At 41.2% G+C, this 288,358-nt stretch overlaps 2 protein-coding genes across 4 annotated transcripts; one reads left to right on the top strand and one right to left on the bottom strand.

Annotated features, from left to right (window-relative positions):
• Positions 1–138,797: 138,797 nt before the first annotated feature.
• Positions 138,798–139,736, top strand: LOC141127186 (olfactory receptor 11A1-like). Its single transcript, XM_073613423.1, has one exon. It carries the CDS (start codon positions 138,798–138,800, stop codon positions 139,734–139,736), a length of 939 nt encoding a protein of 312 aa, XP_073469524.1.
• A 3,119-nt stretch (positions 139,737–142,855) lies between these two features.
• HTR1D (5-hydroxytryptamine receptor 1D) lies at positions 142,856–242,915 on the bottom strand. 3 transcript variants are annotated; one of them, XM_073617973.1, is made up of 3 exons: positions 242,470–242,915; positions 157,404–157,632; positions 142,856–144,817 (listed from the first exon to the last, which is right to left on the bottom strand). In XM_073617973.1, the coding sequence occupies exon 3, from the start codon at positions 144,215–144,217 to the stop codon at positions 143,087–143,089; it is 1,131 nt and encodes a 376-aa protein (XP_073474074.1). In that variant the 5' UTR covers positions 144,218–144,817; positions 157,404–157,632; positions 242,470–242,915; the 3' UTR covers positions 142,856–143,086. The 3 variants fall into 3 exon arrangements, with proteins under 3 accessions (XP_073474074.1, XP_073474072.1, XP_073474073.1); XM_073617971.1 differs by lacking the exon at positions 157,404–157,632; XM_073617972.1 differs by lacking the exon at positions 157,404–157,632 and having other exon boundaries at positions 242,635–242,915.
• Positions 242,916–288,358: the final 45,443 nt, after the last annotated feature.

The following is a 288,358-nucleotide window of genomic DNA, read 5'->3' as shown; positions in this document are numbered from 1 at the left end:
AAAAATCAAAGGTCCCCATTTTGAAGGCTTATATGCAAGTTATTGGACATAAAAAGTGTATGGGGTACTGCCCTGGGGGACATGTATTAATGCATACATCTTTTTTTTTAAAAGATTGTTTTTAGCCACTTGCTGACCACCTGCTACAGATGTACTGCGGCAAGGTGGCTTGGCTCCGCAAATCACTGTGTTTCGTGCACTAGCTTTCGTGGGCACTCAACAGTTTGAACTTAAGCAGTAGCAGACAGAGTTTTGAAAAGGACACACGACTTGCAGCTTTTCTGTCAGACAGCTTGCTTACTTGCCTGTCCACTAGTGTCCCTCACCATCTGCTCTGGCTCTTCTTACTGCAAATTGCATCCTGGTTGATCTGGAAAGGTACAGGAGGCACCCTTTTTAAATCTCATCAGTCTGTACCTCTGTTCTTGTAATCTTGTTTTCCTGCTGACCTAGTGTGCTTATATAGTTGCATGTTTGTTCCTGTTACTGATCTTTGCTACATTACTGGATCCTCCGACTGTCTGATGCCTGCCCTGACTTTTGCTATGTCTAACAGATTCTTCTACTGTCTGCTGCCTGCTCTGACCTTTTCTATGTTTAAAGGATACTTCTACTGTCTGCTGCCTTCCCTGACCTTTGCTACATTATTAGATCTTGCTACAATCTGCTGCCTGCCTTGACCATTGCAATCTCCACAGATTACACAAACTACCAGAAGCCAGTCCTGTCTTTTCCAGTGTGGCCTCCATCTTATTTCTCCTATCACTGCATGGTATATCTACTGTTTTCCACCTTGGGTCCACTAGCATCATTCTACAGCAAGAATATATGGTTTTGTTTATTAAGTCCTGGGGTCAACCTAGTAACGCTAGACCTGCTGGTCTTAAAGGAGAAGTCCAGCCTTAGCTTGTTTGGCTGAGCTTCTCCTAAGGGTCACGGGAGTGCAACTTGTTTTGCACTCCTGTGACCCGTTTTCAGCAGAGAGCTGTCTGAAGTCTGCTCCCTGCTGATGTCACACAGATCAGTCCAGGCACCGCGTCATCCTGACTCTGGGAGTCTGGATCCGCCAGGTGCCTGGACTGATAGCCATCTCAGCCTCCCAGTGAGCCGCTGAGAGCCTGAGACAGCCGCTCCCCACCCCTCCACAGCTCAATGCTCCAGTGAGGGTGGAGGAGCAGAGCAGGAGAGCTGCTGATTGACAGGCAGCAGCTCTCTGCTCGGGGAGCTGAGAGAACCGAGCCATTGGCGATGTTCGATCACTTGGTTCTCGGTGCAGAGATGCCGGGGTACAGATGCAGCATCAGACCGATGCTGCATCCACCTAAGTATGAATCTGGAAAAAAAGCCAAACCCATACTTAGTGATGACCCAAACTGGGTTTGAGGCAGGTTCATTACTAAAATTTGGGTGCCATTTTCTAACTATATTGAAGTCATTGGGAGCTGAATGTTAAATAAAAGAGTAAAAAACATTTTCTAGGCTAAAAAACAAGAAATTGTCAAACAAATGGCAAGGGGGCTGTGCTCTGTCATGTGGGGCATGTACCAAAGCAACAAACGTTTAAAAAAAAAATCTGCTTGCCTGGGAGTAGTGATTTTAGTAATGCCTAAAGCAAAACACTAAAATGCTAAACTCCATTAACCTCTTCAGCCCTGGAAGGTTTAACCCCCTTCATGACCAGGCCATTTTTGCAATATGGTACTGTGTTACTTTAACTGACAATTGTGGGATATTTTTATAGAATTTACAATTTTGTTTCTACTAATAATAGCGGCGATCAGTGATTTTTAGTGGCGGACAAATCTGACACCAAGTGACACTCTTTGGGAACGAGTGACACAAATACAGTGATCAGTGCTAAAAAATGCACTGTCACTGTACTAATGACACTGGCAGGGAAGGAGTTAACATCAGGGGTGATCAAAGGGTTAAATGTGCTCCTAGGGAGTGCTTTCTAACTATGTGGGGGATGCTTTGACTGGGTGAAGACAGAGATCTGTGTTCCTGCTTAGCAGAAACACAAAATCTCCATTTTCCCCTCTCACCGAACGGCGGTCTGCCATACATGGGTAGACCACCGTTTTGCCTCTCCTGAGTACGATTGTGAGGTGCCGGCAAACATCGGGTCCACTGGACCCGCTGATTGGCTCCTGCTTTGTCCAATCACAGCAGGTGTGGGTCAACCGGTGCTGTGTGCCCCAGACTCAGTGCATGAAATCACATACAGGCATGTGATTTTGTGCAGGAGGGCCACCCTGGCACAGTATATCTGCTTGGGGCGGTGCAGAAGGGGTTAAATAATGTGCCTTGCAGCTGTCTTGATCCTGCCTGTGAAGTGGCCCATCTGTGCAATATATACAACCTAACGTAGCAAAATTGACATTTGAAAAGAAAAAAAATGTGCTTAAAGGGGTTGTAAGCATTCTTTGCATTAAGGTGAAAAACTTCCTTTAGTGTAGCAGCCCCCTTTGCCCCCATTTTACTTACCTGAACCATGTCTTTCCCACGCCGGGAATGAGCACACCAGCTCTAGCCGGTGTTGCGTGTCCTGATTGGATAGATTGATAGCAGTGCAGCCATTGGCAGAGGCGGGGCCGAGTCCTGCTGTCTGTGTTAATAGAAGCAACAGGAGGACACGGAAGCGCGCCCCCATGGGTGCCCCGAGGGAGAGCGCTTCTCCGACGGGGCACTTGAGAAGAGGAGGAGCCAGGTGCCTCGCTGAGGGACCCAGGAAGAGGAGGATTGTGGCCACTCTGTGCTAAACCTACTGCACAAAGGAGGTAAGTATGATATGTTTTTTTTTTTGTTTTTTTTTTTAACTTTTAGATATGCTTTAAATTGCCGGAAAAATGACCACTCTATTGTGTTTGTAAACAGAGTGAATAGAGGATTCCCCTCAGGTCTGGTATCAATATTAAGGAGGGCCCCATGCAAAGAAACAAAAAAATCATAATGTCCCTCCAAATTCTACACTAAACCCTTGGTGTCTTGTATGGATTTTAAGGTGAAACCCCATGCAAAAATCAAGAAAAAAAGTATGAGGTCCCTCCAAAGATTCACTGCATGTGTTAACTGCAAACTAAGTAGAGTGAAGAAAGAAAGAAAGATTTTATTTTTTTGCCATCTGTGTCCAATTGTTGAGATATTCCTTCACTTCCTGTTCCATAGACAAACAGGAAGTGAGAGGAAATTAAGGGCATCCCTTGGGGCCCCTCAAGGTCACCCAAACTAGTGTCCCCATTGGAAGATTTTCCCTCTGTTACTTTTCTGGGGACAACCCAAAATTTGGGATTTTCCTTACTTTCACTTTCAATGACAATGGTAAAAGGAAAAATTGAGAGGGCAAATCTTCGTAACGGATGCACAGACAGCAATAAAACCCTGACAGGTGTTTTAATTCCTCTCCACTCCATCTAAAAACAAAACCTAAAATTTACCCTAATCAGCCCTAATTAATTCATTCTTCTACTTTTCCTTTCAATTATTTTGTTCTGGTGTTTTTTTAATCCTACATAATCATCCAATAATATTTAAACTTTTTTTCTATTTTTTTTTTTTACCTTCACATAAAAAAAAAAGTGCACAGTTTAAAAAAAAAAGACTAACAAGAGACTTTGCAATGCTATGTACCAGAAACATAATTTTAGTGTCTATCTATCTTTCTATCACTATGTTATTGTAAGTAATGAAAAAGTTAGTGTTGAATAAACAATTTAATTGCAGAAATATAAAAACTGATCTTTGATTATAAAACTTTTATAGTTTACAAAATAACTCAGGCAAAGTAATGCATCTTCCCATTCTATAAAGATTCTGTGTTTTTTTTTAGCAATCTAACTTTCAGCCACAAGATGTCAGTATATACAAATGTTATTGTATTACACTATAACAACACTAAGACTTATTTTTTTACGTTGAGTATTAGTAAACGGAGCATTTCTTTTAGAGTGGTCAGAAATTAAATACAAGAATGCAGCATATATAGTATTATGCTGGGTCAGACAATGTGCCAGAAGACATCCCTATTATTTTTTGTGTCCCCAAAGCATTTTTAAAGACGACTCATGTTAAGAATATGCATCCTAAAGTCCCTATAAATTACCTTGAAGATCATTTTGACAGGAATAATCTTAGAATCAGTGGTGTCCTTTAGATAACTGCTTGGGCACAATTAACAAATATATTAAGCAAATTTGTAGAAAGGGGTAACTTCCCTTTCACTGTAATACCTGTAGGTGGAAAGAGACATTTTCCCTAGTGTTTAAATGATGGGAGAGTGGATATAGCCTGTAGCAGAGAAGAATTTAGGAGAGCTGCATGAAGGTTCTCTCTTTTGGGGATAGGCCTACCCTAGACCTGAGTTCTGTGGCCCTGGAATAGGAACTATAAAAAAGCTAAGAGGGGCGTGGTTTGGAGCCGCTCTAAGATGGACGCGCTGTGCTGAAGCTCCCGTCCATGAGGTCTAGCTTCTTCAGCAAATTGACACCTTTTATCACCCTGCTATGGTAAGGACAGCCCGCAGTACCTCAGCATCCAGATCCAGGTCCCCTCTGAACCAAAATCTCCCGCGGGAAGAGCATATCCCTGAGATATTCCGACCCCGGTCCAGAGGCGCCATGCAGGCCGCTCAGCCGGCCGCCTCGAGTAGATCACAGCCCCAGAGTGCTAGCCCCCCCAGCTCGGGCAGCCAGAACCAACCAAGCATGGGGTCGGATCAGCGGCACCCGCCCGCTGTTAACCTGGAGGATCTCCATAACGTCGCTGCGGACATTAAAAACACCCTGATGGCGGCTATTTCAGATATGAGATCTGACATGCAAGCAATCTCGCTCAGAGTGGAGGAGGTTGAAACAACTCAAATACGCCATGAGGCTTCCCTGTGCCATGTGCAGCAGCTCACAGAGTCCCATGCTGTACACCTGAGAGACATTAACCGCCATATGGAGGACCTCGATAACCGCGGGAGACGCCGCAATCTCAGATTTAGAGGGATCCCGGAATCGATCGATTCACAGCAGTTGTCTCAAACGGTCGCATCTATTGTGAATGAGCTACTAGACAGGCCCCAAGATACTCCGGTCACTTTCGAACGCATACACAGAGCGCTGAGGCCTAGGGGGAGAGACACAGACCCCCCCAGGGACACGGTTTGCTGCCTTATTGACTTCTCCCTTAAGGAAGATATCTTGCGGTCATCTAGAAATAGAAACCAGATAATCTTTCAAGGCTCAAACATCAAGATCTATCAAGATCTCTCAAACATCACCCTGCAGAGGAGACGTGAACTGAGGCCTTTACTGGACACTCTCAGAACCAGATCCATTGTGTACCGATGGAAATTTCCTTTCGGCCTTTCTGCGACTCACCAGGGCCGCACGGCACTTCTTAGGGTTCCGGAAGACCTGGAACACTTCTGCTCCACACTAGACATCCCAATTATTGCCCTGCCGGATTGGTATAGTGACTTTCGCCTCCCACAGATGCACAGAGCGACGTCCATGGATGGCATAGCAGAAGCAGGCAACTTCCACCTGGGCCGCCGCCGACATCACCAAGTGCCTCATCACTCACCACTGAGAGATCCATGTATGCCGAGGAACGGCAGCCCTACAGCTTCACCTGCACATCGCAGAGCCCGGATCACTTAAAGGAACGGTAATACTTCTCTCATACCCCTGTAGTACCTAGGAATCAGTTTGAAAGTAGCTCCAATAGATACCCATCCCTGACATATGTTTTCAAGTACCTGTGGAAGTCGGTTAGACGCTCCATTGCCCTCCCGGGCACATAACGTTGATACTGGATGTTTCCTGTCCTCTCCCTGGTGATGTATCACACCAAGGAACTCACATCACTACCCCCTTGTCACCACCACTGCGAGCCCTGGATACTACCCTTGACTGCATCTAGATCCTCAGGAACAAAGATAACGATCCACTTGCCCTATGGATATGCAATGCCTCTAATACCTCCTGAGTACAATAGAAGATACTGCCTGTGAAGCTTATCCTGACCGATTACACAGATCCGAAACTTGGAATCACCGGAACAAAAGGACAAGAACAACCGCTCAGACACGTTGATTAGGACTGCCACAATAGATAACTTCACCCTTCAAACTTCTCTCTTCTCTCCATACACCCCTACCCTCCTCCCCCTACCTATCCCCTTCACCTAGGGTATTCTTCCTAACTCTCCCCCTTTTTTGAAAATATTTCCGTACCTCACCCCACTGCCTATACCCTGAAATTCTAGTCTCTCTTCCTAATAACTACTTGCTAGCTAAATGAAGGAGGTTCTACTATGTTTAGATCTAACTGTTATACCATATTGCCTAACCCTCCCCCTGTTTTTTTTTTCTCCCTTTAATAACTCTTACGTTTTAACCATAGAAACTTGGAACGCTTTCAATGGCTCGAATGTCGAAAGGGGCGGGCTCAGGTAAGCGAAACACATCGCAACACACTATATGTCCAAAATTATACTACACACACTACCAATTTGAATCCCCTACTCAAAATTTAGAGTACATATTAATTTCCACCCGGTCGACGGCAAGTCACAGGACTATCACCCCGGGACTGCAATAGAGCGCGCCCCCCTCGACACCAGTGAGAGCCTATAGCAGACTCACCCTTTCTTTTACAGGTACGAACATTAATGATAAATGGTTGCTAAGTAGAGTCAGGTTAGACTCCAGTTGAGCACGTTTGCTCGATATTTTGTATGTTTCCTTGTTGAAATGGGCTAGAATGAGTATACACTCACAAACTTTACTTCTCGATTGCATATTTCTTTAAAAAGTTTGGTTTTATTAACTGATATAACACCTCAAAACCTTAGACCGTATCCTACAGAAGTTAAGATGACACTGCCACCTCCCCGCAAACACTTGATATCTATTTCAGATATAGACATCTCCCTAAATAAACAATCTAAACAAGAACCTCTCAGACGCATAAAAATCAGAACACCCTTCACAACTCCCAGACCTCCTACTTAAAGGACACCATATGGACACCATAACACCATAGTCAGAAATCGTTTCAGGCTTCATTGGGGCTTGCAGTTAAGATTTAACAACATACTCGTTAGAGCCCTGATCCTCAAGCCAAGCAATGACATAGACAGCTTCACATGACCTCTTCGGGACACAGGACATCCGTCCTCTGTCGAACGTCGCCTTCCACTCCTGCCAACAGCGGAATCCAGTGATTCCTGCTGATCCATACCGGTCCCCCACGAAGTTGAAAAGTGGGCTTGCTGGTCAACCCACTCAACCGGTCTTCCCAGTGTACTTTTCTTAAAGTTACACTCTACTACACTCTCCCTTCCCCTCCTTACACCAACCCTTAATTCCAATCCCCAAACGTCACCCCCCCCCCCTTTCTTTTTTCTTTTTCTTTCTTTCTCCTCCTCTCCCCTGCTAACTTTCTTCCTCCATCCCCAGTACAAATTTTACCCAGTCTCTGACTCCTCTTGGTCTAAAACCACAATCCTTAGCTACTATACCCTGAAAAGGCAAACATGCCTCTACGCCATTCTCCATCTGCTACCAGTTCGCTGAAAGTCCTATCTATTAATGCTAAAGGCTTAAACATCCCTGAAAAGCGATCACAGCTACTAGCCCAGATACGCAGCGCAAAGGCGGATGTAGTCTTCATACAGGAGACTCACTTCTGTAGTAAAAATGTCCCCAAACTGACGAACCATTTCTTCCCCCCATGGTTATCATGCCACTTCACCTATTTCAAAGACAAAAGGGGTCTCAATACTCCTTTCCAAAAATATACCTTTGCACATATCAGACACATCGATAGACGAACAAGGTAGATTCATCTTCCTTAAAGGCACACTCAAAAACAGGCCAATCACCCTAGCAAACATATATAGCCCTAACACTTCCCAAGTGCCATTCTTCCGCACGATAACAAGAGAACTGACATCCTTCCAGGAAGGTCTCTTGATCCTGGGGAGAGACTTTAATGTCCCCCTGGATCCCATTATAGACTCTTCTACAGGTAAATCCCACCTTCCCTACAGAGCTCTAAAACAGATAAAAAACTGCCTACAAGACCTTTCCTTGCACGACACGTGGCGAACCCTCCACCCAAAAGACAAAGACTATACCTTCTTCTCTGCCCCCCACAATAAATACTCCCGTATTGACTACTTGTTCCTTTCCCAACCTGACCTCCACACCCTCTCGACAGCGACAATAGACCCCATGATACTCTCAGACCACCACCCTATCTCCATTTTGATCAATCTTCCGGATACCCCCAACAGACACTACTTGTGGAAACTGGACAATGCACTCCTAACAGATGACGTTCAGATAAAAGCAATCCGTTCCTCTCTGGAAGATTACTTCGCAGACAATGACACCCCAGACACGTCCCCCCTGACGCAATGGGAGGCACACAAATGTGTCATAAGAGGGAAATTGATATCCCTCACAGCTTCCATCAAAAAGGCCAAGAAAGCCACTCTATCCAACCTTTTCCTGAAACTGAAAAAACTCGAAGCCTCCCACAAACAAACTCTGGCACAACACACCCATGCAGAACTAACAGAAATCCGCACACTCAACAAAGATGAAATATATTCCAACCTTAGGAGAAAATTCATTCTTTCGCACAAGCTATATTATGAGTTTGGGAACAAGAGTGGTAGACTCCTGGCACGGGCTTTATGCAAACAAAAAGCTAATAACACTATACACAAACTACAATCTGAGTCCGGGACAACCCTTACAAAAAATGACAACATAGCAAAGGAATTTGCGAAATATTACTCCTCCCTCTATGACCTACACACATCCGAGCCTACATCTACCCCTGCTTCATTAAGATCCCGAAACATTAAATCTTTTTTAGATCAAAATACCCCCGGACAAATAACAGCGGAGGTCGCAGCTTCTCTTGAAACACCAATCACTCCAACGGAATGGTCTCAAGCACTAAAACAGCTTAAACCTGGCAAAAGCCCAGGTCCAGATGGCCTCCCGGCGGTCTACTACAAAACATTTATGGATACCCTCCAAACTCCATTCCTTAGAACCTTTAATTCCCTCTCCCCTACGAATCCCCTTACAGGTGGAATGTTAGAAGCCCATATAGTAGTCATCCCCAAAGAGGGAAAAGACCCTTCCCACACGAGCAATTATAGACCGATTTCTCTATTGAACGTAGACATAAAAATCTTCTCCAAAATACTAGCCAACAGACTGCTAACCCTTCTACCCTCTATAATATCACACGATCAAGTCGGATTCATCCCCGGGCGTGAAGCTCGGGATAACACGTGCAAAGCGATTAACTTACATCACCTGATCACACTTACGAAACAAAAAGGATTTTTCTTGTCGCTGGACGCGGAGAAGGCGTTCGACAGAGTATCTTGGGATTACATGTCAGCAGTTTTACAAGCAATAGGGCTTGGACCTCAGATGATTGGACTTATTATGTCTTTATACAGCACTCCCTCAGCGAAAGTAAGGGTCAACGGTACTCTGTCGAACGCCTTCCAGATCCGTAACGGAACGAGACAGGGGTGTCCTCTCTCACCCCTCTTATTCGTATTAACCCTAGAACCCTTTCTACGGAAAATTAAGCTTAACCCAGACATTAAGGGAATTCATTCACCAGAAAAGGAATATAAGTATGCGGCTTACGCGGACGACATACTTCTTTTCCTCTCACAACCACTTACTACCTTACCAATTCTATTAGCGGAATTCAAGCTCTTCCAATCCCTATCTAACCTGAAGATTAACTTCACCAAATCCTTCGCCCTCAACATATCGCTACCCCAAAGTATAGTTACCCAATGTAAACACAACTTTTCGTTCCAATGGAAACAAAACTCATTAACATACTTAGGGATTCAGATCCCATCCACACTATCTGATCTATATGTTAAAAATTTTCTCCCTCTCCTAAACAAACTTTCCTCAGACTTAGAAGCATGGAACAAATTGACATTTTCATGGTTTGGCCGAGCGGCCATCTTAAAAATGAACGCTCTTCCCCGAATACTATATTTCCTACAGACGATTCCAATACAGATTCCTCCCATGTTTTTCAAAACATATAGACAGATCTGTTCTAGATTCTTGTGGGGTGAACTTAGACACAGAATTAGCCACCAAATGCTTTCACGACCTAAAAACTTGGGGGGAATAGGCCTTCCTAACATTACCAATTATCACACGGCCACCCACCTTACCAGGATAGTGGATTGGAATGTTCATACCCAACAGAAAGACTGGGTCTCCATTGAAGCTTCCTTCACAAACTTAGAACTGCATTCACTCCCTTGGATTTCCCTTGACCGTATCCCACGAGATATTCAAACACATCCGACGATAGGCCCCACCTTACGATGTTTTCACCGGATCTGTAAATCTGTCCCGATCTCCTCCACCCCCAGCCCACTGACACCCATTAAAATGAACCCGGACTTTCCACCTGGTATGCGCCAACAGTTTCTAGACGACAATCTACCATCAGGACAAACCAGAACTCACCTATTCCTTCAACATGGCAAAATTCTCTCCGCTACGCAAATCGCAACACGCTTTGAAAAAACGCCTATACCACAATGGACATTTTTAATGATAGCACACTACCTACAAACTCTGGATAAGAAGGGCCAATGTTCTAGACAACTCACACCCTTCGAAACACTTTGTACCAAAACGACACCACAAACGCACCTCATATCTCAAATACATAACATGTTTTTCAGTGACCATAAAGCAAGTGACAGTCAGTTCTGTAGGAAATGGGAGAAAGATCTCTCCATACAAATCACAGAAGAGGGCTGGGAGAGAATTTTCTCACACATACACAAAGGCTCAATTAATGTCTCCACTCAAGAAAACGGGTTCAAAATTCAGTCGAGATGGTACCATACCCCAGCCTTACTACATAAGTTCAAAACCACCATCCCTGACACATGCTGGAGGTGTCATCAAGAAAGAGGCACTTTACTCCACATTTGGTGGTCCTGCACCCCCCTCCAGGCCTTTTGGTCAGAGGTTCACAGAATAAGCGGACAGGTTACCACATATAACCCAGAATTCACTCCAGCCCAATTTCTCCTACATCTATCCTCATTACCATACAACACCTACCATAAATCGTTACTGATGCATATGATTAATGCGGCAAAACAATGCATCCCCATACATTGGCAGTCAAACAAGATACCCACCCTGGCAGAATGGTTCGTCAGAATAAACAAAATAGCAGAAATGGAAAAATTAATACATATCACTAAAGACACACCGACGAAATTTAGCCACATTTGGGCATGCTGGACTCACTTTCAGACTCAGTCCGAATACAAGACCATCTTGAATCTTCCCACATAAAGTGATAGAGTAAACAGAGAGCATCACCCATACATACACAAAAACATAATTAATTATTATTCCCACCTTGCCAAAGACCTATCCCCGTTTCCAAAACACGCAAATGTTATGTGAATAGCTAGACAATCTTAACACTAGCCAGAGGAGTCAGAGACATCTCAGCCCCACCCCTCCCACCCATCCTTCCCATCCTTCCTGCCCTCTTCTTCAGGCCCCACTTCCCCCCTTTTCCACCCTTCCTTCCCTCCCCCCCCCATCCTCACTCTCTCCCACATCAGGCTGCATATAGCCATCACAAGCTTGTAGGCCACCCTCGCTACATACCCATTGAATACCCAACTTGTGAATTACACATCAGAGATGCATGAGGGCTTTTTTGAAGTAGGAAAAAAGACCCGCCATACAACTACTGACACAAAAGTATCCCTTTGCTTGAGCTCTTCCGTGAAAAATAAACCAACCCTTTACCTCACATAAATTAGATGACGGTGAACAGACAACAATGGCAAAAGGGTCTTCGGTATAGTGTTGTTTACACCTCACGGTTACAGTTACATGTTGAGTTCATAACCCACTAGCAACTAGCATAGTATGTTTACGATTCTTAGGCCCGGATGGGATACCTCTCAAGACATAGACTTATACTGTACTAGAATTCATAGGCTATGTTTACTGTTATCTGTACCACAACTGCTGTAAAAACTTTATAATCTTCAATAAAATATTTGAAACAAAAAAAAAAGCTAAGAATGTGTAATGATAATTGTGAGTAATCCAATGCCCCCTCCTTCTACTTTGCTTGATGGTGTTAGAGCACCATTGCTTGGGACATCATGCCGTTTCTAGGGACAGTTTTAATGTTGCTATTTACCATATTATTGGAATTGTACTAATGAAATTGCTGCTGGCCATATACAACTATCTGAAGTATAGACGTTAAGTGCAGAAATCTGCTTCCGCATGGCGCAATGTGATGAAGAAGTAACGTGGTGCTGGGGATGTGGTTTATCGTGTACAGTCAGTACCTGAAAAAATTGTGTCTTTTTTAATGAGTACAAATCTGGTGGTATTGGAACTGGTGGTGGTTAAGGGACCCTCCTGGTGGTGAGAGAATAACCCCTCAAGGGAACACACACCAGGGGACCTGAACCCACAGGTCCCATGAGTCCCAGGTGTTTGTTTGGACTTGTAGAATGCAGGGCCCTGCATCAGAAAGTGTGCTCCAGGCATAAAAAGGAGTTTACAAAAATTAGAATCAGGGGTTGAAGTGGAGAGGGTCATAAACTTGCCATCCACGTGTGTGCAAACATGAAGGTCTGTCTGGGCTTTGGGCTGGCAATAATACTGAGAAAGTTGCCCCTGGATATCACTACCTTCAAACTATTTAACAATATCCTAGGCAGAGAGGAAAATGTTGTCTTACAGACTGATATACTCCACTGGGACTTCAGGCCAAAAGTGTTCCAGACAGCAAAACCCAGTGTCACGCCTACCCCTAGCATTGGTGGTCAGGCACTGTAGCTGACTGTGTTCTTCACCTATAGCAGCCCCCTTCCCCATAAGGCAAGCAGGCCTACCTGTACTTAGTTGCCCCAGGTCTTATACATAATGCTGTAGTGAAATATAATAACATAATATAACATAACATAATGCTGTATGTGAAATATTTGGCTGTAGCAAAAGGCAATTTGTTCACGAAGGGCTGGAGAGCTGTACAATAATGATTATCTGCAGGCAACAGTGATACTTGGTGGAGGTTCCCTACAAGTTTGGGACTGCATTTCTGAAAATTGAGATGGTGATTTGGTTAGGATCAATGGTTTCCTCAATGCTGAGAAATACAGGCAGATACTTATCCATCATGCCATACTATTAGGTAGGCGTGTGATTGGCCCCAAATTTATTCTGCAGCAGGACAACGACCCCAAACATACAGCCAATGTCATTAAGAATAGACAAGTTCAGAATGAAAAAAATTGTTTTGTTTCATTATTTACATAAATTTGTTTAGTTAAATTCATTAAATTTGCTCAACTACTTAACGACCGCGCTATAACCGAATGATGGCTACAGTGCGGCTCGATAACTCTGGGAGGGCGTACATTGACGTCCTCCCAGAATCTTGCTCCCGCACCCCCACGGGGAACATCCGTGACCGCCGGTTCTGACAGCGGCCATTTACCACGTGAGCGCTCCGTCAAATGACAGAGCGATCACTTGTAAACAAACCGGCGTCACGTCTGGTTCCTCTCTCCCCTCTCTGTACAGAGAGGGGAGAGATCAGATGCTGCTGCAGCACTGTGGGCTGGATGTGTAGTGCCCACAGCCCTGATTTGTGCCCGCTCCAGCCATTCAGCCAGCCATCCATTCATCCATACTCAGCCAGCCATCCATACTCGGCCAGCCATCCATTCATCCATGCTCAGCCAGCCATCCATCCATCCATGCTTAGCCATCCATCCATCCATGCTCAGCCATCCATGCTCAGCTAGCCATCCATCCATCCATGCTCAGCCAGCCATCCATACTCAGCCAGCCATCCATGCTCAGCCATCCATCCATACTCAGCAATACTCATCCATCCATCCATGCTCATCCATCCATCCATACTCAGCAATGCTCATCCATCCATCCATGCTCAGCAAGCCATCCATACCTAGTCAGCCATCCATACTCAGCAATACTCATCCATGCTCAACCATCCATCCATACTCAGCAATACTCATCCATCCATTCATGCTAAGCCATCCATCCATACTCAGCAATACTCATCCATCCATCCATACTCAGCCATCCATTCATAATCAGCAATACTCATCTATGCTCATCCATCCATCCATACTCAGCAATACTCATCCATCCATCCATGCTCAGCCATCCCATCCACCCCTAAGCAAAAAACAGCCATACCCAGCAATACCCAGCTGTACCCAGACACCCCATCCATACCCAGCCGTACCCGGCTGTACTCAGCCATAATTATTCATGCTCAGTCATCCCATCCATACTCAGCATCCCCATCCACGGCTCATCCATCCCCATTCATGCTCATCCATGCCACATCAGTTCTCATCCATGCCACATCCATGCCACTAGAGTGCCTCACAAAAGGTAGTCAAATTAGATTTGACATTTATGCCCCTAGAATGCCTGATGGCACTCCCCGCATGTTGGGCCTCTCTATGTGGCCAGACTGTGTAAAAGTCTCCCACATGTGGTATCGCCATACTCAGGAAGAGTAGGAGAATGTATTTTGGGGTGTAATCTTTGGTATGTACATGCTATGTGTTACAAATATTGTATAAATGGACAGCTTTGTGTAAAAAAAATGTGTTTTCATTTTCTTTACACATTTTCCAGAATCTTGTAGAAAAAAATGACATGTTCAAAAGACTCAATATGCCTCATAGATTATACATTGGGGTGTTTTCTTTCCAAAATGGGGTAATTTTTGGGACGTTTCTATTGTCTTGGTGCTCCAGGGCCTTCAAAAGTGCAAGAGGTAGTCAAGAAATTATATGTGTAATTTATGCTCCAAGAATGCCTTATGGTGCTCCCTGCATGTTGGGCCTCTGTATGTGGCCACGCTGTGTAAAAGTCTCACACATGTGGTATTACCATACTCAGGAGGAGTAGTAGAAGGTGTTTTTGGGTGTAATTTGTGCTATGCATAGGCTGTGTGTGAGCAACAACCTGCTAATATAAAAATTTTGTGAAAAAAAAAGAAAAAAAAAATTTGATTTTGCAAAGAATTGTGGAAAAAAATTACAACTTAAAAAAACTCACCATGCCTCCTACTAAATACCTTGGAATGTCTACTTTCCAAAAAGGGGTTATTTGGGGGGTATTTTTACTTTCCTGGCTTGTTAGGGTCTCAAGAAATGAGATGAGGCCGTCAGTACTTCAGGTGAGATAAATTTTCATAGATTGGCACCATAGATTGTGGACTCTATAACTTTCACAAAGACCAAATAATATACACCGATTTTGGGTTATTTTTACGAAAGAAATGAAGAAAAATTACTAATTTGCAAAATTTTATAACGGACACTAAGAAAAATACATTTTTTTTTTCTTTTATAGCGCAAAAAATAAAAAACCCAGAGGTGATTAAATACCACCAAAAGAAAGCTCTATTTGTATAAAAAAAAGTACAAAAATCATATAGGTACAGAGTTGCATGACTGAGTAATTGTCATTCAAAATGTGAGAGCACCGAAAGCTGAAAATTGGTCTGATTAGGAAGGGGGTTTAAGTGCCCAGTGGTCAAGTGGTTAATTCGTTTTCGGAATTTGCTTTGTTTTCAAGTTTTACCCGATTCTAATTTTGGAAGATGGTTATATTCTTTCTATTCCATTCTATTCTATTGTTTTTTTCTATTCTTTACTATTTTTTTCTATTCTATTCTTTTATTTTCTATTCTATTCAAATTTGGAAGATGGTTATATTGTTATATTCTTTCTATCCTATTCTATTGTTTTTTCTATTCTATTCTATTCTATTCTGTTCTATTCTTTTCTATTATTTAATTTTCTATTCTATTTTTTGCTATACTATTGTATTCTAGTCTATTCAAAATTGAATGTATTCTATTCGAAATTAGAATTCTGGGAGATAGTTATATTCTTTCTTTTTTATTCTATTCATTTTTTTCTATTCTATTCATTCCTATTCTAATCTATTATTTTCTATTCTGTTCGAATTCTAATTTATTCTATTAAGAAGGTTATATTCTTTCTATTTTATTCTATTCTATTCTATTGTTTTTTTTCTAGTCTCATTTTCTATTCTATACTATTCTTTTTTTCTATTCTATTTTATTTGAAATTCGAATTTCAGAAGATGGTTGTATTCTTTCTATTTTATTCTATTCTATTCTTTTATTTTCTATTTTGTTCTGTTTTACTCTATTCTTTTCTATACATTCTATTCTTTTATTTTCTATTCTATTCTTTTCTATTCTATCCCTTTATTCTCTATTCTATTTTATTCTCTTCTGAAATTTAATTGGATTTGAAAACTATTCAAATTAGAATTTCATATGAAAATTTTCATTTCATTATTTCGGATTTGTTCAAATTTGTTACTATTGTAATCCGGAAATTTGGATACATCCGAATAACGAAAAAATCGTCCAAATTTTGATTCAGAACAAAACAAAATGTACATGTCTAATAAAGAACTCTCTTCAACTTAAAAAAGAATGAGTCTTTGAAGTGATGGTTTGGCCCAAACAGAGCTCTGATTTCAACATCATAGAGTTTGTCTGGGACTACGTGAAGAGACAGAAGGATTGAGGCAGCCTGCATCTAGAGATAAGTATTTGGTATCAACTAGAATCTCTTCTGACCTGCTTCAGCACCTATAACTACAGTATATATGGTGGGGCTGTCCCTAAGTCAAAGTATTTTGGACTTGAATAAACCATATAACATATACACAGCATCAGGTAAAGTGGTGCGGAAAAATCAACTGGAAGCACTTCTTTCTAAAAAAACAATGCCACAATTTTACACTAAATGAGCGATAGCAAAATACCTGGAAACAGAATCTCACAGACTGTTTTTCAATAGGCTTTCAGAACTCCAGCACTCCAGAAAGGCAAACTGCAAACATTTAAGCAAAACTAAAAGTTATGGACTGACAATTACCTGCACCCAAACTACATCCAAAGCCATTCACAAATATAATAGCATAGGGTCACACAGCGAGCCTCAGAGGGAATACATTGAGTGCTCCCTCTATCTGCCCATCCTATTACACCCCTTTTTTTTCTCCCCCCCCCCCCTTTTCCCCTTCTCTCTCTCTTTTTTTAACAGGCAACATCTCTCCTTCCTTATGCCCCGTACACACGAGCGGACATTCCGACAACAAAATCCATGTTTTTTTTTCTACAGATGTTGGCTCAAACTTGTCTTGCATACACACGGTCACACAAATGTTGTCGGAAATTCCGAACGTCAAGAATGCGGTGAAGTACAACACCTACGATGAGCCGAGAAAAATGAAGTTCAATAGAGAGTGCGGCTCTTCTGCTTGATTCTGAGCATGCGTGGAACTTTGTGCGTCGGAATTGTGTACACACGATCGGAATTTATGACAATGGATTTTGTTGTCGGAAATTTTGAGATCCAGATCTCAAATTTTGTGTTTTTCGGAAATTCCGATGGAAAATGTCCGATGAAGCCTATACACGGTCGGAATTTCTGACAACAAGCTCCCATCGAACATTTTCTGTTGGAAAATCCGATCATGTGTACGGGGCATTACACTCTACCTTCACCACCACATTTCCTGTGAAACCAAGAACCCAGCGTTATATAAACAATGTTATGTACAAATTATAGTGTGTTAAGTAAAATGTCAAAGTAACTACTTGTTTCTGGAAATCCATTGATGTTTTCTTTTCATGTCACTAAACGTTTTATCTGTACATACCACTATGTCTACAGCAAAATGGAAAAATGTTTGAAAACTTTAAAAAAAAGTCTAATAATCTATTAGAGAATTTATTAGAAAATAAGGGTTCCCCTGTGCAGTTCTTCAGTACATACCAACTAGATACACTAGTAATAGTTTTAGCCAACCCCCCATATGTCCCAGTTATAGATGGCTTTTTGTTTTCTGTTTCATACTTACCAACTGTCCCGGATTTCCTGGGACATTCCCGGGATTTGGACTCTTTTCCCGATTTTATTGTTTCCCGGGAAATGTCCAGAGAAATCCGTTTTTCCCCATTTTTTCCCTGCCGCCGCTAGAGGTCCACGGCCAGCGGAGACATTGTCCGCCATTTTTAAGAAGACCAGGAATGGCTGGGTGGCTAGATGAAGCTCCTGCGTCGGCGCCCACCCTGTGCCCCACTCTGCCTCGCCCCCGCCTACCCCCCCGCCCCGCTGCCGGTCTGTTATGGAAAGGGGCGGGGGTTCTATTGTAACCACGTGAACGGCGGGGGGAGACATTATTTTGTATACCCCCTCCTACTAGGACACCTGAGGTAAGGGGGGGCACCGCTCGGGACACCTGATGTAAGGGGGGCTCCGCTGGTGACACCTGATGTAAGGGGGGCTCCGCTGGGGACACCTGATGTAAGGGGGGCTCCGCTGGGGACATCTGATGTAAGGGGGGCTCCGCTGGGAACATCTGATGTAAGGGGGGCTCCGCTTGGGACACCTGATGTAAAGGAGGCTCCGCTGGTGACACCTGATGTAAGGGGGCTCCGCTGGGGACATCTGATGTAAGGGGGGCACCGCTGGGGACATCTGATGTAAGGGGGGGCTCCGCTGGTGACACCTGATGTAAGAGGGTTCTGCTGGGGACACCTGATGTAAGGGGGGGCTCCTCTGGGGACATCTGATGTAAGGGGGGGCTCCGCTGGTGACACCTGATGTAAGGGGGCTCCGCTGGGGACATCTGATGTAAGGGGGGGCTCAGCTGGGGACATCTGATGTAAGGGGGGCTCCGCTGGGGACATCTGATGTAAGGGGGGCTCCGCTGGTGACACCTGATGTAAGGGGGGCTCCGCTGGGGACACCTGATGTAAGGGGGGCTCCACTGGGGACATCTGATGTAAGGGGGGCTCCGCTGGGGACATCTGATGTGAGGGGGGCTCCGCTGGTGACACCTGATGTAAGGGGGGCTCCGCTGGGGACACCTGATGTAAGGGGGGCTTCGTTGGGACATCTGATGTAAGGGGGGCTCCACTGGGGACATCTGAAGTAAGGGGGGCTCTGCTGGTGACACCTGATATAAGGGGGGCTCTGCTGGGGACATCTGATGTAAGAGGGGCACTGCTGGGGACATCTGATGTAAGGGGGGGCTCCGCTGGGGACATCTGATGCAAGGACGGACTCTGCTGGGACACCTGATGCAAGGACGGACTCTGCTGGGGGCACCTGATGCAAGGACGGACGGCTGGTGGCAGGTGACGTGGCAGGTGACACGCTCAGGAATCCCACTGATTCGGCATTATGGTGAGTTGAATGATTTCATTTTATATTACAATGTAATAATAGAAATAATCCACTTCAATCGTCCTGACACCATAACAACCATTGAAGTGCTAACACCAGGTGTTTGGAGTATCTTTATCTGCTGGTTGTTAAACTTTCTAGAATAAACATATTTCCATTGTTGTGTAGGATTTGGGCCTGCTGTCCCTCTATCCCTCTCCATCCCTCATTCATCTCAGACTCTAACCACACCCCCTTTGAGCCATGCCCACTTAAGACATGCCCACTATTTTGCGTAAACACCGCCCATTTTACGCCGCTCGCCGCATTTTTACTTTCCCCTTGTGCCACACCTAGAAGCGCATGCCCCACCCCCTAATTATAGTAAGACTCCGCCTACAGCCAAAAAGTGTCCCTAAAAATGTTTTTTCAATGTTGGCAACTATGCTGTTTATCTGTCACTTCTGAGGGGACTTTGTTGGCACTTGAATGTCTTTTAAACATGCTATTGTGCAGATTTTTAAAAAAACATTTATATGCCAAGGAGGAACTTTAAAATAATAACACAGCATACACGTGACTTAAGGAATCGGGAAAACAGTCAAAACAAAAAAATTGTAAAAAAATTCTGTAAACCAACAGAAGACACCTAATAAATGTCTCTGGAGCAACTCCAGCACTAGATTATTTACAACACAAATTAGCTTGACCTTAGGCACAAATGTATGTAGCGTTCACCCCCCGAAGGAGCTGCTGTTTCCTCGGGTCATCTGTTCTTAGTGCCCATGACCCTGAAAGAATCACCACACTTGCTGACACACATGGCTTTAAATAGGCTTTGATGAAGAAAGCAAGTAGAGCAACCAACAATGATAATACAACCCAATAGAACATCTACAGCAGCACACAATTATAACAAGAAGGACAATATACAAATCTGTTATAAAGAACAGCAAACTATTTAGGTGACCTGCCTGATCTAAACCACTGGCCAGTGGGTCTAAGTAAAGTTAGCTGGCACTGAGGCCCTGGATCTCCCATTGGAGTTTTCACTCTCTTATATGAGAATTTTTTAATCTATATGATCCAAAAGGAAAAAAAAGTAAAGGGTGCAAAGCTGACTTTCCACAGGCAGCAGCTTTAAATGGCAATAGCAACATGGTTAGTATTAAACTGGGCAGCACAGGGGCAGCACACAGCAGGATGGGACCAAACTGGTCTCTGTACTGTTTCCCCTCTCTGAGTCCTGTAGGAGCACAATAGTAGACAGGTCAGGAAACTAAACTCCCTGCAACAGCTCAGTCCACACAGGCAGATGTGTACCCTGGAGCCCAATGCCTGGGTTCAAAATCCTTCTCTCCAGCAGCAGCCAGCCAGAGATCCTCCTCTGCTTTTCTTTTCAGTCTACAGCACAATCCACACCCTATGCCTGCAGCCTTTGTATCCCCACATGTATTTTTTCTCCTCACTCGTCCCCCGTTCTCTTTCCCCTCCTTATTGCTCTGCCTCCCCTCCCTAAGCAGCATGGGTATTGTAGTTCCTCTTTACCTGCTATACTCTGCTCCCCTCTGTGTAATTTGTTGGCGCTATAGATACATACTAGACATGTGCAATTTGTTTCGTAACAAATCGAAATTTGGCCAAATTTTTATAGCGGATATAATGAATTAATTCGACATGATTCGAGATTTAGTATAAGGAATATCATCACTCTAGGAATAATAACGAATTATCCGAAAACGAATTAAGTAACAACGAATATAACAGAACAAAATTAAGTATTTTACGATTGACAAAGAACCAAAACTAAACAAAATTTCCCATTGTGCACAAGTCTAATACATACCTGCCATTAATATAGCAAAAGTATTTTAATGTTGTCAGTTTGTAGTGCCTGCATCTACTTGTGTTAGTCCTAAAAGCAATCACTGTTTTCCTGTGAAGCATTTTGGATCCCAAGCCCAGGCTACACATGAAATTGTTATGAAATGTCATGAAATTGCCAGTCAACATCAATCCCTGCCCTCTGCTAAATGCCAGAAACTCTTCTGTACACTGGAGTTCTGGCATTTGACAACTGATTGATAAGGAGTGGGGCAATGGGGCATCTTAATTTGGCAATGCTCTATGTAACTCATGGGACTACATTCCATGGAGACTCCAAAGGAAAACAGAGGTCAGTTTTAAGGTTAGCATAGGTACCTGCAGACGCCACAAGTGTCTAAACTTCAGCAGTACCATAACTTTTGAAAAAGTTAAGAACTGTTAAGGTCCAATTTAAATTAAAAGAGAATTACCCACTGGGAAAAAAAAAACACTTTTTTTCCCACGTTTTTTTTTTAAAGCTGTGTGGAATAAGTTCTTTTACAATGATAAGTAATACATCTATGACATGGTATTTCAACTATATAACATGAAGACTCCACTTGCCCACTGGGCACTTAAACCCCCTTCCTAACCAGGCCATTTTTCAGATTTCAGTGCTCTCATACTTTGAATGACAATTACTCAGTCATGCAACACCGTACCCATATGAAATTTTTGTCCTTTTTTTCCACACAAATAAAGCTTTCTTTTGGTGATATTTAATCACCACTGGGTTTTTTATTTTTTGCGCTATAAAAAAAAAAACATTTTGTAAAAAAAAATAATTTTTCTTCGTTTCTGTTATAAAATTTTGCAAATTAGTAATTTTTCTTCATAATTTTTGCCAAAATTTATACTGCTACATATCTTTGGTAAAAAAATAACCAAAATCAGTGTATCTTGTTTGTGAACATTATAGAGTCTACAAGCTATGGTGCCAATCATTGAAAATTGATCACACCTGATGTACTGACGGCCTATCTCATTTCTTGAGACACTAACAAGCCAGGAAAGTACAATTACCCCCAAATGACCCATTTTTGGAAAGTAGACAGTCCAAGGTATTAAGTAAGCGGTATGGTGAGTTTTTTGAAGTTGTAATTTTTTCCCACAATTCTTTGCAAAATGATGATTTTTTTTCACAAAATTGTCATATTAGCAGGTTATATCTCTCACATAGCATATACATACTTACAAGTACACCCCAAAACACATTCTACTACTCCTCCTGAGTATGGTGATACCACATGTGTGAGACTACACAGCCTGGCCACATACAGAGGCCCAACATGCAGGGAGCACCGTCAGACGTTCTAGGAGCACAAATTACACATATAATTTCCTGACAACCTATCACACTTTTGAAGGCCCTGGAGCACAAGCACAATGAAAATGCCCACAAAATGACTCCATTTTGGAAAGCAAACACCCCAACGTATATTCTATGAGGCAATATGAGTTTTTTGAATATGTCATTTTTTTCCATAAGTTTTTGTGGAAATAAAATAAAAACACATTTTTCTATGCAAATTACTCTCAATTTGTAAAACTACTCTACACTCATTTTTTCTCCCAAGCTTTCCAAAAAATTCAATTTTTCCCAGAATAAAAAAAACAGGGAAAAATATGTTTTTTTTTCCATGGCTTCAAAATCTCCGAAATATTTACATTTCTATACCTACCACAGTAAAACTGAAATTGACACAAAAAAAAAGAAAAATGAATGCTGTTTAAATTACTCCTGGCTGCTTCACTTTGTATTATAATAAAATTAAATCAGAATTTTTGAGGTGGCTGGCCAAATATTTTTCACAACAAATAAAGTTTTATTAAAAAAAGCCTACATTTTTTTATGTACACATAAAACCATTTTTTATATAACATAGGGAACACAATATACAGTGCCTTGAAAAAGTATTCATACCCCTTAAAATGTTCCACATTTTGTCATGTAAATGTATTTTATTGGGATTTTATGTGATAGTCCAACACAAAGTGGCACATAATTGTGGAAGGAAAATGATAAATGGTTTTCCAAATTTTTTACAAATAAATATCTGAAAAGTGTGGCGTGCATTTGTATTCAGACACCTTTACTCAGATACCCCTAACTAAAATCTGGTGGAACCAATTGCCTTCAGAAGTCACCTAATTAGTAAATAGAGTCCACCTGTGTGTAACTTAATCTCAGTATAAATACGGCTGTTCTGTGAAGCCTTCAGAGGTTTGTTAGAGAACCCTAGTGAACAAACAGCATCATGAAGGCCATAGAACAAACCAGACAGGTCAGGGATAAAGTTATGGAGAAGTTTAAAGCAGGGTTGGGTCCTAAAAAATATCCCAAGCTTTAAACATCTTACAGAGCACTGTTCAATCCTTCATCCATAAATGGAAAGAGTATGGCACAACTGCAAACCTCCCAAGACATGGCTGTCCACCTAAACTGACAGGCTGGGCAAGGAAAGCATTAATCAAAGAAGCAGCCACGAGTCCCATGCTAACTCTATAGGAGCTGCAGAGATCCACAGCTCAGGTGAGAGAATCTGTCCACAGGACAACTATTAGTAGTGCTCACCACAAATCTGGCCTTTATGGAAGAGTGTCAAGAAGAAAGTCATTGTTGGAAGAAAGCCATAAAAAGTGCTGACTGCAGTTTGCGAGAAGCTATGTGAGGGACACCGCAAACATGTGGAAGAAGGTGCTCTGGTCAAATTGAACTTTTTGGCCAAAAAGCAAAATGCTATGTGTGGCGGAAAACTTCATATCATCTTGAACACACCACCCCCACTGTGAAACATGGTGGTGGCAGCATCATGTTGTAGGAATGTTTTTCTTCAGCAGGGACATGGAAGCTGCTCAGAGTTAATGGGAAGATGGATGGAGCCAAATACAGGGCAATCTTAGAAGAAAGCCTGTTAAGAGTCTGCAAAAGACTTGAAACTGGGGCGGAGGTTCACCTAGAAGGACAACAACCCTAAACATACAACCAGATCTACATTGGACTGGTTTAGATCAAAGCACATTCATCTGTTAGAATGGCCCAGTCAGAGTCCAGACTAGGGATGAGCTGAACACCCCAACCCCCCGATTCGTTTCGCACCAGAACATGCGAACAGGAAAAAAGTCACATGACGAACATGTCGAACATGCGAACCCTATTAAATTCTGGGACCCGAACATGAAAAATCAAAAGTGCTCATTTTAACCTTTTCCCGCCCAAGGTACGTCCTGGGACATCCTTGACTCTGAGCTTATATATCTGAATAATGCCTGCAGCTACCGCCGGCTATTCCCTACACCATAAGAATGATTATAGCGGCTGTACCACTGCTTGATCATTCTTACGTGTGGTGAGAGGGGATGTTCCCCCTCCCGCCTTCCTCTGGTGCTTCTACCGATTCACCGCTTCCATCAGGGATAGGATCCACCGGCCCCGGATGGTGACCATAGAGATTTCTGGCCGACCAGATGGAGTCTCTATGATCGTTCGGAGGGTGGGCGCGATGTTATGACGTCACGCCCAGCCTCTGCATTGAAACAAATGGCGCTGCCTCGGCTGGGAAGCCGTGATTGTTTATTTATTTTTTTATTTTATTTATTTCAGGCTTCCCAGCCTAGAGGTGAGATGTGTAGTCTTATTGACCCCATATCTCACTGTAAAGAGGACCGATCATGCCATATTCCTATTTCAAGGGATGTTTACATTCCTTATAATAGGAATAAAAGTAATCAAATAAAAAAAAAAAAAAGAAAAGTAAAATTAACAATAAAAAAAAAAAAATTTAAAGCGCCCCTGTTCCCGTGTGCTAGCACGCAGAAGCGAACGCATATGTAAGTCCCACCCACATATGAAAACGGTGTTCAAACCAAACATATTTTGTATCGCCACGAATGTTAGAGCGAGAGCAATAATTCTAACCCTAGACCTCCTCTGTAACTCAAAACATGTAACCAGTAAAAAAATTTAAAGTGTCGCCTATGGGTATTTTTAAGTACCGAAGTTTGGCGCCATTCCATGAGCATGTGCAATTTTGAAGCATGTTAGGTATCTATTTAATTGGTGTACATTATGCAAAAAAATTGGGCTAACTTTAATGTTTTTTTTTTATAAAGCATTTTCCAAAAAAAAATGTTCGAAAAATTGCTGCGCAAATACCATGCGAGATAAAAAGTTGCAACGACCGCCATTGTATTCTCTAGGGTCTTTGCTAAAAAAACATATATAATGTTTGGGGGTTCTTTGTAATTTTCTAGCAAAAAAATGATGAAATTTACATGTAGGAGAGAAATGTCAGAATTGGCCTGGATGGCAAGTGGATAGAGGCTTATACAGTATGTAAGTTATTGCCATGATAAGTGTATGGTGACCCGGGTACTGTAATGTATTGCTGACTCCCTGCAATATAGAAGAAAAATCAAGTAAAAAATTGGCATGGGTCCCCCCCCCAGTCCATACCAGGCCCTTTGGGTCTGGTATGGATTTTAAAGGGAACTCCACGCCAATTTTTTTTAAAAAACAGCGTGGGGTCCCCCCAAAATCCATACAAGGCCCTTTGGGTCTGGCATAGTTTTTAAGGGGAACTCCACACCAAAATGACTCCACGTCATCTTTCTGTGGGCCTCCTCCTACAACCCATACCACCCATAGCCCTGGACCCACCTGTCTATGGATTTCATTATGGAGTTACCCAACAACCAGGGAAACACAGTTTCTTTATGGTGGTTGACCAGCTCCCATCCAGCTCCCCTTACCAAGATCATCCTTTACAGTTAATATCTTAGGCTTGGCTGTAATTGCTCTAATAAACACAGTTATAAACAGGCTGATATGTTTTGGGGTCCTTTATTAATCAGTTGTGGACTGCCCCATGTACAAATACTGCAGCAAGGCAGCCTGGCTGCGGAAAGCCATGTACAGGTATGTGACACGCGCCCGCATGTCACCGCACCAATCGGATCCATTTCCGAACCGATCATTCAACAGGTCCAGGCCAATGATTTATGGCCTGGTCCTGCTGATTGGTTCTGACCAGTGGAAAAACTTCCTATGTAATGTAAACACAGACATTTTAACCCTTTGATTGCCAGTAGTACTAACGCACACCTCCATTACTAAAATAGTGTTTGTATGGATCAATATCTTTGATCTGATCAGATCTACACTAGTGTCCCCAGTAGTATAGTGTTCCCAAAATTGCTGCGTTAGCGAGATCAGTCCAGACACCTGCCAGAACCCCTTTAGCCCCTTATCTCACCCCAGCCCACCCAAGTGCAGTATCAGTAGATCACTGTCACTTCCAAAACACATCACACAAAACTGCAGCATTTAGCAGAGTCAGGCCTGATCCCTGCTAGCGCTAGCAGTTCATTTTTTTGTAGCAGTTCAAACTGTCCTCTGACAACCAGGTTCTTTTTTACCTGAGAGTCACACTAGTCACCTATAAATTTATAGGCCAAAATGTCAAACAAAAGGTACACTAGTGAAGAGGCCTACAGGATGCTGAGCATGACAGATGAGAGTGGGGAGTCCTTATTGTCAGATTCAGGCTCAGTACTTGAACCTGTAGCAAGCGGCACCCTGACAGATAGCTATGATGATAGAGTAGTGGTCACTGCTAAGGTCAGGCATGCCCAACCCCTTTCTTCTGTTGCTGAGGTGCAACAACCGCATGATACTCGTATGCAGCAGAGTGTCAGTACTAGTGCCGCTCAAATTTCTGGTGAACTGTCAAGCACCAGCTGCCTAGTACATCCTGGTCATAGACAACCCAGCACTGCAGTATCACTTGGTGACATGGCAATAAAAAAGCCAAAAATTTTTGTTATTTTATTGTTCTTCTCTCTTTATTGTTCTGCTCTGTTTTACTGTATTTTATGCTATACTGTAATGTTTTGTTGTTACTGTGTTTTATTGTGTTTGCTTTGCAGGTATGTCCTACTGTTTTACTGTACTGTTACTGTGATTTATTGTTAACCTTTGTTTGCAGGTACGCCATTCAGCTGCAGCATAGATTTTTTTTTTTTTTTACAGCAACAGGGTTTGCTCTCATGATACGTAAATCTGTGACTCCAGCGCTGTAGGAGGTGATTTCACCACCACAGTTAAAAAAAGAGCATATATATGCCAAAGCATAGGTGTGTCAGAAACAATAAATCAGACTGAGACAGAAGTACAGTTAAATCACACTTGTTTAATAATAATAATAATAAAAAGTTGACCAGTGTAAACATACTCAAAACATAGCCAGAGTTCAGGAACCGGAACGGATAGTCAGACAAGCCAAAACGTCAGGGAGCCAGAGAACAGCATAGTAGAACAGCAAGCAGGATCTTGAACAGAAGGATTGTCAGCCAAGCAAGTCTTTAACAGGAACACAGGAGAGTGTCTCTAGAGATGTGACCAGGCAGAGATCATCTGGGCTAGATGGCTTAAGTAGGCAGGACTGACGAGCAGGATATCATCAACAGGTGAGTTACTGTGGAGAGAAAGGAGCTGGCAATTAGCCAACAGCTGAGCGGCCAGCTTTGAGAAGGAAGGGCTGAGCCCAGCCCTGATAGTACCCCCTCCTCAATGACCCCTCCCCCTCGGAGGACCACCAGGCTTGAGGGGAAAACGTCTATGGAAATCACAGAGGAGGACAGGGGCATGTACATCTGAGGATGGGATCCAAGAGCGTTCCTCCAGACCGTACCCTTTCCAATGCACCACAGATACTGTATGCGCCCACGGAACCTACAGGAGTCAACAATGGGTGAGGACGAGGCACCGAGGTGGTAAAGCGGTTGCAGACCAAAGGTTTTAATAAGGAGACATGAAATACTATAGACATAGATATGCATATTAGAAGGAAGGTCTAACGCGTAAGCCACTGGGTTAATCCTGCGAAGAATATGGAAAGGCCCAATAAACCGGGGTGCGAACTTCAGAGAGGGAACACGAACTCGGAGGTTGCGAGATGACAGCCAGACCCTGTCCCCAACTTGGTAGGAAAGAGCAGGCAGGCATCTGCAGTCAGCATGGAGTCTGTACCTATCATTAGCATATTGTAAAGCCTCCTGGACTTGTGCCCAAGTGGAACGAAGACCACAGAGATGTTCCTCTAATGCAGGAATACTCTGCGGAACAAACGAGTCAGGCAACATGGAAGGTTGGAAACCATAGTTCGCCATAAACAGGGACAATCGGGAAGCAGAATTCAAGGTACTATTGTGAGCAAACTCCGCCCAAGGTAAGAGGTCTGACCAGTTGTTATGATGGTCAGAAATATAGCAACGTAGGAATTTCACCAAGGACTGATTGGCTTGTTCTGCTGCCCCATTGACTGCGTGTGATACGCAGAGGAGAAAGCAAGCTGATTTCCCAACTGTGCACAAAAGTCTCACCAGAACCGGGACACATCTGTTGAGCGGTAAGCAAGTTGGTGGGTGGGGGCAGTGGGGGGTGAAGTAAGGAATTAAGAGTAGAAAAGAGTTGACGAGGTTTGGATGAGAGGGTTTTGATGAGAGTGTTGAAGTAGGTTTGTTTAGCAGTGTGGAGGCAGGAGTTGTATTTGAGAAGGGCAGATTTGTAGAGGGTAAAGTATTGCAGGGACTTAGATTTACACCATGCTCACTCAAGAGCACGGCTGCGTCTCTTGAGACTTTGGTTGTCGTCTGTTTGCCAGGGTTGTGGCAGATGGGGCCTGGTTCTGCATGTAGAAAGAGGAGCAAGTACGTCTAGGGAGGATGACAGCGTGTTGTTGTAGATGGAAGTGGTTAGGTCTGGGCAGGACAGGGGTGCGATTTTGTCGTAAAGGCCATCAATAGCAGAATGAAGAAGGGAAGGGTTGAGGTTGCAAAGGTTTCTGCGGGTAGTGATGGACATGAGGCACTTGGAAGCAGAAGTGGAGCATGTGGGAATGTCAAATACCCTTTTAAAATAAGCCACAAACTCTGGGTAACTCAAGACAACAGGTTTTTGCGTCTCCCATAGAGGGTTTGCCCAGGCCAAGGCTCTCTCAGAAAGCAAAATATCATGAAACCTACTTTGCTTCTGTCCATGGGAAACGCCTTGGGCAGCATCTAAAAGTATATCTCAACCTGGTTGAGAAACCCTCTGCACTGGATCGTCCCCCAAATCGCTGGAGAAGCGGAGCGGAACCAGACATACCTCTTATAGAGGTAATACTCGAGGTGGGTGTCTGCACAGAGACTGGAGCAGCAGCAGGGACTGCCTGCAACACAGGTTGTACCGGAGCAGCCACAGTGGGAGATTCCAGGTGAGCCATGCGACTCAGGAGCATTTGTAACACCATGGCAAACTAATCCATGCGGTGATCCTGCTCATTCAATCTGGAAAAAATATTACCAACAAGTGGATTGACTGGATCTTCTGAATTCATAGCCTTTGCCTACTGTCAGAAACCATGAATCAGACTGAGACAGAAGTACAGTTAAATCACACTTGTTAAATAATAATAATAAAATGGAAAACTGAGTAAACGTAGTCAAAACATAGCCAGAGTTCAGGAACCGTAAGGGATAGTCAGACAAGCCAAAATGTCAGGGAGGCAGAGAACAGCATAGTAGAACAGCAAGCAGGATCTGTAGCCAGAAGGAATGTCAGCCAAGCAAGTCTTTAACAGGAACACAGGAGAGCGTCTCTAGAGATGTGACCAAGGCGAAGGCAGAGATTATCTGGGCTGGATGGCTTAAGTAGGCAGGACTGAGGAGCAGGATATCATCAACAGGTGAGTCCCTGTGGAGAAAAATGAGCTGACAATTAGCCGACAGCTGAGCGGCCAGCTTTGACAATGGGCAGGGGTGGACATTAGGGGCGGATTGCCCCTATGCTTCGGCATATATTTTTAACTCTTTTTTTGGCACAGATTGCAATAAAAAAAAAAGTTGTTTTATTGAGTTAATGTTTTATTGATACTGTGATTTTCTGTTACCATTGTTTGCTTTGCAAGTACGCCATTCAGCTGCAGCACTGATTTATTTATTTTGACAGCAACAGGGTTTGCTCTCATGATAAGTAAATCCATGACTCCAGCACTGTTGGAGGTGATTTCACCACCACAGTTAAAAAAAGAGCATATGTGCCGAAGCATAGGGGCAGATCAAGGGCAGTAATTCTAGCAGTAGACCCCCTCTGTAAATCTAATGTGGTAACCTGTGAAGGCTAATAATAGCTTATAAAAGTGTATGTAGTTTGTAGCCGCTGCATGGTCGTGCATAATTTAAAAGCATGTTGTGTTTGGTATCTATGTACTCAGCATTAGATCATCTTTTATATTCTACCAAACTTTTGGGCAATATAGTGTGTTTTTGTGCATTTAAATTCAAAAAAGTGTTTTTTTCTAAAAAAAAAAAAAACGCGTTTGCAAAATTGCTGCGCAAATACTGTGCGAAAAAAAACACCCATCATTTTAATCTGTACGGCTTCTTCTTTAAAAAATATATAATATTTGGTGGTTCAAAGTAATTTTATAGCAAAAAAAAATATTTTTTTCATGTAAACACAAAGTGTCAGAAAGGGCTTTGTCTTCAAGTGGTTAGAAGAGCAGGTGATGTGTGGCATAAGCTTCTAATGTTGGGCATAAAATGCTAGGACAGTTCAAACCCCCCCAAATGACCCATTTTTGGAAAGTAGACACCCTAAGCTATTTGCTAATAGGCATGTTGAGTCCAAGAAATATTTTATATTTTGCCACAAGTTAAATTTTACAACAAAGTTGTCACTAAATGATATCTTGCTCACACATGGCATCTGTACATGTGAAATTACGCCCCAAAATACATTCTGCTGCTTCTCTTGAGTACGGAGATATCACATGTTTGAGGCTTTTTGGGAACCTAGCTGCGTACAGGACCCCGAAAACCAATCACGGCCTTCAGGCTTTCTAAGGGCGTAAATTTTTGATATCACTCCTCACTACCTATCACAGTTTTGGAGGCCATGAAAAACCCAGATAGCACAAACCCCCCAAATTACCCCATTTTGGAAAGTAGATACCCCAAGCTATTTGCTGTGAGGCGTGTTGAGTCCATGGAATATTTTATATTTTGCCACAAGTTTACGGAAAATGACAATACTTTTTTTTTTTTAACAAAGTTGTCACTAAATGATATATTGTTCAAATATGCAATGGGTAGATGTGAAATTACACACCAAAATACATTCTGCTACTTCTCCTGAGTACGGAGATACCACATGTTCATGTGTGGGACTTTTTGGCATCTAGCCGCGTACAAGACCCCGAAAACATATCACTGCCTTTCAAGCTTTCTAAATTGTTGATTTCACTCCCCACTATCTATTACAGTTTCTGAGGCCATGAAATGCCAAGATAGCACAAAACCCCCCTAAATGACCCCTTTTCGGAAAGAAGACACCCCAAGGTATTTGCTAATATGCATGGTGAGTATTTTGCAGCTCTTATTACAAAAAGCGAAATCTCCAAAAAACTCAACATGCCTCTCAGCAAATAGCTTGGGGTATATACTTTGCGAAAGTGGGGGGGAGGATTTGTGTTATCTTGGCATTTCATGGCCTCCGAAATTGTGATAGGTAGTGAGGAGTGTAATCAACAATTTATGCCCTTAGAAAGCCTGAAGGCAGTGATTGGTTTTCAGGGTCCTGTACGCAGCTAGACTGCAAAAAAGTCCCACACATGTGGTATCCTCGTACTCAGGAGCAGTAGCAGAATGTATTTTGGTGTGTAATTTCACATCTACCCATGGCATGTTTGAGCAATATATAATTTAGTGACAACTTTGTGAAAAAAAAAAACGTATAGTAATTTTCCCGAAACTTGTGGCAAAATATAAAATTTTCCATGGACTCGAAAAACAACGTAAATTTTAAAATCCATAGGTGACGCTTTAAAAGTCTTTACAGGTTACCACTTTAGATTTACAGAGGAGACCTAGTGCTAGAATTACTGACCATGATCTCATCTGATGTTTGCAGTGATACCTCACATGCGTGGGACGATCGTTATTTGCATGTGCGCAGGACCAACATGTGTATTCGTCTTTGCACACGAGCACAGGGGGATGGGGCACTTTACTTTTATTTTTTTAATTATTAATTAATTACATTTTTTTAATTTTAAACTGTTGCTTTAATTTTTTTATCACTTTTATTTCTGTCACAAAGGAATGCAAAAATCCTTTGTGACAGCAAAAGGCATGGGACAGGTATGCTTTATGGAGTTATCAGGGGTCAAAAAGATCCCGGCTTTGTTCGGGTGACCAGCCAGCCGGTAGATGGGAGAGCTTGAGCCGAGGAAGGTGCTGGGAGTTAGGTGCTCCACTTGCTCTTGCAAGCGAACTTACCGTCGGCCCTAAAGAATGGTAGCTGCAGGCATCATCTCCGGTAAACAACTTGAACTCAATTGGCGGCAAGTGAATATTGTGTTCCTCATTTTAGATGAATGGTTTTATGTGTATATAAATAAAAATGTAAGATTTTTTTATAAAACATCATTTTTGTAAAAAAATCTCTCCTGACAGACTCCATGGCATCCTACGTGTGGGTTAATCCTGCCCCCTCATAGGACCCCTCTCCCATAAATATTTGCTCTGGGCCAGAGGCCATGTTCCTTTTTTGTCCTCCTCCTAGGACCAAGATGAAGTCTTACCTTTTCATTAAGTTTTCTGTAATCCTGGCCTGGCGGTGTGCACGTCGATATGTTGTTGGTTATCTGTGATCCTCTCTGAAGTCCAGCAATCCTAGCTATTAGCAGGTGGACATGGGCGATATGATGCGATGTCATTGGCAGGCAAGTGGCAATATGGCCAAACATCCCAGCTATTAGCGGGAGGCCTTGTAAACGCCCCGGTCGTGCGGTGGGTCAAGTGAACAGCTCCCCAGTCCCAGGTTCTGGTCTGGATCGTGCCGTGGTGGTGGTAATGTACAAAGATATTTGTTTTATATGGCAGCCGTATCTCTGTGTTTTGTGTGTCTCCTTATTTGCTATCAAGCTCTAGTGATTGGCCATGGCGGCTGGAGCGCAGCTGTGTTTCAGCTTGCTGTTTCAGGAAGTTGCTGGGACCTGTTTGCGCATCTGCAGGCTGCGAACTAAGATTTTGTGCTTGGTTCGCGCAGGTGTGGTTTTGCCAAAATGGTAGTGGTCGCGCATGTACTCAGCCGCTGTCGGGTGGCGACGTTTTCTGGCGCTGGGGGCGGTGATGTCATCAACGGCAGCAAATTTAAATAGCTGTCAAAGCAGCTATTCCTTGGGATGACTTGCGGGCTTATGCGGCGGTTTCCCCAGGCACTGGTCTCCAGTTTACAAGGTAAATTGTTTGTTGCAGGCTCCCTGGGTGCTGGCTGCTGGCTATGTTTGTTATGTGTTCTCTCATGCCTGTTGTAACTCCCGTTTCTCATAAGGCTTTAATGGTTCATTTCAGTTTCAAACTGCCTTGCCCTGTGGCCAACCCTTGTGCTGCAGGTAGTATTTAGTTCTTTTCTGCCTGTGATGCTTGGGTTCACTCATTCAGGAGCTCTTAACTCTTTCTTTTTCACTCAGCCCTTCTAGGTCTGAACACCAAAGTACGGCACGTGAAGACAAACAGCGTTCTAGGTCTCAACGCCGTCACTCCTCTTCAGGCTCCAGATGTCATAGATCTCCCTCTAGATCAAGGCACCACAGAGAGGAGTCTAAAACCACCTCTGGGAAAGCCTGCTGGGGATGCAGGCCCAGGTTCCCGAAGGCAAATCGCTGTGCAAGCGATGCTTTCCTAAAGCCGCAAGAGCAAGACTGGGTGGAGACCAACAAGTGAAAGCACTGGTCAGAAGGGCGGTCCGTGAGTCCCTGAGTAAAGTGGATTCTGATCGTACCCACAACCCTGCTGGCGACACTATGTCAGTCCCTATTAGGGATGATCTTGAGGCTCCAGGCCCTTCACAGCCAAGCCATTTCTCAATTGAAGCCTCAGACAGTGAGGTGGAGGTAGATGACCCTGGTGCAGGTTTTGAATTTGCCCTAGTAACACAGCTGGTCAAGGCTATCAAAGAAGCTTTGAGATGGGATGAGCTAGTGGAGGCACCCTCCAAACAGAGGAAATATTTTAAACACTTCAAAAAAGAACGCCCTCATTTCCCCTTTTTGGGTGAACTCGGCTAAATAATTACCGATGAATGGGGTGGTGTTGAAAGGAAGAATTCCCTGTTAACAAAGGTATCAAAGATGTACCCATTTAAAAGCGATGATGTAAAACACCTGGAGTCGGCTCCTCTCATTGATGCAGCCCCAACGAGATTGGTGAGGCTCGACACACTCCCATTGGAGGATACTGTTTCCTTTAGGGATGGCCTGGAGAGGAAAATTGATACTGACCTCAAGCAGATCTACATTACAGTGGGTATGACTTGCAAACCAGCTCTAGCTCTCGCAGCTCTTTCTAAAGCGATGGAAGTCTGGATGGACACCGTAGCTGCTTCTCTGAGGAGCATCTCGGAAGAAGTGGCCAGGAGCTCACCTATTCATGAGCTAAGGTTGGCGGCGGCTTTTCTGGGTGAAGCTTCCCTGGAAATAGTTCGTCTGGTGGCTTGGATCATGTTGTCATCTGTCACAGCTAAGCGTGCCTTGTGGCTGCGCCCATGGGTAGCTGACCCTGCCTCCAAGCAGGCATGGTGCAGGATTCCCTTTGAGGGTTCGTCCCTCTTTGGGAACAAATTGGAAAATGTCATTACCAATGCCACAGGGGGCAAGTCGGGGTTCCTTCCCCAGGATCGCCATCTGCTAAACCAGAAGAGAAAACAGCCCAGGCAAGGTTCAGATCGAGCAAGGAATGCTTGCCACTATAGGCCTGGCCGTGAGTTCAGGAAGACCTGGAAGAAAAACCAGCCTTCAGGCCAGAAGTTTTCAAAAGGGGCATTTTCCGGTGGACGAGAAGCCCCTAAGTCTTTTTGATGTTGCGCCTGCCCAGACAGAGCAATTCGGAGCTTGCTTACTTCGCTTTCAACACATCTGGGCAGCCTCAATCAAAGATCATTGGGTCATCAAAATTAGGCCATGCCTGGATATTCAGCAACCCACCCATTTTCCGATTCATACCCACATCCTTGCCTCTCTCGGAAGAGAAAAAGCAAATTCTCCTGATCTACGCAGAGTCTCTGGTGACTCAGGGCGCTGCAATACCAGTTCCAGCCAACAAGAGGTTTCAAGGGGTCTATTCACCCCTCTTTATGGTGTTGAAGAAAAACGGCTCCTGGGGGCCAGTTATAGACCTAACCCACTTGAATTTTTTTTATCAAGAAGGAGAAGTTCAAGATGGAGACATTGCTTATCCAAGCAATCCAACCAGGCCACTGGCTCGTGTCCATAGACCTGAAGGACGCTTACTTCCATGTCCCGATAGCGTCAGAATTCCAGAAATACCTTTGCTGTCGATCAAATCCATCTGCAGTTCATCTGTCTCCCCTTCGGGCTTACATTGGCTTGTGTGTTTTCAAAACTCTTGTTGGCTGTCGTGGCTTTGATCAGGACCGTCTGTATCACTAGCTAGAGGACCTGCTGTTGTTATCTCGGGACAGGGAGCAGTTGCTAATCCACAGATCCCAGGTCCTCTCCATTCTACTCGAGTTCGGTTGGCTTCTGGATCCTACGCAGTCCCTGGTATTCCTCAGGCACAATTCAACACTATCAAGAGCACCATCTCTTTACCCCTGGTAAAAATCCCAGTGATCCGGGACAGAGTTTGGTTTGTCCTTTCATCTCTGAGCCTCTCAATGCCTAAAAATCATTGGCACCATGGTAGCAACAACACCTATGGTAAAGTGGGCTCAGTGGAAAATGCAGCCCTTCCAGAAGGGCTTCCTCCAGCAGTGGAACCCAGGGCTTCGGGATCACTCTATCCGAATAACTTTATCCATGCGGGAGAGCCTTCCTTGGTGGTTAAAACAGAGGAACCTCCTCAATTGTCACTCCATCGCACCTGTGTCTTGGGTCACCATCACAACAGATGCCAGCAACAGGGGCCGGGTGTTCTCTGCCTGACAGAAGTAGCCCAAGGCATATGGAATTTTTCCTCTCGCAGGATAGTCCAGAACGTTCAGGCAGATTTTCTGTCAAGAGTTTCTCTGGACAGCAACGAATGGACTCTCCACCCCGAAGTCTTCAGGTGGGTCCTGTCCCTGGGAGTCATTCTGGAAGTAGACTTGTTCACCTCCCTGTGCAACTTCAGACTAGAGAGATACTACACGAGGTCTCAGTGTCTCCAGGCTTTTGGGGTAGATGTTCTGACAGATCTTTGGTGGTTCCACAGGGCCTATGCCTTTCCCCCAATTCCTGTCATTATTAGTTTCTGTTGAAGCTCAGGATGGAAGAAGCAGAGATAGTGGCAATAGTCCTGTAGTGGCCAAACAGGCCAAACAGGCCAAACTGGCCAAATCTCCTATCACAGGGGGCAACTCTACATCCATGCCCGGTCTATCATCTGATGGTCTGGTTCTTGAGAGGGGAAGGCTGGAGGCCCTAGGCTGTCCAAGTAGGGCTATCTCCACATTATTGAATCCCAGAAGAGCAGGTACCAACAGGGTCTACGAGAGGATCTGAAAAAAAAAAATTGCAGACTACACCTCTTCCAATGCAGGGTCTTGCAATAATCCAAAGATTAATGATATCCTGGGCTTCCTACAATCGGGCTTGGATCTCTCCTTGTCAGTCAGCTCGCTGTGAGTCCAAGTCTCTGCAATTTCTGCCTTTACGGGCATTTCCTGGTCTAGACACCTTCTTACTCAGCAGTTTTTCAGAGGAGCAATAAGGCTCAGACCTCAGAAAAAGCCAAGATTCTCTAAATAGGATCTTCCCACTGTCCTGGATTTCTTCTCAGGTAGAGAGTTGGAACATGAAGATCAGTCCTCTATTAAAGAACTCTCTCTAAAAGTCGCCTTTCTGGTGGCTTTAACATCGGCCAAGAGGGTCTCTGAAATCAGCTCTCTGGGATGAAAGGAGCCATGTCTAACCTTTTTCCTGATCAGGTAGTCTTAATTCCTATGTTGGGTTCAAACCCCAAAGTGTCATCTGTGTTTCACGACAATCCAGGAGATTGCTCTTCCAACGTTCAAATCTTCTGAGGATTCCAGTATTCATCCCCTAGATGTCGGGAAAGCTCTGAGTCAATATCTAGAAGCTACTGCTTTGTTCCGTCAGACTGACCACCTGTTTGTTCTTTTTCATGGAAAGAATAAGGGAATGCGTGCCTCTTCCAGATCTGTTGCAGTATGGATTGTTCAGGCCATTCAGTGGGCTTACAAAGCTAAGGGCTTGGTGCCTCCAGAAACGGTGACTGCTCACTCAACTAGGAGTGTGTCTACATCATGGGCGGCTTCACGTCACGTGGCTCCAGAAGTTTTTGCAAGGCGGCCTCGTGGTCTTCAATTAACACATCCATGGTGCAAACCTGCGTAGAGCCAGCTTTATCTTCTGTTAAATTTGGTTTACGTATCTTGTCTGTTGATGGTGACAATTAAACCTTTTTTCTTTTGTCCAGCACTCTGCCCACCCGGGTGTGTATGGCTAGTTATTTCCCACATGTAGGCTGCCATGGAGTCTGTCAGGAAAATCGAAAATTTCTATCAAATATTTACCGTAATTTTCCTTTCCTGATGGACTCCATGGCAGCAGGAGTTCCCTCCCAGTGGCTGGAGAAGGCTAAATTATGGCCCGGAGAAAAGATTTATGGGAGAGGGGTCCTATGAGGTATGAGGGGGTGGGATTAACCAACACATAGGCTGCCATGGAGTCCATCAGGAAAGGAAAATTACGGTAAGTATTTGATAGAAATTTTCCATTTTGACCAATAGGCATATATACACCTCAAAAATCCTGTTCAAATTTTATTATATTTGTATAATCAAGCTTGGGATGTGGCATATACACGTTTAATAGTATCCATAAAATCGATTTGTCGTTCTGTTTGTATACAAAGAGGCCAGGAATTCCCTTCAATACAAGACCTTTGTCTTAGATGAGGGTCTGGCATAGATGTTAATGGGGAACCCCACAAAAAAATAGAATGACATGGTGTTTCCCCTAAAATACATACTAGACCCTTTTCTTGACCATGATCTTAATGTTAAAAGGGACCCTATACTTAAAAAAAACACACAGTTTGAGGTCTCCCCCAAATTCTATACCCTTTGGGGTGGCTGTGAATGGAAGGGGATGATCGTGTGGCTACCGATTTTTAAACTATACTAGTTTACCTGCCCTTAAAATGGGGATGATACCTTGTTTCATGTTGATGAGGACAAGGACCTCTTCCCCACAACCCTGGCCTGGTGGTTTTGGGGGTCAGCGGGTGGGGGGCTTATCGAAATCTGGAAGACCCCCTGTAAAAATAAGGGACCTCCATATCCTTCCCTCCATGTGAATGAGTAAGGAGCACATAGTAAGTAAAGACATACACCTTTTCAAAAGTCTTTTAACCACGCTCGCTGACTCAGCAAAAGAAAAAAGCTGCTGACCACCGGCAGGATCATTTCTTGACAACTGCTTGGTGAAAATGACAGTTCCCGGTCCCTGCCACAGAATGTAAGACCCCTTTCACATTGGGACGTTTTTCAGGCATTTTTCAGGTGCTTTAGCCTTAAAAAAAGCGCCTGTAAAGTACCTGAAAGAAGCCTCATCTGCAATCTTAATGTGAAAGCCCGAGCCCTTTCAACTGCCAGTGCTCAAAAAACACTGGTAAAGCGCCGCTTAAGACCCCTTTCACACTGGGGCGTTTTTCAGGTGTTTTTCGGGCGCTGGCAGTGTGAAAGGGCTCGGTCCATCGGCGCACCCAGCCCGGTGGCAAAAACACGAAAGTGCTGCAAAGAAGCTGCTTGCAGGACTTTTTTTGACGCCCTGCCAGCGCAGCGCCCCAGTGTGAAAGCACTTCACATTGGGATTGCAGATGAGGCTTCTTTCAGGCGCTTTACAGGCGCTTTTTTTAACGCTAAAGCGCCTGAAAAGCATCCCAGTGTGAAAGGGGTCTCAGTGTGAAAGCACTCGGGCTTTCACATTGGGATTGCAGATGAGGCTTCTTTCAGGCGCTTTACAGGTGCTTTTTTTAACGCTAAAGCAACTGAAAAATGCCTGAAAAACGCCCCAGTGTGAAAGGGGTCTAAACCAAAGAGCTGGTCTCCCAAGTGATGTAATTTACTAAATATGGACATGAGTGTATTTGTTCAATAATATCACAGCCACTGGTTCCCTAACAACCAGGAGTGCTGAGCAGGAAGCTGTCACAATATGCACTTCCCATTGCAGTCGGAGGTTTAGTTTAGTCGAATAAGGATTACGTTTGGCTGGTCGCCAAATCTCAGATCAGTGAGAATTTGGTCTGAACCAGGGTTTAAATCGAACCAGCAGATCATTCCTAATGACTATATATGATTGGGCTGTGCACATATGGTGGTGCAAGTTGCAAAGTGCACTATAAATGATTATTTAAAAATTGTTCTCCCATCTTGACAAGTCTATTAATAAACATGAAAAACACACAGTAACATAAACAATGGAGGCTGATTTCAAATATGTTTTCCTGAGAGGATACAAAAAAAAAATGAATACCAACACAGCTAGTTGTAAATAGCATTAATTAAACAACAGGGAGCTTTTGCGTCCCAATGCACTTATTACTCTTGAGTCTAAAAATTATTGCAGTTGTTTTGTTAATTAAGAGGCCTAATTTAAAATATTATATACTAATTTCATAATCTTTATGACTGTATTGAAATAATCCAAACCAACATCCCCTTTTCAGTTAAAGGCAAACAAACATATCCTTAATTGTTTAAGCTGTCCATCAAAACTATATTAAATAATGTATTTGTAATATCAAATGTAAATTTAAACATTTATATTGTTCATTTCATAAAATAAAATAAAACCATAATACATGGAAGATTTGATTGGTTTCTCCTTTTTTAAGTGTACTTTTTACTGTTAAATAAAAAGGTAAAATTTTTGTTATAAATATTTTTCAGGAACCATAAACGAGACGGAGACAGAACATGCAGTTAAAACTACACCTTTAATGAAACAGCAAAGTAAGAAAGTTCAGAAAAGTAGTAAAAAAAACAGAAGCCAGAGTTTGGATGCCAGAGTGGGTAATTAGACACATGAAACACTGGAGTAGCGGAGCAGAACCAGTCATAACTCTTAGGTGAAGGTAAATTGGGTATCTGGCGCTCCAGGAGGCAATGTCCTTAGTTTGTAATAATGCACATTTGATTAGTCAGTCTTTAGATAAAAACAAAGTTGAACCACGGTAAGGGGGTGATTTAAAAAGGGGCAGCCATCCTCAGAGTGTGTCCAGAAACTCTGCAAAACATATAAAAGAAACAAGGGGGGAGGCACCCCCCCACTTGTTTCTTTTATATCTCTTATGCCCCGTACACACGGTCGGATTTTCCAATGGAAAATGTGTGATAGGACCTTGTTGTCGGAAATTCCGACCGTGTGTAGGCTCCATCACAAATTTTCCATCGGATTTTCCGACACACAAAGTTTGAGAGCAGGCTATAAAATTTTCAGACAACAAAATCCGTTGTTGGAATTTCCGATCGTGTGTACACAAATCCGATGCACAAAGTGCCACGCATGCTCAGAATAAATAAAGAGATGAAAGCTATTGGCTACTGCCCCGTTTATAGTCCCAACGTACGTGTTTTACGTCACCGCGTTCAGAATGATCGGATTTTCCGACAACTTTGTGTGACCGTGTGTATGCAAGATAAGTTTGAGCCAACATCCGTCGGAAAAAATCCTAGGATTTTGTTGTCGGAATGTCCGATCAATGTCCGACCGTATGTACGGGGCATTACAATGGTGGTGTCAGAGGTGGCTGCCTGAACAGAGAAAGGAGCAGCAGCAGGGATAGCTTGCAACACTGGTTGTACTGGAGCAGCCAGGGTAGGAGGATACAGATGAACAGTTTGAATCAGGAGTGTTTGTAACACAGGACAGAATCCTAGGGATGATGGGGGGGTGGAGCGCTGACACGTAGGTTTGCGCCAAGGATCTCGGCCCCGCCTGTGATCACCGCCTCCTGCTACCCCTGACATGCCGAGACGCCGAGGCCGAGACACCAAGGACGTGACGCTGGCTAACGGCATTCCCACTACCCGTAACGACCGCTCGGTTCTATGAACTGGTCTCTGGGGTTTAGCTCCTGGCAAGGTACAGTGAGGCTCCAAGAAACCCCCCTTCTTCTGCGTGCATGCCCCTCCCGGACTCTCCATTGCTGCTGCTTTCCTGGCCGGTCACCGAAGGGAATGTCCCTGCTAGCCGGCGGAGCAGTGTACTGACTTCGCAGTGGTGAACCAGTGATTGCTGCAGCTGCCCCCCTGAGATGGAGGGACGGGAGACAGACCAAGGTGATCTACTAACACCAACTGGAGCATAGATCCCCCTTGTTGATGGAGAGGAAGAGATGATCGAGGTGAGATCTATAGCCTCTCTGAGAGAGGACACTGTTGCAGATCCATCTAAAGAAAGGGGAAGTGGACCAAACGGACTGTGGTATGAAAATGTTTCCTTAAATAAGAGCTCAGTGAATGCTTGCTAGTAATAGACTTGAACTGAGCCCACTTCTCTCCCTTCTTGTAATGTGAACAGCAGGAGAAGTGAAGTATATCTAGGAATTCCCTATCTCCCTCCTGGTTACTTGCCTATACCTAACCTGGAAGTAATCTTTCTTTCTCTCTGGTGTGATCTGCAAATATTAGGCAAATATTATGCAAATGAGAGTGTATAAGAAGATCAAAGAAATGCTATACAAAGGTCAAATAAATGTCATATTAATGCTCAACTGAAAGGTCTTAAGGCTAAAAATGAACTTTCTAAAATGTATGCTTTGGAACTGTAACTGTGACTGTGACTAAGTTTTCATGCATAAATATATCTCCTGCATAGGCTGATGGCCAGTGGACATTACTGAGAGACCCCAGAGGGGCCCAAGAACTGCCTTCCTTTTCAGCTTTATTTTTGCTATTTTTTGTTTTTGCTTCAACTTATTGCCGCAAACCAACTCCTCCAGTTGACTTTTTTAAAATGTTTCCTTAAAAAAGAGCTCAGTAAATGTTTCCTACTAAAATCTAAATAGATCTGATTTGAGTCCATTCTCTCCCTCGTGTATATGGATGAATAGCAGGATTTTCAAAGGATATTTGGGAACTCCCTATCTCCCTCCTAGTTACTTGCTTGTACCTACCCTGGAACTAATTCTTTGGTGTGATATGCAGCTACTAGGCAAATACTATGCAAATGGCAGTATATAAGAAGAGTTAAAGAAATGTTATATAAAGGCCAAACAAATGTTAATGTTCTGTAATTGTTACTAAATATATATGCATAAATATATCTCCTGTATTGGCTGATGGCCAGCAGACACTACTGAGGGACCCCAGAGGGGCATAAGAACTACTTTTTCTCTTTGCTCTATTTTAGTTATTTTCTGTGTTTTGCTTTTGCTTCCTGTTGCAAACTAACTCCTTTAGAGGATTTATTTGCTCTTATTAAGTGGTGGCATGAGGGAGTAAGTGGATGATTCGCAGAGGTCAAGGTGTTGAATATATGAATAGTTCACTGAAGTGCTCAAAGGAATTTAATATTTGATGAACTTTCTCCTCCCTTTCCCCCACCACCTGAGTATCTTGAAAATGAGAGGAAAGGCAATTGCATTATGAACAGGAACTACTAGGCATAAAATTCTGGAGGAGGAGAATAAGACAGGGAAACTATCTGACTCAAAAACAAAAATGTATAGCGCTAAAACTAAAAATTCAACATAAGGACAATATAATCCAACTGATGATGAAAAACGTCTAGGAGAGGCTTAGAAGGAAGTCCTCCATATATGTGAGATTCATGTGAGCTGCTAGTTCATATAAATGCAGTGACTTCATGTGAAAAACAAAGTAATTGCGTGACATCTGAAGTGAAGGCATAAGAAACGCACCACCACCGACAATGAGAAGGCTTACCGGATCTCATGGACCCAAGAGGACATACGCCCCAATGGGTCAAATAAGGCTTGAGTGGTGGGTTGTGGTAGATGTTCCGGAAGAATAGTGGAGATGGACATCCAAGAGTAAACCACGAATAGGTGTGTCCCTCAGGATGATGTTGAACAGTAGGTGGCAATGATGTAAAGCAAGAAGGGAAAAGGCCACATAGCGTAATTCCAAAAAACAAGTATCAAATTTATTGAAAACAAGGAATACACTCATGTGTATATCTTTAAAATCAGCGATGTAGAAGTATGGCGGCAGTGGGGTCCTACCCGACGCGTTTCGTCCTCTTAGACATCGTCTGGGGGGTCTCCAAGGTATATATAGAGAGAATGATCTTAATGATGAGGGACAACTCCACGTTGTGTATAATTGCTACTTCCGGTATTGAGGCAAAATGGCCACTCGGCGTGCGTTCCACGCCTCACAATGAAGCCAGTTGCTAATACCGGAAGTGAAACCAATGAGGTCGATAGTGTACTCAAAAATATGGCCCAAAACTGTCATGTATAAACTTAAAACAAAATCCTCATGTGCCAGGAAAATGTGTATGTGACTCTAGGAATTGTTTCAGTGCGGCGTGTTAAACACAAATAAAAAACAAATAACATAATGCACCATATTATGGCCGTCGGTAATGCGCAATGACGTCTATGTAACGCGATCAAACCAGCAATGATGCGCACGCGCACCTTGCGCACGCGCACCAGCTAGGCGGAAGAGACTGGAACGACTCATCATTCAGAGATGACCCTTGTTGTGGCCGTCAGTGATGCGTAGTGACGTATATGCGGCCTGGTCCAACCAACAATGATGCGCACGCGCACCCTGCGCATGCGCACCAGTTCGGTGGAAGTGACTGAAATGACTCATCACTCAGGGGGCGGTCCAGCCTGTATGTTAGAAAAGCCCCGCCTGGAGATAAACACAGTGTACGTGAGAAGTGCCGTAATATGTAAAAAGGCAAAATAACGTGTATATTATGCGGTGGCCCCAAATAAACAAAACATTGGGGCCAGCGCGGTGTGAGAGGTCCGAGTGTATCATGATGAACATGCGAACATGAAAATAAATGAAAAAATGTGGATAAAAACGTGAAATGGTTGTATGTGTGTCTGTATTAACAAGAAAGACATACATAATAAATTTAAAAAGAATTGTTACTTAATACATAGCTATTGTCCCTACCGGTTGGGGGGACAATCTATGTGCAAAGACATAAGTGTATGTGAATGTAATATTATCAAAGGACCAATATACATCCTTATATTTGGAAAGTGTTAAGTGACAGTGTAGTCCAAATATCAGTGTGAAAAATAGAAAATATGAAGAAAATATAAACAAGAGAAATAAAATTGCCCGTATATAAATAAATTGGGCACTGTCAGTAGCAAACCCACAATATTATGTGAGTGCACACGTGTGGAGTGGGCTCCCATAACAATATACAATTATATCTCACACATATATCTCACGTGTAAGCGTAACATACAGGATAAAAGAAAAAATCTTTTTTACATGTGAAAAGATATATATATATCTGAACTATGAAGAGAATTAAGGGTATTTTTTAATTTAAGGTTGGAAATTTGGACAAGAGAGAGCGATGTAAACTAGTAGGGCTGGGCCTCAATCCCTATTGATGAAGGCATTGATGTCCAGCTCCACATTAATACCCAACGGGAAGTATGTACGGAGCTCATGAATCCAGAAGGTCTCTAAAGGAGACACCCCTCTGGTCTTGGCACCACCTCTCCAGGGGGGTATATATTTGTCGATCACCACAAATTGTGCTCCCTCGATTACACGCTTATGATTTAACTTATAGTGTCTTGTCACAGTATGTTTGGTATCACCGTTCTTAATGAGAGCAATGTGCTCCGCTACTCTAACCGCAAATGAGCGGATGGTGCGACCTACATACTGTTTCCCACAGTGGCATGTGATCAAATATACAATGTGGCTAGTAGTACAGGTACGTTTTTCGTCCTATCCCGGAGTTATGTTGGCACACTGTAGACTTTCTACACGAATAGAAATCTTCCATCTCATGAAAAAACAGCTGGCGTGTAGGAGGATTGATAATATTTGGAGCAATTTTGCTCTGTAAAGTGGGGGCTCCTCTAAAGATGACTTTAGCTCGATCTGGCGAAACTGTATTTAAGACACCATCGTTCTTCAGAATACCCCAATGTTTGGAGAGGATGGCTCTAATTTGTTTGTGTTGGATAGAAAAGGAGGTAAGCATGGACCATTTAAACATATCTCCTTGTTCTTTTTTGGGTCTTTCTTCTAATAATGAGTCCCTGTTAATCCCTAGGGCATGTTGGAACTCGCGGTCGACAAGGTGTGGATCGTAATCCTTGTCTATAAATTTGGTTCTTAAATGCTCAGACTGTGCTTTAAATGTATCAATGTCAGAACAATTTCTCCGTAGCCTGAGAAATTGACTGCATGGCACGCAGTCAAGCCAGGATCGATGATGACAGCTGTCTGGTGATACAAAGCTGTTACGATCTGTGGGTTTGAAATGCATCTGAAAATGAAATCTACCATTACGTATTCCAATTTCTAAATTTAAGAAAATAATCTTGTCTCTGCTGGCTGTATAGGATAGGGAGATACCTCTGCCGTTATCGTTCAAATATTTGAAAAATGAATCAAGTGATTCGGCACTACCCTTCCAGAGGAGGAGGATGTCGTCTATGTACTGCACCCACATCGTAAGGGAAGGATCCCTATTGGCATAGACGACATCCTCCCCCACCTCACCATAAAAAGATTGGCGAGGCTAGGGGCAAATTTAGCGCCTATGTTAGACAATGGGTGGTGGCGTATGTGTTTATCTGGAAGCTCTGCTAAATCCTTAAGGACAAGATCCCTAAAAATACTTATAGCAGGTGCTACAGGAACGGGTGGATTGAATAGTGAAGGGTTACTTAGACCTGAATGAACAGTTCCAGATGAAACAGCGCCACCTCCCCCTCTGTAGGGGTTAGAGATGAGGTAGCGCTGAACATTTAATTTCCTTATATACTTATGGATGTCAATGTAAGTGCCAAATCTGTCCAATTTCTTTGGAGGGGCAAATTTAAGGCCCTTGTCTAGGACAGAAAGTTCCTCCTTAGTTAATGGTTTGGCACTTAGATTGAAAACTCCTTGGCCTTTCAAGTTCTCCTTCTTTTTCCTCCTTTGTGTTCTCCTCCCTCCCCTTGTGCCTCTCTTCGGTCTGGACCCCTTTTTCATGGTCTTTGGTCCTCGTGAAAAACCTGGCCACCGTGTTGATTGGCATTGGGTTGGTGATAACTATAAGATGACTGCTCATGTCTAAATCTAGTATCATGTCTGTAGTCATCTCTGTATTCGTCATCCCACGTGCCTCTAAGGGGAGAGAACCTATTATACGTGGCAAGGGGGGTTGGTAATAATGGTGGGGGTCAGTGTGGTATGTCTCGACATAATCTCTATGTTGAGATGAGGAAGTACCCATACGTCCCGAATGAGGTTCAGAGTGACGCATGCTGCGACTATGATGGCCCCTCGCCCCACGTTTACTTCTATTTTGGCCTCTACCCCTCTGGCTACCATAAGGGGTATGTGGGTTGTAGTGGCGTAGTCCAATGCGTGGTGAGGATTCATGTCTTGGATCCTCTCTCCTTCTAACACCCACTGGAGTACCTATAGGTTGGGTCTCTATGTCCATTGTTCCAGAGGTGGAGGTGTTGGGGGGACCTGCTATGGAGGATGAAGAGGTGACAGTCGTTGGGTTGGAAGCATAAAGTTTTTGCCAACCGAACACAGTGCCATTCTTATAGTCCCCCATGTTCCTAGAGTACTTTTTTTTGTTTTTTATTTTTCTGGTCCTTATCTTCCTTTTCCAGATAATTCTGGAGATTGGAAGAAAGAGCATTGTACTCAGGAGAATTTTTATGGGATAAAAGTTTGACCTTAATCTCTTTGATCTCCTTATCTTGTTAAACTATCTGACCCAGCCTTTATCCGGTCAAAAAGTAATGGGAATAATTCCCAGGGAGGTACCAGAGCCCAAAATGCTGTGCAGAAGAAGAGAGGAGGAGGTGATCCATCAATGGAAGAGCGCACAAAATCCATGGAAGTTCAGGAGGGTGTCCCTCAAATTAAAGAGATGCTGGCAGAGATGCTGGTATAAATGGAGATATCATTAAAAGTAGATATTGCCGCAATAAGGTCAGATATTGGGCAAGTTCTAGGAAGGGTAGAAGAGATAGAGGGAAGACTGGACGATTATGATCAGAGATTCGAGGAAATAAATGAACAGATGAAATCCATGCAATGAACAAATAGAGCTCTTCTTTATAAGTTGGAGGACCAAGAGAACCGAAGTAGACGTAAAAACCTACACATAAAAGGTCTCCCAAAGAAGCATAGTAATGAGGATTTGACAAAGGTGAGGCAGGAACTGTTTAACCCTTTGTTGGAGAGAGAAATGGCAGAAATACTGAAAATTGATAGAGTGCACAAGATCACAAGACATCACATCCAAAGGACAGAAAGCCCAAGAGATTTGATGTTTCAATATGCTGCTGAAGAGAAATTTAAAATTACGGAGAAAATGCAAAACTCAGCAGGAATCTCCTATGAAGGAGTTGAGCTGCAGATCTTTTCAGATCTATCCATTGAGACCTTAACGAGAAGGAGACTTCTTAAACCTCTAACTGAACAATTCAGGATATCGAACATATCATATCAATGGGGATTCCCAGCTTGTCTTAGAGGGAAGAGAGATGGCCGAACTGTAGTCTTGAGATTTCCAAAAGATTTGTCATAAACTGGACATCTTACCCCCTCCTACCAGGATGGGGGGAGGAAGAAGGAATATTACCCCCTCTAGGCAATAAGAGATAGACTGGGGGGGGGTGGAAGGGGGGGCGGGGAGGAAAAGGGGGACCCATATAGGTGAAGCTCCTTGTGCCAGGATAAGAGGGGTGAAATATTGAAGGATTAATTTAAAATAATGAGTGGGGACAGGGGGTGGGGCTGGGGTACTGGCAGAGGGTCTAGAGGGGTCAAAGGCAGCAGCACCCTTGGTAGATATGGAGATAAGGCAACATCTGGATGATGTTTACTAGTCCCATATATTGAACAGAAAGAGGGAATCTGGCCAGCCTTTTCTAGGTATACTGTTCCAGAGAGAGGGGGGAGGGGGGTGGGAATTGAGGGGTGGCGGATTCTTAGGGGTTGAGGGGTTTTTTTTCCTTCCTGTTCTCTCTCCTCTCTCTCGTAGCCTCCTCGGGACGGGCAGACACTCCTTGGACTGAACCATGGTCTTGGTAAATTTAGCCACGTATAATGTGAGGGGATTAAACACTCCAAAAAAAAGTACACAAGTAAACAAAGAATTGCATTTTTTAGGGGTGAATGTGGTGTGTCTCTAGGAAACACACATTACACATGCCTCAGGGTGCAGGCTATCGTCACATCTGTTCCCTATGTGGTTTTATGGGGATACAACATCAAGACACTCAAGGGGCGTAGCCATTGTCTTTGATAAAACGATGGTATTTACAGTGAGGGAGCGTCTAGCAGACCCAGAGGCAAGGTTCCTTTTTATCAAGGGGAAGCTGTTTAATATGGAATGTACAATTGCAAATATTTATTCTCCAAATAGGGACCCTGATAAATTTTTAAGGGGAACATTGAGAAAACTCGAAGCTTTCAAAGAGGGCAAAACTGATAATAGCAGGCGATTTAAACCTGAGTATAGATCCTCGGGTGGACACTTCAGGAAGTTCTCCTCGATATACAGCTCAAAGGCAAAGGGCAGTAAAAAAATTGCTACTAGACTTTCAGCTGATAGATGCTTAGAGGATCAGATATCCAGGGAAACAAGACTACACTTTTTACTCCCCTGTCCATGGGACATTCTCAAGGATTAATTATGTGTTAATAGAACATCAATTGGTACCATGCCTTAAAGGTGCGGACATCAAAGCAATTACTATTTCTGACCATGTCCCAGTTACAATTCAACTGGAAATATCAGGTAATCTCCCGGTGGGAAAAAACTGGAAGTTGAATGATTTTCTTATTCAGGATCCTGAAATAATTAAGAGGATTGAGCAGGAGTTGGAGGCCTTCTTTGATGTTAATTATACAGCAGAAATTTCTAGGTCAACTCTATGGGAAACACACAAGGCCTTTGTAAGAGGAATTTTGATTGGGATTGGAGCGGGGAAAAAGAAAGAAAGGGAAAAAAAGATGGCCCTCTTATATAGGGAGATACAGGGATTAGAACAAAGAACGAGACCTAAAGGTATCCCAGAGAGGCGAGAGTTAACAATAAAAAGAGAGGAGTTAGAGGAATTGTTAGAACAGGAAAGAAAATGTCATTTCCATACAGTAAATAAGGAAAGATATTAATGGGGTAATAAATCTGGGAAATGGCTGGCCAGAAGAGTCTGGGAAAAAAAATAGGTTCTTTATTCTTAATATTAGAGATGACAAGGAAGAGATGATGTATTCTTCCCTTGAAATAACAAATATATTTCATTCATATTATAGTGGTCTATATGATGTGAACCAGAGAGGTGCAGATAGAGAGAAGCGGAAGATTGAAGCCCAGGAGTATCTACGGGGCCTAGACCTTCCCAGGGCATCTAAGGAGAAGCTTGAATATTTGGAAATGCCAATCTCGCAAGAAGAAGAAGTGCAATAAAGAACATGTCCCTGGGAAAGAGCCCCGACCCCGATGGATACAACATTTTATATTATAAAAAATTTCAAAAGTTTTTGGTCCCTAAGCTGTGCGACTATTTGAATGTACTGGCTGAAGGAGAGACTCTCGGGAATAAGTCATTATTGGCCCATATAACCCTTATTTTAAAAGAAGGGAAGGATCCTGCTTCCCCAGGGAGCTATAGGCCAATATCTCTGTTAAACACGGATATTAAGATTTTTGCCAAAATAATAGCAGAAATATTGAAACATTTGTAACCAAGTTGGATCCATAATGATCAGGTAGGGTTCGGGACGAGGAGAGAGGGAAGGGATAATTCCCAGAAGTCTATGTTCTTGATACACAAAGTAAGAAGGAGAGAGACCCCGGTGGTACTCCTGTCAATAGATGCCGAAAAAAGGGTTTCGAGAGGGTAGAGTGGGGTTTTATGTTTGAAACATTGAGGCATGTGGGTGTGGGTGAGAGGCTGATGCGATGGATATCAGCTTTTTACCACCACCCAGCGGCTAGAATTAGAATAAATGGGAACCTGTCTTCTCCCCTGGAATGATTCAATGGGACAAGACAGGGGTGCCCCCTCTCTCCACTGTTGTTTATAATAGCTTTGGAACCCTTACTTGCCACTATTCGTAAAAAACCCTATTATTAGTGGAGTCAGAGTAGGGGAAAAGGAGTATAGAGTAGCCGCGTATGTAGATGACTTGCTTTTCTATAGTTCTAACCCCCCGGACAACAATCCCAATAGTCCTAGAGGAACTGAATCGGTATGGGAAACTGACAAACTTCAAAATAAATATGTCCAAATACGAGATTTTGAATATATCTACATCGAGGGAGGAGCAGCAGGCAATCCAACCCAAATTCCCCTTTATATGGTGTAAGGAGGTGCTGGGTCATTTTGGTATAAAATTGACGGCATCACTAGGGGCTTTGTTTAAGGCTAATTATATCCCAATGCTTAATAAGATTAAGGAACAATTGAACATCCTGAGATATAAAACCTTTTTATGGACAGGGGTAATAAATGCATTGAAGATGAATATATTACCAATGCTGATATATATTTTTCAAATGATCCCAATAACACTTCCTCAGGACTATTTTAGGAAATTAAAATCAATGGCATTAAAATATATATGGGCATATAAACGCCCTAGGATTGCGTATGCGACATTGGTTAAAGAAAGAGAGATGGTTGGACTAGCAGTACCAGATTTTAAAAAATACTATCAGGCGATTTCTATTTCTCGTATTGCAGACTGGATTTATAGTAAGGAAGAGAAAAGTTAGGTAAATGTAGAAATCTCACAGAGTAAAGTAGACATAGGGAAGATGGTTTGGATACCACCACATTATCAAGATTTAGGCTTGAGCACAAACCCACTAACGAGAAACACTTTCAAGATATGGGACAGGTTGACTAGGTTATATCACTGGGGTTATAATTCACCACTAATGTCGATATTAGGTAGACATGTGCATTCGTTTTCGTCCGAATGCATTTTGTCCGAATTTCAGGTATTTTCGTTATAGTTTTAACAAACGATAACGAAAGTGCAGAATCTGAAAAACGAAAGATCCGACATAAACAAATGCTTTATTTTCCTTTTCGTTGTTACAACAGTTCGATACAGATAGGAGATTCGACATGATGATGACAATAACAATCTGTGTCCATCAAACCTGTGGTCGAATGTGCCTAACCTTAACTCTATTAGTCCAAGATTATTCTACATAGAGAGAAAATATTCAACGTAGAGGAGAAAAGATTTGACGTAGAGGAGAAAGATTTGACGCAGGGGAGAAAAGATTTGACGTAGGGGAGAAAAGATAAATAAAAATAATGATGATGATGAATGTTATTGGCTGATTGTAACCAAAGAGGAGGAGCAGTAAAATAGCTAGAACTAAGTACACACGTACTTTGGCTTATGGTGTCTGTTGAAAGTTCTAAGAAGATTCGACGGAGCAGGTAAACTATACGGCGTCGTACAATTTAGCTGCTCCGTCGAATCTTCTTTGAACATTCGACAGACACCATAAGCCTTCAATGACAGATTCAACCTTAATTTGGATTTTCGGACGAATGCAATTTTTAACGAAAAACAAAATAAATAAAAACGAAATAAATAAAAACAAATTTCGGGAGTAACTAAATACATTTATTTTTCGGACGAAAACAAAATTCCGAAACGAAATATTTTAGTGTGCACATGTCTAGGCACAAATAATTTCAAGCCAGGAAAAGAAGAACATATATATTTCATTAGATTGGCAAAAAAGGAGGAAATATTACTGCAAGACGTGCTGAAAGGAAATAGATTATACACTTATGCAGAAATCACATGCAAATGGGGAAACAAACCACTGGATAAATGGAGATATGTACAACTACAACATTTTACACAACCATTACCACATACACTATGGGTAAAGGGACACATGAGGTTAAACGAGAAATTGCTTGGTTCCCCCCTAAGCCTAAAGTGAAGTATACCTAAAATATATAAAATTCTGAAGTAGAATATGAATACCCATCTTACCTAGGGAAATGGGAAGAAGAAATAGGTCCCCTTAGAAATGAAGAACACAGGAAAAAAATATTAGGAATAGCCTGCTCCTCTGAAAGGGATGTCAGGACCATGGAAATGTGCTATAAACTACTGGCAAGGTGGTATGTGACCCCCCCAAAGGGCGCATAGATATGGGGCAGAGAACCCTCCAACTTGCTGGAGGGGTTGTGATGCCCCGGGGACCTTTGCGCATCTATGGTGGGGGTGCATAAAAATACAACCCTACTGGGAGGGAATTATAGGGGCAGTTCACCAAATAACAGGAGAACGGATTCAGAAAGATCCTTGGGTATGTTTGTTCCACGATACAAGGAAAGCGGTTTCCCTTTATAAAAATACCCTAGCCCCATATCTCCTAAATAGAGCTAAGAGCTTGATCCTGAGACTTTGGAGAACTCAAGAAGCCCCGAAGATGAAGGAATGGGTAGCAAGGGTGGAATGGATGAGGTCCATGGAGGAAACAATACACATAGTAGAGGATTCATTGGGGATATATTATGAGATTTGGTGAAACTGGATTGAGTTTAAGAAATCGGGTGGATATATGTCATTGATAGAGGTGTAGAGAGAGGGGGGAGGACAGAGGGATAGTAGGGGAATGAGAAGGAAAAATATATTATTTGGGTTTTTTTTTGGGGGGGGGGATGGGAAGAATAAAAAGAAGGGGTGTAGCAAGTGATTTAAATAAGAAATGTGATACAGAATGTTGATTGCTATTCTTGTTAATATCTTTTCTTTTTGATACATCTATAATAAAAGAATATAAAAAAAGGAGTGTTTGTAACGCTAAGGAAAACTGATCCATGTGGTGGTCCTGCTGGTAAACAGGTGACCCCACCCCCCTTTGACACCATAAAAAAAAGCCATAGGGAAGTCCCCGTGCGTCAGAGGGCGGTGGGGTCACCGGGTGGCCCCGCCCTCCATTATATAAGAGCTGTAACCTGAACAGAAGTGTCCCGAGGCGGATCAGAGGACGAAGTGGAGAAGAAGCCGGAGGAAGATGGATGGATTTTTGGGGGGACCCCACGCCATTTTTTAAAAATTTTGGTGGGGGTTCCCCTTAATATCCATATCAGACCTGAAGGGCCTGGTATGGAATTTGGGGGGACCCCCACGCATTTTTAAAAAAAAATTTGGGTTCGGGGCTCCCCTGTGGGGGAATCCCATGCCATTTTTATCAATGAACTTTTATGTGTATTGCTGGGACCGACAATTCATTATAGCCGCGAGTAGTTTTAAATGACTTCTTTCCTTTAGAAATGTAATTTTGCTGTCAGACTGTTCTAAACACAGGAAGCATGCGCCACTTTACAGGCATACTATAGACACTATAGAAATTTAAAGGAATATTACACTTTTATTGTTTCACTTTAAGCATTATTAAAATCACTGATCCCGAAAAAACGTCCGGTTTTAAAACTTTTTTTTGCATTGATACATGTCCCTTGGGGCAGGACCCAGGTCCCCAAACACTTTTTATGACAATAACTTGCATATTAACCTTTAAAATTAGCACTTTTGATTTCTCCCATAGAATTTTAACGGGTATTCCGTGGCTTTCGAATTTGCCGCGATCACCCCAAATTGTTCGCTATTCGGCGAAGGGGCGAACAGCCAATGTTCGAGTCGAACTCATGTTCGACCCGAACATAAAGCCCATCCCTATTCAGGAACCATAAACCAGAAGGAAACAGAAAGTGCAGTTATAGCGGACCTACAGGAATTTTTTCATCTTTTTTTTCTATTAAATCTTCTGCCCTTGTTGTTTTAACTTTGGATAGTAAAACATTTTTTTTCTGCCAGTAAATACCTTACAGCCTACTTCCTCTTTCTTGTCTGGTCATTAGCCTAGGCTTATGACATAATGCACAGCTCTCTCTCTTACTCTCGTGAGAGTTTGCCAGGAAGGGGGGGGGGGAGTCATAACAGGGCCAATGAGAGCTGCAGAGCTGGAGGTGTGCCTCTGTGTGTCTGTGTAAATCTAGGAAGTGAACAGGCAGCAACTTCAGCTGCCCACAGTTAAAATGGATGCAGCCAGACTTAATGGAGGTAGATTTCTGCAGCATATTTGTCAAGTACAGAATCACAGTATATATAAAATAATATGTTGTTGGAGGGAAGCTTCAGAATGGCAAAGATGTTTTTATTAAAAATGATTTTTATTACAAATTATGTGAGAAGACTGCAGTTCCTCTTTAAAGTCACACTTTAATGAAATAGCAAAATTAACACAGCTCAGGAACGTAGTCAAAAAACAAAAGCCAGAGTTTGGATGTCAGAGTGGGTAATCAGATGAATGGCTGTCAGGAAACCAGAAGTAAGCCTAGTCGGGAGCAAAAATCAGGAACTGGAACCGGAAGGGAAGTTAGCCAGCCCAAGTCATACACAAGAACACAGGAAGGAAGGCACTAGGAGATCATAGCCCACGCAAGGGCAAGAAGGAAATGAGCTAAGCTGCCTAACCACCTCGATACTGGGCACTTTCACCCCTTCCTGCCTTGGCCAAATTTCAGCTTTCAGCGCTGTCGTGCTTTGAATGAGAATTGCTCAGTCACTGCAGCACTGTACCCAAATAAAATTATTATCATTATTTTCACACATATAGAGCTTTCTTTTAGTGGTGTTTAATCGCCACTGGATTTTTTCTTTTTTTTGCGTTACAAATGAAAAAAGGTAAAAAATTTGGAAAAAAATGCATTTTTCTTAGTTTCTGTTATACAATTTTGCAAATATGTAATTTTTCTTCATACATTTTGAATAAAAAATAAATACTGCTACATTTCTTTGGTAAAAATAACCCAATCATTTTATATTATCTGATCTGTGTGAAAGTTTTAGAGTCTACAAGCTATGGTACCAATCAATTAAAATTGATGACACTTGATGTACAATGATTTAGAGAGCAAGTGCCTCTCTAAAATTTGACTTTGCTTTTGTGTATTCTTGAGCTCTGCTTTTGGCCTCTGTTTTTGTTTCTGTCTGTTTTGGTCCTCTTCTGTGTGTGGAAGTAGCTTGATTGTGTGAACAGAGGTTGCAACGTGAGGTGCTAGCCAAGCAGGGAGCTGGATCCCTTCTCCCCTGTGAAGATCTCTATCCATCTTGATACTGGCTGTAGTGGTTCGGGAATCGGGGAGCGGTGAGCTGCATTGGAACTCTATACACCCGGCTGGGTCTGTATTTGCTATACCATTCTTTTTCCCCCCTGGTCTACATCCCACCACCAAGCTTATCCCCACTGCACACATACCGCAGCCCAAGGTTTGACAAGTGTATAAGGAGGTTGCACTGGGTAGTGTTGCGAGATATATTCCCCCCTGTTAATCTCGGAAGCAGAGTGACTATAATTAGGTCTTACTTTTACACTATTCAGGTGCACTTAACCTTAGCAGCGTATCTCCTGTTCAGGAGAAGGCTATATGAACACTCCTACACTGCCATACACGGAGAAACATCACCGGTATTCACCTGTGATTCAATCCATCTGGGGATTGTCTACAATTCTGTCCACATATACATACCTTATCTAAACTCGGACTTGCATTAATTAACCAGTGGAATACCATAGTGATCCCTTCACTGGAGGATAAACAAAATACAAATGATGGCTTCAAGCGGATGAACTGCATAGGAAAAAAAACAAGGCAGTAATACTGTAATAGCAAAATGTAGAAGGTATAAAGGGCCTCTTTTCAGTTATCTAAAAAGGTTCTCTAATTAGGAGACCCACATCATATCAACCGTATTATGGAAGTTTCTGCTAGTATAGCACTATAGTTTGTGTGATTTAAAATTGTGTGATATACTAGTGTGGTTCAATTATGCAAGACTCTCAGCTTTTTCTGATAACCATTTTCTTACAAGTCAATAAAAATAAATAAAATTGGGCTTACAGCACTTAACTATCCATTTTGCTTACTGTAAATTTCCCAAAGATACATATTTAGAGATGACAACAGCACTATTATAATTTACTGTATTTATTGGCGTATAACACTCACTTTTTCACCATGAAAATTGGGCGCAAATAGTGCGTGCGTGTTATACGCCAATACTTAAATTTTAGTTGCCTCGGAGGGGACAGGGAGGGGGTTTGGGACGAGCACCGTCAGATTACATACAGTGAGAATCTCCTGTTTACTTGGCAGCCTCTGTAATAGGAAGTCCCATCTCCTGGGACGCCATTGGACCACTGTTCTGTCTATCATAGGAGATTTTCACTGTATGTAATCTGTCGGCGCTCGTCCCGCCCCCCTCCCTGTCCCCTCTAGGCTGCAGATGGGCATCGATCAGGCTGCACTGATGGCAATGATGAGGCTGCTGCATTGATGGCAATGGTGAGGCTGCTGCATTGATGGCAATGGTGAGGCTGCATTGATGTGGACTGATGAGGCTTGTGATATTGATCAGGCTGCATTGGTGGCAATGGTGAGGCTGCATATGGGCACTGACCCTTATTTTGCTTCAAAGTTCCTTATTTAAAATTTAAGTTTTTTTCCTGAAACTTCCCTCTTAAAATGAATGTGCGTGTAATACGCCGATAAATACGGTAATTAATTTAATTAATTATAACTTAATGAATCAAACCCAGAGCTGGACCATTGTCAGAATAAGCCTTGTTTTGCCATCGGTCACACCACCTCAGTCTTTAAAATGTATGTAAATCCTAACAATTAACTTCTCTTATTTGCTCCCTTTGGTCTGTTAAAATACCATTGAAAGTATTTGTTCACGTGCAAAAAGAAACACTGTTGATCATGCTCGAAATCTTGTAAGCTGGATTCCTGTGCTTCCTACCTGTGCTGTACTGGTATCAGCTAGCATTGTTCCCAGCTCTCTATAGACTACACAACACCTCCCCATATTAGTGAGTCGATGATAAGGGAAGGTGGTCTGTAGTTCTTTCTCACTTCCTATCTTAGGGCAATAACACTGAAGTGTTACAGAACTAATGCGCACAACCAAGTTCTCACAGAATCAAGGGCACTAGAACAGAGATTTAGAGAAGCTGCCAACATATGAGGTGGCCTCACCCACCCTAATAAGTAGCGTAATAAAGGTCAAAGTTATGTGGCGCTAGTCTAAGTGTACCGCTTGATGTACATCTCAAACTGAAAAATCTCCATGCTTCCTTACTGCTCAATACTCCAAACACTCTTGGTAAACAATACTCACTTTTCCCATTAGGGGGCAATAAAGTCAACAAAAATATTGAATACTGATAAATAAATCAAAATAAACTATATATCATCCAATGGATCAAGTGTTCGTCAATCAGACTATGTGAAAAAATGACTAAAGGTGCTAATAGGACACAGTCAAAATTAATATAAATAAACAATTCCTCACAAATGTGTCATACATTGTGCATAATTTTCTTCAGCTTAATAAAAAGACAAAATTTGGTAAACAAAATATTTCTGGTGGCAGCTGTGATGCAATAATGATTAAAGAATGCAACTCTATATCACATATATAAATACAAAGTGATCACGTGCAAAAAAAGTGACATAAGTGCAGAGCTGTGCATAATATGACAGATCCGACTCTCAAATGGACTCCCAAAATTCAACACCTCTCCCCCAAAAAAAGAAAAAAATATATGAAAAAAATTATGTGACAATAAAATGTGATCAAGTCCAAAATATTAATACTTCATGCAATGTGATTCATAATGTCCATACAAATGGTTGATATTAACATGCCAGTAGCGTGACTTTCTGCTGGATTCATACACTTGAAAAACTGGTGCAGCACACAGGTGTTTCCCCCAGCCTCTCACCTCTATCAGCGGCCCCCAATGGGCCAAGTCAGGCAAATAGTTAATATTCCTCTGTGAGGGATGGTGCTCCAACAGCCATCCCCCTCTTCCTGGGGGTGTATCTGGGTCAGACTCTTTAACTAGTTACCAGCGCTCCCAACGACCCCAGAATAACAATAAAGAAGGAGATGCTTCCATAGTGAAGTACTTCCAATACAAGTTTAATAATAAAAAGTAGTAACTTACATTACAAACTAATAACTGTCAGCGAAATAGCAGCAGAGACGATAAGGCTTCCGGGTACGGCCGTCCCCGGGAAGCGTCGGCACCTGGCTCCTCCTACCCTGACGCGTTGCGTCACACCCACGTGACTTTATCAAAGCCCACCCACGTACCCGGAAGCCTTATCGTCTCTGCTGCTATTTCGCTGACAGTTATTAGTTTGTAATGTAAGTTACTACTTTTTATTATTAAACTTGTATTGGAAGTACTTCACTATGGAAGCATCTCCTTCTTTATTGTTATTCTGGGGTCGTTGGGAGCGCTGGTAACTAGTTAAAGAGTCTGACCCAGATACACCCCCAGGAAGAGGGGGACGGCTGTTGGAGCACCATCTCTCACAGAGGAATATTAACTATTTGCCTGACTTGGCCCATTGGGGGCCGCTGATAGAGGTGAGAGGCTGGGGGAAACACCTGTGTGCTGCACCAGTTTTTCAAGTGTATGAATCCAGCAGAAAGTCACGCTACTGGCATGTTAATATCAACCATTTGTATGGACATTATGAATCACATTGCATGAAGTATTAATATTTTGGACTTGATCACATTTTATTGTCACATAATTTTTTTCATATATTTTTTTCTTTTTTTGGGGGAGAGGTGTTGAATTTTGGGAGTCCATTTGAGAGTCGGATCTGTCATATTATGCACGGCTCTGCACTTATGTCACTTTTTTTGCACGTGATCACTTTGTATTTATATATGTGATATAGAGTTGCATTCTTTAATCATTATTGCATCACAGCTGCCACCAGAAATATTTTGTTTACCAAATTTTGTCTTTTTATTAAGCTGAAGAAAATTATGCACAATGTATGACACATTTGTGAGGAATTGTTTATTTATATTAATTTTGACTGTGTCCTATTAGCACCTTTAGTCATTTTTTCACATAGTCTGATTGACGAACACTTGATCCATTGGATGATATATAGTTTATTTTGATTTATTTATCAGTATTCAATATTTTTGTTGACTTTATTGCCCCCTAATGGGAAAAGTGAGTATTGTTTACCAAGAGTGTTTGGAGTATTGAGCAGTAAGGAAGCATGGAGATTTTTCAGTTTGAGATGTACATCAAGCGGTACACTTAGACTAGCGCCACATAACTTTGACCTTTATAGGGCAATAACACTGCTCCTCTGTTGATGTAATGTGGTGAGTAATCATCGTCATCCTTGGATGGGAAGTATGCTACTGATAGGACCACCAGATGAAAATAAAGGAAAAAAACCTGAAAACACAAAAATAATGCAACCGCCACATCTAATCTGCAATATATTACATTTTTGATACTCTTTAACAACAAAAGAGTTGGCCTTACATATCATATTCACAAATGTCATCCCCTCTCTCTAATAATTGAAAATGTGGAGGCATTAAGAGACATCAATACAATGTATAAAATTATCAGGACTTGTTCACAACACATTCACTTTTAAAGATTCTCAGAACTTGTTCACAACACATTCACTTTTAAAGATTCTCAGAACTTGTTCACAACACATTCACTTTTAAAGATTCTCAGAACTTGTTCACAACACATTCACTTTTAAAGATTCTCAGAACTTCTTCACAACACATTCACTTTTAAAGATTCTCAGAACTTGTTCACAACACATTCACTTTTAAAGATTCTCAGAACTTGTTCACAACACATTCACTTGTAAACAACACTGGCAATGGTTTAAAACAGTGCTTTCATGCATATTCCACCAACCCAGCATAATCCCAAAAACACAACTGTGTAATTATTAGATAAACAAATGTTTTATTTTCTTTAAATAGATGATTAGGTTTATTGATAATACACATATGCAGACTACATATGTGTATTATCAATAAATCTTGTTAGACATAATCATCTATTTAAAGAAAATAATTGCCATGAAGTAAGGAAGAATAAAGATACGAGCTTGCACCTTTTAAAAAAAGTCAGCAATGATAGCTCCTAAATTTTTTTCCTCACAGTTCTGAGTAAGGCTGAGTTCACACTAGTACGACATGACAGTCATACAACTGTGGATGCGACTTTGCCCTGCGATTTGAAGTCTGACTTCCATCCAACTTCAATGAACGGGGATCCAACTTTGATCCTGACAATACCAGGTCCTTTGTGTCAGGAATGAATGTTGAAGGGAAACCTCTTTGCCAAAAAAAAATGTTGATGGGGACAAGGGCCTCTTCCCGACAACTCTGGCCGGTGGTTGTCGGGGTCTGTGGGCGGGGGGCTTATCGGAATCTGGAAGCCCCCTTTAACAAGAGGGCCCCCAGATCTGGGCCCACCACCCTATGTGAATGAGTATGGGATACATTGTACCCCTTCCCATTCACCCCAAAAAAAGTGTAAAAAATAAAAAAAAATAAACAGGTTTTTGACAAAGTAATTTATTAAAGCAGCTCCAGCATCTCTTCTGATTTGTTCTCCCTCCGCTGATGACTTCTTCCACCGCCAGTTCTCCTCTCTCTGCTGATGTCTTCTTCCACTGCTGGTTCTCCTCTCTGCGCTGTCTTCTCCCACTGCCAGTTCTCCTCTCTCCGCTGTCTTCTCTCGCTGTTTTCTCCTTCTGTCTTCTCCCTCCGTTCTTCCTCCAGTGTTCTCCCAACGCTTGCTCCCAGTCTTTTGCTAGGTCCACCTTGTGCCATTACTTATTTAGCAAGGGGGCATTATCAACCCATCATGGCACAGACGGTGACGTCCCACAAGGAGGGGCTACTGGATGATGTCACTGGGCGGCCACGTGCGCTTGCTATATAAGTGATGGCAACAGGTGGACTTAGCATTAGTGTGGGAGAACGTCGGAGGAAGAACAGAGGGAGAAGACAGCAGAAGACAGTGGAGAGAAGAGATCAGCAGAGGGAGAACCGGCAATGGAAAAAGACATCAGCAGAGAGAGGAGGACCGGCAGCAGAAGAAGTCATCAGTGGAGGGAGAAGAACTGGAGGATGAAGACATCGCCGGAGGGAGAAGAAATCGGAAGAGACGCTGGAGCTGTTTTAATAAATTACTTTGTCAATAACCTGTTTACTGTTTTTATTTTTAACACTTTTTTTTGGGTGAATGGGTAGGGGTACAATTTACTCCATACTCATTCACATGGGGGGGCAAGAATCTTCCAGATTCCGATAAGCCCCCTGCAGACCCCGACAACCACCGGCCAGGGTTGTTGGGAAGAGGCCCTTGTCCCCACCAACATGGGGAAAAGGTGCTGTGGGGTGGGGGGGCGCAGGGCCCAAAAGCAACCATGTTCAGGGCTTGTGGCCTGGTATGGTCCAGGAGGAAGGAGTGCTTGCTCGTCCCCACCCCCTTTCCTGTCGTGCTGGGCTGTGTGCTCGGATAAGGGTCTGGTATGGATTCTGGGGGGGGACCCCCATGCCAAAAAAAAAAATCACGTGGGGGTTCCCCTTAAAATCCATACCAGTCTGGTATGGTCTTGGAGAGGGGACCCTATGCCGTTTTTTTTTAAACTTTGGGGTTTCCCTTCAAGGTCATCAGAAAACAAGTTGCATGCCAAAAGTCGGATCAGCTGAGGCGATGATCCTACTTTGATCCGACTTTATTGATATTCAATGAGCTCAAGTAGGATCAAAGTCGGACCACAGTAGTGCAAGAAACTTTTTCACAGTTGGACCGACTTGTGTCTGACCAGTTAAGACGGCTCTCATAGGGAATCATTGATTTGTACACATCAGGCGATATGTGCTCCCAATGTTGGAACGTTTGTCGTACCAGTGTGAACCCAGCCTAAACCTGGAACAGTTTGGTTCACTGGATGTTTGATTAGTGAACCCTAAACATAGTGCGCATTAACCACTTGCCTTCTGGACACTTTTACCCCTTCCTGCCTAGGCCTATTTTCAGCTTTGAGAGCATTTTGAATGACAATTGGGCGGTCATGCAATGCTTTGCCCAAATGAAATTTGTATCATTTTGAGATAGATAGAGCTTTCTTTTGGTGGTATTTAATCACCACTGGATTTTGTTTTTTTTTTTTGCTAAAACTAATGCCGCGTACACATGACCGGTTTTACCCTCGGAATAAACTCCGAAGGTTTCTCCGACGGAACTCCGATGGAATTCCATTCAAGCGGTCTTGCCTACACACAGTCAAACCAAAGTCTGACCTTCCAGAACGCGGTGACGTACAGCACATATGACGGGACTAGAAAAAGGAAGTTCAATAGCCAGTAGCCAATTGCTTCCGTCTCGTATTTGCTTCAGAGCATGCGTCGTTTTTGGTCTGTCGGAACAGCATACAGACGAGCAAATTGGTTCTGTCGGAAATATTTAGAACATGTTCCATTTCTAGGTCCATCAGAATTTTCGAAAAAAAAGTCAGATGAATCATACACACGATCGGAATAGACGATGAAAAGATTCTGACTTTTTCTGTTGCACATTCCGCTTGTATGTACGCAGCTTTAGACCGATAAAAAAAATTAAAAAGTAAACATTTTTTTCCTTAGTTTCTGTTCTAAAATTTTATAAATAAATAATTTTCTCCTTCACTGATGTGCACTGATGATGCTGCACTGATGGGCACTGATAGGCTGCATTGGTGAGCACTGATGTTGCGGCACTGATAGGCACTGATGAGGTGGCACTGATAAGAAGGCACTAATATGCAGCACTGATGGGCACTGAGAGGCAGCAGTGAAACACAGCACAGATGAAGACTGACAGGTGGCACTGATGGGCACTGATAGGTGGCACTGATGGACACTGATAGGCGGCACTTATGGGCACTGATAGCTGCCACTAATGGGCACTGACTGGTGGCACTGATGGGCAGTGATTGGCAGCATGATTGATGGACACTGATAGGCAGCACTGATGAGCAGACACTGATGGGCACTGACAGGCATCACTGATGGGCACTGACTGCCATTACTGATGGGCTCTGATAGACATCACTGCTGGGCACTTACTGGCATCACTGCTGGGCACTGTTGGACACAGCTAATCATATGGGTAAAGAGCCTCGTCATCGGCTCTTTACCGAGATTGGTGATGCGTCGTGTTCAGGGACAATCCAATCATAATGCCGCACGCCTCTGCGGGCGCACATGCGTGGTGAGAGTGGGAGGAAGTCATGATGTCCTCCCAGAATGAGAGTGCCGCCGCCTGTCCGTCATTTGACATATGGTGGGCGGGAAGCAGTTAAAGTCTGTGCGAGCCAAATCTTTTTTTCTGGCTCTTTTCAAGACTCATTTGCAAGCTTTGTTTAAAAAAAGGTCATGGATATCTGAGCACTGCCATGAGGGACATCTACTGATTAAAAAAAATGTTTTCAATATACCATTTATTTGAGAGAGGCACATTTCATGTGCCAACATTAAAATGAAAAAAAAAAAAATCCTTTATATAACATAGATGTGGACTGCCTTAAAACTGCACGTGAAGTTGTGGAGCAGTATGATTTAACCCTTTACAAGTGACCATAATTGATAAATGAGGTCACTTAGGATCCCTGGCCTGTTTGTTTACAAACAGCAGCCAGCCAGGGATCTGTCATTTGCCATCAGATATGATGTAAGCATCATAGGGTGGTGGATTGTTGTGGTGGGGTAGAAACATCAACAGGCAGTAGGTTGTCATGACTGATGGGGATCTCTATCACTGAACAACATCACTGACATTGGATGAAAAAGGTTTTTTTTGGTGTAGGTATCTTTACTTTTTTATATTTTTGGGGGGAGCAAGTAACAAGTGGTACAAATGTAACGAATACTCATTTCCCTGAGGGGGGGGGGGGGTATATCTGGTGTACCTGGAGTCCCTTTATTCTAATTGAAGCTTCCAGATTCTGAAAAGTCTGTACCACCCATCCCCCTTTGCAAGTTATCCTCCTAATGTTGAAGACCAGTGGCCTGGCATGGTTCAGGCAGGGACCACATGCAATCTGCCCTCCCTTTTCTGTCAACCCAAACTGCATGCCCAAATAAGGGTCTGAGTTTGAGTTATAGGGGCATAAATATGAGTATATTGGCACCCATTTTTGCTTGTTACTCATTCCCCAAATTTTTAAAAATAAAATAAGAACACAAACCACCCTGTATTAAATTAAAAAAACCTTGTCCCCCACATCCAGTGATGCAATTCTTTGTTAATCACAATGACTCTCTGCCTGGTGATGTTTATCTGTTACACTGCAAAAATGACAGATCCTCAATAGGCTACTGTAGCATGTCCTCATAAATATTTATCAGTAAAATGAAAATACTTGTAAAACATTGAACAAACAAATACAGTTACATTTTCAACTCATTGGGGGTATGTAGCGATGCTTTTCACAATTGCATGCTGTTAATTATCCAGATATGTGACGGTAAACTATGGAATTATGTAAAAGTATACATATACATACATATACATACTGTATATATATATATATATATATATATATATGTATATATATATATATATATATATATATATATATATATATATATACACATACACACACACACACACACACACACACAGACCATAGTGTTTCATGAAGGTGTATCTCTCACTCACCCAGAAAGTGTAATCAGAGGACACCGGCTCGGTGGGACAATGTGAAGCCTGGGAGCCCGTGGGAAAACTCCACCCCACCTTAACCGGGAGGAATGGGTGGGTCCCTATACATGCAGATGAAAAAGTATGATGAGCCAAATGGTGGCCTCAAAAAAATAAAGATAGCTAAAATGACTGGCCATCTGGCGGACAAGTGTACAGCTCTTCCCTCTTCTCCTGTGGAGTGCAGCCTCGACGATGCAGGCTTAGCCAGCGCCGGGTTGATGCTATGCCGTTTTGGTCCTGCCCCTCCTTGCACAGTGTGGCTTTCCCCTCCTCCTTGCTGATCCATCTTGATCTGCGGGGGAGATAGATCCGTCCCCTTTCCTTTCCCCCCTTCTACATCCTGGAAGGAGCAGGAGAGGACACGGACCGGGGGGCTTTTTGCATGCGTTTCTGGCATGCGAACCCCACGGCAACCAGTGTAGCGATGGACTAATTCTTTTCCCTCCAGATCCATGGGATCTATTCCAGTTCCCTGTAATCCAGGTGACTCGAGCGACTCCAGGAATCTCCTCTCACACACACCTGCCAGGATGATAATTGGGGCAGTTGTATTTCCCTATATAAGGTACATCTTTGCAGTCTCTCCTCAGCAGCTCATCTGCTCACTTGTGTGGGGGACGCTGGGGAAAGACTTTGTTTGCAAGATTACAGGTATGTAAACCTCTCTCTTACCTTGGTCACTTTTCCAGACACATGTTTGTTCATGTGCTTAGCGAATCTCTACCCTTAAGATAATATTTGTCTTTTTGGATTAAATCTCCAGCAAGCTGAGAATTCAGCCTTTTTTCCTCATTCTGGGATGCCTCTATCTTTTGACCGTCTCTTCAAGGTTTAGAGATATATATCTTCCTCTTACCAGAGTGAAAACTACAATTCAAGCATAATGTATAATGTATAGGATCACACTAATTCTCTAATAAAATCTAGCATATATATCTCCATGTAACCACATGGTAAGCAATCATAAACATTTTTGAACTTTATAAGGATATTATTGTCCCCCCCCACCTTCGAAGGTTCCTATATTTCTTTTATTTTGTGTTCTTATCACTCTCATTCCTTGTTCCTTTCAATTTTCCACAACCTTCTCCCTCCCCCTTCCTCTCCCCCCCTTTTCCCTTTTTTTTTTTTTTTTGCGGCCCTCTCTTCCCCCTTTTCCTTCAGCCCCCCTTTTTCCCATCCCCCTTTCCCTTTCCTCCCCCTTTCCCCTTCCCACTTTTATTTTCTTTCACCCATCTTCCTTCCTATTTTCATTCTTTTTCTTTCCCCTTGCCCTTCCCCTCCTCCATTCTCTTTTGCTTTTCTTTCTACTCTTTATTCCTTATTTTCTGTGCAGCCTTGGCATTTTCTTCTTTTTTCCTGTTCCCTTCATTTTTTTCTCCTACTCCACTTTCTTTGCCTCTTCCCCTTTTCTTTTCCTTCCTTTTTCTTCCATTTTCTTTTACTTCCTTGCTATCCCCATTAATATTTATGCTGTCCCCTGTTTCTCTTGTGTCTTAGTCATTTTAGCTATCTTTATTTTTTTGAGGCCACCATTTGACCATTTGGTTTATCATACTTTTTTATCTGCATGTATAGGGACCCACCCATTCCTCCCGGTTAAGGTGGGGTGGAGTTTTCCCATGGGCTCCCAGGCCTCACATTGTCCCGCCGAGCCGGTGTCCTCTGATTACAGTTTCTTCATGAAACACTATGGTCTGTGTGTGTGTGTGTATGTGTGTGTGTGTGTATATATATATATATATATATATATATATATATATATATATATATATATATGTGTATATGTATATGTATATGTATATATATATATATATATATATATGTGTATGTGTATACTTTTACATATTCCATAGTTTAGCGTCACATATCTGGATAATTAACAGCATGCAATTGACTCCCTTTGTTCTAGCTCCCTGTGTGAAAAGCATCACTATATATCCCCAATGAGTTGAAAATGTAACTGTATTTGTTTGTTCAATGTTTTACAAATATTTTCATTTTACTGATAAATATTTATGATGACATGTTATTAATATATACCTATGTAAGGATTCATGCATTAATGTCTGTATACAGTGTGTATTCAATTCTTATTTATGTAATTATATAATCTATACAATACTAATTGATGCTTCATCTGTAAAATTCACACAACGTCATACTGTGCTATCTTCAAGGTCCCAACGAAGTGGCACTGTCCGTGAAACGCGTAGACCATATTTCTATTAATTGTTGGGGATCTGCACACCCTGAATTTAAACCTAATCATACAAACTGTAATGTACTTTTTCAATTGTTTTTTTAGTAAATAAAATAAAATAAATAATAAATAAATAAAATATTTTTTCATAAGTTTGTTATTGTATTTCATTTGTTTACACTTCTCAGAGGCACAATTAGCGCTGGTTCACATTAGAAGCGGCACGACTTGCAGGTCGCCTCACCGAGGCGACCTGCACACGACTGCCGCGGCGACTTGCAAGACGACTTCTGTATAGAAGTCTATGCAAGTCGCCCCCAAAGTAGTACAGGAACCTTTCTTCTAAGTCGGAGCGACTTGCGTCGCTCCGATTAGAACGGTTCCATTGTACAGAACGGGAGGCGACTTGTCAGGCGGCTAGGTCGCCTGACAAGTCGCCCCTGTGTGAACCGGCTCTTAAAGTTCTATCCAGTTCCATATATTTTTTGAAAAATAGTTGCATATCTTCCCGGGATGGTGCCTTTGTAGAAGTATTAGTATTCCACGTTCACCCCACCCCTACATATAATCAGAGGAGCCCCCCGCTGCATTCTCAGTATCTATCACCTTAGACAGGAGGGAATCTGTGTGCTGCCATGGGATGCGTCAGGAAAGGAAAATTACAGAAAGGTGAGTATACAATTTTCCGTTTTCCTGACGCATCATGGCAGCACACACACACACCGGGAAATAACTCGCTACATGGGTGGGTGCTTTGCAAGAAGATTTTATTTTATTCACAGGATATGGAAGAATTTGCTTTAATGATTGATCTCCCAAATTCAACAGTCGTTAAATGAGCCGGGTCTATTCTGTAGTGAGACATGAATGTGGTTCTAGAAGACCAAGTTGCTGCTTTGCAGATCGTTTCTGGAGACACTCTACGATACGCTGCCCAAGAAGTCGCCACTGCCCTGGTCGAATAAGCCTTTAGGTCATTAGGTATTGGAAGAAGCTGGATTGCATATGCTTTTTTAATGATCTTTATTAGCCAAGAGGCTATTATCCTGGAAGAAACTGCCTGACCCTTCCTAGGGCCGTATGGTATGACTAGCAAGTTTTCTGTTTTCCTGAATGGTTTTGTGGCCTCCAGATATGAAGAAATTAGTGATTTAATATCTAGTGGATGTGGAATCCCTTGGTTAGTGAGAAATGCTGGTAAATTGATCTCTGGATTGAAGTGGAAAGCAGATGCCACTTTTGGTATGAATTGTTCAGATGGTGTTAATACAACTCTATCAGGATAGAACAGCAAATGAAGGCTCTTTTATTGAAAGTGCTTGCAGCTCGGACACTCTTTTTGCAGAAGTTATTGCCACTAAGAAGGTTAATTTGAGGGTTAGATCTAATACAGACACTGACTCCAGAGGAAAAAACAGTTCTTTCGATAAGGCTTCCAGAACTATTAAGTCCCAGGTCGGGAAGGTTGGCTTTCTGGGTGGTCTTAGTTTCAAGCATGCTTTTTGAAATTGGATTATAAGAGGACTGAAGGCCCATTTGATTCCCATCATGGCCGATAAGGCAGATATTTGAATCTTTAGGGTGCTTGAACTTAGCCCCCTCTCCAGGCCTAGTTGTAAAAATTCAAGAATTTGTGACACTGTAGGAGAAAGTGGGTCCCAGGACTGTTCTTGTGCTAACGTAGTGAATCTTTCCCAAATTCTGTTATATGTGCCGTTTGTAGACTTCTTCCCTGCCTGTTGTAAGGTGACCACCACCCTTAGCGAGCAACCTTGATCTAGAAGCCTCTCGCTTGCAACTTCCAAGCCATTAGGTGTAACCTTTTTGGTGCTGGATGTAGGAACTGGCCCTGTGATAGTAGGTCTGGAGTTACCAGAAGGAGTAACGAGTTCTCTGTACTCAGTTGTAGGATGGTTGTGAACCACGGCCTCCTCGGCCAAAACGGTATTACCGCAATCACCGTGGATGTTGAGTTTCTTAGCCTGGCTAGGAACCTGGCTATTAAGTGGATTGGAGGGAATATGTAACCTAAACGAAACCTCCACTGGTGATGGAGACAGTTGACCCCTAGTGCGGTTAGATAGGCAACTCTCGCCAGGAACTTGGCACACTTGTTGTTCATTGGAGTTGCTGCCAAGTCGATATCGGGAATTCCCCATTTGTGTGTTAGAAGGGAAAAGGCTTGTTGGCTTAGATCGTCTGCCAGTTGGTTCTGCACTGCCGGAACATACACTGCTTTCAGGTCTTCCAAATGGATCTGAGCCCAGTCAAGGATAGGACGTACCTCCCGCATGAGGGCACTGCTCCGGGTGCCCCCTTGCCTCTGGATGTAGTTCACTGCCACCGTATTGTCCATGCGTACTAATACACTCCTTCCTGTGAGTGATGGCCTGAATGCTAGGAGAGCCTGAAAGGCGGCCCTGAGTTCTAGAATGTTCGATACCACGCCCAGAGGTCGGAAAAACCAGCGGCCTTGTACCGCTTGATCCTGGTAATGTGCTCCCCAACCTTGTAGGCTGGCGTCCGACGTGACCATTTCCGGCCGAGGAGGCACAATATGTTGATGACGCTTTAGATTGCTGGTTCGCGTCCACCACCATGCAGACTGTTTCACCGACTGGTTGATGAAAATTTGTTGACTCATCGATGTTCCATTCCATTGTTTCAGGAATGATATCTGGAATGTCCTTGTATGCCGCTGGGACCACCGGACCATTGGAAAGGTGGCAGACATGGATCCCAATATGCTGAGACATGTTCTGGCAGATAGGTGTGTTGCTTTCATTAGTTTTTTCATTTTCTGGACCAAATGTCCTATTTTTTCCTGAGGGAGACTCACCGTGTTGGCATTGGTGTCGAGTTCTGCTCCCAAAAAGATCATTGGGTTGGTTCCAGACTGCTTTTTTTCCAATTTATCATCCACCCGAATTGATGTAATGTGGATATTAGTATTTCCCGATGTTGGAGAAGTAACTGCTGGCTGTTGGCCAAGAGTAAGATATTGTGGAGATAGTGGTGGACTCTTAGTCCTTTCTCTCTAAGATATGCTATGATTGGAAGCAGGATTTTTGTGAATGTTCTGGGTGCCGTAGATATCCCAAACGGGAGACTCCGAAATTGAAAATGTCGTTGCCCGATTGCAAACCGAAGGTATTTTTGAAAACTTGTGTGTATAGGAATAGGGAGATAGGCGTCGCATAAATCTATTGATAGCATCCAGTCTTTTGTATTTATTGCCAGTAGAATAAATTGGAGACTCTCCATTTTGAAAGACTCTACCAGTATCATTCTGCTGAGGTTCTTTAGGTCTAGAACCGGACGCAGGTCCCCTGTTTTTTTCTTGACAAGAAAAAGGGGGGAGTAAAAGCCTTTGCCTTTCTGATGTTGAGGAACTTCTAATCGCATGTTTCTGCAGTAACTCTAGTACATATTTGATTAGAAGCTTTCGCTTTGGAAGAGATGATGGTAGTCGGGTGTTAAGGAAGTGATCTCTGGGGTTTCTGTACTTGAAACTCCATTTGTGGCCCTCGCGGACTGTGGTTATTGTCCACGGATCTTTTATATGTTCTAACCACACCTGTGTAAACAGGCTGAGCCTGGCTCCCACTAACACAGGCTGGGCAGGCGTGCCATCAAAACGACTTCTGCTGATCCCCTGTAATAGGAGCTTTGGGCTTCTGTGTCCTCAGGAAAGATGATTGGGTATTACACCAATTTCGTTTGAACTTGCCTGGCCTATATGATCTGGCTTCTCGGTATCGTTCGGGAAGTTTGCGTCTAAAGGGGTGAACTTTCTGTTGTTTTGGTCTTCAGTCAGATGGAATAAGACCCGATTTTCCCCCTGTGACCTTCGAGATGGCGAGGTCTAACTTAGGACTGAACAGGTTGGTTCCGTCATAGGGGATCTTGCACCAGTTTGATTTGGAAGCTGTATCTACTACCCACGGCTTTAACCATAAGGCTCTATTGGACATGACCGAGGACAACATCGCCCTTGCTGCCGATCTTATTATATCCACTGATGCTTCGGCTACAAAGTCCCCTGCTAGGCTGAGTTCCTGTAGAGCAGATACGATTCTCTCCTGATCAGCTGCTTCTGCCAGTAGTTTTTCAATGTTAGAGGTCCAGCTACTAATTGCTCTGCCAACTGCTGCTAGTGTGATAGCTGGTCTGCATGCTCCTCCTGCTGCTGAATAGGCTTTTTTGAGATCGAGGTCAATTTTCCGGTCCAAGACATCCCTGAAAGTCACTGCATCTTCTATTGGCAATATCACATGTCGGGCCAGACGCATTAATGATGCGTCTACTACAGGTGCCATGATAAGAGGGTTTACGGCTGGTTCCTTTAGAGGACATAGCTTTGCTATCCTATTGTTTAGGCTGGACTTCTTGTCAGGTTTTTGCCACTTGTCTTTAATTAACTCCTCGAGTTCATCGATAAAAGGAAAGGTTTCTGGATCCCTTTTAAGGTTAGGGAAATATTTTCTGAGCTTGCTTTGATTCTTCCCAACCAATTGCCTCCTTTACTGACTTTGCAAAGGGGTTTATTAAAGCAAAATCAAAGCCAATTGACACTGGAGAATCCTCTTCGGCTGATGAGTCATCTGATTCTTGCGGTATGCAGGTGACTGTTGCTGATGTGCTTTGCACTGGTCTAACTGGTTCTGTGGCTGATACCTGCAGAATTGATTCTTTAACAGACTCTCTGATTATGTTCGATACTTCCAATGCATCCGATTCCCTTTCCCTAGTGGTTTCTTCAGCAGATGTTTGGCAAGCTAACTTGTTAGGAAGGGCTTGTTCTCCACAAATCCAGCAGGCATTGGCTGCAGGTTGGTTATGGTGGTTGGGTTGTGATTGTTGGGAGGATGATGTTTTACTGTGATGGTGGGAAGAAGTCTTTGACCAACTTCTTCTAGAATGTGAATGTCTTGAAGGGGATCTCTCTTTCCGTTTAGATTGAGATGATTTTGACGACCTGCCAGGGCTATCAGGATAAAGTGATATTAGTGGCATGGCTCTCTTTTACTCCTCTTCTCTACTTACCAAACATGATGCCTCTTACCTTACTGGCTGTGGATGGTCTGCTGGGGCAGCGGCCTCCATGAGCAAAAGATAGTGTATCTGTGAATGGAAGGGGTTAACCCCGTGAAGCTCAGTACAGTATATTTAGCATGCATTAGCATCTATGTAAAAAACAGCCATGAGAAGGAAGATAAGTTTTACCGGGTCAGCAGGTAGTCAGTAAGCGGTGGCAGCAATAGGAGATGTGGAAAATGCAGAGTGCGAGCGTTCTGGATACAGAGCAATAACCTGTGCAGTCATTACAGCATAAACATCGCTTTCAAATAGACCGCCGTCGCGGCGGAAGTGACACACGCACCGCGCATGCGCCGTATCGATCCGCGGCACCCGATGCCATCTTAGATACTGGCGAAAGGAGATAGATGCCTACATCACTTCCGGTCGCGCCGACGAGCCGATCTTGGCCGCCATCTTGAGAAGGTCAAGAGGACTAAAAGACACAGCAGTGAGGAGAGAGGAAAAGGATAAGAAATGAGGTAAAATAAAACAGAAAGAAAATAAATAGAGAGAACATATAAAGAGTAAAAGATGGATGGCCACTGCATGGTAATGTAAGCCTGTTTAAGGCTTGTAAAAAGATAATGAAGCTCCCCTGAGACCATCAGAGTGGGGTCCCTGCATAAAGCTCATTTAGAGACTGTACAGTCAGGGCTTCCAACTAGGAGAGGCTGAACCTAGCTGGGGTGAAGCGGTAAGAGGTCCTTGCTTTATCCTGGTCAGTCCTAACAGGTAAGGAAAAAAAGGAGAATGCAGCCGGGGGCTCCTCTTCAAAACTTATAGCTAATCAGTCCTATCAGGTTGTGGAGGCGGAGTCACAACCCAGTGTGTGTGCTGCCATGATGCGTCAGGAAAAGGCCTTCACAAAAGTAGTACAACCAATGAAAGGATCTAAAGGTATGCTGGAGGGCTGGAGAGTATTTTATTATGCTTCCGCAGACACACTCAATTGCCCACTATTCAATATACATCAATATTTGCGTCTGTCAAGGTTTCATGACCTGACCTTACCTAACCCAACATATGATTGCACAGATTTAATTTTTTAGAAAACAAATATTATATAAATTGATTGCATCTTTCTCTTAGGATATCTAATATATCCTATTAGTGTTCTGAACCTTGTATTATAGACGTGTTTGGTGTCTGATTGACATCTCATATATTCATGTAACCACTTGTTATGAAGGCAACATCATTATAGCAGGAATTATATGTAATATAACTCAAGACTGTGACTGTTATCATCTGTGTGTCAGTCTAGGTCACTATTTCCAGTCTGATATATGTGCATTCCTCAACTATTTTCTGGACTTTTTTCAATATAGCATTTTATGATGGGGCTCATTAAAGTAATTCTAAAGTCACAAGGTTTTTTTCCTAAAATGCCAAATTAGAATTTTTTCCTAAAAACCCTTAAAGGCTAAGTTTACCTTTAGGAGCATGTTACATGTTACACCCATATTTAGGGTGCAACATGTAACATGCTCCTAGTGACCCACCTCCAGCGCTCCCCGTTTTGTGACAGTAGGTGGGGATCTTCTCCCCGCACCAGCTGTCACAATTTGAAAACAGCACGGCCGTAGAGGTTCCACCCACATGGCTGCATGTATCACTCAGCACTTCCTGTGAATGAATTAGACTACAAGTACCGTCTTCCTCTGCGGCCATCGGTCTGTAGTTCTCAATCAACTGCGAGGGACCTCATAGTACATTGATCTTCCTGCCATTCAGTAACTGCCTGCCCATATTGGAGGTATGGGCAGACAGCCTACTGAGTGCCTGCAGGATACATGCCTTGCACCTGCAATCTGCTAATCATGGGTGCAATGCTTTAAAGGCTGTAATGTAAAAAAATAATATTTGCCGTTTTATTTACCTGCAAAATTTATTTATTTATTTATTTATTTATTTTTTTTCAAAAGGTAGACTTATCATTTAATGAATTACCTGTCTGCACTACCTGTTTGCCCCCCCCAGTATCGATCTGGCGCTGTAACTGTCTGTAACAGTGCTGCTTTCTCTCTTCCCAGTCTCACAGGGCAGATTGATAGCTATTCGCTCCAGCTACTGTCAATCAAATCCAGTAAGGAGGGAGTGAGGGTGGAACGAAGCCTCCCTGTATGTGTCTATGGACACAAAGAGCCCAGCTCAAGAGCGAGCCTGCATATCTGCCCCAAGTAGCTTAGTATCAGGGCAGACATAGAAGAGGAGCAGAGAGCACCAGCGGGGAACCCCAGAAGAGGAGGTTCAGGGCCACTTTGTGCAATACCAGTGCACTGAGCAGGTATGTATAAACCTATTCTTTATTTTAGCTAAAAAATAGAAGGCTTTATACCCATTTTAAGGGTCTTTTGCAGAGTCTGCTAGGAGTGGTTTCATGACACTGCTGCATTCCATCTTACTTTTTCGGTTTGTGTCTTAAGCTAAACTGTGTTCTACTAAGGGTTTTTTTTTTAATGTGCTACCTTCTCTGGGTGCCCACCACAGACATGAGATTAACATATAACCATCCATGTTACAGACTTGCACATTTTGGGAAAAATTAGGGTAGCACTGTGTTCAATATGACCCTTCCATTCCCTCAACACAATTTCAGGTTTGCCAGACCTCAAGCTAGGATCCAGATCTGAGCCCAGAGTATCTGCTGTGTTTGACAGTGGCTCTTCCTACTGAGCCACCTGAAGTGCTGGATATTTACTGTTCTCATGGTCAATCTTTAAGCACAGTTTCTTTCTGAACTCTGAAACCTTTGCACCTCTCTTGAATTACCTATTTAATTCATGCCTCTGCACTTCCTGTTTGCCAGAATATTGTGCTTATGCCAATATCTTGCTCTTTGTTGCTACTGACACAGACATATGTCTTTATCTACCACTACTCTGTGTACCGACCCTTGGCTGAAGATTCATCAACAACTCTCTATTGTGCTTCACTTCAAACCTTATACCTGCAGCTTCCAATTTTGGCTTGATCTTTGAGTACTTTTCTGCATACTCCCAAACTGCTACTGCTACTCATGTACCAAACCCAGCCTATTAAATATGCACCTGTTTCAGCAACTGGACTCTAGCCTGACCCCAGATTGTGACATCCAAGACCTTCAGAGACAACTTCTGGATTTAAAGTGATTGTAAACCTCAGACATGAAATATGAACAAAGCATATCCCTTTATAGTGTGTACTTGTCTGAATTAAGAGCACTAAGTGTAATTTCTGTCTGCTGCTTCTTTCCTCTGCTATCAGCATGAATCAGTTCTGAAAAATTTTCCTGACACCAAGAGAAAAAAGGTGATAGGGGAGGGATATCCAGCTTATTGACAGCCTCAGCTCTTTTTCTGTGTGAAGGGGGTGTGTCAATTCCCTCCAATCAGCTTTCAGAGCTCTTCTTACTGTGCTCTGCAGTGTTTAATTCCAGCTCTCCTTTCTCTTTTTTTCTGACAGCTCTGGACTTTGAATAAATGTAGAGAAGAAAAGACAGCAGATAAACAGGTACAACTTAAGTAGGAGAATTTATTATTCTTTGTGTATCATGTGAGGCCAGTCACTTCACTGGCCTCCACTTTACAACCACAGTTATAGTGCTTCTGTAGACTCTATTACTTATACTCAACGAAAACAGCCACCTTTACTGAAACATCCTTAACCAATGTTTAATGTACTTACAGATTCAATCTGCTGTGTTTAGCTCTGAAAAAAAAGATACTGTTTATTATTAACCTTCTGACTGAGGAAGTCATAGCTTGGGCCTCCCCTATGTGGAGCAGCACAGCATGAGCCTGAATGATCTCAATAGTTACATAGTTACAGTTGGTAAGGTTGAATAAACACTATAGTCCATCCAGTTCAACCTGCGTAGGTGTACGTATGTCAGAGTCGATATAATTTCCCATATCCCTGTATGTTGTGTTCTTTAAGATGCACGTCCAAGAATCTTTTAAAAATATCAATACTCCCTGCTGACACCACCACTTGTGCAAGAGAGATGTCCCCTCTCAAGCGTCTCTTCTCCAGATTCTTTTCCCCATTTTAATTGTGTTGCCGTTCTTTGTACTCTTTCCACCTCCGGCATATCCCTTCTTAGGACTGATGAGCAGAACTGGACGGAATACTCCAGATGTGGCCTAACCAGATTTTTATAAAGTGGCAGGATTATAGTTTTATCTCTGGAGTATATCCCTTTTTTATGCATGTTAGGATTCTGCCAGCTTTGGTAGCTGCAGCTTTACATTGCATGCTATTGCTCAGTTTGTCTTCTACTAGAACCCCTAGATCTTTCTCTATTCTTGATTCCCCCCAGAGGTCCTGCCCCTAGTGAGTAGTTTACATTTATGTTTTTAGCCCCCAAGTGCATTACTTTACATTTCTCCACATTAAATCTCATTTGCCATGTAGTTGCCCACCCCATTATTTTGTTCAGGTCTTCCTGTAAAATGTCTATATCCTTCCGTAAAGTTATTGCCCTGCTTATTTTTGTGTCGTCTGTAAAAACTGAGATTGAGCTAGCTATTACTTCCTCTATATCATTTATGAATAAAAACGAATTAAACAGAATTGGTCCCAAGACAGAGCCTTGGGGTACCCCACTTACCACTCCAGACCAGTCTGAGTACACGTTATTTATCACTACCCTTTGGACAATACAATACTCTTGTTATAACAAAGAATCTGACTGTAAAAACTATGGGCATTGCTTATGGGCATTGCTTATATACTGTCATGTACATGTGGAAGTTTCTGTGTTGGAAAGCAAACTGCCAATTTTGGATCTGGATTTATGTTCACGTATAGGAAATTAAAAAAGGGGATTTATTATCTCCTTTATGAAGACATGGGGCTTTTTTAACATCATTATGACCTGGTTTTTACATCATTTATAGCAATTGACTGCATTCATGAAGACCCTTGGGGTGGTAATGTTAACCATAAGCAGAAAATATGTAAAAATCAGAACCACAATGCTTATAAGGAGCCATAAAGTCTTACAACATCTGGCCAATTTATGAAGGAACCTGGAGATATGTTTGGCTGACCATTGCCAACGTAAAGAAAGAGAGATAAGAATAAAAATATAACACCAGATGCAGCATCTGCAAAAGACCAACTTGGGAAGGTCTAGCCTCAGAATAGGAAACACAGAAGGCAGAGGCTGTTATAAAGTGAAATGCACTGGTTATATAAACTTTGGGCCATGTCTCTGCCAGCATAAAAAGAATCTACTAGTTTTAAGTCTTTCTTTTTTTAAATGATTCTTGGGTTTTGCGTTTTGGTTGGTTTTGATTGGGGTTAATCTGATATCTTAGCAACAGGTTGACGTTCTTGTGGCCAATCAGAAGTTGGAGCTATGTGGGTGCTTTATGGGCTCTTCTTTTGATAATTGCAACCTTTTTTTTGCACATTAGAGATATGTGACACAGGATAGGTTTTAGGCCCAACCCACTTGACGTAGCACACCCCTAAGGCTGGGCTAGAGGTGGGACTAACATGTAGGGATAACTTCTTTTCCTGGTGACTTAGTAATGATGATACAATATAATACACTGGAGAATGGACTAACACCCATAGGGTGCACTAGGGGGACATAAAGTCAGGCAGAGCCTAATATGGTCTCTGCCTGTGATGGGAGAAGCAGCAAGAACCATACTGAAGTTAAAGTGATTGTAAAGCTTTGTTTAAAAAAAAAAAAATAACAAACATGTCGTACTTACCTCCTCTGTGCAAGGGTTTTGCACAGAGTGGCCCTGATCTTCCTTTTCTGCCCTCCCACGGCGCTCTTGGCTCCCCCTCTTCTCGAGTGCCCCCACGGAGAGCAGCCTTCCATGGGGGCACTCGTGCGAGCGTGCTCCTGAGTACTACTGCTGTGTCCATTGACACATACGGTAGGACTAGGCCCCGCCCCCGTGTCACTGGATTTGTTTAACAGCAGTGGGAGCCAATGGCTCCTGCTGATATCAATCTATCCAATAAGAACCCAAGACAGCAGCTGGAGCTGCTGTGCTCGTCCCCATCGCTGGAACGATCGGGCTCAGGTATGAAAAAGGGGGAGCTCTGGGGGGTTACTGCAGCACAAAAAGTATTTCATCTTAATGCATTCTATTCCATGAGGGTTTACATCCCCTTTAAATTTAAGGAAGCGTCAGAAACCATGAATCAGACTGAGACAGAAGTACAGTTAAATCACACTTGTTTATTAATAATAATAATAATAAAACGTAAACAGAGTAAACGTAGTCAAAACATAGCCAGAGTTCAGGAACCGGAACAGATAGTCAGACAAGCCAAAACATCAGGGAGCCAGAGAACAGCGTAGTAGAACAACGTAGTGGAACAGCAAGCAGGATCTGGAGCCAGAAGGAATGTCAGCCAAGCAAATCTTTAACAGGAACACAGGAGAGCGTCTCTAGAGATGTGACCAAGGCAAAGGCAGAGATCATCTGGACTGGACAGCTTATGTAGTCAGGGCTGACAAGCAGAATATCATCAACAGGTGAGTCACTATGGAGAGATAGGAGCTGGCAACTAGCCGACAGCTGAGCGGCCATCTCTGAGAAGGACAGTACCCCCTCCTCAATGACCCCTCCCACCTGGCTTGAGGGAAAAATGTTTATGGAAATCACGGAGGAGGATAAGGGCATGTACGTCCGAGGATGAGACCCAAGAGCGTTCCTCCAGACTTTACCCTTTCCAATGCACCAGGTACTGTATGCGCCCACGGAACCTATGGGAGTCAACAATGGACTGTACTTCATACTCCTCATGGTTCTTAACCTGTACAGGGTGAGGATGAGGCACTGAGGTGGTAAAGCAGTTGCAGACCAAAGGTTTTAATAAGGAGACATGAAATACATTTGAGATACACATTAGAAGGAAGGTCTAATGCGTAAGCCACTGAGTTAATCCTGTGAAGAATACGGAAAGGCCCAATAAACTGAGGTGTGAACTTCAGAGAGGGAACACGAAGTCGGAGGTTGCGAGATGACAGCCAGACCCTGTCCCCAACCTGGTAGGAAGGCGCAGGCAGGCATCTGCGGTCAGCATGGAGTCTGTACCTATCATTAGCATGTCACAAACACTCCTGGACTTGTGTCCAAGTGGAACGAAGACCACGGAGATGCTCCTCTAATGCAGGAATACTCTGCAGAACAAATGAGTCAGGCAACATGGAAGGTTGGAAACCATACATCGCCATAAACGGGGACAATCTAGAAGCAGAATTCAAGGCACTATTGTGAGCGAACTCTGCCTACGGTAAGAGGTCTGACCAGTTGTTATGATGGTCAGAAATATAGCAACGTAGGAATTGCTCCAATGACTGATTGGCTCATTCTGTGGCCTCATTAGACTGTGGGTGATACGCAGAGTAGAAAGCAAGCTGAATTCTTAAATGTGCACAAATGGCTTGCCAGAACCGGGACACAAACTGACTACCCCTATCCGAGACAATCACTTTGGGTAGCCTATGTAAGCGAAAGATCTCCCGAGCAAAAATGGAATCCAGTTCCTTAGAAGTGGGCAACTTCTAAAGTGGAATACAATGAGACATTTTCGAGAACCAGTCAACCACCATAAGGATAACTGTGTTGCCCTGGGAGTTGGGTAACTCCACAATAAAATCCATAGACAGGTGAGTCCAGGGCCTCTCTTCATTGGGTATAGGTTGTAGGAGGCCCACTGGAAGGTACTGTGGAGTCTTACTCTGAGCACACACGGAACAGGCAGCTACGAAGGCGGTTACATCAGCACATAGATTAGGCTACCAGAATTGTTGGGAAATGGCCCAAAAGAGTTGATTCTTCCCAGGGTGGCCAGCAGCCTTGGGAGAATGGTCTGGAACACAGCAGTATGGAGATTCTTTGAGACAAAGCAACGGTCACAAGGTTTCTCAGGAGGAGCATGGACCTGAGCAGCAACAATTTTGTCACCCAAAATAGAAGTGAGACTGGTGTGAACTGTAGCCAGAATACGATTGGGAGGAATCACAGAAACCGGAACCGACTCTATCTTGGAAGTGGAGGAAAATTGTTGTGACAGTGTCAGCCCTTACATCCTTGGTACCGGGTAAGAATGAGACAATGTAATTGAAACTAGACAAGAAAAGAGCCCATTGCGCCCTTCTGGGAGAGAGGTGTTTAGCCTTAGACAAGAATGTGAGATTCTTACGGTTAGTAAGAATGAGAACCGGCACAGTGGTACCTTCAAGGAGATGTCTCCATTCTTTCAGGGCTAAAATGATCGCTAACAGCTCTCTCTTTCACCAATCTTGTAATTGCACTCCGCAGGTGACAATTTATTGGAAAAGTAGCCACAAGGAAGCATAGTGCTCTCAGAGGTAGGACGTTGAGACAGAAGGGAGCCACTATGGACCATGCTCCTGCCTACTACCAGGACCAATATTTTGGCACTGCTGGCAATATCTCTAATTGCACTGACCCTGCACTGAATAGGTGGTTGAGAGATGAGATGTGTAATTTATGCTCCTAGAGTGCCTGAAGGTGCTTCCCGGATTAGGCTCTGGAGACCGGAGACTTCAAAGAGATTTGGGTGGGAGAAGCCTCTACCCCTGTCCGCACTCCCCATTATTTCCTAGCCTGCTACCTGTACTATGGACTATGCTCCTGCCTACTACTTTTGGCACTGCTACCTGTACTATGGACCATGCTTCCAGGACAATGGAAACGCTCACAAAATGACCCTGTTTTGGAAAGCAAATACCCCAACGTATAATCTATGAGGCATAATGAGTCTTTTGAACATGTAATGTTTTTACGCAAGTGCTTTGAAAATGTGGAAAGAAAATGAAAACGCTTTTTTTTTGCACAAAGTTGTCCATTTATAAGATATTTCTAACACATAGCATGTACATACCAAAAATTAAAAAGTGTCCTTCGCGCTGGTGGATAATAAAAAGTGAAGTCGCCAAATAATTAAGTGTGTAAGTAGTGATAGGTATAACAAATAATAATATTGCAGCAAAATGAGGGTGTTCACACCAACACTTAAAAACATTAATATTTAGAGGTGCAGGAGGCGGAGCCTAGCGGAGCAGACATGCATTGTTAGAGCTCCACACCGCTGAGGAGAGAAGAGAAGGACAAAGCGGAGCCTGCAGGCTCAAAAGGTATCCATTTGAACCTTTTTGCCCCAGGGAACAAACTGTGAAAGTTTGGGCAGGAAATATGGTACTGGGAGGAAACCGTGGCAGAAATAAAAATCACCTCACAAAGAGCTCACAGGCACTCACTGCAGCTGAAGCAGCTCCAGTCACCTCACAAGATACAGCATCAGGGCGCTCTCACAGACAGAAAATGTCACAGCAAGACTCTCCATTTGAGTCAGATACAGAACAAATCCTCTCACAAACTTCTCCACAAGCCTCCTCAGTATCCCCAGTAATATTATTACAATTTGAAAAGATGCTTCATAAGGCTTTAAAACAAACCTCAGACCAAATAACAAAAAGCCTAACCAAAGAAATAAGAGAGCTGGGAAACCGCACCGCAGCCTTAGAAATAAAAATGGATGAAATTGAAATTACAACCCAAGAAAATATAACAGAATTGGAACAACTAAAAAAAGAGAATTTAATACTTCAAACTAAGCTCGAAGATTACGAAAATAGAGCCAGACGTTCAAACTTGCGCATAAGGGGAATACCTGAAACTGTGACAGACCTGCAATCTACTATTACTGCTCTATTACAAGAACTAAAGCCAGATATCCCTATTGAACGTTTAGAACTGGACAGAGTACACAGAGCCCTCACAGCCAAAAAGAAAGATGGACCCCCACGTGATATAATCACAAAATTTCATTATTACAGAACGAAAGAACAAATACTAATTGCTGCAAGAGAAAAAAAGGAACTTAATTTTCAAGGACACAATTATCAAATTTTTGCTGACCTATCCCAACTTACTATTACTAAAAGACGATCCATGAAACCCCAACTAATGGAACTGCAATGCCACAACATTATGTATCAATGGGGCTTCCCCTTTTCAGTCAGATTTAACTACCAAGGTACAATTTACAGAAGCAGATCAGCAGATGAACTACAACAAACCCTTTTAAAATTAAATCTGACAGAACCCACAAGCAGCAACTCTCCCACACGCAGAAGAATGGCATCATCTTCACCTTCAGGCAGCACCCAGAAAATTTTAGAACAAAATGGGAATCATCATTCTCACAAAAGAGGCCGTTATGCCACATCATCCATGGACCAAGAAGATTCAATGGACTGACATCCTAATTCCTGATATCTCTTCATTTATTATACTAAGAGATGGTTCTCTATAAAAAAAACTATATTTATAACTGAATGTAACTGCATTCTGATAGTCACACACTGTGTGGGATCATGTTACATTCCAGTTATATTTCTTATTACTTCTGATTCATATAGCCTTAGAATATATAAGTGAAATAAGGAAATTCTTGTTCAGTTATATATTATCAGGTAATAACAATAGATTTATTGCTTTTTAGGACAAATATGTTCAATAATCCAGAAGTAATGGAAGCTTTTTCTTTCTTTTCTTAAAACAAATATATTATTACCTAACTAGTTCCTAGAATTATGTTTTTGTTTATTCTAATCTGAAGCAATACAACCTCAATTTTATGAGTTAACATATCTAAGCAGTTACATATGAATAAAATATGTAATTGTTTACTCTAAAAGGGTTAAAATCCCAAAATAATTCAAACTATCTTCATCAATACCAAAGTTATTAACAGTACCTTTCTAACTGAATTATTTAGCCTAGGGCAAGACTAACCATATACAACCACCCTGGAATAAATAATTTCAACAAAAACCATATTCTGCACTCCAATTAATGAAACATCATTTTGATGTCTTTTGACATAGCACTTCTCTCCTGTAAGCGGAAGATCCGTGTACCCCCATTAGCCCTCCTCATTCTCCCAACCATATTATGTGGGAGTGTGACGAAGGCACTTATTCCCCTGAGAGAGATATTTATTCTCTTTCACGGGTAAATTGTGATTACTTGCAAAAAATAATTTATACAATGTATCATCTAATCTCATATGTTTTTTGTTTACTCTTTACTCCAGAATTCACTGGTTTCTTTTCTATCTATTCATCTCTTCAGTCCACACAGGTTGATCTGCGCAGTCAGCTCTGCATAACAAAAAGTAAGTCAAAACTATTTGATCTATTGCCATGGCACCACTGAATATACTTTCCCTGAATGTTCAGGGAATAAATGTCCCTCAAAAAAGGACCAAAGCCTTCCGTACTTTCCATAACAAGAAGGCTCACATAGTATGCCTCCAAGAAACACACTTCACCAAAGATTCTACTCCAAAATATATTTCTCCTTTTTATCAACAAATTTACACGGCTTCTGCCTGTACCAAGCAAAGGGGAACTCTAATTGCATTTCACCGATCCACACCATTCACCTTATCATCAGAAATTAAAGACCCAGAAGGTAGATACCTGATACTCATGGGTTATATAATGGATACAGCAATCACGGTGATTTCCTACTACGCTCCTAACAAACAACCTACACCATTCCTCTCACATATATTACAAGTGATTAATACACACAAAATAGGAACAGTGATAATGTGTGGGGATTCGAACCAGGTCCTCCTCCCATTTCTAGATAAATCACCTTTTACACCATCCAAAATAACCTCTAGATTACCTTTTTCTCAACTTCTTTCCAAATACAATCTGGTAGATTCATGGAGAGAAAGTAACCCAATGAAAAAGAAATTCACTTATTTCTCGCACCCTCATCAAACCTTCACCAGAATAGATCATATTTTTCTAACAATAGGAATGATACCAGAAATTATTGCATCAGATATAATTCCGAATCCGTGGTCTGACCATAATGCAGTATACACTACTATAGCCTCAGCCATACCAAAAGCGCATGACCCAACGTGGTACTTACCGGAAATAATGCTCAAACACCCACTACATTAGATGGCCATTGAACAAGCTTTAAAGGAATACATATCAATTAATAATACAACAGACATCTCCCCAATAACACTGTGGGAAGCTCATAAGCCTGTCTTGCGTGGTACAATACAAAGACAAATGGCACTATTTAAACGGGAACGCAAAAATCTAGCAAAAAAACTAGAACTCAATTTTAATGCAGCCTACATATCATTTCAAGATAATCCATCTCAGAGTACAAAATCTCATCTGGAAAAATCTAGATTGGAATACGATCTATTTCTCACTGAGTCAGTTGATAAATCCCTCAAACGTTCCAAACACAATTTCTACATGAATACAAACAAACCAGGTACATATTTGGCTCGGGCATTAAATTCAACTAACAAATCTTTCAAACCAATACGTTTGAAATTATCAAAAAATGTTTACACTTGTAATCCAGTTAAAATAGTCCATAAATTTCACTCACATCTCGCAACTTTATACAAGACAAACAATGAATTTAATCCTACAGAAGCTGAATCCTTCTTCTCAAAAATAACCTTACCTGAGTTATCTCAGAATCAAAAAAGCAGTTTGGATGAGCCTATAACTATAGATGAAGTTGCTAACGCCATAAAAGACCTAAAACTTAACAAAAGACCAGGCCCAGACGGCTACTCGGCTTTATACTATAAAACATTCTCAGAAATACTCTCTCCCATTCTCACTGAAACTTTTAACAAACTTCTAGATGGACATTCTTTTCGGCAAGAAACACTAATGGCAATTGTTTGTATGATCCCAAAACCCCTTTCTGATGATACTTCCTGTGTGAATTATCGGCCTATCTCTCTGTTAAACCTCGATATTAAATTATTAGCAAAAATAATAGCAAAACGCCTCAATAGCATTATAGGAAAATTAATACATAGAGATCAAGTAGGCTTCATGCCAAATAGACAGGCAGGCGATAATATACGCAGGGCAGTGTTATTGGCACATATTGCTAAAAAACGGAAAATCCCTTTATGTTTTCTATCTCTCGATATTAAGAGGGCATTTGACACAGTATCCTGGCAATATATGCAATATTCATTACAAAAATGGGGTTTTGGACCCCACTTTTTAACATGGATCAAAGCATTATATAATAAACCCAAAGCCTATATAAAATATGCTGGATACAAATCTGAAGCCTTTAATATCGAAAGAGGTACCTGACAGGGTTGCCCATTATCTCCCTTATTATTTGCCCTTATACTCGAACCCATGGCCCAATACATCAGAACAAACCAAACTATAACTGGCATTGAAGTAGGAGGTATTACACACAAATTATGTATATTTGCAGACGATATATTACTTTTTCTATCATCACCACAGTTCTCTGGTCCTAACTTAATACCAGCTCTTGATGGATTTGCAGCCCTATCCGGCCTTATGATTAATCCTAAGAAATGCCTAGAGCTTAATATTTCGCTCACAAACATGGAATTGATCCCGGCTAGGGCTGCACTCCCATTCACATGGGCAGAAAAATCAATCCCATATCTTGGAATTCATTTAACAGCATCTCATTCTGACTTATTCTCAACCAATTATCCTCCTGTATTAAGACAGATCACAAATCTAATAAAACAATGGTCGCAACTTCCTTTATCCTGGATAGGGAAGATTAATGCAATCAAAATGACTATTCTACCCAAATTGCTTTATCTATTCAGAGTCCTCCCTATTCCAATTCCTTCCTATTTTTTAAGAATAGTACAAAAAAGAGCAACTTCGTTTATATGGGGCTCTTCTAAACCACGTATACCTATACACACACTACATCTTCCCAAAAATAAAGGAGGCCTGGGATACCCTAATTTTACTAACTACTACAGAGCAGCACATTTGGCCAGTCTGTCCAAATACCATGCAAAACAGGAAATCCCATTATGGGTATTTATAGAGGCTTCAGAAAATGACCCTCTATTAATATCAAATTTATTATGGCTTGATCCTAAAGACCGCTTTAAAATTCATAATCCCATAACTAAACACTTCTTATCTCTCTGGAATAAACTAAAAACCAAATATCAGTTACAATCTCCACACAATTCTCTCCTTTCTTTTATCAGAAATCCGGCCTTTTATCCGTCATGGATCTACCCAAATTCTTTTAAAGCTTGGACAACATCAGGCATTCAGACACTAAATGACTTCATAGCATCTAAATCATTCCTTTCATTCCCATCGCTTAGAAAAAAATATGATCTACCAAACTCTGAGATATTTAGATATCTCCAAATCAAAAATTTCTATACACCATTCCTAAAGGGGGATACATTATCCCAATTATCCATTTTTGAATCAATCTGTACAAAAGATCCATTTGCTAAAGGTACAATTTCATCACTTTATAATCAATTATATGGAGTAGCAAATCTTAATAGACCCTCTTACGTTCAGAGGTGGGAGGAGGACCTGGGACGAACGTTAGAAGACACGGACTGGTCTAACATATGGCTCACATCTAAGTCATCTTCACCCAACATCTTAGCACTGGAGACAAATTATAAAGTCCTAACTCGCTGGTACCTTGTACCCGCTAGAGTGGCAAAATATTCACCTAATACCTCAACTCTTTGTTTTCGAGGATGCCCAGAAATAGGCACATATTTACACATATGGTGCCCAGTAATCCAAACCTTCTGGAAGGAAGTCTTCGTGATTGCATCTAAAATATTTAAAAAAATAATACAACCAGATCCATATTTAACTTTAGTTAATCTAAAACCGGAATGGTTAACAATCTCAATTCAAACTTATGATCCAACTAATAACGGCTGCAAAACAAACAGTGGCCAAGGCATGGAAATCTCCTACATTGGTACTAGCAGAAACAATTCACAGAATGAATAATACAATGTCCCATGCTAAGATGGTAGCCATCGATCAAAATCAAATTCCAAAATTTGAAAAACTTTGGCATCCTTGGATAAAACAACAGTTCCTGTCAAACTTCAATGACTCTGTCCTGTTGCCATGGTAACAGATTAAATGACTTACAGAAACACCCATTCTAAGGCTTCAAAGAGAACTAAAAAGAATAATAAACTGACGAGCGGGACAACCTTGTGGACCATACCTCTACCTTTCAACCCTTTTTCTTCTTTCTCTTTCCTTTTCTCCACCTTACGATTAAAGCTCATTATCAGAATTTATTTGACCTATATACACTCTACTTGTAAACAATATGTATAGTAGGTATAAATCATTTAAATACCTACAAAAGTAACTAAGGAAATGATATATATCTTTAATTTAGGTTTACGTGAACCCAATGTTTAATATTTGAAATTTCATGATATTTACCTATATAAACCCTACTGTAAAACAACGAGCTTACTTTATAGATCCTTGTAAACTTACTTTATGTATCTTTATAACATTGTATACTCAATAAACTTCTTTTGACAAGGAAAAACATTAATATTTAAATAAATTTCGCGCAATATTAAACCTAAATAAAATGTGTAGGAGAATGTGCAAAGTGTGTATTAAAATGCAGATGTGGGACACTGGTGGCTGTTGCTATTATTGCTAGGATCAATGATCTCTGTTAGCAATATAATAATCGCTGCTATTTGCCAATATAGTGATGGTATTCAAATAGTTGCAGTAAAATAATATAAATGCCACCCTGTAATCAGCATGAAAGAATGAACAATGGCAATTCCTGGCGAATAAAAAACCAATGAAATCTTCTAAAATCAATAATCAAATACTAGAATAATATAAATGCCACCCTGTAATCAGCATGAAAGAATAAGTGCATAAAAAATGGTAATTCCTGGTGGATAAAAAAAACAAATGAAATCTTCTAAAATCAATAATCAAAATGTGCAATCAAACATAAGTCCTTAAAAAATACACATATAAATAGTGGTCATTAAAATAAGTGAAAAAAGGTCCGTTTTGGTGCTACAGTAAAGTGCAGGTGTTCAGATAAAGAAGTGCTTTAAAAGGAGGTAGGTGAGTGCTAAATATGTGAAAAGTCTGTGAGTAATTCTTCTATTTAATCTCTATGTAGCTCCGCTCTGGTAAACTCAGTTTGGGGGGGATAAATAAAGAGGGAGGGGGGAGTCCCCAGATGAAGACATGTGACGGTGTCGTAACGCGTAGGGATTGGCTGGAGCGAAACACACTATCTGAAGCATAAGTGAGAGGGCGCTGAGAACGCCAGACCGTTTTTTACATTTACCCTGCCTGTTTTAATTATAAGAAATGTAAGAGCATTACCTAAATAAATATTCCCCCTTTGATTTTAAAAGTTTAATGCACTAGTGGAGCCTCTTTTCTCCCCCCTCCCTCTTTATTTATCCCCCCAAACTGAGTTTACCAGAGCGGAGCTACATAGAGGGAATGTTGGAGAAAAAATAACAAAGAAAGAAAAGGCTGCCAGAGACCACTCCCACCCCTTAAAGACATACTACTGAATGCCTGATTACTACCAATTGAAGGTGAGGGTTCTGTGAGACCACACAAGGAGACACCAACAGCAGAAGGATACACATTTGTCACATCTTAATTTTCAAGATAAAATAGAAGAATTACTCACAGACTTTTCACATATTTAGCACTCACCTACCTCCTTTTAAAGCACTTCTTTATCTGAACACCTGCACTTTACTGTAGCACCAAAACGGACCTTTTTTCACTTATTTTAATGACCACTATTTATATGTGTATTTTTTAAGGACTATACTTATGTTTGATTGCACATTTTGATTATTGATTTTAGAAGATTTCATTTGTTTTTTATCCACCAGGAATTACCATTTTTTATGCACGTATTCTTTCATGCTGATTACAGGGTGGCATTTATATTATTCTAGTATTTGATTATTGATTTTAGAAGATTTCATTGGTTTTTTATTCACCAGGAATTGCCATTGTTCATTCTTTCATGCTGATTACAGGGTGGCATTTATATTATTTTACTGCAACTATTTGAATACCATCACTATATTGGCAAATAGCAGCGATTATTATATTGCTAACAGAGATCATTGATCCTAGCAATAATAGCAACAGCCACCAGTGTCCCACATCTGCATTTTAATACACACTTTGCACATTCTCATACACATTTTATTTAGGTTTAATATTGCGCGAAATCTATTTAAATATTAATACATACCAAAAATGACACCCCAAAATACATTCTTCTGCTGCTCCCGAGTATGGTGATACCACATGTGTGAGACTTTTACACAGCCTGGCTACATACAGAGGCCCAACATCCAAGGAGCACCATCAGGTGTTTAAGGAAAGAGGAGGGGTGGGAAGGGAAAGCAAGCTGGTGGGGAAGGGGGAGGCTGGACAAAAACCCTCCTCAAGGGGTGGGATTTTAGGGAAAAATTGGCTGAGTTGTGTAGGTAAGCATTTGGATAAACAATTAAAATAATAATATTTATTGAACAACAATATAAGAAAATGTACACAATACATAAATGGACATATACTATAACAGTAGTGACATCAACGATTCGTGCGTGACTAAAGCCAACATGTTTCGCTAGTGGAAATTCGCTTCATCAGGGCTAGACACGATGCAGTTAATGCATTTACACTACTATAGTTTCAGGACTAAGTTAAAATCACCATTCAAAAGACAGCAACCGCAAAGCCGGCCGGTATGAAATGTCGCTGGGTGCCAGATCCCAGAATGACAGTGCCAGTAGGAGAACTGAGCCATACACTCAGGATGTTATACGTGGGAACCACTGCCTTCTAAGCAGGAGAGGGAGGGAGGGGGGGAGCGAGGGCAGCGCCAAAAAGAAGTGTTTGCTCATAGAGGATACGGGCGTCCGCCCGTTCACGATGGATGGCCGCAGGATGTGTCAGGTGACACATCCTGCGGCCATCCATCGTGAACGGGCGGACGCCCGTATCCTCTATGAGCAAACACTTCTTTTTGGCGCTGCCCTCGCTCCCCCCCTCCCTCCCTCTCCTGCTTAGAAGGCAGTGGTTCCCACGTATAACATCCTGAGTGTATGGCTCAGTTCTCCTACTGGCACTGTCATTCTGGGATCTGGCACCCAGCGACATTTCATACCGGCCGGCTTTGCGGTTGCTGTCTTTTGAATGGTGATTTTAACTTAGTCCTGAAACTATAGTAGTGTAAATGCATTAACTGCATCGTGTCTAGCCCTGATGAAGCGAATTTCCACTAGCGAAACATGTTGGCTTTAGTCACGCACGAATCGTTGATGTCACTACTGTTATAGTATATGTCCATTTATGTATTGTGTACATTTTCTTATATTGTTGTTCAATAAATATTATTATTTTAATTGTTTATCCAAATGCTTACCTACACAACTCAGCCAATTTTTCCCTAAAATCCCACCCCTTGAGGAGGGTTTTTGTCCAGCCTCCCCCTTCCCCACCAGCTTGCTTTCCCTTCCCACCCCTCCTCTTTCCTTATACTACTGTAATCAGGGATGGAAAATTACTTGAGTTGTTTTCTCCTATAGTCCAGTTATCCCGCTTTTATTTTACACCATCAGGTGTTCTAGGAACATAAATTACGCATCTAATTTCCTGAAACCTATCACGTTTTTGAAGGCCCTTCATATTTCTAACACATAGCATGTACATACTAAGAATTACACCCCAAAATACATTCTGCTGAGCAAAGGGTAAACAAAAGATTACCCGTGGTTTTAGTAGTGCAGTTATCCACAGAAGGAGAGCACTGATCCAGGCAGCAGGCAGGGACGTTGTCAGCGGCTGTGAATGAAATTGTCCAGGCAGTAGGCAGGAATATTGTCCATAGTCAGTACAGGCAGGGATACTGTCCATAAACAGTCCAGGGTCAGTGCAGTTAGAGATATTTCCAGCAGTGCCAAAATATTGGTCCTGTAGTAGGCAGGAGCATGGTCCATAGTACAGGTGTTTTGGACCGAACCAGAACCGTTCGGTACTTTTGTTTCTGTCCCCCTGGCCAAATTAACCTTCAATGTAAAAGTGTGCACACTTGAAGCAAATTACTGACACATACACGAGTTCAGTAGATTGATACTTCTGCTTTTATTACTTCCTGGACCCTGGCTAATATACCGTGAGCCGGATATTTTGTTATCAAATCAAATATCAAATAAGACAAGCGTATGCAGACCACAAGATATACATATTCATTATTGTGACAAAGTATAAGCTTTTAGCTGGGTTATATCTATATAAGGGAATAGCAGACTATCATAGCTAAATAGGGTGTCTTGCTTCCAGTTCTTGAAAACAGGCGCAATCTTCTTCTTCTTAACTTTGTTCTTTAACTCTTGCAGTTCTGTTCCACATGAAGGGAGAAGCTGGCAGACATCTAATTTGAGCATGGTTAAGGCTAATAGCTGGTTATAAGAAATAAGCACTTACATCTATATGGTTATATCAGAAATAGGCATTTCACCATAACACTCATAATCACATTCCATTACACAGGCAGCAGGCTAGAAAATAATGGGGAGTGCGGACAGGGGTAGAGGCTTCTCCCACCCAAATCTCTTTGAAGCCTCCAGTCTCCAGAGCCTAATCCGGGAATGAGTAAACTAAAACATTAGTTTTCTTCATCCAGAAAAACAATTCTGAAGCCCCTCACATATGTGAGACCCCTGTGTTATGAATCTCACTACTCCAGTAGCAGGGTAAAAGATCAGTCCAAGAGGCAGGCAGAAAAAAAAGGGGTCAAACAGTCCAGGGTCAGTTCCAGAGCAGGCAGAGGTGGGTACAGGTTAGAGTTAGGCAGAAGCGTGGTCGTAAAACAGGCCAGGGTCAGTTTCGGAGCAGGCAGAGGTATGTTTAGAATTAGGCAGTTCCGGAGATGGCAGCGGTATGTACAGCTTAGTGCAGTGGCATAAGGGATGTGGAGGTAAATGACAATCACGTGTACCATACTTCACTAATAATGTAGAGAAGTATGGTAATGGTGGAAACAGTCAGCTATACAGAGGCCTGGTTGGGAAGGACATTGGGGACAATAATACACGGTTTCTTTTCTAACTCCTCCTCTGGAGCACACCCTGCATTTCTTTTAACGTCTTTGGCCTGTTTCACGGGGTGATGATTTCCCAGGAAAGTGGCGTTCTTGGAGTCTGCTCACTGAATCAGAGCGAATATTTTCTGGTAGGCATTCAGGGTACAATAGGGCGATGATAATTTCTTCTTGGTAATGAGGATAGGATACAGTAGATTTTTAGTAAATAATATATATGAGTACACCCACTCACTTTTGTTGCCAGCGATTTAGACATTAATGGCTTTGTGTTGTGTTATTTTGAGGGGACAGCAAATTCACACTGTTATACAAGCTGTACATTCACTACTTTACATTGTAGAAAAGTGTCATTTCTTCAGTGTTGTCACATGGCCAAACTGAAAAAATAAATAGAGACTTTTTTTGTACCAATGGCAGGGTTTTCTTGTGGGAAGGTAGGGTTTGATCATCTGATTATTGAAGTCGATTCCCCCCCATGAACAAATTATAGTCGTGGACACAAGCTTACTTCTGGATTAGGCCATTTTTTCTGGGGATTTCCACATAGGTGTCATCATGAATCGATGAGAGCATGTAGACGTTTCATCTGTCCCTCCACTTGATAGCCAACATATCATCATTCTGCCCTCATCGTAGCCTTTCTTTAACGAGCCTTTGCGGGAAGCCCCTCGCATTGGCTCTCACTGTATCGCATGCTGGAGTTTTCCTCCAGAGAAGATTGCCGAAGAGGGGCAAGCTTGTGTAGAAATGATCCACATATAAATGGTACCCCTTTTCAAGGATAGACAAGGGGGATAAACTGCTTGAAGCTCAGCCTGTATGTGATTTTGACAAGTGACTCACCGACTGAGATATTTTGGTCAGGGGTATTTAACTGGGGAGAAAAAATTTAGAAGTGTCCGAATTTTAAATAATTTGTCATAAGCATGGGTTCACCTGGACACCTGGCTGGGCAGTAAAAGGCGGGACGTTTGCGGCTTCTGAATTAGTGGGAAGCCACAGAGGGTTTTGAAGGGTATAGGGAAGGCTGGCATGTGTCCTAACACTTTGGGGCTGAGATGACACCCCACTAGTGCTTGGCCTTTGTTGCAGTGGTACTTCATTTCTTGTGGATGGCACTGTGCTAGAGGTGGATGGCACTGCGCTAGTGGTGGATGGCACTGAGCTGCTGGTTGATGCCACTACTCTACTTGTAGTAGCCTCACCAGAATGCCTTTGGCACACTTTCCTCTTCCTCCGATTCTGTAGCAGACCCACTGCTTAAAACAGGTTAATAATCGAACGCAGACTCAGAGAGCTCCCCGCTGCTCTTGTCGCTCAGGCTAAGAAGCTAGTATGCCTCTCCCAGTGGAAAAAATATGTTTTCATCATACTGGTGACTGTGGGTTGTGGTGCGATAGGGACACTAGGACATATGTGGCTGCACTGATGGGTGCTGATGAGGCTGGTCTAATGAGGCTTCACTGTTATGTGCTGAAGAGGCTGCACTGATGGGTGCTGATGAGGTTGCACTGATGTGCACTAATGCGCTGCGGCTGCACTGATTAGCTGGCACTGATGTGTACTGATGAGGTGGCACTGACGGGCGCTGATGAAGATCCACTGATAGGGTAAAACTGATGAGCACTCACTTTTGGGCACTGATGTACACTATTGGGCACTGTAGTGGCACTAATGTGCACTGTAGTGGCACTGATGGCCTCTGTAGAGAACTGTAGTGGCGCAGATGAACACTGATGGCACTGTAGTGGCACTGATGAGCACTGTAGTAGCACTGTAGAGCACTGTAGTGGTGAAGATGAGCACTCATGGCACTGTAGTGGCACTGATGGGCACTGTAGTGGCACTGTAGTGGCACTGATGAGCACTGTAGTGGCACTGATGAGCACTGTAGTGGCACTGTAGAGCACTGTAGTGGTGCAGATGACCACTGATGGCATTGATGAGCACTGTAGTGGCACTGTAGAACACTGTAATGATGCAGATGAGCACTGATGGCACTGTAGTGGCACCAATGAACACTGATGGGCACTGTAGTGGCACTGTAGTCACACTAATGTAGCACTGATGTGCACTGTAGTGGCACAGGTGGCACAGATGAGCACTGTAGTTGCACTAATGTAGCACTGATGGGCACTGCAGTGGCACAGATGAGCTCTGTAGTGGCACTGATGTGGCACTGATGTGGCACTGTAGTGGCACAGATGTGGCACTGTAGTGGCACAGGTGTGGCAGTGATGGGCACTGCAGTGGCACAGATGAGCACTGTAGTGGCACTGTAGGGCACTGATGTGGCACTGTAATGGCACTGATGTGGCACTGTAGTGGAACAGGTGGCACAGATGCGGCACTGGTGGCACAGTAGGGCACAGAAGAGCACTGATGCAGCACTGTAGGGCACTGCTGGGCACAATAAAAAAGGTCAAAACTCACGAGATTGGGCACATGATATCTCTCCTCTCCACATACGCTGCATCAGTGTGAGGAGAGAGTTGAACCCCTGGATGACCCCGCATTGTTTACATTCTGATCGCTCTGTCATTGGACAGAGCGATCACGTGGTAAAGGCCCGCTGTCATTGGCCCTTTACTGCGATCCTTGAAGCGCCGGGTCCCGTGAACCCAGGTAGCATGGAGAGTCCCGTGAAGCACCCCAGGGGGCGCTCGGGAGTGTGATTCTGGAAGGACGTCATTGTACGCCCTCCCAGAGTTATCCGATCGCACTGTAGCCATCATTCAGCTATGGCCTGTCATATGACGCCCTGCAGGATAACAGCTGCCGCGCGCCCGCGGGGGTGAGCATTGCGGTGATCGGTGGTGCGGTGTGTCAGTCTGATGTACACTATTGGGCCTCCGGTGGAGGCTCTTTACCACGTGATCAGCCTTGTCCAATCACGGCTGATCATGATGTAAACAGGAAGAGCCATTGATTGGCTTTCCCTCCCTCGCGTCTGACAGACAAGAGTAGAGGAGAGCCGATTGGCGGCTCTCCTGACAGGGGGGGTCTGCGCTGATTATTTATCAGCGCAGCCCCCCTCAGATGCCCACACTAGACCACCAGGGAAGCCCCCAGGACCACCCGGGAAGCCCCAGCATGTGGATGGCCAGGTAGATCCCCTATGGCCATCCACATGTGAAAAAATATGCCCAAAATATGCCAATCAGTGCCCACAAATGGGCACTGATTAGCACCTTCTTTGGCACATTACAAAACAGAGATGCCCAGCAATGCCACCCGTCAGTGTCATCAGTGCCACCCATCAGTGTCCATAAGTGCCACCTATTAGTGCCCATCCATGCCCATCAGTGCCCAAATATCAGTGCCCATCTGTGCCACCTATCAGTGCCACCCATAAGTACCAATCAGTGCCGTCTATGAGTGCCCATCAGTGCCACCTATGAGTGCCCATCAGTGCTGTCTACGAGTGCCCATCAGTGCTGCATACCTGTACCACCTATCAGTGCACATCAGTGCCACCTATCAGTGCCCATCAGTGACGCCTATCAGTGCCCATCATCAGTGCCCATCAGTGCCACCTCATTGGTGTCACCTCAGCGGTGCCCATCAGCGCTACCTTATCAGTGCCCATCAGTGCAGCCATATCAGTGCCTGTCATTGAAAAAGAAAATGTGCTTAATTACAAAAAAAGTAACAGAAACAGAACCCATCAAAATGTGGGTAAGGACCATTCAGGTGTCAAAGACTTCACTCCAACTTAAGTTTAAATAAAATCAGATGACATTTATATTTAGACAACTAAATGAATAGAGATTGTTCATTGTGCAAAGTGACTTAGCTTTGTGAACTGGGTAAAGCTGTGCAGACTCAGATCATATAATAATGTTGAAGTCAAACTAATGTTGTAAAAATTGGTCATTGGAGACAATATGATTTCATATGTATAGCTCTATAAGATGCATGTAATCTGAGTCGTGCAAGTTTTTTTAGAATATGCATATAAATGCACAGAATTGAATTTTAAAATGTACAAATAAATGTGTTTTTATAACAAATTTAATTTGTGGTCAAGTTGCCTTTAAAGTCCCACCTATATATGGGGGTATTTTTTTGCTCTACTTCAATTTTGGGATGTTGGAAACAGATGTATGGTTTTGAACAGTGAAAGTATTTTCTAAAAAATGGTAATGCACATGCTTGAGGCTTCCAGTTTCACTGCAGTTAAAAAGCTATGTAAAAAAGAAAAACCTTTTGACCATTAACCATGTGCTACTAAAAAAGTATTTGCCCCGACAAAGCCTATATGTTTTTTTGTTCCTGTTCACCCAAGTTGCATAACTACAGCCAAAGCAGACAGCACAGCTCTTCTATGTATAGATTATTTGCTTTTCATGTAGTTCATACAGAAAAGGTATTCCCTGAACTACTGTTCCTCTCTAGTATTTTCAGTTCTCGGCAAGAATCACTAGTGTTCAGATTTATCTGACATCTCTCCAACATATACTTGATTTAAAATTAATTTGATTTAACACGTACAACATCAAACCAATATTAACTTTTTCCAGTTTGGGATAGAGTGAAAATGCATTCAAACCTCTGATTTGCACTGCTTTCTGGGACTCTGTTATTAAGATGTTCCCCCAATGTTAGAACAATCAATATTTGAACTTTAGCCCAAGGAGCACACACCCAGTGTTTGTTGTTTTAGGTCTCAACCCAACTCAACTGACCCAGTACAGAAATTGAGGTGACATTGTTGTATTTGAGCCTCATGAACCACTGTAAAATAGAGATAGTTTACATTTTTTGGACATTTAAGCCAAAAAGAAATTCCATCAAATTGGGTAGGGAGACACTGAAAGATCAACAACACTGTGAGTCAAATGAATGTTAGCAGATGCCACAGAGGGATGTCACTGGTGTTGACCTCAAAATGTATGTGAAATGACAACATGATTTGTATTTACGTAACTTCTGCTATAGATTTTCTTTGTTGATTTAGAATACATTTTTTGGGATTGGCAAATAATGTGGCCAACAAAAGCCCACATTAACTAGACAAAGTTAGCACTAATTCTACTCATTTACTAACCTAAGTCAAATTTAACTTATATTAAATTGATATTGAATTAGGTCATTGGTGTCTGACCTTAAATAGCCAATATCTTGAATTTTGTACACTAATGCCCTGTAAACACGGTTGGATTTTCCGCCGGAAAATGTGCGCTCGGAGCTTGTTGTCGGAAATTCTGACCGCGTGTGGGCTCCATCGTACTTTTTCCATCGGAATTTCTGACACACAAAGTTTGAGAGCAGGCTATAAAATTTTCCCACAACAAAATCCGTTTGCGTCAATTTCGACCGTGTGTGGACAATTCCGACGCACAAAGTGCCACGCATGCTCAGAATAAGTTCCGAGATGGAACTGCTCGGTGTGGTAAAATTAGCATTCGTAATGGATATAGCACTTTCGTCAGGCTGTAATGTTTTAAATTGTTTAATGCAGCGCACTCTCTTCTTCTTTATAATGCTAGAAGAATGAAGTTGTTTTGCTGCTCATATTCACACAGACTTCTCACAAACTTCTTTCTTTATAATTTATCATGATTTCATGAATACAATATTTTTATTTGTCACATCTCCCAAAAATATTTTTTTTTAATGTTTTTAGATTATTATTTTTTTTTTAAATCCTGATCTTGTGTTATTTTTTTGTATCTTTTTTTTAACTCCAGAATAGTTTTGGGTGTGTTTTGTGTGTCAACTTACCACAACATGATTATTATATTGTATTATTTAATCTTAAGGTGGTTGTTTGGTGTTGGTGTCTCTTGTTAATTTCACATTGTATTTTTGAAATGTACCTGTCTCCTCACAAACAAACTGTCCTTTTTGAAGGAAAACACACATAGGCAAGTATAATAAAACAAACCAAAAATTTATTAAGGGGTCCTAACCAAAGAAAGAAGGCGGCAACGCTGGAGAAACAGCAGAAATTGGCAAAGCCTTTGTCCCCCAGGGCACACATCAATTATTTTAATGCAAAATTTGTGGCCTGAGGAGTCCATATATAAGGGAGTACAATCTGGTCCAGAAGTCCAAGAGATCATGAACAGCAGCAGATGACATGTATGTCCCCAGGCTGTGGTCATACAAGAGCCTGCATCTTTTGTCAGACCAGACTGAACCCAGGCCATCACTTTCTTGTCTTCCTTCCACTCTTCCTTCCATGCTGTGTCTGTGGTGGTGGAGGTGTGGCAGGAGGAGGAGGAGGATGATGCTACTCACACAGGTGGGTATTGGATGTGATTTTGCCCTTCACCCCCTTAGTTAATGTTTTATAAAGGATGTCCTCACACATAAAGCGTTGGCCCTCCTGCATGTCCTGCAGTTTTGTGGCAGCCATGCAGGCAAAGGCCTCTTCATGAGTGGGAGTGGCTCTGAGGGATGCAGAAGCCTCCTGAATCAGCCTGAGTGCTGAATCCTCCACGTTACTCCCCTTCCTGGGTCCTTTGTTTGGAAGGCAGAGGGGAGGGACCTGCGATTCTGTGAGGCTCCTACTGGGCCCGACCTCCTCCTGGCTGCCACTTACCCCCGCCTCCTCCTGGCTGCCACTAACCCCGGACACCTCCTGGCTGCCACATTCCACAGCCTCCTCCTGTGTGCCACATTTTACAGCCTCCTCCTGGCTGAGGTCTTCCTGTGTATGAAAAAGGGACATAGTTTTAGTTTTTTCTTCATCAATCACACACCATTTTAAGCTCATGACTGTTGGAAATTGAATGTTAACAAACATAACAGACTATCATTCTGAGCCCAGCATTTTTTATTCTTGTCCCAATTATTTTTGCCCACTACTGTCTATTGATATGTAGAACACTTTATTAACTCAGCAATTAGTGGTCAATAATAACATCTAGTAAACATCATTTATTTATTGACCAGAAATCTTTAGAAGAATGCTATACCTGGCTCAAGCTGGGCTCCTCCACTTCTTCCTGGCTGGAAGTCCCAGGTTGAACATCGGAAGCCTCAGCTGGGGTGGAAAATAGGGTGGAAGGAAGAGTGGAAGGAAGGGTTGAGAGGGATTCCCTGACTTCAGTCTGGCCTGACAGAAAACAAAGTCTCTCATAGTACCACAGCCTGGGGAAATGAATGTCATCTGCTGCAGCTCCGGATCTCTGGGAATCCTGGACCTTCTTGCGCTCCCTAAGATAAGTGCTCCTCAGGCCACGAATTTTGGCTTTTAAATAGGGGATGGTTGCCGTGGGGACCACCGGCTTCACCAACTCCATCAGTTTCTCCAGCGCTGCCTGCCTCTTTTGTTTATGATTATAATGCGGGTGTTTGAGCTGCCACAGACAGGGCAGCTCCCTGTACTTGTCTATGAACAGGGGGAGGATGCCATCCATTTTATCTGCAATACACAAGACAAACCCTAATGTTAGGCTAAAGTCTCCTAAACTTGTCCCAATATAGGCCTCAATCTCTAAGCAGTATAGGCCCAAGTTTAAATGTTACCTTCATTATCACGATCGGCGCTTCCTATACTCCTTCCTCCGCTCACAGATCGTACGTACGATGCACGCGTGTTACGCTTTATATACACTGCGCATACGTTGAACTCCACCCACCCCCGACGTTCTTTCTAGTCTATTCCCCGCCCCTTCTTGTTTGGCTCAGTTGGGGAGAGCACATGATGGCAGAACAGGTCTCTGTGATAATGATCCCCAGAGCCTGGGGGGAGATGCCTGTCGAGAACATGAGGTCCTGCAGGCTTTTCCCCATCGCCAAGTATGGCAGGCTGGTGACTAGCCTCTGCTCCGCAGTGATGGCTTGCCTCATGCAGGTATCCTGCCTGCTGATATAAGGGGTCAGCAAAGCCAACAAACGGTGAAATACGGGGTCCGTCATCCTGAGAAAGTTCCTGAAATCGTCAGGATTATTTTCATGGATCTCACGGAGCAAAGGCATGTGACAGAATTGGGCACACTGGAGCAACCAATTCTTGATCCATAAACTCCTCCTCACCCTGTTCATGGACTGGGCTTGTGTCAAATTAAGGACCCCAACACCAAGCCCCCACACAGCACGAACTCTACGATGAGTACGTACACGCAACATGGCTAGAAAACAGTCGGCTGGTCAGAACGAAGTAACAGAATGCACTGAAGAACAACAAGGCCTGTGAAGAGCGACCTGAAAATCAGTAACAAACGGACAAGAACACAATGACAAGTCAATGGGAACTCACTGCACTCACTGAAGACCAGATACAAACCCACAAGCACAAACTGAACAGCAGAAATACGATCTGAAAACCACGAGTCTGAAAAAGCGCGAATCGTCTCTTACCAAACTTTTACTAACACGAGATTAGCAAAAGGAGCTCAAAGGGTGGAAAAAATCCATGGATTTTGTTGTCGGAATGTCCGATCAATGTCCGACCATGTGTACAGGGCATAACCCGATTTTGTTTAATGTTTAAAGTGCTTTTTTTCGTCCACAAAATAATTAAATAATTAAATGCACAAATCTAATTAATGGAGACTCATACTGAACGACGCGAAATATGACTCATGTGTGGCCATGTAGGCAACGCATGGCTTGACTAAAGTCAATAGATTAATATTAGGAGTTGCATGCCAAAATGTGTACTGAATAATAGCTACATCCAATGAAATGCTGTCAGTGTTTGGGCCTTCCTGAAGTTGCTGGTGCTGCATCTTTCTGAATATGTAGGCATGAAATAAATGCTCAATGTAGTTATTTATCTGGTTCATGCTGCAGGAAAGAACAGGGTGGATTGAAGCATGTATAACTAGGCAAGTTAACAAATCAGTTTGAAAAAAAAAACCTTTATTCAGAAACCACAATGAGCTTTTCCTAATTTAGTTAAAAATAGATAACAGACACATATGTTAAAAAATCAGAAAAGGGGTTTATTTACAATAAAAAATAAATTAGTCAAAAGTTACGAAAATACATTCAATTCAACTAACTTAAGAAACATAATTTACAGGTGGTATTGGGAACAGGAGAGTTCTGCTGAGGAGGGTGGGACAGAGTAGGTACAGGGTGCATCAAGGTGGGAGTGGGAAAAGGATTGGGCGGGACATGAGAAGGAGAAAGATAGCTGATGGTGGGAGAAGGCAGTGGAGGGTTGGGTTATAGAACAAGAAGCAGCGTGACCAATAGTGGGAACTGGCAGAGGAGGGTTGCAGGGATAGGACAAGGAGGAGAGCGGGCAATGGAGGGAGGGGGCAGACATTAAGGAGGAAAGGAAGAGGAGGAGGGTGGCTGTGATTGGGAGGAGGATGAGGAAAACTGGGGGAGTTGGGGAATTTTAATAACAATTGTAGCACTTGGTGTCTGATAAGGGCTGTGGCTGTGGTGATGGCTTTGATACTGGTGATGGCTATGGCTCTGGTGCTAGATGGTGGTCAGGTTTAGCTCTACGTCCCTTGTAGTGCCATTCTGGATCAGCAAACCAAGGGCATGAGATAACCCCCTGTAAAATAGATTTTGTTGTTGAATCATGGAATATGTTACAAATATTTATTTTATTTATTGTTGGTACTTATATAGCGCTGTCAATTTACGCGGTGCTTTACATATATATATTGTACATTCACATCAGTCTCTGCCCTCAAGGAGTTTACAATCTAAGGTCCCTAACTCACACTCATACATACTAGGGCCAATTTAAACAGGAGCCAATTAATCTTGTGGTAACATTGTTGCTGGGGTGTGTGGAAGCAATCCGGCAGCTGTATAGCCAACAGATTACTTCCAGCTGACATCTGACATTCAGCTTGCCAGATTTACACACTTTCCCAACTACTCTAGCAGCCAGGAGTGTGTGTAAACCCCCCTGCTGCTGCTAACATATGGCATACATTGGTGGCAACGAAAGGGTTAATACAGGAGTAGAGCATGTTTGCTTAGCAAGACTATTTCCCCCTATGTTATAAAAATGTTATTACACTTATGAAACATATGCCATCACATGGCAGTGAATGTCTTTTTCAATTCTTTTTAGTACTATGCACTTGAAGACCAAGCCTTTTCTGGCACTATTTGTTTAAAAGTTTAAATCAGTATTGGTTGCTCGAAAATTACTTATAACCCCCAAACATTATATATATATATTTTTTAGCAGAGGCCCTAGGGAATAAAATGGCGATTGTTGCATGTTGATGAAATTTGCGTAGAAGTTTTAAAAGAAAGGATACTGTGCAGGTTAGTAAGGAATTATTCCAGATGAGTACTGAATTGGATGTTCTTATGGTGACTGCGGACGTCTCTTCCCTTTACACCATTATTTGCTCCCAGCCTTGCCAACCTGTTTATGGCATTATGGGAGGATGAGGTCATATATACTAACTGGGTCAGCAACTTATTATTTTGGCGTTGGTACATAGTCGATGCCTTCTTCCTGTAGTGGTAGGATGTATATTCATTACAAACGTTTATGTCCCATTTACATTCTAACACCTGGGGCATTCGTTTTTTGTATGATTGGAGTAATACATCTGTCAACTCTCGTTTTGACTATTTATCTGGAACACAATCAAATGTTGACCAAAACTTACTTCAAGGCCACAGATCGGAATGGCTTCATACCTGTGGGGAGTTGTCATCACCCCGCATGGTTAAATGCCATCCCTAAGAGGAAATTTCAATGAATTCAAATAAATTGCTCCAAACAGGAAGATTTTTCTTTACAGGTGGGAGTCCTGAGGCAATGGTTCCTGGAAAAAGGCTACTCTCTGGATACCTTGGAACTAGAGTTCCAGATGGTTTCAGCACTAGACCGTGATTCTATCTTGTCTCCTAAAGAGAAGAATCGGATTACCAACAAACATGAATGGGCCTTTCTGATTACTTTTTCGGCTCACCATTGTTGGATCAATGGTGTTCTGAGAAAACATTGAAATATTCTAAAGGGAGATAGTGTTTTAGGTCCAGTGCTTCTGCGACATCCACATGTAATTTTTAAGAGGGCATGTTCTCTTAAGGATTTGATAACACTCAATCCAGTAGCACCACCCCCTACAAGTAAAAATGTTTGAAAATCTTACTTTTTTTTCCATGTAGGAGATGTAAAGTATGCAAAACTTTGCAAAATATTTGCACTGCCTCCCTCAGTAGGCATAGAGAAATACTCCCCACATGGGAGGGGTAGTAACTTGAAGAGGCAAATCTCCCGCCGTGAAACACGGTGGATTTTTGACCTCAAAACTTATCAACCTTGGGATATTAGAGTGGGATGTCAATGCATTTTTAAACAATAGTTAAATGACTTCCTGCTTTTATATGTTTTTTGAAGTACCAGGGCAGTATTTGTATATTTTTTGTATGTTTTTCCACTCCCCCCTTTGGGTAATATATTAAGAGGGTTTTAGATGTTTTAGGATTGAGTTTTAAATATTCCTTGTATGGGCATTTTTTTTCTTATGAGTCCTTTTTTTTAGCTCTGTCCAATATAAATATTTTTTGGATACAACATGTGATTTTCTTATTTAATATGCTATTATGTATATTTTACTCTTTTGCATAATACTTTTATTTTTACTTAATCTATAATTCATGTGGTGAACCGTGATTGAGCAATGTATTCCATTTTTTGATTTTGTGTGATGTTGCATTCACATACAACCACAAGATGGAGCTCTTTCATGCAGGATTAATTTACTAGCTTTTTTATGCCACTTTTTCCCTTTTTTTTACAAATATTTTTTATTACAACATACATGTATATACTTGTTGCTACATTTTGCCTTTCTGGTGGCGGAATTTAGGAATTTAGAAATAGCCACGATTGATCCCTGTGTCTAGAAGTTGTATGTATTTGCCGTTCATTTCTGGTGTCACTTCTGTTTCAAATACATGACCTCCGACATTGCACACTGATCTCTAATCCCAGAGTACACCATTTGTGGGGAAATACGTTGGACATCATCACATGCCAGGGAGTCAGGTAACACTGCGGGTGGTTTCTTTTACCATTGCTGCCATTTTAAATTGCCTTAATGCAAGTGCAATTCCTTTTTTGATAAAGATGATTTGACTGTATTGCACTACAATGCTTCTCCCTATGTATATCTGATCCCAAACAGCTGGTTTATGCAGTCCATTGCTGAAGGTGTACCAATGGAAGTCTGTTGCAGGTGAGACTGCTAATCTTAGAGATGGAGTTTGTGCACTTTTGATCTCTGTTATTCAAGATCATTTCCATCCGGTGAGAGGCCCCTCTTTTTCACTAAAGAGCACCTTTGAGCACAGGAGGACTGTAACGTGAAATTCCTTTAAGCACTGAGCACCTTTGTTACCATCGACTGCATATGGACTTTTTACTTCATTAGATTTTTTTTTTGTTTACCAACAATTTTTATTTTGTAAAAAAAGAGAAAAAAAAGAAAACAAACAAACATTTGGCGAACAGATTTTCTTATCATGAACATAGCATTTGTATTCCGTTACAAGATCTACTGGTGTAAAATTCAACTAAAATGTAAGTGATTACAACCGGTATGAGAATTTTGCAAACCGAATCTTACATCTCTCTAATCAATATCAGGAATCACATATATTGTATATATAAAAGCACAAAAATCTCCTATGCATCATATGCTTAAATTGTAACAAAGGAGAAAATGAATAAAACAAAGTATAACTGGGGAGAGATAAAAAAAAGAAAAAAATAAAACAAAAGAGGGGGGGGGGAAGGGGGTTGGGGAGCTCTGAACTTATTGGCAATAAGGCACCAAACATACGTAAATTCGCCTTCAAAAAACTCTCAGATATCATATGATAGCCATGGGGCCCATTTCTTGTCAAACACTGGCATGGTGTCCATCAGGGTGTGGCGAATTCTCTCCATAAGATGGATCGCCGCCATGCGGCCTAGTACCTGGTCCCAGGGAACAGTCGGTCATCTCCAGTGCAGGGCAATAGCCCAATGTACCGCACTGAAGTGTGTGTGGGCTAACTTTTGGGCTGGGGGGGTGCCTCAGGGAGGTCTGCAAAAAGTAAGCCCATCTGAAAAGTTAAATCATAACGTATTCCAGTAATCTGGGCTACCTTGTCAGATACTTTTTGCCATAATGGCTGTATGACATTGCAGCTCCAAAAAATGTGGAGGTGTGTGCCTCTATCTGGGCAACCCCGAAAGCAGTTCCCTGGGACCAAAGGACTAAATTTATTCAGTTTGGAGGGAGTATAATACCATCTTGTGTGAAGTTTCAAAACCGTTTCTCTAACTGCCATAGATTTTGTGCATTTTCTCATGTTGGTGACCATATCTATCCAACTCTCTGGGGCTATTTCCAGTCCCGCTTCAGCCTCCCAACTAACCATTGCTTGTGATTTAGAAAGAAGATCACGTTCATTTAAATATTAATACAAAGTTGATATAGTGCCCTTATCTCTAGAAGAGAACCTACATATTTGTTCAAAAGTGTTTCTAATAGGAGGCCCCTCTTTCCGGAGATATGTGGCATAGAAATGCCTTATCTGCAGATACTTGTAAAATTCTGTCCTTGGAAGTTCATGTCTCTCCTGCAGGAAGGAGAATGAGCTAAAGGGGGTTCTTGTGTTAAAGCCTCTAGAGAGGTCAAGCCTTTCAGTAACCATTGAGAATAATTAGTAGGAGTTTTGAAAGCTGCTGGGAATCCAGGGTTACCTAGGAAAGAGGCCAGGCTAGGACAGTGTGGGGCTAAGGCATACCTGGTTTTATACAGTGACCACAAATGTATTGCTTGACCCACTACCCCATTAAAAGGCATAAGGTCTTTAGGCCTGACTTTTTCCAACCAGAGGAGGCCTGGAAGGAAATAAGGACCCACCTTACCCACCTTGAGGATCTCTCAAACAGGATCCAGGGGACCTCCACCGTGGGAGAGTGCCATTGTGCCATCTGTATCAGCCTAGCTGAAACATAATACAGCCATTGATGCGGTAGCCCCAAACCTCCCATGCTTGCCGGGCGGTAAAGTAAGTTCTTATTCAGCCTGGGTTTTTTAGATTGCCATACAAAGGAATTTACTTCTTTCTGTATCTGCTCTATGGTTTGCCAGGAGACATATAGAGGTAGAAATCTAAAGTAGAACAGAAGTTTAGGAAGTATTGACATTTTGATAGCTTGGATTCTGCCCAAGAACGAAATATGGTACACCGACCATATACATAGTAATTGTTTGATGTGATTAAATACCTGAGGATAATTTGCAATGTATAGATTTCGGAGAGAAGTGGCTAGTTTTATCCCCAGGTAAGGTAAAGTATCTCTACATATTGTGAACCCAAAACTGGACCGGATACCCAGTAACGTAGGTCGTGGGATATTAATTGGAAGTGCAGCACATTTAGACAAGTTCACCCCCAAGCCCGACATTTCTTGGAAGGTGCTTAAAATAGGCATCAGGTTTGGTAAAGAAACGACGCGGTCCGATAGGAAGAGGAGTACGTCGCCTGCATACATGCTTAACTTGAATTCCCGATCACCCCTCACGTAGCCTTTAATATTTGGATTCAGACCTGGCCAGCGGTTCAATCGCTAATGCGAAAAGTAAAAGGGAAAGGGGACATCCCTGCCTGGTCCCCCGGCCCAGCATGAAGAACTCTGATGTACTGCCCGGAATCTTAATGCGTGTGTGAGGATGGTGGTATAGAGCCCGAAATCCGTGTACAAACTCCCCTTGAAACCCAAATTTAGCCAAGGCCGATTCTAAGTAAGGCCATGTCACACTGTCAAAAGTCTTATGTATATCAAGGCTCAACTTAAGGACTTGATTAGAGAACAAATCTGCGTCTTGGATTATGTTAGAGGCTAATCGTATATTATCTGTAATTTGCCTATCAGGGATGAAACCTGTTTGATCTGGGGAGATCAATGCAGGAATTATGTTCGACCGTCTGTCTGCCAGAAGGCGGCCAAATAGATTCAGATCATTGTTTATGACCAAAATAGGTCTATAATTTTGGGGGAGGGAGTAATCTTTATTCGGTTTGAGTATCAGAGACATGTTGGCCTGAAACATGTCTTCTGGGAAGGTATGTCCTTTTAGGATGTGATTGAAAAGTTTCACTAAATGACCAGCAAATTTTTTATAATAAGAAGCTGAGAATCTATCTGGGCCGGGGGCTTTGGATGGTTTTAGAGATTTAATAATTTTCAGTATCTCTTCGGTATCACAGGGGGCATTTAAGTCTGTACATTGTTCAGTTGTTAGAGTAGGGAGCACCAGGCTATCTAACCACAATTTGACCGCGGGACCAGGCAGGGAGGATGGGGAGGACAGAAGGTCTTGGTAAAATTTAGAGAAAATCTTAATTACCTCTGTGGGATGTGTGGCCATATCACCTCTAACATTCTTAAGTTTATATGAATGCGTAGGTTGGATAGTGGAGTTCAATTTCCTAGCAAACATAGTCGAAGCTGAGTTGCTGTACAGTAGGAATTTGGCCTTTGACCATCTCAACATCTTCTCCGTTTGCTCAGAAAGAATCGTATCTAGCTAAATTCTCTTGTTGTTAATCAATTTAGGAGTTTCATGGGAATGAGACTGGTTGTGTATATGATACAACTTAGTCAATTCTTGTGTAAGCCTAGTGATATCCGCTAATTTGCGTTTCTTCCTAGCCGATGCTAGTGATATAAGATGTCCCCGGATGACTGCCTTATGGGCAGCCCACAGCATAGTAGGGGGAGTGTCAGGAACATTGTTCAAATGAAAGTATTCATCTAAACGTTCCGTGATCTTAGTGACCAGATCTGGGTCCGTGAGAAGGGAGTCATTCAGGTGCCAGGTGGCATTGCTAGGTGAAATACCAATATGTGTAAGATCTAATTGTACCATGTGATGATCCGACCAAGGGCACGGATGTATATGCGCAGTTGCTGAGTTGGCTAATATGACTGGAGTACAAAAAATGTAGTCCAGCCTGGAATAGCTGTCATGGGGGTGAGAGTAAAAAGTGTAGTCGCGGGAACCCACATTATGGGCTCTCCAGGAGTCGATAAATTGGTGGGAACTGAGCAAATGGGTAAGAGTTTTTGGGAAAGCATTAGCATTGCTCACAACTCAGCTTCTGTCCAGTGTTGAATGTGCCACCATATTAAAATCCCCTCCAATCACCATGTGAGGGGAGAGATACCTGTCCAGAATTTGAAAAAAAGGAAGCAAAAAAAGAGGCTTGTGAGACATTTGGAGCATAAACATTTGCTATAGTAATTGCTTTACCGTTGATAGAACCTTGAAGAATCAGGAACCTGCTAGCAGGGTCTCTGTAAACATGCTGCACTTCCAATATCACAGAATTATTTATAAAAATCGCTACCTCCTTAGTCCTAGATTCAAATGTGGTGAAAAAGTGCTGTCTATACTGGCGATCAAAGAGCTAGGGTGGTTGGAGGCGGAAAAATGTGTCTCCTGGAGGAGTAATATATCCGCCCCCAGACGTTTATAAGATCTAAAGGCCTTTCTCCTTTTTTGTGGGGAGTTAAATCCCTTAACATTATGCAAAATTAGCTTAATCCCCATGAGAACCACCTAAGGGGTTAAGGATTAGTGTGATATCTGGTATTAAATCTTGTGTATTTCGCTGTGTACCATGCTTGGGGCGAGTTGAAGGTCTCAGCAGTACCTTAAAAAACCTAGGCACCTGCAGTATAACAGGTCAGATCTAGGACAAAGCAACCCCAAGAAAATAGTAAAAGTAACAAAAGCAATAAAAAACTGTTAAGAAACTTTGTGAAACAAAAAAGAGCAAACATGTAGATTATGTTTGAATGGCATCAGGGGGAAATGAGAACCAAAAGAAAAACTGTACTTCCCCACCGACTGAGAGGAAAATTTCTTCATGGAGGACTATGTAGTCCAATGCTCTAAAGAAACCAAAAGTACCTAAAATGGTTCTGTAAATACAGACTTGACCAGATCCAAGATCCAAATGACCAGTCACTAAGAAGTAATCTGAAACTTTCTGGCCAAGCCTGTGAAAATATAGAGCAGGGGGTCAAACATGCGGGCGCAATGGGACAAAAAGGGTCTTCTTGCGACACAATACTTTAAAAGAAACAGCTACTGTGAGAAGCTACTGTAGTTGGTCTTGTATAGTACTCCTGACGTGCCTCAAATCTGTAGCTCTCGAAGTTACTGGCGTTGTTGTCTACGGTCCCGTTGAGGAGATGGGGTGGCCCATATTTGTGACGTGCGGGGTGTGGAGGGCTGTCGAGGCAGTTGTTCAGACGCCAACAGACCCAGTTTGACAAGCAGCTCTTTTCCACCTTGTAGCGTGGTGACCGAATAGGTGGTACCATTGTGTGGAACCTGGAGTTTAAAGGGGAAGCCCCGGCGATAGCATATGCTTGCAGACTGCAGTACTGTGGTGACTTCTTTTAGGTTCCTACATTTCTCCAATGTAGCAGGGGAAAGGTCCGGGTAAATCTGGACCCTAGTCCCATCCAGTTGAATTCTTGGGGTGTTATGAGAAGCCCTCAGGATCTCCTCCTTGATAAGGTAGTCCTTGAGGCATAGCACTATGTCCCTTGGTGGCTTATCATCCAGGGGTTTGGGGCACAGTGCTCTGTGAATCCTGTCACAGGCAAATGAGGCATCTGATGCATTTGGTAGCAGGGAAATGAACAGTCTTTTAATAGCTGGGAGTAGATCAGTGACCTGCTCTGGGACACCTCTGATCCTCAAATTATTACGCCTATTTCGGTTGTCCAGATCTTCTAAGGTAGATTGCAGCTGGACAACAGTGTCAGTAAGGGATTCATGATCCCTGCGGAGGTCAGAGTATGCTAGCTGGAGTTCATCATGCCCTGTCTCGAGCAGGTCTGTCCTCCCCCCCAGCACCGCTAGCTCCTGTGACAGTGTGTTTGTAGATTTGTGAAGTTCTACTTGGAACTTATTTGCAAGCTTCTCATACATGGCAGTGAGGCTAGCATCTAGCTCTGCCTTTTTTAGATTAACTGAGTACTCACTGTCCGTGGAGTTGCTGGCCGGAGAGGTATTCTGGCTGTGTGTTGTTGCCGGAGCACGTGGTGATTGGGCGCCATTTTGCCACATCCCGCTCTGCTCCCGGACCCGAAGAAGGTAGTTTGTTAGGGATTTCTGCGCTGGCTTACCCCGACGAGCTTTGTGTGTTGGCATGCACCTTTGGGTCCCCTAGGGGTGCGGGTAATTTGAGGCAAAAATCCAAGCATTATAGCCCCAGGGGAGTGATAGATGTCTCCGTCGCTTACGGAGCTCTCGCTACAAGCGTCTTCTTCCCATCAAGTCGCGCATGCGCCCCCCATTAGATGTTTTTTTTTAGGTGGATTTTATTATTTCACTGAGATTTACTGCACACTTTTTATATTTGGACTTTTTCACATTTTCTCATTTGCACAATTATATACATGTATAGTGTTTATGTGTGTTTAAACTGCTAGGATATATTTATTGTTTTTTTTTTTTTTATTTGCACTTATTCATGTGTGATTTAAAGTGTCAGCATATATTTATTGTTTTTTTAACTTGTTTTTTTTTGCACTTATTCATGAATTGATTAATTTATGTTTTTGAGACTTAAAGGGACAGCACACCGTTTTAATTTTAGTTTAGTTTATGGGCCCAGTGTTCGGGATACTTACGTTGCAGCAGTCTACACTATTTTCTTTGGCTCAGCGCAAACGTTTATTTTTATTTCTTGAAATACAGTTTATGGCTATGATGAGCTCTTTCATGCACCTTATTTAATCCTTCCGCCATTTCTTTAGCAGTTTCACACTTACATATATATATGATTTAATAATCCCCTTTGCTAAAAGAGATTGTGTTCTGAGATTTTTGGTCTTTCTCTATTCACTCATCTGAGGGGTGTTCCGGCCTGAGTTAATTTATACATTTCCATGTACCTTCTCTTATTAGCAGTATTTTCATCTTGATTTTCCAACATGGTTGTTCTGGTTTGTCAGATTTTCAAATGAAAGCTTTGTTACTGGCCATTTTCTTTTATTCGGTTGCAGTCTTCTTTCTGTTGCTGTATCTTGCACTTATTTGCTGTAACTGGCTATTACTGGGCTATGACTGGGTTCTCAGCTTTTCTTTGGGCCCATAACCTCTTAGAAATTCTGTATATAGCCCTACAGAACAGACAGTGCACGGTCCACATGGGCTTTGCTGCTTAACTGCAGACAGGAAACAGGAAACTTTATTCAGGGAAAAAAAAGCATAGAGCATACCATAGATGCAGCTACAAAATTATAAACACTGCAACCCTATGGTTGAAGAATATTTCTCTTATAAATACTGATGTACTGTAGTTCTTGCACAAAATACAATTCTGTATTCCAACAATTTCCTTCTATGAATTTGCCTTAACCCCTTTTCATGCAATGTTTACAGAGTGTTGTCCGGTAAATACTGCAAACTGGCATAGTGAATTTAAAGTTCTAGGATCACATGCAATATTTAAGGAAAATGTGTAGGGCACATGAATAACACATATGATATGCTTTCGCGAATGGAGCCCTATATGACCGATCTGACGGTTGTCAGGGACAATTTGACTGGTGTGGCAGTGATCAGGGACACTGTAACTGGTGTGGCAGTAATTAGGTACAATATGACTGGTGTGGCAGTGATCAGGGACAATATGATTGGTGTGACAGTGGGGGACACTGGGTGACTGTGATTAGGGACACTGTGAGTGGGTGGCAGTGATAAGGGACAATGGTTGGCGCGGCGGTGAGTAGATTGAGGTGATTAGGGACACTGAGTGGACTGCAGTAATTAGGGACACTGGCCTTGTGACATTATACTGCTGTGGCAGTTAACATGAGATAATGGCTGACACACAGTGATATCAGAGCAGCCAGCCATTGTACATGATCACACCCACAGCAGTACAATGTCACCATTATGACACTGTACTTGCTGTGGTGGCAGCATGCACAAAAATTTTTTTTTTTCATTTTTTTAACATACTGTCACCAGAGCAGTGCAGTGTCACCAACGTGACACTGTAGTACCCTAGGGAGGGGTGATCAGTGATTTTTTTTCACACTCTGATTGCTTATTACAGTGATGATCACTGTATAGGCATCCAGTAACACCATTAATTCATAAAACATTTGTTTACTTCTGTGATCAATCACAGAGATCATACAGTAGTAGGAAAGGCATCATGAATTACAGCCTTGTTTACTACAGTAACTGTGATTGGTCACTGCAATCACATGGTGCCAGGGCTGCTCACACGGTACCATGATTGGTGATCTGCTGTGTCCAGTAAACACAGTAATCATAGATCACACCCCTGCACACCCCAGGGGGGCTCACGCTTCTGGTAGGATGTACGGGTATGTCGTCCTGGAACTATAAAGCATCTGCCCAGCTGTTTATGTACATTGTCCAGTCCAGGCGGAAAGTGGTTCATTACTTATAGAGAAAAGAATTCCTACCATATTTTGGTATTAAACTTACTTCTCCTATAGCACTTTACTCTCTCTTTATCAATCAGTTATTCTCACCTAGAATGGATATGACTGCATTTAAATGGTGGATAGATAAAAGTTTGTACAGAATGGGTCATTTTATTGATCATAAAGGTATTCTCCCAAAGGACTATTTGAATAAAACATATAAGATTCCTTCAAGTGAGACATTTAGTTTTAATCAAATTAAGAAGTTTATGCATAGCATTCAAGAAACCATTTCTGCTATGACATCTTTTGAACATTGGTGCTTTACCCCAACAATCCAAAAGATAGTATTTCCTTCCTAAACACTCAATTTAATATTACTACATCCAAACTACTATACATGGAATAGTGGGAGTCAGTCATTGAACTGTGGAAATTAAAGATTGTCACATGTGGTCTATAGAAGCCCATAATTGAATAATTAAAGTCCAGGAATTCTGCCACTTTGTAAAATGTGCTGGCTTACTATGTTATAAGTCCAACAAGGTGCATGCCACCTTATGGACTAATCACTGCTATTTACAACTGACAGTTTTGCTGAGGACTGGGAGTACAGCTATACTACACTATATCTCTGCCCGTGTTTTGTGAATGGGTTCACATAATAACAAACACTCTGTGATTGAGCATGAGGAGGGGAAGGGTGGGCACAGCAGCTGCATGTAATTCTGCAACTGTTGAAGCTGAGGCCAGAAGGTCCAGCGTCAGAGTGCCAAAAGTATAGTGAGAGCTATGCTCCCAGCGCTCAGTTAAAATGTAACTAAGTACCTATTTATCTTCTAAATTTGCAAAAATATATCTGAATACTACATCAAAATGTTTCAGACAATTTAGATGGGACACCATTATTGGACGCTACTGGAAAAGGATATCCTCTTTTTTACTCTGTTACCAACCTTACTGCTAAAAATATATGCATAGCCCTTCACAACTAATAACAGGAATATCAAAATATTCTTAAACTGATCTATATTTTCTTAGTGGCAAAAACAACTATTTGCTATTTGCAAAATAAAAGCAAACTTTAATAGATTATAATTCCGTAAAAAATGGTAAGTATTTTACGTAACAGATTACCAGAGTTTGAGAAATTTTGAGACCCCTGAGATTGATATCCCCCTCAATTAATATTTTCGTTTTGGTTTTCCCACTTCTTGGACCCTTTATCTATCATTTTTTTCCTTAATCTTTCCCTAAACCATATATTATTTTTATACCAGTTCTTATTAAATAAAAAGTAAACCCTGTTAGCATACTGGAAAGGTAAAAAATGTTATTTAATATTTAACCATTGAGAAAAAGGAGGAGATGTGAAGTCTTGTGTACCTTTTCTTTAACCTACCTCTAACTTATAAAGTCATAATGTTTGGTGGGTTACTATGTAATTAGTGGTGGTAATAGATTATGACATTGGAAAACTTTATTTTACTTTGAAGTGGATGTTTCCTCATGGAAACAAAACCTTGAATTATTTTTTTCATTTGTCTATTTAGTGCATTTTTGCACTTTTTAAATGTGTTTTTGTAATACAGGTAATTTTTATTTGTATTATTACAGGAGGATTTATTTGCATTTGCATTGATTATATCCAACATAATTTAATTGGTTTCAAATTATATTTTAATGCTCTAGGGACCTACCTTCTTATTAGTCACAAAGAATAAAAAGGTTCCTGTGAGGTTTTAGTAACTAATATATAAAGGCATACGTTCATTTTATAATTAGCTTGCTGGAAAGTCACATCATATTTCTTGAGGTAAAGATTTTTTTCTTTTCTTCTAAGCAAAGAAAATTTTAGGACAATTCTAAGATAGAAAAAAAATAAATAGAATATAATGCACAATTATTCCAAGGTTACCCACATATTGTGTTAGAAATTATCTGCACACTTTAGCCAACAGCTATTACTTTTTGTTCCAAACTAAAATACATTATTATAAAATAACAATATGCTTAAAAGATGACTAAAAATTATCTTTCTCTTTTTCTTATAATAAATATTATGTATATGTGGTAGTTAATAATTTATGTTAGTATATTATTTAAAAAATAGTTCTGAACAGTAGGACATAGGAATATACTCAGTTATATTTCTGTCTATGTTTCTACTCCAAATATTTTCCCTGATTACCTTTCAGAGCAGAAAGTTATGGAAAATCTTTCCAACTAACACAAAGACAGAAAAAAAGTGTTTTATGCAGAGTAGGGAAGAGTTAGAAGTTTTAATTTCTGTCAGAGAATTTGTCTCATTGGCAACTAGCAAGCTAATTTGTATTTGTTCAATTTTCATTGCATATGGGGAATGAAAGGATGAGAGCTCCAAGCCATAGAGATTAATCCAGATAATTGTATCCTATCCTATCAAGCGTCCTATGAAGCATTGACAGGCGACATGTTTAAGGAGCTTGATGCAAGTTACTCTTCATTTGTGATGAGCTGAAAGCTGTGAGTCCATGTTTGAAAAGTTTGAAAGCAGCAATAGCCATTTTCAGGACTGTTAGGTAAGGGAGTATCAAATAAAGGGTACGGGGAGCAGGGCTTTACTCTGGGAGCCATGTACAAATTAAAAAAGGTATTAAAAATGGTAATTTAACCAGAAGAGGGTCTTAAAGGTGTCTTAAAGGTTTAAAATACACAATTCCTTTTAATGACATGCTTGGGATACCTGATAGCTGTATGTGGTTTTACAAAACATTACAATTCTCAGGAACAGAATTAGCAACACCATAGTGTAGGGTCACATGAATTGAATGTGTAATAATTTAGTCATTGGCTTAATACAGCAACCCATTATCATTGACTACCACTCAAATAAAAAGCCTTTTTAATTATTTTTTTCAGACAATTATTATAATTTTTTTCGTGCAGCAGTAATAGGCCATAAGTGAGTGCTGAAAGTAGCAAAGACAACATAAGTAAAATCTCTTGCAAGTTATTTACTTTGACAAAAAATAAAACGAGTGCTGTCAACATAATGTAGCTATCACATAAGCTGTCATCTTTTTCTAAGTACCACACTATGTACAAAGTTTAACAAACACACTTCAAAACTGCAAACCCACTTTCCAGAGATGAGGTAGCTGTTAGGCAAGCTAAAAAAATGACAGTGCCACGTCTCATAAAACTGACAAATGTATGGTATAACGACTGGAGAATATGAAAGCAATATGAGAGGTAAAGAGAGGCAAAGAGAGGTAAAAAAATAATTTTTCAAAGACAGCATTCATAAATATTTATAAATTCATTCATAAATATTTTGTATGACCAAAAAACACTACAGCGGTGACACTGTGCCAATCCTATAGTGATAAAATGTCAAATACCAGGTTAAAAAAGAAGTATTGAAAGATACTTATTCCCAGAGGTATAGGAATAAAAATGTCAATTGGTGGAAAATGGCTGACCCCTGAGATTGATATCCCCCTCAATTAATATTTTCGTTTTGGTTTTCCCACTTCTTGGACCCTTTCTCGATCGTTTTTTTCCTTAATCTTTCCCTTAACCATATATTATTTTTATACCAGTTCTTATTAAATAAAAAGTAAACCCTGTTAGCATACTGGAAAGGTAAAAAATGTTACTTAATATTTAACCATTGAGAAAAAGGAGGAGATACGAAATCTTGTGTACCTTTTCTTTAACCTACCTCTAACTTATAAAGTCATAATGTTTGGTGGGTTACTATGTAATTAGTGGTGGTAATAAATTATGACATTGGAAAACTTTATTGTACTTTGAAGTGGATGTTTCCTCATGGAAATAAAACCTTGAATTATTTTTTTCATTTGTCTGTTTAGTGCATTCTTGCACTTTTTAAATGTGTTTTTGTAATACAGGTAATTTTTATTTGTATTATTACAGGAGGATTTATTTGCATTTGCATTGATTATATCCAACATAATTTAATTGGTTTCAAATTATATTTTAATGCTCTAGGGACCTACCTTCTTATTAGTCACAAAGAATAAAAAGGTTCCTGTGAGGTTTTAGTAACTAATATATAAAGGCATACATTCATTTTATAATTAGCTTGCTGGAAAGCCACATCATATTTCTTTTTTTAATTCAATAGGTTTTTATTGAGTATTTCAAGAAGTAAATACAGAAAATGAAAAATGAAAGTAAATGGGTTGTATAACATAAAGTAGGGCAATAAGTGATATACATCTTAGTGTGATATACATTCAGAAGTTACAATCCTGAGATAAGTATATAGGTATAGTATTAGACCTACTGGTACTGTTAATACGATAAAGTCACCTCATGTAACACTTAAATCATAACCTATATGGCCATATAGACCAAGTTTTGTCGAAGGTCGCACATTTTGACGAGTTTATTGCTATGAGACGTTCAAAAGTATAGTTCCTGTTAACAGCTGTAACTATGTCTGTCATATTCAAGGCTGTTGTGGATTTCCAGTTACGTAGGATCATTGATATTGTCTCTAGCAGTATGTGAGTCACTACAGGTCTGAAATCCGTATGAAATTTATCTATGCTTAAGTGTAAGAAAGTCGGGTCTGGGGGTGTGAGTATTCCTGTTATAGAGGAGATTAGGCGAAATATTTGATTCCATGTGCTTTTAACTGTGGGGCAATACCATAGCATGTGTAGTAAAGAACCCGTGTGTCCACATGCTCTCCAACAAAGTGGTGATGTTCCAGGGAAATAGTTTGCCAATCTATATGGAGTGTAATGCCATCTATTAGCCAGTTTGATTGCTAGTTCCCAGTGCTTTACACAATGAGAGGCTTTATGTATTTCTTTGAATGACTGAAGCCATTGTTCTGGTGGGAAGATAGTGCCAAATTCATCCTCCCATTATTTCATTGCTGTAGTTTTGAGGAATGTACTTTTATCCCTTATTTTATGGTAGAAAAAGGATATACCTTTTGTGTTATTATCAGCATTTGAGTAGAATTGCCATATTGTGTTTGGGACTGAGATAGTCGGTCTAGAGCAGGATTTAAGAAAGTGTGTGATCCCCATGTATAAGAGTTTCCTGTCATTCGGGAGGTTATACTGGGACATAATCTGATTAATCGTTTTTAATTGTGTTCCATTATAGAGATCTAAGATATTAGTGATGCCTTTGCTTGTCAAGTGATTTACCTTCAGTAAAGGAATCTTTGTCTCTAGTAGCGTCAGGGGTATGGTGTATTGTATTTCTTGAATATCACCGTGTTTCTGTTCGAGAATAAATCTCCATGCTGTCAGTGAGATCTGCATAGGGGGAGTAAAAGTTGACAGATTCCATGGTGACCATCCATCGCTTAGCAATAGTAAGGTTAAATCTTTTGTTGGGGCTAATGCCATTTCAATGTCTACCCATAGTGGTGTGTCCTCGGTTTTGAACCATAGTTTGGTCTGGTCTAGTCTGACTGCCCAGTAGTAGTCATATAAGTCCGCTAGGCTTGCCCCTCCTATTTTTTTATGAAACGTGAGGTTGTTTCTGGAGCATCTAGCTTTTTTACCATTCCATATATATTTCCAACCTAATTTTGTCATGTTGTGGATATAGTGAATAGGTATGTGGATTGGTAAGGAGCGAAACATATACAATATTTGCAGTAATATCATCATCTTATATGCTGTAATTCTTCCAAGCCATGAGATTTCCTTATTGGACATATTCCTGATTTGGGCTTCCAGTGTGGCCATCAGCCGGGATCATATTGGTTTTGACAAGCGTGGAGGTTTTATTTGTAAGTGTGATACCAAGGTATGTTATGCCTCCTGAGCTCCACGTATAAGGCAATTGTGACTGAAGCAGTTTGCGTTTGTGGGGTGGGACTCCTAGATCCAATATTAAGACTTCCCCAAATGTGCTAAGAATTGCATGGGCTTGCGGTAATGATGTGGCCAGATTGGTCAGGAGGAGGATTACATCGTCCGCAAAGAGGTTTATGGTGTGCGAGCTGGAGCCAAACCGGAAGCCCGTAATCAGGGGGTGAGACCTTATGGTTTCAGCTAGGGGTTCAATCATTAAGTTGAAAACTGTTGGGGATAGGGGGCACCCCTGTCTTGTCCCATTGGTGATGTTGAATGGTTTAGATAAGAACCCAGAGGAATAAACCTGTGCCGACGTTCATAAATAAAGAGCCAGAATGGCTTGCAGTATGGGACCCTTGAATCCAAACTTGGTAAGAGTCATTTTCATATAAGTCCAATGGACTCTGTTGAACGCCTTCTCTGCGTCAATCGACAATAGCAGAGAAGGCGTTCGAGTTCTTTCAGCAAAATTTATCACATTCACAATTCTTCTGGTTGCATTAGAGGTTTGTCTCCCCCTCACAAAACCCATCTGGTCGCGCTTTATAATGTTTGGGATTATGTCTGTTAATCTTTTGGCTAACAGTTTGGCGTATATTTTGATATCGGAGTTTAGGAGAGAAATAGGTCTGAAGTTTGCTGGTGTGGTGGGTTCTTTGCCTGGTTTTGGTAATGTCACTATGTAAGCTTTCAACATATCTTGAGGAAGAGTTGCGGTCTCAGCAGCTTTGTTGTACATGGTTGACATATGTGGTGATATAGTATTGGCAAATGTTTTGAAGTATTCATTGGAAAATCCATCTGGCCCTGGAGATTTTCCATTGGGAAGAGTGTGTATTATTTGTTCTATTTCCCGTATTGTGATTGGTGCGTTCAGAGTTTCTAACTGGTGTGTGGAAAGAGTTGGGAGATTAATATTCTTTAGGAATGCTTCAATCCGTTCCACTGTTGGTTGGTGCGTGTTGGTATCTGTGTGCAAGTTGTATAGTGAGCCATAGTAATCCGCAAATTGGCCAGCTATAGCTTGAGGGTTTATAATTTTGTGTGGTAGTGTAGGATGCTGTAGGAAAGCTATTCTCGTTTTGGTGCGAGCTGCCTTTAATCTGTTTGCTAGATATTTGCCTACTCTATTAGCATTTGCGTAATAGTTTAGTTGAAGGCGGCGGAGATGCATGTCATATTGTTGGGAGAGGATATTTCTAAGTTTTTCTCTGAGAGAGTTTAATTTCTCAGTTAATGGTAATGTAGGGTATTTTTTGTGTTGAGTAGTAGCATCATGTATTTCTAAAAGGATAGTGTTAAGCTGCTGAGTCCGTCTCCTCTTTTCTCTGGCTCCTGTTTGAATTAATACGCCTCTCATGAAAGCAGTGTGTGAGTTCCATAAGATGTATGGGTCAGTGACTGATCCAACATTGTCTAAGAAAAAGTGTTTTAAGTGCTGAGATAGTAGTGTCTGGAATTGTGGGTCTTGGAGAATGCGTGTATTGCAGCGCCAGATGGGGGGTGAGGAGGAAATTCCCCTCTCCGCAATAGATACAGAAATAGCGGAGTGGTCTGACCACGTAATATCATGGATTGTCGTTGTTTCAATATTTTGTAGAAGCCATTTATCCGTTAAGAATAAGTCTATGCGGGAGTATGAGCAGTGTCTGCTTGAAAAAAAGGTGTGGTCCCTTTCATTGCCGTGTAGACATCTCCATGTGTCGAATATCTCCTCTTTGTGTAGTAATGATTGGAGGGACAAAGTTCCTTTACCTGACGATGTATCTAGAAGTGGGTCCGGTGGTGCATTAAAGTCTCCGCAAATCAGAAGGTTGCCATATTTCAAGGCTTTTGCTTTGTAGAGCACTTTTTTAATGAATCTTATTTGTTGCGAGTTTGGAGCGTATAACGTTACGATGGTGTAGGGATTGGAGTTAATGTTCCCTGTGGCAATGATGTACCTGCCCTCTTCATCAGTAATGATTTCTTTGGGTTCAAAGGATATGGAATTTTTGAAGGCTAAAAGGACACCCCCTGTTTTGCGATGCGGCGTACAGGCCACGTAGATGTGTGGGTAATCCTTGTGAGTGCAGTGGGGAGTATTGTCTAGTTGAAAGTGCGTTTCTTGGACGCTCAAGATGTCCGCCTTTTGCTTGTGAGCTTCCTTCCATAAGGAAAAGCGTTTAGCCGGGTGATTTAAACCCTTGGCATTAATTGAAATGCAGGTTATCATCATTTTAATAGATGTGTGTTAGATCGTGAGGCTGAGTGGTGGGGGTACTCACTGCGACCATAGATAACATCCAGTGTAGCATGGTTGTTGATGGGGACGACAGGCTGTAGCGAATCCTCTGCTGGTTCGGAGGTGTAATTAATTCTGTGAAGCTGCGTATATCACTTAGAGAAGGAGATAAAAAAAAACTGAAAACCAAACAGAAAGTTAACATAAGTAACATAAGAAATGGATCTCACAATTGATCCTCATGCAGACGTAGCTGCTATTGGTGTTGTAGGGGTGAGGGAGAGATTCTAAGACAGAAACTCAGCCCTGGAGATAAACCAGTGATTACTTGGGTTTCAATTATGAGCTTCCACCTGCCAGTTTCTTGCTGGATCTCTTGTAAGACACTACCTGCCAATCATTTTGAATGAATGAGGGCCCTGCCGGGTAAGCTTGATGTATAGGCTGATCTGCAATGATGTTCCATCTCTTTAGGGCAGTAAGCCCTTCTTCCAGGGTGGATACTGAGATAGTGACCCCATTATGGGTGATAGAAAGCGTAGCAGCGTACTTCCATTTGTGGAGGATTTTGTGGTTCCTCAAGGCTTTCGTGACCGTTAACAGGTTACGGCGATGTTGTAATGTGTGCCTGGAAAGATCCGGGAGCAGTCTGATGTTCACATACTGCTGAGGGATATTCTCTTGTTTGCGTGAGGCCTGGAGTACCCGGTCTTTTATGTGGTAAAAGTGCATCCTTAACAGGACATCTCTGGGGATGTCAGCAGGGAGAAAGGACGGTTTAGGGACTCTATGTTTTCTGTCCACGAGAAGGTCATGTGCTGAAGCATCTGGCACCAGTGTGGAGAATAGGGTCTGGGCAAATTGTAGGAGCTGGTTCGCAGGAATATCTTCTGGAATTCCTCTCAGTTTGAGGTTGTTCCTCCTGGACCTGTCCTCTAGGTCGGCCATTTTATCCTTTAACCATGTAATGTCTCCCCCTGAGCTGCATGGGCCTCCACCATCACATTGTATGCTGAGGTGTATTCCTCCATTTTATTTTCCACCTGATGTACTCTGTGGCCTATGGCTTGTACCTCCCTCTGGCACTCTGTTATCCCCCTGACCATGTCTGCTTGCAATGAGGAGCGTAATGACAGGAGCATGTCCTTTAATAAGGTATCTGAGACAGGCCTGTCTTCTGTGGGAAATTCCCTGATAGGATCTCCGTCAGCGCTGCTCTGGTGTGTGGGATCGCTGTGAGGCCCGCTTACCTCCATACCTTCCTTGTCTGATGGGAGAGTCTCTCCGTGGCTTCGATTTGGCTGGGCTTCTCGTGGAAGGGCTGGATGGGCCTGAGGAGGACACACTGGGTGGATTTGAGGAGCGAATGGAGGCGGATGTTGGTCCGTTTCTACCGCCGTTCGTTTCGGGCCTGAGCTCCGTCCTGTTGTCTGCCGCACCACCGCCATTTTGTTGAGAACCGCGAGCAGCGTAATAGCTCGTCATTTTTTGTGGTTTTTGTGGGTTTTTGCGGCGTCTAGGCATCCCCGGCGTGTGCAGCGGAACCCCACCTGTCAGATGGTAGGTTTGTGGGTCGTAAGGTGTGCTGGTGGGCTCTGATGGCTGAGGATTATCTCCTGAGGCGAGCGGAGCTCCTGGATTACGCGTCCATCTTAGAGCCCATTCGACCACCCCACATCATATTTCTTGAGGTAAAGATTTTTTTCTTTTCTTCTAAGCAAAGAAAATTTTAGGACAATTCTAAGATAGAAAAAAAATAAATAGAAAATAATGCACAATTATTCCAAGGTTACCCACATATTGTGTTAGAAATTCTGCACACTTTAGCCAACAGCTATTACTTTTTGTTGCAAACTAAAATAAATTATTATAAAATAACTATATGCTTAAAAGATGACTAAAAATTATCTTTCTCTGCCACGTGCCACGTCTCAGATAAAACTGACAAATGTATTGTGTAAAGGCTAGAGAATATAAAAGCAATATGATTGGGTCCCAGGGCAAAGAGAGGTAAAAAAATAATTTTTCAAAGACAGCATTCATAAATATTCATAAATTCATTCATAAATATTTTGTATGACCAAAAAACACTACAGCGGTGACACTGTGCCAATCCTATAGTGATAAAATGTCAAATACTACGTTAAAAAAGAGGTATTGAAAGATACTTATTCCCAGAGATATAGGAATAAAAATGTCAATTGGTAGAAAATGGCTGACCCCTGAGATTGATATCCCCCTCAATTAATATTTTCGTTATGGTTTTCCCACTTCTTGGACCCTTTCTCTATCATTTTTTTCCTTAATCTTTCCCTTAACCATATATTATTTTTATACCAGTTCTTATTAAATAAGTGCAATTTATAAGTGAAAAAAGAAGTATTGAAAAATACTTATTCCCAGAGGTATAGGAATAAAAATGTCAATTGGTAGAAAATGGCTGACACTGTGGTGCTGGCAAGGCTGCTTTCATTTGTGGGCTGGAAGTCCACAATCTGTAAAATAGGAAGGGAAGAAAGTACCAAATTGGTATGGTGTAGCACAATTTATTAAGTAAAATACCATATAAAACAAATATAACTCACAAGCAGATGAGGGGGAGAGAAAGGATGACAATCTGCAGTGGATGACAGTTCGCGTTTCAGAAGCTTAACCATGCCTCCTTCATTGACTGATAAAGGAGGCATGGTTAAGCTTCCAAAACACGTCCCGATAAGCTCACACAGTGGTTGGACTGACAGCCCTCTCACTACTTCAGCTGGACACATCGTCTTTGGGCAGTCATCCGATTTCTGGATATACCATCACTGCACTAAATTGGGATAAAATCTTAGGAACAAAGAACACGGAGGAAAGCTGGGTTTACTTTAAGAGCATATCAAATAAGGGCATTAGCCAGTGCATCCCATTTTGGGTAATAAATAAAAAAAAAATGAGCAAAAGTCCTGGATGGCTCAACGCCAATGTAAAAATGCATATAAAAGCAAAAGAGAAGGCCTTCAAAAAATACAAGGTTGAGGGATCATCATCAGCATTCAAACTTTATAAAGAATGAAACAAGAAATGTAAGGGTGCCATCAGGGTGGCTAAGATAGAACACGAAAGACACATAATAGAGGAGAGCAAAAAAAAATCCCAAGAAATTCTTTAAGAATGTAAACAGTAAAAAAGGGAGGACAGACCATATTGGCCCCATAAAGAATGAGCAAGGACATCTGGTTACAAAGCATGGAGAGATGGTGAAGGTATTGAATTTATTCTTCTCCTCAGTCTTCAAGAGGGAATCAGGGGGTTTCAGTAACCAAAACTGCAGTGTTTAGCCTTGTGACACATCACAGGAAGCACCATCATGGCTAACAGAGGACAGAATTAGAATTAGACTTGGGAAACTGAACATTAATAAATCACCAGGACCAGATGGCTTGCACCTGAGGGTACTTAGGGAACTCAGTCAAGTAATTGCCAGACCATTGTTCCTAATTTTTACTGACAGTCTACTGACTGGAATCGTACCAGCGGATTGGAGAAAAGCCAATGTAGCACCAATATTTAAAAAGGGCCCAAAATACATCCCTGGGAATTACAGACCAGTTAGCCTAGCATCAATAGTATGCAAGCTCTTGGAGGAAATGATAAGGGACTATATTCAAGATTTTAGTAATAAAGATGGTATCATTAGCAGTAATCAGCATGGATTCATAAAGAATCGTTCTTGCCAAACCAATCTATTAACCTTCTATGAGGAGGTAAGTTGCCATCTAGATAAAGGAAGGCCCGTAGAAGTGGTGTCTCTGGATTTTGGAAAAGTATTTTTCCCATCAACGTTTACTGTACAAAATAAGGTCCGTTGGCATGGACCATAGGGTGAGTACATGAATTGAAAACTGGCTACAAGGGCGAGTTCAGAGGGTAGTGATAAATGGGGAATACTCAGAATGGTCAGGGGTGGGTGGTGGGGTCCCACAGGGTTCTATGCTGGGACCAATCCTATTTAATTTGTTCATAAACGACATGGAGGATGGGGTAAACAGTTCAATCTCTGTAATTGCGGATGATACTAAGCTAAGCAGGGCAATAACTTCTCTGCAGGATGTGGAAACCTTGCAAGAAGATCTGTACATATTATTGGGGTGGGCAACTACATGGCAAATGAGGTTTAATGTAAAAAAATGTAAAATAATGCATTTGGGTGGCAAAAATATGAATGCAATCTATACACTAGGAGAACCTCTGGGGGAATCTAGGGTGGAAAAGGACCTGGGGGTCCTAGTAGATGATAGGCTCAGCAATGGCATGCAATGCCAAGCTGCTGCTAACAAAGCAAACAGAATATTAACATGTATTAAAAAAGGGATTAACTTCATGGATAAAGCGATAATTCTCCCACTCTACAAGACTCTGGTCTGGCCGCACCTAGAGTATGCTGTCCAGTTCTGGGCACCAGTCCTCAGGAAGGATGTACTGGAAATGGAGCGAGTACAAAGAAGGGCAACAAAGCTAATAAAGGGTCTGGAGGACATTAGTTATGAAGAAAGGTTGCGAGCACTGAACTTATTCTCTCTGGAGAAGAGACGCTTGAGAGAGGATATGATTTCAATTTACAAATACCATAATGGTGACCCCACAATAGGGATAAAACTTTTTCACGGAAGGGAGTTTAACAAGACGTGGCCACTCATTGAAATTAGAAGAAAAGAGGTTTAACCTTAAATTACATAGAGGGTTCTTTACTGTAAGATGTAGAATGTGGAATTCCCTTCCGCTGCTGGTGGTCTCAGCAGGGAGCATCGATAGTTTCAAAAAAATATTAGATAAGCACCTGAATGACCTCAACATACAGGGATATACAATGTAATTATAGGTTGGACTTGATGGACTTGTGTCTTTTTTCAACCTCATCTACTATGTAACTGACACACAGGGCAGCCTGATGCCAGTATCCCTGCATGGACTCTCATCTTGCTCCACACCACAGCTGGCTTTCTTCTTCACCAAGGACTGCCACACAGCTCCCAGCTCATTACAATCCACTGTGGACTGTCATCCTCTCTCTCCCCCTCACCCATTTGTGAGTTTTATTTGTTTTATATGGTATTTAACTTAATATATTGTGCTACACTATGCCGGTTTGGTGCTTTTTTCCCTTCCCTTCATAAATATTGTGTAGACAATTGATTAGAAGAAGAGATGAGGCATATTTTATTGTGAAAAGACATTTTAATTTATTATGCCACTATCAAGAGCCACACATAATTTACAGATATGCTGCACACCATGTAAGCATTTTATTACTGGGAGATAGGGAGACTAGGCAAGTTTTATCATTAAATTACAATGCACCATTTCAGAGCCGAGCCATAAAAAATGAATTTCAGCTATAAATATTACATGAAACAGTACTTTTATAGACCCAGATGATAAAAATTGTACACATTTTCTGAACAGAATCTCACTTTTTTTTATTAGCATTTAACTGTAGAAGCAGGGATAAGTCATATTTCAGCAAAAAATATTTAATTATGATTAGATTTTTTATTTTACGTATAACGTAAAAATTATACAGATTTGCTCCATAGAATCTAACTTTTTTCATAGGAGGCAATTTAAGATGGGATATTGTATTATCCTTGTGATAAAGGAGAATATTTTGCACAAATTATCATTACAGAACTTAAGAATGTTTTATATGAGACAATGTTTTGTGGTAGAAAGTGAGATGTGGCAGTTTCTTCAATGCACTCAAGTCGGCCCAGATAAAGCAGAGAGAGACTTACCATATTTACCATTATCATTGAAAGTGAAAGTAAAAGAAAATCCAAAATTTTGGGTTGTCCCCAGAAAAGAAATAAAGGGGAAACCTTTCAATGGGGACACTAGTTCTGATGACCTGGGGGTCCCCCAAAAATTCTCTTAATTTGCAGGGATTTCCTCTCACTTCCTATTTGGCTATGGGACAGGAAGTGAATGGAACTCTCTGAAATGGGACACAGGTGGCAATTAAAAAAAAAAGTAACAGCTGCAAAAAAAAAAAGTGCCATGTTGAAATGTCAATTGCAACATGCTATGTTACAACTATGGAATTGGTATGAAATGGTGACAGGCCAACAAAAGTGATAGAAAATGGTTATGGTTTCACCTCATAAAGAGGTGTTAATGGGGTAGGGTGTGGTATTTATTTCAGGCCTGCAGCATTTACAGGAGTTTTGGCTGTACAGTAAAACTATTTTTCTGGGGAGTCAGAATTCGACACAAATTTTGATCTGTGGCATGTGCAGCAGAAGCTTGGTAGTTGTCACTGATCCAGGACTGGTTCATTTGCACAAAGGTCAAACAATCAACTGTGTCTGGGGTTAGACAGACTCTTTTTTCTGTAACAAAGCTCCCCACAATGCCAAATGTACATTAATTAAGTAGCTCGATAGTAGTAGAGGGGGTTATTCATTCTGAAGGTGTCAACATCTGCCTTTTACCCCATGTAATCTGCGACCATATGACCATATGCTGACAGAATAAATCCCTGGATGCTGACTTGTGAAAAATGTCCTGAAAGCCTTGTTTAGGCAGCCACCACAAACACAGCTCCTCCTTTCACTCACAGAAGGCCCTGCGTTACCTTACATTCAAGTAAATGCGGCACTACTCTTTAAACCTTAATGTGTATGTGTGTTACTAATACAAAATCAATTCATAATAAAATTGCTCAATATCTGTAACAACCTATACCATTCATATATCAAAGTCCATAAAGTGCTCTGTGCTTATCAATAAACCAATTACAACACTAACATCTCAAAGTAAAGTCCGTAAATGCAAAAAGTCCTCTGTGCTTCTCAATATATCAATTACAACACTAGTATCTCAATAGTGTTACATGCTAAAGTACATAAATATAAAAAGAAAGTGATGTGTTAAAAATGCTCAGTGATCCAAACTTCATAATATTCAGTGATCTGTGTGAAAACAATCCATGCTCCCCATTAGGGATGAGCTTCGTGTTCGATCGTTCGTCGAATTGCGAACGATATGGGCCGTTCGCGCCAAATTCGTGTGGCGCGTCACGGCCCATAATTCACTGCGGCATCGCAGTGCATTGCTGGCTGATGATTGGCTAAGCATGCACTATGACCCGCATGCTTGGCCAATCACAGCGCCGCCTGAACAGAGAGCCGTAATTGGCCAAAGCCAAGGAGGCTTTGGCCAATTATGGCTCAGGGGATTTAGTACACGCCCCACACTATATAAGGCCGCCTGCACGGCGGCCCTGTGTAGTGTGTGTTCCGGCGTTCATTGAGAGAGAGAGACAGACAGTGACATTTGATTTGAGTTAGATAGATTAGGCAGAACAGTCAGTCAGTTAGCTGCACTTACAGTGTATTGTGTATATATATGCATCCCAGGTGTTGCATATATACATATACACTGTATTCAGTTTAGCTAGATCCGTTCTTGTTATCTTCCTACTGACAGACAGGCTTGTCTTGTTACAGTATTTACAGCTACCTGAAGAAAATTACTGGTGTTCCTTTGATCCTATTAGTACCACAGTCAGGCAGCTAGACTATTTACAGTTAGTGCAGTGCGTCCTGCTCACAGTGTTCAGCTAAACCTACAAGTTAGTGTGGTGCGTCCACCTCACAGTGTTCAGCTAGATCCGTTCCTGTTATCTTCTTACTGACAGGCAGGCTTGTCTTGTTACAGTATATACAGCTACCTGAAGAAAATTACTGGTGTTCTTTTGATCCTATTAGTACCACAGTCAGGCAGCTAGACTATTTACAGTTAGTGCAGTGCGTCCTGCTCACAGAGTTCAGCTAAACCTACAAGTTAGTGGGGTGCGTCCTGCTCACAGTGTTCAGCTAAACCTACAAGTTAGTGTGGTGCGTCCACCTCACAGTGTTCAGCTAAACCTACAAGTTAGTGCAGTGCGTCCTGCTCACAGTGTTCAGCTAGATCCTTTACTGTCATCTTCCTACTCACAGGCAGGCTTGTCTTGTTACAGTATATACAACTACCTGAAGAAAATTACTGGTGTTCTTTTGATCCTATTAGTACCACAGTCAGGCAGCTAGACTATTTACGGTTAGTGCAGTGCGTCCTGCTCACAGTGTTCAGCTAAACCTACAAAAGTTAGTGGGGTGCGTCCTGCTCAGTGTTCAGCTAAACCTTCAAGTTAGTGCGGTGCGTCCACCTCACAGTGTTCAGCTAAACCTACAAGTTAGTGCAGTGCGTCCTGCTCACAGTGTTCAGCTAGATCCGTTCCTGTTATCTTCTTACTGACAGGCAGGCTTGTCTTGTTACAGTATATACAGCTACCTGAAGAAAATTAATGGTGTTCTTTTGATCCTATTAGTACCACAGTCAGGCAGCTAGACTATTTACAGTTAGTGCAGTGCGTCCTGCTCACAGTGTTCAGCTAAACCTACAAGTTAGTGGGGTGCGTCCTGCTCACAGTGTTCAGCTAAACCTACAAGTTAGTGGGGTACATCCTGCTTACAGTGTTCAGCTAAACCTACAAGTTAGTGTGGTGCGTCCACCTCACAGTGTTCAGCTAAACCTACAAGTTAGTGTGGTGCGTCCACCTCACAGTGTTCAGCTAAACCTACAAGTTAGTGGGGTGCGTCCTGCTCACAGTGTTCAGCTAAACCTACAAGTTAGTGGGGTGCGTCCACCTCACAGTGTTCAGCTAAAGCTACCTGTAGAAGGTTGGTGGTGTTCTCATACTACAGGCAGGCAGTTGATTTTGCTAGCTGCAGTATCAGTACATATATATATATATATATATATATATATATATATATATATATATATATATCCCAGCTTAGTGCAGCTACAGGCCATTAGTATGTCTGGAAGGCCAAGAAGGAGAGGCAGACAGTCACAAGCCAATAAGAGAGGGCAAGCAGGCTCTGTGTCTAGTGCTGGTCATGGAGACGGTGCATCCTCATCAGCATGTGGCCGTGGGACACGCTTGGGCTTTTTTTCAGCAGCTGGCCGTGTTGAGCCACAACATGCGGAAGATTTGGTCGAGTGGATGACCAAGCCGTCCTCATCCTCCTCATCCTCTCTCACCCATGCCCAGGGTACTTTGTCTGGCAAAGCAGCGGCCTCTTCCCTCGGCTCAATGTCATCAGTGACTCCTTCCCTAGCCCCACCATGTCCTCCTGAGGAGTCCCTCGAACTGTTTGACCACAGTGTTGGGCACATGCTCCAGGAGGATGCCCAGCGTTTGGAAGGCTCTGATGATGATACTGAGCTCGATGAAGGCAGTAACATGAGCGCAGACAGAGGGGGTGCCCAAGAAGGACAGCAATCTGGCAGTCATGCTCCCCCTGCTGCAGCATACTGCCAGGTTTGCTCCAGTGATGAGGAGGGAGGGGATGATGAGGTCACTGACTCAACGTGGGTGCCTGATAGGAGAGAGGAGGAGGAGGAGGAGGCGGCACATCACCAACGAGGCAAGATGCCCTCCAGGGGCCAGCCTAAGGGCAGCACACTGACTGCATCACACCCCAAAGCTCCACATGTGCAGGGCACTGCAGTCTCTGCGCGTTATTCAAAAAGTTCTTTGGTGTGGGCCTTTTTTGAGACGAGTGCATCAGATCGCACCGCTGCTATTTGCAACATATGTCTCAAGCGTATCTCGCGTGGCCAAAACATCTCCCGCTTGGGTACCACATGCGTGACCAGACATATGTTGACCTGCCATGCAGTTCGTTGGCAAGGGTATCTAAAAGACCCACACCAAAGAACAAAGAGGACCTCTCCTTGCTCCTCATCAGCTGAGATCTCCAACCCCACTATACCTTCAGTCCTCTCTGAGACCTGCACTGAGAGGAATGAAGGTGTAGAATTAGGTGTGTCACAGCCAAGTACTTGTGGGCAATCTGATTTTGGTACACCGACGTCAGATTGTACCAGGCAAATTTCCCTGCCCCAGCTGCTGCACCACCGAAAGAAGTTTGCTCCCAGCCATCCACATGCCCAGCGGTTGAATGCTAGCTTGGCAAAATTGCTAGCACTTCAACTGCTGCCTTTTCAGTTGGTAGACTCTGCCCCCTTCCGTGAGTTTGTGGTATGTGCGGTTCCTCAGTGGCAGGTACCTAAACGCCACTTTTTCTCACGGAAGGCGATTCCGGCTCTCTACCGGCATGTGGAAGGCAATGTCCATGCCTCGCTGGACAGGGCAGTCAGCGGTAAGGTGCATATTACCGCTGACTCATGGTCCAGCAGGCATGGACAGGGACGTTACTTAAGTTTCACGGCACATTGGGTGACTCTGCTGGCAGCTGGGAAGGATGCAGGACAAGGTGCAGTAGTGTTGGAGGTTGTTCCGCCACCACGCCTCCAAAATGCTAATGATTGTGACACACCTCTCTCCTCCACCCCCTCCTCTTCTTCTTCCTCCATGGCCTCTTCCTGTGCTTTGTCCTCGGAACCAGCGGTGCTCAGTAGCCATTCAAGGGGCTACGCAAGTACGCAGGCCAAAAGATGCCATGCGGTGCTTGAGCTGGTGTGCTTGGGGGACAGGAGCCACACTGGGGCAGAGGTTCTGTCAGCTCTGCAGGGGCAGGTTCAGAGGTGGTTGACGCCACGCCAACTTAAGGCAGGAATGGTGGTTTGCGACAATGGCACCAACCTCCTCTCTGCCCTCCGACAGGGACAAATGACCCATGTGCCCTGTTTGGCTCACATCCTTAACTTGGTGGTGCAGCGGTTCTTGGGCAGGTACCCGGGCTTACAGGATGTCCTGAGGCAGGCCAGGAAAGTCTGTGTGCATTTCTGCCGGTCATATAATGCCAGTGCTCGGCTGACGGACCTCCAAAAGGAGTTTAACCTGCCCAAGAACCGCCTAATCTGTGACATGCCCACCAGGTGGAACTCAACGTTGGCCATGCTGCAGCGGCTGCACACGCAGCAGAGGGCCATCAATGAGTACCTGTGCGACTATGGCACCAGGACAGGGTCAGGGGAGCTTGTTTTTTTTTTCCCCACGCCAGTGGGCCATGATCAGGGATGCATGCACTGTCCTGTCACCATTTGAGGAGGCCACGAGGATGGTGAGCAGTGACAGTGCATGCATCAGTGACACTGTCCCCCTTGTCCACCTGTTGGAGCACACGCTGCGTGGAATAATGGACAGGGCACTTGAGGCAGAACAGAGGCAGGAAGAGGAGGACTTCCTTAGCTCTCAAGGCCCCCTTTATCCAGACAGTGTTTCTGCATGCCCGCCGATCACACAGGAAGAGGACGAGGAGGAGGAGGAGGAGGAGGAAGATTGTGTCAGTATGGAGGTGGAGCCTGGCACTCAGCATCAGCAGCAGTCTTTAAGGGATCAGTCCCAAGAAACACATGGACTTGTACGTGGCTGGGAGGAGGTGGCTGCGGACCATGTCGTCCTTAGTGACCCAGAGGACTCCGGACCGAATGCCTCAGCAAACCTACGCTGCATGGCCTCCCTGATCCTGCAAAGCCTGCGTAAGGATCCTCGTATTCGTGGTATCAAGGAGAAGGACCAATACTGGCTGGCAACCCTCCTTGATCCACGTTACAAGGGTAAGGTTGCGGACCTTATCTTGCCATCGCAGAGGGAGCAGAGGATGAAACATCTTCGGGAGGCCTTGCAGAAAGGTCTGTGCAACGCGTTCCCAGAGACTGGGAGGTTACAAACTCCTGTTTCTGGACAACGTGTTGCTGAGGCTTCGGTCAGTCAAAGAAGGAGCGGTGGAGAAGGTGGCCGTCTGACCGATGCGTTCAGACAATTTTTTGGTCCGCAGCCCCAAGGTATGATCGGTTCCAGCAACCATCGCCAGCGTCTGTTTTACATGGTGCAGGAATACCTAGGGGCAAGATCAGACTTGGACACCTTTCCCACCGAAAATCCTCTGGGTTACTGGGTCTTGAGGATGGATCACTGGCCAGAGCTTGCACAGTATGCAATTGAGCTACTGGCCTGTCCTGCATCCAGCGTTCTTTCGGAAAGGAACATGCCCCTGTTCAACAGGGGCATGTAATTACAATTCTTGATCTAATATTTCACAGCAGGGCCCATTTCTGCACCCACCAAGAGCGAGTGAGGACTTACAGTGTTGTGGCACCAGCACCACCACCACCACCACCAAAGGCCCGGTTTTTCTGCCCCTGTTTAACAGGGGCATGTAATTACAATTCTTGATCTAATATTTCACAGCAGGGCCCTGTGAGGGCTTACGTTGTTGTGGCCACAACAACACCTAAGGGCCAAATTTATGCTGAGTATATAGGGCAGGCCCCTACTTTCAAACATCTAACTTACAAACGACTCCTACTTGCAAACGGAAGGAGACAACAGGAAGTGAGATGAAATCTACCCCTAGGAAGGGAAATTCTCTCCTGTAAGAGTTAATATGGGAAAACATTTCTCCTTTCCACTGATGCTTTCCAATCCTTGTTCCACAAAAAAACCCAAATTTTCAAAAAACATTTGTCATTGGGACAAAAAGTGAGGTGAAATCTTCTAAAGAGGAGGAAAGACAGCAAAACAAATGTCACAGGGGTGATAACCCTTCCCTATGTTTTCCAAAAAGCTTAAAAAAGATTTTTTGGCTGGAGCTAAACACATTAAAAATGTACCCGTTCAAAATGACAAACAGATTCTACTTAACAACAAACCTACAGTCCCTGTCTTGTTTGCACCGCCTGTATACTGCTGTTCAGAGTATATAGAGCCTTGTGGCCCCACACCTTTCCTTATTTTCATTTGGGTGCGGGGTTCCCCTTAATATCCATACAAGACCCAAAGGGCCTGGTAATGGACTGGGGGGTACCCATGCCGTTTGTCTCACTGATTTTCATCCATATTGCCAGGACCCGACATTACATTAAACCCGCAAGCAGTTTTAAATGAGATTTTTTCCTTTAAAAATGACATTTGGTGCAGGGACTGTTCTAAACACGGGAAACACGCACCACTTTACAGGCATACTATAGACACCCCCCAGGTACGATATTTAAAGGAATATTTCACTTTCATTAAAATCACTGCTCCCGAAAAAACAGACGTTTTTAAAAGTTTTTTTTGCATTGATACATGTCCCCTGGGGTAGGACCTGGGTCCCCAAATCCTTTTTAGGACAATACCATGCAAATTAGCCTTTAAAATGAGCACTTTTGATTTCGAACGTTCGACTCCCATAGACGTCAATGGGGTTCTAATGTTCGTGCGAATTTTCGGTCCGTTCGCAGGTTCTGGTGCGAACCAAACCGGGGAGTGTTCGGCTCATCCCTACTCCCCATGTTTACACACACCAGAACATGATGATACCAGCACTTTATATGCAAAACAAGCGGTCTTTCTTCTGCTGTCCCCTCTGTCCTCTTTTGGAATGAATGGATGGATCCTCCTTTTTATTACTCAATTATGTGTGTATGTATGTGGAGATAAAAACCAAGCAAACCTCCAGTGTAATACCGTTTATTTAAAAGCATAAAAAATGAATCGTTCTACAAATGCTCGCATAACACAAGCCGTGCTCGCATACAATGGTGTCTCTGGCAAGTAACAATCATCTGGGTTCCATAAACTGGAAGTGGTAAACAGAACTGATGCCAGCAAGGTCACACAAACGTGTTTCATCACAATGACGTCATCTCCTCCTGATGATGTTGTTGTGATGAAACACAATGGGAGCATTTGTAGAATGTGAATAGTTTTTTATGCTTTTAAGTACACTTTTAAATATATGGTATTACACTATAGAGGATAGCTTGGTTTTTTATCTACACATACATACACAAATGATGGAGTAACAGAGAGACGGATCCATTCATTCATTCCAAAAGCGGACAGTGGGGACAGAACAAGAAAGACTACTGGTTTTGCATATAAAGCACTGATATCATCATGTTCTGGTGAGTGTGGAAACAAAGAATGGGAGCACAGATTGTTTTCACACAGTTCATTGAATATTAAGAAGTTTGGAGCACTGAGCACTTTTTAACACATCACAGGCTTTTTATATTTATGGACTGCACCATATAACAAGTGAGAGGAAACCTCTCCAAAGTGAGAAAAATGCCCATTTACTGGAACAAGTGTTTCCACAGTAAAAATTTCCTTACCCTGGTGACACCCCTAAAGTTTTGATTTCCTTCATTTTTCTTAAGCACAGTCACAGTGGAGAAGTCAAATGAGTGAATCTCCCTATTAAGGACACATGAACAAAACAAAAACCCGAAAGAGATCTATAACTAAAGAAAACAATTTAAGTTGTAAGAATAGAGTGCTGGAACGTGTAGAAGTTTACTAGTGCTTAGAAATAACAATATGTTTTGGCTCTTAGTCAATCAGTGTCCAGAGAATGTTAAAATGTAAAGTGAAATTCACACATGCTGCAGTTATATATGCAATACATATCTAGGTGCAGCACCTTTGCAAAAGTGTCCAAATCTATGTAGCTTTTAGTATATGGTCAGAATTGCATTGTCTAAATAAGCTTTTCCAAATTATGATAATTCTTCATATCATTCTTCACTGTCTAAAGTGAAAACAAGTAGAAGTTAGTAGAAGTTATCAGTAAAAGTACTACTTGGAAGATAGTACTTATCATGGGTGATTTCAATTATTCCAACAGCAGCAGGGACTTGATGTTTCTAGTAAAGGGCGTAGATTTTTATCCAAACCACAAGAAACTTACCTGAAACAAGCAGTAGGCCCAATATTTATAATGTGCAGAACTGGAGAACAAAGGATAACATTTGAGATGGTACTAAATGAAGAATTGGTAAAGAGGGCTAGAAAAATTACTAACTTTAAGAAAGCAAGTGTTAACACAGAAAAGACTGTGAAGGAATACTATTAAATAAAATCAATAAAATCTTCAAAATCTAAACCAAAGAAAAACTTGAAATAAATACTGTAGCAAATATAATACAATATAAAATAAAATGAATAAAGTTAAATATGAATGTTTTATATAATGCTGACAAGAAAAGCATTTAAAGTTTAAGTTTGCATTGAATTGCACTAATACATTGCATTAATGCAATGGTGTACAAAATGAATTAATTTTGGATTCAGTTCTATTTAAACAATTTGCCAATGATCTGGGGGCTGATATAGAAAGCAATGTAGCCATTTTTGCAGATGGCATACAGTTATGTAAAATTACTATAAGTTAGTGAGATTGTGACATTGAAAATTGTTCTTGACAAAATGGCAACATGGACATTTAAATGTCAAATTTAATTTAATTAGAAAATTGAAAATTATGCAAGCCAAGTATTGTGTTACACCCTGTACAATAAATGGTAAACAGATGGGCAAAACAGAGCTAGAAAATGATTTGAGGATACTGGATAACAATAAGCTAATCAGTCCCATTCAACTTCAAATGTCAGTCGCAAAACCTTGCGACTGACATTTGGGAGATAGGAACATGTGATGCTCAATTATTAAATCAAGGTCACACCTAAAAAATGGGTACAATATTATTAAAAAGACATAGGGGTTGATTAACTAAAACTGGAGAGTGCAAACCCTGGTGCAGCTCTGCATAAAAACCAAACAGCTTCCCACATTTTTATCAAAGCTTAACCACTTGCTGACTGCCCATATTTACTCCGGCAGGTCAGCTTTATTGCGCAAAACCATGTACCTGTACGTCATTTCATGCAATAGCCAATGGGGGGCTCGTACGCCTGCTGATTGGACAGAGTGGATGCCAATCAGCGGGTCCGGCGGACCCGATTCCTACTGGCCACCTGTAATCATTCCCGGGAGAGGCGGAATGGCGATCTGCCTTTGTAAACCAGGCAGATCGCCGTTCTGACAGAAGAAGATGGAGATCTTGTGTTCCTGCTAAGTAGGAACACTGATCTTTGTCTTCACCCAGTCAAAGCAGCCCCCACACAGTTAGCAAGCACCAACTAGGCACACAGTTAACCCTTTTGATCACCCCTGATGTTAATCCCTTCCCTGCCAGTGTCATTAGTACAGTAACAGTGCATATTTTTAGTACTTATCACTGTATTAGTGTCACTAGTACCCACAAAAATGTCAAAAGTGTCAGTTAGGTGTCCAATTTGTCCACCTTAATGTCGCAGCCCCACTAAAAATCGATGATCGCTGCCATTATTAGTAAAAAAATAAAAAATAAATAAAAATTCCATAAAAATATCCCATCATTTGTAGACAATATAACTTTTGCGCGAACCAATCAATATACGCTTATTGGGATTTTTTTTACCAAAAATATGTAGCTGAATAAATATAGGCCAAAATTGATGAAGAAATTTGATTTTTTTATTGGATATGTTTTATAGCAGAAAGTTAAAAAAAAAAAATATATATATTTTTTTTAAATTGTCGCTTTTTTTTTGTTTATAGTGCAAACAATAAAAACCGCAGAGGTGATCAAATACCATAAAAAGAAAGCTCTATTTGTGGGGGGAAAAAAAGACATACATTTTATTTGGGTACAGTGTCGCACGACTGCACAATTGTCAGTTAAAGTAACTACATATTTTGGAATAAAGTCATATTTGGATCAACTAAATTAACATATAAATGTGAAGGATACACCTGCCCTGCCTATTCCCTTCTTATTTTCACTGCTTAGGAGCTGCCTGCGATCATGGTCATGTGCTCCCTCATCCCACAATATATAAAAGTATATATAAGTGCTGCACGGCTCTACCTCTAAAGTAATGTGCAAAATCAATATATGAACCATATGCCTTATACTACATGCAAAGCAATACACAATGACCTACGTGTAAATTTCAAATCATTCTCTTATGCTGTGTATACTGTACTCCATAAAGTAAACTAAAACCCTAACATATAAAAACATTCAATGTATGAATGAATAAATAAATAAAATCATTTTAAACATCACTTAGTATGCCTCATAAACATACCAAAAGCAGTCCTCAATTTCACGCTCCAGTAAAAAAATCCCATAGATCCTCTAGTGCTCCCTCATTATTCAATAATTCACAGCAGCTCTCAGAGTATTGCTTATTGCACGCAGTGGGTAGAGCAGAGCAGCACCTTATATATACTTTTATAACTAAATAAACATGTTTAAATCTACCCAAGACTATTAGTGATAGTAATTTTGCCATATACTCAGAAATAGTTTTTTTTTTTTCCTGGAAGTATTCAATGCTTTACTACGGGAAGTGATAATAGCAAAATCAATAATAAGAATTTTAAAAAATGCAGACATTTTTCTTTTATCTAATGTTCCAGAGGTAAAATTTTTATGGCTTTTATAGCAGTATTTTGTTCTAGGTATTTGACCTGATTTTTTTTCTAAAGCCTTTTTTACTAAAACACACGCTTAGATTTTCGGACGACCAAATGTCCATTTTTTGTAGCATGCTAGTCTCATGTCGAAAGTGAAGAGGTTACTCACAATATGAAAATTTTCATATGACAGAATACAACGTCAGAAGTGATGTAATGTGTTGAATAGTTTTGTATGTATTCTTTCATTTCTGAGCATGCGTACTCTTGCTCTTACGATTTTTTTTGTGCAAAAACCGTACTAATGAAATAAAAATCGGACGTTGAGTTCACATCCGACCAAAATTTTATAATCTGTACATCCAGCTTTTGTCTGATGAACAAGCAAAATCAGCTGTCGAAAGCACCGTACTAACTATCCGAAAACCAGCAGACAGCTCATCGTACAAATTTTTCTATCCGATTTTCAGATCGTGTGCATAGGGCTTTTGACTTTTCTTTCTGTGGATCAAAATTGCAAGAGATGAATTTGATCAGCAATAATTATTAATGTTATTTTTAATACAAATGTATCCTGTTTGAAACAATATATTACTAATGAAAGTTCGGACACATCTTTGGGGGAAAGGGTGTTTCTACCCATAAATTATTTGTTAATAATGTCCTTTTTTATTGTCTTTTTGTCAATAATCAATAAACCATGTTTAATTGTATGCACTCTACCCACAGCTGGTATACATATTTTCCAAAATTTTCGAAGAAACACTATATAGACCTACATTGAGACAAAATGCAAGAAATGAACAAGACAATAATTACAGAATTCTTTCTGCTCGGGTTTCAAAATCTGTCAGATTTAAAAATAATGTTTTTCATGTGCCTTTTTTTAGTCCAGTGTGTGACGATAAGTGTTAATATTTTTATTGTCCTGGTAGTAGCATCAGTTCAACATCTGCACACGCCAATGTATTTTTTCCTTTGCCAATTGGCCTCTGCTGAAATGATGTTCACAATAAACATTATTCCCAATCTGCTTCACATAGTCTTGGTAGAAGGTGCCATTATCTCCGTGGTTGGTTGTGTCATTCAGTTCTATATATTCTCTGTTTCAACCAATGCTGAATCCTTCTTTCTTACACTAATGTCATATGACCGATATATGGCAATATGTAACCCACTGCATTATAATTCTTTAATGGGCTTAAACTTTTGCTTCCGGTTAACTGTAATAACATGGATCTTTAGTTTTGCATCAACTCTAATTGTCATTATTCAATTATGTACTCTACAGTTCTGTGGCTCAAATATTATTGATCATTACTACTGCGATTTGGCACCTCTTCTGGAACATTCCTGTTCCGATGTCTCTCTGGTGAAAACACAGATATTTTTATTTTCCATTCCCATTGTTTTATTTCCGTTTATTTTCATTTTTATAACTTACCTTCGTATTGTCATAGCTGTACTTCACATTCCTTCATCTATTGGAAAACAAAAGGCCTTCTCCACATGCAGCTCACATTTGGCTGTTGTCTGTACATATTACCTGGCGTTAATAACCATCTACGTGATTCCTAAAAGTGAACATGCATTAAACCTAAATAAGACTATGTCACTGCTCTACACTGTGGTGACGCCTTTGATGAACCCTATCATCTATACTTTAAGGAATAAAGAAATCAGAAATATTTTTGTAAAATGGATTTTGAAAAAAACTGAATATGCTTAATAATTGTCATCATTATAGGATGTTGACACCCAGGGCGGACTGACCATTGAGCCACTCGGGCACTGCCCGAGGGCCCTGGGCCACTAGGGGGCCCCATCAGGGTTGCCAGCCTCAGTAAAACCAGGGACAGTATGTATAAATCTGTGTTTTTTTTATATCTGTCTGTGTATACTGTGTGTACATGTATGTGTATACTGTGTGATTGTATACTGTGTGTGTATACTGTGTGGCCCCATAATCTCTGCCTGGGGGCCCCATAATCTCCTACTGCCCGGGGGCCCCATAAGTTATCAGTCTGCCCCTGTTGACACCTCCGTGTAAGCCAGTTGAATTTACCCAATCCTGCAACAAAGTCATCTATATTCATATTATAATTTATAGATCATTAGGATGAGTGCAGATGTTGCTACTCATTAATACTTTGCTGATTTCTGTAGTATCTGTGACTTACTATGGTTCCCTACTTACAAAACACAAGCATATTACGCGTAAAATCTGATATCACAGTAAATTAAGTAAATTATGTTGTACAGTGCAAGATAACAGTAACATCAAGAATAGAAGTATTTTGTGAACCTCTTCCAGCCTGCAATCTGTATATTAACCCTTTCGCTGACAGTGATGTAAAACCTACAGCGACACAGAACAGCTTCCAATCGGCCAGCTCAGTAATAGTAGTAGTACACTTTTTTCAAGCATAAAAAATGTTTCTCTATTTTACAGAAAAGGAGAAATGGCAGCTCCTGTTATAAAAATAAGAATTTAAATAAAATGACTCAATGTACTGATTTTTTAAACTTTTGAATGCTTATTGATAGTAACATGTTATATGTTGAATGTTAAAATACTGTAAGACTCTAATACAACACCGTGATCTTCGTTTTTTCACTTGCACAATGGTCATACTACAGCAGTGTTTTCTTAAAAAGAAAAAAAAAACAAATGGAGCAATTAACATAGTGTGCTTTGTATTGACTCTTTAAGTGTGGCAATTTAGTTGACAGTTTTTCATGGTTGCAGGAAGGCAAACAAATGTCACCAATCAAAGGTCACATAAATCCCTCAAACTGGACACTGTACAGGTGCAAGCCTCGAAGCCCATCTTTGTCTTTGTCAACACATACAAGTGAACCGCATACCAATAATGGTCATTGAAACATTTTTCAGGCAGAGGAGATGGCAGCATGTTTGTGTTTGCACTGTGACCCCCTACCCCTTCAACCTCTGCAGCAATGCTGGCAGCACTCATATGTCTATTTCTCAAAGACAACCTCTGGATATGACGCTGAGCATGTGCACTCAACTTCTTTGGTCGATCATGGCGAGGCCTGTTCTGAGTGGAACCTGTCCTGTTAAACCACTGTATGGTCTTGGTCACCGTGCTGCAGCTCAGTTTCAGGGTCTTGGCAATCTTCTTATAGCCTAGTCCATCTTTATGTGGAGCAAAAATTTTTTTTTTCATATCCTCAGAGAGTTCTTTGCCATGAGGTGCCATGTTGAACTTTCAGTGACCAGTATGAGAGAGTGAGAGCGATAACACCAAATTTAACATACCTGCTTCCCATTCACACCTGAGACCTTGTAACACTAATGAATCACATGACACCAGGGAGGGAAATGGCTAATTGGGCCCAATCTGGACATTTTCACTTAGGGGCGCACTCACTTTTGTTGCCAGTGGTTTAGACATAAATGGCTGTGTGTTATTTTGAGGGGACAGCAAATTTACACTGTTATACAAACTGTACACTCACTACTTTACATTGTAGCAAAGTGCCATTTCGTTAGTGTTGTTACATGAAAAGATATAATAAAATATTTACAAAAATGTGAGGGGTGTACTCACTTTTGTGAGATACTATATATATATATATATATATATATATATATATATATATATATATATATATATATATATATATATATATATATATATATAATTTATATTATATATTTATACCGTATGTATTTTTATATAGACAGGTATATGTTTATATTCCTTGGCACATCATACGTTACATCGCTGGAAAATACCCTTGGGTGAGCATGTATGGCCCCTTGCCTTACTGCCCCCAGCTACTTTTTAGCTGACACAAATGTGGCCAGGTGAGTGGGTGGGTGTGTTAAACCAATGGGCAGCTGCTTCCACTCCATGCATGCTGTGGCCCACATTATTATTGCCAATATGGTATGACAATCTTGTAAATTTAACTTGAAACAGCAGCCTGCATTTACATATAGTTAAGTACATTATTTTGAAATGCTTTGATCAATATTATCTATATGTTTAGAATATGTTCTTCCTTTGTTTGAGTCTATGTATGTAATTTCTGGGGGGTTGGCTTTATAATGGATGGTGATTTCACACTTCTGTAACATTTAAGTGTGTTTGTTAGAAAAGTTAGCTGAGGTATACTAACAATTGTATCTCAGTTTGAACAACCTTTGCTTCTTAATATCTTTAATTTCCATGAGTGGCTATTACATCAAGTGTAATATATAGCACAAAATAAATAAGAGTCCATAAAGGCTGGATGAAAGATACTATGAAGAGAATTAACAGTTGGATAAGACTGAATGTAAGATATAATAAAAGCAACTGATTTAAGACATGAAATCCCCAAAACCAAATGGCCTACTTCTTGAGGACAACAACGCATACCTTTAATTATGGATGAATTGTATATTTCACTGGTGCTGTTTTGATTTGATATACAAGTATATAAGAGGCAACACTTTTTTTTTAACACAGGTCTGATAGTAATTAAAAGGATGTGTAGGCATCTCTGGCTTTGGTGTCATATGATGATTATATGGGACGCTATTATAGTAGATCCACCATAGAGTATGGCATATTTAGGGATGCAAAGGGAAGGGAATACTGAGTTGCAATGTGCTGAAGAGATTAAGATAATAATTTTGCAAACTAAAACCACAAATAACAATAAAATTGTAAGGAGCTATGGCTGTTTATGCATGTTATATCAAATAATTTGTACTTTTTAATATACTGGAAAACATGTCATTCATGTTTTGATAGTGACCACCTAGCCACATACATTGAGCACAATATATACAAAACATAATGTTGATTTCTTTGCTTCATAAAAAATAATCGTAAAACATTTTGGTTATAGTGGGTTGCACAAGTAAAACAATACTAAACAATTCCTTAAAATATGTTTTGTTTTTAATAACATTCCTGGCATGGATGTGATGGCTTTTCAGGTCTAAAAACAGTAAAGTTCAATATCATTTTACTGGTCTTTCCTAATATTCATTCCACAAATATTTATGAAGTTAGCAGCATCGCACACTTCTGTATGACAGGGATTACATTCCAGAAAGTTCTAGGAAAGCTTCTTAAGCCTTATAAGTTTTTGAAAAGCTTGTTTAAAATCTTCATTGAAAGCTGTGTATATTACAGGGTTAATAAGAGAGTTAAAATATCCCAGCCAAGTGAACAAGTCAAATAATAATGGATGGAACCAGCAAGCCTCTCTACATATAGGTAAGACCAAAGACACCACAAAGAAAGGCAACCAGCATACAATGAAAGCCCCGAGAATTATTCCAAGAGTTTTTGTGGCTTTTCTTTCTCTGGCTACAGACAGCCTCTTCCTTTCTAGAACACTGTCTGTAAGTTTTATCTTGATATGGTTGATACACACTGGAGATACTCCAGTGTGCGGATGACCTCCATGAGAGTTTACATTAACTGAACAGAAAGAAGACCCAGTTGAGCCAGTGATTAACTGAGCAGTGGTAAATCTCTTTCCATAAATGGATGGCGGTTTAAGAATTCGTGTCCTTGCTGCTACGTATATTCTTCCATATAATATGATCAACAATATTGTAGGTATGTAGAATGCACCACATGTAGAGTATATAGTATAAGAAATCTGATCTGTGTTGATGGAACAATCCAGTTCTTCTTGAGCTTTAGCTTGTCTCCAAAAGAGTGGTGGGATGGAGATGCATATAGATATTACCCACACCACTGAAATCATTGCAACTGCTCTCCCTGCTGTACGATGCTTAGAATATTCCAGCGCATCTGTGATGGCCCAGTATCTGTCTAATGCGATAACACAGAGATGGAGTATGGAAGCTGTACAACAGGTGATATCCGATAACAGCCAAATGTCACATATTACCTGACCAAATGACCACGAGTGATTTACAGTATAGACGATACTTACAGGCATCACTAAAATAGACACCAATAAATCTGTAAATGCTAATGAACCAATCAAATAATTTGCTGGGGTGTGAAGCTTTCGAGTCATATATATAGTAATGATTACAAAAATATTTGAAAGAAGTGTTGCTAGCGTTAATAATGATAAAAGCAGTGACAGTGTGATTTTTATTCCTAATACTGTTGATTCATCCCATTCTGTATCTGTTCCAGACAAATTTACCAGGATCTCTGGCATGATGTCAAGCTGTGGGTCCAGAGTTTGGTTATAAATTTCCATTTTATATAATTTATTGTCGTGAATACCTTCAATTTATTTATGGCAATAGGTTTGATTATTTGCTTTTAGTGCATAGATTTGAGTTTCTGTATATTTTTGATTTAGGTCGATCTTGTATTAATTGGTTGGTTCATTTAAAAAAATAAATACATTCAATTTGTACATTTAGCATTATGTATATTTTCTTGTTAAATTTTTTTATAGCCAACAGTTTCAAGAATATTTTTCACATTTGTGTTAAACAATATTGATCATATATTGATAGTGATAATATTTAATGCTGGTTTATATGATGTAAAATTGTGCAGCTATAATGTTTCACTAAAAATAAACTTTTTTTTACATATCCCAGCATGGTTTCTTATTAATTAAATAGCGGGAATGTGTTATTTTGCACAAATATCAAAGAACTAAACTATAATGTTTCCTCCAAATAAATCTTTGAACTTTCTCATCTGCAAAGGCTAAAGGCCATGGCTTGTGTTGATCTGGGGAGAGTTTAAGATATGATGTTATCACTGGAGTTATACATTTGACAGCCATTAGAATCTTCAAGCACTTCTCAATGCTTCTTAAAGTTCACTATGAAAACGTTGTGTCCTAAAAAAAAGGAAAGAGCAAAATGTTAGATTAATCAAATTATAGGGATAATAAAATGAATATACATTTTAAACAAAATAATAATATTAAATATTGTGAAGAAGGATGATGTCATGAAGGAATGTTCTCTTATTAAGTCTCAAACTAAAAATACTGCACTAGAGGTTTTGTTTTTAGAATCCTGTGTACCGAGAGAAATATTTAAAGTGATATCAAAACCAGGTGCTCTGGGGAATCTGTGTGGGTGTGCTCCCGAGCTGGCCTGTGTACGTCCATCGACACACACATAGCCCTGCTTGACCATGCCTCCTACTCCTTCCTCACAGTATTTGACTGACAGCAGCAGGAGCCTATGGTCCTATTGTATCCTGTAAATCAAGAAAGAGAGGAGAGCGGGACTGCCAGCTGGGGCAGCGCTGGATCATGATGAGAGGTGTCAGGTAAGTGTTTGGGGGGTGAGTAAAAAACTTGATCTCCGCTGGTGGCCCGCAATCATGGCACGGAGAGGCAGAAGGGGGACATGCCTATGTAAACAAAGCATTTTCTTGTTCTGCCTAGCAACATGACAGGGATCTACTGCTCCCAGTGATCGGGAGCAATGATCTCTGTCATGTTCTAGTTAGCTCATCCCCCCTACAGTTAGAACATGCTGAGGGAACACAGTTAACCCCTTGATCGCCCCCTAGTATTTAACCCCTTCCCTGCCAGTGACATTTACACAGTAATCAGTGCATTTTTATAGCACTGATCGCTGTATAAATACCAATGGTCCCAAAATAGTGTCAAAAGTGTCCGATCTGTCCACTGCAATGTCACAGTCACAATAAAAATCACAGATCACCGCCATTACTAATAAAAAAAAATTAATAAAAATGCCATAAATCAATCCCCTATTTTGTAGATGCGATAACTTTTGTGCAAACCAATCAATATATGCTTATTGCGGGTTTTTTTTAACCAAAAATATGTAGAAGAATACATATTGGCCTAAACTGTGGAAGAAATTTTTTTTTTTTTTTAATTTTTTGGGGATATTTATTATAGCAAAAAGTAAAAATATTGCTTTTTTTTCAAAATTGTCACTCTTTTTTTGTTTATGGCGTAGAAAATAAAAAAACGCAGAGGTGATCAAATACCACCAAAAGAAAGCTCTATTTGTGGGAAAAAAGGACATCAATTTTGTTTGGGTACAATGTCGCTCGACAACACAATTGTCAGTTAAAGCAACACAGTGCTGTTTCGCAAAAAAGGGCTTGGTCAGGAAGGGGGTAAATCCTTCCGGGGCTGAAGTGGTTAACCACTTCCGGACTGCCCACCATCATTTTACGCCGGTACTTTGAAGGAGTATGTTGTTGTTATGGCAGCAGCTAGCTGCCATCACCCCGGTATCCTCTTTTTCAGCGGTCAGTCCGGTTTAAGTTAAAAGTGGTCTCTGCGGTGGATTCGCTGTGAGATCACTTTTATCGGCAGCGGGAGATTGTCCCCCCCCTTCCGCAATCCGGTGCCCTCCGCCGCTTACCGGAGCCATCGGCAGTGGCGGAGGCGATCGCATCTGTCCTCTTGCTGGGTATGGAGACGAATGAGGGGAAGATGGCCCACACCCGTCTCCATATCACTGCAGGGCAGAAGCAATGTCAAAAAGTCACTTCCGCCCATAGCTCTTAAAGGGCCATTTTTATTTTCATTTTTTTAAATGACAATTCCTTTTTTTTATTGCATTTTAATGTAAATATGAGATCTGAGGTCTTTTTGACCCCAGATCTCATATTTAAGAGGTCCTGTCATGCTTTTTTCTATTACAAGGGATGTTTACATTCCTTGTAATAGGAATAAAAGTGACACATGTGAGGTATCGCTGCAATTGGTAGACCTCCTCTGTAACTTAAAACATGCAACCTGTAGAATTTTTTAAACGTCGCCTATGGAGATTTTTAAGGGTAAAAGTTTGTCGCCATTCCATGAGCAGGCGCAATTTTGAAGCATGATATGTTGGGTATCAATTTACCTGTCGTAACATTATCTTTCACAATATAAAAAAAATTGGGCTAACTTTACTGTTGTCTTATTTTTTAATTCAAAAAAGTGTATTTTTTCCAAAAAAAGTGCGCTTGTAAGACCGTTGCGCAAATACGGTGTGACAGAAAGTATTGCAATGACTGCCATTTTATTCTCTAGGGTGTTAGAAAAGAAATGCATAAGGTTTGGGGGTTCTAAGTAGTTTTCTAGCAAAAAAAAAATGTTTTTAACTTGTAAACAACAAATCTCAGAAAGAGGCTCGGTCCTTAAGTGGTTAAGGTAAAAAAACACCTAGACGTTAGAACCACTTTAAGCTACATTTTTGTGCTTCTGAACAAGCTTCCACTGTTCTGACTTTACATGCCGCATGTTTGCTCTTGATTAGTATCTCAGAATTAGGCATAATTGAAACTGGGAGTTTTTTATTCCCTGAAGCTTTGGAAAAATTGCAAACATTTTGGCAAAATTTAACTATTGCAGTCAAGAGGAAAGGATGGTTGTCACAAGTGCTATAGGCTTTAAATGGTTTAAGAGGGTTGATAAATCTACATTCAACCACAAGTTCTGGGATTTATAAAAAAAATATTAATCTTGCACCCCACTTGGTGAAATTAGAGGCATATTTTGTCAAACTTTTGGTGAAGTTGGTAAAGAAGTGAGTCAAATCCTCTGTAAATGAGAAGTTTTTTGGACATTTTCCCTTCAAACAAGGATTAAAGGAGGTTTAAACTTTGAGTGGGATTTGACTCACTTTTATGATTAGGATAGTGTTTTTTCCATTTCTTGTTTTTTGTCATCCCACATATGAACTTGCAGTGATTTTTGCCTTTCTTCAATATTGTATATGTTGCCATTTTTAGTTTTTGGACAGTAAAGTAAAACAGTAAAACGGTAATGTAATAATTATTGTATATATCCTTGATGCAGGGATTTTGTCTATATATGTACATACATTTTTTAGCTGTGTTGAATATGGAAGAGGCATTGTTTTCACCATCACCTGTAGTGGTGTGTAGGTTTCCACAGGTGAGAGTCATTTTTCACCTTTATTTTTTATGTATGTATTTATCTCATGGAGGAATGGGTGCAGCAGAAATGGTTTGCTCACCTTTTCAAGTGGGAACAGCTGATTGATATCATCGAACCTCACCACTTTTATCAGTTACACCTGTGCAATCATGTGATTTTTTTTTTAATACGTGTGTATGGTGATTGTGTCCAATACAGTTTTGACAAAGCGCGCATTTAACGTGTGAAACCCATCAACCCTTTTTTCCCCTGCCAATATGCCTTGTGCCAGTTTTTATTGATGATTTTTTTGAATAAAGAAGCTTTTTTTTTGTAACTCAAGTTTATTGAGGATTTTACATAGGTAAAAGGTTACAAAGCAAACATTGAATAACATACAGGTATACAGGTAGTGATCAAGTCATTACATCAATGGAGGGTCTACCTAGGGTTGGGAGTTAGCTAAGTGGAAGTTCATCCATGGGGGAATAAAGAAGCTTTTATCTGCATTATATGGGCGTGCAGCTGTCCAATCTTCTTTCTTCACATGTACGCTGCAGCAATGACAGGGCTTGCACCCCATGCATAGCTGGACTGCAGGCACCATCATTGCTGGTTCACCTGGAGCAGCAGGATTGTTTTTACCCCCCAAATACTTACATGAACCTAATCTCAATCCAGAGCTGTGACTAAGTGCAGCAGTGCTACTCTCTCTCTGCCGCTGTCAATCAAATCCACTGATGAGGATGCGGGCACAGAGCTGAGCTGCACTGTGTGTGTGTCAATGGACAAACAGAGCACAGCTCAGCTTTAAGCCCCCACATGTGCCACCATGGGAAGCAGCTTCCTTTGGTGGCACTCAAAGAAGAGCAGAAACCATGAACACCAGCAATGGGACCCAAGAAGAGGAGGACTGGGGCTGCTCTGTGCAAAACCATTAGACAGAGCAGGTAAGTATGACTTGTTTGTTATTCAAAAAAATAACTTTACAATCACTTTAAGGCTGCAGTGGCATCTGCAGGTGAAAGTACAGGCTATAAATGAACCAAAGCATGTGATTATTAGGACACTATGCCCCTTTGAGGAGGAAACAGATTACTATTCACTCTGCATGGGGTATTGTGCAGGGAAATGTCTACTCTTCAGGTTCAGGCAGGGAGATGTTATGCTAAATTAACATTGAATTTGCACAAAGGACATTCTCAACTCCATCAGTAAATTAACACTGATGAATGTATTGTTCAAGTAGTTTATATGAGAATGGGAAAAATGAGACAACATAAAATCAGTAGACACCCTTAAAATAAATATAGACATTTAAACAAAGCTTGTAATACAGTATGCCTGTGTTTTGGAGGTTATATACACATCACTGCTTGAGGAATAAAGTTTATACAATGTTTAGTGAAAGCTAACAAAAGCAATAGCCTGTGTTAAACATTTATGCATTGAAGTGGTAAATATCTAAAATAAGGATTTGCTGTACTAAGTTTAATATAATGAAAGCCAAAATAGTCCTGAAATACAAATCAGTCATGCAAAAAATCCATATGCTATGATTCCAACTTGAAATTGGCAGTTACTGTATATTATGATAGATAGTCCTTTCCTAACTAATCAGAAAAAAGAATATAGGAAGTTAGTGCATGAAGCTTCTGGAATATCAAGGGTAACCTGTACTGGGAGAAAACAAGGAATGCCATTGGTGTCTACTGAAAATGCTTGTGATTTACCAACTTCACCAAAAGTTTGACAAAATATGCCTCTAATTTCACCAAGTGGAGCTGCAAGATTAATATTTTTTTTTGCGGTGATTTTTGCCTTTCTTCCATATTATATATGTTGCCTTTTGAGTTTTTGGACAGTAAAGTAAAACGGTAATGTAATAATTATTGTATATATCCTTGATGCAGGGATTTTTTTCTATATTAGACATGTGCAATCAGTTTCGTAATGAATCGAAATTCGGCCGAAGTTTGCATCTTTCGGACATTAGGATGCATCTGAATAAAAAAATAACCAATATCAACTAATATGAAAGAAATTATAGCGAATATAACAAATGGATTCAACATGATTCCGTAATTTGTTAACCTCCCTGGCGGTATGATTATTTCAGATTTTTGCATCTCAAAGCCATACAATTGTTTTGCATAAAAATTTGGCGTTTTATATTGTAGGCCTGTAATTCTTAGCAATAACACACTTAAATCTGTCCACCAAGAGTCTAGTAGATATCCTGGGTATGATGAAGTTTGAAACACAAAATCATAAATTATAATATAATAAACAAATATAAATAATTATAAAAAATAATAATATAATAATAATAGAATAAATATCCCCACGATTCACTATCGCTCAATTCTGCAAGTGTTCTAATTTATTATCGCTGTTTTCTAGCTGGTCTAAAACCACTTTTGATGTAAAGGGACACATTTTGGTTGCCATGGACAATCTCCAGTTTCCAGGCAGGAAGAACAGTATACATCATATAAAACTGCATGCAGGGCACTGGACAAAGCACTGGGGACAAAAGGGACGTGAAATGATTTCATACAGTAATGTAATTTGTAAGATTACAGTGTTCTGTATGTGTTATGAATTTTCACTTTTTTTTAATTTGCCGCCAGGCTCCGCCCCATGCGTCGTGACGCTCGCAGGGAATGAAGCCCAGCACACAGGACATCGTTGCGGAGGACACAGCCCGCAGACACAGCGGGGGGGACATCGCAGGATCCTGGGGACAAGGTAAGTACACTGCACCAGGATCCTGAGATGTAATCCCGTGCGTGGCTCGGGGTTACCGCTAATGGTGCTGAAATTTAACCCTAAGCCACACTCGGGAAAACCACCAGGGAGGCTAAAGGTCTAATGAAGCAAAAGGTCAACTCAAAGTAAATCTTACAGTCCAATCAGCTGATTAACTTTGTGCTGGAGGTTGGATTACTGGCAAAGTGCATTCCTGAGAACTGAGTGTGAAGGGTGTTGTATTGTATTTGGGCAGAGGAGAAGAGATATTGTCATTGTGTGTGTTAATAGATTCAATAAACAAACGACTTTCCAAACTACGAATCATTATCACAAATATATATACATACATAAATATCGAATTTCAATTAATACGAAAGAAATTATAGTGGATATAACGAATGAATTCGACATGATTCGAGATTCAGTATAACGAATATCGACATTCTACAGAAATAACGAATTATCCAAAAATGAATTAACGTAACATAACAAATATAACAGAACGAAATTATGTATTTTACGAATGACAACGAACCGAAACTAAACAAAATTTTCCATTGTGCACAAGTCTATATATGTACATACATTTTTTAGCTGTGTTGAATATGGAAGAGGCATTGTTTTCACCATCACCTGTAGTGGTGTGTAGGTTTCCACAGGTGAGATTCAGAGTCATTTTTCACCTTTATTTTTTATTTATGTATTTATCTCATGGAGGAATGGGTGCACCAGAAATGTTTTGCTCTCCTTTTCAAGTGGGAACAGCTGATTGATATAATTGGACCTCACCACTTCATCAGTTACACCTGTGCAATCATGTGATATTTTGTATATATGTGTGTATGGTGATTGTATCCAATACGGTTTTGGCAAAGCACATATTAAACATGTGAAACGCGTCAACCTTTTTACCCCTGCCAATATGCCTTGTGCCTGTTTTTATTGATGATTTTTTTGAATAAAGAAGCTTTTATGCAGCCGTCCAATCTTCTTTCTTAATAACTATTTGGGGGGGGGGGGCTTGTCTAACAATAGAAGGTTTCTAACCTTAATTCAGAGACTGCACTCAGCCTGAGTGCTTTAGTGCAGCTCGTCTCTGTCACAGCATCCTCGTCACTGGGCCGCCCCCCTAATCCATGAACCCGGCCCCTAATCTACATGCAGGGCACCGGACACATGGATTTCAATGTTTTTTTTCTTTTTGAAACACATGATTAGAGCCTGGGGCTCTAATTGGCTTCAAAAGGGGTGGGCTCAGGGTGCAGAGCACTGCGTCCTGAGCCCACCCAGTTGTGTGACAATAGCAAATTAATATTTGCTATTGTCTTCCTGATTCTCCTTCTTAGGACTCCCGGACAATCTGGTCCCAGGACCCACTTTGGAGGAGAAGCAACGCCAGTACATTGTATGATAGAGATGGCAGTAGGGCTGTCAGGTGTGTGCGGTGGCAGTCTCCTCCTCCTCCTCCATGTATCTGGCTGATCTCCGGTCTCCCGGGCCCCAGTGATGGTGATGGTGATGGCGGAGGCTTGGAGTCCCCCCGGTAGCAGACACCTCCTCCTCGGGCTGTGACTTCATCCTCAGCCCCGGAGCTCCAGAGCCAGCCCGGCCCCATACTTCTCCATCTGCTGAAAGATGATTGTTTACGGGCTGGGAGCATGGTGTGCGTCCGGGTGTACGGTGGGGAGGGGGTCCCAGGAGGTCAGGGGTTGTACGGAGGATGTAGTTGTACAGAGCAGGCAGGCAGGCAGGGAAGAGCTGTCTTTGTATGCAATTGAATGGGGAGATGTGTACAGCTCTAGGCTGCGTGAGCCTTATTCACTCTCAGCACAGCCAATGGCTGCTGCTGCTCCCACTGAGTCCAGTGAGGAGGGAGAGAGAGAGAGCAGCGCTGCTGCACTCGGTCACAGCGCTGGATTGAGACTGGGTTCATGTAAGTATTTGGGGGGGCTTGACTGACAACAGAAGGTTTTTAACCTTAATGCAGAGAAAGCAATGAGGAAAACATCTATAGCTTTTACTACCACTTTAAAGCCTAACTCTTGAAATAATTTGACTCTAAATAGTTCAATTGGATCTAGCTGACCCAAATACACTATTTCCTCTACTTGTCAAGGCAGAAGATGTATGTACTGTAGTACAGTATACAACAATGTGTTCTGGCAGCGGTACAGGGACCTCCCACCCTATTCCTGAAACAGGATTGAGTCAGGCTGCATGCTGCTCAGCAAAACATAAGTAGTATTTTTGTTAAGTGAATGAATACAAGGCTTCCTCCAATTGGCTGAGTTGGAGAGGGCAACAGCATCCACTGCCTCTCCACAGCCAGAGGAAGCCTTGTATTTACTGATACAAATACAAGGTTTCCTATAAATGGCTGAGCAGGACTCAACCCTACTCAGTTTGTTCTGGTAATGGGAAGGGAAGTCCCTGTACCGCTGCCAGAGCACTGTGCTGTATACTGTATGTAGCTGATTGATTAGTAAAGGAAATCGTTGGTTGAGGACAGCTTGGTTCAAATGAACTTTTTAAAGTCATAGTGGTTGATTCAATAAAGGCAAATAGACTGTGCACTTTGCAAGTGCAGTTGCGCTCATTTTCCCCAGAGCTTGGTGAGGTGGTGAAGCTCTGTTGATTTCAATATTACAATCATGTGCAAGCACAAATGCTGTTCTTTTTATTTTCTCTACCCCTGACTGGGTATTCCTTATAAAGTGAAGCTTCACCACATTCACTAAGCTCTGGGGAAAATGAGTGCAACTGCACTTGCAAAGTGAACCGCCACTATGCTTCACTATTTCACTATCAACCCCATAGTATTCTAGATCGGGTTAGGCTTTAGGATGGCAGTGTGCCTCTGTTTAATATCATAATTGTAAAAATTGGACCAATAAATTATTTTAAAAATCATTAAAATATTTGAGAACACAATAGTTTAAAAGCTCATTGTAGTACAACAAATATAATTACATTGGGCAAAACACATTTATTCCCTGAAAACATTTTATTTTTTTACCTTTTTTTAATCTTTGTTTTTTTGTCATATGACAGAAATGACAGAAAAACATGCTCCCCTTCACCACAGGTGGGAGCATGTCTATTTAGTATGGCTGTGGACACATACACAATGGGGAAGTTCCCCATCTGGGGCTTATGTAACACAGCAGGTGGGCAGTGGGCAGGATTATATCACAGCCAACTGGTGGGTGGGTAGAATTGCATGAAACAGTGGGCATGGGGGCCACACACAGTAACTTCCCCAATTGTGTGGGCTTCGTTCCAGAACCAGCTGTAATTTTAACAGTGTCCTCCAGTTGGAGCCTTGCCATCAAAATTTCCCCACAGTGTATGCGTAAAGAAGACTGCCTCCTTACTAAAATTAGAGGATAGGAAGCGTGGCCACAAAACTGACAATGTGAGGTACAGGTACACTGTGCATCTGTGCTTGTCATGGTTTTTAATAGGAACCCAGAACAACTGGCAGAATAACCAAGATTTTAAAGTGAAAGTGTAAACAAAAAAAACTTTTAATGGTAGATTTTTTTAAAATAATAATATGTATAAACACACATACACTATATTGCCAAAAGTATTGTGACGCTTGCCTTTACACGCACATGAACTTTAATGGCTTCCCAGTCTTAGTCCTTAGGGTTCAATATTGAGTTGGCCCACCCTTTGCAGCTATAACAGCTTCAACTCTTCTGGGAGTCCTGACCTCAACCCGGTAGAATGCCTTTGGGATGATTAATAGCAGAGACTGCGAGCCAGGCCTTCTTTTCCAACATCAGTGCCTGACCTCACAGATGCGCTTCTGGAAGAATGGTCAAACATTGCCATAGACACACTCCTAAACCTTGTGGACAGCCTTCCCAGAAGAGTTGAAGCTGTTATAGCTGCAAATGGTGGGCCAACTCAATATTGAAACCTACGGACTAAGACTGGGATGCCATCAAAGTTCATGCATGTAAAGGCAAGCGTCCTAATAATTTTGGTAATATAGTGTATATTGCATCTTCATTTTTGGGGTAGCATACATGTAAAAAAGTATGATATATACATTACTGTGCAAACGTTTTAAGTAGGTATGAAAAAATGCTGTGAATTAGGAAAGCTTTCAGAAATAGATGTGTTAATATTTTATTTTTATCAATTATCAAAATGAAAAGTAAATGAACAGAAGAGAAATCCAAAGCAAATCAATATTTGGTGTGCCCAACCTTTGCCTTTACAACAGCATCAATTCTTCTAGGTACACTTGCACACAAATTTTAAAGGAACTTGGCAGGTAGGTTGTTCCAAACATCTTGGAGAACTAACCGCAGATTTTTTGTGGATGTAGGCTGCCTCAAATCCTTCTGTCTCTTCATGTAATCCAAAACAGACTCAATGATGTTGAGATAAGGATTCTGTGAGGGCCAAACTATAATTTCCAGGACTCATTCTTCTTTATGCTGAATATAATTCTTAATGACATCGGCTGTATGTTTACAGTCATTGTCCGGCTGCAGAATAAATTTGGGGCCAATCACACGCCTCCTTGATGGTATGGCATGATGCATAAGTATCTGCCTGTATTTCTCAGTATTGAGAACACCATTGATCCTGACCAAATCCCATTTGCATAAATGCAGCGCCAAACTTGCAAAGAACCTCCACTATGCTTCACTGTTTACACTCATTATTGTACTGCTCTCCAGCCCTTCTGTGAGCAAACCGTTTTCTGCTACAGCCAAATATTTCAAATTTTTACTCATCAGTCTGGAGCACCTGTTTCCATTTTTCTGCCCCCTAGTTCCTTCTTGCGTAGTTAAGTAATTTATCCTTGTTTCCAAATCAGAATTATGGGATTTTGGCTGTAATTCTTCCAGGAAGACCACTTCTGGCCAGACTTCTCCAGATAGTAGATGGGTGTACCTGGGTCCCTCTGGTTTCCACTAGTTCTGCACTAATGGCCATACTGGACATCTTCCAATGTTGAAGAAAAGTAAGCATGATGTGTCTTTCACCTGCTACATTAAGTTTTGTTGGGCGACTACTGCATCTACGGTCCTCAACGTTGTGTGTTTCTTTGTGCTTCTTTAAAAGAGATTGAACAGCACATTTTGAAACCCTCAGTCTGTATTGAAATTTTTGCCTTGGAGAGACCTTGCTGATGCAGTATAACTACCTTGTTTCTTGTTGCTATGCTCTGTCTTGCCATGGTGTATGACCTGTGACATAAAACTGTCTTCCACAACCTCATCTTAGTAGCAAAATTTGGCTGTTCCTCACCCAGTGAGCCTCCTACACAGCTGTTTCTGTTTTAATTAAGGACTGTGTTTCAACTTACTGTACATATGAAATTTGAAGGAGTGCATCAATCTAAATGATCTAGAGATAGGGGCAGGTACCATCATCCATAGTGGTTAGTATTAAAGAGGGATACCTGGGGCTACCCCAAATGTGCCCCTGGCAAAAAATGGAGAGGATTGGATTATCTCAGTACCCAAGGATTAGGCAGAAGTTATGATAAAATATAACAATGTATTGATAGAAAAACATGATTAAAATAAAGAAAAAATAAATTTACAGAAGGGACTATATACAAGCAATAGTTACAGTCATGCATTGTTCATTTAGGAGATTTCAGAGGTAAGTGAGGCCTAAGATCATGAGGGGCACCGGAATATAAACCTTGACACAGTCCTCTACATGTTTTCAGGCATAGGCCGCTTCCTCAGGAGGAGTTAATCATTGTCATCTACAAAGATGGACATAATCTCAAACAGCCATAACAAATGATCTATAATATAACAGCATAAAGTGAGAAGTGAAAGACAATATATATATATATATATATATATATATATATAATTATGCTTAATGAGTAAGAAGATATTAGCATACATTTTGGGGATCCATAAATTCATGCATTGCTTACCAGAGAAAACCAATGGAACATGAAACTGCATGGTAGAGACACCCTAAAGGGTAGTCCCCCTCACGGCAGACACGGGAGACACCTACGAGCACTTGGTTCTACAAAATGCATGTATAGTAGTAAGATAGGTAATGTGTTCCCAAACAAATTCAAAAATTAATAGAAAAGGGGGGGGGGGGACAGGAGGGGAAGGGGGAGAGGAAAAGGGGCGGGGAAAACCAGGTAAGGGACAGGGGGGGATGGGAATGGGCAGGAAAGGACGAGGGGAGGACCAAAGGGGAAAAAAGGGGAAGGAAAGGGGGAGAAGAAGGGAAGGAGGGAGAGGGGGAGGGAAAGGGGAGAGAGAAAAAGGGGGGGAGGGGAAAGGAAGGAAGGGAGAAAGAGATGAAAGTGAGGAAGGAAAAGAAAGGAGGGATAGAGAGGAGAGTCAAAGAGTCAATGGAAATTGATAAAAGAAATAAAATACAGTGATTATCCATGTATTGAGAACCAACCAAATATGTCTGGATGTTCAGTGTAGCAACCTGGGGGTTAGAGGCAAAGGCTGAAGGCAATTTCTTCTCATAGATATGCAGGTTTTTTAAAAAGAAGTTTTTTCAAGGAGTTGCTTGCAGATAGGGACTATGTTGGGAGACTCCCAAGGGAATCAATCACAATGGACTCACAGCCCCTAAGGAGTACATATACATGTATATGTAAAAATAAAGGACCATACACAGGCAAAGGTGTTAGTCCAAAGATACACTTGTGGGTATGTAGTGTCTAAGTCCACAGAAACAACAAAGCTATAGTTTAGGCTACCACATCCAGTGCATTTCAAAACTAGTATTGAAGCTTTCACAATTAGTATAGGGTATGAAGCATAGTGCAATAGAGATGACTTACCATGTAGTGCCTTCAGCCTTCTAACTAGACGCAACTCTATGTGCCTTTTTATGTCTCCAACCCGGTCCACAACTGCTGGCTGGTTGACGCCGGGTCTGTCTCTCCACATGTATGTGCACACGTATGACCAGAAGGGGAAGCGGCCTGTGTGATGGCCATCATCCAGGTAGGAGTGGGAAGGGGATCTCCAATGGAACAGGTACCCCCCCGGAGAGACGCATGCCCGCCACTAGGGGAAACATACACTTCAAGTTGGTCATACTTTCGTATGATCCCACGGAGCAATGCAGAAATGCAAAAGATAAGCAATATTCAGAGGTTAACTGTGCAATGGATGGTGACAGCCGTGCATATACATTGCAGCCAATAGAGACACGTACTAATGAGAGTAACAAAGCATAGAAATTAATATTAAGCTAAATACTTTCACACCACATAGGATGACATGCAATGAACACATATATCTACAAGACAGATAGGGAAAAACAAATAAGAAAGGGATTTTTAAAGTTGAATACAAATCCAATGACACTACCAATTGGACATAGTATGACTGGGAAAGGAAGTGAGAAAATCCTTTCCATTTTTTGCCAGGGGCACATTTGGGGTAGCCCCAGGTATCCCTCTTTAATACTTACATATGAAATTGATGATCATTAGCACCTGCTTGTTATAACTGGTTAACCATACACCTGACTCTAATCCTACAAAATCCTTGATTTTGTGCAATTGCATAAAGTGTAAGAACTGATGCTGGTTTGAAGTCAAAGGGTAGTCACACCAAATATTGATTTGATTTAGATTTTTCTTTATTTGTCAGTCTATAACAAAAAAAAAACCACTTTAGCTGGGAATTTATTAAAACAGTGTGCCAAATAAAAGTCTTATGCTATGCTTAAAATAAAAATGTATAATACTAGACATGAAAGCGCTACTATGGAAAAAAACATTGGAACGAAAACAAGGATAAACTAAAGGCCTTCATGGACAGCTCAAATGTTGCCTTATCCTGCTGAATTAGCTGACATTCGAGCTATGAGTGGCTCTGCAAGCACCAACCAGCTCAAGAAAAGACAATTTAAAATCGCCTGAGCTGGATGGAAAATTATCAGCCGAACAGTGACAGAATCCTATCAGTTACTGTTCGGTTGAGTACCATTGTACTCAGGTAGATGTGGGTGCTGCGGCAACCTAAGTAAAATATTTGGCAGTAGATATTCCTTCATTATTGCTGTCTGAGGATGAGAACAAGTTGAGCTGTGTATGTCCAAATGCTTTAAAGCAAAGTCTTGCAAAGATGGTGTTATCTCTAGTCAAAACTTTTGAAAGAAAGAATCTGAGAAAATGTGAAAAAGCTTTATTGTGGCCCTAAATATATTCAACCTCAATTTGAAGTTTCCCACTTCCTGCTCCACAGTAACAAAACCAATAGTGAGACACTATCTCTGACCACCTCAACAGATACTCCTCCCAAAATACATCTCATATATTAAGACATAATATCTAAATGTAGATGACCCAAACTGTATTTTATGTTATTTATGTACTTATCTCTGGTATTAATCTTGTGTTACCATTAACAATGTATCAACAAAAACGTTTAGAAAAAAATTTAAATGTGACTTTAGGTTGACAAGTTAGTCATAGAGTTACAGTAAAGTAACAGACAATACTAAATTTGGCCTGGCCATCTAGGTTTCAGTGCCCTCTGGTCACAAAAAGGCTATGAATTAGGTTAGCCTAATCACACCTAAGAGTAAAACAAATGTTAATGCTACTATGTGCATCCAGATGGATTAAACCTTGTTTTTTTCAGGACAAATTTGTCTTTCATTTGGTAGTAAATGGTAATGGATATCTCCAGATTTTTTTGATTATCAAAGGAAAACTGGCCCATAATAGTAAAAAATGGCATATTTTTAAATGTAACTGTATATTTTTTGCTACTACCATAACCAAACCCCCCAAAAAAATTCTCCTGCTCCCAACAATTGCAGCGATACCACATATTTGTATGTTAGTTGTCGTTTGTACCTGTAGTACAGCCCATAAAAAATAGTGAGCATTTAGCTTTTTTTAATCTACCTAAAACACACTGACACTGACACTGATGCTAATTTAAAGAATTTTTTTTTAATCCTGCCAACAATATACTGACCCTGACCTTGACTTTTGACCTTTACTTGACCCAAACACTAACCCTGGCACTGACCTAGATCAAACCTTGATATTTTTTCATTATTTTTTCTTTAATTCTTCTATAATTTTTTTTAATACACAGTTATGCTTAGTTTGCTCTTTGCAAGAAGAGAGAGAGATACAACATATATCTCTCCTCCATTCAGAGAGAGAAAGTAAACACGAGGGCGGGCTTCACAGTGATAAAGTTTGAAACACAAAATCATAAATTATAATATTATAAATAACTATAAATAATTATAACAAATAATAATATAATAATAAAAAATTATATTCAATAATAATAATAATAATTGATTTACTAAAACTGGAGAGTGCAAAATCTGGTGCATCTCTGCATAGAAACCAGCTTTCATTTTTTTTTTGTCAAAGCTTAATTGAACAAGCTGAAGTTAGAAGTTGATATCTACCAGGGTACCAGGCTACCACGCACAGCTGCACAATATTTTGCACTCTCCAGTTTTAGTAAATCACCCCCATAATTTTATTTAGTACATAGTTTTAATAAATACCCACTATTTTGTTATTCTAAAAAATAGCCAAAATGTGAAGATGCATTTCAGTACAAAATCAAGTTTGTCAATACATCTGCTATGTCTAAATGCCATGGAAAAGGTAAAATCATATTTTTACATTGCATGTATAATTAAAAAAAAAACAAAAAACCCCACAACACAGCAATACATAAGAAATAAGTGTAGTTATCTGAATGTTTTATATTATTTTTGGATAAACTTCTTTATTCGAGAAGCCAACATTCACATTTAATTTTAGACTATATTAACTCCAAAGACCTTCCAGCAATTCCAGAGTATTTGTGTCAAAACAATGTTGCTGTGTTCCTAATTGTGTACAAACTCTGTGACCTCATCAAAAATAATTACAGCCAAATTCAGCATTGGCATTCAGTAAAGCAGTTGGTAACTAAAGTTGGTAATCTTTAAACTTCCATAATGGGACTTCAGGAGCTCATAAATACAACAACGAACTACCAGATTGGCAAACGTATCTAATACATCCTTTTTCTGATGATGACTGTATAGAATGGATTTTTCTTTTAATGCTGCAACATTTAACCACATGAGGGAGCCTTTGTAATAGTTTATTACTTACATTTTCTGTGCTGACGGCATTGTAAGAATAATGGCAATCCAAAGTCTCCAAATGCAGACTACAAAATTGTGTAGAACAAAAAGTCTATCTATCTATCTATCTATCTATCTATCTATCTATCTATCTATCTATCTATCTATCTATCTATCTATCTATCTATCTATCTATCTATCTATCTATCTATCTATCTATCTATCTATCTATCTATCTATCTATCTATCTATCTAGCGAGCTATCTATCTAGCGAGCTATCTATCTAGCGAGCTATCTATCTATCTAGCGAGCTATCCAAATTTTGCAGTTGATTTACTAAAGGAAGAAAGACTGTTAATTAGGAAAGTAGATTGCATTAGCTTTTTAAATGTGCTTTCGCTTTAATTGTCAAGCAACAATCCTTTTTTAGGTTAAGGTTCTTGTCCACTTTGGGCTAGAAGAAAGGCTGCAAACAGAGTCTCAGATGACAGGGTGTCCACACTATCTCCTAGCTGTGTACTGCCTCACATACCTCTTCATAGACAGGTGCTGCTTCCTTCCTGCTGTCTTCCAAGACTCCCTTGGAGGTGGCTTAACCCCAATGTCCCTGTAATCAAGGTTTGGAGGTTCTTTCCCAAGCAAAGTCTTTCCAAACCTCCACACTCCTGGTCCCAAATAAGGACTTACCAATCCAGAGAATACTGTAAATTGGTTCTCTCCTGTCCAACTGGACTAGCCCATAACCCCTCACCCTGCATGGGTAAGAACCCCTGAGTAATAAAAATGCTTTTTAACATGCCCCTAAAGAGACCACAACTGAAATAGAGGGGAAACATATAGTGTCTGCCTTCCAGGACCCATCCCTGGCACCCTGTACTATTTAAAGAAATTGGGTAGTAGTTTACTAAGGCCACCCCTGTTCTCATTGATGCAAAACTGTCCTGCCACTGGCCAATTTCTATCAAACTTTCATAAAGAATTAGGAGACCGCTGATATTACAAAGCTATAAAAAATATATAATTTACTAAAAAAAAGCTAGCAGTAGGGATGAGTAGTTTGATTTTGCCACTATTGGGGAAAACTTTAAAAAAATATAATGTACTGCATTGCCTTTTGCCAATAGTCTTAGAACGACCAATACATGGTCTTTTGGTTAAGCCAGACCTCTCACTATCAAAGGGGGGCACAAAGCAGCTATAATTTTAGTAAAATGGATGCTGTTCCTGGGAAAGCATAGGGTAATTTGACGAAACTACATGGGGAGAGATGAGGGTGAGTTAGGAGTCCATACTTTAACCACATCACATTCTTGAGCCATTTTACAATCCCTGGACTTGAAAAGGTTAAAGCAAGATCATGGCTGTAGCTGCATAGCTTTTTCAGCTGGTAATCAGCTGGTAAGTAAAAGTGACCACTTTTAGAGTAGTGAGAGGGGCCAGACACCCTTGCCAGTGCCCGTGGTGGTTCCCAGGCTTTTTTGTTCCTAAACCCAGGTCCATGGTAAATAGTGGTAACATTGAGATTAGGAGGTGATTGGGAAATACACATTTCCTGATTCCCCTGCAACAAATGAACACGGGAAGTGATGTGTATCACTTTCCAGTTCACAGCTGTCATTCCCGGGCCACTGTAGACTGTAGATATATGCTTGATTAGCTGCTTTAGAAGGTGGGGGAGACATTGGGGGTTTAATAGACAACTTTGTGAGTATGTGTGTTTACGAAATAAACACAGAATATAAGTCATACGTATTATGTTTTGTGCGGTTTAGCTTCTATTTCAACTGGGGCCTGATACATGTTAATGATTAAAACAATTGGGAGGAATAAAAACTTATCTGGGGAACGCATGATATACTTTGACCCATCATATAATGAGGGGCAAGCGCATCTGAACACTTTAAATTAAGGGGTTTCAGCCTTTGGTAAGTGGCATATGAGCTTTTCTCGTGGTGGATCAGTGTCATTTTTGCTTGGAGTCAAGTCACAGTTTTGAAAGTATATAAATGTTTATAACAGGGATACAATTGAATTACATTATTGCACTACATGCGATTTGTCCTTTTTTTCTTACTGGGTCATGAAGTCCAATTGAGTCCTTGGAGCCATTGTAAGAAGTGGAGGGTCCTGCTGTGAATAATCTATTTTGCACCCTATTTTACCCTATGATGAAGTGCAAGCTTGAATGACCTCCTGTTATCAGGGCCGTCTTTTAAGGGTGGGGCAAAAGGGGAAAGTTCTCCGGGCCCAATGATTGTTGTGGGGCCCAAAGCAGATGCCCCTTGAGCCCACTATCCAGGGTTACCATTGCCAACAGTATATTTAGAATTTGGAGAAGAGAAAAACACAGCGCTCAAAAAATTGTGAATGCTACTAAGCTGCAGTTCAAATGTGCAATATCCACATAAATATAAAGAAAAGAAAAGAAAAAAGAACTGCGCTATACCTTCAAAGCATATATGTGAATATATGTAACAAATAATATGAACTCTATACCTGAGTGCAATTGAGAAAAAAACACACTGATATAAAACTGAATATATATATATAGTCACTCCCACAAAATATATAGTGAAACAAAAATAAAAATAAAAATTACAAGTCCATAAATCAAATAAACCAATAGTCCGCTAGGTAGTGGAAAGAAGCCCCTGATCGCCGTTCATAGGGATCGATGTGTGGAGGGAGAGAGTAGGAAAACACCCATGGTGGATCACTTTGATGGGTGTTTTCCTACTCTCTCCCTCCACACATCGATCCCTATGAATGGCGATCAGGGGCTTCTTTCCACTACCTAGTGGACTATTGGTTTATTTGATTTATGGACTTGTAATTTTTATTTTTATTTTTGTTTCACTATATATTTTGTGGGAGTGACTATATATATTCAGTTTTATATCAGTGTGTTTTTTTCTCAATTGCACTCAGGTACAGATTTCATATTATTTGTTACATATATTCACATATATGCTTTGAAGGTATAGCGCAGTATATTTAGCAATGGCAGACACTTCCACCAAAAGAAGCTGGAGGTGCTAGGCAGGCGCCGCCGAAGAAACAGTCGCCCGGATTTGCCGATATTGCTCCTCTAGTCCAGGCTGCAGCCCTGTCATGGTGGAGTGCATTTGTCTTCTGCCTTTCCCCGCACAGCTTCACTTCCGCTTGTTAGTACTGCTTCTGCTGGGCTGGCACATGCGGCGAGTCTGGGGTCGCCCGCTTTCTTGAACCCCCCAGCCCCACTGTGACAGTTCCATTGCCTTTACCTCAGAGAAAGGGCCAATGCAACCTTGTGCCCACACTGACTGGCACCTGCCTGCTGTGAAGGAGGAGTGGAGAGCCACACAGGCTCAAATTAGCTCAGGTGAGACCCACATACAGGGCATACACTGGACAGGCACCTTAATTCCTACACTGCCGGGAGGGGAGCACAGTGTTCCTCACTCCTGTTACTCTTGTCACTACCGGGGCTTTCCTTTCTATGTCTCTCTACAATATAAGGGGCCCCTGGAGGTAGTAGTCTCTATAGGGGACTATATAGGGCCACTGAACTGAAAGTAGAAGTCACCAAAAGAGGGGCTTCCGGACTGGAAGTAGCAGTGTTTCTTTGGTGGGCCTCCATAGAGGGACTGCTACCTCCAGTCCAGGGGCCCCCCCATATGGAGATTGACAAGTTAACCTCTAGCAACCAATGAGTAAGTGGTAATGATGAACAGTAACCAATAGCAACCAATCAGTGAGCAATAATGATGTGCAGTAACCTCTAGCAACTAATCAATGAGTTGTATTGATGTGCAGTAACCTCTAGAAACTAATCAGTAAGCGGTAATGATATGCTGTAACCCCTGGCAACCAATCACAATTGTTGCCTGATCTGCTGTAGTAAACTGATTTTGAGTCTAGTTGCAATTTTTATTGTATGTCTCAGAGCAGGTGGGGAGCGAAATTGCATGGGGGGGCAAGAAAATGTTTGCCCAGGGTCCAATCAATATTAAAGATGGACCTGCCTGTTATTGAGAGGTCTCTTCCTTTTGTAAGCTGCTTAGGACCTTTGGTGGTGGATAAGGCTGTCATCCTGTAACACTCTGCACAGTGATATTGGAAGTGATTTCACACAAAATTAGGATCACATAGGACTTTATCTAAAGGACTTTGGTGTCCTTTTATGAAAGTGCGGTAAAATACCGCTTTTCAGTTCTCAGGCATTCTCAGAGGAGATCGCTCTCCTCTGAGTGCCTGTTTATGAAAGTGTGTAGATCGCTTCTCATGTTGAGTTGAGGAGCGATCTACAAACGCCGGGAACTCCTGAGAATGGCTCCTCTCACTATAATCTCGCGTGATATAGCGGGATTACAGTATGAGGAACCATAAAATACAAAAGTTTAACACAAATCAGCACACATTATTCCCCAACATATTAATAAAATAATAAAGTTAAATTCCCCCTACACAATATACATTAACCTAATTATAAAAAAAAACATTGTTTTTATCAATATTTAAAGATCATACATGTCCCTATTTAAATGTGAATGGTGTATAGTAAATGAATGTAATGCACATATGTAATGCAGCTATACACCATTCATATAAATGCAAAATACATTTATAATCATTAAAAAAATCATTTTAATAAAGTATACAAGTCTAAATATTTATTAATAAATTAAAATAAAATATATTTCATTATAGATAAACATAAAAATTGATAAACTGGTGCGATGCGAGAACACTGCGAATCCACTGCGGGTTCCCGCATCGCACCGACTCGCATGTCTGTTCACACTGCCATATGCGAATCGCTGGGGAGTGTCAATACATTGTTAACGACACCCCCAGATCAGCTTGCATATCGCACTGTGAACTGACAGTTCGGACATGAATCGGATCGCATATGTGTGAACACACATGCGATCCGATTCTGGTCCGAACAGAAAAAAGGGTCCTGTGCGTGTTTGCACCGAATGCGGTGCGATATCAGCCATACTATCTGTACAGCTGATATCGCACCGCACAGACATCGCATGTAATGTGAATGGCAGTGTGCTGCGAATAACATGCGATGCCTGTGCGATGTCCGGCATCGCACAAGTGTGAACTGGGCTAAAAGTTAACAACACCCCCAAATCAGTTCGCATATCGCAGTGCAATCTGCAAACTAGGACATGGGTGTGAACACCCATGCGATCCGATTCTGCTGTGGACCAAAAAAAGGGTCCTGTAAGAGTTTGGTCCGAGGGCAATGCAAATTTAGCAATACTATCTGTATGGCTGAAATCGCATCGCACAGAGATCGGATGTGATTTTGCACTGCAGTGCGGTGCGAATCACATCCGATCTCGGACACCGCAGCAGTGGGAACTGGCCCTAAATCATATTGCATTTGCACCAAAATGATACAGGACCCTTTATTTGGTCCGCACTGATATCGGATCGCATGGGTGTGAACACCCATGCGATCCGATTCCTGCACCATTACATAGTTCGCACTGCGAACTGTGAAATGATCTGGGGGTGTCATTAACTTTACATTGACACCCGCAGTGGTGCGCAGATGTCAATGTAGGTGCGATGTGAAAACCCGCACAGGAATCACGCTGGTTCACGCATCGCACAAGTGTGAACCCAGCCAGAGACGTGAACATCTAAAAAAAATCTATATATATCTATCTATATATATATATATATATATATATATATATATATATATATATATATATATATATATATATATGTATATATATATATATATATATATATATATATATATATATATATATATGTATATATATATATATATATGTATATATATATATATATATATATATATACACACTATAAATTCCTATCCTTCCTATCTTGCTTTCTCCAGAATACTCAGCCAGTTTCAGGCTTCTCACTCTGATTCTCCACTTCTGAAATGGTGAATCAGAAAGTGAGAATTCTGTCACAGATCGCCAGTGAGGTGCTGAGATCGTACCTTCATAAACTGGCCGTTTCTGTGACAGTCAGTTACAAATTCTCACTGTGCTGAGATAATCAGCGGAGAACATGTTCTCCACTGATTATCTCAGTTTCATAAACTGGTAATGAGCTGAGATCAGCGGTGAGACTCAGGATCGCCGCTGATCTCAGTTTCATAAAAGGACACCTTTATTTGAAGGATACTATTTGTTTCACACATTGGTGTCTGTTTAGGAAATTGAACAGCGGTGATCCCGAGGATCACCATTGATCTCAGCTCATTAGCAGTTTATGAAAGAGGGATGATTGGGGGAGAACATGTCAGAATTCCCCCTTCCAGACTCACCAGCTAAGCCGTGGCAAATCGGGGAGAGAAGAGAGAATCCCGGGGGGAACTGAGGGGGAAGGAGGAAGACTATTGACTTCCTTCTTCTTCGATCAGAGACCCCCCAAGACAGTAAACATATCATGTTTATGTGTATAATATATATATATATATATATATATATATATATATATATATATATATATATATATATATATATATATATATATATATATATATATATACATTTAAAAATATATATTGTGTGGGGGGACTAATTATTTTATTAGCATGAGGTGGGCAGCCTCCTCTGAGAATGTCTGTGTATTGAGCAGTGATAATTTATCAGTGATTAATAAACATACACCTTGAGTGTTTCAGTGAATTTCTGGTACTGTAATCTCGCCATGTCTCAAGATTACAGTATCAGGGGGCGTTCTCCACTGTTTGAAGTGTTTGTAGATCGTTTCACTTCACAAAAGGAGAAGCGATTTACACAGCTTCATAAACTGTCACTCAGAGGAGAACGATCTCTACTGTGAATGCCTGAAAACTGAGCAGTGGATATTTTACACTGCTTAATAAACAGACATTGTTTGGTTTAGTAGTTTTTAAAGTGATAGTGCCACAATTTTTAGTAGAAGTTGTTTGTGGATATTTTAAAAGGCTGCTGTAACTCAATGTTATATTTGGCGTGATATTTCCTTTTTTTTACTTTACATGACACCGAGCACAGAATTTACTAGGTTTTAATGTTAGTTCTTGCCAGTGTCACATCATGGAAGTGGGCCTTCTTTGGGGGCACCCCATATATAAGCAGCAACTGGAGTTTGTGCTGGATGCACTGGAATTGAGCTGTCATCAACTCCTGGTCTTTTCCTAATGATTGGGAACCAAGAGGACTGGCTCTCGATCATGTACTGTAATCACTGTGGCTATCTTTTTCCTCTTAATGTAAAGAAAATCTGTGTAAGGAACAATAATAAAGATTCAAGGCCAGAGCTGGGTCAAAGGTCAGTGTCAGTTGTTTAACCACTTCCCGACCACCTCACGCAGATATACTGCGGCAGAAGGGCACGTGCAGGCAGATTAATGTACCTGTACATTGCCCTTTAAGAGGGGGCTTGCGGGCGCGCTCCCGCCGGGAGCTCCGTGACCGTGATCGCGGGTCCCGCGGACTCGATGTCCGTGGGGATACTTGCGATCGTCTCACGGTGAGGAAGAACGGGGAGATGCTAATGTAAACATACATCTCCCCATTCTGCCTAATGACACTGACACTGATCACAGCTCCCTGTAATCGGAAGTGCTGATCAGTGACATGTCACACACAGCCCCTCCCCCCCACAGTCAGAATCACTCCCTAGGACACACTTAACCCCTACTGCGCCACCTAGTGGTTAACCCCTTCACTGCCAGTCACATTTACACAGTAATCAATGCATTTTTAATCGCACTGATTGCTGTATAAATGTGAATAGTCCCAAAATCGCACCAAAAGTGTCCGATGTGTCCGCATAATGTCGCAGTCATGATAAAAATCGCTGATCGCCGCCATTACTAGTACAAAAAAAATTATCAAAAAAAATGCCATAAAACTATCCCCTATTTTGTAGACGCTATAACTTTTGCGCAAACCAATCAATAAATGCTTATTGCGATTTTTTTAACCAAAAATATGTAGAAGAATACGTATCGGCCTAAACTGAGGAACAAAAATGTTTTTTTTATATATTTTTAAGGGATATTTATTATAGCAAAAAGTAAAAAATAATATGTTTTTTTCAAAATTGTCGCTATTTTTTTGTTTATAGCACAAAAAATAAAAACCACAGAGGTGATCAAATACCACCAAAAGAAAGCTCTATTTGGGGGAAAAAAGAGACGTCAGCTTTGTTTGGGAGCCACGTCGCACGACCGCACAATTGTCAGTTAAAGCAACGCAGTGCCGAAACGCAAAAAGTGCTCTGTCAGGAAGGGGGTAAATTCTTCCGGGGCTGAAGTGGTTAAAAAAAACAAATGTACACTATTGTTTTCTTAGCCCTACTTTTGGTACAAACAACAAAGAATAATCACATATATGGCATCAGTGATGGGTCGGAAAATGTATTTATTTATTTATATATATATATTTTTTGTGGTAGTTCATGGTAATGGCAAGAAATATACAGCTTAAGTTTGAAAAAGTTTCTTTCTTTTTTTAAAATTGGTATTGGTGCTCTGTGTGTTGGGTTTCCTTTGATAATAAAAAATTGAGGAGATATCCATTACCACTTACCACCAAATGAAGTCCCAATTTATCCTGAAAAAAACTAGGTATAATGTACCTGGATATTTTAACTAGGTGTAATAATACTGTATGTACAGATATTTACCAATACATGCCAAAGTTGCAAAACTGTGTTTAGGCATTAAACTTTGTTTTACCTTCAGGCATTAAGGGGCTAGAGAATTTGTGTATTTTCAATTTCACCCTTAATATCTTTTTCCATTAGTGCATATCCCCCATGGCAGGGAGATGTGAAATATAGTGAGATGTGAGATGTTGCGCTCACCCTATTGAACACCAATAATTTAAAAATGAATTTAAGTGGAATAGTTATCAGTGAACAAATGTGTACATCAGCTCAAATAAACAAAATAATTCACCAAATAATTACTCAAAAATACAACATCAATAGTCTGTTATTTTGCTGTGTTGTGTCACATGCTTCCTGGCTGACAATTCATAAATCCCAATTTTCCACCAAGTGTCCCACAACCTATCATACCATGCACAAGTAAAAAATCCAGATGGCTGCATTCCCTTGTTTTTCCAAGAAACACTTTATTTATTCAAAAGCAGTCTACAGAAGCAGCTCAATGGTACAAAAGCACACAGGAAGTCACATGGTATCATGACGACTTGTATGGGACAGAGCCAGGTGACATCATTTGACAAGACCTGACGTGACACGGCCCAGCTGTCAGCATGCCTATATTTTACATGCAAACAAAATCAATATGACAGTTACCCCACTTGTGGAAGACAGAATCAAAACAAAAAAAACACTTGTATGGAAGAGCCACCAGTACACTATATGATATTTATCACAGCAACAAATATTAGTACAAAATGTGCTGCGCTACAGTTTTGAACATACACACATATAATATAAAATGTCCCAAAGATGCAAAACTCTTGTAATAAAATTAACCACTTCAATACAGGGCACTTATACACCTTCCTGCCCAGACCAATTTTCAGATTTCAGCGCTGTCGCACTTTGAATGACAATTGCACGGCCATGCTACACTGTACGCAAACTAAGTTTTTTTATCATTTTCTTCCCACACATAGAGCTTTCTTTTGGTGGTATTTGATTACCTCTGGGATTGTTATTTTCTGCTAAACAAATAAAAAAAAGACTGAAAATTTTGAAAATGTTTTTTTTTTGTTTCTGTTACAAAACTTTGTAAATAAGTAAGTTTTCTCCTTCACTGATGGCACTGATGGGGCTGCACTGACGGCACTGATAAGGTGGCACTGATGGGCACCGATGAGGTGGCACCAATGAGGTGGCACTAATGAGGCGGCACTGATGGGCACTGATGATGGGCACTAATATGCGTCACTGATGGTGCACTGATAGGCGGCACTGATGGGCACTGATAGGTGGCACTGATATGCAGCACTGATGGGTACACATAGGTGGCACTGATAGGCACTGAAAGGCGGCACGGATGGGCACCGATAGGCGGCACGGAAGGGCACTGATAGGTGGCATGGATGGGCACTGATAGGTGGCACGGATGGGCACTGATAGGAGGCACAGATATGCACTGATAGGTGGCACGGATGGGCATGGATGGGCACTGATAGGTGGCACTGATGTACAGTAATTGATGGTACGGATAGATGCCAATCAGTGCCAAACAATAATGCCTGCCAATCAGTGATGCTCATTGTGCGCACTGATTGGCATCCATTGTGGGCACTGATTGCATCCCTGGTGGTCTAGGGTGACATACCTGGTGGTGACATCCCTGGTGGTCCTAGTGGTGTCCCTGGTTAGTCCAGTGTGGGCATCCTGGGGGGGGTTGCGCTGATAATCAATCAGCACAGACCCCCCCATGAGAGGAGCAGTCGATCGGCTCTCCTCTACTCGCGTCTGACAGACGCAAGTGAGGAAAAGCTGATCAACGGCTCTTCCTGTTTACACTGTGATCAGCCATGATTGGACACGGCTGATCACATGGTAAAGAGTCTCCGTCAGAGACTCTTTACCGAGATCGGTGTAGCGGTGTGTCAGACTGACACACCGCACCACCAATCGCTGCGATGCGCACCCCCACAGGCGCACGGCGGCTGTTGTTCTGCTGGATGTCATATGACGTCCGGTCAGGATATTGAAACCACTTTGCCGCCGTCATTTTGCTATATGGTGGGCAGCAAATGATTAAATACCCACAAAAAAAGGCGCCAACTTTGATTACTTTACATATAACTGCTGCCCCTTTAAGTGTGAACCACACAGATATTAGTTTTTAAATAATAAAGTCTGGCGCTGTTATATTTAACCAGTTCAGCCCCGGAAGGATTTACCCACTTCCTGACCAGGCCATTTTTTCAATATGGCACTGCGTTACTTTGACTGACAATTGCGCAGTCATGCGACGTTGTACAAAAATGTATGCACTTTTTTCCCCCACAAATAGAGCTTTCTTTTGGTGGTATTTGATCACCTCTGCCTTTTTAATTTTTTGCGCTATAAACAAATAAAGAGTGACAATTTTAAAAGAAACCCAATAGGTTTTATTTTTTGCTATAATAAATATCCCCCAAAAAAATTTAAAAAATGAATTTCTTCATTAGTTTAGATCAATATGTATTGGAAGTGGTTTGTGTAAAATATTTTTGGAGATATTGGGAAGTATTCACAAACTTTTGATAGACACATATAAATTTAAATATAACAGCGCCAGATTTATAATTTAAAAACAAATATTTTGTAATAAAATGGTGAAAATGGCTTCAAAAACACTGTAGCCAAAGCCAAGACTGTAGCCAACCAAAGTGCTCCACCGCCACCCAAGAGAGACATGAAGTGATTGTAAAGGTTTGTAAAGGTTTGTTTTGTTTTTCTTTAAAATAACAAACATTACCAGCTCTGTGCAAGGGTTTTGCACAGAGCGGCCCCGATGCTCCTCTTCTGGGGTACACCAGCAGCACTCCTAAACACTCTTCATCAGGTGCCCCCATGGAGAGCCACTTTCTATGGGGCACCCGTGCGGGCACAGTCATGAGTCTCGCTGCTGCGTCCATTGACACAGACAGCAGGGCTCGGCCCCGCCCCCCGCTCTTGTGTCACCGGATTTGATTGAGAGCAGCGGGAGCCAATGGCTCCCGCTGCTATCAATCTATCCAATGAGGACAGAGACAGCGGCCCGTCTCTGGAACGAATGGGTTCAGGTAAGAAAAAGGGGGGGGGGCTCTGGGGGGCAGCTGCAGCACAGAAGGTTTTTCACCTCAATGCATTGAATGCATTGAGGTGAAAAACCATGAGACTTTACAAGCCTTTTAAATCTACTTACAAAATGGATATGATGCTCATATCATAAAGATTAACATCACGCTTTGTAATTGTTGTAACTCCATATGGGTCAACTTCATCAGTCTTCAAGCAATCAAAAAGTCATTTCCTCAGGAAATTAGGATAACGAAGCTTTATTTTTTTATAACTAGATGGCGGTATGTGATTTTTGTGGTGGCCATTATTCAATGAAACTTTTGGCCATGTGATTTTTGAGGTTTTAACTTTCCATGGTGTGAGTGTCAGATGCTCTCAAAGCTATCTCAAGGCTTAGTTCTGAGTCGATGCTTTCTAAGATGGCTGCTGGTCCAGAATGAGGCTTGGTTATCCTAATTTCCTGAGGCAAAGGCTGGCTATATAGACATGATGACCCAACATGATGTCCATGCCCCAGAAGATGTCAGTTGTGAGGAAACGCATAGGGTGGAGCCTGTTGTGATGTCTGCTGGAGTTTTTGGTATTTCTAACTACACTGATTACTTTCAATTCATTGTGAGTGTAATTTAACTACTTTTATTGCAAATCTTGTGGATTTTAACCAACTGTCAGAGAACAGTTCACAAAATGGAGTCGCAGATTGGCACACGGAATTCGCCAATGCAAGTGCGCATGCGCGCATGGGCACGAACGGCCATTAAGATTAATGTGCAAGGGTGAATGCAATGCGTGACAGATTCTGGCGACCAATGGCCTATTTAAAGCCACAAGCATCAGCCACTAGTTGCTGGATGATCTTCAGCTCCCCCGTGTGTTCCTGAGTTTCTGTTTCTGTTATTATTGGATTTCTTGTTACTGACCTGGCTTGCCTTTCATTTGTCTTATTTCCATTCCCGGTTTGACCCTTTGCTTGCTCCTTGAGTCTGCTTCTGCCTGATCTGTATTTGACCTCTTTCTTGCTCCTCTGGACTCCTCTGCTGCCTGTTTACCAGTATATGACCCGGCTTGCTGTCTTACTCCTGGCTGATATTCTGTGTATGACTAATGGCTCCTGACCCTGCTCCTAGCTCTCCCTTCTGGTACATCTGAGGGACTTCTGGCCAGCAGTGCATCTTTCTCCCCCAGCCACCATCTAGCAGACCTCTAATCACTCAGCCTATCACAGCTGGCAACCCCTGCTTCTTTGGACATAGTACTCCCTGTCACCACCTTCAGGGGTGCCCTGCACTCAGCCGCAAGGGAAGCCAACCTTATTGTAAGTGCAATACTTTTTGTTTATCAAATAAATGCTTTTACATACTATACCATTCCCTTTCTATTTGAGTTTACTTGCAGAGGAGAGGAAGGGGAGATCTTATCCCTTACAGGGCCACACACACCTCAGTTATAACACTACAGATGTCATTGCATTGCATGTCCTAAGTGGAGCATTACCTATCGTACCATCGCTCTGGAGACCTATGATTGATACCTTAAAGGGAAAGTGCATCTAGATCTGAATCTCATACAGGTCCATGTTTGGAGGTGAGCGTATGGTATGAGAGGTGGTGGGACTCACAGTACACTTGGTGGAAAATTGTGATTTATTAATCATCAACCAGGAAGCATGGGACACATTAACATGTGGTGAACTGTTGTATGAAGAAGAAGTAATTGTGACACAGAAAAATATTAGAGACTTTTTTAATGTTTTATTTTTGAGCAATTATTGTGTAAATAGTGTTGTTTATTTGAGCACGTGTGTTTGCTAATTACTATTCCACTTAAATGTATTTCTGTATTATTGGTGTTAAAAAGGGTGAGTGCAACATCACACTTTACTATATTTCAATTGGTTATTGTGGGAACACAATCAATGGTTGCAACTATCCAATATTAAGTTTACTGCACATAAGAATTTTATCTCAAATAGTAGATAGCACAGGAGTATCATACTTTCAATCAGCTTCCCATGTGTGTGTTTTTTTTGTTTTGTTTTTTTACAGTGGTTAGCCTATTATGACTAAAAAAGGCCAGCATTTAATAACAACATTAGCCAAACCATATACTTCATATCATCAAGTTTGGGTTAAATGAATTTGAAACAAGATTCACCAAACCCATTGAGAATCAAACCTAAGCAGATTTGCCCATCACTAGCCAACAACAGAATATTATTAATAAGGGAGAATTGGCAGAAATGTACCAGAGACAAAGCTTACAGGAGGGTGGTTTACTATAAATAGTTAGAGACTACAGATCCTTAGCAGTGTAAAATTGGCCAACAACAGGACAACTTCCTTGAGCAGAGCTAGGCCCAAATTTACTAGAGACCAAGTGCATAGGCATGAATTAATATGATTCTGAGGATAAAGCAGTGCAACAATAGCCAGCAATGGTTTTAATCAGGGATAATAGGCCTATATGATATACTGTATGTAATGCTTTTATCTTTACTATCGGGAATAGGGGGGCTTACGTGAATGCGAATATATATATATATATATATATATATATATATATATATATATATATATTTGAGGTAGTTCAGTTCTGCCTGCTGAAGGTCACAGGGCCACAAGTTTGACACCATTGGTCAAAAGAACGAAAATATTGTTTTAGTCTAAGATATAAATACATGTGCCATTACAAAAACTGTTGAAATGTATTAAAATATTTTCTGAGGCAACAGTTCATCTTTATCTATAGAGCACCTATGCATGGTTCTTTAGTTACAGTTTGATGTGCAATTGGTACAGAAGACTGAACTATGTCACCTAAAGCTTGGCTCCAGTGTTCCAAAAAAATTATACATATTCACTATATATATTTATATATATATATATATATATATATATATATATATATATATATATATACAGTAACTCACAAAAAGGAGTACACCCCTCACATTTTTGTAAATATTTTATTATATCTTTTCATGTGACAACACTAAAGAAATTACACTTTGCTGCAATGTAAAGTAGTGAGTGTACAGCTTGTATAACAGTGTAAATTTGCTGTCCCCTCTAAATAACTCAACACACAGCTGTTAATGTCTAAACCACTGGCAACAAAAGTGAGTACACCCCTAAGTAAAAAGGTCCAAATTGGGCCCAATTAGCCATTTTCCCTTCTCTGTGTCATGTGACTCATTAGTGTTACAAGGTCTCAGGTGTGAATGGGGAGCAAGTGTGTTAACCGCCTAACGCACATATACGGCGGCAGAATGGCACGGGCAGGCAGAATCACGTACCCATACTTGATCTGCCTCCCGCGGGCAGGGGGTCCGATCGGACCCCCCCCCGGTGCCAGCGGCGGTCGGCATTTGACTGGGAGCGTCGGGAGGCGAGGGGGAGACCATCCGATCATGGCCCCCCCCTCGCGATCACTCCCAGCCAATCGGAATCCTCCCCTGCCTGTGTGTAGTTTCACACAGGCAGAGGATGTGATGTCATCTCTCCTCGGCTTGGCAGTTTCCGTCCCAGCGCCGAGGAGAGAAGACATGTGAGTGCACAACACACACACACACACAGTAGAACATGCCAGGCATACTTTACACCCCCGATCCCCCCCCCGATCGCCCCCCGATCCCCCCCCCAATCACCCCCCCCCTGTCACAAACTGACAGCAAGCAGTATTTTTTTTTTTTTTTGATTACTGCATGGTGTCAGTTTGTGACAGTTACAGTGTTAGGGCAGTGAGTATTACCCCCCTTTAGGTCTAGGATACCCCCCTAACCCCCCCTAATAAAGTTTTAACCCCTTGATCACCCCCCGTCACCAGTGTCACTAAGCGATCATTTTTCTGATCGCTGTATTAGTGTCGCTGGTGACGCTAGTTAGGGAGGTAAATATTTAGGTTCGCCGTCAGCGTTTTATAGCCACAGGGACCCCCATATACTACCTAATAAATGTTTTAACCCCTTGATTGCCCCCTAGTTAACCCTTTCACCACTGATCACCGTATAACCTTTACGGGTGACGCTGGTTAGTTTGTTTATTTTTTATAGTGTCAGGGCACCCGCCGTTTATTACCGAATAAAGGTTTAGCCCCCTGATCGCCCGGCGGTGATATGCGTCGCCCCAGGCAGTGTCAGATTAGCGCCAGTACCGCTAACACCCACGCACGCAGCATACGCCTCCCTTAGTGGTATAGTATCTGATCGGATCAATATCTGATCCGATCAGATCTATACTAGCGTCCCCAGCAGTTTAGAGTTCCCAAAAACGCAGTGTTAGCGGGATCAGCCCAGATACCCGCTAGCACCTGCATTTTTCCCCTCTGCCCGGCCCAGCCCACCCAAGTGCAGTATCGATCGATCACTGTCACTTACAAAACACTAAACGCATAACTGCAGCGTTCACAGAGTCAGGCCTGATCCCTGCGATCGCTAACAGTTTTCTTGGTAGTGTTTTGGTGAACTGGCAAGCACCAGCCCCAGGCAGCGTCAGGTTAGCGCCAGTACCGCTAACACGCACGCAGCGTACACCTCCCTTAGTGGTATAGTATCTGAACGGATCAATATCTGATCCGATCAGATCTATACTAGCGTCCCCAGCAGTTTAGGGTTCCCAAACACGCAGTGTTAGTGGGATCAGCCCAGATACCTGCTAGCACCTGCGTTTTGCCCCTCCGCCCGGCCCAGCCCACCCACGTGCAGTATCGATCGATCACTGTCACTTACAAAACACTAAACGCATAACTGCAGCGTTCACAGAGTCAGGCCTGATCCCTGCGATCGCTAACAGTTTTCTTGGTAGCGTTTTGGTGAACTGGCAAGCACCAGCCCCAGGCAGCGTCAGGTTAGCGCCAGTACCGCTAACACCCACGCACGCAGCGTACACCTCCCTTAGTGGTATAGTATCTGAACGGATCAATATCTGATCTGATCAGATCTATACTAGCGTCCCCAGCAGTTTAGGGTTCCCAAACACGCAGTGTTAGCGGGATCAGCCTAGATACCTGCTAGCACCTGCGTTTTGCCCCTCCGCCCGGCCCAGCCCACCCAAGTGCAGTATCGATCGATCACTGTCACTTACAAAACACTAAACGCATAACTGCAGCGTTCACAGAGTCAGGCCTGATCCCTGCGATCGCTAACAGTTTTCTTGGTAGCGTTTTGGTGAACTGGCAAGCACCAGCCCCAGGCAGCGTCAGGTTAGCGCCAGTACCGCTAACACCCATGCACGCAGCGTACACCTCCCTTAGTGGTATAGTATCTGAACGGATCAATATCTGATCCGCTCAGATCTATACTAGCGTCCCCAGCAGTTTAGGGTTCCCAAATACGCAGTGTTAGCGGGATCAGCCCAGATACCTGCTAGCACCTGCGTTTTGCCCCTCCGCCCGGCCCAGCCCACCCAAGTGCAGTATCGATCGATCACTGTCAATTACAAAACACTAAACGCATAACTGCAGCGTTCGCAGAGTCAGGCCTGATCCCTGCGATCGCTAACAGTTTTTTTGGTAGCGTTTTGGTGAACTGGCAAGCACCAGCGGCCTAGTACACCCCGGTCGTAGTCAAACCCGCACTGCAGTAACACTTGGTGACGTGGCGAGTCCCATAAGTGCAGTTCAAGCTGGTGAGGTGGCAAGCACAAGTAATGTCCCGCTGCCACCAAGAAGACAAACACAGGCCCGTCGTGCCCATAATGCCCTTCCTGCTGCATTCGCCAATCCTAATTGGGAACCCACCACTTCTGCAGCGCCCGTACTTCCCCCATTCACATCCCCAACCAAATGCAGTCGGCTGCATGAGAGGCATTTTCTTTATGTCCTCCCGAGTACCCCTACCCAGCGAACCCCCCCCAAAAAAGATGTCGTGTCTGCAGCAAGCGCGGGTATAGGCGTGACACGCTATTATTGTCCCTCCTGTCCCTCCTGTCCTGACAATCCCGGTCTTTGCATTGGTGAATGTTTTGAACGCTACCATTCACTAGTTGAGTATTAGCGTAGGGTACAGCATTGCACAGACTAGGCACACTTTCACAGGGTCTCCCAAGATGCCATCGCATTTTGAGAGACCCGAACCTGGAACCGGTTACAGTTATAAAAGTTAGTTACAAAAAAAAGTGTAAAAAAAAAAAAAAAAAAACACATACAAAAATATAAGATAAAAAAAAAATAGTTGTCGTTTTATTTCTCTCTCTCTCTCTATTCTCTCTCTATTGTTCTGCTCTTTTTTACTGTATTCTATTCTGCAATGTTTTATTGTTGTTATGTTTTATCATGTTTGCTTTTCAGATATGCAATTTTTTATACCTTACCGTTTACTGTGCTTTATTGTTAACCATTTTTTTGTCTTCAGGTACGCCATTCACGAATTTGAGTAGTTATACCAGAATGATGCCTGCAGGTTTAGGTATCATCTTGGTATCATTCTTTTCAGCCAGCGATCGGCTTTCATGTAAAAGCAATCTTAGCAGCTAATTAGCCTCTAGACTGCTTTTACAAGCAGTGGGAGGGAATGCCCCCCCCCCCAACGTCTTCCGTGTTTTTCTCTGGCTCTCCTGTCTCAACAGGGAACATGAGAATGCAGCCGGTGATTCAGCCAGCTGACCATAGAGCTGATCAGAGACCAGAGTGGCTCCAAACATCTCTATGGCCTAAGAAACTGGAAGCTACGAGCATTTTATGACTTAGATTTTGCCGGATGTAAACAGCGCCATTGGGAAATTGGGAAAGCATTTTATCACACCAATCTTGGTGTCGTCAGATGCTTTGAGGGCAGAGGAGAGATCTAGGGTCTAATAGACCCCAATTTTTGCAAAAAAGAGTACCTGTCACTACCTATTGCTATGATAGGGTATATTTACATTCCCTGAGATAACAATAAAAATGATTTAAAAAAATAAATGAAAGGAACAGTTTAAAAATAAGATAAAAAAATAATAATAATAAAGAAAAAAAAAAAAAAAAAAAAAAAAAAAAAAAAGCACCCCTGTCCCCCCTGCTCTCGCGCTAAGGCGAACGCAAGCGTCGGTCTGGCGTCAAATGTAAACAGCAATTGCACCATGCATGTGAGGTATCACCGCGAAGTCAGATCGAGGGCAGTAATTTTAGCAGTAGACCTCCTCTGTAAATCTAAAGTGGTAACCTGTAAAGGCTTTCAAAGGCTTTTAAAAATGTATTTAGTTTGTGCGCAATTTTAAAGCATGTCATGTTTGGTATCCATGTACTCGGCCTAAGATCATCTTTTTTATTTCATAAAACATTTGGGCAATATAGTGTGTTTTAGTGCAGTAAAATTTAAAAAAGTGTGTTTTTTCCCCAAAAAATGCGTTTGAAAAATCGCTGCGCAAATACTGTGTGAAAAAAAAAAATGAAACACCCACCATTTTAATCTGTAGGGCATTTACTTTAAAAAAATATATAATGTTTGGGGGTTCAAAGTAATTTTCTTGCAAAAAAAAATTCTTTTTTTATGTAATCAAAAAGTGTCAGAAAGGGCTTTGTCTTCAAGTGGTTAGAAGAGTGGGTGATGTGTGACATAAGCTTCTAAATGTTGTGCATAAAATGCCAGGACAGTTCAAACCCCCCCCAAATGACCCCATTTTGGAAAGTAGACACCCCAAGCTATTTGCTGAGAGGCATGTCGAGTCCATGGAATATTTTATATTGTGACACAAGTTGCGGGAAAGAGACAATTTTTTATTTTTTTTATTTTTTTTTGCGCAAAGTTGTCACTAAATGATATATTGCTCAAACATGCCATGGGAATATGTGAAATTACACCCCAAAATACATTCTGTTGCTTCTCCTGAGCACGGGGATACCACATGTGTGAGACTTTTTGGGAGCCTAGCCGCGTACGGGACCCCGAAAACCAAGCACCGCCTTCAGGCTTTCTAAGGCCGTAAATTTTTGATTTCACTCTTCACTGCCAATCAAGTTTCGGAGGCCATGGAATGCCCAGGTGGCAAAAAACCCCCCCAAATGACCCCATTTTGGAAAGTAGACACCCCAAGCTATTTGATGAGAGGTATAGTGAGTATTTTGCAGACCTCACTTTTTGTCACAAAGTTTTGAAAATTGAAAAAAGAAAAAAAAAATTTTTTTTTCTCGTCTTTCTTTATTTTCAAAAACAAATGAGAGCTGCAAAATACTCACCATGCCTCTCAGCAAATAGCTTGGGGTGTCTACTTTCCAAAATGGGGTCATTTGGGGGGGGTTTGTGCCACCTGGGCATTCCATGGCCTCCGAAACTGTGATAGGTAGTGAGGAGTAAAATCAAAAATGTACGCCCTTAGAAATCCTGAAGGCAGTGATTGGTTTTCGGGGCCCCGTACGCGGCTAGGCTCCCAAAAAGTCCCACACATGTGGTATCCCCGTACTCAGGAGAAGCAGCTAAATGTATTTTGGGGTGCAATTCCACATATGCCCATACCCTGTGTGAGCAATATATCATTTAGTGACAACTTTGTGCAAAAAAAAAAAAAAAAAAATTTGTCACTTTCCCGCAACTTGTGTCAAAATATAAAACATTCCATGGACTCAACATGCCTCAAAGCAAATAGCTTGGGGTGTCTACTTTCCAAAATGGAGTCATTTGGGGGGTTTTATGCCATCTGGGCATTTTATGGCCTTCAAAACTGTGATAGGTAGTGAGGAGTAAAATCAAAAATGTACGCCCTTCGAAATCCTGAAGGCAGTGATTGGTTTTCGGGGCCCCGTACGCGGCTAGGCTCCCAAAAAGTCGCAGCTAAATGTATTTTGGGGTGCAATTCCACATATGCCCATGGCCTGTGTGAGCAATATATCATTTAGTGACAACTTTTTGTAATTTTTTTTTTTTTTGTCATTATTCAATCACTTGGGACAAAAAAAATGAATATTCAATGGGCTCAACATGCCTCTCAGCAATTTCCTTGGGGTGTCTACTTTCCAGAATGGGGTCATTTGTGGGGGTTTTGTACTGCCCTGCCATTTTAGCACCTCAAGAAACGACATAGGCAGTCATAAATTAAAGGCTGTGTAAATTCCAGAAAATGTACCCTAGTTTGTAGGCGCTATAACTTTTGCGCAAACCAATAAATATACACTTATTGACATTTTTTCTACCAAAGACATGTGGCCGAATACATTTTGGCCTAAATGTATGACTAAAATTGAGTTTATTGGATTTTTTTTAGAACAAAAAGTAGAAAATATCATTTTTTTTCAAAATTTTCGGTCTTTTTCCGTGTATAGCGCAAAAAATAAAAACGGCAGAGGTGATCAAATACCATCAAAAGAAAGCTCTATTTGTGGGAAGAAAAGGACGCAAATGTCTCCATGTCTCCAGACCTAAACCCTATTGAGCACCTGTGGGGCATTCTCAAACAGAGGGTGGACAAGCACAAGGTCTCTAACATCCACCAGCTCCATGATGTCGTCATGGAAGAGTGGAAGAGGACTCCAGTGGCAACATGTGAAGTTCTGGTGAACTCCATGCCCAAGAGGGTTGAAAAATAATGGTGGCCACACAAAATATTAACACTTTGGGCCCAATTTGGCCATTTCCACTTAAGGGTGTACTCACTTTTGTTGCCAGCGATTTAGACATTAATGGCTTTGTGTTGAGTTATTTTGAGGGGACAGCAAATTTACACTGTTATACAAGCGGTACACTCATTACTTTACATTGTAGCAAAGTGTCATTTCTTCAGTGTTGTCACATGAAAAGATATAATAATATATTTATAAAAATGTGAGGGGTGTACTCACTTCTGTGAGATACTGTATATATATATATATATATATATATATATATATATATATATATATATATATATATATATATATAAACACACACTGTATTTGCTCACAGAGTTTCTTTTTCTTAATTTATTCTTTTTTTTGTAAAACCCTAAATCGGTACGTAGCCACGCTGGCAGTATGATTATGTCAGATTTTTGCATCTCAATGAGGTACATTGTTTTGCATAGAAATTTGGTGTTTTATATTGTAGGCTTGTAATACTTAGTAATAACACACTTAAATCTGTGGGAAAAAATATCACCACTCTGAAGGAGGTCTGTGAGGAACAAACATTTTCTCCATGCTGGAAGTAACAGGTGCAGGCAATGCTGGCAATTAAAAGGTAAACAAGAAATCCTGGACAGCCGCACTGAAAAGTAATCTTCGATCTTTATTAAAGTATAATCATAAAAATACATGCCACAGCATCACAAAGCAGGAAACTGACGCTTTTCACACTGTAGTCAGTGCTTAGTCATAGATATGATTAAGCACTGACTGCAGTGTGAAACGCGTCAGCTTTCCTGCTTTGTGATGCTGTGATGCTGTGGCATGTATTTTTATGATTATACTTCAATAAAGATCGAAGATTACTTTTCAGTGCGGCTGTCCAGGATTTCTCGTTTACCTCACACTTAAATCTGTCCAAACAAGAGTCTAGTAGACATCCCGGGTATGTTAAAGTTTGAAACACAAAATCATAAATTATAATATAATAACTAACTATAAATAATCCTAAAAAATAATAATTTAACCACTTGCCGACCGCCTCACGATGATATACGTCGGCAGAATGCCACGGGCAGGCAGAATCACCCCCCCCCCCCCGTCACACTGACTCCAAGCAATTATTTTTTTTCTGATTACTGCATTGGTGTCAGTCTGTGACAGTTAGTGTGGTAGGGCAGTTAGTATTAGCCCCCTTTAGGTCTAGGGTACCCCCCTAACCCCCCCTAATAAAGTTTTAACCCCTTGATCACCCTCCGTCGCCAATGTCACTAAGCGATCATTTTTCTGATCGCTGTATTAGTGTCACTGGTGACGCTAGTTAGGGAGGTAAATATTTAGGTTCGCCGTCAGCGTTTTATTGCGTCAGGAACCCCATATACTACCTAATAAAGGTTTTAACCCCTTGATTGCCCCCTAGTTAACCCTTTCATCAGTGATCACCGTATAACTGTTACGGGTGACGCTGGTTAGTTAGTTTATTTTTTATAGTGTCAGGGCACCCGCCGTTTATTACCGAATAAAAGTTTAGCCCCTGATCGCCCGGCGGTGATATAAGTTAGGTTTTAGGGTCAGATAAGGTCTGCGTCGCCCCAGGCAGCGTCAGGTTAGCGCCAGTACCGCTAACACCCAAGCAAGCACCATATACCTCCCTTAGTGGTATAGTATCTGAACGGATCAATATCTGATCCGATCAGATCTATACTAGCTATATATGTATAAATCCGCGCTTAGGACAATCTAAGGGCTGCTGCCTATCTCTAATTAGTACCCCTAGGGGTCTAATTGCAAGAGTAAATAGATATTAAGGAGATAGAAGTGGCGCTGCCTTCTGTAATACTTAATAAATAATGCAAATAATATAATCTATACCCTAAGTTCAGATGTCTATGACATGTAGGAACTCCATCACTAAATGCCGTATCCCGGTCACAAGATAGAATATCCCTATGATATGAGAAAGCCGGAAAAATTGTGATATAAAATAAAATAAAATAAATTAAAACACCTATGATGCAAAAGGTATAAAATTAGTGCTGGGTAGATTTTGTAAAAATACCCTACTGAAAACATATAGTCTAACATGTGTTGTTGTGCTGACAAGGGTGAAACAGATAGTTCAATATTCTTTACAATAATTAAAAAAGAAACTTAAAAAAAAAGAAAGAAAATACACCCCAAAGTTCAAAAGTTTTGGGACAAAATGGCGCCAGAATGTAAACAAATTTTTTTAAAATGAATAAGAAAACATCAGTGAATTATAAGTGTCAGTGCAATATCTATTAAACCAGTCTCAAATTATAAGTGAAATAATGAAATTGGGTAGTGAATAACCCCAAGGTTCAAAAGTATTGTGACAATAAGCGCCTGCTAAGAGTAATGTGTAAGAAACTTATTATAGTGAAATATAGGGTAAACACTCCCTAAACATAAAATCCAATGCATATAACAGTCCCAAGCTTATCATGCACAAAATATAAATTCCAGTATCTTATATATCATAGCTGGTGATGGTTAATTTCTAAAAAGTTAGTTTATATATATATATGCTCCATATAGAAAAATTTTCAGCCAGATGGGAAAAATAAGTACAGTGTATATATTATATATTTTTCACCCTTGAGGGCATTGCATCAGTGACTTCTGTGCTTATTATTCAGGTAGTGACTTGAAGTGCTCACCCCCCAATGCTCCCCCACTCACCAGAATTAATCACCCCTACAGGGGTACCGAGCGATAGAGTGGGTGCCTTAGGGTGGTTGGTGATCTCTCCTGTTATGCTGCTGTTACTCTGATTGATGCGATCCTTGCAAATATTCCAGGGTAAGCTATGTGCTCCAATATGACCAGGTTACTCCATACCACCTTTGTCTGTTAAACTCTCCGGAAATCCAGAGACAAGAGAAACACAAGGAGGCTTCCTTCGTGAAGTATGTCAAATATTTATTGCACAAGAGCTTAAAACAGTCCACTATAGCAAGTGATAATAGAAAAGTAGCAAGTCTTAATAGAAAAATTGTGAAACCGGCACCGCTGTATGCAAGGATGGGACCAGAAGCGAGCTGTAAGCGTGCGTCCCACCTTGCGTTCCAGCCTCCACTTCTGGGTATGACGTGTGAGCGTGACTCCGCCTTACGCGTTTCGTCATCTTTGAAAACGTCCTATGACGAAACGCGAAGTCACTGATGCAATGCCCTCAAGGGTGAAAAATATATAATATATACACTGTACTTATTTTTCCCATCTGGCTGAAAATTTTTCTATATGGAGTATATGTATATATAAACTAACTTTTTAGAAATGAACCATCACCAGCTATGATATATAAGATACTGGAATTTATATTTTGTGCATGATAAGCTTGGGACTGTTATATGCATTGGATTTTATGTTTAGGGAGTGTTTACCCTATATTTCACTATAATAAGTTTCTTACACATTACTCTTAGCAGGCGCTTATTGTCACAATACTTTTGAACCTTGGGGTTATTCACTACCCAATTTCATTATTTCACTTATAATTTGAGACTGGTTTAATAGATATTGCACTGACACTTATAATTCACTGATGTTTTCTTATTCATTTTAAAAAAATTTGTTTACATTCTGGCGCCATTTTGTCCCAAAACTTTTGAACTTTGGGGTGTATTTTCTTTCTTTTTTTTTAAGTTTCTTTTTTAATTATTGTAAAGAATATTGAACTATCTGTTTCACCCTTGTCAGCACAACAACACATGTTAGACTATATTTTTTCAGTAGGGTATTTTTACAAAATCTACCCAGCACTAATTTTATACCTTTTGCATCATAGGTGTTTTAATTTATTTTATTTTATTTTATATCACAATTTTTCCGGCTTTCTCATATCATAGGGATATTCTATCTTGTGACCGGGATACGGTATTTAGTGATGGAGTTCCTACATGTCATAGACATCTGAACTTAGGGTATAGATTATATTATTTGCATTATTTATTAAGTATTACAGAGGGCAGCGCCACTTCTATCTCCTTAAGATCTATACTAGCGTCCCCAGCAGTTTAGGGTTCCCAAAAACGCAGTGTTAGCGGGATCAGCCCAGATACCTGCTAGCACCTGCGTTTTGCCCCTCCGCCCGGCCCAGCCCAGCCCAGCCCACCCAAGTGCAGTATCAATCAATCACTGTCACTTACAAAACACTAAACCCATAACTGCAGCGTTCGCAGAGTCAGACCCGATCCCTGCGATCACTAACAGTTTTTTGGTAGCATTTTGGTGAACTGGCAAGCACCAGCCCCAAGCAGCGTCAGGTTAGTGCCAGTACCGCTAACACCCACGCACGCACCGTACACCTCCCTTAGTGGTATAGTATCTGAACGGATCAATATCTGATCCGATCAGATCTGTACTAGCGTCCCCAGCAGTTTAGGGTTCCCAAAAACGCAGTGTTAGCGGGATCAGCCCAGATACCTGCTAGCACCTGCATTTTGCCCCTGCGCCTGGCCCAGCCCAGCCCACCCAAGTGCAGTATCGATCGATCACTGTCACTTACAAAACACTAAACGCATAACTGCAGCATTTGTAGAGTCAGGCCTGATCCCTGCGATCGCTAACAGTTTTTTTTGTAGCGTTTTGGTGAACTGGCAAGCACCAGCGGCCTAGTACATCCCGGTTGTAGTCAAACCAGCACTGCAGTAACACTTGGTGACGTGGCGAGTCCCATAAGTGCAGTTCAAGCTGGTGAGGTGGCAAGCACAAGTAGTGTCCCGCTGCCACCAAGAAGAAGACAAACAGGCCCGTCGTGCCCATAGTGCCCTTCCTGCTGCTTTCGCCAATCCTAATTGGGAACCCACCGCTTCTGCAGCACCCGTACTTCCCCCATTCACATCCCCAACCAAATGCAGTTGGCTGCATAAGAGGCATTTTCTTTATGTCCTCTCGAGTACCCCTACCCAACAAACCCCCCAAAAAAGATGTCGTGTCTGCAGCAAGCACGGATATAGGCGTGACACCCACTATTATTTTCCCTCCTGTCCTGACAATCCTGGTCTTTGCATTGGTGAATGTTTTGAACGCTACCATACACTAGTTGAGTATTAGCGTAGGGTACAGCATTGCACAGACTAGGACACACTTTCACAGGGTCTCCCAAGATGCCATCGCATTTTGAGAGACCCGAACCTGGAATGGTTACAGTTATAAAAGTTACAGTTACAAAAAAAAGTGTAAAAAAAAAAAAAAAACACAAAAAATATATAAAATAAAAAAAAATAGTTGTCGTTTCATTGTTCTCTCTCTCTCTATTCTCTCTCTATTGCTCTGCTCTTGTTTACTGTATTCTATTCTGCAATATTTTATTGTTATTATGTTTTATCATGTTTGCTTTTCAGGCATGCAATTTTTTATACTTTACCATTTACTGTGTTTTATTGTTAACCATTTTTTTGTCTTCAGGTACACCATTCACGACTTTGAGTGGTTATACCAGAATGATGCCTGCAGGTTTAGGTATCATCTTGGTATCATTCTTTTCAGCAGCGGTCGGCTTTCATGTAAAAGCAATCCTAGAAGCTAATTAGCCTCTAGACTGCTTTTACAAGCAGTGGGAGGGGGCCCCCCCACCGTCTTCCGTGTTTTTCTCTGGCTCTCCTGTCTCAACAGGGAACATGAGAATGCAGCCGGTGATTCAGCCAGCTGACCATAAAGCTGATCAGAGACCAGAGTGGCTCCAAACATCTCTATGGCCTAACAAACCAGAAGCTACCAGCATTTCATGACTTAGATTTCGCCGGATGTAAACAGCGCCATTGGGAAATTGGGAAAGCATTTTATCACACCGATCTTGGTGTGGTCAGATGCTTTGAGGGCAGAGGAGAGATCTAGGGTCTAATAGACCCCATTTTTTTCAAAAAAGAGTACCTGTCACTACCTATTGCTATCATAGGGGATATTTACATTCCCTGAGATAACAATAAAAATGATTAAAAAAAAATGAAAGGAACAGTTTAAAAATAAGATAAAAAAGCAGAAAAATAATAAAGAAAAAAAAAAAAAGCACCCCTGTCCCCCCCTGCTCTCGCGCTAAGGCGAACGCAAGCGTTGGTCTGGCGTCAAATGTAAACAGCAATTGCACCATGCATGTGAGGTATCACTGCGAAGGTCAGATCGAGGGCAGTAATTTTAGCAGTAGACCTCCTCTGTAAATCTAAAGTGATAACCTGTAAAGGCTTTTAAAGGCTTTTATGGGGTCATTTGGGGGGGTGTTTGTGCCACCTGGGCATTTCATGGCCTCCGAAATTGTGATAGGCAGTGAAGAGTGAAATAAAAAATTTACGCCCTTAGAAAGCCTGAAGGCGGTGATTGGTTTTCGGGGCCCTGTACGTGGCTAGTCTCCCAAAAAGTCCCACACATGTGGTATCCCCATACTCAGGAGAAGCAGCCAAATGTATTTTGGGGGGCAATTCCACATTTGCCCATGGCTTGTGTGAGCAATATATCATTTAGTGACAACTTTGTGCAAAAAAAAAAAAAAAATTGTCACTTTCCCGCAACTTGTGTCAAAATATAAAATATTCCATGGACTCAACATGCCTCTCAGCAAATAGCTTGGGGTGTCTACTTTCCAAAATGAGGTCATTTGGGGGGGGGGTTTGTGCCATCTGGGCATTTTATGGCCTTCAAAACTGTGATAGGTAGTGAGGAGTGAAATCAAAAATTTACGCCCTTAGAAATCCTGAAGGCAGTGATTGGTTTTTGGGGCCCCGTACGCGGCTAGGCTCCCAAAAAGTCTCACACATGTGGTATCCCCGTACACAGGAGAAGCAGCTAAATGTATTTTGGGGTACAATTCCACATATGCCCATGGCCTGTGTGAGCCTTATATCATTTAGTGACAAATTTGTAAATTTTTTTTTTTTTGTCATTATTCAATCACTTGGGACAGAAAAAATTAATATTCAATGGGCTCAACATGCCTCTCAGCAATTTCCTTGGGGTGTCTACTTTCCAAAATGGGGTAATTTGGGGGGTTTTGTACTGCCCTGCCATTTTAGCACCTCAAGAAATGACATAGGCAGTCATAAACTAAAAGCTGTGTAAATTTCAGAAAATGTACCCTAGTTTGTAGACGCTATAACTTTTGCGCAAACCAATAAATATATACGCTTATTGACATTTTTTTTTACCAAAGACATGTGGCCGAATACATTTTGGCCTAAATGTATGACTAAAATTGAGTTTATTGGATTTTTTTAATAATAAAAAGTAGAAAATATCATTTTTTTTCAAAATTTTCAGTCTTTTTCCGTTTATGGCGCAAAAAATAAAAACCGCAGCGGTGATCAATTACCATCAAAAGAAAGCTCTATTTATGGGAAGAAAAGGACGCAAATTTCATTTGGGTACCGTATTGCATGACCGCGCAATTAGCAGTTAAAGTGACGCAGTGCCAAATTGTAAAAAGTGCTCTGGTCAGGAAGGGGGTAAATCCTTCCGGGGCTGAAGTGGTTAATAATAATAAAATTAATTTCCTCTTGATTCACTTTCACTCAATTCTTCAAGTGTTCTAATTTACTATCGCTGTTTTCTAGCTGGTCTAAAACCACTTTTGACGTAAAGGGACACTTTTTGGGTACCATGGACAATCTCAAGTTTCCAAGCAGAAAAACAGTATATATAATATAAAAGTGCAGGCAGGGCACTGGGCAAAGCATTATGGACAAAAGGGATGTGAAATGATTTGATACAGTAATGTAATCTGTAAGATTACAGTGTACTGTATGTGTTATGTTTTGTGCACTTTTGTGTACTTTTGAATTTGAGGACCAGGACATCGTCTCCCACTTGTCCCTGCAGAGGGCTATATCTGCAAGCTCGTACGACCTCGCTACATAGGAGGTCCAACAAGTTTGGTAAGAGTACAGCCATTACTACTCTCCCACAACTATCGGTGGCTTGGAAGTGTTCTTATACCTCTTACCTTTTCCCACCTTGATGTGATATATTAAAGGAATGGTTCATCTTCTTCACCCACGTTTTTTTCTTGTAATTCCGTTTCTCACGAACTGAATGTGGCGCTTTTCAAGCTTTTTTTGTTTTCAATCACATTTTTTTGAACTTTTTACTTTCTTTTGTTTATATATTTTCTTTCACGGAGATGTGTTATATTTTGTAATTTGTCATTTTGCAGCACTGTGGTTTATTTTAAGATATATACTACAGCTTCAGGTGGCCTTTCAGGAAACCTTGTTTGTTGCAGATTTAATTTTATTTATGCCAGCGCACATTTTAAGTTTATTTATGGTTTATACACTTTACTGATATTTGAAGTATATTTGTTGCAGCTGCACTATGCACTTTTAACATTCAATTTATTGGCTGTTTTCTCATGAGCGTAGGTTTTTTACAAAATTACTTTTGAATTTGAGACTGGGCTCCGCCCCCATGCGTCGCAATGCTCGCAGAGGATGGAGCCCGGCACACAGAGCATCGGGTGAAGGACACAGCCTGCAGACACAGCGGGGGGACATCACAAGATCTTGGCGACAGGGTAAGTATACCACACCATGATTCTGCAAAGCAATCCCGAGTGTGGCTCAGGGTTACTGCTAATGGTACTGAAATCTTTCACTGAGCCACACTCGGGAATACCGTCAGGGAGGTTAAGAAAAAGTGTGTAGAGCCAAAAGTAAATGAACAGCGATAAGATGAGAATACTGTTTTATAAATGGACAGCACATTGAAATAAAATCCCCAAAAATTGTTAAAAGTGAACAAATGTTAAAGTGAAAAAAATATATATACAGTATATAGAAGTCCAATCATGTGGATGGAAATCAACAATAAAAAAACAATGTAGTGAAAATATAGATTTAAATACACAGTCCTATGATAGGATCAGCAATATAAACTTATAGGTGAAAACACAATAGTTCAGTGCAAAGATGTGCACAGAAATTTGGTGGTGACTTGAAAATATAAGAGGTGATCCAATACAGTGCTCCAAAATCATCCACCGCACCCTTGTGAAATGGACACTCACCGGAAAGGCTGGCTGCCGTTACAGCAGCAAATGGTACTGATCGTGTAAACGTGCTTGCATATGACTTATACATACAATGTATTTTAAAGTATTTATAATGTGAGGGCAAGGCAACAAATGAGTTTTTGGTATGCAATTCATGGTATTAAAGCTTATTTGGTTAACAATATATACTGTACATAACAAAGTGGAGGCATAGAGACAATAATAAGTCATACATAGGAGATTCTTCTTGTATTATAAATCAAATGATTAAAGTGCATTTAAACCTAAAATCCATCCTGCCAGTAACAAAACTTCATGTTGCAAACTGACAGCACTAAGCCATTGCCTTGAAATAAGCAGCAGTGTTGTCAGCCTGCTGTGTGTGCTTTTTTCAGTTGGTCACTGGACTACTTATAAAAATGTGAAATCCCATAGACCAAATAAATGGCAGGCTGGAAACACTGGCTAATTGTGAGCCAGTGGCTTAGCTCTATCAGTCTACAATAGAAAGTACTGTTACATGAAGGTAAGAAATGTAGCAGCAGATTAAAAAAAAAAGAAAAAGAAAACTGTATACGGTGGGATGTTGGTGCAAAATGTATTGAAAATAGATGTAGGATACACTTTATCCCCAGTTTTGCATGAGCAAACAGGGCATCTCTGATATTATATTAAACAAAATATGGGACATCTGGACGGAATCCCTGTCTACTAATGCAGACTCAATGGACTTGATGGATGAATACCTGTAATGGCTCAAGTGGCATCTCCGAACTTGTAGGCTTCCTTGGGTTGCTCAGTCAATAGTTATGGGAGAGGGGGAATGTGAATGTGTATATGTAACGTGTACTTCATTTAATTTTCTGAATAATTAAAATAAGCTATGTGGAGTATCTGTGGAAATAGAAGAATACTTTAAATAATATGCACAGGTGTTTGAGCGTACAGTAGTTTAGTTGTTTATTATTATTTTAGTTTTTAGTTTGTGTGTGACTGAGCCTGAGTATGCCCAATAGGCTCTGTATTATATATATATATTTTTTTTCCCTTGAAATTACAATAAAAACAACTTTCAAAAAATAAAAAATACACAAGCTACATCTCAGCAAACATATAACTATCACTGTAGTAGGCTTGTGTATTGATGAAATATCAATTTTTGACCAAGCTACTGTTTCCTGTGTATCAGGGATCATTATGAAGAAATATCCAACAAGCTTTTCACCCTTTTAAGACTGCTCAAGTGATGATGGGACACCCATCTAGCCCCAATTGGAAGAAATGTAATCCCTATTTAATCACCATAGATAGGGGTTCTTCACTGTAAAGTTGATCTTTGTGCAAAGTTCGTTTTTTTTTCATAGTAGTACATCTAAAACCAAAATCAGACATAGGGGGCGATTTACTAAAACTGAAGAGTGAAAAATATAGTGCAGCTCTGCATAGAAACCAATCAGCTTCCAGGTTTTATTGCCAATGCTTAATTGAACAAGCTGAAGTTAGAAGCTGATTGACTACCATGCACAGCTGTACCATATTCTGAGTTCTCCAGTTGTAGTAAATCTCCCCCACTGATAAGTAACTACTCAGTTTGTACTTTTAAGTGCTATACACTGATTGGAGATAGCAAACTATTTGGTAACATTAGGCTAGACGTAACAGAGGAAATAGGGAGTCCGCGCTAATGGGTGTAATTAGAAGCCTAGGTGGGAAGTATATTCCTAAATTGATAGACTGCTGCCCTCACATACGCTGACTCCACAGGGGGTGGAATGAGCGGAAAAAGTGAAAAAAGAAAAGTGTGTGAGTGTGGCGCTGTCCCAAAGTTGCAGAAAAAATGTCTGCATATATACAGTTTTATCAAAAGTGTCACGTGTGTATTCCTTTAAGTGAAATATGTATGGCAGTTATTACCACTCCTGTGGGTTAAAGTGACTGGTGATTTAAACATGAGAAGCATAATGAGTGCAATAAATCGCATCCAAGGTGTCTAGTGCTATATTCCCTCAAAAGGAAAAAACAGTATTAACCACTGCTAAGAGCATGAAGCGGTCTGTGTCTAAACACTAGAAAACACAAAGTTGCAATAAATACATCACACGTGACATGCAAAAAATTCTAAAGTGTCTAGTGCTAAATAAATAAATATTAAAATGTTGTTCTACAAACGTTGCAAATAACAAAGTGACAAGTGCCCTATGAAGAGGTCACTCTGAAAAGTGCTAAACACACGTGCCATGCAAATGGTTCTATGATAGTAAACAGTTCATATGGGTAAGTCCCCGGTGCACTATAAGTGAAAAAAGGCGTCCTTTGTGGGATTCCTCAAAGCATACATCAGGTGTTAATCCAGTGCTGGTGTCTCGCGTTGTGATTGTGCAGAGACTCACCAGCTGTATATCCCCTGCAGGGGTAACGAGTAGTCACAGTATGTGCCACTGTGCAGCAGTACTTGGCAAGACCAGGACCAGGATGATATCATAAGGACATAAGAAGAAAGGATTCCATAGTGTGAAACCATTTAAAACCACTATTTATTAGGTCAGATAAAAAGGGTACTCACATTGTAATGGAAAAAATGAGCGGTGTACAATGCTTACAAAGATGTTCCTAAGCATCAGCTTTGCAGGGAGATGTCAGCAAGGCGTTCAGTCAAAGGCCACGCCCTACGTACGTTTCGTCACTCGGACTTCTACGGGAGCGTGGTCCCTGCATCGTCTCCCCTATCTTTATATGCTGTGCGGTCCTTAGTGCACCTGTGTTCCAGCGGCCATATTTGGTATGTGTTTGTGTTCCAGTGGCCATGTTTTTGTGTGTCGGCGGCCATTTTCCCTGGGACAATGCAGACCGAAGCCCGCAGCCCCATACCAGCGGCCATGTTTTTGTGTGTCGGCGGCCATTTTCCCTGGGACAATGCAGACCGAAGCCCGCAGCCCCAATGAAGTGATTAAATCCCCGTGGAACAGCCTGATACAGCGCTGGTTTCCTGGTGACACCTTACTAATATATGGGTCCATTGCATGTGTGTCACAGTAGTAACTATTACGTTATTTATGCACAATTCTCCCGCACAGAATATAGGTGTGTAGTAAATGGTTTGCCCTTACTTAGGAAACCTAGACAATAGTAATATAGACAACAGTAATATACTAAACCATATTAAAAATATTAAAATTGTGGTTCTACAAAATTAATGACATGACATATATCCTAGCAATACGATATACAAACAGGCAAATAGTTATATTTAAAATGCTAAAAAATGCTAAAAATTAAAAAAAAAAAAAAAAAAATTTTATTAAGAAGATATATATAAAAATAGATAAAAATATGTTTAAAATTATGTGAAAAAGCGAGACAAGAAAATCATGTACCAGTTATAATCAGACAGGTAGTAGGTGTATGTTAGAATACTAAAAGTATTTTGAATAACTTGTTAGCCAATAAGGGGAGCATTATCATCAAAGAGAGGAGCATTATCATTAAAAAAGAGATAAGGAGCGTTTATCATCAGAAAAGGGGGGTTTCTTATAAAAGGCGTTCAGTAATTGGTAAGAAAACAATTGAGATCCACATCTATGTTCATTCCAGACGGTTGAAGTGTGTCTAGCTGGAAGATCCATCTGGTCTCATTTTGTGACACCTTTGTTTTCTTGTTGTCACCCCTCCAGTGTCCTTTAATTTTGTCAATTCCGTAAAAAAGCATACCACTGGGGTCCCTATTGTGATGATCTCTAAAATGTCTGGATACGCTATGTTTTTTAAAACCGTTCTTTATGTTTGTGACGTGTTCTCTAATTCTAATGTGCAGTTTTCTGGTAGTGCGTCCCACATACTGTTTACGGCACGGGCATTCTAGCACATAAGTAACGTGTGTATTGTTACACGTTATTAGGTCCCTGATTGTGTACTCTTTGCCGTTGCTTGTGGACTTGAACTTCATAATTTTTTTGTTTGTTTTTTTGGTTTCTCTACACGGTAGACATTTTCCACATTTATAAAAGCCTTTTAAATTGTTGCCTATTTTAATTTGTTTCGGGGGGTCAAGTGCATTGTGCACTAGTTTATTTCTAAGGGTTGCAGCCTTCCTATAAATGAAGATGGGTTTTTTTGGTAACATTGTTTTTAAAACTTGGTCTGACTGTAAAATGGGCCAGTGTTTTTTGACAATTGATTCTATTGATCTGTATTGTGTGTTATATCCAGTCAGAAAAGCAAGACCCAAGGATTTGTTTTTATCCCGCTTGTGGGTGTTCTGTGTTGCTTCCATTAACTTATGTCTATCCATATTCTTTATTTGTTCTTTTAATGTCAGCAAATCCCTCTTTTTGTATCCTTTATCCACAAATCGCTTGATCAAATTATTTGTTTGTTCCTCAAAGTCAGTTATGTTACTACAATTTCTGCGTATCCGCATGAACTGTCCCTTAGGGATGTTTCCAATCCACTTTGGGTGATGGCAACTACTAGTGGGGATGTAGCCATTTCTGTCTGTATCTTTAAAGTGCGTCTTTGTGCTAAGGTGTCCATCTTCTTTAAATATCTGGAGGTCGAGGTAGTTAATGTTACGCCTGCTCCAGTTCCCAGAAAAGGATAAACCATAAATGTTATGGTTTAATTCGTCAAAAAACATTTGTAACTCTTCCTCAGTACCACCCCAGATAATTACAATGTCATCTATATATCGTCGATAAAATTTCAGATGACTTCTGTTGGTACTGTAAATTTGTTCTTCTTCCCACTTATTGAGTAATAGATTAGCAATGCTCGGGGCGTATTTAGCCCCCATGGCTACCCCTTTCACTTGAGTGTAGTAGTCTCCCTTGTGCCAAAAATAGTTGTGGCTCATTGCTAATTTAAGTCCTTCTAGGAGGAATTTGATTTGTTCTTCTTTGAGGTCTGTCTGTTGGTATAGGGCCCATTCTGCTCCATTAATGCCATCTGTTTGTACAATATTGGTGTATAATGAGTTGATATCGATTGTTACGAGTATATCTTCTTCTTTGACGTTTAGATTTTTAAGCTCAGTAATCAACTGTTTGCTGTCTCTTAGGTATGATTTGCCCCTAGTGACCAATGGCTGTAAATATCCGTCCAGATAGGCCCCTAGTCTTGAAAACAGGCCATTGATGCCACTTATTATAGGTCTTCCTGGCGGGTTGGTTTGGCTCTTGTGGATTTTTGGGACATAGTAGATCACGGGAGTTTTTGCTGTCTCTGGGATCAGGTATCTGGCTTCTTTTTTGTTTAGAATTCCTTTTTTCTCCCCTTTATGTATATAGGCTTTTAATTTCTTGTGATATTCCACCTTTGGGTTACCCTTCAGTTTTTTATATGTGTTTGGGATGTTGAGTAGTTTTCCCATCTCTAGCTCGTAATCCTGTTTATTTAATATAACTAGGCCTCCCCCTTTGTCTGCTGGCCGTATAACGATATTCTTTTTCTTTTCTATTCCTTTGATAGTTTTCCAAACTCTCGATTTAGTTTTTCTTGGGTTCATCTTCCTGATGTCTTGTTCCACCATTTTTTTGAAGGTTATCAGGCTCTCATTTTGCTGGGTATTGGGATTAAATGTGGAATTGTTTTTCAGTTTCGAATGTTTGTATATTGAATCTTCATTTTCTTTTTGTGGTTCTTGTTCTCCTTTTATTGCAAAAAATTTTCTAATGTTCAACTTCCTAACGAATTTTTGCAAATCTATGAATACTTCGAAGGGATCCAGACTTTTCTCTGGTGCATATTTTAATCCCAAATCGAGTACTCTCATTTCGTTTTCGTTGAAAGTAGCTTCACTAAGATTAAAAATGCCTCCGCCTAGTACTCTCTTCTTCTTTTTCTTTGCCCCTCCTCTCTTTCCTCTTGTCCGTTTTCTCTTCCTCCTCTCGGTATTCTGTACCCCTGATTCGTTCTCTCTTCCCATTGTGTGCCCTCTTGAGTTCTGTTTCTTATTCTTGTATCTACATTTCTTGTCACCCTTGGGTTCCACCATGATCTTGGATGCTTGCTGGAATTCCTGTCTGGGATCCTGAAAGGTCTCCATCCTTGGGGATCTCTTTCTCTTCTGTATGGTGACATTCTTTGTCTGTAGGCCGGTGGTCTTCCGCGATATTCCCTGGGAAAAAAAACCCTTCTCTGTTGGGGTTCTACATAAGGGGTATATTCTTGTTCATACCTCAAAGGTGAGTATCTGTTTCTGTACCTCGGTGTTCTTGGTGTGAAAGGTATGTTTTCTTGTTGTTGTCTTCTGTTGTCATACGTTTCATATTGTCTATTTCTCCTATATTCAGGACTATTCCCTCGCCTAACGTTTTCAGATGTTGGCGCCTGTCCTAATGATTCCCTTTGTGTCCTGTTAGTTATGGTGTTTGTCTCTTGCCATGTTGGTGCATCTTCTTCTGTTGAGCTATCATCAGCTTCCTCCATCATTGAAGTGTTGTGGTCTTCTTCCACATATGTCTCATCCGTTTGCCACTTATAGACATGTTGATTCTTATAGTCTAGTACGTCTCTTCTAAATTTCTTTTGTTTCTTTAGTTGTATCTCATTGTCGTACTTTTTGACTATTTCTTGTAAGGTGTTGTCCTTGTCTTTGTATTCCCTTGAATCAAGGAATGGTATCAGCTGATCTCTAATTTGTAGGATTTCTGATTCAATGTTTTTCAGCTTATATTGTCTTCGTACGATTATTTTGCGTAATAAAGCGTTTTCGCTGTCATTGAAGAATCTATACCACTCCTCCATTAGGCTTTTATCGTTGATTGCCGTAAACAGTATGTGGGACGCACTACCAGAAAACTGCACATTAGAATTAGAGAACACGTCACAAACATAAAGAACGGTTTTAAAAAACATAGCGTATCCAGACATTTTAGAGATCATCACAATAGGGACCCCAGTGGTATGCTTTTTTACGGAATTGACAAAATTAAAGGACACTGGAGGGGTGACAACAAGAAAACAAAGGTGTCACAAAATGAGACCAGATGGATCTTCCAGCTAGACACACTTCAACCGTCTGGAATGAACATAGATGTGGATCTCAATTGTTTTCTTACCAATTACTGAACGCCTTTTATAAGAAACCCCCCTTTTCTGATGATAAACGCTCCTTATCTCTTTTTTAATGATAATGCTCCTCTCTTTGATGATAATGCTCCCCTTATTGGCTAACAAGTTATTCAAAATACTTTTAGTATTCTAACATACACCTACTACCTGTCTGATTATAACTGGTACATGATTTTCTTGTCTCGCTTTTTCACATAATTTTAAACATATTTTTATCTATTTTTATATATATCTTCTTAATTAAATTTTTTTTTTTTTTTAATTTTTAGCTTTTTTTAGCATTTTAAATATAACTATTTGCCTGTTTGTATATCGTATTGCTAGGATATATGTCATGTCATTAATTTTGTAGAACCACAATTTTAATATTTTTAATATGGTTTAGTATATTACTGTTGTTTATATTACTATTGTCTAGGTTTCCTAAGTAAGGGCAAACCATTTACTACACACCTATATTCTGTGCGGGAGAATTGTGCATAAATAACGTAATAGTTACTACTGTGACACACATGCAATGGACCCATATATTAGTAAGGTATCACCAGGAAACCAGCGCTGTATCAGGCTGTTCCACGGGGATTTAATCACTTCATTGGGGCTGCGGGCTTTGGTCTGCATTGTCCCAGGGAAAATGGCCGCCGACACACAAAAACATGGCCGCTGGTATGGGGCTGCGGGCTTCGGTCTGCATTGTCCCAGGGAAAATGGCCGCCGACACACAAAAACATGGCCACTGGAACACAAACACATACCAAATATGGCCGCTGGAACACAGGTGCACTAAGGACCGCACAGCATATAAAGATAGGGGAGACGATGCAGGGACCACGCTCCCGTAGAAGTCCGAGTGACGAAACGTACGTAGGGCGTGGCCTTTGACTGAACGCCTTGCTGACATCTCCCTGCAAAGCTGACGCTTAGGAACATCTTTGTAAGCATTGTACACCGCTCATTTTTTCCATTACAATGTGAGTACCCTTTTTATCTGACCTAATAAATAGTGGTTTTAAACGGTTTCACACTATGGAATCCTTTCTTCTTATGTCCTTATGATATCATCCTGGTCCTGGTCTTGCCAAGTACTGCTGCACAGTGGCACATACTGTGACTACTCGTTACCCCTGCAGGGGATATACAGCTGGTGAGTCTCTGCACAATCACAACGCGAGACACCAGCACTGGATTAACACCTGATGTATGCTTTGAGGAATCCCACAAAGGACGCCTTTTTTCACTTATAGTGCACCGGGGACTTACCCATATGAACTGTTTACTATCATAGAACCATTTGCATGGCACGTGTGTTTAGCACTTTTCAGAGTGACCTCTTCATAGGGCACTTGTCACTTTGTTATTTGCAACGTTTGTAGAACAACATTTTAATATTTATTTATTTAGCACTAGACACTTTAGAATTTTTTGCATGTCACGTGTGATGTATTTATTGCAACTTTGTGTTTTCTAGTGTTTAGACACAGACCGCTTCATGCTCTTAGCAGTGGTTAATACTGTTTTTTCCTTTTGAGGGAATATAGCACTAGACACCTTGGATGCGATTTATTGCACTCATTATGCTTCTCATGTTTAAATCACCAGTCACTTTAACCCACAGGAGTGGTAATAACTGCCATACATATTTCACTTAAAGGAATACACACGTGACACTTTTGATAAAACATTAGGCTAGGTTCACACTGCTGCAGTGCCAATTTAGCGCGATTTTGATCCGATTGCGTTGCGAATTTGCATTGCGAATTCTTTGTGTGTTCTTGCGATTCTACAGCAAATTTTGCAATCTATGGAGCTGAATTCGCATCGCACACGGATCAAACTCGGACAGGACCCTTTTTTTACGCAGGTTAAATTCGCAACGCATTGATGTGAACAGCACTCATGGAAAACAATGTTATTAAAATGACTTGCGAATTTGAGCGATCGCAGCGGCTCAAATTCGCAATAAAATTCGCAGCAGTGTGAACCTAGCCTTACAGCCCAAGCTTGCTGAAGTGCAGTTATGCAAGCTAGGATGAATTTTCTACAGCTACTTAAAACAAAGGTACTTAAAACACATGAGAATTGAACAACTCAAAACTAAGAATTTAATTTTTATTTATGCTTTTCACCTACAGTAGACTTGTCTTTAAATGTTTGCTGAATTAGGAAGTGACTCTTATGCCCCGTACACACGATCAGACTTTCCGACAACAAAACTGTGGATTTTTGTTCGGAGGATGTTGGCTCCAACTTGTCTTGCAAAATGTTGCCCAACAATCACAAATGTAGTGATGTACAAGACGTACATGATATCTCCATTACAAACGCTAGTTATATCTCCGGCTCGTACTTGATTCCGAGCATGCGTGGACTTTTGCCTGACGGACTTGTGTACGCACAATCGGAAAGTCCGACAACAAACATTTGTTGGCGGAAAATTTGAGAACCTGCTAGCCAAAATTTGTTGGAGGAAAGTCCGACAACAAAAGTTCAATGGAGCATACACACAGTCGGACTTTCAGCAAACAAGCTCACATCCAATATTTGTTGTCAGAAAATCTGATCGTGTGTACGGAGCATTAGGGTCTAAGACTTTTCTCTACACCACATCCCTTAAAGTATATTGTTTCATTCCAGTCATAGTATATTGGGATTTTTATGGTGCCAAAACACAATCTTTTTATTATGGCTGGAGTTATGGAGAGCCATCATGATAACCCACACAGATTATATGCTGTTTGCAAGGCTGGAGCCATGGAGACGCTATCATGATAAACCACACACGTTATATGCTGTTTGCAATATACGCTGGAGCCATGAAGACACCATCATGATAGCCAAAACACAGTGTCATGTGTTGGGCAAGTTTGGCACCTCCCTCCTCTCTTCCCTTTTCCTATAGGGATAACTGCTATTAACATACAGCAATACTGGGACTATACTGCTCCTTCTATGGTTGTCTAAGTGCTGCCTTGGATCCTAAGTGCAAAAAGCCAGTAACGACCACATTAGTTAGAAGCAAGAAGTCCTATTGATAGACAAATACTTGGCTTATATAGAAAGATTTTGGTGACACTCCTCAAGAAGAAGCTGTTATCGGTGAAACATGTAGATGAAACAACAGTGTAGCCTATGCAGAAGAAACAACCAACTGTAATGTTTTGCTGTATATCCAGTTCCCGACCAGCTCACACAGATATGCTGTGGCAGAATGGCTCTCCTGGGTGAAATCCCATGTATATACGGCTTTGCCCAGGAGAGCCACCAGAGGGCGTGCGAGCGGCACCAGAAGCCCGCGCGTGCCTGCTGCACAGCGGGATACCCAATGTGATCGCGTGCACGAGAGCCAGCACGGGGATTTGTGTGTGTAAACACACAAATCCCTGTGCTGTCAGGGGAGAGAAGACAGATCGTGTGTTCCTATATCTGTCATCTCTCCTAGTTAGTCCCATCCCCACACAGTTAGAACACAGTGATGGAAGTCATAGTTAACCCCTTGATCGCCCCCTAGTGTTAACCCCTTCCCTGCCAGTGACATTTATACAGTAATCAGTGCATATTTATAGCACTGATCGCTCTATAAATGTCAATGGTCCCTAAAATGAGTCAAAAGTATCTGATCTGTTCGTCGCAATGTTGCAATACCGCTAAAAAATGCAGATCACTGCCATTACTAGTAAAAAAATACAAATAAAAAAAAATGGCATAAAAATGCCATAAATCTTTCCCATAGTTTGTAGATGCTATAACTTTTGCGCAAACCAATCAATATACGCTTATTGCAATTTTTTTTACCAAAAATATGTAGAAGAATACATATTGGTCTAAACTGATGACGAAATTTGTTTTTTTTTTTTTTAAATTGGTGGATGTTTATTATAACAAAAAGTAAAAGATATTGTTCTTTCTCAAAATTGTCACTCTTTTTTTGTTTATAGCACAAAAAATAAAAAAAACGCAGAGGTGATCAAATACCACCTAAAGAAAGTTCTATTTGTGGGAAAAAATGGACACAATTTTTGTTTGTGTACAGCATTGCGAGACCGTGCAATTGTCAGTTAAAGCAACGCAGTGCCAAATTGTAAAAAGTCTGGTCAGGAAGGAGGTAAAATCTTCTGGGGTTGAAGTGGATATAGAGAATGTATTTTTTTTAATATAATTTTAATGTATATGAATTATTTTTTTTTTTATAAAAAGAAAGATTGTGTTTTGGCACCATAAAAATCCCAATATACACTAGATTTGGCCAACACTGGATACTTTTGGGTAAATCCAGCAATGATTCTGATGCAAGGGTTTAGTTTCAGAAAAAAAATGTATAAAATAGAGCATCTGTACAGTGTTCCAGACACTGTTCAAAAGTTACATTGAGAAGTATAATGTACAAGACTATGGTTACAAAGTACGTGATGGGGGTGACATTAGATCTCCATATGATATCAGGTAAAGCAACCTTACCAGCTAAAAAAAATGTAATAAAATGTGTTCATATTAACCCCTATTTAAATATGAATTCCAGGTATGGATATTTTTATATGGTTACACTGGTCCAGCTATGAAAATACCATACCTGGCAGAACCCCTGGAAGCTGGAAATCACTGCAGTAGGTACCACTACTACAGTGATGTCCACTAGCTTCCAGTCCCATGCTGAGCGACTGTTCTGCTGTATCGTGGACCCAAGAGGTTGTCAGGAACATGCAGAGAATGCTTTGCATCTTCTCAATGAATGCAATACATTCTCTGATTGGACAAGGTGGAGGTCCTGATGTCACTGGCACACCTCTCCATCCAATCAGAGAAGGCTTTGAATTTGCAAAGCGTCCTCTCAATGGCGTCCTGTGTTCACAATGCACAGGGAAGCCTCTCGGTTCAAAAATTAAATACATATATTTGAACTTTTTTTACCTGCTAAAAGGAATTGTATTTTTGTCTATTCATTCTTGAGAATTACACAGTATAATCCTGTGTGGCTGAGTTGGGTATTTCTTCTGTTTTTTCTGCAATAAGGGTAACAATGAGCTATATCACTCTGCTCTTTTCTCCTATCAGCTTTCTCCTTGCAGTGCAGCACACCTGATCACATCTTGATGCTACTCCTTACCCCCCCCCCCCACCAAGTCATTACTTACTATGCTTGTATTAAAAAATAAATGTATGAATGTATTATTGATTACAGAGCTTTATTAATTTGTGTCTTTTATATCAGCCTGGGGTTTAACTTTGAATGGAAAGAAATTGCTTTTTTTTATAGTTATATTTGTTACAACAAATGTTTAGTGAAGGTGGAGATATCCTTTAACAATACCTTTAACAATACAGAATAAACACACAATTGAGCCAAAGAGGTTTTATAGTTGTCTGGATATATGTCATATTTAACAACCCACGGGGAAAATGTTGTATGAAGGCAAATTAGTTTATTGACTACAATAACATGAATGAAATACTATACTTCTATTTTGCCAGTAAATGGGGTACTTGACTAAATGTATCTGTCATCACGACAGCTAAATGGTAGGGGTAGAGTTAAACTAGGTATTAATGAGCTAGGGCCTATATAGCTTTCTTATTATTAATAGTGTGTACTAGGGATGGGCTGAACACCCCCCCGGTTCGGCTTGCAACAGAACATACCGAACAGGCAAAAAATTTGGAATGCGCGAACACCGTTAAAGTCTATGGGACACCAACATGAATAATCAAAGTGCTCATTTTAAAGGCTTATATGCAAGTTATTGTCTTAAAAAGTGTTTGGGGACCCGGGTCCTGTCCCAGGGGACATGTATCAATGCAAAAAAAAGTTTTAAAAAAAGCCGTTTTTTCAGGAGCAGTGATTTTAATAATGTTTTGAGCAGTGATTTTAATAATGCTTAAAGTAAAACAATAAAAGTGACATATTCCTTTAAATTTCGTACCTGGGGGGTGTCTATAGTATGCCTGTAAAGTGGCGCATTTTTCCCCTGTTTAGAACAGTCCCTGCACAAAATGACATTTCTAAAGGAAAAAAGTAATTTAAAAGTACTGGCGGCTATAATGAATTGTCGGGTCCCAGCAATACAGATAAAAGTCATTGAAGAAAACGGCATGGGATCCCCCTAGTCCATTACCAGGCCCCTTTGGGTCTGGTATTAATATTAAGGGGAACCCCGAACCAAAATTAAAAAAAAAAATTGCGTGGGGGCCCCTCCAAATTCCATACCAGGCCTTCAGGTCTGGTAAGGATATTAAGGGGAACCCCTCAAAATCCATACGTAGACCCTTATCTGAGAACGCAACCTGGCAGGCCGCAGGAAAAGAGGGGGGATGAGAGAGAGCCCCCCCTCCTGAACCGTACCAGGCCACATGTCCTCAACATGGGGAGGGTGCTTTGGGGTAGCCCCCAAAGCACCTTATCCCCATGTTGATGGGAACAAGGGCTTCATCCCCATAACCCTTGCCCAGTAGTTATGGGGATCTGTGGGCAGGGGGCTTATCGGAATCTGGAAGCCCCCTTTAACAAGGGGACCCCCAGATCCCGCCCCCCGTTTGAAACGTTTGAAACGGTAACGGGTACATTGTACCTGTACCTGTACCATTTCACAAAAAAGTGTCAAAATGTTAAAAAACCACAAGACACAATTTGGAACAAGTCCTTTATTAAAAAATAAAAAAATTAAAATGTCCCACAAAGTCCATTCACTTTCTTCTCTCGCTTTGGGGGGGCTACCCCAAAGCACCCTGCCCATGTTGAGGGCATGTGGCCTGGTACGGTTCAGGAGGTGGGGGGGCGCTCTCTCATCCCCCCTCTTTTCCTGCGGCCTGCCAGGTTGCGTGGTCAGATAAGGGTCTGGTATGGATTCTTGGGGGGACCCTCACGTCATTTATTTTATGAACAGGAATAAATTCTGGACATTATTTGGAAGGTTCACAACAAATTCAAAGGTAACAGCAGACAGGAAAAGAGCTGGCCATTTTTTTTATTTTGGTGCAGGGTTCCCCTTAAAATCCATACCAGATTTTGAGGGTGACCCCTACTCCATTTAAAAAAAAAAATTGGCGCAGGATTCCCCTTAATATCCATACCAGACCTGAAGGGCCTGGTATGGAATTTTGCAGGGACCCCCACGCAATTTTTTTTTTAAATTTTGGTTCGGAGTTCCCCCCAAAGGGCCTGGTAATGGACTGGGGGGGATCCCATGCCGTTTTTTTCAATGACTTTTATCTGTATTGCCGGGACCAACAATTCATTATAGCCGCGAGTACTTTTAAAAGACTTTTTTCCTTTGGAAATATCATTTTGTGCAGGGACTGTTCTAAACACAGGAAAAATGTGCCACTTTACAGGCATACTAAAGACACCCCCCAGGTACGAAATTTAAAGGAATATTTCACTTTTATTGTTTCACTTTAAGCATTATTAATATCACTGCTCTCGAAAAAACTTCCATTTTTAAAACATTTTTTTGCATTTTTTTCTCCTCTCTGGGAACACTATTTTTAAAGTGTTTTTTACCTGGTAGTGTGGATTCAGTCTTATATGACTGGACTGTTTAACACTAATAAATGAATTAATTATAAACAGAATCATGCTATGTGGAACCTTTTATTATTTAAAACATCAAAGTGGATGTCCAGCTGGGACCTGCATTACAACAAGGGACAGTGAGTCCCCACCTCCCTCTATACGAGTGGCTGATCTGGATTGGAATACGTGGAAGGATACCGGCACCTATATAACCGGAGAGATTAACAGGATTAACATCATACGCTCATACCCCTGCAGGGGTAGAGTGCTCCGGTGAGTGCAATCACACTGGGGGGAGATTGCCAATAATTACTGCACGGCTCTTTACTACCAAAGGAGAACCTTTTGCATGATTTCTATGGGAATTTGGTGCATGGCACATTGCATTACTGCTACGAACATTTTGCACTAAATAGTATATGGGACTTTTTTTGATATAAGGTTGAGGATTTTATAAATAAATAATGATTTACAATTTTTAATGTTTTTTTGCACATTATTGCACAATGGTTTTTTATACATAGCACCATCTGGCACTTGTCACTTTACATTTACTAATTAGTGGATCTATATATGCCATTGTCAACACATGCTATATAATGGTGATAATTTAAAGTTTGAGTTTGCCCATTGGATGGGATTGTTACTGCTTGCATACATATTTGACAATTCCCTCTGCCACTAAATAAGGAGTTATCACTTTATAATAATATATATTGATTTTTGGGAGTTTTATATTATAAACTATTGGATGGGATTGTTATTGCTTGCATACATAGCTGACAATTCCCTCTGCCACTAAATAAGGAGTTATCACTTTATAATAATATATATTGATTGTTGGGAGTCTTATATTATAAACTATATATTTTTGTACTTTTAAGAAGCAATTGTATCATGCACTAGAGCACTTGTCAATTCTACAGTTACACTTTTTGTTCTAACACAGCGCCATTCCCTATATTTTGATTTTAACCTTTTTGGGGTATCACCGAGGTGTTCCCTATTTACATAGGGGGGCTGCAGTTGTTAAATAGTCTGAAGCGCGGATCTATTGATAGATTTATAATTTTTTGCATTGATACATGTCCCCTGGAGCAGGACCCAGGGTCCCTAAACACTTTTTATGACAATAACTTGCCTATATGCCTTTAAAATGAACACTTTTGATTTTTCATGTTAATCTCCTATAAACTTTAACTTTCGAATTTGCCCCAAACACCGCATATTGTTCGGTGTTCGCAGAAAATCTGAACAACCAAAGTTCGGCCCGAACTTATGCTCGGGCCGAACCTTTCACCCATCCCTAATGTGTACCATTACACAAACGCCTCAAACAATAAAGCAAAAATATGTGGCTTTGAAGATGTCTTTTAGCTAATACATTTCAAGTGGTAAAGTTCCCAATGGTGTAAAGAAAGGCTTTTAAATCAATCTATTGGATTTGAATATATGTAAACCTTTAAGGGAATAATCTTTTATCATAACATTGTTTTTTTATATAGCACTATTACCGCCTGCCTTCCTTTCCTGTCTGTTTTTTTCTATGATTTTCTTTCCAAGAGGAATCTAGATAAAATATCAAATGATCCATTAAAATGAAATAAATGTCCAATTTAAATCAAAGAGAGTAAGACCTAGTTTAATCATTAATGGTTGCCTATATCTTAATACCAGAATAAAGAAAAATGGAATGCCTACAGATGAACTTATTGCCTTGATCTGGTTCTCTAGCATATACATAATTCATTAGCTTGCATGAATAGAAAGGTTTATTTTTTTATTGATATAATCTCCAGGCAGTAAAGAAGGTGATTTTTGAACTAATAAAATATTGCTGTGCAAAGAGTTATATATACATCCAAGATGTATGATCCAAGATTATATATTTACTCTTCCTTACTTGTCAAAAATCTTAAGGCCTTAAACATTTTAGAGTGAAAAAAGAAACATGGCAGCTTAGTTATTTTGAAAAGGTCCAGACGGTGGGGTGATCATCCTAATCCTAATGAGGTATGTACCTTGCACAAGCATAGGACTAGGAGTTCAGACTTTTTATACATCACTTATTCCAGGTAAGCAACTTGTTGATAAATTAACCAGGATCCGAATGGATGTCCTGAAGCCTTGGTACCTTCTATATTTCTTCCTTTCTTTAAATCAGGTACTATACAGGGAGAGAGAAGAGGACAACACCCTAAACAAGGCCTAGAAAGTTTGCTGTAATACAAGAACTATTGGCTGAAAGGACAAATAGCACAGTACATGCACAGGTGAAATACAAATAAAAGAGCTGTTTTATCTTCCAGAGGATTTGTATTTCTGTCTATCCAGTAGTGAGACATACACAGCTTTGCCACACCACACAGCCCTGGCTGCCAAGGGAGGAAATCTTCTTGAGAATCAAAAGAAGCAGCAGGCTTTTGACTCTTCTCTCTATTTCTCTGCTCTCTCCTGCTATCAGCATGCTCTGTAGCAAACCTGGTTGACTCCTTGTACTGCTTCTCCCTGCCCCTCTCTGGCCTCTGTTGTATAGGGGCCCTCTGCTTGCTGAGAAGGTGGTCAGTAGGGTTGATGTGGAGGGTGGAGGGGCAAGTCAGGATTATCAGGTAGGAAGATGGGTTAATGTAGTTAGAGGGAGTGGAAGGGGTTCACAGAAAAAGGAAGCCAGTCCTGTGTTTGTGCATCAAAAGAATTTGCCAACTTGAGTAAAGATGTGGAGGTGGCAAACACAGAGGTGGCAAACCCTGGATGTCACTGCTACCCCTAACAGCTGGGTGAGCAGCCCATCTAGTAGGGGTAGTGAAGGGAGTGCAGGTAGGCCTAGACAGTTGGTGGTAATAGGGAATTCTATAATCAGAAGAACTGATAGAATAATTTGTCGCCAGGATCTCCTCAACCAACTGGTTTGCTGTCTCCCTGGTTCCAGGGTTCGGCATGTGGTGGACCGGGTTGAGAAATTACTGGGAGGGGCTGGGCATTACCCGGTTGTCTTGGTCCATGTTGGAACCAATGACAGAATATATGGCAGATGGAGGTTCCTTAAAAATCAATTTAAAGAAGTAGGCTGCAAGTTGAAGGGAAGAACCTTCAAGGTAATATTCTCTGAAATATTGCCTGTGCCATGCGCAACACAGGAAAAGCAGGGGGAGATTAGAGAGCCGAATGCATGGCTTAAGATCTGGTGTGAGAAGGAAGGGTTTGGGTTTCTAGAGCACTGGGCTGACTTTTCATTGGGGTGCAACCTATATGTTAAAGATGGTTTGCACCTGAATGGAAGGGGGTCTGCTGTGCTGGGGGAGAGGTTTATGGGAAGGTTGGAGGAGTATTTAAACTAGAATTGAGGGGCCAAGCAAAATAGGTGAGTTGGAAGCACTGGTGCACTAGGAGAGCTATGATGTAATCGATATTGCTGAAACTTGGCTTCATTCCTCACATGACTGGGCTATTAATATTCTTAGCTATGCACACTTTCGGAGAGTCAGGGTAAAAAGGAAAGGTGGCGGGGTCTGTCTCTGTGTGAGAAGTGATCTCAAAGTGAGTGAATGAGGACTCAATTGATGGAGAGTGTGATGTGGCTAAAGCATTATGGGTAGAACTGCATATACAGCAGATGTGTGTAGTTCAAAGTTAATCATTGGAGTTTGTTATAGACCACCCAATGTTAATGAGGAGGTGGAGATTCAGCTCTTTGCACAGATGGAAAGGGCTGCAAGGGCTGGGACGGTGATAATAATGGGGGATTTTAACTACCCAGAAATTGACTGAAGTAGTGGCACTGCTGGATCAGTTAAAGGGCAAACATTTATAAACCTATTACAGGACAATTTTATGGTCCAGTTTATTGAGGCCCCAACTAGGAATGATGCTCTGTTGGACCTGGTAATTGCAAACCATGCAGAGCTTATTACTAATGTTCATATAAAGGAACATCTGGGTAGCAGTGACCATAACATGATTTCATTTGATATTAGCTGTAAGCAAAAAACACATACGGGAATGATAAAAACACTTAACTGTAAGAGAGCAAATTTTCCAAGGATGAGGGCTGCTCTCCAGGACTTAGACTGGGAGGGAATATTGGCATCGATAAACACAGAACAGAAATGGGAATTCTTCAAAAAGACTGTTTGTGAACTCACTGCAAAGTATATTCCCGTGGGCAATAAGTTTAAAAGGCTAAAAAGAAAACCTATGTGGCTCACGGCCAAAGTTAAAAAAGCTATAAACAATAAATAAAGAAAAGAGCTTTTAAAAAAATATAAAAAATAAAGGAACACTTTTGTCGTTTAAATGTTACAAAGAATATAACAGAATATGTAAAAAGGAAACCAAGGACGCAAAAATTCAAAACGAACAACAGATTGCAAAAGATAGTAGGACAAACCCCATAAAATTATTCAAATATATTAATAGTAAAAAGGTCAGGTCTGAGCATGTAGGCCCAAAATAATCTAGAGTGGGTGACTGGGGACAAAGAAAAGGCAAAATTATTAAATACATTCTTCAGTTCTATGTATACAAAGGAGCATGGGGGAGCTCAAATCCATACTGGGGATGGTATTGATACAGCCCCAAATGATCCACAATGGCTCAAAAGTGATATGGTCCAGAAATATTTAAACAGACTAAAGGTCGATAAAGCACCTGGACCAGATGGCATCCACTCACGGATCCTAAAAGAATTGAGCTCTATCATTTCAAAGCCACCGTTTCTAATTTTTAGGGACTCATTAATGACGGGAATGGTACCACTGGATTGGCGTAGGGCCAATGCGGTGCCTATATTTAAAAAGGGAACAAAGTCTTTACCAAGTAACTATAGATCTGTTAGTTTAACTTCTATAGTCGGGAAGATACTGGAGAGTTTAATCACTTGCCCTACCTGTATGTCCCCTTTAAATGATGGGGCTAGCGGGCGCACGCGCGCCTGCCATGTACAGCATGACCGTGCCCGCGGGACCCGCAGACTCGATGTCCGCCAGTCTCCCGACGATCGTGTCTCGGAGCCGCATAATGAGGAAGTGCCTATGTAAACCAGGCATTTCCTCGTTCTGCCTTGTGACATGACAGAGATTACTGCTTCCTTTCATCTGGAGCAGTGATCGCTGTCATGTGAGTGGAAGCCCATCCCCCCCACAGTTAGAATAACTCCCTAGGACACACGTAACCCCTTCATTGCCCCTAGCGGTTAACGCCTTCCCTGCTTGTGTCATTTACCAAGTAATCAGTGCATTTTTATAGCACTGATCGCTGTATAAATGAAAATGGTCCCAAAATAGTGTCAAAAGTGTCCAATGTGTCCGCCATAATGTCGCAGTCCCAATAAAAATTGTAGATCGCCGCAATTACTAATAAAAAAAATTAATAATAAAAATGCCATAAAACTATCCCCTATTTTGTAGATGCTATAACTTTTGCGCAAACCAATCAATATACGCTTATTGCGATTTTTTACCAAAAATATGTAGAAGAATACATATCGGCCTAAACTGAGGAAAAAATTAGTTTTTTTATATATTTTTGGGGGATATTTATTATAGCAAAAAGTAAAAAATATTGCGTTTTTTTAAAAATTGTTGCTATTTTTTGTTTATAGCGCAAAAAATAAAAACCGCAGAGGTGATCAAATATCACCAAAAGAAAGCCCTATTTGTGGGGAAAAAAAGGACATCAATTTAGTTTGGGTGCAACATCGCATGACTGCGCAATTGTCAGTTAAATCAACGCAGTGCCGAATCACAAAAAGTGCTCTGGTCAGGAAGGGGGTAAAATCTTCCGGGGCTGAAGCAGTTAATAAAAGACCACATAGATGAGTTCTTTCTGTAAAAAAATATTTTAAGCAACATACAGCATGGGTTCACAAAAGACAGAAGTTGTCAAACAAATTTGATTTATTTTTATGAAGAGGTAAGTAAAACCTTGTACAGAGGGGTGGATGTGGACGTTGTATACTTTGATTTTGCAAAAGCGTTTGACACAGCTCCCCACACACGGCTAATGTGTAGTGTAAAGTCTACAGGCTTGAAAAAGATCAGTTTGTAAATGGATAGAAAACTGACTTAAAGGCAGAACTAGAGAGTAGTGGTTAAGGATTCTTACTCTGAATGGTCTAAGGTTATCAGTGGTGTACCCTAAGGTTCAGTGTTGGGACCCTTGCATTTTAATATCTTTATAAATTATATAGGGTCTGGGATTAAAAGTACCATTTCAGTCTTTGCAGATAACACCAAACTATGCAGTGGAATAACGTCCTTACAGGATGTCTCCAATTTACAAGCTGACCTCAATGCACTGTCTAATTGGGTGAATGTGTGGCAGATGAGGTTTAATGTTAATAAATGTAAAGTTATGCACTTGGGTGCTAAGAATATGCATGCATCATACATACTAGGGGGATTACAACTGGGAGAATCCATAGTGGAGAAGAATCTGGGAGTTTTGGTAGATCATAAGCTAAATAATAACATGCACTGCCAAGCTGCAGTTTCCAAAGCGAGCAAAGTCCTTTCTTGTATTAAGCGAGGTATGGACTCGAGAGAGAGCAATATAATTTTGCCCCTGTACAAATCATTAGTAAGACCTCATCTGGAATATGCAGTTCCGTTTTGGGCACCAGTTCTCAAAAAGGATATTGGGAACTGGAGAAAGTGCAGAGAAGGGCAACCAAACTGATAAGAGGCATGGAGGAGCTCAGCTATGAGGAAAGATTAGAGGAACTGAATTTATTCTCTTTTGAGAAGAGGAGTTTAAGGGGGGATATAATCAAGATGTACAAATATATAAGGGGTCCATATAGTGAACCTGGTGTTGAGTTATTCACTTTACAGTCAACACAGAGGACAAGGGGGCACCCTTTACGCCTAGAGGAAAAGAGATTTCATCTCCAAATTCAGAAAGGTTTCTTCACAGTAATGCCCCGTACACACGGTCGGATTTTCCGATGGAAAATGTGTGATAGGACCTTGTTGTCAGAACTTCCGACTGTGTGTGGGCTCCATCACACATTTTCCATCGGAATTCCACAAATCCGACGCACAAAGTGCCACGCATGCTCAGAATAAATTAAGAGACGAAAGCTATTGGCTACTGCCCCGTTTATAGCCCTGACGTACGTGTTTTACGTCACCGCGTTCAGAACGATCGGATTTTCCGACAACTTTGTTTGACCGTGTGTATGCAAGACAAGTTTGAGCCAACATCCATCAGAAAAAATCCATGGATTAAAGTATACAGAACTGCATTAATGCTTTTTATATCAGCCTTATTTCCACCTTTAAACTTCCCCCCAGGAGCTGCTGGTAATTTGGGTCCTCTGCTCTTGTACAGCACTTTGTGAGGTCTCACCCTCACTGACACCACCATAATATTTTGTCTGTGGGCCCACATAAATTATACACACAACCCTTTAAGAGATAAGCAGACTGTATTAGCAGATTAGAGTCATAAAGTATAACAGAGCAGATTGGCACGTGGATGTCAATAAACATAAGCACAACAATAACTGTATACCTCACCCCTCAGGGGTGCATATGGAAAATCGAATTTCAGCTTATGCTGTGACCTCAAGAGCATAAGCAGTAGCTCTCTGCAGGAGATGATACACCTCAAGTGACCCAAAGTGTGAAAAACAACATGGAAAACTATGTCACTTGAGAGCTCTCAAACAAAGAGGCTAGGTTTAGGCCTCCCAAGTTTAGACTTATAGTTAATGTGGTTCTGCCAGAGTGAACTGGCAAGTCTTTGTAGTGGATCTTCTGCTGCCTACGTTGGGGCCCATTAGGTCTGTTGGCGCATAAGGTGATGAAAATGCATCAATAGATAGGGTATAATAGCAGTATATTATGGATGTTGGACTTAGTAGAAGAAGGGAACTCCTTTGAAGCAAATAAGTAGAAAAGGAACCAGGCCCAGATGCAATGGCTGGTAGCTAAGATGTATGCAGTGATAGCAGTCTGAAATGAAAGCAAGAACAATGTCAGTACTCTGGAATATAGGACATACAGTACTTCTGGGTGGTATAGAGCTCTTCCCACAAAGGCTTGGCAATTTGCACAGCAGCAGGTATGAGGGGACTTTGATTGTAAGTTGTTTCCAAGTAAATGAAACTTAATGGTGGGTCTGTGACCCTCTCACTAACTCCCGCCTTAACAGTCCACTTGTGGGGATGGGTTAACTACACAGTGGGGAGCCCCCCTTATTCTGCAGCACAGTAATGACAGCAACATCAGCCTTCTCATCAGTTCTGAGCGGTGGTGTCCTGGATCACCACAGCATCATGGGATAGTCCCCAAACCGTTGATACTGCAGATGCTATCTGGTTCCACCTCCTGGCTCTAATCTCATCAACGTCCAGAGAATTCTGCATAACACAGCACCTCTACTCCTTTCCTGCCTTGGTTGGTGCTCTCCCCAACTCTTTCCTAGGCTTTCCTTTTTATATGAAGGTTTATGTGGGTATTGCAGTTGCTGCCAAAGGTTAGTTATGGAGTTATGGCTACTATCCTCCTCCAAACTACCTCTCCCAGACTTCTTCTGTGTAAGCCAGTCATTAGCTAAACCAGGCCTAACTCCATCTTGTGGGAAAAAAGTAGTTTTGTAATCACTAACATTGCCAGTGGCAAAGTGCTGGCAAAATGTTCCTTTGTGAAATTCGGCACACAAAACATTGCTTTTTGGCCTGTACAGCAGTGTATAAACTTTGCTAGAAAAATATTATAGGTGAAATTAACTGCTTGCAGATCAGCCACCGCAGTTATACTGCGACAGGTTGGCTCCGCTGCACGAAATCACATAACTGTACGTGATCTCGCGAGGTCTGGATAGCGATAGCTCTGTAAGTCTGACCGCGGGTCCCGCAGACTCGATGTCCGCGGGGATACCTGCGATCGTTTCACGGAGAGGAAGAACGGGGAAATGCTGATGTAAACAAGCATTTCCCCATTCTGCCTAGTGACAGGACACTGATCACTTCTCCTTGTAATCGGGAGCGGTGATCAGTGTCGTGTCACACATAACCCACCCCCCCCCACAGTTATGCCCCGTACACACGGTCGGACATTGATCGGACATTCCGACAACAAAATCCATGGATTTTTTCCGACAGATGTTGGCTCAAACTTGTTTTGCATACACACAGTCGCACAAAGTTGTTGGAATTTCCGATCGCCAAGAACGCGGTCACGTACACCATGTATGATGAGACTATAAAAGGGCAGTTCAGAACCAAGCGCGGCACCCTTTGGGCTCCTTTTGCTAATCTCGTGTAAGTAAAAGTTTGGTGAGAGATGATTTGCGCTTTTTCAGACTCGTGGTTTTCAGATCATTTTCTGCTGTTCAGTTTGTGCTTGTGGGTTTGTATCTGGTCTTCAGTGCGTGCAGCGAGTTACGCGTGACTCTGTCATTGTGTTCTTGTTCGTTTGTTACGGTTTTTCAGGTCGCTCTTCACAGGCCTTGCTTTTCTTCAGTGCGTTCTGTTACTTCGTTCTGAGCAGGTGACCGTTTTCTAGCCATGTTGCATATACGTACTCCTCACAGAGTTCGTGCTGTGAGGGGGCTTGGTGTTGGGGTCCTTACCTTGACACAAGTCCAGTCCATGAACAGGGTGGGGATGAGTTCATGGACCAAAAATTGGTTGCTCCAACGTGACCAGTTCTGTCATGTGCCTTTGCTCCGTGAGATCCGTGAGAATAATCCTGATGATTTCAGGAACTTTCTCCGGATGACGGACCCCGTATTTCACTGTTTGTTGGCTTTGCTGACCCCCTATATCAACAGGCAGTATACCTGCATGAGGCAAGCCATCACTGCGGAGCAGAGGCTAGTCGCCACCCTGTGGTACTTGGTGACTGGGAGAAGCCTGCAGGACCTCAAGTTCTCGACAGGCATCTCCCCCCAGGCTCTGGGGATCATAATCCCGGAGACCTGTTCTGCCATCATTCAGGTCCTGCAGAAGGATTATATTAAGATGAGATTTTTATCCTTTAATATCACATTTTATTGTATAGAATGTTTGCTAATGTATTGTATTTCTTTCCTCATTCCCTAATTACCATGATTGTAATATGCTGTGAATGTCCCCTTTGTCCTCATGCATGCTGGAATTTTAGGTTTTTTTTTTGTCCTTCATACATATTTGCCTTCACTTACCTCCCCAGCATGCTCTCCTGGGCCTATATTCACCTTGTGTAGTCTATTAACAATGTATTTTGTCAGTTCCATAGTAGTGCTTTACCCTAAAAACCCCCTAAAATGTAGAAATTTGTGATGTGTGTTTGAAATTCTGGCAGAGTGCCAGAGGCTTTTTTTTGTGTTCCAAAATCATTTGGAACCCCCCCCCCCCCCAACTGCTAACTCAGCTGATACCAATCCTCTATCTGCTGACTTTGGCAAACCCATCCACACTATACCCACCTCTTTAGTGGTTATATTTATGAATGAATTCCCCAAAGCATGTAGTGCAAGGGCCTGCCTGAATACTTACAAATGGTACAGTTTAAAGTTTTTGTATCCTATTATTATCTTGATAGGTAATAGCAGAATGTAAAAATGTGCTTCCATTTGTACAGTGTGTATTTATCTCTTTGTATTATGACACTTCTTACATGTCCAGTGGGCTACCAATAGTGTAAAGTAAGGAGGGGCTGGCCAAAGTAATACACATTATTTAGGCATTCATCTCTCAATGAAATGGAGAGGGTTACCTGTCCCAAACATATCTCCCCCCATAAAATTTAGCAAATGGCCCATGGGGGGGGGGGGGAATCTGATAGGTGGACCTCATACCTTTGTCTTTAAATACTCCCTAAAATAAATGTTATACTGATGTTGGCCAAGAATGTTTGTGTCTAATCTGCTTTCCATGTTTATGTGCAAAATGATTAATTTTCTTTTCTTGTTTGACTCCACGGTTTCCTTCCACGCCACAGGAATAGCAGACTGTGGCCTCCACTTTGTCCAGCGGTGGGACTTTCCTAACTGCGGAGGGGCAATTGATGGGAAACACGTCCACATTTTCCCACCACTCAACTCGGGGTCATACTATTACAACTACAAGGGGTTTAATAGTATTGTGATGTTGGCGGTGGTGTCGGCTACTTATGAGTTCTTGGATGTGGACATGGGGAAGAACAGCTGGATGTCCGATGGTGGAGTCATCGCCCAGACAGAGTTCTACAGGCATCTACAGAATGGCAGCTTGGACTTGCCACCTCCAGAAGACAATGTGGAAGGACTCCCACTCGTCTTCGTTGCAGATGAAGCGTTTGCGCTGGGGGACCATCTTATGCGGCCATTCCCTATGAGGACCATCACCCCAGACCAGAGGGTTTTTAATTACTGGCTGGCCAGAGCCAGAAAAGTGGTGGAGAACACATTTGGAATCATGGCCAGCCGGTTCCGCCTATTTCTTACACCCATACACATGGTGGAGTATAAACTGAATCATATAATCCTGGCGTGTTGTGTTCTCCACAACTTTTTAAGGCAAAATTCTGCCAACTATGCTGCCTCAGTTGGGCCTGAGGCCAGAATTCCTGGAACTGAAACAACCCTGACAGCGCTTGAGCCTGGTCGTCCTGGCTTGCCCCCCCTGAGTGTCCGCGAGGTCCGTCTAAGATACCTTGAATACTTTGCGGGTAAGGGGGCCATCAATATGCCAGACAATGTATGATACATTTTTAAAATTAAAAAAGCATTTTAACTACTAAAATCTTTGGTGACATTTACTGCTTGTGTTTCTCTTAGCTGACCCTGACAGAAATGTGGGAAGTCCTGAAAATGGCATGATTGTGTAACATAAAAAAGCACTGTTGGGTTTTATTTACTAAAGTAAAATCCACTTTGCACTACAAGTGCACTTGAGACTGCACTTGTAGTGTAAAGTGGATTTGCCCTTAGGAAATAACCACCATTGTCACTGAAAACCACAATTTTTCCACCACAAAATGTAAGGAGCATTGAAACAATAATCCACACATTCTATCAATCTTTTTAATACCAGCACAATCACATGTGCATTTATAAAAGGTTTTTAAAACAAATCAACATGTTTGTTGTATAACAATTTTTTGGGTCACATTAATAAAAGTAGAAATGTCCATTTAAGGTAAAACAGGAATGTTTCAAACAAACAAGAAATACACAAATATGGAACTTACAAAGTTCAACTTTTGTAGGAATTGAAGGCAATATCAGACATGAGTATTTATAAACTGTGTTTGATATTGCATTCAGATGGGGTGAAGTCACCCCTGGAAAAGCCAAATTTTGAAGATGCACACAAATTGCCGAATATCAACATGTGCTAGCTGCCATCACGGGGGATCAAGGGACGTGTTTTGTGGGTGCAACCCCTTCCTCACAGCTACTTTATTATTGAGGAAGGAGTTGCACCCCCAAAACGCCTACATTGATCTCCAGTGATGGCAGAGAACACATGTTGACACACTGTGTGCATCTTCAAAATTTGGCTTTTCTATAAAATGTCAAAAAACGTTACAAATTCTTCGATTACAAATACCACAAAAAAGGAAGGGATTTGGAGGTCTTTTAAACTCTCCCTAAAACATCAATGATGTTCTTCATTTTGTTTTTAACCTCATTGATGTTTTTCTGGATGTTTTCCAAGTCTCTATTACACCCCATGATCTCCCCGATCAGGATCTGGGCACTCTCACTGGTGAAATGACCTGGATCCACAGCATCACGATCACCTACAAAAAAAAAACAAAAAACACACCATGTATTATAAATCTGCCGGCATCCATCTCTTACCTGAGCCTGTAGTCAAAGACACTCACCTGTTGTGGTGACTATTTCCACCACGTCTTCCTCCTCCTGCTCTGCTTGGCTTTGGTGGATTTCCCCTTCTTCCAGAGGTGGGGGGTCTGTGGTCTCCTCTGATGAGGGGTGTCCTCCAAGTCTTTTCTCCCCTATGTAAAAAAAATAGGTATACTTAGCACACAGATATTTGATGGCAGAAATAGGAATATGAAACATTGCTTGGAAGTGGGGTACAATTGTCTGTTTGGTCAGAGTTACAAGATGAATAAATATTTTTTTCCTTTGTCAAGCTTGAATATTTACCTGTTTTGTACAAGCTTAACAGATGGAGACACCCCTATAGTATACACTGGAGCACCTGTGTGGGACCCCTAATAAAAAGGGTGTTCTGTTGTCCCACACTAGTGCTCCAGTGTCCAGATGTGTAAACAGCTGCTGAGTGTCCTCTCCTTACACAGAATCTAGTTTGCATTACATTCTAGTTAACAACCCATCTACACAACAAAATTATTTGAAGAGAAGTTGGCCAGAAAAAAGGTATTCAAATGCATATGGCCAAAACAATGGGGTTTTCTATGCTGAACGAACAATGTTTCATACGAACGAACAATGTGCCCATGAACATGAAAGTTGCCATTTTAAACTGTACAACAGTAAAGAAAAGCACATGGAGCAGCACGAACGTAATAAACATAAAGAATAGGAACACAGGGCACCTACTTACTTTTTTTCAGCACTCTCCTGATCCTTCTGTACTGCTCGTGCTCCCTTAATTTGAGGTCCGACCACCGCTTCCTGAGTTGATCCTTGGATCGTGGGACCCCAAAATTCTTCTGCAGACTTTTGACTACTTTCGCCATGATCTTGGCCTTTCTGACATTGGGGTTGGGGTAAGGTCCATACTGTCCGTCATAGACGGCCCTCTTCAGTATGTCGACCATCTCCAACATCTCCCCAAAGGACATATTTGAGGCCTTAAATCGTCTCTTCCGGGATCGGACATTTCTGGTTCTGGGCTTTCCTCCTCCTCGTTGGTGTAATTATCAGACACCTGCTCTGTCTCCGCCATGTGCTCTTCCCCACTGCGCCGAATGAGAAGGGGCGGGGATTAGACTAGAAAGAAGGTCAGGGGTGGGTGGAGTTTGACGCATGCGCAGTGTATATAAAGCGTAACACGCGTGCGTAGTACGTACAATCTGTGAGCGGAGGAAGGAGTATGGGAGGCGCCGATCGTGATAACGAAGATAAGATTTAAAATTGGGCCTATATTGCTTCTAGACTGAGGCCTGTATTGTGACAAGATTAGGAGACTTTAGCCTGACATTAGGGTTTGTCTTGTGTTGTGTCTTGAAGTGAAAATGGATCTAGTCAATGATCAGGACCTTATGACAATCTTCATAGATATGTTCAGGGAGCTGCCTTGTCTGTGGCAGGTGAACCACCCTGATTATAAGAACCAAACAAAGAGGAAGGCAGCGCTGGATAATTTGCTGCAATTTGTGAAGCCGGTGATCCCCTCGGCAGACATCACCTATTTGAAGATCCTAATTGGTGGCATGAGGAGCACTTATCTAAGGGAGCACAGGAAGGTCCAGGATTCCCAGAGATCAGGAGCTGAAGATGACATTTATGTCCCCAGGCTGTGGTACTGTGACAGACTGCATTTTCTGGCAGGTCAGACTAAACCCAGGCCAGCACTCTCCACTCTTCCTTCCACGCTTCCTTCCCCCCCATCTGAGGCTTCTGATGTCCAACCTGGGCCTTCCAGGCAGCAACATGTGGAGGAGCCCAGCTTGAGCCAGGTATAGCATTCTTCAAAATATTTCTGGTTGTCCAATCAATGATGTTAAACATATGCTAGTTTGGAGTACTAATTTATGATTGTGATCGATGAACCAAAAACTAAAACGATGTCCCTTTTTCATACACAGGGAAGTCTCAGCCAGGAGGTGGCCTGGCAAAGCAGGCTGCCCGATACCCAGGTCCCTCCCCTCCACCTTCAAAGAAAAAGTGGCAGGAAGAGGAGTAACCTGGAGGAGGCTGCAATAGGCCTATTTAGGAAGGCCTCTTATGTGAGTTTTTAATTTTGGAAGCTCTAGATAAGGGGTTGAGGGGCCAACTCACATGTGAAACCCACATTTGTGAGCTCACCCCATGGTCCTCCTCCTCCAGGTCCTACTCCTCTTCCTGCCACACCTCCAACTCCAGAGCCACAGCTGGGAAGGAAGCGTGGAAGAAAGACAAGAGAGTGATGGCCTGAGTTCAGTCTGGTCTGACAAAAGATGCAGCCTCTTGTATGACCACAGCCTGGGGACATACATGTCATCTGCTGCTATCATGATCTCTGGGACTTCTGGACCAGACTGCACTCCCTTAGATATGGACTCCTCGGGCCACCAATTTTGCTGTAAAATAATTGATGTGTGCCCTGGGGGCCAAAGGCTTCACCAATTTCTGATGTTTATCCAGCGTTGCCTCCCTCTTTGTTTGGTTCTGATCCCTTAATAAAGGAATTTTTGTTTCAATTATACTCGCCTACGTGTGTTTTCCTTCAAAAAGGACAGTTTGTTTGTGAGGAGGCAGGTACATTTCAAACATACAATGTGAAATTAACAAGAGACACCAACACCAAACAATCTCCTTGAGATGAAATAAGACAAGATAATAATCGTGTTGTGGTAACTTGACACACAAAACACACCAAAAATATTCTTGAGTAAAAAAAAAATACAAACCCAAAAAAAAAAAACATATATATTTTTTGACAGATGTGACAAATCAAAGTATATTGATGAAATCATGATAAATAATAAAGAAAGAAGTTTGTAAGAACTCTGTGTGAATATGAGCAGCAAAACAACTTCATTCTTCTCACATTATAAAGAAGAAGAGAGTGCGCTGCATTAAACAATTTTAAACACTGCAGCCTGACGAAAGTGCTATATCTATTTTGAACGCTAATTTTACCAGACCGAGCTGTTCCGTCTCGGAATTTCTTCTGAGCATGCATGGCACTTTGTGCGTCGGAATTGTCCACACATGGTCGGAATTGACGCGATCGGATTTTGTTGTTGGAAAATTTTATAGCCTGCTTTCAAACTTTAGGCAGGCTGACATCCGTACGCTGATTGCTGCAGCCGTTTGTTCCTATCATTGATGCATGCTGTTTTAAGGTTCAACTGTAAGTTACTACAATAAAAGTTTTTTTATCTATCATTACGGGCTTCACTATGGGTCCTTCATTTTCTTTTCTCAGATATATGATGAATACATGCCTGAATGCCTAATTCTGAAGTGACCATTGGGAGATGTTTATATTTGAAGGAAATCCCATGGATGTTGTGGTCTGATGAGGGGTTCCAGTGGGCTGGATTTGCTGGATGCTGTTGAGAATTTATCATCTATGCCTAATCCTTAACACCTTCTGGTAAGCAGACTACATTACCACATGGTGACGAGTGACTCTTTCTACATCTGCACAATATATTTGGTGATTGGATTCCTCCCATTCTTCAATTTCATTTTTAACTTTTCAGCGCCGCAATAATTTTTATGCATGTGCTTTCAAACTTTGTGTGTCGGAAAATCCAATGGAAAATGTCCGATGGAGCCCACACATGGTCGGAATTTCCGACAACACGCTCCGATCGCACATTTTTCCGTCGGAAAATCCGACCGTGTGTACGGGGCATTAGAATCACTCCCTAGGACACACTTAACCCCTGCAGTGCCCCCTCCTGGTTAACCCCTTCACTGCCAGTCACATTTACACAGTAATCAGTGCATTTTTAATCGCACTAATTACTGTATAAATGCGAATGGTCCCAAAATAGCGCTAAAAGTGTCCGATCTGTCCGCCATAATGTTGCAGTCATGATAAAAATCGCTGATCGCCGCCATTACTAGTAAGAAAAAAAAATGAATAAAAATGCCATAAAACTATCCCCTATTTTGTAGACGCTATAACTTTTGCGCAAACCAATCAATAAATGCTTATTGCAATTTTTTTACCAAAAATATGTAGAAGAATACATATCGGCCTAAACTGAGGAAAAAAAATGGTTTGTTTTATATATTTTTGTGGGATATTTATTAAACCAAAAAGTAAAAAATATTGCTTTTTTTTCAAAATTGTTGCTATTTTTGTTTATAACGCAAAAAATAAAAATCGCAGAGGTGATCAAATACCACCAAAAGAAAGCTCTATTTGTGGGAAAAAAAGGACATCAATTCTGTTTGGGAGCCACGTCGCATGACCACCCAATTATCAGTTAAATCGACGCAGTGCCGATTTGCAAAAAGTGCTCTGGTCAGGAAGGGGGCAAATCCTTTTGGGGCTGAAGTGGTTAATGTATTAAAAATATTAGGCTACGTAACGCTTCTTTCATCAGCTACCTTTATTGGGGTATTGTACGGTGCATTCACTGAGCTCAAGGTTATTTTTTTTGTTTTCTTTTTAGTCACAAAATGTCGGCAGAAAATACAATAATGAAGAAAAAGTAGATTTTTTTGCTTTATGAGGTTAAACTTTTCCACGGCAGCATATACTATCCGGGAAGGCTGCCAATGAAGATCAAGACATAATTATTTTATATATTTTTATTTCCAACGTGTAACAGCACTGCCACAGCATCAGCAGCACCAACATCTTGGACGAGGCTTGGAGGAATTAAGAATGTTTTTAAAAAGCTATTTCTAGGGTATGGCATCAGTGTATAATCATAGACTTCCAGCAACAGCAACTAAATAAACAAGCTATATGCTTATGATAAAAAAAAAGATTGTCGGTATGGATTTGTTGAGTAGAATACTGCAGCACCACAATAGTATCACAGCATCTAGATAATGAAGAATTGTTCTATATTATTGTTGGGTTGGAGCACAGAGAGGGAGCAGCTTGGTCTTCTGAATTTCACAGATAGTTTTATCAGGAACACAGGGGCCTGGTCCTAACCTGACATCTCCTTGTTATTGTTCCTGGGGACTGTATGAACATGCCAGGGGACTCTGCTGTTTCCTGGGTCCCTCTCACAGTGTAAGTATATAAGTTGGGCAAGATTATAAGGGCAGTTATTATCCACCCCCTGAGATATGGTTACGTGATGTTATATTTACTGGCCCCTTCCTTTCCTCATTGAACACAATGAGCCCGCCTGTATTTATTCATAAATAAGGCATAGTAAACTTTCAGTACTTTGCTTAAGTTTGTATGTGAACAGGAATGTCCATGCATAGCGCTTCTGTTCATTCACTATCCAGTGCAGCTGAGGCTGCGGAGAAAGGGACTGAGGAATCTATGTCCTCTATCCCTTTCTCTGTCTCAAAAGTGGGACATCAAGGGTAGACCCTGGAATTTGCACCAAAATCCCCCAACAGGCCTGTTAAACAAGTATAAAAAAGAAAAAGAAACTGTAAAAAAAAACAGTAAAAAATAATTAAAAATTAAATACGGTAATTAACTACAGTATTTCCAGTCCGGGCCTTTTCTGGCACTTTTTGTTCACATTTATCAATCAGTATTTTTTTCTAGAAAATTACTTAGAATGCCCAAACATTATATATTTTTTAAAGCTGAGTAAATAGATACCAAACATGTCATGCTTTAAAATTGCATACGCCCGTGCAATGGTGACAAACAACGTAAATGTCACTATCCATAGCAAATACAGTAACTATCCTTCAAAAGCCTTTACAGGTTACCACTTTAGATTTACAGAGGAGCTCTAGTGCTAGAATTACTGCCCATGATCTGACATTCGCAGTAACGCCCTTACATGTGTGGGACGATCGCTGTTTGCTGTACCAAAGCACGCGTTTGCCTTTTCGTGCAAGCACGAGAGGACAGGGGCACTTTACTTTTTTAAATTATTAATTTGTTTTATTTTTTAATTTTACACTGTTGCTTTATTTTTTTTTATCACTTTTATTGCTGTCACAAAGAATGTAAGCATGTAAGCATCAGCAATAGGTAGAGAGATCTAAAAGACCCCACATCCCTCCTCAAACTTAAAAGCATTAAAAAAATCAAGATCGGTATTTCTGAGTGCTTTTGATTTTCAAAAAATTGCGCAAATAGTTCCCGAGTAAACCGGAAGTGACAGTTCGATATAGATAGGAGATTCGACATGACGCTGACAATAGCGATCTGTGTCCATCCAAGCAGCTCAGCAAATAGAGTCCATTCGTGCTCGAGCAGCTATTTGCTGAGCTGCTTGGATGGATCATCTTTCTGAAGACGAGGCTGCCATGCTTGTATTCTGCCTAGCATCATTGTAACCCCAAAACCTTAATGTTCAACAATTGAACTCAGGGCTACCCCTGTGTCCCTCATTGATGCTGCATGCCTCAGATTATACCTCGCTACATACAGCTCATGCACTTACTTCTGGTTTACTGACCACCCGAGTCTGTTCACAATCCTCCGTGTCTGCCGTGGGGGGATTTGTGTTGGGTCCTGCTGTCCCATTGAACCTGCCTGAGTGGACCTGTTCCTCCTGAAGAAGCGGTTTTGACCGCGAAACCGGTTGAGATAAAAATCCTGTATACCCCCCTCTACAGAAACTTTGCGGGTTCCACCCGTCATTTACTGTATTCAGTGTGGTATATACTCCTGATTTTAATATTGTATGTATATATTATTTTGTAATTTTGTATTGCAATCATTAAAATTTATATAATTTTTATGTTCTTTTCAACTGTAAGTTATTAACAAGTGCCGAGATAGTCCCAATCCTCAACTTTAGGTGTGCATGCGCGAACAGGCAGTAGCAGCAACTGCCTTCGCGCCTCCACCCCTATATCCCTTTATCTGCATAAACAAACCACTGATTCACACTGTACAGGCCATAGTGCTCATGTGAATGGGCCCCAACACCTTATTCACACACAAAACTTTATATATTAACTCATTATAATTTTAACTTTTAGATTTAGCTGTAATGTTATAAATTATGTTGTATTTTTGTCTGCTAATATGATTTTAGTGTACTTTTTATATGTTTAGCGGGGGGGACCCTGTCAGGTAAGCTGTAAGGTGCCCTATGGTTTCTAACAGCAGCCCTAAGTGGCAGGGACAGATTCTGGCTGCCTGTTGCAATAATACACACACAGCGCACAGGGAACTTTCCTCTAGACTCCTCCTCTGCTCTGATGTGATCATACACAACAGTAGGAGGAGGAGTCCAGGAAGAAGCACTTTCCCTGGCATTGATCCATGCTGATCTGAGGTCTGTAAGGTTTGGGGTGGCGAATGTCACTGTTGCCTGGGGAGGGAAGGGGCACCAGGTACCAAAGATTTTTGCTGTGGGGAGTAATTTGGGGGTCGGGGGGTTGAGTATATGTGCTAGGGGCAATTTGGGAGGGTAGAAGACTTGTGATAGAAGGAGGGGCTGGGGGGGAATTTTGGGGGAACATCTGATTGTGCTATGGTTTATATGTGTTTGTAAAACTCTTGATTGTGGCACAACAATCAAAGCATATTTTATAGGTACAAGGAAGCCCATGTTTTGTTTAACCATGCCCCTTAATCCCCCCCCACTGTTAACAGTTTGGCCACACCCACTGTTTCCCGACATGTGGTGCACGCACTGCATTATTGATCTAGCTGGGGTGCTCAGGGGGTCCCAGTTTGTCCCTTCCCGGCCATCATAATTTAACCATACCCACATTTTAGCAACACCCAGAGGTGGACTGACCAGTCGGTCGATTCGGCCATGGTCAGAGGGCCTGGCCGCGGAAGGGGGCCCGCTGGTGTTCTAAAATATTCCTTTACCCATGAAAATCCCCCACAGCGTCACTTCCAGTGCAGCGTGTCACGATCAGCTGCCATGACGCGCAGATCATCGGAGGTCGATGAAAATGATAGAGCTGTGCCTCCTCTGATCTCTGTAAAACGCTAGGGGCTGGATCTCCTCCGCCTCATCTCATCCAATCAGGGGCTTCTCCTGTAGCCACACCTCCCTCGCCCTGTTGTGTCTCTCTAAGTTATGAACTTGGTGCTTCTCTCTCCCTATCCAGATATGAGATCGCCAGCATAGAGCACGGGGAGCCTGGGGTTCACTCCTCTTCATTTCATATCACCTCTGCCATCCAGCCTCATGTATGTGGAGATGTTGTGATGGATGATCAGCTCTTATGTTGCTGCTCTCACTTTACACATTATGTAGATTGTTAGACACAAGCAGCCAGGCACAGAAATCATCACTTCTAATTCACATTCCTCTCCTCTGACCCTGCCATCACTACCTTCATCCAAGTTAAAGAGCCCATGCTGATCAGATGTTTGCAGTCATAGCCAGCACGATCCTTCCTATTGATGTAGCCACACCACATGACCCCTGAGAGGAACACAAGCTGCCAAGCCAATCAGATTCTCTCCATTATATTGGGGTAATCTGGGGAGATGTTGATTGGTTAGATGAACAGAAGCAACTTTAGAGAGACTGGGACTTTGACATTGCCTTTGTATGCTGTACAATGCCATTGAATGCCGTACTGTGTCATCGCTTGCTGTATGGCATGGGATGGCGCTATATGTCATGCAATGGCACTGTACGGCATGCAATGGCACTGTATGCCATGAGATGGCTCTGTATGGCATGCGATGGCTCTGTACGATGGCACTGTATGTCATGCAATGGCTCTGTATGAAGGCACTGTACTTCATGTGATGGCACTGTATGGCATGCGATGGCACTGTACATCATGCGGTGGCTCTGTACAATGGCACTGTACAGCATGCGATAACACTGTACAATGGCACTGTACGGCATGCAATGAGACTGTACTATGGCACTGTGCGGCATTCGATGACACTGTATGATAGCACTGTACAGCATGCGATAGCGCTGTATGATAGCACTATACGGCATGCGATAGCACTGTACAATGGCACTGTACAGCATGCAATGGCTCTGTACGATGGCACTGTAGAATGGCACTGTATGGCATGCAATGGCACTGTACGATGGCACTGTATAGCATGCAGTGACACTGTACAATGGCACTGTACAATGACACTGTACGGCATGCAATGACACTGTACGATGGCACTGTACAGCATGCAATGGCACATTACGGCATGCAATGGCACTGTATGGCATGCAGGAAGCCAGCCACCCACAGCAGGGTGCACTGTGCCAGCCAGCCACCCACCCCCAGCAGACAGCCAGCCAGCCACCCACCCACAACAGCGAGCCAGCCACCCACAGGAGCTAGCCAGCCACCCACAGGAGCCAGCCACAGAGGACGCAGGAGCCAGTCACAGAGGACCCAGGAGCCAGCCACAGAGGATACAGGAATCAGCTACAGCTACAGTACCCATAGTTCAGGTAAGAGGAGCACTACACAGTGCCAATTTTATTTCTGCTTTGTAAGAGGTTGGGCAGGGTGAGAATCATGGCACAAGGAGGGGTCCCGTGAGGACCAGAGTGAATGAAAGTGTTCACTGTACACTCTGTTAGAAAGAGGACCGATCCAGGTCCCATTATACTCTTTTGAAGTCTCTAATGGGGCCTGGAGGGGATGCTTTCTAACAGACTGTCTAATGGACATTGTTAGAGAGAGAATCCCCCTCCAGGTCCCATTAGACTCTGTTGTAGTCTCTAATGGACCCTGGAGGGAACACTTTCAAACAGACTGTCTAATGGACACTGTTAGAGAGAGACCACACTTCAGGTCCCATTATACTCCTTTGTAGTCGCTAATGGGGCCTGGAGGGGGGGTCTCTCTCTAACAGAGACTCTCTAATGGCCACTGAGAGGGCCTCTGTTATAGAGAGACCCCCCTCCAGGTCCCATTAGAGTTGACTGCTTCACTTCCTGTATTTTGTTTATTGTTGAATGTGAAGAGATTGTGGGAGGAGCCCAAGGAAAATAAATCTCCTTGGCGGGGTATCTCTGTGTTTGAGTGCATTTATACACTTTTTATTATGTTTTTCAATTAGATTGGTTAAGAAGTTTATATATATATATATATATATATATATATATATATATATATATATATATTTGACTTATAACACTATATCGTATTTGTTTTTATTCATTTGTGCAAAATGTAGGGGCGAGGTCAGGGGTGGGGCATGGGCAGAGCCTGACAGGGGGCCCTAGCTTTATTTGGTCCGGGGGCCCTGAGTGTTGTCAGTCAGCCCCTGGCCACACCCACTTTTAAACCACGCCAACAACTTTTCACCACAATGTGAGTAGCTTTCCGCAGGTCACTGTTCCCCTGAAATGTCCCTTATTCTCAATTTCTAAAGTTGGGAGGTATAAAACATGACTGGATTTAAGCTTGCAGTGAGAAAAAAAAAAACAGGAATGTGGCTTCCTTTCCACTATTTGCTAAAGTATTTAGATTTCATTACTTAGACCTGGATGGCATCAAAGAACACTTTAGAATGCAATGTTTTTAACACATCCTTTAAAATAGTGATTAAAAATTCCAGGCTTTCCCTTAATGATATTTACAATGGCTAATTCACTGTTAAGAGATTTTGCAGGCTATCGTGTCTAATTACTGACGCCTCTTTTCCAGCTTGAGCTGTCTTGATGGAATTTATGATATCTCTGAGCTGACAGCTCATTCTGAGAATCTGACTGCTGAATATGAATTTTCAGTATGACATGCTATTTCACAGACCTTATTATCACCACAAAGACCACTGTCTCGGTAAGACTGTTCCTAAAATATACAGACATATCTATATTATCAAAGTAATTAACCACATAGTACTTCTAGTACTTCTCTGTGCTACACAATAAACTGTTAAGTAGTAAAAATTAAATATATATTTAGAGCAGAATGTTATGTTGGCTAGTTTATATTAAAAAAAAATCAAGATTAGTAAGATTACATACTTAAAGATCTGCCCTCTCCCGCTGGCTGCTGCAGGGGATGTTTTAGGATAGATGAATGAATGAACACAGTGATTGATTTGTACCGATCGCTCCTGTATTTATTCTTAACAGAAGCATAGTAAAATATGTTTACTATGCTTCAGTCTGTAAATGAACAAATGTAAATGAACAAGAAGCCACTCAGCAAAGAGCACTTCCCATTCATTCACTGTCCAGTGCAGCTGAGGCTGCAGAGAAAGGGACTTGGGAAATTCTGTCCTCAGTCCTTTTCTCTCTGTTTAGACCCCAAATATATTTAGATATTTCACCAAAGCCCCCAGTGGGGCTCCTAAAAAAATAGAAACAAATAAATAATAAAAAAATATTTTGTAAGCAATAATAAAAAAATAAAATTGTAAAAAATAATACAAAAACAAAACAAAAAAAAAAACTACTGACACCAACCACTGCCCTACTGACACCAATCTCTCTACTGACACCGTCCACTGCTCTGCTGCATGTGTGTTTGTGCTCTGGAGCGGACACCCTACTGCAATAGGCTGTGCACATCAATGGAAAGTAGGTAAGTTTATCATGGACTAAGCAATTCGACATAGGTTTTCATGTTATTGCTCTAAACACTAAAGTGAGGAACAAATAAATGCACAATTTCTATTTGATCAAGTCTATTAAGTTAAATATGTTTGCTCAATACAGATTGTTGTCTGCATTATTTTTTATTTTTTTTTGTTTACTGATACTAGAAAATAATTAATATAATCCTGCTGCAAAAAAATGCATTTAAAGTGGTTAAAAAAGGCAAAAGTTGTTTTTCTTTTTTTACCCTATTGCATTTCCTGCATTAAGGTAAAATATATCTCACTACTGTATCTGCCTCCCCCCTAACACTTACCTGACACCACTCACAATCCAGCACTGTCCCCGCCTGCAGCCCCCCTCTCCTCTCTTCCTGGCTTCACAGGCTTCAACTGAGAACAGCAGGAGCCATAGGCTCCCGCTGCTGTCAGTCAAATCCTGTGGGGATAATGAAGGGGGCGTGGCCATACAGTGTGGGTCAATAGAATCACACAACCTGGCTCGGGAGTGCGCACAGGGCTTGCTATGTAGGCACAGAGCAGGTAAGTATAACATCTATTTACCGGTAATTTTAATTAAAAAAATATGATTTTAGTGTCACTTTAAATTTATTGTAAAGGTTACATTTTTCTTAATTAAAATAACAAAGACACGGAATTGCGGTTCTGCATGCCCCCTCTCTTCTGATTGGCTAACAGACTTAAATTGACAGCAGTGGGAGCTAATGGCGCCACTACTGTGTCTCAGCCAATCAGGAGGGGGAGTCTAATGCCGTGTACACACGACTGGACTTTTCGACCGAACTGGTCCGACGGAACAAATCCGCCGGACAATTCGATCGTGTGTGGGCTTCATCGGACCTTTTCTGTCGGAAAATCTGTTGGACTTTAGAAATAGAACATGCTTCAAATCTTTCCGATGGAATCGAGTCCGATCGAAAAATCCGTTCGTCTGTATGCTAGCCCGATGGACAAAAAAGGACGCAAGGGCAACTATTGGCTACTGGCTATCAACTTCCTTATTCTAGTCCGGTCGTACGTCATCACTGAAGAAGGCTGAAGAAATGCTGCAGTAATGAGTAAACTGATAGTATATACTGTATGTATATGTTAAAGTAAGATTACAAAAAGTGCAGCAAAATAATAAAATGATGCAGTAACATGGCAGAGCAATTAAATGGAATACAAAAATATTGAATATATTTATTGTGATAAACATGTAATATGCATACACTGTTTATTTATTTATGTGTGTCTGTGTCTATATGCTTAAATGCATTATATGCATAAAATAAATTTAAATTAGCTATATAAATTATTTCATAAAAAAGCATTCCATTACATTTTTAGTTGTATGTGGTTTTTGTTCTATTTAGCATTACTGTTTTTTATATCCTGCAGATGTCACTGTTGCAATCTTCAATGTGAGCACTACAGCATGTCTGATTAATACTGTATATTCTCTAGACTAGTGTCTTGAACAATCATTGTATTAGCCTTCTGGATGCTATAAACTGCCCCTTTTAGCACAGTGAAACCCTTATTGCAATACACTGATTTATTTGCAACCATGCTGTGATTAAACCAGTGGTGTACTAGCTACTCACTAGATTAAGACATGCCTCTGTTTCTTTCAAATATTGTACTAAAACCACTCATAGTAATCTTTTATGCTGTGTTCAGACACCAGACTAGGCTTGCTGTTTTAGAGAAGACACTCCAAGGTGCTTCATGAATTCTCCCAAAAACCAAACTTTGGAATATGGGGAAATGATGCCAGAGCCAGTGATTGCTAGGCCTGAGTACGTGGAAGATGCGCTTATCAGTGGCGTAACTAGAACCTTCAGGGCCCCGATGCATGAAACCATGAAGGGCCCCCCTGACCCCCCGGACAGGGCGCTTTCGTCTGAGCCCGGTGGCGGAACAACAGGGCCCGATCGCAAGTGGGTGGCCACATATAAAGGAACCGCTTCTCCTCCTCTCCCTCCCTCAGGCGTTCAGGGGCTGCAGGAGCAAAATGGAGAGATCGGTTCCTCTATGCCAGTCTTTCTCAATCTTTTGTCAGTCATGGCACCCTTGAAGTATACCCCTAGGTGAATGGGGCTGCACTGCAACCACTCTGCAACTGTGTGCATTGCATGCAGTTGCAGCATAGTGATGATGCATTTAAGGGGTAAAACAGGCGGTCAGGAGGCAACATATTGCCTCTTTACCGGCTGTCAAATGCCTCTGAAAAGCGATCTGAGCATGGATTGCTTTTCAGAGGAACAGCATTTTTTTGCTGTTACTTTGAACAAGCAAGAAAAAAAAATCAGTTCTGATTGTACACATATAGGGGGTCAGGATTAAACGTGCATACATAAAATGTGCATACATACGTCTAAACACACAGACACATACACATATATAAACACACACACATAATACACACATACATATACTGTATATATACACACACACATACATATATAAATACACACATACACATATATAAACACACACACATATATATATAAATGCACACACATATAAACACATGCAAACACACACATACATACACATACATGCACATACACACACACACACATACATATATACACACATATAAAACATACATACATACAGAAAGCTTTTTAAAAATTGGCAGTGCTTTACCTTAACTCTTCCTCCCAGGTACCGCACTGTAGAGGGAGACAAAGAGCACAGCACACACTGTGCTTTTTCAGTTTAGGTTTATCAGTGTGACGAGCTCCCTGCACAGTGCTGATTACAGTTCAGCTGAGGATCGGGGAGCTCAGTCTCAGCCGCCCCTGCCACTCCTCCTATCGAGATATACAGCATGGGGCCCTGTTGCCATGGGGACCTCAACGACCCCTATACTTCAGCCACTGGTGGTTATCCCTGAGTAGATATTGATTTTGTTAATGTCTATATTTACATGACATCTTCAAGGGTAGACTAGTGTAGGTAAATTTATTTTATTACTCAGAGTAGCTGGTGAGTCTGGTTAATTGGTCAGGGTTACTGTAGGTCAGGCTAGAGGGCTCCACAGGTCAGGCCTCTGGTATCTCTCCCTGGTTCTAGAAGCTTGGAGAAATTTCTAGAAGCTAGTGGGTGGAGGCCAGGAGGTCCTGATCTGCATAGCTATGGGAATCTGGCAATCCTCAGGCAGGAGGCCTGGCAGGGTGGCTGGGTCAGCCCATAAATATTGTGGAGCCTGGCCAGCAGGGAAGTCAGGTGGAAGATGGAGTATTGATGCTGTGTTGTGTAGCCTGGGAAGGGACCCCAGGGCTGAGGGGGACTCTGCCTCCAGGCTGGAAGCTGAGGAAGGACAGAGGGATCTTCACTACCCCACAGTCTCTTCTAGGAGACACCCCAGCTTGCATGGGAGAACCTGGAGAGCAGGAGGCCTGAACAGCAGTTTTTTTCAAAAGCGTCAGTATTTCCAGGGACAGTGTGAGTACCTCTACACCCCCAGAGCTTAAAAAGTGAGAAAGCTGCCTGATGTAATATACATCAAGCTTTCTGGGACAGTGCAATAAGCTAATGCCCAATCCCTTTTTCTGGAATATTTCACCAAGCAGCCAGGTGGGCTGATATTCTAAAGAGAGGGGAAAGAGAGCTTCTGCAAGTTTGGATTTTGCTAAAAAAAATTCCACCCAGGGGACGCAGAGCTCCTACAAGGGGAATTTCCATTGCCAATTCCAGAAAGACTGTTGCTGTTCCAGAGGGAATACAGTCAAGGATTTGTCATTTTTGTGGTGTACATAGGAAAGGAAGTTTTCCTCATTGTTGTTCTTCAAGTCAAGTTGGGCATCCCATAATCCATATTCCCTATCCAAATTATTTTCCCCAAGAAAACAACAAAAACAAGCCAATGGACTGATTCTTTGTCTCTGAATGAAAGTTGGAAAATGCGTGTTGCCTGTCTGTGCAGAAATAGGGGGACCCAAAATCCAGCAGCCCTCCTTGTGGTTAGCTCTACAGTAGGAATAGTTTGCTGTGATAACACAGCTTTTACTTCTACTTTCTGCTCTATCTGAGGATCAAATTGGAGTATAAACTAGAAGGAGATAAAGGTGGACATTGCATGAGATCAATCTTTTAGTACACTGAGCATATTGTATTTACTATTGAGTAAAATTTGTAGTAACTGTAATGTAATATAGATTTATTTATTTACAATACAGTGCCTGTTTTAACATATTTTATCCTGCAGCTATGCGTATTAGCATCTTGAACTGTGTTAGCTTACTATAGAAATAGAAAGATGTAGAGTAAGCAATATAGTTGTTTGGCTAAAGAGATTAAAAATGTAAGCATTAAAGAAAGCTTGGCCGTCCTTCTAAAGATAACACCATACAGACCAAAATAAACTAAAGCTTGCTGTTTCAATATATTTCATAAGCCTGTATACAGGTATCATTATCTCTATATTTTCCATCAACCTGAAAACGTGAAAAGCATATTCATTTTAAAATGATTGTTTTCTAAGTTAAAGATAATATTTCTGACATAAAATATCTATATACTGTATATGTTCAGCCTTAAAACTGAACAATGGATAATGTTGGTAAAAAAATAAACTATTGAGGCTATTTACAGATCAGTATCTTATTCCAAATGGCCCCCGCACACTCAAATTCCAGCAATGCTTTGAATTCATTCATTTAGGAAATCTTCTAAGGTGGCAAAAAAGATAAAGTGGAACTGAACTGTGGAAGGTGTGTGAAAAAAAGTCAAGCTGAAAGCAAATTACCAGTCACTGGTATGGCCTGTGGTCTCTCTGCAGATGTTCTTTTCCTTCTACTTTCTTACTAACTTATAGTGCCCTGTTCAGTAAAGTGCCTCTGTGTGTAGGTGGTCATCTTGGTAGAGGCAAGGTTTTTTCTTTCTCATGTCAGAGCTGCCTCCAGATGACTGCTGATCTAATAAATGGTAGTAGAATATTTAAAGAGGAACTGAACTCTGGAAGTTTTGCCCAAAAAAGGCAGGCAGAGGGCAAAGGATAACTCACCAGTAATGACTGGGTTCTCCCTGCAGCTAATGTATTTCTTTGAGGAAGCAGCCATCTTGGCATTGACAGGGATTTTACTTCATCATGTCAGAGCCTCCAGTAAAGAATGACAGCATAATAGTGACATCATTAATCTCACAGGGCAAATAAACAGCTATAATACTCAAAGCACTGAAGTCTTAAGGTATATTCAAATATCAGGTTGTGCATTGCTATTTCTCAGGAGGAATTGAAGACTAAAGTATATCATTCAGGGCACTGTAAGGCGCAATTAAACAACATTTCTGCATATTCCTTCTAGCATAATAAATCTTCACTTACAGATCAGATCCACTTTAAGAATCTCCTGACAATGTCAATTATCAGATACTATTCACCGCTGAATATTTGGCCAAATCAGTTTATTAGACTTTTGCAGTACTAGATGAAGTTGTAGTATTAAACGTAACAAACAGAAGGACTTTTTTTATAACAGAATTCCAAGCAAACATCAAAGTTGGTTAATATATTTATATGTTTACTGATTTACCTGACAAAACTTTGCTGTGGGAGCCTACGATGTCCATGGCATGGGCCCAAGGACTTTCCCTTTTGCCTCCTGCATGTGTGGTGTACAACAAGGTCTGTATATCACAATATTGACTGTACAGAATTTCAAATCTCTTGGCAGCTAAAACATTAACATGTATTTCAAATATGCATTTATCTGTTTAGCTAGACAATTTAGTATCAATATAAGATTCAGCCCCGGCTTCCTGTAGACCCAGGAAGTCCCTCAGATTGACATTTAATTGCAGATAGTAGCATTGAGAGCACACTTGATTGACTTCCACCTTCCCACAGATCCGTCTGGATCAATAAGCATGATTTTCACCAGTCTATTTGTCTATGACACTAAAACTGAATTGTAGCATTGTAGAAAGTTGTTGGAATGAATAAACAAGACCTAACCAAGATCAGATACACTAAAAAGAGTCATAGAGAAAATAAACTACTGCAGGTGTCCAATGATTAATTATAAAGGTGTTTGCACAAACTGTACCTAAAACAGGCTCCCAAACCCATCAGTCAAAGATACATGCCAGTTTGTTTTGACAGTTAAATCTTTAGCACTTCTTCATATTGCCAAAGCTTGACCACTCTTTCCTCCCTCCTGTACATTCCTGTTGATCAGTGCGGCTTCCCATCATAGAATAGTCCAATAGGAATATATATGGGGCTTAGCAGCAAGTTCTGATACTACACTAAAGTATCTGAGCTTTACTAGTCAAAACAGCCTCAAACTCACCTTTAACAGGGGAGTTTTGGAGGCTGCTGCAGGCAACCTCTAGACATCGGCAATCTATATCTGCAGCAGTTTTTCCTTTTTTTTCATGACAGAGTCTCTTTTAGACACAATTGGAGACCAATCTGAAATTACTCTGACACTTTAAAAGAGAGCTGCTAGCAGATATAAAGAGTACGTACCTAGAGGCGCCTGCACTTAACTGCTGCAACGTGTTTCCTCCTGCTGTGCTCAAATGCTAGGCTGTTCTGAACAGACAAAGCCCTGACACTTCTAAGTAGTGTCAGAAGTTCATGCTCTCTCTCACTCACATTCAATTTTTGCACTATGATGTGCTGTCCCTTTGGCCAATATAAAAGTGTGGAGATGACAGTGGGCAGTAAGTTCCATCACCACCAATAACTGCCAGAGTTTTGCCTGTTAAGAAAGGTACAGCACAAGTTTGTATTCTTTATTATTTTCTATGGTTGTAAAAAAAAAAAAAAACATACTAAACGTCCCCTTTGCATAAAGATAACACTCAAAAAACAGGGAAACCTCATATTTACCTAATATATTCTATATTTAAATGGTCTGTGGTACGAGTAGATATCTCAGTCAACACAATTCAAGCTGATTTTTGGATTTCATTTAGGATATTATATCTAGTATGGAATAAAATGTCACATGGCAGCTGCTATGTTTTCAGAATTGCTATGTTGGGTCATTACCCCTAATGTCACCTCTGTACTCTGCCTAAACAGGTTAAGGATGAAATGCTATGCTGTTTTTCAAAGCAGGCAGGATCTGGCAGTTCTGAACCTCGAACAGCTGAAGGGAATCAAGGGAAATTGAGAAATGGAAGTTTCTTGTTTCCCCTCCACCCTCCATCCGGATAACAACACGTGTAATGTAAGAGCCCAGAATACCCATGGCATGGGGCCATGGACTTCTATGAGGTAGAACACATATGATATAGAATTGGCTCTGCAAATATAAACACGTATATTAAAGCACGGCTGCTATTGCTTGTTTACATTCCATTATTGCTGTACAATGGTAATTACAGTGACAGCAGTAAACAGGTTAGACTATGGGGGGGGGGGGGTTAGATAATATACGTACCTTTTCCCCAGCTTCCACCCATGGTACCTAGGCAAGATGTCCAAGACATACCATAATGTCATTAGGGATGAGCTTTTGGTCAACCAAGGGTTTGTCTCAGTTTCAATCAGTTTGCCGTTTATCAAGTGGACAAACTAAATGGCCAATTTTTCCCACCTGTCTGAACATATGTCTGCTGCAGCTCTAAATGACAGCTTCTAGCTACCCACTAGAAGCTGTCATGTAGTAAACAAGCCAGCAGCGCACAGGGTGACAACATTGATCAAATATGTCCATGACCATATTTGGTCAATGACATCACCCGGAATCCCCAGCCAATTTATTATCTTTGAGCAGTAAGTTGGGAAGCTGTCATTTGCGATAGGAGTACGACAAGAGAGAATCATCATGGCAGAGGTTGTTCTGTTTGTGTCGATGGGTCAATAGGGTGTTGTTCATCATGTTTGACAATGGATCCACATTGCTGGCTGTTGAATTTACATTATTATTATTATTTTCATTATTATACAGGATTTATTTAGCGCCAACAGTTTACGCAGCTCTTTACAACATTAGGGAGGACAGTACAAGTACAATACAATTCAATACAGCAGGAATCAGAGGGCCCTGCTAGTTAGAGCTTACAATTTACATGGTGGGACATGTTGTTTTTCAATAAACATTTTTTATTTATTGTCAGTGAGTTTTAAAGGGGGCTTTCAGATTCTGGGAAAACCCACTCTGACAAGGCACCATTTTAAAGTGGATCTCTGCCCACCCACCCCCTTTTTTTTCACCCCCTGATACTCACCCACCCAGAGGATCCAGTGTTGTCCCACTAAGATCCTTATGCATATGTTTTTTTGCATGGGGATTCCCTTAAAATGAATTCCAGACCCCTACCTAGGATAAGTGTCTGGTGTGGATTTTTGTGCCCCCCCCAAATACCATACCAGACCCTTTTGTTGGAGAACACCCTTCAGGTGTGCTACTTCACATACCAGTTTAAGGCGACCCCTAAACATGTTATTTAAATTAATTGTGTACTTTTATGCCAAGTACACACGATCAGACATTCCAACAACAAAAACCTGGATTTATTTCCGACGTATGTTGGCACAAACTTGTCTTGCATACACACGGTCGCACAAATGTTGTTGGAAATTCTGAACGTCAAGAACGTGGTGACATACAACACGTACGACGAGCTGAGAAAAATGAAGTTCAATAGCCAGTGCAGCTCTTCTGCTTGATTCCGAGCATGCGTGGAATTTTGTGCGTCGGAATTTTGTACACACGATTGGAATTTCTGACAACGGATTTTGTTGTCGGAAAATTTGAGAACCAGCTCTCAAATTTTTGTTGTCGGAAATTCCGACAACAAATGTCCGATGGAGCCTACACACGGTCAGAATTTCCGACAATGAGCTCACATCAAACATTTGTTGTCGGAAATTCCGACCGTGTGTACGCGGCATTAATGTTGTACTTTAAGCTTAAATAGAAGAATAACTTTAACGTGATTCTAAAGTCTCGTTTTTTTTTTTTTTTTTTTTAAATAACAAGCATGTTATACTTACCTCCTCTGTGTAGTTAGCTTTGCACAGGCCAACCTGGATCCTCCTCTTCTTTTCCTCTTCCTTTTCGTTGCTCCTGGCCCCTCCCTTCTGTCGAGTGCCCCCACAGCAAGCAGTTTGCTATGAGGCACCCGAGCCAAGCTGCAGCCTCTTTTGTGTCCATTCAGAGATGGAACTGCTGTTTGGCCCCACCCCCTCTCTCTCCTGATTGGCTAACTGACTTTGACTGACAGCCGCGGAAGCCAAAGCATTCCTTGCATTATAGTAAAAAATGTTTACACATCAGTATCCACCCTCACCCCCTTTTACTTACCTGAGCCCTCATTTGATCTAGCGCTATGCCCGTCTGCAGCTTTTCTCTCCCCTCACTTCCTGGTCTCACTGGCTTTGCTGAGGCAGCAGTAGCCTTTGGCTCCCGCTGCTGTCAATCAAAGCCAGTCAAAGCATAACTTAACATAGCATGTAACAGAAGAATGCACACAGGACACTGACTGTGACCAAAACTATACAGCTGAGAGGTCCCTGAGAGGCGTTTCATCCCCTAGTGGGCTTAATCATCGACGGTAAGCCCACTAGGGGTGAAATATGTCTCAGGGACCTCTCCTACAGGTGGAGAGCAAAGCTGAAGCCATCTTACTATACCTGGTTTCATTTTGGTCACAGTGAGTCTGAGTCATGTGTGGGATCGGTTGCCATTTTTCTGTTGTAATATTGTAGTGTGACAAGCTGTTTTATTCTATCTGCGCCTGTACATTACATGTCATGTTGAAGGATATCAGTGATAGGAGCACTGGAGCAGTACTTTTTTTTGCTTGTCCACCTGCTAGCATAATGTAAAAAATAATAACATAAATAAAAAATATCGAACAAAACTCAGGCACTCAATCAAGGTTATTTAATTCTCCAATATGTACTGAAAACTTAAATGTCTGTTTTTGGAGGACTAACCCTTTAAACATATTAATTATCAATGGCAAGAGCCGTCTAGTGTCCTTTTTTCTGATTAGGGCTGTGCAAGTCACAAGGGTGTATTGATCAGAATTCGTGTCTTCACTAGCACTGAAAAATATTCTTCATGTAAAAATGGAGACGTTGGTTTGATACTTTTTAGTACAAATGATATCTCCAATGATATTTACTAGAATTGTTGGAGTATTTGATCCAGGTAATTCTCCACTAGAGTCAAGCAGAATTTGTTTATCCCTATGTAAGAGGAAGTTGCCAGCTACCTCATCAAGAATGGTATACCTGAGATTTCTTTAACCACTTCAGCCCCAGAAGGTTTTACCTTCTTTCTGACCAGGTCATTTTTTGCGATACAGCACTGCGTTATTTTAACTTACAATTGCGCAGATGTGCAGCACTAAACCCAAATAAAATTGACGTCTTTTTTTCCCCACTAATAGAGCTTTTTTTTTGGTGGTATTTGATCACCTCTGCGTTTTTTATTTTTTGCGCTATAAACAAAAAAAGACCTACAATTTTGAAAAAAAAAAAAAACAATATTTTTTACTTTCTGCTATAAAACATATCTAATAAAAAAATGGGAAAAAAAAACAAATTTCTTCATCAATTTAGGTGAATATATATTCTGCTAAAGGTTTTTTGGCAAAAAAAAATCCCAATAAGCATACATTGTACATTGGTTTGCGCAAAAGTTATAGAAAGTTATACAAGTTATACAAACTATGGGATAGATTTATGGACTTTTTTTTAATTATTGTTTTTCCTAGTAATGACGGCGATCAGCAATTTTTAGTGGGACTCCGACTTTGCGGTGGACAAATCTGACACTAAGTGACACTTTTTGGGAACTAGTGACACCAATTCAGTGATCAGTGCTAAAAAAATGCACTGTCACTGTATAAATGACACTGGCAGGGAAGGGGTTAACATCAGGGGCGATCAAAGGGTTAAGTGTGCTCCTAGGGAGTACTTTTTAACTGTGGGGGGAATGCTGTGACTGGAGGAAAACAGAGATTTGTGTTTCTGCTTAGACACAAGATTTCCATTTTCCTCCCTCACAGAATGATAGTCTGCCTTGTTTACATAGGCAGACCGCTTGTGGGCGCCGATCCCGCTGATTGGCTCCAATCACGGTGGGAGTGGGTCACCGGCAGCTCCCACGTGCGGCCCAGACCTTAATGCACAAAATCACGTACCGGTACATGATTTCACACAGCCGGGCCGCCCTGCCACAGTATATATGCGGTAAGCGCTCCAGAAGCAGTTAAGATTTGGTTGAACTTTGTGCATTCATTTAAACCTTGCTAACCACAGTATATTACTATGTGGATTTAATATTGACAATAAAAATATCACTGAATCATGCTAGTTACAGTTTATGAATCTACCAGCATCACATACTGAAATTACTGCTCCTTCTATGGGTCAATGAGTGCTCATTCTTTCCTAGGCTATCCGAACACAGGAAAATCTCATAGATGGAAACAGCATGCCCTTGAATCTTCTTAACACGCTCTTACACACAGTGACCATCACAACATAGCATTCAGCAAATTTACAAGATCCTTCTCTGTTTTTTTCAAAAAGTGTTCAAATTCAATCAGCACGCTGAAAATTATTTTCCAATGACCCTATTGGTTGTCAATATTGGACACTCTTTTGCAGCCAACATGCAATTGTTGAAAGCTATTCCTAAATCTGTTTTTTGTGAATCACTTATGCCACGTACACACGACTGGACTTTCCGGCAGAAAAGGTCAGACGAAACAAATCCGTCAGACATTCCGATCTTGTGTGGGCTTCATCGGACCTTTTCTGTCGAAAAATCTGATGGACCTAGAAATAGAACATGTTTCAAATCTTTCCGACTGACTCGATTCCTATCGAAAAAACCATTTGTCTGCATGCTAGTCTGACGGACCGAAAACGACGCAAGGGCAGCTATTGGCTACTGGCTATTGAACTTCCTATTCTAGTCTGGTTGGACGAAACGATTGGACTTTGGTGGGATCGTGTGTAGGCAAGTCCGTTTCGTCGGAACTCCGTCGAAAAGTCCTTCAGAGTTCAGTCCGACGAGAAGTCCGCTCATGTGTACGTGGCATTAGAGTATAGATAGGCAAAAACTACACCATGTTTACATTTTTTTTCATAATCTGAACGTTCATTAACCATGTCATTATATGAAGCTTCCATTTCTAGAAAACATGCCTGTTTCTCTAAAGAGATCCATCAATATAAAAACAGGTCAGGGTGGCTGTTTAAAGCCTGACTCATCCACATAAAGCAAGCTATAGCAGTAATATTGTGCAGAGGTAACAGTTCAAGTAAAATTTGGGAGAAATACTGACTCACAGGTATATCTACTGTATGTCATTGTATTATGGGTCTTTTCTTGTAAAATAGATATTGTTACTGAAAAACATACCAAACAGCACCATAACATCCAACTGATCCTGACTGTATGAGGATTACCATTTTTACAAAACACAGACTCATAAAAAAAAAAACAACAAACAAACAAGTAAAACCCAAAAACCTAAAGTTCTGGAATATAAAATGTGGGGTGACTGCAATGATCCCCAAACATTAGGAAGACATATGTTACAATAATGTATCCAAATTGCAAATTAATCTGCTGATCTAACACTTTAATTAACTGGCAGCTTGGTTTACTAATGCAGACCTGTATACAAGTCCTAAATAACTATAAACTGTTGACATTTGACATCCGGTTTGTGTTCATCTCTTCCATAAGCAAAGGATATATGAATTATAACACAGAGCTTTGAAACTGCTAACACTAAAGAAAATTAATCTTACCAGCATAGAAAGAGCAAAGCAAAAGTAGGATTTTTTGCTTTTCAAGAAGTGCATGTCAAATCTCCTTTGTAAGATAATAGCTGTGTACTGTCAGTAACTGCGCTAAAAGCATCTAGTTCACATTTATAAGCAAGGAGATAGAAAAGAAAAAAAAAATGCTCTAACCCTATTTCATGGCAATAAATCCAAAGACACATCTTCTGTTTTTTGTTTTTTTGTGTGCCAGGGTTTGTATTCCACATTCAGGCTGTTTATACATGTAATCTGTCTTCTCCATTCGCATTCTTCTAGTTGTGAAATGCTTCAAATCCTCAATATCCCTTTTGGGCACTCCAGAAAATGCTGATTTCTGTTAAGTTCCATTGTGGAAAAGTGCAGAGCAGTACCGAGCGGTGCTTGCAACTGAAGCTTATAGCTGCCTCCAGTTCATATTGATGTAGGAATCACAGTATAAGCTAAGGGAGGAGTTAAACTGTTAGCATCAGCATGTGCAGAGTACATTAACCACTTCTTACACTAATGAATGGGGATATGCAAAATGCAGACACATGAATACACAAATTCTTAACTACTACTGATAAACTAAATCAGGATTTGCTCTAATCTCTTCTTGCTATATTGTGTTTAAAAATGAGGGGAAAATTATAATATGTCATAAAATAACAAATAACATGGCTAGGCACAAAAGCATGTCATAAAGATATTGTGGCCAGAAACATTTGTATCTGTCACATAATTATATATACTTAGACACATAAATATGCTTAACAGTCTTGTACAGATGTTCATAGGCAGAGAACATAATTAAAGAGGAACTGCAGTCTGCTCACATAATTTGTAATAAAAACATATTTGCCATTCTGAAGCTTCCCTCCAACCACTTTGCATACTATTTTAGATATACTGTGATTCTGTACTTGCCAAATATGCTGCAGAAATCTCCCTCCACTGAGTCTGGCTGCAACCATTTTAACTGTGGGCAGATGAAGCTGCTGCCTGTTCACTTCCTGGATTTACACAGACACACAGAGGCATACCTCCAGCTCTGTAGCTCTCATTGGCCCTCTTATGATTCACACCCCCCCCCCCCTCCCTTCCCGGCAAACTGTCAGGGCTGGGCTCAGCCCTTCCTTCTCTGAGCTGGTCTTTCAGCTGTCAGCTAATTGCCAGCTCCTACCTCTCCACAGTTACTCAGCTGTTGCTGATATCCTGCTTGTTAGTCCTGCCTACTTAAGCCGTCCAGTCCAGAGGAGCTCTGCCTTCGCCTTAGTCAACATCACAGAGACGCTCTCCTGCATTCCTGTTAAAAGACTTGCTTGGCTGACATCCCTTCTGGCTCCAGATACTGCTTGCTGTACTACGCTCATCTCCGGCTCCCTGACGTTTGGCTTGTCTGACTATTCATTCCAGTTTCTGAACTCTGGCTATGTTTTGACTATGTTTTTTCTATTTACTTTTATTATTAAACAAGTGTGATTTAACTGTACTTCTGTCTCGGTCTGATTTCATGGTTTCTGACACAAACTCTCACTAGAGTGAGAGAGAGAGCTGCGTATGATGTCATAAGCCTAGGCTATTTTCCAGACAAGAAACAGGAAGTGGGCTGTATAAGGTATTTACTGGCAGAAAAAAAAATGTTTTACTAACCAAAGTTAAAACAACAAGGGCAGAAGATTTAATGGATGGAAAGTTGAAAAAATGACTGAAGTTCCACTTTAAAGAGGAGCTGCAGTCGGTTCACATAATTTGTAATAAAAACATCTTTGTCATTCGGAAGCTTCCCTCCAACCACTTTGCATATTATTTTATATATACTGTGATTTTGTACTTGCCAAATATGCTGTAGAAATCTCCCTCCACTAAGTCTGGCTGCAGCCATTTTAACCATGGGCAGCTGAAGCTGCTGCCTGTTCACTTCTTGGATTTCCACAGAGGCACGCCTCCAGCTATGCAGCCCTGCAGCTCTCATTGGCCCTCTTATGACTCATTCCCCCTCCCTTCCTGGCAAACTCTCACAAGAGTGAGAGAGAGAGCTGTGCATGATGTCATAAGCCTAGGCTAATGACCAGACAAGAAACAGGAAGTGGGCTGTATAAGGTATTTACTGGAGGAAAAAAAAAACATGTTTTGCTATCCAAAGTTAAAACAACAAGGGCAGAAGATTTAGCCTCTTCAGCCCCGCAAGGATTTGCCCCCTTAATGACCAGGTCATTTTTTTGTGATACGGCACTGCGTCGCTTTAATTGCACAGTCATGCGATGTTGTACCCAAACAAAATTTATGTCTTTTTTTTCACACAAGTAGAGCTTTCTTTTGATGGTATTTGATCACCTCTGTGGGTTTTTTTTATTGTGCTATAAACAAAAACAATATTTTTTACTTTTTGCTATAATACATATTAAAAAAAAAGTAAAAAAAAAAAGTCTTCATAAATTTAGGCCAATATGTATTCTTCTACATATTTTTGGTAAAAAAAATCACAATAAAATTATATTGATTGGTTTGCGAAAAAGTTATCACATCTACAAACTACGGGATAGATTTATGGACTTTTATTTTTAAAATTTTTTCTTACTTATAATGGCGGCGATCTGCGATTTTTAGAGCGATTTCAGTGCCGGTTCCCGCATCGCATCTCTTCCGCAGGCAGTTCACACTGCCCTCTGCGAATTGCTGCGGGTGTCAATACAATATTAATGACAACTCACACTGCATAGACATTGCATTGAAGTGTGAAAAAGGACACGTTGACAAGTAAAAGTATGTGAACCCTTTGGAATTAACTGTTTTTCTGCAATAATTTGTCATAAAATGTGATCTGATCCTCATCAAAGTCACAACAATAGACAATCGCAATGTGCTTAAAGTGTTACTAAACCCACAACAGTAAAATTAGTCTGTATATGCAGTGAAGCATGCTTTTTATACTCACTATGGAACCTAAGGGGTTAATCCTGCGCATTGTGTAAAAAGACTGTTTGATCCTGTCTTCTCTGAGCCTCCCCTTCTTTCACAGTCCCCAATCCATCTCCTGATAGCACAGAGCCCTAGCAGGCACTTTGCACATGCTCAGTTTGGTGTGTATTGCTAGAGGGGTTTTTTTTGGGGGGGGGTGCATGTGATCGGCACAGGGCCAATCGACACTATCCAGACAGAGGGTCAGGGGTCATACAGCCTCATGGGACAGTCAGAGGAGAATGAAAATTCCTGCTACAAGCTTTAACCAGTGCTCGTCCGGACACTGATAGAAATCACAAGACTGCTATATACCGCTGATGAGAAAAGGTATTTAGCAGTTTATATTTACTAAAATAATTGCATTTTGATGTTCTGTGTAATGTGGGAGACCAGATGTATGAATGCAGAGTCCTGGGTTTAGTAACTCTTTAAGCTGATAAAACACAAACAATTCTAATTTATCGTGTCTTTTTTGAATACACCCAATAAACATTTACAGTGCCGGAGGAAAGGTAAGTGATCCCATAGACTAATTACTTCAATGAAAGCTAATTGGAGTCTGGAGTTTGCACACCTGGAGTCCAAATAATGAAATGACTTTGGAGGTGTGGCTTGGAGCTACTTTGATTGCTAAAAGACACTCAAATATTTTAGGATTGCTGTTCATAAGAAGCATCAGCAGATGTGAAGCCTCGCAAAAAGGAGCTAGCTGAAGACATACGATCAAGAGTAGTTGATCTGCATAAGGCTGAAAAGGGATACAAAGCAATCTCAAAGTGTTTAGGCATCCATCTGTCAACAGTTACACAAATTGTCTATAAATGGAGTTTAGTACTGTGGCTACTTCCTGGAAATGGATGCCCAGCCAAGTTGACTCTTAAGGCACAACGCAGAATTCTCAGTGAGGTAGATAAAACCTATGAGTAACAGATAAAAGCTTGAAGACATCACTGGAACTGGCAAAAACCCCTGTTCATGAGTCTACCACATGTAAATGTCAGGAATCTGCAGCAGAGATGGCCAGATCTGCATGACTATACTTAGAAACTGAAGCCAGACTATATATATAGTGTAGTAAATGTATTAATAGTAAAACAAAATACATCCACACACCAGCAAACAAGCAAACGTGAAGATACAAATGAACTACAACCATATAACCAAAATGCCTAACTAAGTAAAAGGAAACCTAACAAACTAACTATATACGATACGTACAATATACAAGATGGGGAGCACAGGTCACAAGGAATACCAGAGATGCAAAGAAGGGTATCAGGACTGAGATCAGGAACAAGGGGAGCAGATGTATATGGCAGTACGGTACAGGATGAAGGTCTAGATAAAGAGCAGGAACAGAATAAATGGCAACAGCATCAAACATCAAAGAAAAAATCTCAGCTCACTTATCAACCAGCTTGCATCAAACTGAATTGTCCTGTCTAACAGTTCACGTTAAAACCAGGGGTTTAGTTTGCACACATTTGCATATTTATGCATAAGCTTCAGGGCCACTTCACGGAACCCCAGTGTATTGCAGTCCTAACTCTATAAATTTTGAGAGCCTCCAAAATCGGAGCACATATATGATAATGGATAAATTAAGGGCAGGTATTTCTGGAGGGTGCCTACCCATTCTTAAAGCTATAGGAACTCATTGGAGACCCAGCAATAGCACAATGGCAGGGAAGGTATCCAGTGCATCCCCTCACCAATTCACCAACAATACAAACAGATGGCAACCACCCCAACATATAACTGGCCTTTGCAGCAAAGAGCACATGGAAGGGGTGACGCATGTCAAAAAACGCGGTCAAGAAAAATTCCCAGCTCATTTACCAACCAGCCTGCAACAATCTTAGCTCAGCATTCAAATCAAAGCCCTGACGCAAGGTATATCAGCAGCAGAGACTTAAAACGGAGCTCCAGTCATTTTTCTTTATTAAAAGTCAGCAGCTACAAAAAGTGTAGCTGCTGAATTTCAATAAACACACACTCACCTGTTCCAGGATCAATTGATGTGGTCACCCGAACCATCGATTTTTTTCCCTCTTCTCTCTGCGGCGCTGGATTTTTGGCTGTGGGCACTCGGCTGGGAAAGCTTGTGGCTTGTCTCAGCTTGCGACCTGTGATGTGTCCCAGAAGCGTGCATTGAGAGAGGGGTAAAGAAGAACTTCTGCTCAGATCGCCTAGAGTGGGAGTGGGTAACTGTTAAAATTAGGCACTTACCCTCCCCACCAAAAATAATACATGCCAAAAGTGTCAGGGGAGGAGTGCTTAAAGTGGAACATCCCCTTTTGGGTGGCGCTCCGCTTTAGGTACCCTGCCAGCAGCCAGCATCAGGTGGAGACTGATTACCAGAAACTGCTGGCTGCTGGGAGACACCCGCTGGTGGACACTGGAACTAGAACTTTCCACCCAAGGAACCCCAGTGCCACTGACAGTAAGTCTTTGAACAGGTAGGGTGTTCATGGTGGAACACCACAGAGGAATCTGCTGAAAAATAAACATTGCTGCATGCCTGAAGTTTGCCAAAAAGCAACTTGGCAAACCACAGTGCTGCTGGGAAAATGGTTTGTTGTTGAAAAAAATCTTGAATTGTTTGGTATGAATCCTCAGCAATATGCATGGTGCAAAAGTTCACAGCTTATCAACATCAAAACATCATCCCAGCGGTAAAGTATTGGTAGAGGGAACATCATGATTTGGGCTTGCTTTACTGCCACAGGGCCTGAACCACTTGCCATCATTGAGGGGAAAATGAATTCCCAAGTTTACCCAAATATCCTACAGGATAATGTAAGGGTGGTTGTCCACCAGCTAAAGCTTAGTAGAAGTTAGATGATGCAGCAGGATAATGTCCCTAAGCATGAAAGTAAATCCACCACAAACTGGCTTCAGAAAAAAAAGTGCCTTTTGGAGCAGCCTAGTCAGAGTCCAGACCTTAACCTCATAGAGGTGGTGTGGAATGGCCTCAAGAGAGACATTCACACCAAGCATCCTGCAAATGTTTCTGTCTTCTGTTTTTAAAGAGGAATGGTCAAAAATTCCTCCCAGAGGATACATAACGGGTAACACCTTGGGTGTCACGTCATCTTGCGGCCATCTTACCTTTGACCCAAAGGTCGGCATATGTGTTTGATATCTGCATTTGAGCTAGCACTGGTGGCAGTGCTCTATTTTGTAAGTGCAACATTCTTCTTTTATGTGTGCCTTTACTATGGGAAAAGAGGAGTGGGGATCTGCCAAGAGTCTGTCTGAGCTATTATCCCTGAGGGGAACACCGCTTGATTTGACCTTCTGGTAATGCAGGGGTCATGGCTTGGAGGTGAGAGGCCAGTTTGTATGGTGATGGAACATGGAGCACTTCTATTATTTCGATCACAGTATCACAGTGGTGATTGCATATGCTGATTGGACATTAATTTACACTATTTGTGAACTATCATATTTGTTGCACATTATAATAGTATTAAATGTGTATAGCACTTTTTTAATATTTTGGTGTTGATATTTAGTACAAAAGACTTATTTTTGCTGCACTGCACTGTTTACTATTCATTTATGGTATTGATAAGTATTGTGATTTCACTTAGTTAGTGTCAGCAGGCAGAGTTATTATAATTATTATTTTTATTTCATATATTTGAGCACAGGATTTGTGTGTATATTGTGGTTGGGCTAGTTAATTATAGTATTATAAAGGAAGATGATATGCGTTAAGTTGATATCTACGCTATTTTATTGGGTAGCACATACTAATAAGTTATAAGAACATGCATTGTAAGGGTAAGCTCAGGGTTCAGTAGGGTTTTCAAACGAAACCTTTCCTAAAATGTGTGTGCTTGGTATACAGTATGTGGATACTCTATACAGTATATTTAAAATATGCATCATGGAACTCATGCACTTTATTCATTCTGTCACAAATCTGACACAAAAAGTTAAAAACAGGTACTAAGAAATGCCTGAACATTCCCATTACTTACATTCATCTGTATCTTCAAATTGGGGGAGCGCCAGATCTCTGCCTGACTGATGGAAGCCGCCATTGGCAAAATAAGCCCCCTGGGTATGGAGGTTCCCAGTGCACATGGAATGATAAAAATAGACCACCTCTTGTAGTCTTGGTGCCTGATTTTCAAACAGAACTGAGAGCAAACAGCTAAATTCACAAATGAAGTACATATGTGTGAAGTGTCTTAAAATGGTATTAAACCTAAAACCAGAAATGTGATATATTGCAACTTACCAATGATTATGGGTGGCTGTGTTAGTTTTCTTTGTTAGGTTTTTTTCTATCTGTTTTCGCCTGGTGATCTGGCCAGTAACACACCACCTGTATAAGAGTGTCCCCACGCTGGATGAATGAGCACAAGAGGCACAGCACACAGCAGACAGCAGCATTTTCAGGTTGGGGGGAGAATAGTGTCGTGAATAATAAGTCATAATAAGTTGTGCCTTTTTAAGGACAGGTTTCCCACACAATAATTATTATTGTGTAACTTTTAACAAGGATATTTTTAAGATACAAAATCAATCTATATGACACAGTCTATGCATATGAAACTTATTCACGGAGACATGTGAGCATACGAAATAGTCACATTTATTGGTTGACAAAAACAAATAATCACAATAATAATATAATAATCACGCAATACCGATTGCGTTACATGAACGTCTTGAAAATCAATAAAAACACTTACAAAAATGGGCGTACCGTCCCTTTGACATAATACCACCATGATAACTTCTCGGTAGAATCAATAACCTTGTGAACTTGACAATTAAACAGAATGTCTGTATTTCACACGTACAACTGTTACTATACTGCAGGTAAGTAAGTGGTTAACAATGTGAAATAAATTTGTTTTGTCAATAAATTTGGCAACTATGCAAAAAGAAAAATATAATGAAAAATTTGAATCTTTTGAGAAAAATCTACAAGGCGGTTATTGATTCGGGAGAATGATTATCAATTGTATAATATTCAATACATCAATATTTGAGAGAACATATCAATATTTGAGAGAACATGCAAGATAAAATCAACATGACATAATTACCCATTCTAAGATGGCTACTATTCCTATTGGCTGGTTACCAGAGTTAAAATGGCTGCCGTGGCTTTCAAAATGGATACTCTTAAAGAGGATTTACTTCTTTCCACCTCCGAGTTCCAAGGATCAGGGTTCAGGAATCTTCATAGATGTTTAAAATATGAATTCATGCATGGTGCATCAGTGTCAGTCTGTCTGGGAGTGTGTGTATCTCCCAGTGTCCCCCCTCAGGGTGGATCCCTGAGCTTCCTCCTGAGCTCTCCCCCTGAGCTCACTTCCTTCTCCTTTCTCTTCCTCCCTTCCATGGCATCTTACTTGCCTAAATACCATTTCAGATAATGAGACCATAAAAATTATAACGGCTCTGCCCAAAAGGATGTGGTTTCTGTTCTATTGGTTAATGAAAACTTAATCATTTACCTTTCCCGGAAATTCAGTGAGTTCAAATAATACCACCTTTAACCACCAGGTGTCTCACATGTGTTTTGAGTTTATCTTTTTAAGCTAATACGTTCTATTTTCATGTGTATAATGTTGAGAAGAGTATATACCTTTAAATATTCTGGTAATCGATCTAATGTAAAATACACTCAGTATAAGTTTTATTAGTCACCATTACATAACTTGGTTATATATATGTATCTCTATAAATGTATATCTATAAAGACTGGTCTATCTATGAAAGACCCATGTTGTTATATATACTAATCAACACTACGTAAAAATGATTATCCATATGGATACATGTGTAATTCTGGTATATCCAATGAATATTTGTTTATCTAAACATAGCTGTAGTCTTATATAGTTGTAATCATCATTATAGGTTTTTCATCATACTAATTAGTTTCTTAAAACACTTCTGCTTTATAAAATCACACTTTCATATATATTTTTTTTATACCAAAGTTGTTGGGTTCTGCAGATGCTAAAATTATGATCGTCTTTGTGACCCACAATATCATATATAGTTAGAAATGACTTATAATAATCATATAGGTACTTTTTAAAATATTTTTGACTGGCACAAGATTCACCTCTTTCTAACATGTGTTGAGATGGACGTTGAACATTCCCACTGGATGTTTAGAGATGACTTGTTTGTCTAAACAGTTCCTAAAAAATTCACACAATGGGTTTTGTTAGCCAAGGTGTTAGCTATTTAATTCCCCTCACTTGAACACAATAGGTTTAGGCCAGGTGAGGTTATTTCTATGTGAGAATAGTCTGTGTAACCTTGTTTCCTATGGCTGTAAGGGTAGTTTTCGTTTATTCACTAATACCATGTAAATATCTCCTTGTTTTGTGACGAGAGCAGCCATTGTTCCATCGAGTTTTCCTCACAATACATGCTTGTAAAAGTCTTCAATATTTGATGTAGTAGAAAAACTTGGAAAAACATGAAAACGTCTATTTTGTTCTAAAGGTCTCCAAAAGGGCAACAGTTCAATAACTGAATTAATCATGGTTCATCTGCTTCCTTTGAGGCCTAAGAAACTCTCATATTTCTGCCAGTAAATATAAAATGTATTTCTTCATGAATTCACAACAATAGTGTTAGATGTACTAGCAGATTTATATGTACTAGCAAATTGAAGCCAAACTTCAGCTCACACATTATAGTAAGTTACTGCAAACATTTTTTCTCCTTTTGGGACAAAGGTTTTACATGAATAAAAAAAAGTTGATCATTGTAAGCACCCCTGCTAGTGTTAAATCATTTGTCTCATCCCTGTAAACTGATACATCTGTAAGAGAGCGTGTTCTTTTGAAAAAACAACAGACTTGCTGGCTGGATCACTAGATGAAAATAGAAGAAAAAAAAAGCCTAAAAAAAAATGTATACAGCCATCACATCTAAGAATTGGTAAGCTCCCACAATGTTAGTGATGCTAGCATTGGGCTTTATAGTGATTGTAAAGGCTTGTGGCTTTTTTTTTTTTTTTTTTTTTTTTTATTAATAACATGTTATATTTAACGCTTTGAGCAATGGTTTTGCACAGAGTGGCCCCAAACCACCTCTTCTGAGATCCCTGGCAAGTGTTCTCAGCGCCTCCTCCCTTCCAAGTGCCTCCATAGCAAACTGCCTGCTATGGGAGCACTCATACAGGCTTGATCTTGTGCTGGGCTGTGTATGTCTATTTGAAAACACAGCATGCCTTAGCCCTGCTCTCCACTGCTCACAGAATCTGATTAAGAGCTGGGCCAGAATCGGGCTCAGGTAAGTATTTGGGGGGGGGGGGGGGACTGGGGGAAGCTGAATATGGAAGGTTTTCATTTTTTACCCTAATAAAGACATACAACCTTTAGCCTATACAACGTGTTAGTGGTAAATATGCTAAAAAATATGAGTACTGCAGTTTTATACAAACACACAGATGTTTTAACTGTTCATATAAAGAGTAGCTCTGTAATTAGAATAGGAACTGAATACTCCAAACACCAGTGATTAGATAAATCCAAACGTGAATGCAAGTATTCTTTAAAGGTATCCACACCGTCCGCCACCGTATAGTGTGTGATCCTTCAGATGACACCTCCACCATGCCTTGATAAGCCTTTTTCACTGGGCACCATGTGAGTGTATTAGTTACCTTGTATATTTTCAACTTAAAATGTAAAAAACACATACATAAAACTGGTGTGAAACTAAGCACTAAAGCCTAATAGTTGAAAAGAGTGGTGAATGCCGCACGCACTCTGGGGTCTGGTTGGTGTTTTGAAAGAGACACCAGAAAAAACACATAAGCACATATAAAGTTGTAAATGAAAGTTCTGAGAGCAAGAACGTCAATATTTAGAAAAAAATGTTCAGGGAGTAAGGCCCTTTAAATGAGTCTCTGGTATGATTCCTGCAGATCTTGAGGAGGCCGCATCAAGCACGGTCTGCGGACCCGAGAACTGTGGAAGATAGAAAGGAAGAGGAGAAAAAAAGAGAAGCACCAATCCAATTCTAGTGCAGCATTATATTAATATTAAATTGTAAGTTTCCAGTAAAAGATGCACTTACATAGTACTCAGTAGGTGGAAGCTTGTCATGTCCAACAAGGAACAACACCAGCGCTTGAATCCCTGTGATCTGTAGTCCACAAGCGGCATCTAACAGTGGGGAACTGTAGCCTTAAGGAAACTTGGGAGGATGCCAGCCAGGTGATTCAGCAAGGAGGTGATCCAAGGTGTCAGACAAGAGAGCCACCTACCGATGTGGTGGGCCAATCAGATCGTGTTTTGGGGGCACAGCCACGACTCCTTCATCAGCAAACATTGAGCATGTTAAATAAACCATACTGCACTAGAAGTGGCTTGGCTCCTCCCCTGCCCCTCCTGTTGAAGATAATTATAGATATACTTGCACACCCAGGAAGTGATAGAGTCTATGCCACTGACTATGGGACGACCCGGGGGGGCAAGTTAAACTTTTCCAAATCTTGGGTATATAGTCTTTTATGAATCCTGGGTAAATAGTATATTATTGGGGTCCATGGCATCCTATATACCTAAAGTGTTTCTCCTTTTTATTTAAGATGCCTTGTTTAAAACCCTTATTGACAATTTTCTCAAGTTCTTTCTTGTAACTTTTTATAGGATCCCTAATTATAGGTGTATATCTACCACAATTCTGTGCATTCCTGACAGGAATTGGGTTTTCCCAGACCCAATCAGGGTATAAAAAGACCAGTCAAACAAAGAGAGGAACTAGAGGGGGAGGAGGATACAATCAAAAAAGAAAAAGGATATAAATAGAGTTGGAATTTATAATCTAAGTTGTAAGATCTTAACGGATTCAGAAAAAAAATGGTCTTGGATAAGGGTCTGAAGTTTACTCCGCCCAGGTAGTTAAACAAATTTCAGACCTATATGGGTGTGCATAAATATGTGCGTAAACTTAATATTAAACGCTATTTGATTATGAATCCTAATAAGGACACTAGAGTAGCCTCTTCTGAATTCTAGCACTTCAACCTTTCCAACGCACCCTTATTATTTTTTTTTTATTCTTTATTTAATTTATATAAAAATATAACGAGCACATGTTTCAAGTTATCACAAACCGAAAAATTATTGCTTAATACCAATGAAACCCCTACGAACCCCCCACTACCCCACCCCCCCCCCCCCCCCCCCCCCCCACCCCTAACCAATAGTATTAATTTGTACGTTTAAATACATTTTCATACTCGCTTTATATTAACATAAAATTTCCTCGACAAACCTCCCTGATTTTTTAAACAATACCCATTTGGACCATTTATCCCTGCAGTCAACTCCACCCCCCGGCACCGCATCTCCTTCCTCAATCCTCTCTAAGATGTAGATTTCATTAACCCTAGCTATCCAGTCCCGGATTTTTAGGCACTCTGCTTCCTGCCATTTTTTGGTATTAAGCTTTTAGCTGAATTCAATAAGATGGGAATTATTGAGGATTTGTATGTTCCAGCAAGCCCCTCTGTTCCATGGAACAGACAAGCCCATGGTTCTTCTGGAATAATCTTCCCTGTGATTTCTTTGATAAGCTGGAGTACTTCCTTCCAAAATTTTTTAATAATGGGGCAATCCCACCATAAGTGGGCCATTGTTCCTAATACCCTACATCCTCTCCAGCACTCTGAGGATTTATCCATTTGGAATTTGCAGATTTTATCTGGTGTCACATACCACCTTGCCAAACATTTATAATTAGTCTCAATCATTTTGGTGTCCACTGCAGAACTATGTGTCGACTTCAAAATTGTCTCTAAAGTGCTTTTATTATACTGTGACCCTAATTCATTTTCCCACTTTTTAATGTATGGCGGCACTTCCAAATCCTCTCTGCCCAAAATTTTATATAATGATGATATATTATTTTTTGTTTTATCCTTTAGAAAAAGCTTCTCCAACGGCCTAAAATCTTTTTCATCTCTAATAGGCCCTGGAAGACTATTGACGAAATGATAGAGCTGACTGTACCGCCACTCAATTATTTTGTGTGTGAGTCTGATCCCAAACTTTAAGTGTGTGAAGTGTTATATCGTGCGTATATGGACCTAAGTTCCTAAAGTGTGGGGGTTTCCAAATTATATGGCTTAACTGTGTAGTGCTCAAGGCCTTTTCTATATTAACCCATCTGTTGTCTGCCTCATCTTTTGCCCAGTCTAATACTCGTGTCAAAACTATTGCATTATAATATTTTTTAAAATCTGGAATGGCAAGACCACCCTGTGCTTTCCCCTTACTCAAAACTGTGTAAGCAATACGTGGTTTCCTATTGTTCCATACAAATCTCGATATTAGTCCTCTCAAGGCTTTAAAATATGTTTGGGGAAGTGAAATTGGGAGCATCTGAATCTTATAAAGAATTTTTGGGGCCAGCACCATTTTAACTGTATTAATACGACCAATCCAAACAATAGGGCACGTAGAAATTTTTTTAAATTTCCTGCTTAATTTCATCCAATAGTGGGATATAATTTAGTGAATAAATTTTCCTCAATGAGTTGGCCAGTTTGACCCCCAGATAGCTGATATCCTTTCTCCAAGGGAACTGAAACTCTTTAATAAGTCTGGCTTCTTCCTGTTTATTTATATTTATATTTAGGACTTCGGATTTACTGAGATTGATTTTAAAGTTTGATATCTTGCCGTACTTTCTCAAAGTCAGCAACAAATTTGGAATCGAGATCCTCGGTTTGGTGATGAAGAATAGCACATCGTCGGCAAACGCCGCCAGTTTGTGCTCCTCTCCTCCCACCACACATCCGCTGATGTCCGGGTTGTTTCGAATCATAGCCAATAGGGGCTCCAGTGTCAGTACAAACAGAAGAGGGGACAACGGGCATCCTTGCCTGGTCCCATTTTCCATTGTGAACTGTGTGGATGGGGTACCATTCACCTTAACGAATGCGGAAGGATGATTATATAATATTTTTATCCATTTCATCATAGTTGGACTTACCCCCATAACTTCCAATGTTTTAATCATGAATCCCCAGTCTACCCTGTCAAATGCTTTTTCAGCATCAGTTGACAAAAATAGACCTAGGGATTCACTGGCTTTAATAGCCTTCAAGATAAGCAGCGACCGCACTCCATTATCCCTCCCTTCTCTCCCTGGTGTAAAGCCAGCTTGGTCCAAATAGACCAAGTAGGGCATTTTTTCCTTTATCCTCATTGCTAATATCTTGGCATATAGTTTAATGTCTGCATTCAGTAAGGCTATTGGCCTATAGCTAGAACAAAGCATACTATCTTTGCCTTCTTTTAAAATTAACGTCACTGATGCCATCAACGCTCCCCCACATAATTCCCCTTGCACCCCCAGCCCATTCCAGACCTGACAAAGCTTCGGGACCAGGGATTCTTTAAATTTTTTATAAAAGTATGATGTAAAACCATCTGGTCCCGAACTTTTTCCTGGGGGAGATGATTTTAAGGCTGAATAGATTTCTTCCTCTGTGATAGGTCTATCCAACTCTATTTTATCATTTTCAGACAAAATGGATAATCCAGCTATCTTTAAGAAGTCTTCTGACCTCTCATCTCTTCCCGAAGACCCACTTTCCTTCTGTCTGACTGAATAAAGAGCTGTAAAATATTTCCGAAATTCTTTCCCTATCTCTTTAGTTGTATACATCAGTTCCTCATTTTTATTCTGAATTTTATCAATTAAATTTATGTCTCTTTTCTTTTTAAGCGTCATCCCTAAATGCTTGCCTACCTTATTCCCCCACAGGTATTTGTCTTTTAATTGTTTGTTCAATATCCTACTGGAGTCGGTCTCCATTAAGTCTTTAAGTTCTTCTCTCTTAGTTATCCATTGCTGAAGGAGATCCTTTATAGGAGTGGTCCCCAACCTTTTTGGCACCGGGGACCGGCTGTGTGGAAGAAAATTGTGCCAAGGCCCAACAAGGAAGGGGGGGAAGTACGCACACGCGGGGGGGTAAGCAAATTTCGCTGGCAATTTAATTGGGGCAATAGCTGGAGTTCTGTTGTTGGTACTTCAATCATCACGGCACCATGGTTGATATGGTGTCAGAATGAATGAAGCACATTATTTCTTATATTACATTGTAATATAAATGAAATAGTTTAACTCACCATAATGCAGAATCAATTGGAGCCCTGAGTGTGTCACTTTCCACGTCACCTGCCACCAGATGAGGAATGCCACTTGCTACGCTGCCTGCCACCAGATGAGGAATGCCACTTGCTGTGCTGCCTGCCACCAGATGAGGAATGCCACTTGCCATGCTTGCCTGCCACCAGTTGAGCAATGCCACTTGCCACGTCACCTGCCTGTGCCACCAGTTGAGGAATGCCACTTGCCACGTCACCTGCCTGTGCCACCAGTTGAGGAATGCCACGCTGCCTGCCACCAAATGAGGAATGCCACTTGCCGCGCTGCCTGCCACCAGTTGAGGAATGCCACTTGCCACGTCACCTGCCTGTGCCACCAGATGAGAAATGCCACTTGCCATGCTGCCTGCCACCAAATGAGGAATGCCACTTGCCATGTCACCTGCCTGTGCCACCAGATGAGGAATGCCACTTGCCACATCACCTGCAAGTGCCACCAGATGAGGAATGTCACTTGCCACATCACCTGCCAGTGCCACCAGATGAGGATTTTCACTGCATTGGTGACACTGGTTCAGTGATCGTTCTTGAGTGAGGGCAGGAGAGCAGAGATGCGGAGCGGGCAGTGAGAGATGATGTCATCTCTCTGCTCCCGCCGCACCGCCAACATTCCTCACGCTGTGAGGGCGGAAGAGCAAAGATGCTAGGTGGGCGGAGAGAGATGTCATCTCTGCTCGCCAGCCTGCTTTCCTCACTGATCCACCAGTGCCTTAAATGTCAGGCCGCGACCCAGGGGTTGATGACCCCTGCTTTATAGGATTTGTGAGCTTGTTCTAATCTATGTATTTCGGCAATATGATTCTCCATTCTTTTTAGTCTTTTTTTTTCTCCCCAGCCCCAATAGAGATTAGCACTCCCCTAATGCAAGCTTTAAGGGCCTCCCACAAGATCGATCCTGATGTATCCCCTGTGTCATTTACCGCGAGGTATAAATCTATTTCTTGCTCTACTCTTTCGGCTACTTTAACATCATTAATAAGATTTTCATTAAGGCACCATGTAAACGGTTGTCTTTGGGGCCCCGGGATTCTCATCTTCATTGTAACGGGGGAGTGGTCCGACAATGTAGTTATTTCTCTCTTAGTGTCCCTCACTGATTCCAACAAACTATGGTCTACCATTAAATAATCCAGTCTTGAATAAGTCCCATGCACAGGGGAAAAGAAAGTATAATCCTTAGTTTTAGCGTGCTGTACCCTCCATGTGTATGTAATTTGGCAATGATGCAATTTGCGCCCAATTTTATTTAAAAGAAATTTACGTAACCCCTGTGCCTTGGACATACTATCCAAGGTAGGATTCAAGCAGAAATTGAAATCTCCCGCTAGTATCACCTCCCCCACCTTGAATTCCATTAACCTATTCAATACCTGTGAAAGAAATGTAATCAGATTTTTATTTGGGCAGTATACATTTGCTAAGGTAAATATCCTTTCTCCTAGCTTAATCTTCAGAAAAAGATATAGGCCCTCAGGATCTGTTCTTCTCTCTATAAGTGAGAATTTTGTCAGTTTTGAAAACCCAATTGCCACTCCCTTGGCCCGTTTAATGGGTGAATCACAGTAAAACCAATTTGGGAAATTTTTAGAATACAACTTAATACATGTTTCCTGGGTTAGATGGGTCTCCTGAAGGAACACACATCCACACGGTAGTGATGGAGTTCTCTTAATATATTATGTCTCTTAACAGGAGAATTAAGTCCTTTCACGTCAGACAATTAATCTCTGTCATACCGTGCAATCAAGAGGAGGACCAATTATGCTTACTGACCCCTGTCTTCTATAATGTATTTTGTATAATGTATTTTAAAATATTTCTCCCCCCACCCTTCCTATCCCCACCTCACCCACCTCCCTCCCCTAGGCCAACTTATGACCACAAGTCCGCAGATGGGGAAACACATCAATCCCATCCCGCGTCCTTATATCAAAATAGGGTGTGACTCCGACAGCGGCCACCCGTGGCCCCACCACCCCCACACAGGGGGGGGGGGCAGCGGGGGCAGACATCCAGGAGCAATCCCACACAACCCTCCTCCCCCACCCATCCCCACCCCGACCCCTGTGCGCCTTATGAGATACTTGAGCACCCTTTGGTTAATCTTTAATGCATGGGGATCAGTGATAACATGCTTAATTTGATACTTATATTAAACTCAGCATCAAACGATCCTACCTGGACATGGATGCAACTTCCTGAAGGTTTGAGTCTGCACTCCTCATATCCCTCCAAACGAATGCTGAGAAGTCTGCAGGGTAAACACCAATCCCCAAGGCGTCCTGGTCTGCCTGTTGGAGCCCCTCAGGAGCTATGGCTTCACTGGAAGTGAAGCCTGTAGGCATATGCAATGTACAAGCCCAGGAAACATGGGATGGGGTAAGATAGGGAGGATTGGGCTAAAGATAGCGTCAGATATGGGGACGAGAGGTGGAGTGCTGCAGCAAGGCTCGGGGATCTCCCATAGTCAGTGGCATTGACTCTGTCACATTCCAGGTGGGAAATATATTGATAACTATCTTCAACCGCTTCTACAGAAAATGCCCTCATATATAAAGGATACCAGGCACACCATTTATTTGTTGTCTAACCAAATACCTAATGGGCAGTTGGCTTAGTACCACAGACTCATACAGCTGTGGTCTGAAAACCTGTAGATACTGCAGTAAACATAATAATAATCACAAATCCATTACTACATATCACAATGGCAAAACATTTCCTATTAAGGATTTTATTAACTGCAGTACAAAAAATATGTGATATCTGTAATTGTTTGCAGCCTCTGTAGGTTACAGTATGTAGGATGCACTACAAGGTCTCTGAGCACTAGGATAAGTGAGCATTATAATGGTATTACCTCAAGCAATATAAAAAGATGTCTAATGTGTTTTAAAACAATGCATGATGGCAATATGACCTCATTTTCCTTCTGTGCAGTGCATAAAATTAAATAAGCGGCACGTGGAGAAGATACACATAGAAGACTTCTAGAAGTGAAATAGATCTTTTTGTTGGGGACACGAAACCCCATTGGAAGGATATACAGATGGGATGTGGACTTATTCCTTAAATAATGCAATCCACTTCCCTCATTCCTTTCCGTCATTATGCTTCTAGTCTCAGTTCCTACATTTCTAGTCTTCACTAACTGCCTAGTATTTTTAACTTTTGTTGAAACATGTTGTATGAGGTTCTTTGTCTCTCCTGTCTTATACACAATGGTTTAACATGAGGCCATATGGACCCTTACACATGGGCTACATGCACCAGCATACTAATTCTTTTTTGTTCTATGATTTATCATTATTGATTTGTTTTTGTGAACCATGTGTGTGTGGGGTGATCATGTATGGTATTCCACTGTCCTTTTATATCTTTTGAAACATATCATGTGATGTATATCTTTTGTCTCAATTCTTTTCCTGCATTTTGGCACTTTGATATTAACCTCCTAATCGCTCAGTTAATTGCTTCAATTTACCATGCAAATTGATTTTTAGATGAAGCTTATGTGAGTATAAATGCATTGCCATTTTAATATTCAACATGCTAAGAACTAAGACTGTTGCCGAAACATATTAGCTGTTTTTCTTGTCACTTTTTGTAGAAAAAGAATGACCAGCTTTGTTTGTAGAAGAATGACCAGCTTTGTCTCTAAGAGCACTTTGAGGGCTTTCGAGATAAGGCAATTAATTACATGCTCTACCACAAGGGTAGTGTATTTATTACAGTGCCCCTGTGGGCTTCAGTATGTGAGCAGGACTACAGGTGAGGCTCAATGAACAAATCAACAACATTAGAAAAGGTTTTAAACATCATTCTGTATCCAAACATTATGCAACAGTACCTAAGAGGGACCCCTCAAACACTTTGGGTATAGATAAGTATAGTCCTCATTGGAGACGGAGTTCTCTTGTTAGGGAGATCTCCAAGCTTGAGATGTCCTGGATACATAAAGTCAAGTCATATGTTCCCTACAGTTTAAATGTAGACGTAGATGTGAATGCGTTTATAGACAACTCCTAATTCTTCGGTTTAAATTTTATTGGTATTTTGGTTGTGATCAGTTGTGATTTTAAATTTATAACCTCGGCTCTGAGTCTCGGTTTGCCATGGTGGGGTGTGGCATAAATCAATAAGGGTGGCCTTCTTCATTTATTTATGGAATTTATTTCATTTTTTATTTTTAAGGATGTTTTTGAGTTGATTACTAGGTTTATCAAATGTTTCTGATTTAATATATGCTGTCCCAGTCAATAAATTAATATGTGACCTGCCCTTCAGGTTATGTTGGCATATACTTGGAAAAAATCTTTTTGTGCTATTCAATTTTCATCCATGAGATATCACTCTGGATGATTCTTATTGCAACCCCATGGAGGGAAATGTAGAACCTCTGGTTATGAAAAGTTAGCAATGTAATTAATTGGGAGACGGTTTTGGCATTATATGGTTTTCAACCATTAGATATCATAAGGGATGTTTTTAATGTTATGACTTAATTCATAGTAATGTTGTATTTTTTGTTGTTTATATTTTGTTGCAGCCTATTGAGGAATAATTTGAGGATGTTATTATGATGCTCATTTCTCAATGACCTTTGGTGTCATAGGATTCTTCAGCCACTAGATGTCGCACATTAAAATTTTTGTGGTGTCACTACATCAATGATTATATGGCGTTTCCTGTTTGAATTTGGATTACGCCATATGTTTGATTTTTAACCAGTAAATGTTTATTAGGAGGATTTAATGTTATGAATGATATTCCCTGCTATCTGGATCTACTTGCACTAGATATCATTTAGGATGACTATAATGTTGTGACTACTTTTAGAAAAATGTGGCACTTTCTGTTGTCATATTGTAGTTGTGCAGATATAGTAGTATTTCTGTCCACATTTTGAGGACATATTTTGATGATGCCGTTTTTGAAATACTTCTGAAACAATATGAGGAGTCAGTTTTTAAACTTCCCTTTCTTATTGTAAGGACTTATAGAATTGATTATTTTTGATTCCTTCTGTGGGGAGTCAGGGTTCAGATTGGCTATACATGGTTTGATTGGCTGCCCGAGGCTCAGACCGAGGCTTGGCTAACATGTATTGTTTTTAATGCGGTGACACAGCAGGCCGCCTGTGCCCCGGACGATGTCAGCTTATGATGAAACGCGTAGGGTGGAGCGACGTGCTGGCATCACTGCAATTCTTGAGTCCCAGAAGGATGGATGCTGCTATTTCGGCCGGCCAGCTTTTTTCATTTTAAGGTGCATATGCATTTCTTTTGATGTAAGTGCAATACTTTGTATACTCTGAATAAATGTTTTAAGGATTTTATGCTATGGTGAGCCAGTTATATTTTGATTGTCGTTTCCTCCTGCCCCTAAACATTTCTATTCACCCATTACTATGACTGAACTGCCTCACTGACCAATAGGAATTTGCAAAAGGTAGGAAAAGGCAAGTAAGCTTTGACACTATTAAGGAGTGCAGAAACGATGTCTGCCAAAACAGCCTGTTATTTGGCTGTAACTGTAGGCTTCTGTAGGATGAAGCAGGTACAGTATGTGCAAAAAGTGGAATTATACAGTATAAAACTCATCTGTGACCAGATGAAAAATGTACCTAACCGGTGTATTGAGTAATAGAGGTATTATTGAGCCTAATGTTCCCCAAAGTACTGTCATTCATTATATTTTAAGCATTTGTTCCGTTATTGAGTAGGACCATGCAATATTTTTGAACCCATTGAAAAAAAAAAATACAAAAATATATGATTTATTTATAAAAAAAAATACATAACTAAAAATGACTTTGTACATATAGGTGTATATAACCGTTTTCATTCACAACCACCGATACCTTGCGTTAGAGATCTATATAGCACTATTTTACCACTACAAAATGGTGAACGTGTTTCACATTTTTTCATCCTTCTTCAGGATTAGGGTAAAATAGCCAGTATACAATATTATTGTCCTGCTTAGTGTGATGGTAATCTGTTAATGTAGTCTAAAATAGCAATAATTAGCATATTGCTTCCTAAATTTTGATTATGCTCATTATTGTTATGTTAGACCACATGAATAGGTTACGACCACACCAATGATGACAAAAAACTCCACATACTGACCATTTACCCTGGTCCTGAAGAAGCATGAAAACATGCGAAACATGTTGACCAGTTTGCAGTAGGAGAATAGTGCTCTATAATGTAAGGTATTGATAGTTATAAATTATTAAGCTGTAACATGCAGTAGACCTTTAGGTACACCTATATTTATTATAAGTACCAAATCATATTTTAATTATGTATTATATGTGATGATATATGTTATATATATTTGGTATCAATACATTATATATATATATATATATATATATATATATATATATATATATATATTGTCAATGGGTTCCAAAGTACTGTATTTTAAAGTACCCAATATTGAAAGAAAAATTAGCCTAAGAAAGATTACATATGCTGCAAACATATTCCACTCTTAGTCCAGTTTCACCTGCCCTGTCATTTAGCCGCTCACCTCCATGTCCTCAGACACCAGCCCTGTTGTGACTTCATCTGCCTCCATCTCTTCTTGGTTATTTTTGCAGCTCAAAGCTAATGTGTGTTGCAGGACTCCTAGGGATTTCTTGACACTGGAGCACAGTTCTTGTGAAATGATGCCCTAATGACCTAGAATTGATGAACAATGTCAACATGCATTCTGAAATGTGCTTCCTCCTTATATCTCAGCACCAGTACATATGTACACATGGTAATGACATAATCTGATCACAACATATAGATGTGGTACAAATTTTTGCTGATATGTGACTGTCAAAGTGCCAATAAAATTATAGGTTAAGATAATTTGGAGACTACAGTTACACTTTAATACATGAATGTATATTAACGCCTGATTACAGCATGCTGATCTCTTTCCTGTATACTGTAAATTTGAAAAACTTTAAAAAGTCTATAGATTTCCTTTAAGGAGTTATTTCATTCAAAAGTGATAGCTGGAGTCTAGTGGTTTAAGTCCCTCTGACACAGTGCATCCCTGATCAGGGTAAAGAGCCAATGACGTTGGCTCTTTACCATGTGATCAGCTGTGTCCAGCATTTCCTTCCTAGGCTAAGTACCGTTTAATGCAGCTAACTTAGTAGTGATGTCAGATTTTTAATTTCCTATTAAAATTTCATCAGTACCCTCAGTATGGGCTTCACATTTGATGATGGCTACCTCATTTGGAATCCAAAGGGCCTTGAGGACTTTCCTAATGAGCTTAGCATATGTAGGCTCACCACTAGTTGTTAGGAAGCCTCTCACCAATTAGCCAATACCCTTCCACAATTAGCCAAAATCATAACATATGCCGAAAACATACCGTGAGTCAGTGTGCATTGCTTTTCATCCTTTTCCTATTATGCAGGCCTACATTAGAGCCATTAGCACTGCCACTTGGGCTAATTGATTTCAAGGCAATTTGACTTGAAATAAAATGTCATCTTTGATGACAATAGCATAAACTGGGTGTCCCTCTTCAGTCTAATAGTGGGACTCATCTACAAAAACAGTAAGGTCAACATCTTTGCTGGGGGAGTCTTTCACCCTCTTTGCTTTCTCATTATAACCTTGCATTTCCTCTCTGCAATAGTGATTTCCTATTTCCCCACTTTTGGTTTTTAACAGAAGAATATCTGGGTTCAAGGTGCTACACATTTTCAGCGTGATAATTTAAAGGGCTAGGAGTGCCAGTTCATATTTGGTTAGCCTTGCTTCTGAAATGTATTTAGTGGTCAAATGCTGTATTACAGCATGTACTTTAGGGAGGACAAAAATAACAAACTGATTTCCTAAAATAATGTCCACTGCCTTTGTTAGCAATATAACAGCTGCTGCTACTGCCCTCAGACAAGGAGCCCTAGCAACATGCCTGAATATCTAGGAGTTCTTTGACAGTTTTCATTAGATCCACTCTAGGATGAGGGATGGTACTTAGAAATCCCTTTCTTTCTTTAGGGAGTCTCGGGAACATTGTGAGTCACCCTGTGTTGTCATATACTATTTACTCTCTTACAGGAAAGATACTGTATATATATTTTCCTGTATATGTGAGCAATCCCAAACCATAAGGGTTTGGCAGTGTTGTAGAGGGCCCCTTCCTTCAGGATGGGTCATTCCTGGGATCATGGGGTACTTTTATAAGTGCAGTAGGTGTGAGGGTTTCTAATATTGTAAAGTATCCTGCACACCAGGTATGGGATTCCCTTATCTCATTTATTATCATTTCGTTAAATGTTTCTTTTAAGTTCACTTTGTGCAACATTGTCCACTGGCTTTCCACACAAGGGTGGGGTTGTCTTGACAAGTGTAATGCTGCGTACACACAGTCAGACTTTCCGACGGGAAATGTTCAATGTGAGCTTGTTGTCGGAAAGTCCAACAATGTGTATGCTCCATCGAACATTTGCTGTCGGAATTTCTGCCCACAAATGTTTGAGAGCAGGTTCTCAAATTTTCCAACAACAAAACTTGTTGTCGGAAAGTCCGATCGTGTGTACACAAGTCCGTCGCACAAAAGTTCACTCATGCTCTGAATCAAGCAGAAGGAGCGGCACTGGTTATTGAACTTCCTTTTTCTCGGCTCGTCATACATGTTGTACGTCACCGCGTTCTCACGTTCGGAATTTTTGGCCAACGTTTGTGTGACCGTGTGTATGCAAGACAAGTTTGAGCCAACATCCTTTGGAAAAAAATCCACGGTTTTGTTGTCAGAAAATCGGGGCATTAGAATCAAGGGTCAACTGATATTTGCAGTCAGAGCCCTTTCAGTCAAGGCCATACTCTGCAGTTTTCTATGTGAAGCTGTCTTTTGAACTTCACACAAGTGAGAATGCTACTGATGGAAAACAGTCTCTTTATCAGAATGGATCATGATATTCTGACATACAATGTCTTATCCTAGATAGTTAGATCAATCCAGAAACTGCAGCAAACATTTACTCACATAAAGCGTGCCCTTGAACTGCAAAAAGTGTATTAACTTCTTCAGTCTCATCACACATACAAAGGGTTAGTAAATAGCAAGAAGTATGTTCGAGTAAGGACATACTGACTGAGTTTGTGGGAAGAAGACAAAAGGATAGAGGCAAGGGCATACAGAAAAAAACAAAAATGTTTACTAAGGTGCTCTGTGTCTGACCCTGTCGCCAGCCTCGTGACCTCCAAGGTTTTGTTAATGCAAAGTGTTTCAGCTTCCTCACACAGGGCACCATTAATTGTCCAGGACAGACTCACCCCTTTGTTTAGGAACAAATACTTTTTGTTATGCAAAGCAAAGGTTTATTTACCACATGTGGGAGAACAATAAAGCAAGCTATCATTCTAAAGTTTTTTCCTCTGTCCAGAAACTTATAAAGGCAAAAAACAATAGCAAACACAATAAGACTGATAGACTGACATTACAGAACCAATGAGATGTACACATTTTATACAGACATTAGAGAGTTAACACAGTTTTTTTCTACAGGTTCAACAAACCTATTGCCCTCTGGCTTAAATTCAAGGGGGCAACTGTTCTGACTGACCAGTAGATACGAACTAACTCATGACCAGATACTAATATTACAGAAGCGTAAAAAAGTGGTCATCTCTAGACATGCACAGAATGAAAAAAATTAGTTATGTCTCGTTTCGGTAGGATTCGTTAGGTTAAAAATGTAGTTTAGTTACATTTGTTACGTTAGAATGATTCGTTTTTGTAACTCGTTTTGTTTTTGTTTAATTTTCGATTAGATTCAAATTTTTCTTCCACATTTGAATCAAATTAGATTCAAATTTGATTCAAATTAATATTGATTTAAATTGAATATCTGAAAATTAGCTAGGTACTACTTGTTCATAGACTGTTTAAATATTTGTGATTTTATCAAATAAAAACGCGTTTTCACAACACAAAAGCCTCCATTATGGGCCCAACAGAACATTTAACATGAAATTATGTGTAGGTTATCATCGATTTATAAGAACTGTTGAACTACAAGAGTATCAACATGTGCTGGGCCCCAAACACCTTGGTGCAATTCATGAAATACCACTAAATTCTATTGGAAACTATGGCATAATTACTATTACTAACATGAAACTCATGCGATCAAAGATACTATCCTTTTGTATACCTTAAATGAACGGTTATCATAGGGAAACATGGGTTGCAACTTGTCATGGGATCCAAATTCGCATGACAAGTTGCACAAATGTGAATGGAGGACTTGTTGTTTACATATACAGTATGTTTCACTCTTCATTTTTTGATGTGTCTATTAGCTCTGCACATAATTATTTATTATTTTAGAATGCTTATCTTCTGTGGGTGCTGGTTTGGTATTGTACTGAAACAGTGATATTTTTGTCGTACAGTCACATTTTTTATTTATTATCACTTCTGAAGTTTGAACAGATGCTTTGGGTTTAGTTTTCCTATTTAAATTAATTATTTTCAGCAGGGCAGTATCTTTACAACACATCTTGTAGTGATGTAGATCCTGCGGCAATCATAATGACTGTGTGACAATCTTGCACTGCAGTACTAGCACAAAAATGACCATTCCCCAGCTGGCTGCTGTAAACAAAAGGCCCCAGGTTTGTTCAAAGATGTTATCGAGCATCTCCAGTTGGTTTGTTTACAAACAGCCAGATGGGAAATGTGATTAAGGGACAGTCATTTAGCAGCACTAGCATGTAGGAACCATTTACACAACTTACATATGTCAGATAATACATACATGAGCAGCTTGTGCAATATAATTTTCAGTGTGCCATGTCCTTGTCATTTCATGGTTCTCATGGCATCAAGAGAGGATATAGAATAAAAAATGGTATGAATTCAGGAGAAGACATTAAATATAGGTATGACAGCTATGTTCATGGAGGCAGGTAATGCTGTAGATGTGGTTTAGAGCTGTGTTCTTCAATCTTTTTTCAGTCAAGGCACCCTTTAGAATCGAGCACAATCCTGGGGCACACCAGTATGAGGGCTCGTTCACACCTGGAGGTGCATCTGAGTGCATGCGCTTTTTTTGCACGTTCCTACATGTTGCATTTTTTTAATGACCTGCTCTATGCATGATTTTTCAAATTGCACAGCACCAAACACAATACTACTGTACCATGTGTTTTAGCAGGTGCAAACATGCGTGCATTTGCTAGGTGTGTCATTTAGAATTAATGCACCCATATGCATCTGCAAAAGGCAGCACATTTTTGTTGCGGTACGGGAAACATGCAATTTCACACCTGTTATGGCACCTGGTGTGAACAAGCCTTAAAATGTACTCTGAGAGGCAGGTTTTAGTGGTCTGTGGGTTGCAAACTCCCCTTCCCCCTAAATCTTCTCTTAGCACAAATCCCCCTCTTAGCACAAATCCCCCAAATCCCTCCCTCCTAGCACAAACCCTCCCAAATCCCCCCTCCGAGCACAAACCTTACCAAATCTCCTCTCCTAGCATAACCCCCCACCCAAATCACCCTCCCAGCACAACCCCCCCTAGCAAAATCACCTCAAACCCCCCTTCTAGCACAACCCCCCACCCAAATCACCCTCTGAGCATAAACGGCCACAAATCTCCCCTCCCAGCACAAACCCTACCAAATCCCCCCTCCTAGCATAACCCCCCACTCAAATCACCCTTCCAGCACAAACCCCCCCTTCCTAGCTAAAAAAACCCCAAACCCCCTTCTAGCACAACCCCCCACCCAAATAACCCTTCAAGCATAAACAGCCACAAATCCTCCCTCCTAGCACAGCCCCCCAACCTGCTCCCAAATCCTCCACCCAGCACAATTACCCCCCCAATCCCCTCTCTTCCTAGCACAAATTCTGTCCCTACAGTAGTTACAGCAGCCAAAAGGGGTAGAGAGCCAGGAGGAGGTGTGTGTTATGTTCTCTATCCTCCCCAGCTCCTCTCCTCCCTGTACATTCAGATCTAAGCAATCCTCTATTAACTGTTAACTCATGTGCTAAAGGAGGGAGAGAGCAGGGTTAACTCCCATGTACAGAGGAGGCAGAGAGCTGTGTCTGCACCTCCCCCTGCTCTCTGCTCCTCTCTGTAATCTTTCCTTGCCGGTGTTCTAACGAGAAATGCCCCTTGTGGAAAAATGCCTCTGATGGGTCCGCGCATGCGCAGTAACAAATGTCACTCCAACTGATATGTTGATCAGCTAGCGTGACATCAACACAGCGCATGCGCACATCGTTGGAGGCATTATCCGACGCTATGCAAACAGCAGAAGGAGAATGTACTTGTCAGATTCTGCCTCGCTGTTGCGGGGCAGGTTTTTCATGTATTGAACACTATGTTTTCTGTCTGTTGCATGGCGGGTTTAGTGTGATATATGCCATGTATTGGCTGTGTCTGGCGGGATAAAACACACACAAAACCCGCCCTTCAAGACACCCACAACCCGCCTGGCAATAGTGAGGCAGAATCTGACAATTACATTCTCCCTCGGCGCTTAGCAGATTGTCTAATACTGCCTCTGACAATCTGTGCATGCACAGTGTAGATGTCACTCCAGCTGACCAACATATCAGCTGGAGTGACGTTGGTTACTGTGCATGTGCAGACACATCGGAGGCATTTTTCAATGGGGGGCATATCTTGATAGAACACTGGCAAGTCCTCGGTTGGTAGGATGCAGTCAGGCAGCCAGCTCATTTTCTCTTTTGCCGGCAAGAGTACAGAGAGCAGCAGAGAGTGGGAGAGGTGCGGGCACAGCTCTCTGCCTCTTCCACAGGAGTTAACCTTACTCTCCCCCTCCTGTAGCACAGGTGCTAACAGAGGATCGCTCAGATCAGGCTCTTGCCACGGCATCCCTAGGGACTCCTCACTGCACCCTGGTTGAGAAACAGTGGTCTAGGGCAGCAAGAAGAATTTGTGCAGCATATGAATCTGTGATGTTGGGCAGCCAGACGTTTGGGTTTTTAATGCCTCAGCAAGAGAATCTGCAGACCTTAACACCTTAGAATTTAATGACATCAGAGCGAGAAATTGTTCTTTATATCTAAAACATTTTCTTCAGAGATTAAATTACAGGAAATTAAATGTCTTGAGCTGAAATGTCTCTGTCAGAAGCAAGATAGCAATTGGCTAAGCACAGCGGTGTCCTTTACTAAAATACATCACATACTTTTCTAGGGTCCTTCTCAACAGCACAGACATTGTCAAATGTACGAAAGGTGGTGCCTGCTTGGTCTCATAGCTGTAGACAGAAACAGAGAGAATTACCTGAATATTTCACATTTATATCCTCTGTCAACTTTAACCCATTCATTCTAAGATTATTAAAGAGAAAAAACAGTTCATTCTACCAACAACTTTGGAGTCGTGTTATTTTCCAGATATTCATGTGCAAGGTAGAAATGTGTGAACTGTAATAAATAAAAATAAAGCGCAGCGCTCAAGAGAATGCAAACTAATAACATAATACCTAAATTCCATGTGACAAATAAAATAAAGTGCACCAGTAATTCAACAAAAAATAAAGTGCAGTATTATTTCATCAATGAATAAAGTGCAGCAATAATTCATCAATAAATAAATAATCATTCGTGAAAACCAATTCCTGCACATAATAGTAAAAACACACGATCCCTGCAGAAAATATACTGGTTACACCAGTTCATATAAATAAATTACAGTGCTTCTCCTTCAATCACATCCAGATCAGTAATGTGATGTGCCAATTTTCACTGTGCAATTACCACTAGGGATCGCTCCAGAACATCCGAACATGCAAAAAAGTTAGTTCAAACACTGTTAAAGTCTATGGGACATGAACGTGAAAAATCGAAAGTGCTAATTTTAAAGGCTTATATGCAAGTTTTTGTCCTAAAAAGTGTTTGGGGACCCGGGTCCTGCCCCAGGGGACATATATTAATGCAAAAAAAAGTTTTAAAAATGTGCGTTTTTTCGGGAGCAGTGACTTTAAGACTACTTAAAGTGAAACAATAAAAATCAAATATTCCTTTAAATATCGTGCCTGAGGGTGTCTATAGTATGCCTGTAAAGTGGCACAGTTTTCCCGTGTTTAGAACAATACCACAGCAAAATGACATTTCTAAAGGAAAAAAAGTAATTTACAAGGCTCTTTGGGTTTGGTATGGATATTAAGGGGAACCCCGCACACAAATAAAGAAAAATGGCATTAGGGGGCCTCCAGGCACTAAATACTCTGAACAGAAGTATATGTACTATAAGGCCTGCCCTAAATACTCTGCAGAAAATTTGGCCTTAGGTGTTGGTGGTGCCAGAACACTGTAACCCCTCACAGTTTCTCTTGTTGTGCACAGGAACAAGCCCTGCTGTTAAATATTATATCAAGAATTGTAATTACATGCCCCTGTTAAACAGGGGCAGAAAAATTGGGACTTAGGCAGTGGTGGTGGTAGTGCCACAACACTGTAACCCCTCACAGTTACGCTTGTTGGGCGCAGGAACAGGTCCTGCTATGAAATATTATATCAAGAATTGTAATTACATGCCCCTGTTAAACAGGGGGCAGAAAAATTGAGAAACAGGCAGTGGTGGTGGTGCCACAACACTGTAACCCCTCACAGTTACGCTTGTTGGGCGCAGGAATGGGCCCTGCTGTGAAATATTTGATCAAAAATTGTAATTCAATGCCCCTGTTAAACAGGGGAGGAAAAATTGGGCCTTGGGCAGTGGTGGTGGTGCCCTAAACCAAAAATATTGTTGGAAGCTAGCATCATCAAGATTGAGGAGGAATAGAATAGTCACTCAGCATAGGCAATCTTCAAGGGATACCACATCCATAGAAAAATCAACATCAGGTGCTTGATAACTGCTGCTGATTCAAGACTGATTCATTTTCATGAATGTGACCTATCAATGGAGTCTGTGGACAGGCGCACTCTATGATCCATTACAAACCCTCCAGCAGCACTGAATGTGCGTTCAGAAAGAACACTGGATGCAGGACAGGCCAGTAGCTCAATTGCATATTGAGCAAGTTCTGGCTAGTGGTCCATCCTCAAGACCCAGTAACCCAGTGGATGGTCTGTTGGAAAGGTCTCAAAGTCTGGTCTTGCCCCAAGATATTCCTGTACCATGTAATGCAGACGCTGGCGATGGTTGCTTGAACCGATTGGGCCTTAGCGCCGAGGACTGAACAATTGTCTAAAGGTATCGGTCAGCCGGCCACCTTCTCCACCGCTTTTCTCTGACTGAACAAAGCCTGAGCAACACGTTGTCCAGCACCAGGAAATTGTAACCTCCCAGGGTCTGGAAACGCATTGCACAAACCTTTCTTCATGGCCTCCTGAAGATGTTTCATCCTCTGCTCCCTCTGCGAAGGCAGGATGGGTTTGCAACCTTACCCTTGTAACATGGATCAAGAAGGGTTGCCAGCCAGTAATGATCCCTCTCCTTGATACCACAAATTCTAGGGTCCTTTCACAGGCTTTGCAGAATCAGGGAGGCCATGCAGCTAAGTTTGCAGATGTATTTGATTGTGAGTCCTCTGGGTCACTGAGGATGATGTTGTCAGGAACTACCTCCTCCCAACCACGTACAACTCCTTGGGTTTCTGGGGACTGAAAACCATCTCTTGAAGACTGCTGCTGAGTGTTATCCTCTACATCCATGCTGACACAATCCTACTCCTCCTCTTCTCCCTGTGTGTTTCCTGGCTTCTGCAACTCTGACCAAACTATCAAAACAACCATGACTTCTTTAGGATGAACCCACTCTAAAATGGATCCCCATGGTATAATCAAAAATTTTAAAAAAAACTAACGTCAATGTTGCTTCTCAAAAAATTCTAATTTTAAATGCTAAAAAAACCAATGCATTTATTTGTATCTTTAAGATCTATGCACTAACTCCCCTTTCAGGTGGACAAAGCGTAAACCTTTTGGAACTCTTTCCACCTGAATGTAAAATAAAGCAAAGAAAAAAAAAACGAATTCCAGCGGCTAGAATGGCTTCCTAACAACTCTTGTCTTAAACAAAATGTATCTATCTGGAGGACATATCCCATGACCATCTATTCAGCTGCTAATTTAGGGTATATCCGATTACCCCCCTTTCAGGTGGACTAAACATAATATTTTTTCCACCTGAACAAAACAAAAAAATAAATGAATAAACAAATATCTAAAAAAAAATTTAAAAAATTAAAACAATTTAAAAAAATCTAAAAAAATTCTAAAAAAATAAAAAAAAATAAAAAATTAATAAAAAGAAAAAATGTAAAAATTAAAAAAATTCTTTTAAAAAAATTAAAAATGAAAAAAAAAAATAACACACATTAAAAACAAAAATAAAAACAAAAAGTGAATACAAAAATTAAAAATAAGAGAAGAGAAAAAAATAATCATAACAAAAAAATGTTTTTTTAAAAAAAAATAACAACAATTCAGAGGCTTATCCTTGAAAATACTAAAAGTATATCAAGGTCCTCTATTATATTTAAAACATGAAGCTCACATCTAAACCTTATTCATAGTAAGAAAACATTGACCAGAAAATTCTTAGCATCCATGCAGCTCACTAAGTGCTGCTAACATTGTTTCCCCCAGTGCTATATTTGAATAACCATGCGGCTACCTCCATTTTGACTTTACGCAACTGTTCTACATATTGATGACTTTCAGTTTGTAGTCTCCGCATTTGGGTCTTAAAAGGGAAATGGGTTTGATTAGTATGGCCTCCATGCTTTGGATTGCTATCCCATCTGGCAAAATAAACTTCATAACGCCTTGGTGTAGTTTTAGGGTATTTCCTTTGCATATCATTCTTAGCCATCAAACAATACTTAGCTATGTGACCCCCCGTTTTACACAAAAAACATTTTAGAGCTGGTTTCCCTGCATAGGCCCTTCTCTAAGCATATGGCGCTGGAAACTCACATTGCTGGACAACATTACTATGATTGGACTGAACAGACTTTACACTTTCATCGTCTGAGGAGTCATCAGAAGTTTCCACTGTTTTAACTCCTGAATCAATTTCAAACGCAGTTACCGCCCTTTTATTTAAATCTCCAACATTGATTCCTATCATAGTAACATCACTTGCAGCAACAATAGCATCTGGTTTATCAAATTGTTCTAGAGCCTCGATCTTTGCTGAGCACGGAGACTGTTCAGTTTTTGCATGTTTGGAGGATAACTCCATTATGGCTGCCTGTGCACCCTGTAATTCCTCCCTTTTTATATTTCCTAATCCTTGCCCAGTCCTTTCTGACGCAGGAGTAAAGAGAGATGAACTTTGATTTGGGGATTTTTCAGGATGTCAGCCGCATTTATTGGCTGTTGTTCGATCAGCATCCTATCTCCCTGCTCCTGTGTCACAAAGGGATGTGCATCCTTGTTAGCACAACAATGGCTGTGTACTTTTTCCATTGCCTGTGCTTTCAAAGATAGAATGGCATGATCTTTTTGGGCTAGTTGAGTTTTGCATTCTTGTAACTGTCTCTATTTCTATCGCAGTTTGATTCCCAGCCTCTCTCTGCCCTAAAGATGTAATACATTGTTCCTTCAACATACATGTTTTCTCCAACTCATATAATCTCTGTTCCAATACACATTTCTCAGTCACTAATTGTTGAATGTGATCAGCAACATTTGCATCTGCCTTTGCAACCATTGCTACTATATTCTCAGTTACACTTTGTGCCTGCTCCAAGAGTAGCTCTCTCTCCGCACACCATTGTACTTCTTTCGCCATCGCAATGTCTTTAATTTTCAATAACACACATACCACATCCTGCCCTTTTTTGAATACTTTTTATGTTTTGTGACATTATTATGAGTATTACATTGTCTCAAAAGGTCATTGAATTGGTGTGTTAAATCATTCTCTTCTATAGACTCGAATCTAACACAGCCATGCTTCTTAATGAAACCTTCGATGACTTCCATTGATATGCTAATTAGCTTACCTACACTTCAGGCCTCAAGAAGGAGGCTGTGCTCTGCTAGCTAGGAGGAGTTACTTCACTCACTCGGCCTTCCATTCACGGCCGCGAGTGACGTCATGCAGCGCTGGGTAGACCGTGCGCGTGTCTCACAGCAAACACAGCCTGACACGATGAGGAAGCAGAGTTCGCTCTAACATCCTCCATCCACATCACTTGCCTTTGGGAACCAACCCATTCATTCAGGCCAGGAGAGGAGACATCTACCTTGGTGTACATGTGACTTTCAGATCCATGTTTGTGAGTGTAACCCTTTTAACTTGAATTCGCATTTTTAGCATTAAACAATATCACACTAGGGCAGCCTTGCGCTCTCTTTTCTTTGTACATTTATTTCCCAAGGAAATAAGAAAGCTAACATGAAAGATATTACAATATTACAAACATATACCAACAAAACATATCATATCAGAATATATAATACAAGAATATCAAAGATACTTATCACATCCTCTAGAATAGATTCGTTGGCTGGTCCCCAGATGTTAAAAAGAGAGCTCTGGGCCGCATGGCTTAGGCCCAAGCCACCATTCAGAGCAAGGTCTCAAGGTGGTCAAAGACACAGAGAGAGAGAGAGAGAGAGAGAGAGAGAGAGAGAGAGAGACAACAGGCTCAGGCAAACACCAGCAGCTAAAAAGACCAAACTTTTTCTTTGTTAGCTTTTTACTCGAACATACACCATTCAAACCCAACCCCAGTATCCTCCCATTTAGACTTTTGACAAATCAGCATTTATTAGTACATAATTTCTCAAAAGATTATATTACTGTCTGTCCTGCTGTACTTTGGCCTTTAGGGGGCAGCATTTGTCCATGAATCGCCACTGTCCGACCTGGGTCAAATGTTCATAGACATCTTGGCCTTTGATCTTCTGTAGCTCAATCCATCAGTCATCTTGGCAACAGTGGCTTTGAAGCTTGTAATCACACATATCACCGCGGGTGGGCTTGGGTCAAGCCCTTGTTATTCTGATATGCTACAAAGCTTTGATGTGTAACTGGTTACATTCCAACTTAGGCCACCTGTCTGTATGAACCAGGAAATTAAGTACCAGAAGTATGATATTAAACCATGTTGACTTCCAACAGGCAGCATGGAACAAGCAGGCTCATTGGATTGTACCATGAGCCTAACCAGCAGGATCAGGCTTGCCCTGGCATGATCTGCAGCCTGGCATTTGAATCAGGGACATTTCTTTTTACTGATGGTCTTGTGGGTGATCAAAGTGGATGCCAGTCTGTCGGGCTTGGGAAGGGTCCTGGGTGCCCTCTCGGTGGAGGAGACCTAGTCATCAGAGTGATTTTGGCTCCTGATCAAATTTCTGGTGCTTAGGATAAGTCAGTGTCCCTTCAATGCTGGACCTCTTGGCTGTAAGACCAGGATTAAATTGGAAAATGCCATAGCAATGTCTTCCATCAACCATTAGGGGGCATTAGAAGTCATGCAGCTCAAAGAGTCGTGAACTTAATCCCTGCTTAGGGAAGCTGGATGTGGACCGCCTGACTTCCTGATACAACAACAAACTGGACAGATTTGTCACCAGGGACCTTGCAGTGGATGCTCTGTTGATTCCATGGGGTCAGGTCAACCTGATATGCATCTTTCCATGCTGAAGCTCCTTCCTTGCCTGCTCTGCAGAATTAAAATTGGGGGCATTTCCCAACAGTGGTGTGACATGCCAGCCACTGCAATAAATGTGTGACAAATGTTGGGTCACTAATCTGCTTTTGTACTAGTATCATCCATATATTGCGATGGCACTCTCAACCTTACCCTGCACAGAGATTTTCCAATTTGTGTGACAACAGTCTAAGGCTAACATATTGTATAATAATACTGTATGTTTTAAATTGAAATTATATGCATTAAAAACAATTAAACATTTTTATGAAATGGGACATATGTGTTGACTGGTACCTTTAAAACCCAGTACAATAATATATATGCAACTGTGGTGATGAGCAAAATAAATGCTTCCAATAGACAAATTCTTTAAGTTCTAGTTTTGGGCATTACAGGTAAAACATCATGATTTAAGTTATTGTTTAATAAAAGACAAGAAAAACAGTGCAATCAGGATATTTACAGAAAAGACAATACCAAAAAGACAAAAAGCAACAGCAAAACAAATTGGAACAAAAAGGATGAGTACTTAGCAAGGTTTTCCCGATCTTTAATTCTGGTAAAGTCTGATCCTGTGTATTATTCATTGGCCTTCAGAGTGACTCTTGACACATGTGTGCAATGTTTCATTAGAAAAGAATAGCTTCTTCTTTTTGGCGGGATGCAGACGTGAGACGTCTGACGGGGGAGGGGCCTAAAGGTGGCGCCGGAGTGGAGGCGCACAGGATGGAGCGGACAGGCGCGAACGAGGCGAGTGGCGAGGTGAGAGTTTGCTGCCGCCTCGCGCCCTGAAAGATTCGGGAATGCCGAGAGCTGCTCTGTCACCCTGGCAACAGAAGGAGAGACGGACCCTCCTGCGGAGCACATAGCGGGGAGAGCAGCTGTTGAACGCCTAAGCGGGCGGAGTGTAGGGGCTAAAGACAGGGTGGAAGGGGGTACGTGACTGCTATTTAGGTAATTACCACCTTTAAAAAGCAAGTCATTGAAGTATGAGAGGACGCAGCCAGAAAACAGCGGAACCTAAGACCCCCAGAGAGATTCTCAATTCAAGTACAATACAGAAGTACCTCAAGGAAGTTAGTGCCAAAAGCCCTGCAGCAGACAAAAAACAAGTGGGAACGAAAGATAAAAAAACTCAGATGAAACAAAAAGGGGGACAGGGGGAGAAGCCTAGAGAAGATATGGAGCAAGCGGGCGCAGGAGCCTTGTGCGACTTAGAGGATCCGAGAGACACATCATTCTTTATAAACAAAACAGAGATGACAGAAATGTTCACTAAGTTGGAAAATGTCATTAAATCAGAAATATTAAACGTTCGTTCGGACATGAGCCATCTTTTGCGCAGAGTGGAAGAAATAGAAGGAGCCGCAGATGCCCAGGCGAAAGAGATACATGATTTAAAAGAGCAAATGAAGAAAATGCAAAATGATAATCGCTTATTGATGTTCAAACTAGAAGAACAAGAAAATCAAAGTCGCAGGCAGAACCTGCGAATAAGAGACCTCCCTGAACAACACAACGAGGACTTAAGGAATAAGTTGAAGAAAATGTTTAACCCAATTCTGGGAAGAAGAGAAGATGAGGCTCTGCGGATCGAAAGGGTCCATAGGATCAGAAAACCCCCAAATATAAGACAAGATATTCCAAGGGATGTAATAGTTAAATTCCACTCATATGAAGATAAGGAGAAGATATGGATCAACCTCAGGGGGTCCCTCCCTTTAAGCTTCGATAATAAAGAGTTAAAAAAATTTTCAGATTTATCTGCGGGAACATTGGCAAGAAGAAGGCAATTAAAACCCCTGTTGGACCAACTTAAAATGAACAATCTAAAATATAGCTGGGGGTTCCCAACATCCCTTCTGGTAACAAAGGAGGGCAGAACACACAAAATTAGGTTTCCGGAGGAGATTCTGGACTTTTGTGAAAACCTGGGGATCCCCCACCAGAAGTGCCTGCACCAGGAATATAGAGAACATATAAGAAGACCGGGCAATAACAAGTGAAGGAGAGAGGACTTTCCCCTGGAGGACTCCTTTTTTTTTCCTCCTTCCTCCTCCTCCGCTCAACTTCACCAAATCTGCGCTCAAGTGGGGGAGGAGCGTGGAGATTTAAGCCTTGAAGACTGAGACTCAAATTATTAAATTAAGGTCCTGTGGGGGGGGGGGGATGGGAGGGGGATAGGGGAAGTGGCGTTAACAACTACACAAAAAAGGCTCCGGGTTTGGGGGGTTATAGAAGAGATGTCTGACCCGATGGGACTGTGCGCCTTGGTCTCACGAGCCCACTTCCCTGTCATCTAGGGTGACAAGGCGGAGGGCACCGGTGGCCACCTGAGGAGCGTCACCCCTGGAAAAGAGGCCCGCGATATGAGATCTAGTTGGATTCTTATACGTGGGCTGATGGCCGGTAGGGCCGGGGGAGGATGGGGGGGTCGAGGGGGGGGTGGCTACCTGCAGAAGGGGAGTACCCAGAGACTAGGAGAGTAAGAGGGAAGAATTATAGCTATGCCTGATCTAAAATTGATGTCCTATAACGTTAAGGGCCTGAACTCCCCAGGAAAAAGACATAAGATTCTCAAGGAGCTCCAACACTACAGAGTGGATGTAGTTTTCCTCCAGGAAACACACTTGACCCAGGAATCAAATGTAAGACTATATTCTCCTTGATTTCCCACTTGGCTCTATAGCGATACTCCAATAAGGAGATCTAAGGGCGTGGCAATAGGGATTTCTGGTTCCGTGAAGTTCACTGAGACGGGGAGATTGACGGATCCAGAGGGTCGATTTTTATTTCTTAAAGGTACCCTGGAGAAGAGAAAGCTTACATTTGTAAATGTATATTGTCCTAATAAAAACCCGATAGCATTTTTAAAAGGGGTACTCTCTAAACTGTCAGAATTTAGGGAGGGAGAGGTGGTACTGGCGGGGGATTTTAACTTCTGCCTGGACCCTTATCAGGATAGTACGTCCCGTGCACAGGGGACAAGTAAGGCGCAGCTGAGTAAGATTAAAAGACGGCTTCAGGAATGCCATCTAATAGACGTGTGGAGGATGCAACATTTAAGAACTTTAGATTATACCTTTTTCTCCCCTGTGCATGGGACGTACTCGAGATTGGACTATATAATGCTGGATCATAGTTTGTTAGACCTGGTCGAGGAGTCAAGAATAGAGGTCACTTCCGTATCAGATCACGCGCCAGTTACATTAAGGATCAGGTTTGGAGAACCTCATAGACAGTTGTATTCATGGAAGTTGAATGAGAACTTACTCTGAGATCCCAAAGTGATAGATAAGATTAAAGAAGAAATAGAATTTTTTTTTAGAGTCAATGATATAGAAGGAATTTCACCGGCGATCTTATGGGAGACGCATAAAGCGTACATAAGAGGGGTATTGATTTCCATAGGGGCAGGGGTGAAAAGAAAAAGAAGAGAGGAGAGGGATAAGCTCATTGAGGAGATTCAGATATTAGAACAGGATCATAAAAAATCAAAGGTCCAAGGCCACGACAGCTATCGACAGTTAGTTGCAAAAAGGGAAGAGTTGAGGGACATTATGGAGCAAGATTCAAAAAGGGCCCTAGATAAATTATCAAAAGACAGATATATGTGGGGAAATAAATCTAGTAAACATCTTGCAAGGATTCTGAGGAAGAAAAGGGAGAGGAACTACATCCTGAAAATACAAAATAAAAAAGGAGAAGCAGTTGGTACAAGCATAGGTATAGTGGAAGAATTTAGAAAGTATTTTAAAGATCTATATTCTATCAGACAGAAGGGAGAAGGAGAAAGCATAAAGGAAGGGAAGATGGTAGAATTCCTAAAGGAAGCAGAGGTAGTGAAGATCTCTGAAGAGGAGAGAGATCTCCTGGACAGACCCATAGAGGAGGCGGAAATTCTCGCTGCTTCAAAGAGTACCCCCAAGGGAAAAAGTCCGGGTCCCGACGGCTTTACCTCATTATACCTTGAAAAATTTAAACAGATTCTGGTACCCAAACTGACCCACTATTGGAATGAACTAGGCTCTGACTGCACAATGGGGGGTGAGGCCTTGGTAGCGGCCATAACACTAATTCATAAAGAAGGCAAAAATAGGGATCAGTGTTCTAGTTACAGACCCATCTCATTATTAAATTCCGACGTAAAGCTATATGCCAAAGTCCTGGCAGGAAGATTAAGAGATAGAATGACCACCCTGGTCCATCCAGATCAGGTAGGGTTTGTGCCAGGAAGGCAGAGTAGAGACAACGGAGTGCGCTCAGTACTCCTGGCAGAGTCCATTAAACGAGGGGGGCCCCCAGTTCTATTCCTGTCATTGGACGCAGAAAAAGCGTTTGACAGGGTAGACTGGGGGTGGATGATTAAAACACTAGAAACAATGGGAATAGGCCCGAGATATATCTCCTGGGTGAAAATATTATATACCAAGCCAACAGCATTTGTAAAGTCCAATGGTGTGGCCTCTGAGCCTTTCCGGGTGGATAATGGTACAAGGCAAGGTTGCCCATTGTCCCCCCTACTATTTGTGTTAACATTAGAGCCTTTACTTTCTACCATACGTAATAATCCAGACTGTAGTGGGGTGAGGATAGGAGTAGAGGAACATAAATTAGCGGCCTTTGCCGATGATGCGATGTTCTTCATCTCTAACCCTAGGATAACGATCCCGAATATCCTTAGGATTCTAAAAAGATTTGGGGAAATCTCAAATTTTAAAATCAATCTCAGGAAGTCCGAGGTGCTCAATGTGAGTGTGGGAATGCAAGAGGAAAAAGATCTTACGGGATCGTTTCCCTTTCCTTGGAGGAAAGCTATAAGCTATTTGGGGGTCAAGTTGTCGAACAACCTGAAGGAATTGTATTTGAACAACTACATCCCCCTGCTAGATGAAATTAGACGAGAGGTAAGAGGTATGGCCTCCCGTCCCCTTTCCTGGATCAGACGCATTAATGCGGTGAAAATGACTATTATGCCTAAAATATTGTACAAGTTCCAGATGCTTCCTATCCCCCTCCCCCAGCTATATTTCAGGCCTTACGGGGCCTAATATCGAGGTTTGTCTGGGGTGGCAAAAAATCCAGAATTGCCGGATCGGTCCTGTGTAGGAGGAAAGAAAAAGGAGGACTGGCGTTGCCAGATTTTAATAAATATTATAAAGCGGTGGTACTAACACGAGTTATAGAATGGTCAAAGGGGGTATTAGATAGGAGATGGGTAAATTTAGAACACAGTCTGAGTGGTAGGGACCTAAGTCACATAATTTGGAACCCACCTAAGTATAGAGTATTTAACACAGAGATTTCTGCACTAACAGAAAATGCACTGAAGTTATGGGACCAGGTACACATGCACAACAAGTGGTTGTACAACTCACCTTTGATATATCTTAAAGATAATAATTTTTTTGAACCAGGGAGGAGGGAGGTGGGAGGGAATTGGATTAAAAGGGACAGTTTACAAATAAAAGATGTAATTAGAGAAGGGAAAATATGCACGTATTTTGAATGAAAAGATAAGACTGACAACCTTGCTATTGATCCATGGAGGTACCTCCAGCTATCTCATTTTATTGGAAAATTGCCGAAACCACTCAGAGGGGACGATGAGTATAGGCCACTCGAGCGGCTTTGTGAGGAGGAGCAGCGGAGGGGCCTGGTCTCACAAATTTACAAGGTTCTGAGCGAGAGGGAGGAGCGGGAGGTGCCCCAGTACATCAAGGCATGGGAAAAGGAGTTAGGTTCACGGTGCAGTAAAACCACATTAGGTAAAATTTTGAAGATTTTACACAAATCAGCAGTAGACAGTAAGAGGACCGAGATTAATTTTAAATGTCTAGCAAGGTGGTATGCCACCTCAGACAAAATGAACAAGTTTGACCCGGCAAGATCAGACAAATGTTGGAGGAGGTGCGGAGCTGTGGGGACGATGGCGCATGTTTGGTGGGAGTGTGCTGCCATCAAAACCTTCTAGGAAAAGATAATAAAATTGACTAAGGTCATTATGGGCAAAAAAGTGGCAGAAGATCCATGGGTTTGTCTGTTTCATGGTACAGAAGAGCCCATAAAGCAATATCAAAATTCTATAGTTCCTATACTTCTGGACTCGGCCAAGAGGCAGATCACGAAGAACTGGTTAGACCCAAACAGTCCAAATATCTGAGACTGGCTCTTCTGTATAAATGAAATATATAACATGGAGTGTGTAGTTGGAGAGGGAACATGTATGGAAGAGGGGGAGGACCGAGTGGATAAATGAACAGGCTGGCGGGAGTACAAAAGGTCATGGAGTTACCTGGAAGAGGTAACAAGGAACGAATGACTGGGAGGGAAGTATGGATAGCTTAGGCATGAAGCAGTACCCCAATCTGCGGGGGGGGGGGACGGGGGGGGCGAGGGGGGGGAGTGCAAGAGGGTTTTTAAAGGAATGTTATTGGTAAGATGTTGTTATAGACTCTCTGTTGGAGGAGAGTTATATACCCTCTTTTTCTTTTTGTATTGGAAAATTTATACAAATAAAGAATTAAAAAAAAAAAAAAAAAGAAAAGAATAGCTTCAGAACTGCAGTTGCACTAGTTTTCTATGGACCTTCTAGATAGCGTTCCTACACCCTCCCCTCATAAATTAAAAGAGCTATGTTGTGGGAATGCTAAAATGTTTGATTATACTTCTTTAACCCCTCCCTCAATGTCACTTTATAGTTATAGTGATATCTCCAAATGACCATTGTTTATGGTTAGATAACCAACTTATTATTTCACAGAATTAAGTCACAAATTGATTGAGTCTAATCATGAGTTATCTCTTATGTGTGCCTTACTCAGAAGTGTTAATGTGCCACATTAGCATCTGGCAGTTTGTAACAAAGAGGTATCTAGTACCTACATGACTGTTATTATTTGATAAATTTGTATATTTTCTTGTTAATAATTTAGTGCTACCATGTCAGGAATTACAAATTATGTGTGGATTTTGAGAGATATGTGTATAGAAAAACCACCCCCAGGTCAGGGAGTGCCAGACTCAACAGTGGAATGTATTTATGACGATCATATAAATAACATCTGTTTTACCAGATTTCCCTAACTGTTGGTGTGTTGCCATTAGTCTTTCTCAACCAGCTAATTAAAGTTCTGCTTATCAGTACTCACGTCTGCCAGATCCTCTAATGGATGTAACAACCCCCAATTAGCCGTTTACGATTCCTTATTGACAAGTTTATATTATGTAAATTGTTTATATTTTTGGTGATTGATTCTCGCCTTCTTTTGCCTTTAGTGATCAAATAATCAATTATGCTTTGTGACTTTGGCCTGTGTCTGGTCTTTTTTATTATTTTTTTATTTTACAGTTTCCCCTTCCATTCAAGTGTCTGTTATCAGTTCCTAAATGGTCAATTGAAAAATACTTCCCTGCCCCATATTCCTTAAATTTAGATCAGCTTATGTGGGAGACATGGGTCAAGTCACAGTGCTAAAGCAGTTTTAATACAGCAGTTTTAACACAGCAGTTTAACTAATGCAGTATAACTAAAGCAGTATGAAGATACAACGAGAAGAACTTTGTTCCACTCTGGAAAGACTGCAAGCAAACCAACATTTTGTAAATAATTTCTTATGAAGTCTGATTACCACTCTCTTTTCCCTCTAATATGCTCCCTCTACTCTTCCTTCTCAGATTAGTGTACTCTGTCTTCAAATTGTCCTTACTTTACCTCTTCTCTCCATCCAATGGCTTATATATATCACCCTCACTCCTACCCTCTCACTATTACTGCACCCATCACCTCCTGTAAATACTGAACCCACAGTGACAGTGAGGTATGTGCATTCATATACATACCATTCCCATCTTACTGTGCGCTCATACAGTACATCCCATTCCCATCATACTTTACCCATCCTTCTAATCTCTGGGGACTTATCCCTCCATTTTCTAACTGCAACCCTCACATCCAGCACCCTTCTGGCAACAGCCACAATCCACTCAGTATAATTTCTATCCCCCTGCTTCCAAAAACCAACTCATGTGCACTCTGGAATGCCCACTCAGTCTGTAACAATCTTCCACCTGTGCATGACCTTTCTTATCTCCCACTGCTTTAACTTATTTACCATTAATAAAATTCACTTCTCTATTCTGCTACTCACCACCTCTATGACAAAATCTCACCCCTGTCCTTTCCTAATACAACAGTTCACTCTAATTCTCACTGGATGCACTTGTTCCTCTAAATACACATAGAATCAGACCCTGACTGTTACAACCTTAGCAAACTGACAATATCAGAAATCTAAAGTTTAACTGTGCTCTTGAGTGACTGTGGTGTAAAACCAAATCCCTGCGGGACTTCACCCTTCACAAATCTCCCCTCCTAAAACACAATTCGTGCCTCCATGCTGCCAAACAAACATCATTTTGTCTCTCTTATTAATACCTTATCATCCAGTCCTCTTCTCTACTTTTAACTCTACTTTATCCTCCACCCACTACATCACTTACTGCCCAAGAGATTGTCAATCACTTCAAAAGCAAGACATGCAATTCATGAGGACACATCTACGGTACAGATACAGTATTTCCCCCACTTAAAATACCCTGCCTAACAGCACATTCAACACTTACCTCTTTTGAACCGGCTATTACTGAAGAGGTTCCCAATCTTTTCTCAAATGCCCACCTAACCAACTGCCCCCTCGATCATGTTCCCTCACAGCTACTCTGGTCACCCTCTTCTATCCTATGCTCTCTCACTCACATCTTCCATCTCTACCTATTTACTGGCACCTTCCCCTCCCTTCTAAAGCATGCACAGATCACCCCCATACCTAAAAAGCCCCCACCAACCTGAACAACTTAAGGCCTATCTCCTTGCTCCCATTCACCTCTAAACATTTAGAACGCTTAGTCTACAAGCATCTGAGATCCTACCTCACTGAAAACAACCTTATTGAGCCCTTACAGACCGGCTTTCGCTTGGAGCACTCCACAGAAGCTGCTCTACTAAAACTCACTAATAATTTACTAACTGCTAAAACCAATGGCCACTACTCCATATTCTTAGTACTATGCTACTAGAATTTTCTGTGGCCTTTGATACTGTTGACCATGTGCTGCATCTCTATAAACTGTACTCTCTTTCCCTCCAAGATTCTGTTCTTTTCTGGTTCTATTCCTATCTATCACATCTCCTCTCCACTTCCTCTTTCTGTAGGGATCCTTCAAGGCTTTGTTCTTGGGCCACTTCTCTTCTCTAACTACACCTCTGGTATTATCCCTCCTTTATCACTCGTGCCTCCCTCCCAGACTTAATATAACTATCAGTCCCTCCCCTCAATCCAGGGTACTAGGTGTAATGCTAGTCTCTGACTTGCCTTTTAGCCCATAGTCCAATTGCTGTCAAAAGCTTGTAGACTTAACCTATGTATCATCTCTAAAATGCACCCCTTTTTAACTAATGAAACTACCAAGCTACTCATTCACGTTCTTGTTATCTCTCACCTTGACTATTGCAACTCCCTTCTAATTGATCTACCTCTCTATACCTCTCATTTGACCTGTGAATGAAAGCAAATGGCTTGTTACAGCCACATGCTTGTTACTATTGGAAAGAAAAAGCTCAAAGCAACGTGGAATCTCTATAAACTGTACTGCCTTTCCCTCCAAGATTCTGTTCTTTCCTGGTTCTTCTTCTATCTATCACATTATGTGAAGATGTAGAGTCCTATAAATGGATTTTAATGACTTAGACACCAAGCTTTGGAAAAAATTAGGGGCAACTTAGGTAATAGTGACCGCAGCATAATTATGTTTGATAGAGTTACAGGAAAGAGGGACTTGTGGGTACCTCTAAAACTCTTAATTTTAAAAAAAAGCTAACTTCAATAAGTTGCACTTCATACTAGATAATAGGGATGAGCCGAACACCCCCAGTTCGGTTCGCACCAGAACCTGCGAACGGACCGAAAATTTGCACGAACGTTAGAACCCCATTGACGTCTATGGGACTCGAACGTTCAAAATCAAAAGTGCTCATTATAAAAGCTAATTTTCATGGTATTGTGTCCTGTATGGATATTAAGGGGAACCCCGCACCCAAATTAAAAAAAGGAAAGGCGTAGGGCCCCCAGGCCCTATATACTCTGAACAGCAGTATACAGGCAGGCAAACAAGACAGGGACTGTAGGTTTGTTGTTAAATAGAATCTGTTTGTAATTTTGAACTGGCACATTTTTAAAGTGTAGCTCCAGCCAAAAAATCTGTTTTTAAGCTTTTTGGAAAAGGTAGGGAAGGGTTATCACCCCTGTGACATTTGTTTTGCTGTCTGTGCTCCTCTTCAGAAGATTTCACCTCACTTTTTGTCCCAATGACAAATGTTTTTTGAAAATTTGGGGTTTTTAGTGAAACAAGGATTGGTGATAAAGCATCAGTGGAAAGGAGAAAAGTTTTTCAGATATTAACTCTTACAGGAGAGAATTTCCCTTCCTATGGGGTAAATTTCATCTCACTTCCTGTTGTCTCCTTCCGTTTGCAAGTAGGAGTCGTTTGTAAGTTGGATGTTTGAAAGTAGGGGCCTGCCCCATATACTCAGCAGAAATTTGGGCCTTAGGTGTTGTTGTGGCCTCAACACTGTAAGCCCTCACAGGGCCCTGCTGTAAAATATTAGATCAAGAATTGTAATTTCATGCCCCTGTTAAACAGGGCCAGAAAAATTGGGCCTTTGGTGATGGTGGTGCTGGTTCCACAACACTGTAAGTCCTCACAGTTACTCTTGGTGGGCGCTGGAACAGGCCCTGCTGTGAAATATTAGATCAAGAATTGTAATTACATGTCCCTGTTGAACAGGGGCTGAAAAATTGGGCCTTTGGTGGTGGTGTTGGTGCTTGGTGCCACAACACTGTAAGTACTCACAGTTAATCTTGGTGGATGCAGAAACGTGCCCTGCTGTGAAATATTCAATCAAGAATTGTAATTACATGCCCCTGTTGAACAGGGCCAGAAAAATTGGGCCTTTGGTGGTTGTGGTGTTGGTGCCACAACACTGTAAGTCCTCACAGTTAATCTGGGTGGGCGCAGAAACGGGCCCTGCTGTGAAATATTAGATCAAGTATTCTAATTACATGT

The sequence above is a fragment of the Aquarana catesbeiana genome, linkage group LG02 (genome assembly GCF_042186555.1).
Source record: "Aquarana catesbeiana isolate 2022-GZ linkage group LG02, ASM4218655v1, whole genome shotgun sequence".
NCBI classification, from domain to species: Eukaryota; Metazoa; Chordata; class Amphibia; order Anura; family Ranidae; genus Aquarana; species Aquarana catesbeiana.
Note: the sequence above shows the minus strand (reverse complement) of the source record. Positions and strands in the feature narration are given on the sequence as shown.

Bases quoted from the DNA above. Each gene is read 5' to 3' on its own strand.
- LOC141127186 (XM_073613423.1), top strand. From the start codon at position 138,798: ATGCAAGAAATGAACAAGACAATAATTACAGAATTCTTTCTGCTCGGG.
- HTR1D (XM_073617973.1), bottom strand. From the start codon at position 144,217: ATGGAAATTTATAACCAAACTCTGGACCCACAGCTTGACATCATGCCA.